Source organism: Cinclus cinclus, chromosome 19 (assembly GCF_963662255.1).
Source record: "Cinclus cinclus chromosome 19, bCinCin1.1, whole genome shotgun sequence".
NCBI lineage: Eukaryota > Metazoa > Chordata > Aves > Passeriformes > Cinclidae > Cinclus > Cinclus cinclus.
In genome coordinates, this window is record NC_085064.1 from 5,508,200 (window position 1) to 5,758,628 (window position 250,429).

Genomic DNA, 250,429 nt, shown 5'->3' on the forward strand with positions numbered 1-250,429 from the left:
GTGCAGGAACCTCCTCTGGAGTGGGGAACAATCTCTGATTTCCAACCCAACCCAACCTGATTTAACTCAGCCCAACCCAACCCTACCCATCGTTCTCCTTGCCACCACCCATGCCCCCAACCTCCACAACTCCACCACCTAGACCAGGTGGCATCATGTCCAACTCCAAGCTCACCATACAGCCATGGCCCCAAGAAAGAAAGAAAAAGAAGAAGAAGAAAAAAGCATATTTTCCAGTGGATGCAATGAGCAGGTTGGGAGGGGGGTGTTGGACAGAGGTTCCAGCCTGCATTTCCACCCTCACACCCGGCTGCAGAGGCAAGCGGCAGCAGGGCTGTGCATTCCAACCCCAGGCAGAAAAGTGAAACCCCAAGAAAGTAGCAAACAAGTCGAGGCGTAAATACAGCACGAATCCACGGCACTTCAGCGTGGTTCGTTATCTCCGCTTAGACTGGAGTCGGTGGAGCCGGGTTTGAGAAGAGCAGAAATATCAGCAATTAGAGATATGTCGTGTCAAAAAAACTCTAAACTGATTAAAGTTGAAGGCTCCGTTTTCTTCTTTTCATCAGAGAACGGAATCAAAACCTGCCTGGAAAGACGCGCTCCCCCCGTTCCCAGCGCTCCGAAGGCAGCGCCTGCATCCGTCCTGCTGTGTCCCTGCATTTTAATTACCACCTTATTAATATTCATGAGGCTAGGCACTCAAGGGGGATTGCAGTCTGTCATTCTCTCTCTCTTTCTCTCTCTTCCCCCCCCACCTCTCTCGGCTGAGTCGGTGGGTATTTTTTTTTTTTTTTTCCTTTTCCCCTTCCCAACAGTTGGCGTGCTGCGGATCCGCGCGGACGCGTGTGCGCGCAGCCCCGAAGGCGCTGAGCGTGCGCGGGGCCGCGGAGCGGAGAGGCCGCCTGTGCTGGCTGGTGGCAGGATGGGAATGCGGGTGGGTGTGGGATTGCCCCTGCCACGCTCGGCAGCCCCGGCAGCCGGAGGCGAAACTGCCCCCACTGAGGGCATGATGCTGGCACACGAGGGAGAGCTGGCGCACGGGGGAGGTGTGTTCACACACACGGACGACTCCCGGTAGCAGCATCGTTTTTGAGTGTAGGGGTGATGTTGTTGGACCTCCAAGAAAAGAATGGGGCCGTGCAGAATGGCACCAGGTGAACACAGCTGCCCTCAGCACCCACACCACCACCTCACCTTGGGGACTGAGCACCGTGCACCCCAGTTCCCCCTGCATCCCAGCTCTCCACGCTCATGCAAAAGCACCCACTGCTGAAGCAGGTGAGAGCAGCGCAGCACAGCACAGCCATGGGGCCACTGTGTCCTTGATGGATCCACGGCCTTGGCCATCAAGGTGAAGTGGGACCTAAGGAGTCTTGCATGCATCCAGCAAGGGGCTGTCCCCCCAGATGTGCCCCAGTTCCTGGGGCAGGTGGCTGGCTGGGCAAATTGGATCCCGTTTGTTTTCTCAGGTCCAAGGCACTGGCGTGCCCTGGGAGGAGAGGGGCAGGAAGCCTGGGTTAAGGGCACACAGAGGGAATGGAGCTGGAGGTAAATCGATTTCTCATTCCTAAACTGAGCAATGTGGAGTTTGCCCTCTCCTTGTTGCCATGCAGCATTTAAACCTTTCTACCTCCTGTACTGAAAACAGGGGCCATGTGGACAGCAGAAAACTGTCCTGGCTTTGCAAACCCTGCTCCTCCCTATCCTCTCTCAGGTCACTGTCCCAGTCCCTCCCCAAGAGATGATGCAGGTGATGGGCAGGTGTCCCCATCACCTCACACTGTTCAAAGCCATTGGCAAAGAGAAACACGGGGCTGCCCCATCCCAACAGCCACCAGGCTGGAGCTCACCTCCCTTTTTCAGGTAGCTGCAGCCAGACCACAGTCCCACCTTCCCCCAGTATCTTCTTCTTCCATCTAACCCTAACCTTAACCCTAAGGACACCCAAAGCACTGTCAAGAACCTGAAGCCTCTTTGGGGATGCATCCTGTATCCCAAAGTGCTGCCTCCCCATCACCAACCACCTGCAAGCAACCTGTCGAGAGACACTCCAACTCAGCGGCTCCCCAACGCCCCACTTGCTCAGCTCCACAAATATTTGAATTAAGGTCCCCTGGGGAGCCACAGTCACAGAGTAACTGATTTCGCCTCCTTCATTATATCTCTGTGTAATTTACCGAGGGACGGCAGCGTGTGCCTCCGTTCCAGCGAATTCCCAGCAGGACTCCCAGGAGCTCACAAATCAGGAAAAGGCAAGGCATTAGAATATGAAAGGTGAGGATGGTCTCCCCACCAAGACTCATCTTGCTCTTCCCCAGCTCCCCCAGCTCTGCCAGCCTGAATTGTGTTTTATTTCTGCCGGCTGGCTCTTGTGCAAGTGTGGAGGTCATGGCTCGGGGGTGGGCCACAGTGCCATATTATCAGCTCTGTCCCTGACTTCTGATCCTTTCTGGGCAAGAAGAGAGAAAGGGTCTCCTCCCTCATGGAAACAACTCAAGAGATGCCAGGGAAGCTGATGCAGCAAAGGTTTCCAAGTGAAATTGTGTCCCTTGGTCCCAAAATCTGACTTCTTTTCACCTGGATAAGTAGCCTATGCCTCAGTTTCCACATCTACAGAAAAAGTAATCACTCCCTCCCCTTACTTGTTTAAGACTCCCAACATTCAGATGTTGAAGGTCTATAAAAGACAAAAGGCATGAATCCATCTGTGTTGCATCTCTAGCAAGGAGGAGCTGGGGGACAATTTTGCCAGCATAACTCTAAAGTTACCAGAAGAAGCTTGAAGAACTAACAAAAAAGAGAAAGGAAAGATGAGGAATTTGGACCAAGGATGCACAACTGAGCTGCTTTGCATTTTTTTCTTGTGAAACACGATGTGGGAGGAGATAGGTCTTGGTTGGCACACCTCAGTTTGAAGACAGCTCAGCTGAACCCATGGTCAACCCCCATGTCTCAGTCCTGTGTCAAGGTGCCAGGGCAGGAGCAGTTCACCCCGAGAGTGGGAGGGTTCACCTGCCATTCCTGGTGGCTCAGGGAGGATGATGGGACCTTTTGCAGGTCTTTGCAGCATCTGTGGGCTGGGTGGGAGTTGTCTCTCTCCAAATCCCCTGACCACTGCCGTGGATGTGACACTGGAGTAAAGCACCGGACGGGCTCGGACGCAGCGAGTTCTCTGTTCCAGCTACGCTGCAAACAGCGGAGGGCAACATTTTGCTTCCTGGAAACCCAGAGAAAGAAGTATTTTTTATGAAGAGCTGCAGCTCAGAGGCAACCTGTAATGGAGATTTCAGAAAACTGGGTGTTCCCCCTTCCACCTCCTCTGCAAAGACAAAGACTTGGCAGATGGTAGTGGTGCTTTGCAGGGCTTGTGCTGGGCTTTTTTTGGGAGCTGGGTATTCAAGCCCTCACTCTCATTCTTCACTTTAGAGATGTGAGTGATATAAAATCTGCCCATCCCAAAATCAGCCTGTCCCTGGGCTATCTCAACTTCTCAGAGCTCTTCCCACAAGCTGAGTTAAAGACCTGGGGCTGTTCAGCCTGTAACAAAGAGCTCTTTTCTCCCCAGCCTTCACCAGTTGTTGGAGTTAAATAGGCTGCGCTGAAACCAAACCAAACAAAGCCCCTGCAAAGCGGCTCCAAATCCCCATCCCCTGGCCAGCACTCTGGATTTCCCCCGGAGCGCAGGCACGCCACTCCTTGGTGTGCCACAGCTCTCTCCCCGTTCCAAAGGTGGTCTGAAGCAGCAAGGCTGGGTTCTCTCCTGTGCTTCTTGCTGACGGACACCCACGGGAGGTGACGAGGGGGTCTCAGAGTGGAAAACATGCCATGGAGATGCTCCAGCCTCTGCCTGCCATCCCCCTGCTCCAGTGAATTTGCTCTAGGCTCTGGCTACGCTGCTGCCAGCGCCGTGACCCCGGCGAAGTAGCACAGGAGGAGCCCTCACGGACACCACATGGCTTTCCCAGGTGTGGGCACCCTGACGGGACCTTTCCAAACACGCTGCCTAGCCCACCCTCTCACAGCCCCTGCGGGACTCTCCCTCTCCCATTTTGCGGGACCAAATCCCTGTGGTTGGGCACCGAGCCCTCCTCCCCCAATTCCCTGAAGCAGCTGCCTTCCCTGAGCAAGGATGTGATGGTAGACGGGGGTCTCCATCAAGGCAGGGGGGGAATTTTTGGCCATGTCAGCCCCTGGAGGGGCTGCTGGCGCCTGCGTCCCGGGGGTGCTGAGTGCGGGGGTTCGGGGCTCTCTGTGCTCAGTGATCAAAGCGCCGAGCACAGGCCGGGGCGGGGGGAGGCAGGCGGCGAGAGATGAAACGGAGGAAAGTTCCCTGGGTTCGGACGCGGGAGTTGGAAAGGATTCGACGGCAGCTTGGAAAAGGAGGAGAAGAGGGCCGCGAGCAGAAGCGTTCAGCAGAAAGGAATGTCCTGGTGGGACGGCAGCCTGAACGCCGGCCAGGAACCCCCCCCTCCTTCCCAAGGCTGTTTAAAAGCCCCGGACCTCTCCGAGCCCTTTAATTGGCGCTTTAAAAAACTTCCTTGTTCCTTGACGCGGCGAGGTTTGCGTTTCATGCCCAAAATGACTCAATTCCCCCTCTTCCCTCCATAAAAAAAAAAAAAAAAAAAAAAAAAAAAAAAAAAAAAAAAAGACAAAAAAATTAAAATAAAAATATTCTCATTTGAAAGGTTTACTCGAAGCCAGCTCCATCCCCTCCCTGCAAGCCCCGGTAGCCCCCAACCCTCACCCCACCAGCCTCTTGTGTGTATTCTTGTTCTCCCCTAATAATCCACATCCCAGCTGCCTCCCTCTGCCTTCGCCCTCCTCCTCCCTGCCTCTCTCGCTCCCTCTTTCTCTCTCCTCCCCCCTTCCTCCCCCTTTCCATAACTCAAAAGCTTGTCAGGCTGGTTCCAGACTGCTGGCGCCAGGCTTCACTCCAGGAAAAAAATAAAGCAAAAGAGAAAGGCATGCAAGGCAAAACAGCCCCGCCACATGAACACACATCAAACCAGCCCTTTATCTCCCCGGAATGCTCTCCCCGCTGCAGAGCTCCCTACCCCGGCCCAACAGCCGTGCTCCCCATCCCCGTAACCCTAATGCAGCAGCGCCAGGCTGCGAGCGCACACGCCCTGCCAGAGACAGCGAAGGAGCAAATACAAGATCTATTATTTATCAGTGTTATCAATTATTTAGAGCCTCGGTGCAGGGAAGGGGTGGGGAGAGGAGGCCATGGAAGAGGCAGTTCTTACCCTGGTAGTTCAGGTGAGGGGGTTCTGCATGGTCCCACCTCCCCACTGGTGCTGGAATGTCTCCAAGGCCATCCCTTCCATCCCACCCCACTGACATGGGGTTGTTTCTATCCCTGACCCATCTTGCTTTCAGCAGAGCAGAGCTTCCCCTCACAGCAAGCCATGATATCCAGCTCCAGGAGCACCCCAGTGCCAGACCCACTGGTGCCTGAGTGGAGGGCTGCACTACCTCACAGGCAGAGTGGCCAGCCAGAGGGTGAGAGTTCACTCATGGGGACCCTGGACCTTGACTCATTATCCAAGGGACCAGCCAGCTCCCAAAAATGCAAATGTTAACATCAGTGTACATTTTCTCAGACGCTTCCAACAGCACTTCCCTGGTTTGCCCGTGCATGTCTCTTCTCCTGCAGTCTGGAGGATGCACCACTCTGCTCATCACCGCTCCCAGACTGCAGAGGTGGCTGGTGCAGGGCTCTGAAGCCTCAAGTCTTCCTCACATCCAGCCAACCCAGCTGGAGCTGGTTTGGCTCAGGGCAGGAAGACGAATGTGTTCAGGGTTCTCCTCCTCATGGTGGTCTCAGGTCAGTCTTGACCCCAAAAGGTCAAAACCAACATTCCAAACCCAAAACCCAGCCCTTGCTGCAGAAGGAAAATTACACCAATCTACACAGCCCCTTCCAGCTCTGTTTTCTCTCGGATTTTGGAGCAAGCTCCAGCCCACCATCTTTGTGACAATGCTTGCAAAGGGTCCCAGTCACCAGGCAGGTGACACTCATGGCACTGTGCTGATGGGCACGGGTTCATCCATGGGCCACCACCGCAAGCTCACAGATGGCTACCACAGCCTCCCTGCGAGGTAGCCGCCTTTCCGCAGCAGATCGCGCCAAAGTAGCTACAGTGGGAACGTGTGATGAGGTGGGTGTGCTAAGAAGATTTTTTTTGGCAGACTTCAGGATGACTTTATTGCTCACAAGTTCTCGAGTCATGGCTGAGTAACACACTCACTGCATGTCTGAAATGAAAAAAAAAAAAAAAAACAAACCAAAAAACCCTTACCCCAGCACAAAATAAATAGCCTGGACAAAGTGTGTTTGCTTTGCTCCCCTTCCCTCCTCCAGGGGTTTCAAGGCTTCCACATGGGCTGCAGTATGTGCCTGATATTTCCCCCTGAGTTTGAGAAAAGAGGCTCCTTTGCACACAAGCACCAGCCCAGTCCTGAGACCTCCTCGTCAGGTCCCCCTCAAGTGATGGGCTGTGTATTCAAGGCAGAGGAGCATCACCCACTCTGACAGGATCTCTGTGACATGGCTTTAATTTGGGTGGCTGAAGTAGGCTTGCTGAGCCCAGACTTTTGTATTGGAAGGTGTAACCTCAGCCTGTTTTTGTCTCAAGGATTTTCTTCTAATGCCCAAGAATTCTGTCCCATGTCCCCACATGCCAGCCAAGAGGTGTGAAGGTTTCTGGGTTGGGTCAGAAGAGACCCTCAGATCACCAGGGAGAATAAATTTCTGCAATGCGGATGCTGGTTTGGATGTTCCTGGGTGCCAAGAGGGTGCAGAGAGCTGTGTTGTCTAAGGATAGAAGCATCTCCACCTCCAGTGCCTTCAGCTCTGAGAAACCAGTAGCTATTCTTGAAAAGCAGCCAATGTACTTCCAGCCTGGAAGGAAAAATACTGTCCTCTGGTCCAGCTGAGTCAATGGGGGCTGATCAAATTCCTGTGGCAACTCAGTGACCAAAAGGTATCAGATGTGTGCCTAAGCCCCCAGGTGCAAAGAAAGTGCTCTCCTCTTCTCAAGGTAGGGAAACGAATGTGAAAAGTGACAAAGTGACTTCCCCAAGGTCACTTCCTGGGAAATGCTGCTGCAGAGCCCAGAACAAAACCCAAGACCTGAGGTTTCTGCTTTGCAGCTCCTAAGTCCTCACATCCACCCTGACCATCCCTGGATTAACCTCTTGGACAATCCCAGCCTTCCCACAGCCTCACAGACCCCCAAAGCCTTCTGTACATCCCTCCACTGGAGGGAAAAGAAGGCCAGAAGCATGAACCCCTCCAGATGTTGGCTTTTGGGTGCCCTCCAGCCCCAAAGAAAGAGTTCAACTGGGATGGAAAAATCTCCCCCTTGAGTAAAGAAAGAATAGGATCTGCTTTCTGCCATTTGTTATCCCAGTTCTCCCACACTAAAGACTAAGAACAGATGAGAACTAGTTGGAAGAAGAGGGAAAAAACAAAATTAATTTCATTCCACTGTAACAGGTTCAAAAGGGATGTTTTAATAAATTTTCTACTATTTTGGAAAAAAAAATCCAGAAAAAACAGTCTTTACAGTTGCTGTGTCTCCTCCTGAGAGGGCATATCCTGAGGAGAAAAATGGGAGTTTAGGAAAAGGAGAAATTTCATGGAAGATTGAGGGGAGAAGAACAGAAGGACAGGGGGAACCCTACATTTATTAATGCCACAGTCAGTTTTGTGAAGAAGAAGGAAAAAAATCCCATTATGTTGAGTATTTTTCACAAAAACTTTGTGTGTGTTTGTTTTTTAAAGACTGGGGTTTTTTCAAGCTAAAAATAAAACTCCACATGTTAAAAAAAAAAAAAAAGAAAAAAAAAAGAAGAAAAAAAAGTAATCCGTCCATGGGCAAAGCCGAGAGTGCTGGAAGGGACAGCAGCTACCCTGGGACAGCTTGTGCCACTTCTCGACAGCGACCCTGATCGCGGTGACACCGCCGGCTCCCGCTCCGTGCCGGGGAAGGTTGGAAGGACGAGATCTGCCCCCGCCGCCTCTGCGCGCACCCAGGGAGCCACGGCAGGTCCGCAGCAAGCCAGAGCTGACTGTCACCAGATCAGGGCTGCTTCCTGGCTGCCTGCTCCTGGCACATGGGGATGCAGATGCCCAAGAGCATTCCTGGTTGCCGGTGCCCGATGTTCAAGAGTTGCCCCAGTGGGTTCATTTGAGGCAATCCCTGACGGATGCTTCCAGGAGCTCTGGTGTGCTGGGCGCTAGCCCTGACCTGGCCCCTTGCCCCAGCCCATCCTGGGGGAAAAGCAGGAAGCAGGACACTGCTGGGGCAGAGCACACGGGTGTCACGGCCGGTCCCAGCTGTATCCTTTTCCCGTTTCCCTTCCATGCATGCAGCTGGGCTCCCCTCCCTGCTGAGGTCAGCTCCGGCTATTCTCTCCCCTGTTTCCCCTGCTCTTGCCATGCACTTCCCATCTCCCTTTGAAATTTCATCTTCACTGCGTCATTCCCAGTGGGCCGTTTTGGGGCTTGGTTCACGTGGATGTGCTCTTCCCCTCAGTTATTAAGGAGCCAAGGTGGGGTTGAGCCTTTCTCTTTGGGACCCCTTTGCTGGGGAGCACATGAAATAACCCTGCTCGCACAGATCCACGTTCAGCTGAACAAGCAGGAGCCCAAATGCTGAGCTTGCACCAACAGCCTCGAGCAGCAGAGGAGTCAGAAGAGAAAACGCCATGAAAAATAACGAGGAGCTGGGAAGAAACAAGTCTGGGTAAAACAGGGAGTGTTTCCAGATGGAAATGGCCAAATCTGGCTTTCTGCTAGCTGTGCTCGTCTTAAACAAAGCTGAGCAGGACCTGGCCCTGACCCAGGACAGGCAGAGGAGCTATGTCATGTCACGGCCACCCACTGCCCCAATGCCACTGAATCGAGGGAAGATCGGGCAGATCTCTCCTGGGTGTTACAGATGGGATACCCAAGCACCCACTCAGCTGACGCAGAGAGCAGCACTCTGCCACAGCATGAGCGAAATCCCCAGCAGGGCTTGGGAGTGAACAGCTTCCTCGTGCTCCCACAAAGCCCCAGGGAATTCAATGCCGAAGAGAGAGCAGCTGGGCTCCTCCCCAGGCAGAGCGACTCACACGCGCCCCATTTTGGCCAACCGTCCTTTCCATGGAGGAGCCACAATGTTGAACAAAAGCTGTCCCTGCTGGCCCCCAGCACTGCCTGCTGCACTCCCCACGTGGCACCGGGCCAAACCCTTTAACAAAGGAGGGCTGGAAGCAGAGCACACATTAACTCCGTGGTGGATTTCCCTTGACAGACCCCAGCGAGGAGCATCGCCCACCCCGCCGCGGCAGAGCCTGGGCTGGCAGCGCTGGCAGCACGTGGCACTCACCCATCAGGGCAGCTGCAGTGATGGGGTCACTTCGAGCTGCCTGGACCCGTGGCATCCTCAGGACACCACTCCAGCTATTTTCCGGCGACAGCCAACGTCTGCTGGCGACCTCCTGGACACGGGCTACAGCCAAGCCGTGTCAGCGAGATGAGACACAGCGCAGAGGGGCTGCTCCCTGCAGTTTGAGGGAGGAGGTGGAGAGAATCTCATGACATGAGAGCCTGGAAGAAAGGCCTGACCCCAGGTTATAGATTTTTGTCTCCCTTGAAGGCAATCACTGACAAATGCTCACAAGTACATTTCTTTGGAGGAGCACGCACTCACTGAGATGAGAGAGCTGAGGGAAGAAGGGCTGCACACCTTCTCCCCTGTGCTCCCCTTCCCAGCTGCTCCTGCCAGGAGAAGCTCAGCCAGTCCAGGTCACATCCCACCCCAATTCAGGGATTCTCTGCAGCCAAGGATCACATCCTGCTCTGCAGGTGGTTCCCAGTGAAAAGCAGTGCTGCAGGGCTATGGTGAAACTGCAAACACTTGCTTTGCCAAATGGCTTTAAAGCTTCCCCATCCCCTTGGATTTCATCACCTCTGTCACTACAGTGTTCCCAAGCTCTCCCCTCTTACATCCTTTCCGTGCAGGAAGCTCTCATACAGTCATGGATGTGCTCCAAATCATCATAGACAGTGCTCATTACTTGAAGCCTTAATTGGTTATCATCCATAAAGGGAAAAATCCTCAGTGCTTTCTCCACTCTTCTTCCAGCTCACGGATGTTCAGGATAGGGTTGATGCCTTCAAACAGCAGCACAAGTATTTCTAGCCTGGCCCTTAAGGAAAGAGGAGGGGTTTGAGACACAAAATCTGTAGAAGAAAATGTGAACCTGGCAGCCCTGCAACCTAAACCATGTTCTGGATGGTTATGATCTCCTGGCCCATTGCAAGGGGCAGCAAGAAACAGGCACCATTTTGTGTTTTCAAGCTCAGAAATAGTGTTTGAGTGAGTCACAGGGATTTTTGGCCCTCTCCTGGAGGCTTCAGATTCATTCACTCTTCCTTTCTTCTGTTATTTTCAATAATCTGAAATATTAGTGAGCTGGGCTGAATCTGCAGATTTTACTCACCACCTCCAAAGGAAAAAAAGAACTGAAAAATATCAGAACAGCATTGCAAACCCCAAGCGTTTAGAGCTCCTGAAGATTTCCAGACACTGGAAAAATCAGGGAAGAGCCTTTAAAATAATGAGATTTGCAAGGGGAAAAAAAAGAAAAAAGAGAGGAGCAGAGGACCAGTTGCCTTGCTTTTATTTCCCTGTTGGCTTTCCAGCCTGTAGGCCACTCTGACGTCACTCTGCTAAGCTTGTCACTGCAACCATGAGGTAAGAAGCCCTTAAACCAGCAACCCCCCCACCAGTGCTCTGCAGTCACACAGCTCCAAAAATATGGAGAAAATAAGGAAATGCTGGGCTCCAAGGGAAATCTCAAGAGGTTTGGAGGAGCAGTCATAGGAGCAAGAGGAGCATCAGTGGGCAAGGCAGAGTGAGAGGTGCCTTTGAAAGCCCCTCTTTACCCACAGGGTGATGGAGAGCCGGGGACAGGTTTGAAGCAGGGCAGTGAACGTCGCCGAGTGCCGTGGCCGTGCTGCGTGGCTCACTCTTGGCAATAAGGACAGTCCCAGGAAAGGGAAAAGACTTCCAGCACATCTCAGCAATTTCTCTCCACTCCCAAAGGAAGCGTGTTTATTGGAAGCCATTTTCTGCATAAATAGCCCTTTCCTGCTGTTTCCCACAAAGTCAGACTAAAATAATTTCCTAGGCTTGAGGACGCCAGCCCACAGCTTTCTAGATGGATGCACAGAGCTCAACCTTGAGCAGGAGACCAAAGACATTCCCAAAATCCTGCCCAGAGCTCAAAGCAGAGGTTTTACATCCCCTCCCCAGCAACACTTGCACCAACTTCCAGCTGCCCCATTGCATCACTCCACCCCAGTATTTTCCTTTGGGTGTCTCAAAGCCCCCCGCAACCTCAAGCCCATTCACACTCCACGCACATCCCAGATAGAAGCAAGACCCCAAATCACTGCTCAACACACAAGTAGCAAGGAGAAGCTTACTCAATACTCAGGTAGTGCACACTGGAAGATAAACTGGTCTTCAGCCCCTGAAGAACTGGTGTGCAAGGGGAACAGCAGGGGTGGACACAGTCCAGCGTCAAAGTTCTCTCACCCCACACGATTTAGAACTGGTATTTTCTCCACAGCAGGGAGATGGTGATGGGAACAGGTCCCCATTCACACACGGAGGTGCCCTGAGGCAGCACTTTGGGGGCCGCAGGGGAGAGCTGAGGTGCTGCAGTGCCAAGGGCAAGGACTGAGGTGGGCTCCCCCCTCCATCCTCCCCAGTTCTGCAGCGCAGCACAGGATCCCACCAGACAGCTGGAGGGGTCTGTGCCTGTGCTGCCACTGGCTCTGCTGCTGACCCTCCTCAGCCCCCCCCGTCCAGGCTGGGGCTTGGCTGGGACAGGCTGAGCCAGCGCTGCAGGGTCCCCAGCAGCCTTGGCAAAACACCGCTGGGTGATCATGACCACAGAGATGAAAACCACCGTGCATGTGGCCCGAGTGTTCCCAGAAGAGCCCTTGCTCTGTACTCCAAGGCCAAGCAGCCCATGGATGCTGCATGCCTGGCTGCTGTCCTCAAGTTTAGGGCAGGGAGAAAAGAAAGAACATTTGGAAAAGCCTCTGTCTGAAGCTGCTTGGGGATTGAAGGCAGAGGGACTGCAGCACTCTGGAACTAGAATTGGGCAGGACACAGTTAACGCCTGGTTCCTCCTGAAGGATCAGGAGGAACTCGGCTTCATATTTCATGTGTGGGATGTCGCAAGAGGACAAGGAGCCCTGAACCCCAGCGGCATGCGTTGTTCCCTGGGAAGAACCCAGGACGTGCCCCTCTCCATGGCCGCTCCGCCGAGAGCAGGACCTTCCCTCCCTGCGAGGGACGGTGCCACCACGCCAAGAGACACCGGAGGAAAACACGGAGGCCGTACCGACTGCATCGAGATGCCGGCAGCCGAACGCTCCGCGGCCGGGCGGGCGGTCGGGGCTGTCGGGGCTGGGGGCTCCCCACGCCCGGCTCCCCGGCTCCTGGGCGCACATACAAAGGCTGGGCTCACCCAGCCCGGCTGATGCTCGACCTCTCCGTTGTCCTCGCTGCACGCCTGTCCCAGTTCCAGCAGCCGGTTGCTACAGCAACTGAGCTCTGACTAATCATTTGCGCAATGACCTTTTTTCCCCCCAGAGAGAGGGAGGGAGGGAGATGGAGAGGAGGGAGGGAGGGGAGGAGAGGCAAAGCGAGCGGAGGTTAGCAAGAAAAAGCAGCCAGAGAGAATGTGGGGTTTTTTTAGATGATGCGAGATTTTTTTTGGGAGGGGGAATAAGGGGGATGAGGGCGACGGGAGGGGGAGAGGAAAGCAGGTGTTGAATAGGTCCCGCATTCCAGGCTCTATGCTTCAGAAAGGGTGGATGGATGGGGGCAAAGTCGGCTGCCAGTGGGCAAAGAACCTCGCTGGCATCTCTTCCCTGGGTGTGGGGGTGGGGGGACTCCAGCCAGGGCTGACATTGAAGCCCTTCTCCTGTTCCTCCTCTTCCTTCCCACCCCACACCGACCCTGGCCACTGCTAAAGGGCCAGAAGTGAAGAATTTGACTCTGCCTCACCACCAAGTGCCTGCAAAGGGCTGGTTGGCCCCAGGTCAGCTGGGATGGAGCACCCCAAACACAAAGCCTGACTGGTGGGTGGTGGTTGGGGAAGCCACACCAGAGCTGAACTGAGCCAAAAATTCCCGTGTCAGCGTTATACCAGCAGGGAACAGGGCCGGACTCTGCTGAGCCAGGAGAACCAGCCAGGGAAGAAACCTGAGCTCAGCTCCAGTGGCTCTGATGGAGTTACTGGGAGGGCTTCACTCCCACCTCTATTGCCTTGAGCTGAACAAGCCCCGAGTCAGGTCTGGCTCCAGCTCCAAAACAGAGTAAATAATGCAAAAACCTCTTTCTGCAGAGCTCTGAGAAGAACATGTGAGGTCACATCTTCCTGAGCTGGTAGAAGAAAACAGTTTAGAGGTTGTGCATTGTTCCTCATGCCAGAGGAGAAGAGAATAGAAGTTGGTGAAACCAAAAAACCAGTGGCAAGGTCCTCCTCACCAAGGGGTGGATGGTTGTGCCCCAAGTTTTCACAACAAAATGATTTGGTCTTTATCCCAATGGGATCAGAAAACAGTCACATCCAGTCCTGACCAACTGCAAACTGCTAAGCCAGCTGAGATGAACAACAACAGTGACCAAGAGCAGTGTCACAGGAAAATGGGTTGACTGCTGGGAAGAATGGGAAGTTTGAAGAAAAATTAGTTTTGTGGACAGAAATTCCACAACACATCCTGACAAACTGCAGTTCTGTTGTGTGAACTGGAGAAGGAGGACGTGGTATGAATAATGAGCAAACCAAAGAATGAGTTATATCCTGAATGGTGCTGAGAACACACTCTGCACACAAAACTGCTGGCACAGGACAGGGAGCTCTCATTAGGCAAGACAAAATCTCATTCAAAGAGGTTTTATGGTGGCTGGGGCTTCTACATCTTTGTCCCATAAAGATGGGCCCTTTCCTTTAAGTAGATCAGACAAAATCCTTGCTCCAAACACCTCCAAAAGGTCCTGGAGCCAATCCTCCCCTTTCAGCTTACGCTTCCCTCTGCCCATCAAAATAATGCCATGGACAAGACAGGCATTCCCCAGCTAGTTTGTACACCTAAAAAACAGTAAAGCAAGATTCACAAAATAACCTGTGGATTCAGGCATGTAATGGGGAGGCCAGGTTGTAAGGAGCACTCCTCACACTCAGTGAGCACCCAACATATTTCCCTTATCAGCATGATTTTTGACACCTACAGAAATTCCCACTGTAGCATCTGATCCCAAACTTAGAGAAACCAACAGGAGGGTTGATATGGAGCCCATTGCAGTGCTTGCACTACATGGGGCATTGCAGGCAGCCACAGCCTGAGGCTAAGAAGACCAAACCCATGTCAAGCTCAGTGTAAAAAGTGCTGCTGAATGTCAAGAGATACTAACTCAGGCTTGGCTCTACAAGGCCACAGTCACAGGGCTTGCAGATCCAGCCTGAGCCCATGCCTGCCTCTGATCCCCCTTGCAGGTGAACCTGGGGCTGCACTGCGCCTCACACACCATGTGTAGAAATAAAACTCCTTTCCACCTATTTTCAGTTAAATGGCTCTGCAGTTTGCAGAGCTCCACCAAGGACAATTATTTCCAGCATGTGTCGTGCATGAATGCTGTGAGCAAGGCAGAGCTGGAGTTTCATCATAGCCCAGCTTTGTGTGCAGAGCAAAGAAGGAGGGAAAAAAACAGAGGGGGAAAAAACCCAACAACAACAAAAAAGGAACTTGGAACTGGAGGCCCTCCCGGCTTCACCCTGATCCCGAGGAGGCTCCGCTCTGCTCTTGCTCAACCCAACCCCGAGAATGAGGAAGCGGAGTAGACAGGCGGGGGAGGCGGTCAAGCTGAAGACAAACAGCCTCTGAACCGGGCAGCTTGGAAAGCTTCGGGAGTGAGAGGGCACTGGAGCCAAGAGCAGGCTGTGTCCTGAGCCCTCTGCCTGTCCAGGCTGGGGCCTTTGTGGTCCTCACTCCAGGGGATCTTTCTGAGTCCGGGTCTTAAAGGAGATATTCTCCAGCATGGAGCTCTGCCGAGCCTGCTGTGCTTCCAGCCCAGATCTTGCACACCCCAGCTGTGGCCGGTGACAGCCAAGTCCCCACCGGCCACACCACCCCGCCCAGGTGCCTCGGTGGTGCACGGGGGTGGCAGAGCCGAGCCGTGCTGTGCCATGCTGGTCACAGCCAGCCAGCTCTCCCCCGTGCCCAGCTAGAGCCGGCTCCCAGCACAGCCAGCTGCTCAGCAGTTCGCTTCCGTGCTCTGCAATACCAGGAACCGCAACACTGCGCTCACTGCAAACAGGATTTTGCATAAAAAATTAAACCCCAGCCAAATGCGAGATGTTCCAGACAGCTCCACGTGCCCAGGGCTGGTTCACAACATCCCAGTATCCTGCACCTCACTGCTCCAGGAACTTAGCTCCCCTCGCCCTATGTGCCAAGGGCTGCTCTTCCCTGCCCTGTGCTGCTGCCCTCAGTCTGATCTCCCCTTCTCCTCATGCCCTGGGGTAGGAAGAAAAACAGTTGAAGGGACCCCAGTATCTGCACAGCCCAAGACCCCAACACGACGCTGTCCTGCTGATCTACCCTTCTCTCTCAGTAAGATGGAAAGGAGTTCTTTGATCTCACCCACCTTAGAGCGAAGGACAGTGTGCCAGAGAAGCAAAGGGAAGAGTCCAAGGCCAAGGAGGACAGAGGAACATGCAGAGGAATTGGTTGGGTCCACCCGTTTAAATGTTTTTTATGACAAGCAATATTAGCTGTACCCCAGAAGTGTTGGGACTGATCAGGATGAGCCCACAGTTCCCAAATCTCTCTGGGTCCACCAGCAAATGAGAACCAAAACACCAAGATGCACCACCTCTTCTGCCCAGTTCCTGGTTGCTCACAGGGATGGAGCTATTTTGGCATCATCACATCCTCCTGAGCATGTATTATCCCAGCTGTCCACGTTCCCAGCATCCTGAGGTGAGGGGAGGCTACAGCAGGAGGGAAATAAAGTATCTTTCTCAGGATCAGAAGGGCCATTTCTAGGGTTCATGAAACCCATCCCAAAGGAAAGGATTTGCCATTTCCCAAAAGAAGGTGTCAAATTCTACTGGATCTCAGATGGAGCAACCCTTCAGGAGTGTCAGGGAAGTATCAAAATCTAGAGATGGACAGACAGGGGAGGGAAAACCCAGCAAATTCTGGGGAAAACTGAGGTGTTTTTTTCCCTTCCACAAGGCTATCACAAGTTGCGAGCTGGGCTGAGGAAATCTCTATCCCCTTGCCAAGCCAGGCAGCACCAGAGCCTGCCAGAGAAGATACTGGGAGAAGAAGGACAAGGGCCAGGCCCCACACAAATCACCTATAGTGAGTGAAAATTCTTTAAGTTTACTCCCAGCTTGCATTAGGTCACCCACCACCGAATCACCTGTGGGACCCAGCTGGGACAGAGCCCCTCAGAGCAGCAGCACTGGGTTTAAATAAATAAATACAATTCTGATGAAAGGGGAGAAGAAAAAAGAAAACAAGAGGAATAAAGGATGTGCCTCTCCAGCACCTCCTCCCCTCCCCTCCCATAAACCTGTGTGCTATGCAAATGTATGCAAATGAGATAGGGAAGCAGGGATGAAATTGGCTCTCTACACCAGCGTGGTTTTAGACTGGGAAGCGTTGAAGTCATCTTCCTGGGAAACTGAGGCAGAAATAGCTGCACCACGAGACGGACAAGCAATGACAACTGGAGGGGATGTGTCCCCAAATGCCTTTGGCCATGGGATCAGCTCCCACAGAACCAGTGAAATGCAGCACCAAACCTCCCTCTTGACACCCCACTTGAGCAGCTGGGGTGGGGTGGAGGGAAATGAGAACTTGCTTTGCTCCTGTTTGTGATTCCACTCATGATTCCTGGGAAGGGATGGCAAAAAGCACTGCAGTGCAAGGAAACCAGGCAGCTCGGTCCAGATCAGGGTATGGCCAACACAGGCAGCCCAGGGTGGTGCTCCCCAGGGTGGGCACTTTCCCCAGGGGCTGCTTAAGGAGTGACATCTTTCTTACATGAAGAATGGGATCGTACAAATTCCAGCTCGTTTGTTCCAGGCAATTTATCCACCCAAGTATTGCCTTGTTCAGTAACATTTTCTCAAGGGGTTTCTGCAGGGAAGCAGGTAAAATCCAGAAAGTCTGAAGGCTTCGGGGTGTAAACACCATTTGCCTGAGCAATGCTGCTCACGTTGATAGTCAACGCCTGAGTGTTTTTTTTTTGCTGAGAAACAGGAGGGATTTTTGTGTTAAACACTCTCTGCTTAAGAACAGACCTGGCTGCAGCAGAAGCCCCTTTCCTGCCTCCTGACCCAGCACAGGATTTTTACAGAAATAGCCCAGATGCTCTGAGCTCAATGGAAAGTTTAGGATGGACTGCCAACATCCCAGACAGCCCTGGACCACAGCAGCCTTGCTGCAGGGAGCCAGCAGTCTCCATCAGCATCACTGGGACATGGCTGAAAAGTTGTTTCCTGCAACTGCAGGGCTTCCCAAACCTGCTCCAGCGACTGGAGATGGGGGAAGGACAAGGGAGTTGAGCCACCATTATTGGTGCACTTTGAGACCAAACGTGCAACACAAGGGTCTGTTTCATATCTCACAGTGGGTTCTGGAGATGCAGAGCACCTGCAAAAGGCAGTGGGAATGATTCAAGGGCTCTCTAGTTTGAGCCCATCCAAGATGGCCATCTCCTACAATTGCCTCTCCAGTGCCTCCACCATCATCTGCAACCCCAGCTTCCCCCCAGGAAAGTCACAGTGCTGCATTCAAGACAGCTCCCACAGCCCTGCATCCTAATTTGCTTTTCATTTTGCTTTATCTGTCTCATTAAAGGCAATCTCCAGCGACTCCGACACCAGTCTCTGGCATGGCGGGCGCTTGTGTTCCCACTGTTGGGTTGAACAACTGTCAGCAGTGACAGCCCATGGGTGCCACACTGTCATTTAGTGGCACTGAGAGTGGAGCAGAGGCACCTTCCATCTCCTCATTGCTCTGCACTCACTGTGGGGTATTGAGGGGTGTTCGTGCACCCCAGAACCACCCCCTGACAGATGTTATGGCTTTAGCATCACACATTCTCTAAGCAGAGCTCATTACCTGTGTGGCTGGGAACCTTGCATCATGCACCAGCCATTTATGGACATTGTCCATAAACCTGGGCCCTTCCTATGCCACAAACCCAGTTGCTCTACTTGACCTGGTCTATGACACAGGGACAAGTTTGAGCGTCTTTCTCGTTGGTGAGGAAGTAACAATGCATCTCAACTCTTCCTTGTGTTTTTCTATCCTTTCATCTGCCCTTTCTACCATATTTCCCTGACATGTCATGGTGAGCTGCCCTGGCACTGGGGCTCCAGAACAGGCTGTCAGTGCACACACTCTCCAACCACAGCCGTGCTACACAAACCCTCAGAGTACACAAGAGCCCCTGAGTATGGTTTTCTGTGACTCTGTTAAAAATACAGCCTTAACTTGCTTCCCTGAAGAGAGAATTTCTAGGGAAGCATCATGAGGTGGCAAGTCCCAGAGATACCTGGCAAAGGGAAAAGAGCTGCTGCTCACCCACCTCTTCCCAGTCCCTTCTGCAACTCCTGCTTCCATCTAAGGGATGCTGCATATTTCTCCCCCTGCCCACACTGCAAAACACTGTGAACCTGAAGAATAAAAGGTGCAGACTAGTTGGGATTTTGAATTCTGTGATTAAGGATGGAGGCAATTTCTCCCTCCCCGGGCTGATAGAGCAGGCAGCAGATGAAGACAGCTTTTTAGCGTGCTGCCAGCAGCTGCGATAGGCGCCTGTGCCGTCACCAAGCAGAGAGATTATTCTCTGGATCTCCCGGGCTGTTTATCAGGAACACTCACTGCTGCAGCCGCTAAACCAGCTTAAATACCAAAATTAAAAAATAATTAAAAATAAACCCAAAATCTTTCCTGTAACCTCAGAAGGAGAGGGATTGGAAAATGGGAGGTAAAAGCACCTGGGAGACAAGTCAGGGTCTTAATAAAATAGCCATAGGCACAGGCAAAACAAGCTCTGTAGCTGGCCCTGTGGGGATGGCCAACCCTGGCTGGAGGAATGGAGCAGCAAAACCCACTGGCAGGAGACTCCAGGACCTGCCTGGAGCAGGCAGCTGCCTCAGCCAGAGGGCACATCACTGGGAAGGCAGGATGAAGCTGGCAGTGCCAATGCCAGCACATTTCCCTGGCCCTGCCATGGGAGGGGAGCACACAAGGAGCAGCAGCTTCGCACCATGGCCAGGGCAGCCGGCTCTGGTACTGAAGGAAGGGTGGCAGAGTGATGCTCCCTCCCCATGCACAGCCAGGGAGGGAGTGGCACGTGTCAGGGATAATAAATTGCATGAGAGTCTGGATCTGGGAATTGCATGGGAAGAAAAGGCACGAGGTCTGATTTCCTTGGGCATTCAGAGCCTTTGAAGATCAGAAAGCAGCTAAGTGCAAGGCAGGCTTTCAAGCTGCCAGTGAAGGTTAGTGGTGGGCCTGGGACTCCCCAGGGAGCAAGAGCTGTAGAATCCCAGCTGCCAGGTCAGATCCTGCCTCCCAGCCACAGGAAAGTAAATGGCAGCAGCTCTACCAACACCACATGAACATTCTCCTCAATGGCCCCTTCACTGGCACGTGGGTGTGAGCTGGGGAGCACCAAGCTGCTTGCTCAGGGCTGGCTGGGTGCTCACTAGTTTTGAATCAACCCAGCACATCCACCTGCTATAATCCCTTTCCCTGACTCCTGTTTAGAAAACCCACTGTGCAGGGGTTGGTCCCATCCAAGATACCAGAGGTATGATGCCCAGGAGAGTCCTCCTTGGGCAGAGGGGTCCCTACCCCAGTTTGGAGGCAGATTTGAATCCTCCAAGCCTCCCACTCCCTTGGAATTCAGGACAAGCAAGACCCTTCATGGAATTTCTGGCAGTCAGGGAGTGTCCCAGCCACTTGCATGAAAGGTTAAGACCACTTTCCAATTAGAGAGGCAGAAGCCATTGTAATAAAGCTCTGCTGAGGGGATATTAATCAGGGCATCTTCCTCTCGTGGAAATGCAAATCAGCAGAATGGAAACGGGAGTGATTAGAGCCAGAGAATAACACAGACACATCGATCCCAGCTCCATGAGGAGCAAGGGCCAAGAGAACACAGGAGAGCTGCCCCAGGCTCCCACAGCAGAACTCAGGTGGGGGAAGGGGGCACCCACAGGCTCCACCTGGGAATATTCAGCATCAGATTATCAGGTCATCACTGATGCCAAGGCCACAGGAATGGCACCAGTCATAATAAACCATCCTCCAGGCAGGCTGCAGGGCTTTGGTCCATCCTCATGCACCCGCGCAGGCACACGGACTGGGGGCCCGGCAGGAGAAATGGAGAAGACACCAGCAAGGACAGCAGCATGAGCTAAAGGATGTAGAAAGGAAAGAGAAGGGATGAAGAGCAAAAGGTGATGCAGAAAGGGCCAAAGTGTGGGTCAAGGTGGTGGGGTGCACAGAGCACCCCCCAGCCCTTGCCCAGGGATGCTCTGCACTGAGTCCGGAGATGGCTCCGCTCCTCACGGCAGGAGGCATTAGATCCAGCTGAGCTGCTTCAACGCAGCATGCATGTAAATCAGCTGGACAGGCAGAGAGGAGAAAAACAAGGGGATGAGATAAGAGGATAGAGAGAGAAGCAAGGGGAGGAGGAGGAAGGAGAAAAGGGGAGGGAAGGAGAGGAGCAGGTGTGGAGAGAAAGAGAAGCAAAGAGAGGGTAAAGGAAGAAAGGGAGAGGGTGGAGGAGGCATGGGGAGGCAGAGAGCAGCAGGAGGGCAGGGTACTGGGTGGGGGTCTGCTGGTAACTGGTCACACGTTCAGGCCAGGGGCAGCCACGGGCATGGGAGCACAGGATGAACAGGGTGGAGGTGTCACCATGACCCAGTCTGGACCAGGGCAACCCTGGACTTAGGGACTGTGCTCCTGCCTCTTGGCTTCCAAACCCTGCAGCAAGTCTGGGACCCTGCTGGGGTCTGGGATAAAGCAGCACCGCACTGTTATTTTTCAGCCATGAGGGAGGTGCCTACACAATGGCCAGTCTGGCATCCTCTAATCCCTCACCTGCAAGCACAATGCCTTCAAATCACCTGGCCTGAAACCTGGTGTACATTTATGATTGAATCAGTGGGTACCAACCCGGAGGTGACTGCATCTGAGGGGTGAAATGACATGGACGTGTCGCTACTTTAAGTCAGGAATGCCTTGCAAAGCACAATGAGTGATTCCTGATAAATAATACCTGGCCCCACCTCTTTCAGACAGGGAACTCAAAGGCTAAATACTATTACAAAACCCTCAGGATTTGTATCAGCAGCCTCTAAGTTCTCATGACTGGGCAGGACACAAGGATCCCCTGACATCAACATGCACTAAGCAACCAAAGCTGATGCAAATACCATCTGGTATAATAATGACATCACTTTTAATTACACAACGGATGAGGATGTCACCACATACAGACTCCTGACATCACTGGCAGAGCTAGAAAAAGAGCAGGATGATTAAAAAAAAATTAGTCCAAAGGAGGAAGATCTCAGCCTGGAAAAGCAGCAGCTAGAGAGGCACACTTGTGGCCTCAAGAGGGTGAACCAAGATTGATTGCTTGCTGCATCTCCCAATAAAAGAATTAGGAGATATTCAATAACATTAAGAGGCAGCAGGTTCAAAAGAAACAAGAGGAGACGGTTCCCCACATGGTGCACGGTTAAGCAGTGAAGTCCTTGCCACAGCTCTCTGGGGATGATTAAAACTTACATGTTTACAAAAATCAACTAGACAAATTCATGGGAAATCCATTGAGAGGTATTAAAGATGAAATGCCACTTCAGCCTGGGGAGTCCCTGAGCTGCTACGTGCTCAGGGCTGGGAGATGCTCAAGAGATTCATAGGTGCTGGTCAATGAGGGGACAGGCAGGGGACAGCTGGAGCAGGGGACCGCCCTGCACAGCTCCTTATGCTGTGCTGAAGATGGCAGGTGACATCTCCAAGCCAGCACACTGGTGTCCATAGGTTCTGTGCCACACTCTGGGTGATCTCCAGGTCCCATCAGGTGTATCTACAGCCCAGCCTTGGGGGGACTGAACTGCCCCAAGGTACAAAGTCTGTAAGAGCGAGATCACACAGTGTCACTATTACTGTCACTGGTTTAACGCGACGTGAAGCCACCCTTAACCTCACCCATCCAGCACTGGGCTGCACTCGCATCTCTTCTCTAAACACCTGGGATCCCACCGGGAGCCCAGTCGGATGCAGGGGCCATCCCTTGGGAGCCTGGCCACGCACTTCCCATCCGTTCCACGCACGCCAAGTCCGCGCACGTAGCGATCCCAATTAAACCCAACTGCCTCGCAGAGGGGCCTGGCAGCGCTGCATTTATCAGCCTGCCTGGAAGGGGCTTGTGCAAGCTGTCCCCCCGGCTGACGGATTAGACAGCAGACAATTAGGTTTCAGACACACACACGCACACACACACGAGCACGCAAGCAAAGCACACGCAGGCACACAAGTCCTTTCTCTCCATCCATCTGCAAGGCCGAGGTGGCCGAGCCCAGCTGCGTGGCCGTCCGGTGCTTCTGAAGCTTCGTGCAGCTGAATAAGAACGAGCCCCCGTGCCTCGGCTTTCAGCGCCCGCTCGCGAAATGAGCGAGAGGTCCCCAAAGAGATGACACAATTGCAATAGAAATTATTAACCCTTGGCGGGCCGGTTTTGCCGCCTCCTCCCTGCTCCTTACAGCTGCAGCCAGCCCGGCGGCAAGCTCCCACTCTTTGGGTTTCAAGGACAAGCCGGAGCGAGTTAGTGGTCAGCTGACATCGCAGGGGACGAGCAACCTCCTGCGTTTGTGCTCCGAGGTGAGTTGGGCTTTTTTGGAACGTAGATTATTTCAGATGCATCCCTTTGCTGCTGGGAAAATGCACCATCCACTTCTGCAAACATCCCACCAAAAGCATCCCCTCTTGGCCAGAACTATGACTGCTACGTGCAGATTCGAGGTGCAGCACAAGCCAGTGCTGTTCCTCAGATTGTTTTTTCCAAGGGCTACTGAGAACAATAATTCAATGTTTCAAAATTAATTGATACGTGAAATGGCTAAGATAGGAATGGAACAAGCCCAGCTGGCTTCTAAAGGCAAAGCCTGCCCGTCCTCTCTGGGAGAGGATTTCTGATGGAATCAACAAAACTATGGATAAAGGGAAATCAGTGGATATAATTTATTGGGATTGTCCTAAAGCCTTTGAAAAAAATCCCACATAAGACACTATTAAGAAAACCAAGCATTACTGGGCAAGATGTAAAATAGTGCTGGGGAGCAGGAAGCAGTAAAGTGGCACAAACCAGTGCAGGAGGAGATGGGTAATGCCATGCCAGGGTGGACGAAGACAGAGCACGGCCATGCTCAGAGCCCAGCTCCTGCCAGCATCAGGAACCGACAGCTCCTGGAAGATAACACTGTGGATGCTCAGGGCACACCAAAACCCTCACAAAGCAGCCACCAAAGTCTCTCACTCCTCACAGCCTGTCCCAGGCATGGGGTATGGGAACATGAGCAGCCTCACCCTCCATTCTCCCTCACACCTACTTGAGGGACAATATGTGGAACAGGACACCAAAAAGGACCATGCCAGCCCCTGGCCTCACTCCTCACACTCACAGCACCTGGTCTCCCCCTGTCCCTACAGGACATCTTTCAACCATCTATATGGAGAGGAGAAAGTCCCAGGAGACCAAACTCCCATCCTGTGCTAGAAGTGGGACATGCCAGGAGAGGGAGGATACTCTGGAAACACCACACTCATCTGTGCAAAGGACTTTCTAGAAAGAGCACCATGTTTTAATTTTACTTGTAGTTACTTTTTGAAGAAAGAGAGATTGAATAAGAGCCCTTTTTTGTCCTTGGTACCCATCTCACCCTGGTAGAGGATGCAGCCATCTCCAAGACAACTGATGATGAGGTAGAAACATTAAAAAGGTAACTCAGCACATCCCTCAAAACAATTCCAGCAATTTTTTTAGGTATGTTTTCACAAGATACAGACATAAACCCTTAGTGTTACAAGATGCATCATCCACTGAAGTTAGAAGAAGCTCTCCAGATGCACTGGGGAATGTCTAGATATTTGCCAAGGAAGATTGCTGCTTTCTCTGAGCTCTGATTATTATTGGCAACATAACAGTGGAGACATGAGGATGGACCTGGCCTCACAGAGTGCATCACACAGGATGGCCTGGAGGCTGCCACGTTCATCACCTGTGAGCAGCTGGGTCACAGAACTGGCTCTGCCCCACACGAGCTGCTCCATCTCCAGACCCACCAGCTTTTTCACCTGTTCTAGCAGGGCTGACCCAGAGTCTCACCCCCTCCTTCACCAGAAACCAGTTCCTCACTTTCAGCCTTAACTTGTTTGTGGGCATTTCCCCATCATTTGGTCAGTCTGTGAAACAGCTCCTCTCCTGCCCTGGTGCTCCGTGGCCCCTCATCTACTAGATTTGCAAAGCTGAGTTTGCAGAGTCGCAGGAGATGGGCCATTCACCACTTCTCCTTGGGGATTTTGCCATCATTTCATGTATCAATCCATAAACCATCCCTCCAGGTTTATCAAGGACCTGCATCTTTCCCTCTGCAGCAGTAAGCAGGGACCTGAGGAGAATTTTCTGACAACTGCACCGCATATTCCTTTCCTCCATTCATCCCATTACCCATAGTTACATCCCTTAGACCACTCTAAATAATTACTCAGCTGTGTGTTTATGACCTTCAGATATTTGTCCATCTCTGGTTTAAGTGAACTCTTAGTCAAGCTATGCTTAATATTTAGACTGCACAGAGAAAAGCACATGTTCAAAATACATCCAGGCTGTGGTGTGGAAGTCAACAGAAAGGGTTGATTATGCATCATGTGCCAGTTCTGAGGCCATTTTTCAGTTCCAGGCAGCTTTCTGCTTCCTCAGTGAGATGTGTTCCCACTAAAAACCCCTGGACACCTCTCCATGCATGCTTCCTGCCCCTGTCCTTAGGCAAAAGGGAGTGCAGGGACAGTTTATAGGGGGTGTTTCACACACAGGTGTGAGATCTCCAGATAAAGCTGTTCACACACCTCCTTTGGGAGGAAGAGCTGGGGTGTCTGCAGAACACCCCTGGGAATTACAGGGAAGAGAAGAACAAACCTTGCAAGAGAAGCCAGCCTCCAAAATAACAGCTGAGAAGGGCAGGAGGATCCAACACTTTCCTTTGTGCCAGGAACATCAGTGACATCAGGAGGAATTCCTGTTCCCCTCTGGCCTCTCAGGGATGAGAGCCTGGGCAAGGTGAGGGTGAGTGCCACAGTGAGGGACAGCAAAACTGGCCCCAGTAATGGACATTTACTGCTCCATCCCCATTAGCTGGGCCATCTGCATCCCAAGCATCAGCCCAAGTTATCAGAGACCACAGAGTGATGTGGGGTACAGGCACAAAGGCAGGAAGAAAGTGGGAGAAACTGCATTGGCTTCTTCCCATGTGGGAAGAAGGTGGGAACTCCAGAAAGGTTTCTGCTGGAGCAGAGCCTCAGCAAGGGGAAGGAGAAAGGGAAAGGCACACAAACACACCAGTGGTGCAGAGTGCATCTGCACTCACAGCTCTGTGCACAATTTGCTCACACCCAGGCATAGAACTGCATCTGCTGCAGAGGCAAGAAGAGAGAGAGGTGGAGGGAGGAAGAGGAAGCAGGATGAGTTCCTTATCTGCAGCACTGCCAGCTTCAATCTGTCATTGCCAAGCCCCAAACAAAATTAGGAGGGTCTATAAGAGTTTGTGTCTGAAGAGTGCTCAATTGGATGGTTATGGTGCATCTTCTGCTGAGGTCACATTTACCTTTATTACCACAGCTTTTTGCTGTGGCCCCAGAAGGTGGAAATACTACCTTTATTTTTTTACTGAAAAGTAAGATCTCCTCATGGCCACCAGACTCTGTAACCTTAACTTTAAAGTAAGTATTTGTGATAAAGCAAAGAGCCTGGGTTGGCGTCTCCGTTTTGTGGGGCAAATCCCCCAGGGCTTGGCACAACGACACTTTCTTTTCTTCTAACCAATCTGTGCTTCTGTTCCTTTTCAGTGAGCTTGGGTTCAATGGTTAGACCCAATATATACCATGCAAGAGGCCCCATTGTGACTCAGAGAGAGGAAATGACTCGCTGTGGTTATGAAGCATCACTTTCCCAGAGAGGAAAACAATCCAGCACATGAAACAAAACCTCTGTCCATCCTTAAAACTGGGCATCACCTGCCAGGAGACAACAGATAACCCAACCTGACCCACGCACGACCTGAGAAACAAAACTTGGCTTGCATGGGTAGAACCAAACCCGTGCTAGTCCCTGGGCTCTCCAGGTGCCATCCCAGATCCTCCACCAACAACATGGCCTAATCCTGGACCCATTTTCATCCTGTGTGTGATTTGACTGCCTCCAAACCTTTTGCCCCGAAAGGAAAGAGACCTGACCACATCCAGCCCTACAGAAGAGGATCCTTCATGCTTTCCCTTCAGCCCCCCACCCCAGCACTGCGGAGAAGGAACCCCTCTGTCACCCCCTCGATGGCTCCTCGGAGAGGGGAGTTTCTGGCTGGAGAAAATCCAACAGTATGAGGGCAGGAAAGCAAAAAGAGAAAGGAAGGAGGACAGAAATAGGGCCGGGGATGGAGGAGACTGCCGGGCCAGGTTCCCGCAGGTCTCAGCCCGCCATCGGGCTATTTTCTGCCTTTTCCTTTTCCTCACCGCCGCGTCGCCATGGCAACCCCATCAGCTGAGCGGCTCCGCTCCCGACTCTGCTTCCCCGCTCCGTGGGGATTTTTGGGTTTTTTCCCCACCCCTTCTTCTCATCTTGATTTCCTGCTCGAGCCCCATCCTAGGGAGACTCTCAGCCAGCGGCGACCAGAGACTTGCAAGCGGTGCTCATAAGGTGTCCCTCGTACTGGCAGGACCCTGCTGTGCAGCCCCTCCCCAGCCCCAGGGAGGGTCGATGGTACCCAGCAGCGGGTGGGTACCCACCCAGTCCGCTCTGGGAGCAGAGCCCTGTGCCAAGGGGGTCCCCCACACCTCTCACTTTCGCTGGGAAAACATTTTGCCCGTTAGCGTCTTCAGCCTCCAAACAGCTCTCATTATAAGGAGCGGGTGTTGATGTTGTTGGCAGCCATTCCATAGGTACAACGCTGCCCTTGGACACGGACATCACCCAGGGATACTTGGGAAGAAGCCCTGTGCAGGGTAGTGGAGTCACTGCTGGGGAAAAGTTAAACACTGTCTGGGTATAACTCTGGCCACCAGGATCCGTCAGTCTCCAGAGGTCACTTCCAGCCCTGTTTTCTAGGGCTCAAAATGGCTAAATGTCTCATTAAAAAAACAGCTGAGCCAGAACCTTGGGTAACTCCTCAGGTTTAGAATTAAACAGAGGGAGAGAAATGTAGCGAAGCCAAAACTGGTGATAGAAGATGCAGAGAGGTTGGAAGAGGAGGGAATAGGAGGAAGGAATAAAAAGGCTTCCTGCTGTCCATTCAGACAGCATGTCCAGGTGTGACAGGAGCCCTCAGCAAGGAAGAGGGGTTTTCAGGAACTCCCCTGACATCAGATACCTTCTTGTAGTTACCAGCATTGCTCCCCTTCTGTCTTTGAAATCCCCAACCTTAAACACAAAGGAAAATCTCTGCTTCCCTGAAAGCCTGAGTTTGTGGAGACCAGATTCATCTCTAAAACATGCTCTCCTCTTTTTTGCCTAGCATTTGGTCCTGCCGAGCACTGGGCTGGCACATCCCCAGAGCACCATGAGCTCATCCTGCCTGGCCAGCTCCTCTTCAGCACAGAGGAGTCCCTTTGGGGTGTTTTGCATTGGTTTTGGTGCCTTCAGAATAGCTGTGGTTGGAAATCAGAGGCTCGGTTAATCTGACCCTGTCATACATATCAGATGTGCAGCAGAAACAGCCCTCCAGTGAGCATTATCATGACATTTGGGGAGGGTGGGGTTCCCCCCCCCACTTCTCTTTTTTATAGCAGACATCTGCAGCAGGAGAAGAGGGATAGAGGAGAGAGGAATGAGAAGAAACAGCAATTCTTCTAACAGCCAAATCCCCATGACTCAAAGCCTCCCATCACCCCCAAATCCCAACTTGCTCAGAGTGAGACCAAAACCCCTCTGGAGAGGAGCAGCCCAGTGGGGCTCCACATAGCTCAGCACAGCCCCCTGGCACCAACATCCCTGCACACATCCCTGCCAGACTCTGGGTTTCTTTAAATGCAGAATCACACTGACTGCACTGAAGGTGCAATTTTGCAGCCACTTGCTGGGGAAGAAGAGTTTCTTTCCATGTGGTTTAAGTCAATTAGGAGCAGGTTGAAGCTGAAGTGAATTAAGGCATTCAGCTCCAAACAGGAGTGTGTGCCTGGAGGAAAAGGGAGGGGAAGGCAGCTCTGCACCACTTTTAGCTAATCCAGTGCAACTTAACCAGTATAAATCCAAGGACAAGGCAGCATCCTTCATCCCTCCTCCTCCTCCCTGTTCTCACTTTTTCTCCCCCCTCCTTGCTTTCCTCATCTTTCCCCCATCCCCTCACTTAAGAATTTTTCTCCTGCTGTTCATCTCTTCCCCACTTTCTCAGCTCCTCCCGGTGCCCACATGCATGAGGGGGCTGGGAAGCAGTTGGAGATCAAACTCCTGGCAGCGCCGAAGCATCGGCCACGCTGAGAGCTCTGGAGCAAGGAGGTAAAGGAGTGGGATGAGGAAAAAGTGGGTGGGTTTGGGGATAAGCAGAGGAACTGCTTGCAGCCTGGGAAGCTCAGGATATCAGGCAGAAGAATCTGATTTATAGCACCATGAGCACCTGGAGTCACCCAGAGCCTGCGCACAGACCTGCCCCTTCCAGGACACAGGGCAGGGAGAGCTGGTGTGCCCAAGGGACTGGTCTGATAGCAGGGGAACAGCTCAGCTGGCTCAGGGAGGAAAGTGCCCCATCATCCTTTGAGTCTTTGTTGTCATCCACAAGGACATCAGCCAACAGTTTAGAGACCATTTCTTAGGGTGTTTGGAATTGTGTAAGGACACTATTAATGCAAGAAGATGCATTAATATGGGTGCCACAAGATGTTTTTAAAGTTTAAAAACTCCTAAAGTACTAAATTCCTTTATCCCCATCCCCACTCACTTATCCTTAAACTTTCAGCTTAACATCCAGAAATAAAACCAGAAATGTTTAAATTCCTCTAGACCTCATCGAGCTATTCAGGTATCACAGCCCCTGGAAGAAGGAAGAAAGGAAGACATTCCTGGCCCCACAGTGCAATGACAGAGGACCCTGTGCACACCAGGAAACAGCTCCAGCTGCTGTTAGCAGCTTCCCTCGGCAAGAGGAAGAGCCCAGAGAGCGTGAAGCAGCTCCAAACCTGAGCTGTTTTACTGGGTTTTCAGTGGTGTAGAGTACCTGCATCTGTCCCCTGCAGCCATCAGTGTGGTTTCCCCAGGAGGCTGGGGGAGAGAAGTTGACAACCCAACCTCACTGAGCTGCTCAGGGGCTGTTTTGGAGATGCCAAAGCTCTGTGCAAAGGTACCTGCTGTGCTCTGGCTGCTTCCAAGGACACACATGTCACAAACAACCAGCACAAAGAAAACACCACTGGAGCAAAGCCCCACACACCCTGCTCTGCACCACAGAGCTGCAAAATCCTCATCCCTGGGCGCTCCCTGCAAAAGGGCAAAGGCACCAGATATTTCCAGCAATTCCTGCTGCAGGTTGAGTTGGCAGCACTGTGCAGTTTGTCTCCGTGGTTCATGGTATTGGTTGCTGCCAGCAAGAGAGGGAGGAACTGGGGGGGAGAACAGAGGAATCACAGCGGAGGGACAGTTAATTAGAAAAGCTGCCCGATTTGTGGACTTGCCAGACAAACTTTGGGATGTCGCTCCACACCTTATCAATGCAAATGAAGCAGGAGGATCCTGGGAGATACCCCAGGCTACCCGTTGGATTTCTCCCCAGATAACTAGATGACAAGGCTAGCCCCTGGTGCTCCTGGAACCCTCTGACCCATCACTGAAGCCTTTTAGTCTCTGCCAGCACTGTCTCAGACAAAGATGTGGGAGCTGCCACATGCTGAACCTGCTGCACTTGCAAACAATGCAGGTCCAGGAGGAAATGTGGTATGGGCACATTTGTGTAAAGGAACTGTGACCCATCACAAAAATCTCTCTGCTTCCCTCCAGCCCCCTCAGCATCCATGCATACTGAACTCCTGGGGAGACACAGTCCTGGCCCACCTTGGGACCCCTGGAGTGTTTCTGTGTTCTCCTCAGGCATTAAAAGCCTTAAAAATCCCAAAGAATTATTTACTACCTAAATACAGATTTTCCTCAACAGTCTCTGGTTAAGCACCCTAAAGAAGCCCTTCCCAAGAAGGAAAAGCAGGATGAACCAACCCTGCCTGCACTGGGTCTGTTCTCTCTTCCAAGAGATATCAGAGTTGGCATGGACATCCCAAGACCTGGGTGCAGAAAGCTCCAGACAGAAAGATGTGAGGCAGACATGTGCTAGAGAGAAAGGCTGGACACATGGGACAGGAAGCCAGATCCCAACCCCGTTCTATCCCCAACTTCCCCCATGACCTTGAACAAATTCCAGGGACACCAGATTTTCAGACAACTTCTGTTCCCTTTAAGCCCACATTTACGTGGGCTGAACCTGGCCTGGCAGGTTACTGAGAGGGCCGGAAAGCCAAAATCCATTCAGCACTGTGGTTCCTCACCCTTCCAAAGGGTGCCTTTTCTGCCACCCCACTTCCAGCTGACATTTCAGATGTACTGGGGTGGCAAAAAGATACTTCAAATTTGTTCAGCTCTCTAGGAGTTAGAAAATGTCCTGGGGGTGTGGGGGGAAAGTGTCCAGGAAGAGAAGAAGCAATGAAGAAAACCCTCCTTAAAGAAACCAAACCAAAGTATTGGGTGCTTATATGAAGCCAAGATGGAGAGTGAATTAATGGTTCTTGCTCTCTTGGGGGAGACCAGACACACTGTTTAAGCACAGTAAAAACCTTCTGGGTTGAAGCAAGTCCCTCACAAGAGACTTTGATTTCTCCCCAATGCTCTGGGGTGCCAGAAGCCCAAAGCAGTCCCAAAAGGGGCAACATTTGTTCTGTTTGGAAAAGGGAAATTGGAAAAAGCAGCAGCAGACAGAGCACTAGACCTGTCAAACCCCAGCATGCTGGATGGGGCTGGCCTTTACTCTCTGCTTTGTTGTCCCCAGTAGTTGTGTAGCTGTCACCCAGCACAGCTTTTTGGGGACCCTTTGGGGCAGGGCAGCAGGGGCAAGCCAGTACCTAATCTTGCAGCATCAGCTCTGACCACTCCAGCTCTGACAGCAGCAGCAAAGAGGAATGGAAAAATACAGAAAGGAGCTGAATAGGGCTCTCTTGTAAAGGGGCTCAAACCATGCTTTGGACCCTATTCCCCACCCTTGGTCCCTTGTCTTGACAGCTGCAGTGTCTCCATAGGGAGAGAGCAGATTCAAGCTCCAAACTTTAAAAAAAAAAAAAAGGAAAAAAAATGAAAAAGAAAAAAAAAAGGGAGAGAGGGAGCAAGCAAGCGAGAGTGTCTGACTACAGCCCTAAGGGCTGTCACAACAGATAAAACCTCAGCCAGGATTCGCAGTTTGAGCTCCTGCACGCTAATGCACAGCAGAGCTAAAAATACCAACGTGTGGAAAAGCAGAGGCTGCTGTTGCTGCCTTCCGAGCTGATCACAGGCTCCAGCTTCCCGGGCAGCCCAGAGCAGCCAGATGCACGGCCACAGAGGGGGAACTGCAACCCCAGAGAGGGGCAGGGGCACCCCGGGGGTCTCCCCCAGCACCCGGCTGCAGGGCAGGCTCTGCTCGTGCAGTGCCCGGCTGTGCCATCTCACAGAAAGATCTGGGTTGGGTTTGTGCTGATGTGAAGTAAAATATCTGGGCCACGCGCTTTCTGCTCTGCAGGCAGAGGGATGGCAGTGGAGGGATGGAGCAGCCTTGGGGAGAGCAGCTGACGCCAGAGAGAGAGAAGGATGGAGCCTGTGATGAGGAGGAGGATGCAGAGAGGCTTCAGGAGATGACAAAGAGGCGGGACAGCTCCAGAGCCCCAGCTCTGGGGTTGCAAAATAAGCAGCCCAGTGTTAGTCCCCAAAGTCGGCCTCGTGTGAGATGGGAATGAGCTTGTGGCTGTGTTGTCACACCATCTCCTGATTTATGCAGCCATCTTTGCCCTATCTGAGGCCCGGGAATGGGAACATACTTTACCAAGCACTTAAATTCAAGCATGCACCTGAAGTCTCTTTCCTTCAATGGAGCTGAAGGACGAGTTCAAGGGTTTGCACCTCATTAGCTGCTTCCACCAAGGTCAGCTCTCTGAAATGGGACTGGCTCAGGGCCCCCACCCAAACCTGGGGAAGACACCTGGGTGTCCCTAAGCTATTACATCTCCTCCTGTAAATGCAAAGCCCACTGCTGCTGGGGACAGCCATCCTTCAAAGTGCTGATTACCACCAGGTATGGAGCAGCCATCACTCTCCGTGCATCAGGTTTGCGTGGTCCCTATCCCATCCAGTGGAGCAGCCAGCTGCCCAAGGGCCCCAGCGTTGCTGCCCTGGAAGGGCTTGGTCTAATTTTGGAAGCCAGCAGGACAGTGGGGACTCAGATAGTCTCCTTCAGATCAAGGACAGAATTCTTCTCTCATGTTCTGTGCACGCTCTGCTCGGTCCCATGAGTGGGATAGACATGACCATCTCATGGTCACTTCACCCCAAGAGCTGGAGCCCAAACTTGACCTCGGAGCAACAGAAAGAGTCTCCAGAGCCCTGCTGCCCTGGCTAACACAGTCTGTACTCACTACCTCATAGGAATCAAATCCTCTCCAAGATCGGGGGGAGCATTGATCAACACCCCTGTTCCAGCCCAGTATTGCACCTCCTGCACTGCTGACACACCTGCAGAGTTCACAGCTCAATTACCCTACACATCACCCAATTCCTTTTCTACTTACAGTCACATTCAGGACACCAGTGCAAAGTCTCTGTGGATCTGTTTCAAGTTGCATTATCAGCACATTTAGCATTTTCATCATGCTTAGGACATGGTCCCCTACAAAAGGCCAATTTATTTTGAAAGCAAACCCTGCCTTAGGGGCTGCCCTTTCCAGCAGGCAGTACCTTGGGCAGAGCAGAGAGTCCTGCTAAACTCAACAGTACTGACCATGCTCTGTACTGGGGCACACACCCAGAGAAGGAACTGCTCCAGCTCCAACAACCCAAATTTCTCATCACCTGGATGGGTTATTTTCACCACACTACTGCAAGCCATGATAGCAAATTGGTCCTTGAATAATAACTATTATTTTGATTAATTAATTGATGTTTCCACAGTGTGTTGAGGAATTAAAAAGAGGGGGAGGTGAAGGAGGGAGCAAATCAACAAGAAAAAAGCATTACCTAAGGCCAGGGAATGAACGCCATGCAGGAAGAGAAGAGCAGGTTGTTATAGTAATTATAATGTCAGTATTTATGGATGAGGCCAAGAGGGTCCCCCCAAGCACTGACTGCAGCTGGGTCTGTCTGCAACCAGCCCCACTTGCACAGGATGGGGCAGGAAAACTTCTTTTCTGATCCCAGCACAACCCATCCAAGTTGAGCATCAGCCACTCCTCTGTAAGTCATTTTGCAGCATGACAAACTCCTAAAACAAAAAAATCTGGCTTCCCCCTCCCCCCCATCCTACTTCCAAATCAAGTAGACACTTGCCAACCAGCCAGCCCAGCCCCACACTTCTAGTATTTCAAGGGTGCTTCCAGCCCTCTTTTTTTGCTGTACACAAGCACATTCATATTATCTCTACATTAGATATATAAACCTTACACATCACCATCCAGCTATAACCCAGTGTTGGCAAATATCACAGCACCATCACAAGGTGTTGCACAACTTTTTGACTTCCAGAAAGCCCCTGCTCCCAGAGCCATGAAGTTATAGAAGAAAAAATTTAAAAAGGAAAAAACAAATATCTTCTTTCATTAAACAGGAAAATCCTTAGCCCTCGTGGTTAGAGGCAAAGACTTGAAAATATAAGTTCTGAAAACACAGCTCCTAACCACACAGGAAAGGGAAAGCATATAGAAATCAGAATTTTTCACACAAGTTTTATAGCAGATTTCTGATATTGGGGCAACAACTGGCATTAAAATCATGCTCCTTATTTGCTTACATTTGAGCATACAAAGATGGTAGTTCTCAACAGAGCAGCACTGACAACTTTTCCAAACAGAGTCACCTCCAGCAAAAATACAGATGTCCATGGAGATATCCATGAACCAGACATGATCCCTCTAACAAGGAGCCCCATGGCTCAGCGATGTCAGACATGCAGACCCCCTAACAAAGACTGCAGCCCCACCCTCAAAAACTCTCAAAAAGCCCCAGTTCCTCATCTCTTCGGCCCAGAAGATCACTGGTACACACCAACCCTCCTGCTGACCCATCAGGCAGTTTCATCATCAAGCTGTTGACTGAAAACCCTCCAGAGGCAGCTGCACCAGCTGTGGCCACTTGCCATAGTCTCACATGTTTAGTCCTTTTGAGGAACCTCATTGAAAAACAGAGGTAAAGAGGTGTTGAAATTCCACCTGGAGACACAGAGCTGCCCAGCCCAGGGCCTGACAGCAGGTGCTCCATATCCAACATCCTGCCTGAGGTGTGGAAATCCTGGAGCCATTTCAGATGTGGCTGCTGTCCCTGGAGTGAAGAACCAGACATTCCCACAATTCAGAAATCCCATACCCTGCCTTGGCCCAAACTCCTAAAGACGCTCACTTTGAACATTTCTGTCCTGAATTTGTCAGGCCTCTTTGCCAGCTCTGGCCTCTTTGAATTCTGCACACTAATAAAATCCTAATTTACATCCAAGATGGGGAGTGAGTGGCAGCTGTTGCTATAGAAACCCTCTCCAGAGCCCTGGCTCCTGGTTGCTGCTGCAATATGAGAGGCTGGAAGCCAGCTTGGACCCCAGTCCTGATGCCACTGGCATGTCCCATGGTGTTCAGCCAGTCCCACACGGGCTGAACCCAGCGCTGCTGCCCCAGGTCCCACTGCAGCAGGGAGGACATGGTGGCCACCACAACCATCAGCCAGCCCACGGTGTCCTCTCATCTCCTAGGCTCTGCATTTCCCACCCTCCATCACTGAAGGGTCTTCTCTCCCTGCCACCCTTCCTGAAAGCCTTTAACCATCAGCTCTTGGAACTAGGGGCTGTGTGACAAATCCCACCCCCACTTGGAGAAATTATGAAGATAAAGATGAAAACAAAGTAGAATCACTCCCTGAGCTGCCAGACTTTGGGAAAATGTTGGAAAACCCAAGTTGAGGATCCCATCAACAGAAGGAAAAACTTGCAATGTGTTTAACACTTAATGTAGATCTGTTTTATCTTAAGTTGGACTGCTAATTATTCAGTGCATGACCTCTGGAGGGGTTAATGCTTTGGATAGATAACGACACCTTACACAAAACCCTCCCTCAGCTCTGAGCAGGCTGTTCTTCAGGTCTTTGCTTTACAGAAGGAGCTCAGCTTACAGAATGAAACCTGCACCGATCACCAGGGCTGCACCAACAGCTTTGCTGGGAACAGAGACACCACATCTCCATGGTGAAGCGCCCAGGAGTGAGCTTCTTCAGCAGAAAAGCAATCAGAGGACATCGTTCCCCTGAGGAAGGGAAGGAAGCAGCTCCCCTTTCAGCACAGCAGCTCAGGATCCAGAGTGACTGTCCCACCTCCTTCACACCAGAGCCAGGCAGTTGCACCATCATGGGTGCTGCACACTGAGCTCTGCTCACGGCCCCTGGATGCAGACCAGGACTGGGGGACAGCCATTGTGTGTCTGGTCCGAGGGGCTGGATCCCGCTCAGTCACCCCTGTGTGGCTGCAGAGACTCCGTTCCTGAGCTGACACACCAGGGAGGGTCGAGGAGCGGCGAGCACACACATCATGTGGGGTGAACACGCTTCCTCCCCCATGGATGGGTTCCTCAGGTCTTCCTGGGGGCAGGATGCAGCCCAGAGCACAAAAGCTCCTGGGCCAGCCTTTTTTTTCCCCGTGGTTGAGATGTCAAGGATGCATGAAGGTTGCTCAGAGAAGACATCTCCCTTGTCCCCTACGTATGTGCTGTGACACATGGGTGCCGTGACTCCGGGATTGGGGTGGTGGAAGGCTCCTGGCCCAGCACCCTGTCCCCAGGGACAGATGTCCCTGGCATACCTCAGGAGTTATTTATTCCTCCCTCCAGCCCTCAGCTGCCTGCTCTGTCACACAGGGAAAAACTGACTCAGACCTTCCCAAGATAAGGAGACCACATCTGCAGCCCAGCTCCCCAGGAATGCAATCAAAATAGCGACCGGCAGCCCAGGCGGGGGAAGGGGAGGGGGGCAGCATTTTTTGCTGTCGACTCCGACCCCCTGATGGACCGTTGCCATGGAAAGCCGGCAGCCAGCAGCCCCAGCTGGGGTCTGCTGAAGGATTTTTCCTGCTTGGCCTGAGGCTAGGGCAGGGGGAAGAGGCGGAGGTACCGGGGAAGAGCTTGCATCTGGCTGCGACAGCCCTGCCCTGCTAGCAGGTGTGGAGCTCACTTCCCTCCTGGCTGGAGCATCCCGAGATGGTTTGTGATCCAGCATGGCTCAGACGCTGCTGGGCAGTGTTTGAATCCTGGTGCAGGAGCATAGATAACAAACCGAATAAATCCAGCTCAGCATTAATGACAGAGGGACCAGGGAAGGGACAGAGAGATGGGAATCTCAGACAGGGCTGCCATCCTCCGAGTTGGTGAGGTCACTGGGGCACCCATCCAGCTCCTCTTTCCTTCAGCCTGTTTCCAATCCCTCATTTTTGCATGAAGAATTAGGACAGTAATTTCTCTCCTGCAGAGAGAAACAATACAGGAGCTGAAGCCGACCCCTTGCAGGCTGCCTGAGCAGGCTGACGTGTGGGGAAGATTTGTACAACTTTCTTACTGTGAAAAAACCCCCACGGTTGGAGGTTGCACAGAGCTGGGCACTGCATGATGGTTGCTTGCCCTGCTGCATTGAGATGAGGTGGAAAAGGCCACAGCCTGAAGCTGCTTGCTTACACCAGAGTCTGGATCAGGCACTGCAAAATCTGCTGCCAGCAGCAAGCACCCAGAGGAGCTGCCACCCCTCCCTTTGCCTCGCCGGGAGCTGGCAGGAGGGGATGGACAGCTGCTTCTCCATAATCATCTCTCCACCACTGACAACATGCTGGAGCTCATTTTCAGAAGACACCTTGGGAAGAAGAATGCATTTACAACAGCAGAAGCACCAGGAAGAGCATCTCCTTCCAGAAAGCCAAAGATGCAGCAAAATAAAATGTTGCTTCTTGTTAACCCTTGCCTGCACCTGAGCAAGCAGGACAGAAGTTGCTGGTCAAATTCTACCCAAATTCACAGTCCTGGAGCTGAGCGAATTGGCTCAGCAAAGACACAATGGCTCTTTGGAGACCTTAGTGACTGAAAATCCTCCCTGAAGGTGGGACCATGCCCTGGTTTGAAGCTAAGACTCTCCTGCTGAGAACACAGTCCCAGCAATCACCATTCCTGGCACCTCTCAGCTGTCCAGCACATGTGTGGTATGCACGGCATCCAAGATGGGGGATGAGGTGCAAAAACCACCAGCTAGCAATCCCAGACCAGCTCCAGTTTTAAAAAGCTTCCCTGGCCCGGGAGGGGAAAGGAGAGCTGGAGAAGGTGAGGGAAAAGGAGGGGGAATGCCACCTGTGTATTGATCTGACTGTATGAAAATGGGTTTTTCTTCTGGTTCCTGAGCTGGAGACAGGAACCTATTGAATGCAGACCTCAGCTCTCCTGCTGCCCTGGTTTCAGCCACTCCAGGCTGCTATTTAATTAGATGAGCATTAGGAGAAAGGCAGCTGGGCAGGGCCAGCTTTCCACACCCCACGGTCACCCACCCGATGTGAGCGTGCTGCTGTCAGAGGCACCACTCAGTTCTACCTGCCTGGGCTCCCCCATCAGCCAGGCTGAGCCAGCCAGGAACCTGCCCCAGACACACCAGGGAGCAGACCTGGCTGATCCTCAAGCAATTGGGACCCCAGCTGCCCCTAAACAATGCCATTATTAACCCTTTCCCCTAAATTTCCAGCAGTCCTGCACAAAGCCCAGCGATGGGACAGGGTTTCCTCTTGCATCAGCCTCAGGTTCAGCTCAGTAATGACCTGGGAGCCAAGGAGGCTGGATTGTGGAGCAGGCTGTATCCTATCTGGGAGAAATTACAACAAAGTCGTGAAGGATTTGCAGCTATTTTCACACTTCTTTTCCCAGATTAACACATGGATCCACTTTCTGTTCAGCAGTCTGAGAGCGTATTGTTTTGTCTCTGTCACACTCACACATCCCAGAGTTTTCCAGGGCCCCACTGATGGCTATGGGATATCCACAGGAATGGAGGAGCTCACTTTAATTAGTGTGCACTTCTTAATTGGGCTGCAAGCTCCTCAGCAAGTCAGATTGTATTTTATCTTCATTTTACAGACCTGGGAGCAAGGAGACAGCAGGAAGACCATGGAATATGACCAAGGGTAGTCAGCAAGATGGTCAGCAGAGCAAGGGAGAGATGCTATGAGTTCCCCCATCCCCATTACCTGCACTGAACCCAGCAGTGATAGTACCTGGTGACAGCTCACCAAAACCCTCTGTTTGCAAGGAAGATCCCATACCAAATTGCATAAGTCAGCCTCTCTCCCTTGTTATAAGTGGAGTGATGCAGATTCAAGAAAATTGGGTTAGATCCACATTTATATTAGGATGCAACACTCAAAGGTTAAGTGAAGTTTCCCCAACTATCTGACTGATACCAAATCCTACCATAGAAAAGACCCTGATCAGATGGGGTTTTATGTCAAGGTTTTACTGGGGACATGGGACAAGCTCTTATTACCTGTTGTAAAATCAACTGTGCCACAAAGCCAGGATGCAGCTGTTTCAGCTGTTTTCAGCAGAAGACTGTGGTGCAGATAAACCCAGTTCTGCCTTACCTACAGCCCCTCCACAGCAGTGTCAGCACTCAGCTCACTGCTATCAGCACATCTGCAATGCATCCATGCTGGAGCAGCCTCATGCCTGCTGGTTTGGAGGGAGAAAGCCAAAGTTTTTGCATTGTCCTTCTCCGGTGGAGCTCCGGTCTGGCTGGTCAGAACTGGCTGTGATGGGAGCAGGAGCTTTCAGCTTTGGTTTCTCACCCTGCTTTTCTGTCCTCATCTCTTTCCATGCATGCTCATTCCCAGACCAACGTGGAAACACATGGAGAATTAAAAGCTTCTGAGCTCCCAGGTGAAAGTGGTACAACACAGGACAACAACCCCATGGTTAATGCATTTCTCTCTCGCTTTGTTACTGTTCCTCATCACCCTCGAGACAATGATTTCATGCTGCATCTGCCCAGTGAGAGATGTTAGATGAAGACCCACAACCCACCACAGGAAGATGCTGTGTCCCAGCTCTAGTCCAGCAAGCTCCAAACAGTCATGTGTTGTTCACCCCTAGGTCCGAAGCCTTTTCATTTAGCTCAGGAAATGTGTTGACCAATACCTATGGAAAATAAGGGGAAATTGTGAGTGGGAAAGCATAAGGGTCAGTGGAGACTGGCAATGCTGAAGCTTATCAGTTCTGGGATGTGCTGGAATGTCTGGTGCTGGCTCTGGGATTGGTATCCCTCCATGATGATGGGAATACAAGCTCAGGAGGTCTTTCCTTAGGATAAATCCAAAGGATAAATTTTCCCTGCCGTGTCACAAGACTCCAGGCAGCAGCCCCCACGCATGACATGCTTTGACTGCTGAACCCCACCAGTGCACACTGAGGAGCTCTGGTGGACTGAGCACTGGGAACCTCTCACAAGAAAAGCAGTGAGCGCATCCCACCGAGCAGAGATGGAGCTACAGCAAGAGCTGCAGGAAGGCTGTGCCAACACCTCCATGCAAGCAGGCAGCAGACCACAAACAGAGAGAGGAGAGCTACAGGCACCGACGTCCCCCTCCGGCTCCCAGCATGACTCACACCGGTTGCCATGAAGAAGTCAACATTTGCATGCAGCCACCCCACGATGGAATGAAAAGCTCCCTCAGCTATTTGCTGGCTCTCTGGGGGAGGGCAGCAAGCGGTGGGACCTCAGGGGCCAGTGTGGTACCAGATGGCAAACTCTGGCATTTCCACAGGCATCTCCAGGCTGCTACCAACGCGGTCCGTATGCACAGCATACCCCAGACGATGCTCCGTGCAAATGAGATATTCAAAACAGAGAAGGGAGTCGGGCACCCGGTTCCTATCAGATTTAGTTCTCCTTCAGCTTCTCTAAAGTCGCAGCTTCAGAGCTCCCCACCCTCACCAAGCTCTGCACAGAATTAGCTCGACACAGAGCGGTCGATTCCGGCTTGGGAGCAGCGCCCGCTCGCACCCACTCGACACACCCTGCTCGGCACAGAGCGAGTGTGAGCGCACAGACCCGGCCCAGCACCGAGCTCTGGCAGCCCCGAAACCCAGCACATCTACAGGCACTTTATCCCAGCATGGATGCACCCACGGAAGTGTTCTCCAGAGCGATGCTCTAGCCCCGCAGTGGGGTGGCTGCTCCTGCAGGCGTGTGAAAAGCCCCAGCTTGGGAGAGAGGGGTAATTATATGCCAGGGGAGCAGCTGATTCAAACCCTTCCTGACCCCAGGCTGAAGAGTTCTCCTGATCGATCAAGAAGATGCTCTTTCATTTTCCTCAAGCGTTTCACTGATGGATGGAAAAATCAATGGCCCACAGAGGAGTCTGGAGGGGGGTGGAGCGAGGGGAAGAAAGGGAGAGAAAGGGAGTGAGGAATGGAAAAGAAGAGAAGGGAGAGGGGAGACAGGAGGGTGCTGCGGGAAGCAGGAGCTGCTGGAAGGGGCGGTGGCAGGCAGATGGGCTGACAGCACCTATGGCTATCAGCTGCACCTGAGGTTTGGGATCTCCTCCCCACGTGGAAGACCATGGGCAATGCAAAGCTCTCCACAGCTGTGCCAAAAGCCTCCATCAGGCTGGTGCCTCTCCATGCCAAGCGCTGCTCCTGCAGCAATGATGAAGGGCCCAAATCTGTGCCATGGGGTCCCCCCTGCAGCAACATTGCTGGTTTCCATGGAAACACCTCCCAGTTACCCATATGGAGTATCTGGTACCCACAGTCAGAAGAAACCTTCAAAGCCCACAAGCCTTTTGGATGAAAATTCCCCATTACTTCGTTTTTCCTTAAAATTACCTGCTGAGATTCCCTAGATCTGACTCATTATGTGGGTGCAGTTCAAGCACCACCTTTGGGTCCCATCCTGCCCATACAGCTCTGCAGGGTGCCCTGGGCTGGGACAGGATGCCTAGTGCCCCTGTGCCAGCAGATCCTGCAATTCCAGCATCTTGCTGTGCAGACATGCTGCCAAAAAGGACTTTATCCCTTGGGGGGAAAATCTTTGCTAAAGACCAAGCTAAGACCCATTTAGTTCCTCAGTTTAAGAGTGCTGTGGTTTTCAGAGAGGTGGTCAAGCCCCTTCATTCATACTTGCCAACACCAGTCACTGGAAAAGACACCTATAAATCTCCCCTTGGATCAGGGGAAAGCCAGGGCCACACCACTGGACACAGATGAGGTAGCAGCTTGCCTTAAACAGTTGGGGTTTTCCAGTGTTTTCTTCCCCATATCCTATTAATAATTAACACAACTGCAATGAGACCAGCTTTTAAGAGGCTTCACTGCCATGGGCTGTGTTACAGTCCCTCTTTCAGGAGCAAAGGTTTGTCTGTTACCACTGGAAACAAGGAAGGCTCCAGTCTCAGCCAGGGATGCCGTCCTCATGGGAACCTGATTCTGTGTCCCCACTGGGCTGAGCTGATCCTTCACGCTGACAGAGCTGAGGTGACGGAGTCCTGCCAAGGCAGCTCATCCTCTGCTCCTTCCCAAAATTCCACCCTAATGTCACTGAGCCATTTTGAACTCTCCGCATTCTTCTCAAGGCTGACCTGGTGTGTGCTCAGGAGGACAAGATAATACTCTCCCTCAAGATGGGATCTGGAGGTCAAAGGACAGAGTTTGGGGGTCGTGGGTGGTTTCTGCCCACTGATGAAGAACCCCATCCCCTGGCACCTCCAAAACAGCAAGTGAGCAAAGCCAGAGCAGCACATTTTAGGCCACTCTGGGGGTGTGCTTTCCTCGATCTCCCTTTCCAAAGAGCTCTTTGCAGATCACTCAGCTCCCAGCTGCCCAGATGAGCATGCTGTGGCAGGCTGGGGACAAAACTCTGGGTTATCCAGGAAAGAATGACAAGGTTTCAAGCTGTCCCCAAAACCTAGGATTTGGTTCGAGTGATCTCCATGCTTCCAAACACGCTGCTCGGGAGAGAAACAAACAGAAAAAAGGGAATGTGATAAAAGCAAAGCCCACCCAGCCCTGTGTCCCACCCCAGGCTGGGGCCCCACTGGCCCCACGCAGAGCGGCCACACCAGCCGGGCTGGTTGGGGGAGGCAGAGCAGGGCCTGCAGCAGCCCTGGCAATAAACAGCTTCCACATGGCCGTGCTGTGCTGAGCCCTCAGCCCCGACATACCAGCACACTTATTCATCCCTGTGCGAGGGGCTGAGGCAGCACCGTGGGCTGCAGCCCCTCCTGAGACAGGGTCCTGAGACCTCCCTGCAGTCCCTGGAGCTGTGGGTGCCCATCCCACAGCTGTGGTGCTGCAGTGGTGCTGCAGGATCTTCAGGCCAGCAAACATCCAGTGTAAGTGTGGACACCAATGCTGGTAAACCCCCTCGAATCTCACTTTAATTGGATGCCCAGTTTTCCTCATCCCACACTGTCTGCATCCCTCCAGGCCATCATGCCATGCTTCTCCTTCACTGAGGACCACTTCAAACCCATACCAGCCTCTCCCCCCACAGCAACACTGTCCTGACCCTTCCTTGTCCTCTGTCCTCTCAAATTAGGGGTTAGGAAAGTGTTTCAGCCCCAGCCCCGAGTCAGAGGGGGATAAGTGCTCTACAGAGCCTGCAGCTGTGAGGATATCTGGGACACAGCACCCAACCAGATGCCAGTGCTGTTCCATTCTGGCTGGGACTGTCTCACCCACGGCCTCTGGGGATGATAAACCCCCTTTAGAGACAGAGAGCAGGCAGGGCTCCAGATCACTGGCACCCCGGTGGGTTTACGAGGAGATTTTTAGCAGCACCAGGAACAGTCCCCGGATTAGAGCTACAGGCTTCAAAAGGAGCTGCCGAGCGCGAGAGCCGAGGGCTGGAGTCGCTGCGGCTGAAAAGGGAATGCTGCACATTATAAATAGCTGCTCACTGGCAGCACATCTGTTTCAGACAGCGGCTCGGGAAGGCTGTGCGTGTTCTGGTTTGGCTATTTTGGGGGAAAGAGATTTGAAACTCACTCATTATTATTGTTCACCCAAGAGATGCGAATGATGCCTGTTTCTCCTTTGCCTTTTCAAAGTGGAAAGCAAAACGAGGTGAGTTTCAAAGCACACAGTGGTGTAAGGTTCTCTGGGAACTGCAGCTCTCGCTGGGAGATGGTGCAAGCACTTCAGTGACACCTGGATCAATGGGTAGTGCCACAAAACAAGGCTGGCTGTGGGACAAAGAGAGCACAGCTCTTGTCTCTGCTCAGCCATAAAGCATTTCAGCCTTGGGAAGCTGTAGGGTGGGAGGGAGACAGGCAGCTGCAGGCAGCAATGAGGCCAAGGGCGGGTGTTGAGGTGAGGCTGTGAGTGACCCTCCCCAGAATAGTGTGGGCTCACCTGCGCCCGTCAGATGGGACTGCCTTGTGGCCCTGTTGAAGCCACCGTGTACCCCCACAGCTCTGGTCCATCTCTGCACCAGAAGAAATGCTGGACCTGCCCTAGGATCAACAACAGGGCAGAGGAGCAAGGCCCAGTGTCACGATGAAGGCCACAGCCCCAAGAATGGTCTGGAACCATCAGGGCAGGGGATAAAGGGATATCCCAAGCCTGGCTGCCCCATCCCTCATGGGGCTGACATCCCACAAGAGACCACACCAAGATGTGGGGTGCTGCTGTATAAGCATGCCTGGGGGCGAGCAGAAGAGGATGAAGAAGCATCCGAAGTCCGGTGGTGTTGGAGCAGCCCCGTGGTGCCCAGCTCGGCCCAGGAGCTCCAGTAGAGCCCAGCAATGGCTCATTAATCACTCGGCACCAGGGTGGGATGGAGGCCCTCGCCGACTGCCGCGCCAATCCCCGCGCCGTTACCACAGAAACAACCCTCACCCTGCACAGGCTTCAAAGGGTTTTGTGCGTGTGCCTGTGTGTGCTGCTCCATCTCCCCCCTCCCCTTGTTGTTTTTTGTGTGTGTGTAGCAGAAAAGAGTTGGGCTTTTTCCCTCTTTCCTGGGAAGCATTTGGCACCAGGGCTCAGATCATGTGTAAAGCAAGGGCAGGATAGATGGACAGACAGATGAACCAAGAGAACCAGCACGATAGCCCAAAGGCTGGGGAGTCTTCTGAAAGGAGAAGGGGAAGGGTTGGGGGGCATGGAGGCAGCTGTGGTGCTAACGAGTCAAAAATAAATATTTATATGGGTAGAGTTTTAAAACCCTATTTTGCATCGTTATAATAAATTATTCATCTGCCTGTTTCTCTCTGCCAGCCTCTCATGGTAGGGAGCTGTGCAAGGGGATGATGTTGCAGGGTGAGAGAAGGGGGTCGTGGTTGACCAGGACCCTGGATCCCTCCAGCACCCCGGGGAGAGGAGACAGGGAGGTTTGGGGAGGGAAGCAGGGATGCTACAGATGTGGCTGGACCCTGACACAGTCATGGCAGTGCCAGATGGGGAAGGGTGAGGAGAGGCGGGTGTCGGGAGCAGGCAGCTGAAAGTGCCCAGGGGACTCAGTGACCTCCCAGCCAGCAGGGTCAGAAACAACGTGGCTGCTCATGTACTTGTTTTGGATGGAGCCCTCTGTCAGTTTTGGGCTCCCTAATTTTCATTTTGGCAAAGATAGCAGTTTGGCTGAAGCCCTGCAGTGTCCTGCTGAGGAGGTGGGGATGGGGAGCTCGGCAAGGAATCCTGCTTCCTTGACTCCCCCAAACCCCTGGCTTCCTGCATGTCCTGGTGTCCCACTGAGGGTGGGCACACACCTGCTGGCAGTGGTACAGCTCCCATCTCTCCTGTCCACACTCTCACAGTCAGCCCAAGAGCTGAGCCAAAGGGAGGGCCTTGAGCAGCACCTCTGAGCCTGCTCCCTTGGCCCTTCTGGGTGTTCCAAATTGTTTTGATCACTTTTCCAGGTCCCAGTGTTCTGATGGCAGCTGCCATTTCCTCCACCAGTGCATGGGGTTTGAAAGAGCCCCCAGACACCAAGGTATGGGGAGAAGAGCCTTGCCCTGACTATTTTCAGGCTCATTGCAATTGCATTTGCCAGAACTGCTGTAACAGAGACAAAAAGCAAGGATAGAGAAAAGCATGAGGCTGGCTGAGCAAGTCACAAAAAGCCCCGTGCCTAGCTGGATGCTTCCAGCACATGGAAGGGGAGGTAAGAGGGCTGAAGAGGATGAAAAATGGTCTTCTGGATCACACTACAGTCCCTTGACTCCCAGCCTCTCCTGACAGCTGCTCATCTCACCTGCCCCTCCAGTGACCCCCCAGCAGCCTCCCCTGGTGCTACACCCCCAGGATATCTGAACATGAAACCTAAATCTCTCTTGTACTATAGTTTAGGCCCATAATTTCTTGTCCTACCCACCATAGGACATGGAAAATCGTTTATTCCTATCCTGTTTGCAGCAGCCACTGACATATTTTTGAAGGCTGTTATCACATTTCACCTTCAGTCTTAGACCTTTTCATGAAAGATGGAACAGAAACACAGGTTTGTGACGGGAAGGAAGGACAGAATAACAAAGAGGTTTTTCTGGATCACACGTAGAAGCCAGGAAAGGCAGGGAGCCAAGGAATGAGCAAGGAGAAGCCTGTAACACCCTGAAAGATCTTCAGTGCCACCAGCCAAGCCCAGAACACAAATGGAGATGCTAGAGACAGCAGGGAGGAAAAGTGAGGACATACCTGGATAAAATGGGCCTGAGATCCCCATGCAGGGTGAGGTGGCAGTGCCTGAAAGGGCTTTTAGGACTTGGCTGCAAGCAGGAGAAGAGCCAGCTCGACTTATGATGGTACCAGTATGAATGGAAGGTAATGTGTGAGCTTGGCCCTAAGATACAAAGAGGACAAGAGACATGAACAGCAGACACACAACAGTGTGTTCCAATATGCTTATCATGCCTTTGCACGGCTGCACGTGTCAAAAGTACTTACAAGAATGAGATAATCTAATTTGATAAGGGACAGGGTAGAGGAATGACACTGTGGGCACAGATATCAGGAGCAGAAAACAAAGGAGAGACTTCAGCAGGCATCTGCTACAGACCCCCAGGACTGGAGGAGAGAAAGAAAGAACAAAAAGATTCCTGAACCAACTATCAAAGAGCTCACAAACACAGGATATTTGTACTCAGGGGGCACTTTAACCACCCAGACATCTGTTGGGCGACACACACATCAAAACATAGTCAGAATGGTTCCTTCGTTATGTAGAGGACAATTTACAGATGAAGGAAGTAGAAAGGCTCCACAAATCTACTCACCAATAAAAAGGCTCTGTTCATAAAACAACAGTAATAGGGGAAGTTTGGAGCCTGTGATCACAAGCACAAACCCACCAGTGAGCACACAGCAGCATGAGACATTTCACAGCAACCACTCTGGAAGAGGAACTGAGGGACAGCCAAGAGCGGCAGGGCAGGAGCTGCTCTGGTGCCCTACAAGCATGGCTGTTCATAAGGGATAGGATAAACTTCCCAAATGTGATGGAAAGAAAAGAAGCAGAAAGAGCAGCCCTTTTTTGTCAGAGACAGCCCTGAATTCAGGCTGTAGACCCAGAGAGCAGGGGAAGCTGTGATCCCACCTGGGCTGGCAGCTACGGCGTGTCTCAACATTGCCAAAGGCAGGCTTTTCCCAGATTCCTGGGGAGGTAGAGGCAGGAGCAGGGAGCCTGTGGAGCTCATCTCTAAACAGCAAGAATTCCCATGCCTGCTGCTACATGAAGAAAACCCACTCCTGTACACCACCACAGGAGCTGAGTACCTCCAAACCCCAGGATGTCTCTTAAACATTGCCCCTTGGTCCTTCTAACTCTGCACCAAAAGCAAAGACAAGATCTGAGTTCCACGAACCAGAACTCCAGCACAAGGTCAGTGCACTGCTCTGGTTCCCCCACAGAGGAACTTTTCCATGTTACTGCATGGGAAGGAGTTTCACAACATCGAGCACAAGAGACAGAACACTCTTACACAATTTGGAGATGCAAAAGTCAACAGATCCGACAAGTCCTGTGGCAGCATAGGGGGTTTCCCAGCACAAAAAGCCCTTTGGCTTCTACAAGCAAAAGTAACTTTGTCTATGAACTCCTGGAAGAGTTTGAGAAAGATCTGGCTTCAACATAATTATCCATGCTCCATGGAGAGAGCCAGGCTCATGGAGAGCACAGGCAGCCAGAGATTGCCCAGGGCTACCCCTGCCCTGGGGTATGTGACCTCCAGCTCTGGGCAGCCTTCCTGCTCCACACCCCCACCAACCATGACAGCTTGGTCAGGCTTTGGCACTCCATAATGGGCTTTGAAATTAGCCAGGTTTTAAAGGTGTTTCGTGTTTAAAGATTAAAACAGTGAACGACTTGAAGCGCCTAAAATACACCTGAAAATCTGGCTCTTTGACCAGATTTAAAGTTTCACCACAGGACGTGGGAAGCAGCATAAGCCTCCATTTCCCCTTCAGAGTCATTTGGGAAATGAAGGGATGTGTGATCCCCTGCTTCCCACACCAAGAACACAGACCTCCTCAGCCTTCACAGTTACCTCCAAGCAGATGCAAAACTGGAGATGTGCAACTTCAAACGGCCTAATTAAAAAAAAAAAAACAACTATTATCACTGAGGACAGGAAAACTCCCCACTCCTGGCCACGTTTCTAAAGTTGCTTCCCACATTTTGGCCTTAGCTGGCATGCAGCTTTCTGTTTCACTAATAAGAATGTAGCTCTTGGTGTACAAGTGTCCAAGGTTCACAGGTGCTGGTTTTGAAGAGCTTTGGAAAAATTCAGCTATTAAAATAGGAAGGAAAACAAAGTAGCAGCAGCCATACTCTACCGCCCTTGTAGGCAACTACCCTGGATACCTTGCTCCTTATTTATTAAAATTTTAAAAAAAACAACAAAACAACATTGCTTTCCAGGCCTGAAACACTGATTCAGGCCTGGAAATAGACATGTGTCTATTTATCAGGAGAAAAGCTGAATATTTCCACTATCACAAGATTATTGCCAGTGCTTAGATTTTTTTCCCTAACCTCCAGCTAAAATCCTTTGAAAATGGAATGGCATACGAAATACACTCCCTGACTCTCAGAGTTGGAGCCCGCCCCCTCTTTCTCCCAATAAACAATTTTGCATATATTTAAACATCCTTTCTCTGGTTGCCCAACTCCCCCACCCTCCCCAGCAAAGAAATTACAAAAATCTGTCATTTCTCTCTTTTCCCCTTGCACCTCCATCTATCAGTGTTTCAAAGGCAGTCTCCTCGAATGCTGAGCAGAGCAGGAGATGGGCAGCAGTAATGGGAATGTGCTCCTGACTGTGCAAACCCACACAGAGAGTGAGGACAGGAGAGACTGCATTTGCATACATATTAAACGAGAGCAGTAAAAAATGCAGACGTGCAAACCATTTGGACATGGCTCGGCTCGGCGATGCGCCCTGCAAGGGAATCAATCTTCTGCGTTCTTAAAGGGAAAAACCTGTTAGGGAGAGAAAAGCAAAGCCCAGAGACGTCCGCCCGCAAACACTTGTCAGGGTTTTGGGACAATCTGACCTTCGCAGCCGTGCAAAGGCTGGTGAAGGAGGGTGAGATCCCAGAGATGTCCAGCTGCTGCCCCTGCCATGGTTCCAGCCAGGCAGACTGGTGCCTTTGGTCCTCTTCCTATCATCATCAGTGGGAGGAAAGCTGGTGAGACCCCAATGCCAGCCATGCTCGTGTTTGAGCTGAAGAAAGATATTCTGACAGTAATCAAGCCCTCAGGTGAGGGCAGCACAGAAACATCCCTGAAACAGTCTGAGCTGGGCTCCATGGAAGAAATAAGCAGTGCCTGGATGTACTGAAGAAGTCCAACTTCTGCATCCCAGTACCTTCCCTGACTGAATAGTGAGTGCTGAGCGTACATCACTCTTTAGCTCTGGGTGATCCCACTTATGGGGAGCTCCAGAAAGCTCCAGGCCAAGGCCAACGTGGAGGGCATGACTCTGCAAAATGGATCTGGTCCAAAGCTTTTTAGTACCTCTTTTCTGGCTCCATGGATCTTCACATGCACCCTACCATCGCTGCTTGACTGACCCACAGGAGTTGCAACAACAGCACTGCACACACGAGCTCCTCCCGTGGTCAGGTTCTACCTTGCCCTGGAATGACCCAACCCAACCTCACCTCCACTTGTCCCAATGCCCTGGTTAAGGATGTTCCCAAGATAGGATGTTACACCCAAGACAACAAGTAAGTACAGTGGAGCTTACGTAGTAGATCATTCCAAAGTGTCTGCAAGGATACCAATCTAACGAGGCAAATCACGCAGGCAAACCTACTGATTTCAAAGTCTGCAGGTTCAGATGCATAAAAAGTGCAAAATCAGTAACTTTTATATTGCCACTCAAGGAACCACAAAGATAAAAGCAATATTCTGGGAGTGAAGATGCCATGAATATTTCTCATCTGCACTTATAAGGGATATTTGGGACCAACGGCTTGATTCTGCATTAGCCTTGCTCAAAATGAGATAATTTACATTCCCTGCTGGCTGAAAACAGGCTGTCAAGGTATTTACTTGTGTCAGGTTTCACTTCCCAGCCCCAGCATTAAAACCTGCTAGGTGCACATGGAGAGCAGAGGTCCAGGACCAGGAATGGCAAGGAGGGGGTCCAGTGTGTTCACCCTGGCAAGGTGCAAGCTCACAAAGTGTAAATGTTCTGCAGGGAAGCATGCTATGGTGTATCAGCAGCTGCTGCTGCTGCTTTGCATCACTTTCCCTCAGCTTCTCCCTGCAAGGGTCCCTTCTGGAAAACCAGGAGCTTGCAAAATTCTGCTGTCCATCTCTGAAGATCCTAAGGCTGCAGGCAGACAACTGGACATAGCTGCCCACCAAGCCTCACTGTCCTGAAGGGTTTGGCCCCTCTGCTCCTGTGGGAAATGCTGTCTGGAGCCTGCCTTCTCCTCCCCTGTCCAGCTATCCCCTGCTATGGCCAGATCAAATCTAACCACCTGCTTCTTCGTGACTGACTCACCCTCATCTGCCTTTGCACCTACAGCCCAAAGGACATGCAGGGGAACATGCTGCCAGACCTTCCCCATCAGCCTCCAGAAACATCCCTTTTGCCAGGTCCAGCAAGCCCACGATAGCAAAGCAGTGTTCAGCTGTCTTCTGCTTCCTACCACCCTCCAGCTCCTCTAAACCAGGCAGTTTTGGGGTGGGAAGGTAAACAAAACAGGCTTCCCAGTAGCCTTTCCAGTGTGGATTCTCTGGTGTCTCATAAGGGTTGAGTTCCCATGCAGCTATCAAGCGCTCGACTCTCTCTTTACCCACCCACCCACCCATTTTTGCAAGGCTTGTGGGAGCCACACAAGAGCTCTTTCCTTCAGCCAAATGTAATTGGAACTCGTCGCTGGGTAAAAAACAGGGGGAGGCGGGAACAAATGGAGAGAGAGAAAAGGAGAGACACGTACACACACATGCACAGGCTGGATCACAGAGGCCCTATTCCCTCAAAGAAAGGGGGAAAAAAAAGAAAAAATAAAAAAAACCCCAACAAAGTAAGACTACAGTGGCAACGTGCACCAGCTGAGCTGTTGACTTGCTTGTGTGCTGCACAGTCCCACCCCTCTGCCTCAGCTGCTGGGGATTTACAGGAACAAACAATTTGGGAAGGGTTGGTTCATCTGTACACGGGGGTTTCTACAGCTCCCTGCACAACACCAGCTCCCCTCCCAACAAGAAGTCACAATTTGGAAACATTTTGGACTGTTAATTATATTCGGATTTTTTTTTTTTTTTTTTTTTTTGCAATAGCAATGCCCCTGTGAAAGAGCAGTGGGTGAGAATCTCACAGAGGGAACTTGGGGATTTCCACCCAGAAACTGTCTCCCTGCCTTGCCGGAGAAACATAAAGGCAAAAGAAAGTGGTGTCTGACAAAACAGAAAAACAACTTATTGAACAGCTGTCACTGGACAAGTATAAATAACATCAGTGATTGTGTCAATATTATGCTCATATCAAAGGTGATTAATTTGATAATTGCCTGTGCAGAGAAAGAAAAAAACCACAATCAAGTATATTGCCACTGGCATCTGAAACTCCTCCCATGGTTAAATCAATTTCCTTTTCAACTTAATTTGAGTAAATAGGAAAGTTATGGTATAACCATAATCCAAAATCACACTCCCCCTTTTATTCCTTTTTTGACTGATCTTATTTTGGCATTGGCCTGGAGGAACCAAGGGCTTTATCTGTCAGTTTGGAAAAGTTTAACAGCCAGTAGAGAAATGAGAAGTGTTTTGCTGAAAAACTTGTCCACGAGCCTCCCCAGTGACACTGAGTGCCACCTCCCACATGTGCCAGGTCCTCCCGCAGGACACGCATCCCAGCAGTAGTCAGCGATGTCAAACTCACCCCGCAAATGGCCCCAAATGACATTTCTAGAGAGGCTCTGTTATCTGAGACTACAAAATTAGCACCATATAACAGCCTTGGTCTGCAGGACTGTTCCTGCCAATGTCAATGGTGGTTCTGTAGAAGATCAAAGCCAAAGCACAGTCCTTCAGCAACAGCAAACGTTTTGGCTGGTGGGAGAACGTAGGGGGAGCACAGCAAAGCCAGCAGCAATCCCTTCCCTGGGCAGAAGAAACCCCAGTAAACCCCATAAAGCACCAGAGCAAAAAATCATTCCTGCCATTTGCTTAAATCAGGTAACTCATGCACAGTTCTTCTGGAATATTCAAGAGATTTATCTAGAAAATCAGCACGAAAAGCTTTGTCCTTCTGCCAAAGAGTCAACAGCCCTGAGAGCGAAGTGGAGGCCTTGCTCTTGCTGCGGGATTTCTCCCAGTGACACCGTGTTCCCACTTGGAGACAAGTTTCTTTGTTTGCTTTTCCCCAGTTATATAAGGGACATAAATTTTTCTTGCAGAGAGAACTCCAGGCAATCTGCATCTCCCTCAAAGTCTGCATCTCCCTCCAAGGCTTCTCGGCTGTGTTTCAGCTTGAATACTACTGCTGCTGCTGCAGTTTTCCAGCTCCTGCCTGTGTCTGCACTAAACCCTCTCCCCTGCCCCAGGAAGCAAAGAGCCTGCTCGAAACTCAGCTCCCCACCAGGTGTAATCCCACAGCATCAGCCAGAGCACTTTGCCACCCTCCCATTCCCTGACTGTGGCATCGTGAGGACATGAGCACGGACAAGCTACGAAACCTTGGGCCAGCACAAAGATGTGCCCAGGGACTCTCTCCTGTGCAAGAACGTCTCAGTGGAGCCCAGGCTGCTGCCTTGCAGCTCGACTCTTCCAAGTGGAATCCTCCAGCCCCTGGCTTTGCTCTCCCAGCAGGTCCCTGATCCCCAGCCCCGTCACTCAGCACTGAAGGAGCAAGCCAGGGGAGGCTGTGCCGGGAATTGCACAGAGCTGAGGCGAGGGCTGGGTGCTCTTGGCCGGCGAGCACCGCATTGCACACATACCAGCAAACCTCAGCCCGGCAGCCCCGGAAGGGCAACAGGCAGCCAGCAGCAGCTCCCAGGCCAGCGAGGAAGCCTTAACCCCTTCCCTGCTGTGGCCAAGAGGCTTCTAAAGAGCCCAGAGGCAGTGGGAGAGAGGAATCCACCGTAAGACCAAGCATCTTAATGCAGCACCACTCCCTCTCTAAAAAAAAACCCCAGCAAACCCCTAAAAACTCCCTGGGAATGCAGTCCTCCTCTTCCCCTTCCCATGGCTTGATGGAGAGGCAGGAGACCATCCTCAGTCCTGGCCAAAAGCCATCAGAGCTCCCAGGAGCCGGCACAGCCTCAGGCACCTCACAGCCGGATGTCCTCTGCCATTCACAGCCCCATGTCCTGGATGATGGTATCAGCAGGGTCCTGTGGGGGACCTGGGGACAGCCACAGCCTGCCAAGGCTTACTGTGCACCCCAGAGAAGGGAAATGTTGAGTACTTCCATTCACACCATTTAAAATCATTGTGCTGAGGAGACTTCCTCATCAACACCATCAGAGGAGAAATCTCTCGGGGTGAGGTTTGGCTCTGAGGTCTGTCGGTGTGAATTCCCCTTGACTCGGAGGCAGGATTTGGCACACGGCTGCTCGCGCCCATCAGGAGCCAGCGACAACCTTGAGTGCCCAGAGGAAGCCCAGCGGTCCTGCTTCTCCCCAGCCCCTTTCTCAGCCTGGTTCCTCTTGATCTCCTGATCTCTTGATCCCCCAGAGAGATCTGGTCTCTGCTCTTCCACACAAGTCAGACCCTGAGAGCCAGCAGGAGAAGGTGTCACAGCATCTCCAGAGCTGGTACCAGCACACCTCACCTCTGACAAAACAGCAACCAGGTGTTACATCAACCCATCTGAAAAAATGCCTGTGCCACCCCACTTGGAAATCAGGTCGATCTAAGCAGTCTCCAGACAGCTGCAACAGCTTAAAAGTCCCATTTATGGATCCAATACAACAGCAAACTTTTTTTTTTTTTTCTCTTTTTTGGACTAAGTGGAAAAACCAGACAAAGCCCTTCCCAGTACAGGTAGGATCACTGAAACCCGGGGCTGAGCCTGTGGCTTTGTCAGGCAGAGACAACAGAGGCTCAGGGGCAGGGGGTGTCAGGCAGTCCCAGTCCAGACCGCCCTCCCAGTGGAGATCGGATCTCCCACACCGATACTCAGCCCTGCTTGGCTCCCTCCAGCACCAGTCCCATCAGATCAGGCTCAACAGGATTAACCACATATCACAGAGCCAGCAAAAGGCAGATTTACCTTGTAAAAAGAAACACACCAAAGTTCATGTTAAAGGAATTGCCTTGGTTCGAAAGCTGCTTCCAAATTTAGGTTTGCTAAAATTAAGATGTAATATTTTTTAATAAAATAGAAAGAGATCCTTCATGATAGATTAATAATCAAAGGCTCACAGAATTGTTTCCATAAACGAAGTTTTCTAATTCCAAAGGAAACCATTTGTTTAAAAGAAGCAAGTGTTCCCCTGCAGAGCTGGAACTTCAGTAATTGCAGCATGATGATAGAAAATGGGGCTGGATAGCAAAAATAACTTAAAACTATTCTAAACAACCATGACGCTGAGTCATCTGTTTCAAAGTCCAAATGGAGCTATCCCAGTGACAGGGCCCACAGAAAACGCTAAGGTGCATAGTTAAAAGGGGAGGGGAGAAACAAAAACAAACAGTAAAAATAGTACAAATTCCTTCAGATACTACTTGTGACAAAAGATGAAAGCTGGGATTTTCACCCTCTTTCCAGCATCTCCACTGAAGCTCAGGGTTTCATCACACCAGGCATCCCTAACACAACAGTACCACGGATGTCCAACCAACACCAAATACTGGAGCTTAGTGTTCCTCTAAAACAAGTTAGGGAAAAAACAATGTACTCTCTCTTCAGCTGGTATCAGCCAGTGTAACCCCACAAAGAACAGGGGAAGGAAAGACCAAACCCTGATCTCTCAATGTTTTGTACTCCAGCCTCACTTGTATACACTGCTATCACATTACACAGTGTGTAAGTCGCTGTATGAATGGCAAGGTGCCACTGGCATAAATACATTCATATCTGGACAAAGGATCAGTTTTCATGTCAGGATCTTCATTAAAAATGAGTTTGTAAGCACTTCCCCTCATTCTTTTGGTTCATTTCCACAAAAACAAAAATGTATAATTGCGTCAAAGCTGCAAGGACGCCCAGCACAAGACTGGATCAAGCACGTGGTGCTTCAGACCAAGTCAGCTGCACTTCCACAGCACTCCAGCTTTCCCAGGCTCATCAAGGTGTGGGTCTAAAGCACTGGTATTTAATCCTGGTAACTAGCTTGATCTAATGATGGGTAGAGCATGTAGTCATTCCAAGAGAGACAGAGCTTGGCAGACTTGGTCTTATCCAACACACCAAATCCTTTATACCCTGGTACCATGACTAATTTAAAGCTAGTTTCAGGTAGATATGGGCATACCAGACCACAAGGCTTGCCCACACCAAGTTTACAATGTGGCATTCAACTGGAATTCCCCTTAAACCAGCATGTTGTGGAAGGTGGTGTTCCCAGAGCTGCATCATGAGCAGTGCATCCCTCTGTGTGTGAGCAGCCACAGGCAGAGCAGAGCAGGAGCCTCCTCCACTGTCCCCCCATGACATGGGGCACTGTCTTGTGGCTGGGGCTCCAAGGACAATTCAATCCCCTCAGGATTTCACAAACAATTGACAAAAGCAGGGACCCAGGAAGGAGGTGACAAAATGATGGTAAAGCCTGTGGGAACAAGCAGCCTGTTACGACAGAGGGACAAGTGACAGGGACAAACCTTTCCTCATGCATGCTCAACAAAGGCCTGCTTGAAAGCTGGTGGTCATCCCCCCTGTCAGCACCTCCCTCTCCAACAACTATTTCAGACTTCCCTTCTCTTCCTGCAGAAGATCCAACTGCCTTAAATTCTGCCTTGTGCTGCTGTAACGAAGGAGGGGTCTTGCTTGCTGCTTACTGATGAGGAACCAACATCCAGAAAAAAAAAAAAAAAGAGCATGGATCGAAGGCAGAGAGAGGGAGAAGGAAGAGGCCATAGCTTTTATCAGGCCAGCTGACAGAGCTGGAAAAACAACAGCCTGAATTTTGGGCACAATTGGCTTTCTTTAAGGTCTGTCTATGTTGCAGGCAGGAGAAGCCTGTAGTTAAAACAGGGTGTTCCAGTTTTTTTTCCCAGGCTGCACTCTGAGTTAAAAACACCACTGACTGAATGGCTGGAAAAAAGCAATGAGTTCAAACAGAAAGGCATCCAGGAGGGGGATTTCCCAAAATGTGGGGAAGAAACCATCAAAGCAAGATTTCCAAAGAGGTTGGTGTTCTTTGGGAAGGGAAAGTTTTCCAAGATCTAACTCCAAGACCACTTCAAGACAATGATGTCCTCTACGTGTGAAGCTGCCTCAGTCTTCACTCCTCAAACACGGATCCAGGGAGGCAGGATGGATTACAGAACTAAGCACAATGGGACATCTGAACCTCATGTCTCTTTCACACCACACTCCCACTATAAAGAAGTCATAAAACAAATCATCTCCTGAGCTAATGTATGACTATTTTAACTCTTGTTTTTTGTCAGCAAGAAAGGGACTCAACACATGGAGAGCCAAACTTTGCACCTTGATCACCACAATTTGATCCTTCACCTCCCAAGAGCCAGGCAGGAAGGCTTCATCCCAGGTCATTGCTGGAACATGGAAGTACCTTCCACATATGATGTTACAGCATCCTCCAGGCTTTGTGCAGTCTCCAGCAGTGCTGCCTTTGGGGGCCAGATACCTGCTGGGTCTAATGCCTGGCTGGGGAGATGAAGGTCCCTTTTTTTGATGAAAAAGCAAAAGAGGATGAGTTGTTCCCTAATGATAAGCACAGTATAGATTTGCCCAGACTCTGGTCCCTCTCATGCCTAAAGTACATCCTAGGACGTCTCCAATTCTCAGGTCTTGCAGTCTCCAAGGTGCTTGTCCTCTGGCTGCCCCAAGAAATGAGGCAGCATTTATCTGTCTTTCACAGATGGGTCACTAGAGGCAGAGAGACAAAGCCTCAGCTTCCCTCTACATAAAATCCTCAAAGCACCAGGTTTGAGGATTTCATGGTGTTCAGGCACCTGAACCTGGGTCCAGTGTCACACAGAGCAAAGAACCGACTTCAAAATCCCAGAATCTGGGTCAGAAGCCCTGACCACTGTCCACCTTTGCCACATCCTGCCCAGCTGCAATTGCTCTCCTAGGTTTCATCCCAGCCTTCGTGCTCTGGACTGCCTCAGAGGAGCCTCTGTGCTGCTGACAGAACAAAATTCAGCCTTTGATGCCATTGGCACTTCCTCCATTAGTTGCTTTGAAGATTAGGGCCAGAACCTTAAATTGGATTCCAAAGCTGATGGGGAGCCAATGGAGCAGCTTGAACTCCCCGTGGCCCAGCCCTTTGGGGAGGTGAGCAGTCCTGCTCTGCACCACCTGGTCCCAGAACACTGTTTCTACTTTCAGCTTCTGCTGCACTGCACAGCCAGCTTGAGCCAAGCCATGGCTTCAATACAGCAAACAAGATTGTCCCCATGCTGGATGGAAGAAGGCAGTAATTTTGGAAATGAGCATTGCCTAGCCAACATGGCTAGCAAAGAAGCTGGAAAAATAAGGATTCTCTAAACCACACCCACAGTTCAAGGCAGCATAGTGACAACAGAAAGCAAAATGTCACTGCAGACTTCAAAGCCTCATGTTTTCCAGCCTGCTTGCCCTCCATCCTCAGCTGAATTAAGCTGCTCATACCTGCATCCCACAGCAGCAGCAGCTCTAGTGGTTGTGCCAGTTGGGAATGAGAAATGTGCCCATGGCATCTCCATCTCCCCTCCTGGTGGGGAGTTCCTCTCTTCCCATCACACAATGCTGCCTGACCAGTGGGTGATGGGCAACACCAAGAGGGGGAAGCAGAAAACATGTAAGCCAAGAGCATCAGGAACATCAACAGGAGCCCAGAGTGGGAGCGCACTGTTTTGTTTTGGCATGATTTTGTTCCTCTGTGTGTTTTTCACTGGAGCAGCTCTCATGCACAAAGGAACCATCTTTACTGTAATCTGTTCAATTTCAGCACTAAATAGTGCCTGCAGAATTCTGCACACAAAGCTCAAGCTCTAGACACTCAGCAAAACATCCATCCCCCAACCACATCCCCTCTTTGGCTCTCCATGGAGCAGCACACCTGGATTTCACCCACACCCACCACCCCATAGAGCAGCATCCCCCAGGATGGGGGTTCCTTTGCCCAAATTCCTTCAATGCATTTGGAGATTGCTAACTCGAAGGATGCTAAGAAAGGAAGAATATGGACCAAAAAAAGTCACAGCTCCTCTCCACAGTCAAGTTGAATCCCCAAGCAAGGAAGGAGATCAACACACACTGAACTTGCTTCCAAAGCATCTCCCTCCTCCAGGAGTCAGGGCACAGGGGCAGCAAGACACTCTGTGCTGTAAAGTGACACACATCGAAGTAACATGTGGCTCAGTCACAGCAACTCTATTAATTTAAGTTAATTTCCTGCAGTTCTGTCTTAGTTTTCCAGCAGATTCAGGACTTAAAGGTTAAAGCGTAACCTTGTCTCAGTAGCTTGCTATTCGCTCCATGCAAATGTCTACCTACAGCCTGGTAATTACATGCATTTCCACAGAGCCAATCCGCCGTCAGCCTGACAGATACTGATCTTCCCGTTTTATTTTTAGCTCTGTGCTTCCCCCTCTAGATGCAAAAAAAAATTCTGTTTGTTCCATCTTTTGCTGCAGCCTCTTTTTTCCCCGGCTCACCAGCCAGCTCCCGGCTCAGCCAGGCTAGAGCAGGGAGCAGCCCAGGACTGCAGGCTGGGCAGGCAGTGGGCTCCTGCTGGGTGTCCTGCACGGGTCCCCACCATGATGACAGTGGGCAGCCACCTCCTTTGGGGTCACCCAGGGAATTCATCACCTCCAGCAGCAAGGGGTGTTTAAATAGGAAACTGAACCGAGACATAAACAGTCCTTTGGAGGGGAGCTGGACACTTTTTCTTGGGGACATCTCCAGGCCTCACATATCTAACCAAGAAAAAATGGGTGAAATCTGGCAAAATTCAGCCCATGTGCCTGTGGCTCTGCAAGTACAGGATTTATCATCTTGCAGAGGTGGGTGGCTTCCCCCATTAGCCACCACCTTGGGGCTACCCAGAATGAGGAAGCAATGCCAGGAGCACAGACACTGGAGGCAGGTCACCCCCACAAAGACAAAGCTTGGCTGACATTTCCAACCCCTAAAATGGACACACATGAGACTAAACAGATCTGGTGCCACTGAGGCCAGTGTGCTGTTCTCCTTCATGAGTGGCTTCTGTGGCTCTGGGGAGGAGGCAAGGTGTGCAAACCACCAGAAATCAGTGTTCTCCAGAATTTTAACTCTATGGGGCAGCCCCCTATGAAAGGCTGATTGTAAATCATAAGACTTGGAAGAAAAGGGGAGCAGGTCATTCCTTTTTACCTTCCCTTATGGAAGGAGTCTGGGAATGGGGATGGATTGGGTTTTCAGGGTGAGGTCTGCACGCCTCTCTCCCACCCTCTCTCTCTTAAATACATAATACAGATTTAAACCAGAACAGATTTGTACAAACTTTAGTCATGTGAAGTGGGGGGAAAAAAGGCACTGAGCATCAGAAGTGACATAAGGAAAGCATTGCTAGTTGGCACACCAGCACACAGGGCAAACCCACCATGGCCAACCTCGACTGTGGGCCACAGGGTGCAGCTCAGGGACATTAAGGGGGTAAAAAGTGTCTGCACAGAGAAGAGAAAGAAAACCTGCATGCAGGGAAGCCACATTAAAAATGTATTAGGAATTTTTCTAGATTATATTGCTGAAGTGAAAGAGAAAAGAGAAGCAGGAATGGGATTAAGTTGAAGGAAGGGCCAACCTGTATGAGACTCCAGTAAAAGCCAGAAGAGCTGGAGCTGATGCATCTCCCCAGCACTATGGACACTTGTCCAGTGCTCATCCCTGCACTGGCTGCCTCAGCCACATGGGAATCAGAATTGTGTCTCCTACCTGCAGAGAAAGGATTGCTTGTCTTATTAGTCTTCCAAGGATCCTCCTAGTCCCAATGTAATTAAAAAATAATAATCAAGAAATTATCCCTACATGGTTTTACATTTCCAATGGAATCTCTTCAAACATCATGAGCAGTTCCCCTCCTTCAAATTTTGTAACAAAGGAAGCACACAATACTGGGAAGCTGCTTAACCAACATTATTCAAGCATATTCAACAGGCATTTTGGGGCAGTTAGTAGGAGCAGGGGGTTTATAGAGATCTGGGCTACACTGTCCCAGTTTTCCCCTCCCACAGCTCCTAACATGAAGGTCAATTTAACACACAACCAGGGGATCAGGAGGCATCCCAGCAAGTAACAGGGATGCCAAAGCAGGGAGTGGGGAGGGAAAGGTCCTTAGCCCCGTTACAGAACGATAGCCAAGGAACAGAGATTTTGTTATTCACTGAACAGCCCACAAGCTAGGAATCAAACTCAGATTCCAAAATCCTATTTTTCTGCACCAAAATAAACAAATAAACCAACCAGCCAACGTGCCTCCTATCGAGGAGGAGTTGGGGAACTCCAAGGGAGCTTTCCCACCCTCTTCACAGCTGCAAGCCCTGGCTGAGCTCCTCAAGAACCAATTCCTCTAAAAACAACAAGTTTAGCCAAAGGAATTCAGGGCAAGCAAAGAGAAAAAGCTGAAGCAAACCTATCCCTTTACCATAGTCCTGCAAAACACCTTTAAATCTGTGGTCTTTGAATAATTGTGTTTAAAACAACTCAAACCTGGTACTGCCAGCCTGTCGTTGGAGAGTCACTCAGTTGCTGCTGGCTCGTTCGCTGGGATTTTTAACTATTGTTCAGTCTCCAGTTTCCTTTGTGGGATTCAGTCTTACTGCTCCCACCTTCACTTGAAACTTTAAAGGCTGGGTACCTCCAAATCCCTTTCTTTGCATTTACACCCTTCTTTACTTAGAGAACAGTGACAGTCTCTGCCACACATCATTTCACCAGGGACTGCACCCAGGGTTGCAGTTGGCCTCTTGCATCCTGGACATCCCTGCAAAGTAACCAGCAGAATCCAAGGCTTTAACTCCTTTAACCTTTCCTCCTGCGCTTATCCATCAGGTTCCATGTCATTGCAGTACTTTACTCCAAATCCCTTCCCAGTGGGTTTACACTTGACTGTCATTGCAGTGCCCAGACCTGAGCACTGGAAAAGTGCTGTGAGCACGAGCAAGAAAGAAGGAACCAGGGTAGTGTCTCCAGGGCTGTCTGACACGTGGCCTCAGCATCTGTTGCCCCAAAAATATCAAATGGCAGATCTTGCCCTTACACAAGATGCACACAACAGAAGGTTTTAGCCTTTCTGTGACCACAATCAGCTTAAGAGATGGGTCCCCAACAGCACCATTAAGACCAGTTCTTCAGCTGTTCTACAAAAGCTCTTTTCCTCTGGATCTCTGCTGCAATTACAACCACTTGGCATTTTCCTTGTGGCATGGTTATTTCTGCCGTCTTACAGCAAATCTTCCCAGATTTTCTCTGTAGTTCTTTCCTCTTTGTGCATCTAATGAAAACATTCACGATGATGTTGGAGAGGGATGTAAATGACATTTAAATGACATGTCAAGTGACACTGGTCATCCTGAAAAAAGCCCACAGTGGAGAATGTGACCCTTGAATGGGTGCTGGGTGCTCCCACCATTCAGCCTCCCCCTGTTGACCTGCATTTCATTTACAGGAACTCATGCCAGCTTTCATTCCATGGATGTATCTCCAGTGAGATTCCCAGAGGCACTGGACAGAACTGGAATATTGTGTCCATTAAGTTCTCTTGGGCTGCTCTGACCCCCAACAAGCACTTCCATGTGCCATGCCATGCTTCTTATCACAGTCCTGCCGCCTCCAACAGCTCAGACAACACAGGAGCAAATTTTTAACGTCAAGAGCATTGCTGGGAGTGTGAAACAGCACTTCTCCCCCCATTCCAGCCCTGCTGTTTCTACCATGTGGACAGATGGAAATTGCCCAGCTCAGCCTATTTTTCTACCTCAACCCCCCTTGCCCCAGGCTTTCCCACCCCATCCCACATTCTCCCATGTCCCAGGTGAGACACAAGCACCCATCCCACAGCAGGGACATCTCTGACTTGCCAGCACAACATCCCAGTGACAGCTACATGGATTCAACATGAGCCTTTCCTCTGACTTCAACAGCTGCTGGCTTCATTCCCCTATTCCTCATGGCCTCTCTATTTCCTCATGGGCTGCTCTTCTATTTGGGAGCCCATGATTGTATCTGACAAGGTCTCCTAATTGTCTCCACTGATTTTACCAGAGACTGATTTTAAAAGCAGCTCAGTAACTTAGTCACTTCAGTATCATTGCTGGATTCTGCTCCCTCATTTATTAATGGGCCTACTTTTGCTCTTTCTCCCCTGATATGGTTGCAAAATTCCTTTTTATTTCTCTTAACCCCTTTGGCTAACATTAACAAGCAACAACTCAGTAATATTTGATATTATATGTGTATAAATAAAAGCAGGAAAAGATCTTATTCACTCCTGTTATAGCTACTAAAGCAGGCCTAGGGCTCTGGAATAGCAGCTTTAGTGCATACGTTAAATATCTCCATTACTTTATTAATGCACAGTGTTGGAATTTTATTGGGTAGTTTGGGTTATTTACCTTATAAAGTAACATGGGCATCACAAACCATGAAAAGAGAGTAGTTAGTACCTTCTTCTTAAGTCTGCATCTCCACAAGCTGAGTGAACACAAGACCACAAAAACAAAACCCCATGTGCTACATGTTCTTCCTTCCATGAGAGGTGGGGAGGGAGAGGGGAGACCAGCACTTATCCAGGCACCAACTCCATTTCATGTTGTTCCTCAGAAGGAAGTTGGACAGGTGATTTGCAAACAGCAAATCCAGCCTGCTTTTCTGGCCATGGTGACATGGCCAGCAAGTTTAAAGCACCCTTCATCCAGCTCGAAAGAGGTTTTGAGGTACTCCATCCTCACAGCCCAAACACATAGGTGACAGGAAAGAAGGGAAATAGAAAACCAAACAACTAATACCAGAAAGCATTGAAAAAAATTCCAAGGGGGAATTTTAATACTTTATATTTTCACTGACTTCTCAAACACAATTCAAATAATGCCTTAAACGGTTCAGTAATATTGTTATAACCAGAATCACTTAGAAAAGTGCCCAAACCCCCCACTTCTAAAGTCTTTGCAAGAATTAAAATAGTCTGGATAACTCAACTCAGCCACCATGAGAGCCCACCTTCCCTCTGCAGGCTCTACTTTTATTTCCTTGCCTTTAAATTGCTGCTTCAAATTCTCCACAACTTGAACACTCAGAGACTGGCTCCAGTTCCCTGCAGAGAGATGACCAGTGAAACACAGGATATAACTCAAAAAAGCTGCTCCAGGGTCCTGTCCCCAAATCTCAGTGTTGAAGTGAGGGAGGAAATGCCAAGAGCCAAAATCAGGCACAGGTGGCTCAACATCTGCCTCAGTTTCCCCCCACTCCAGCCAGTGCTCATCCCCAGAGCGGCAGAGTTGGTGGAAGAATTTCACCAGACAAAACTCTTCCTGGGGCCTGAGAACACAGTGAAGGGAAAGGATACTCTGACCCACGTCTGCCAGGTGCACACTGGCCAGGCAGGGTGACACAGCTACAGGACGAAATCCTGCCCAGCTCCATAGCATTGAGTGACTGGGGATAAGCTGAGGTCACTCCCAGCAGGGCTGAGGTGATGGGTGACAATGACATCCCTGATTTCGCCCCTGCAAACCCCTCCCACCCACGTTTTTTGCACAAAACAGGGGGAGTCCAGACTTTTCCCATCACCCTCTGCCTCCCTTCTTTAACTGCAAAAATTCCCACCGCCACACCTCTATTTAAACCCAGCCTAGTCCAAGCAGGGGCCGAGATCCTCTGGGGTGGGCTTTCTGTCTGAGGGCTGTGGTTTGGGGCAGCAGCAGGGAGGCAGAAGCACCTGCTGCCAGCCACCCCCGAGCCTGCGAGAGGCTGCCCGCAGACCGCAGGCAGCGGAGGAGAGGGAGGGCGGGAGAGCAGGCTCCCCTTGCAAAGTCTGTCCTGTGCTGTCTAATAACACAAGGTGTCATTGTATACCCAAATCAGTGCCTGGAGCTTTATTTATAACAACTGAAACACAAAACCCAGCAGGCCAGAAACGGCAAAGGGAGCGAGAGACCAGGGAGGGCAGGGAAGCAGCCGGGCGAAATCTCCCTATTTAGCAGGATTTGCCTTGAGATTTTCAAGTGGGATTGAGGCTGGGGAGGTGGGGGGGGGGGAACTCGGGAGGAGGAAAAAAAAGATGAAAGGGAGGGAAGAGGGAGTTGGCAGAGCAGCGATGCCTTCCTGGCTGCGGCAAGGCGACGGGGCTGTCTCCCTGCACACAGCGATGGGAATGCTTTGCTCGCAGCCCCCCGCCAGCCAGCAAAGGGAGGTGGGGGGAGGCTCCAGCTCCTCTGGGACTCTCTGGCTTCTACAGCAACTCTCTTTTAAAGGTTGTCTGTGGCTCTTCAGGCACTCCTCATGCCAGGAAGAGCTTTGCAGCTCAACAGCTGGCTCCAGTGGGCTCCCTGTTGCACTGGAATAGGCTGTACCTGGGAACTTGGCAGGAGCCATCCCAAAGGGACTCGCCCAGCCCGGCAGGCAGCAGTCCCAGCGCGCTCCCTCAGGTGTGCCTCCTATCAAACCCAATGCCAGCGGCTTGCACGTCCCCGCACCTGCGAGAGGCTGAGCACCCCGAACTCTTGCTGAACTCAATGGGAGCAGGGGCAGCTCAACAGCGAAAGGTCCCAGCCCTGCACTTAGAGCACGGGGAGATGTGCTCTCCTCGGGTGGGTCCAGATGTTATCACCACCGCTGCCACCCCCGGCAGCTTGTTCATCTGCTCCCTTGTGCCGGAGGCTCCCGCTGCCGGCGCAGCGCCGATGGAACAGCTCTCGCTCTCTCCTCCGAGGCTCCTGGGCAAAGGCTGGCAGCTCTGCCTAAACCCCCTTTCCCCAGCAGCTGGAAGAAAGCCTCTGCCAGACTTTGTGCTGAAACGGCTGACGAGGGAGCATTCGTGTCCCGTTCTTCTGACACACCGTGGAGGTGGTAAGCAGGAGCAGGGTGGAAATAATAAACAGCTGGAGTGGATGAAGGGGGAGGTAACGTCTTAAGGAGTTGCAGCTAGGGATGCCGTTTGGTGCTCACCTCCCCTGCAGACAGACATTTAAATCTCCAGGTGCAAAAGCCACTGAAAGTTCAGCCTGAATCAGAGCTCCAAAATTTAACCCACTAACAAGCAACAGAATGGGCCCCTTAAAAGACAAAGCCAAATTCTGAGTCTGTCTTGCACTGAGGCCACTTTGGTCCGGCTTTGCTGAAGACAGTGGGAGCCAAACCATATTCCCTGCAAACAAAATAGAACCAAGCTATGAAAGCAAATTCTTAATCCATAAAGGAAACTGCTCCCATTATCTTGACCAGGACTTTAAAATCTTCCCTTCCTCCCACTTTGTCCCCGTATTGGTCTCAGATGTTTTCCAATTCTTCATTTGAAGAGGGAAAACAAAACAACACCAAACCCACAAGGCACAGGGGGAACAGGGTTTCATGTTCCTTTGCTAGCGAGCACTCGCCCAGCTGCACCCGCCGTCCTCAGCCCCCAAAGCCTACCTGCAGAATTACATTTGCAAAACTGTTGCCCAGGAAATGTGCAACTAAAATCTGTGAAATAAGCATGCCTGGAATCAGACATTCCCAGTGTAGTTAAACGACCGTGCCTTGAAATCTGCCTCCGCGTTTAGCCACGCTGCCATGTACAGAGCTACAAAACAAAACGCTTGGCTTGTTTCACATCCCAGCCTCACCACCGGGACTCTTGTTCCCTGCAAATAGGGAGCCCAAACTCCTTCCCCCATGGGTTTTAGGAGAGTGGCAGCAAGACAAACTGTGAGATTGGGGCCCTATCCTCATGTACAAAATCAGTGCAAAGGCTCAAGCGCAGGGCATTGCCTGTGCAATGAACTGCAGCCACTCAGGAAATAAAACCCCAGCAGAGGAAATAGAGAACCAAGGCACTGGAGTTCCCCATCTCTTCCACCACATGTGTCCCTTCACAGGGCAGAGCTGCTGGGAACACAACCCCAGATGCCTTGTTACAGCACAGTGAAAACAAGAGCTTTTGTAGGGAACGGCATGACCCAAGGGAATATCCACCCAGGTCTGTCCTGGGGAAGATGGAGCCTTCAGAGCAAACAAGCCCTGCTAGTCCCCCATGGAGCACCAAGGAAGAGAAACCCAGGTCACCTCAGCCCACACAAGGGCTACAGACACCGTCACTGGTTATTCCAGAGGACAGCTCAGAAAGCCTGAGCCCTTCTGGAAATTTCTGACAAGGGTTTGTCCAGTGCAGTAGGAGGGCGGGATTTTATTATTTTAAGATTTTTGTAGATGGGAAAACATCTCTCCTTCCCCTCTCTGGGCTCACCATTCCAGTCCCACATCCCAGTAGAGAACACAAACTTTGTTTGCCTCTTTTCCCAGCAGCAAACAAATTTTCAATCAATTTTTCTTTCTTGGGGAGACTGAGTTGCATAGGCAGGTGGGCAGCAGAAAGGCAGGTCTTCACACAAAACCATGGCTCCAGTGCAGTTCCCAACCCCTCACTTGGAGTCCCCAGCACTGGGGGCAGAACTCAGGGTCAGGAGACCCCTCTGAGATCAGCTGCTTCTCAGGTTTCACACAGTACCTACACCTGAGAGGAGACACCACATGATCCAGAGGGCGTTGCCTCCCCAAGACAATTAGGTTATGTTCGAACCACGACCTCGAGGAATCGGATTAATTACAGTGATGTCGAGCATGACTTTGTCTACAGGGACAAGTCATGTTTGACATTGCTGCCAGCTGGTTACAGGTCTGGAGGATGAGTGAAACTGGAACAGTCCCTCCCTGAGCTGGTTCATTGGCACATGTTCAGCGACAGGGCAGGTTCTGGGGAGAACAGCCTGTGTGAAAGTGTCAGCAAGCAAAACCCCTCACCAGAGCATTCCCACATTGGGCTGAGAGAAGTCACATAGCACTGTAACACTGACACACACAGTTGGAAGGGTTGGCCTGGTAGAAACCTGGGATCTGCCAGCAAGCAATGGCCACCAATGGCCAAAATCCATGTTTGTATGGAGCATCGAAACAGCAAATTTCTTAAATTGCTCTTCTAACACACACATCGGTTATCCTGGTGGAAAGGCACTGGTGTTGCACATGAAACAGCTCAGTCCTCAGCCTGATCCATGGGCTTACCTTGCATGCAAATAGCTGATGTTATTTCTCACCTGATGATGTGCCCTGGATATGGGAGGATTTCACAGTCAGGCCAGAGTCATACATGAGCCTATAAGCTGGAACAAGGTCTCCCCAAAGGGTCAGCATCTCCCCAGCTATCCTGCCTGTACCACCCTCACTGTGGGCTGCCCATCTCCACCCCCCAGGCAAGGCTCTGCCTCAAGAAGTCTAAAACAGTAAAAAAACCCCCAAACCCAAGCTGATCTTTGAGACTAAAAAAAGCTAAAGCAAAGGGGAATGGAGGGAGGTGGGGAAGGAATCTGAGGTTGCATCATTTGGAAATACCCGAGTACTTCAGAGATGTATATACATGTTCAGATTCCTACTGTTTCTCAAGGAACCTACTTGGGAACAGTGGAGTGACACCAAAAGGATCACAATGACATTTGCCTGAAGCAGATAAATCAGCCTTGAACCTAACCCAAATGAGCCCATGTGCAAAATACAGTCTTGGAGCTGGGCACTTTGAGGTTTAGAACTCCAGGCAGACAAGTGGGGCAAGAGAGGTTTGAAATATAAATCAATCAAGAACTTCTGCCCTTTGCCTGGGCTGAAAACCAATACACAGACTCTCCATTGTATTTCAAACATTTCTCAGAACATGGAACTAAAACTGGGTTTCATTTCCTTCAACAGAAGTCACCATGGCTCCTTCATGACAAGGAAAGTAGATTGGAGGGAAAGTCTTACTTTCAGTAAAGCTTTTGTTCTTTCAGAAAACCAGGCTGCTTTCTAGGCAGCTTTCCTGAAGATGGATACCCGCATCCAGTTCCAAGAGACTGTTCCCACTGCCATGCAGGCAGGTGTACTGAAACCCAAGGAAAGCACATGGACAGCACTGCAGGTGTGATCCCATTCAGGGAACATGATGCCCTCCAGGAAGTCCAGTTCTGACGTCAAGCCAGGACACACCTCTTACAGGGACCAGGCTGGCTCCAGCTCAGCTGAGGAGACACGAACCATCCAACGTGTTGGGCTAGGAGTGAATCTTACCCATATCGCCCAGCTCCAGTGGTGCTAAACACTTTGCTCATTGCCCAGCTCTGCCTCCTATCCCCTGCTCCCAGATGGACCTGGTTCTCCAGGGCTCCCCTCTGCAAGGAGCAAGGCAGGAGGAGGGAAAATATGAAAACTACGGGCCTGATGTTCTATTTCCAGAAGCCACCGTGAGCCACCGATCCAGACTGGGAGTGGCCTGACTCGACGCCTGCAGCCAGAGGAAGAGGAGATCCTCAGCAGGGCCGTTCCCTCTCCCTGAAGCATCCCCCAGCCCCTGCTCCCACGCATTCCCTGGCGAGCTGCCCAGCCCTGCTGCAGCACTGCTCCTGCCTGCCTGCACAAAATGGTTAACACAGCAGGAGGGCCAGGTGGCTCAGGTGTGCGTGCCAAGCAGCTCCCAGCTCACCTGCAGCGACTTGTCGAGGGGGAGATGCATCTGCCCTTTCTTGTCTGGCTTTGGTCTGCCTGGGGAAAAGGGAGAAAAGGGACTGAGGAAGGGTAAACACAGCTTAAGCAGCTGCAAGTTCCAGCAACCAAAGGGCTCAGCAGGTGATTCAGAGATCTGGGGGCCTGCAGACACCCTGTTCTCTGCCTCCCACCGACATCTCTGGTGGTGGCAGCAGCCTGGGAACTGCTGGCAGGAATGCGCTGGCTGCCAGGGCTGCAGAGTCCATCCAGCAAAGTCAGGACAGGGAGACTGAGCTACAGGGTCTGGGGTAAATTGCTGCTTCTTGCTCTGCTTCACCACCTCCCAAAGTACCCAAGAGAAGCAAGAGAGCATGGGTAGGTCCTATAACAGCAGAGTATCCAGGGCTGCTGTAACGCTGTGATGCAACACCCATGGTTTTGTCCCTGTGTAAACACCCACGTTGGAGCTGACCCCTTCTGCATCCAGCCCAGGCTTTGCACAGCCTCAGACAGAAAGGCTCAGGATATTGTGTCCTCATCCATTGCAGAGACAGAGAGGAAGGAGCCTTTCCAACTGCAACCACCCCACTGAAGAAGCATTCCAACTTTGCCTGGGACCTAGGAATCTGCCCAATCAATCCAGAATATTCTGCCTGGGTGAATCAGTTGTCAACCTATCAAGGAGCCCCAGTGTAGGTCAGGAATGTGAGTGGTGATGTGAGTGCAATGGAGCAGGTGAGGGGAAAGGGCTGGACAGTTTTGAGGGCAGTGGCTCCCTTAAAACTAGGCCACAGCTCAGAAGAAGTCATGTAACATCTCCCCAGGTACTGCTGCCTCTCCCCTCTGCAAAGAGCTGGGTTGGCTCTGTATGAGGAGGAGACTTGCCACCCCTGTAGTCCGAGGAGCCACTGGCCCCACTCACAAGGTGGGCAGTGTGTTTTGGGCATAGCAGAAGTCCCCAGTGCAAATCCAGGAGAGACACTCAACTCATATTCCATCCTTTCTCTACCCACAAGACAGCCTGGTGCACAAGGCAGGGTGCAGTTTCCTGGCATTATAGGGATTTTTTTCAGCTTGCCAAACTTGGAAACAGCCAGAACTCTTCAAATCCTTCCCTTGCCTGCCTGCCCTCTGCTCTCTGACTCAGGGACAGCCATAACCCACTGCAACCCCTCGCCTGACAGAGCCGCGGTGCTCGGAGCTGCCCCGGGGAGATGGGAGAGCCAGTCTGACTGGCTCAGGGCTCACCAAGAGCTCCCTGGGTGAGCAGCCTTCCTCACCTGGGAAGCACAGGGAGACTTGTGCTCCCAGTTACCTCCCAAGCAGGTCAGGGCGAGAGCCCTTCATTGCCCAAGCCTTTGGCTTAATTATTTTCATTCCTGTCCCCACACCCTGCCCATAAGAGCAGGGATGGAGATGCCTATTACAGCACGCGTGTTTCAGAGGCACTGCCCTGTCTGACAGCTGCTTTGAGGAGGCAAAGTGGCCAAGCCAGAAAGAAAGGGCTTTGCAAATGCAATCTGTGAGGTTGAACTCAATTTAGCGAGCACAATTAGTATTAGGGGCAGGGTAGATGAAATGATGGGGCAAGGGGAGTCCCTGATTGCAGATGTAAACACACAAACCTCCTTGCACACCAGTGCTCACATCCATCAGCAGGACACCAAGGTGGCCACAATAGCAAGGCTGCCAAAAAACTCCCAATTATTCCCAAGTGCCATCAACACTGCATGTGGTAAGGGCTAAACATACCTTGAACTTTTAGCCTAACCAACAGGAGAGGAATATATAGACACAGGGAGGAAACTTGTGTGTGTAGGAAGAAAAATATCAAGATTTTAAAAACCCTTAAAGAATTAAATAAGAGGAAAGAGGGGCTGGGAGAAAACAAATATGGGTAGAATAGTCAGGCTCTGGCAGCAGTTAAAACTTCCATGTATTTAGATTCCTGAATCAATGGTTAGAGATGCTACAACAAATGTCACCTTCATGTGAGCACCAGAACTGCAATTTTCTCATCATTCTTTTTATTTTTTTTTCCCTCCCCCTCTCTGTGTTGGAGCCTGTTCAGAGGACAGCCTGTTGGGGGCAACCCCTGTACCCAGCAGGCACAGGGTTTGTTCCTGGGTTCCCTCTCTCCTCCTCTTTGTCGCTCCTGCACACTCCCCATCAAGTTTCTGGCTGATCCAGAGGGAGACGTCGGTCCTGCCAGCTCCAGCATCCAACTGCTCTTCCCGGGCCCGGGAGCTGCAGTAACCATAGAAACTGCATCCAACGCGCAGGCTCAGCTGGGGGGGGCGATAGGATGCTCAGACACATGCACAGACAGGTAGGGACCAGCCAAGGCTTCACCAAACCACTTCCAAATGATGCCCAGGTCAGGGAGAGGAGCAAGGCGGAGGGAGAATGAGGCTTTTCCCCCTGCAGGCTCGCAGAGCAGCTCGGAGCAGTGTCGGGAGGTGTTTGGTCCCCGGGCTGGGAGCCGGCTGCAGAGCTGACGGTGCATTTTACGGCGCGCGGGGAGATCGGTGAGGTAATTGGGAGGATTCTGTTGCAAAGCTTTGTCTTGCTCTGCCCTGCATTTTATCTGCAGACTGGATGGGTATCCAGGGCTCCTGCTGGCCCGAGAAGTAATCAGTCATTAATCCTTCGGTCCTTTTTGCACCGTGAATATAAACAGGCCAAATCCTATCCCCGGCTGTGCTGCAGAGAGGCTTTATGTTGATGGCTCTGGCAGCAACACACATGCCTCCAAGGGCAAGATTTGGACCAGCACAGTTAGTTAATGAGCTGATCCAAACATTGCATTAATTTTACACCCTTCCCAATGCAGATATAACCCTTGCTTTTAGCAGCAAAACTCAAAGTGGGCTTGAGCCACAGCCACCCCTTCGGACACCTCACGTCGAGTCCTTAAATCCATGCATGGCTACAAAGAGGCGCGATTTTCGGAGTCGCTGGGCACAGCAGATGCTCAGTGTCTATCAGAGCCAGACAGAATCCATTTCAGTCTCACGAAAGCAGATCAGAGGGGGTCTGGTGAAAGAGGACGGGGAGGCAATGTCTGCAGACACCCACGTACACCCCATAAGGGAGGAGGTGGCTGTGGCAGCCACACGGGAACCCGGGACTAGCAACCAGGATGGCAGATGGAAATGGCAAACACATAAAATGAAGACAGGGCAGTGGCTTCACCAGATGTTGACATCTCATCCCTCTCACTGACCACAGTCAATGGCTTTTGGGAGCACCACAACCTCACCATGGGGCTTTTCTTCTCTCTGGCCCTTGGCCCCATGGCCCAGCCATCATGGCAGCTATGACCATCTTGCTCTTGCACCAGGACAGAAGTGCCTGGCTGGCAAGGAAGCATAAGTACCTATGGGAAGATGTGGGGTGGGGACGAAAATACTACCAGTCCTGCCTTTTTAACATCAAAAACCAAATAAAAATAAGGTCACAAAACTGCCAGTCTCCCTCTTTCTTTCCCTCTCTCCCAGCCATAAATACTCCACAAAATCCTCACATGCAAACAAGCCGTGGCCTCCAGACAAAGAGGCCCAGCCTCTAAATGGCCACCAGGTGCCTATTTTGGGCTGTAACTCGGCTGGGGTGGAACAAGCGGGCTCAGCTGTCCTCCCTGTCCGCAGCCCACAGCCGGGCCAGGCAGGCCTCGCCCCCAGCTCCAGCCCCTCAATGGCCCCATTGTTCTGGGCTGGAGCTCAGCTGCGATGGCCAGGGCAGCCTGTCTGGCTTCCTGACATCCGGCAGGGGACAGGGCCCATGGTGGGCCAGGGGCCTCCAACTTGGCTAAGGGGGATGCCAGCCCTTGGCTGAGAAGCCCCAGAGCCACCCCCAAAAGTGGAGGGAGAAGGGGTTGTGTCCTGGAAAGGCAGAGATGAGTTGGGGTCTCTTCCCTCTCACAGGCTGTCATGGAGTTTACAGGGTGAGACACATCTCCCACTTCCTTGCACAGCTTTTGGGGGCTTTTTCTGGGAAAAGAAGAGGGAAATGTGATGTAATGAGACACATAGAAGTCAAGATTTCCTCTCCCACCCGAGAGGAATGGCTTGAAGTCTCTGGCCAGTTCCTCTCATCTTATTCCCCCATGCCAAACTGCGGGTGAAAGCAATCCCACAGGCAGCTCCCATCTCTGAAACAGGCCAAGGGGTCACAGGGCAGGCACACACACACAAACCATTGGAGCAGGGGCTGGCGTCGGGCAGACACACTTGAGCAGATCCCAGATCTGCAGGAGATACCAGCACTCACAGAGCCTCCCCGCAGCTCGGCGCCCTGCCAACCTGGCTCTGCCCAAAATCAGAGCCCTCGGGCTAAAGCGTGGAGTGGCTCCAGCACCCTCCACCCAACTGTTCGAGGACTCTGATCGACACACAGGCATCTCCACCAGGAGTTGAAATTTTCCAAAAGGAAGGATTGTGTGGACATTTCTCTTAAAACTCCCAGCAGTTTCCTCCTAAAAGATTCAAGCAAAGGGCTGAAATAAAACCTGCCTTGTGCAGTGTGAAGGCAGCGTCCTCAGCAAGCTTCAAACACCACACAAGAAAATATGTTAAAGAGACTACAGAAGCCCAAAAAGCAGCCCAAGGCATTTCTACACCCATGTTCTTTCTGGGCCAGAAGGGGTGAAAATGCCTTGGGAGCAGCAGTGGGACATTGCTTTTAACACCCACATAACACACAAGGGACTGTGTCTTCCACTGTGTCACATCATAGTGTGTCACTCTGTCACTGTTGCAAGGAATCCCTGCAGAATCCCACCCAGGGCCAGCCATACCAATTTAACCACAGGAGCCAGGAGGGTCCTTTAGCAATACCTGCACAGCACAAAGGGTCTCCCACATCCAACATATCCCTGTCAAACCTCCTGAGCCAGCTCCGTGGAGCAGTACCATCACGTACTGGTTGAACTGGCAAGCGATGCCTATCGATACAAGACGTGCCTTCTTTTTGCACAGCTCATTTCTCTCTCCTGAATGAGAATAGCTTTCCTGGCAGCACCGGTAGCCCACGCTCAAGAACAGCTTGCTGTCTGTACTCAGAGCAGTAAAGTCACAGAGCAGCCCAGCACAGGCAAGCCCAGTGTTGCTGACTGCTTCAGACAACACTCTCCTGGTGTTTAAAGAGCAGCTGTCCTGGTGCAAGGCTGGGCAGATCTGAGCAGGGACTGGTAAAGCAAAGGGTGGTTGGGATTCTCCCTCAAACACATGCCCCTGTGGAGTTGGGGAGACCTGGCCTGCACTGATTTATTGCAGGAGATACAATTTATACCCACTCCCTCTCCCAGTAATTCTACAGCTTTTCAAATGAAGTATCTGCAACTCTCATGCTGTCCACATGGACTGTCTCAAAGGATCCCAGATGAAGAATGTAGACAAGCAGTCCCCAAGATCAGCTACAGCTGACACGTGGCTCCCCAAAACAAGGGAGAAAGGCAGTAGGTAATGCTTCTTCACAGCATGTCCTCAGACCAGACTTGGAGAAGACAACCCACCTCCATGGCACCGTGAAGGCTGCACAGTCCTCTCTCTCCCACCATGTTCTTTGTGCAACATAAGACAGTCTTTTCACATCTAAACTCCCATTTGTAAGAGTCACAGTGAGGGATTAAAAGAAAAAGCAAAGCAAAAAATCTAACCATCTCACAGACTTTCCTTGTACAATTTCTCTCTCATTGGCCTGATACCTCCTTGTGCCACACAGGCCCTTCAGCATCTTTCATGAGGCTCATTTAGCAATTGCTTCTTTCCCCTGTATTGATCTCTCTGCCCGTAACCCACCCCTCAGCTCACAGAGGAAGATCTAGCAAAACAGCCAGAAGCTGCTGAAGACCTGGAAGAGCCCTTTCAATGGGTCTTGCAAATTCCTGAGATGCTTCTGTTAAAGAAGTTTTGTGGGTAGTCCTTCCTCAAGCCCCAACAGAGACAAAGGCAGCAGAGCATGCTCCTGCCATTAAGTCCTCTGGTTGCCCCTTACCCTGTAAATGCCCTCTCAGGCCATCCCAGAAGGGTGTCGTTAGCTGTTGCTGAATCCAAGCATTGGATTGGCAGAGAGCGGGATGATGCTATTTATGTGTCTTCTTCAAGTAGGATTGCCCAAATAGGCTGGAAGTAGCATCACCTCCAGCAGTCAGTCGGACCCAGCGATAACCCCATGCCAGATCTCTGCTCCGACAGCTCCAGAAAATGATTCACCAAAGAGATATTCAACCCGGGATCTCCCCATCCGGAGGGAATACCCAATGATCTGATCTCTCAGACGCTATATTTTACTCAGCATTTAACACTGGCAAAAACACTTGATAGGACCCAGAGGGATTTCTGCATCTGCTGATCCGCTGCCTCTTTTCTCCATTCCTCTCCAAGTTTTCATTGTTGCCTTGAATTTGACTTCAAGCCTGTTTCTCTTATGGTGTGACGCTGATACAATCACAACATATCTTCCCAGAACTTTTAAACCTACTGACCCACTTCCAGCCAAGTCTATTAGGGCAGGTGCAGACCTCAGAGATAACATTCCTGCAGCTACAGAGAGCAATCGTGGGATGGGCTGGGGCTCAAACTCATCTTAGACATCACATAACACACACAGAGTGGGACACAACAGGGTTTTTTTCCCCAGCCACAGGGAAACAGAACAGGCTTCAGAATTAGACCTTAAAACCCAACTGCTAGACAAAGCCAGAGGGATTGGGCTTTGCAGACTCCAGTGCCTGCAAAGCAGCACATCCAAAGCCTTTCATCTACAAGGCCAGAAGTGAGGTGAGACCCCAGGCTTCAGGTGACAGCTGGAGGGGCTGTTTCTGAGCCGGCCACATTGCAGTAGCCCCCCCTCTCCCAGCAGAGCAGCTGTGCACTGGTAGCAGAGATGATGATGCAATCGCCATAGACACATACCCCACACGCAGAGTACCTCCACCCTGTCCTGTTCCCCACCACACACCTCCCCAGGACCTACCAAGAGCCCCAGTAAAGGAGCCACAGGTGCAGCACAGGAGAGATCAGGGATGTTACAAACATCTCATGTTCCTGCAAGAGCAGGGCACAATTCCCTGGGCATCCTGGGAAAGGGACTGTAGCCCATGCTACAGAATGGGTTTCCTGCCAGCATAGGCAGATTCAGCATGAAAAAGCTCAAGTCTCAGGACAACCACCCAAAAAACCTGCATCCCAGAGATTTAACATCCCTGAGGAGCACTGTATTGGGTTTGCGTGGTGAGGGGTTGTTTCTCTAAGAAGCTGCTGGAAGCTTCACCTGTCTCCAATGAAGTCAGAGCCAGTCAGCTCCTAGACAGGTCCACAAAGCAGAATCTCTGGGATAACATACCAGAAAAGGGGGGGGGGGGAGGGGGCAGAATCCAACAAAACACCCAGAGCAACTGCTGCCAAAGAGAATAATGAGAATATGTGAGAGAAACAGCTCTGCATCTGCAGACTCCAAGGTCAGTGAAAGAGCAGGAGGAGATACTCCAGACACCGGAGCTGAGATTCCTCTGCAAGCCTGTAGTACAGACCATGGTGAGGCAGCTGTGCCTCTGCAACACATGGAAGTCCACAGGGGCTCAGAGATCCACCTGCAGCCCATGCAGAGTCCCATGCCAGAGCAAGGGGATGCCTGAAGGAGGCTGTGACCCCATGGGAAGTCCATGCTGGAGTAGGCTCCTGGCAGGACCTGCAGCTCCATGGAGAGATGAGCCTGTGTGGGAACAGATTTGATGGCAGGACTTGTGACCTCATGGAAGGGACACACAGTGCAGAAGTTAATGAAGAACTGCAGCCCCAGGGGGAGGACTTGCATTGGAGGAGTTCATGGAGAGCTGTCTGCTATGGAGGACCCCACATCTGAGCAGGGGAAGAGTGTAAGGTGTCCTCCCTCTGAGAAGGAAACAGGCAGAGACAGCTTGTGATGCACTGACTGCAGTCCCTTTTCCCTGTCCCCCTACCCTGCTTGGGGAGGAAGAGGTAAATAAATTGGAAGTGAAGTTAGGCCCAGGGGAAAAGGAGGGGTGGGGGGAGAAAGTGTTTTAAGATTCAGTTTTTATTTCTCATTATCCTACTCTGATTTGATCGGTAATAAATTGTCCCCCCAAGTCGAGTCTGTTTTACCCATGACAGGGCAAATGTCTCCCTGCCCTTATCTCACCCCATAAGCCTTAAGTTGTATTTTCTCCACCCTGTCCAGCTGAGGATGGGAGTGACAGAGTGGCTTTTGTAAACACCTGGCAGCCAGACAGGGTCAAACCACCACAAGCATTAGCATCCCGTTACACCCCGCCTCTTCCTGTGCCCAATCTCCCCACTTAGAGAAGAAACGATTCCAGGTGCCCGCTGGATAGACCAAGGACTGCAGAAAATAAATCCTTTCTTGCAGGAAGCATGCAGAAGCCTGGAAATGTGGGCTTAACAATGCAAGATCACCCCAAATTTCTCTCCCTCTTTAGCTTCTATAGCCATTATCCTGCATGCCATGCCTGCACTAACTCCCACACCGGAGTAAGGTGGGATGGGGGCACAGCCCCGTGCTGGGTCTCTGGCCTGAAGGGACGATGCCTGGCCCATATCCCATCCCAGGTACCAGTCCCTTTGCCACCAGTCCCTTACTGGACATCCCGTTCATTAGGGCCAGGCTGTCAGCCCACAGCTCACAGCCTGGTCTAGCTGGCTGCCCAATTTATTCTGCCTGTCCCAACTCAGGGACAGGAATCTATGTCAGACGATCTGAAGTTATTATCTGATTAGCCTATTTGATATTGCAGTGCCTGATTCAATACTCATTGAAATCAAAGGCCCCTTGATCTCAACAGGCACTAAATCAAGCCCTGGCTCCCTACAGCCAAGCACAACCATCCTGTCTTCCCCAGTTACTCCAGAAGCCCAGGCCACTGCTGCATAATTAGAGGGCACAATGCTGGGTTTAACCCAGTGCACCAACATGGCTTTTCTTATCAGCTGTGAATTTCCCCTTGCTTTGGACTTCGTTCCAGAGGAGTTAAGTGCTATTAAAAGCTTCTGTAACCATAGAATCATAGAATCATTTAGGTTGGAAAAGACCTGTAAGATCATCAAGTCCAACCATTAACCACTCACATCTGAGGATCTCCAAGCACTGCAGAGACACCAGCGAGTTATGTTAGCAGCTCTCCTAGGAGAGTTTGAGCAGCTTTTAATACAAGGCAGAAATGGAAACACTGGGAGATTAAATTGGTTCTATCCCAAAATGTCCCTGGGCTCAGTTACCATCTTACTTTCACAGCAGAAGCAAGTCAGAAGTAACTACCCCAAGTCACAGGGCTGGAAAGAGAGCAGGAACCTGGCCCATTGCACACAAGCTGCAATTTGTGATGCTATTTATTTTCCTTTTGCTCATTCAGAAGCAGAGCTGCCCGTGTTAGCAGCCACAGCCATTCTTGTCTCCACAGGGCCCAGGCTAAAAGACAAAGCAGCAAAGGGAAGAGCAAAGTGGGAAGTGCTCCACACTGTATAAACAAGTCAGGGATCATGTCTGGGAACCTGGCACCTGTCACTGATGTATTATGGAGCAAAAAGGGATATGAGGTTCCAGCCTTGCCACCCTCTGGAGACGTGTTTCTCAGTTCAGCCTTTTGCAAAACAAATTTGAGGCAGCAGAAAGACATCCACCTGTATCTGGCTACATGTCACTGAGCCTTGGAGTCTCTCTGATCTCAGAAACCCTAAAAGGTGGTAACAGAGTAGAAAAGGGAGACTCAGAGCTCCCCTCCAACAACATTATCCTGTCCCCATCTTCTAAAGTGTCCTAGAACAGGGGCTGGGAAACAGCTGAGGAAGGAGTGCTCCCACCTCTAGCACAAGAGATTCACCATGTGCTGCTCCAGCAACAGCCAAGACAGTAAAAATTATTGCACAAGCAAGGAGAGAGGGATGGGGCTGGGCAGCAAGCAGGATACACATTCCCTCATTAGAACAATCACTTCCTGTTCCACTCTGCCAAGAGCAGGAAAATCCCTTCCATAAATAAAACAAACAAACAAATAAAATAAAATCCTGGGTATGGGGGAAAGGAGAAAAATCCAGTGCTAAACCAAGACAGCACGTTTCTGGGCCCTGTCAGTTGGCAGTGGGGCTAAGCAGCTGGAGCAGCGAGCAGTGGAGTTCACAGCAATGAGCACTGGGAGCTGAGGGGAGGGTGGTTTATAGGCCAAAAAGTGGCTTTATAAAAATGGATCTTTAAATATTTGCTCTGACGTGTCTTGAGTCCCATCTGCTGTGGTGGTTAAATGTTCACAGTCCTCACATGTGGCCAGGTCCTGAAGCAGTCTGGGGAGAGGGACAGCACCAATTCCCAGCCCGGACCCAGGGTCTCCAAACACAACGCCAACATTTCCATGCAAACCCAGCCCCTTCCTACCTGAACTGTAGAAGAAACAGATGTAGAAAACAGTAGAGAAATTATAGCATCAAGTTAGCCAAAATCCCCGGATCTGCTCATTTTGGTGATGATGGAAACATCACTTTCTAAACCAGCTAGTCCAGAATAAAGAGTCAAGGGATGGCAAATTGAGCAAGCATCATCAAAGGAGGCAACCCTATTGTCTGTCCTAGGGGTCTGCAGCCTGGACACAAACACCCTCCAGGCCACCTCCAGCCACTCCTGGCCATGGGTGAGACCGAACACCAAAGAGCAGCAGGGAAAAGTGGTTCCCACACAGCAGATCTGGCACATCCAGCTTCCCAACCAACTTTCTACATGGCTAAAAAAAAACCATGACTCCTTAGCAAAAGCTTTTGTCTGGGTTTTCCACCTCCAGTCTCCATCCCTTTCTGTGTTCAGGGACTCTGCTCCTCCCAGTGCTTTCAGAAAAGCATCTGAGAGCATCAGAGACTCCCAGGATGTCCTTTCTAACTCCTGCATGGGATTTTGGGGTGACCAAGGGCAGTCTCTCAGAGTCCCTCACAGCTCTTCCTGCCCAAGGACAGCATTCAGAGCTGGGAGCAGGTGCCTGATCAAACCCTTGTGGGGTTTCAGCCTGGACAGAAATGTCACTTCTACGTCTGAAGCAGCCAGGCAGTGCAGGCAGGACATCACAGTCACCTCCCAGGAACAGCTCAGCACCATGCAGGGAGCAAAGGAACATGATTCAGGCATAATTTCTGGCTCAGAATTGGCCTGAGCCTGCCCACATCCAGCCTCTTTTGTAAGCTGAAATCACAGGGTTTCTGAAGCTCCTTCACTCTAGGAGAGCAAACAGCTGCAGCAATCTGGATTCCTGACCACACTGCTGAAGGGCCTTCGTTTCCCAACAGCTGCCTGTCTCAGGCTGAGAAATGCTGGATGACCTTCCCTGCACAGCACCCAGCCCCACCTGCACTGGCCTGCCTTCCCCCAGCACCCTTCTGCAATGCCCACCCCTCCTCCAGCCCCCCAGCACCATACACACTCCTTCGCTTGTGAAGAGCCTGAAGGTGCATCTACAGCTCAGGGAAGCAGCATTCAGGCTGCTTCATTTCCAGTTCTCCTCCTCTTCCTCTGGCTCTTCACTGAGGCACAAGAGTCTTTTCTGCACCCCGTGCTGCTGAGCAGCCTCCACCTCCCCAGCTCCAGAAGTCTTTCCTCTCCCTGCCTTTGCACTGGATCTGCTGAGCAGCTCAGAAGCAGCCTGCATGAAAGGTACTGACAAAATAAAGTTGGATTGTACTGCATTATTGAAAAAGTGACCTCCAGTGGTCAATAAAGCCTTTGCCCACCGTTTCCAGGCAGCAGTGCCTGTTGTCAAGCTCTGCCGCGGTTGAGCAGGACGGCAGCTTGTCTCTCCCAGTCCCAGCTCCCACGGGTGGCTCGTTAAAACTCAGACTCTGCACTTTGGTAACGAGGAGCTCAAAGCACTTTAATGCACGGATGCAATCATGAATGCAAACAGGCTACAGGCAAGAGAGCAGTGTAAGAGCAGGCTGTTCCCCAGCCCTACAGCGACTGGCTTTAGGCGAACGCACAGGGTTTGATAAGAGAAGTTGGCAGAAGGTGCAGTTCTAGAACGAGGCATTTTTCAGTTTTGCTGCAAACCCTCAGCCACACTGTGTGGGGACAGGAAGAGGGTTTCAAGGGACACCATTCCCTGTGTCTCAGCAGTGCTGAGCTCAGCATCTGAACCAGGAGGAGGCTGATGGACCTCATGCAGGTGGCACACAGGTTCCCCTCCAAGATGCCCTCTGCTGTGCCGCAGCATTCCCACTCCTTTCACATTTGATTTTTATGAACAACTGCACAAACAGCTTGCTCCCCTACCCCAACTACAGAAGGCAGCAGGATCCTGGCACATTTATTTTAACCTTTTGGTGGAATGGCCACCTCCCTCCCTCATTGTGTGGTTCACAGACCCAGAATTGAGAGAGGGGAATTGTTGTTCCCATTAGAAGGCATCCCAGCTCTCTCCTCTGGCTCTGCTCACATGGCTCTCGCAGCCAGCAACTGGTACATGGCATCCCTCCCATGAGGACAGGAGCAAGTACCTCCAGCTGAAATAGTGATTTCAGCACTCCTCTCCAGACTCTGGCATTTGCTGTGGTTGTGGTGCCAAGGCAGGACATCTCCAGGCAGAGCCAGGCAGTTGTTCTGTTGTGCAGCAGGTTGTAAGTTCCCTGAGGAGAAGTGGACCATGACATTTGGTGGGCTAAAATCATAAGGCTAAACCCAACAAGTCTGCAACAAGAGGGCACAGGTCATGAAGAATGGAAGATGGGACCCAAGCTTTTGGGGTGACAGTACAGCCAAACCCCAGCTGCCTCAAGACTACAAAGCACTTCTCCTCCTGCCATGGATAGGTGGGCTCACCTCATCAAGTAGAGACCTCATACAAGGTTTGGCATGGTCCTCATACCACAGTCACGAGCAGTGCCCCAGCTGTTTGTCCTTCTGAGGCACAGAATACATTAGCAGTTCCTTGCAGCTCTAGGAGCTGGAAGAATTTCCCATTAAACATCTGAGTTTAACCATACGAGCCACAAAAGAGGTGGCTGTTCTGAGCTGCTGCAAGCTCCCACTGGGACACGTCACACCATCTGGTCATAAACCTCCCTCTTCTATTTGCTGCTGGCGTGGGGTCATTTCTGGTGAAAGTAGCTCTGGTCAGAGCACCTTCCCCTCCCGCCCCACGGGATCAGGTAAAGGATGGTGTTGGGGACTGGAATTTCACTTGTCTCTGTACATGGTGCTGAAGTACAAGCTGGACTTTGTGAGTCACTTTGCACAGGTGCAGGCATTGCTCAGGGCTCCAGTGAGGTCCAGCAGATCCTCCAGGACCCATCTGGTCACACTCAGACTCACAAAACATCCATTTCTCTCCAGAGAGATGAGCACACATCATGTGAGTCAAGCCTGGGTTTGGGGATGCCAAAGGCAGCCACATTCAACCTCCTAAAGCTTTGACTTCAAACCAAAAGCTGAGGCATACAGCTGAGTGGAGATGAGGGATGGGGTGGAATCCTGATGTTGCTTTTGCAGGTCTCATTTGGAGCTGCACCAGCACAACCTTCCACAAACAGGCATCATACCCAGACTTTGTCCACAACTCCATCCCTGACAGATCGACTCTATCAGGTGAATCTCTGCCCAAGTCACAGCTTTGCAACTTCAGGCTTTACAAGTTTTAAATAATAATAAGTCGTAGCCTTGCATCTCAGATCAAGCTCCCTTTTGGATCACCCAAGCCCCAGGTGGGAGTGGTAAACCAGACAGGCAGGACCAGAAAACATTCCCATCCTACCTCTGCAAAGAGGAGCCTCCACTCCACACCCTTCCAGTCTGCCCCTGGGGTATCTGTCTGACAGGAGGAGCAAGGCCTTTGTTGTTTAAGGCAACCTAATCCTGCAAGCCTTACATCAATGGGGCCAGATCCCAGCTCTCTTAATTCTCCCAAGGTTGGATGGACCCTTCTTGATTCCTCCAAGGCTGGGATGCAGCTGGGAAGGGGAGATGACTGCAAGGGCCAAGAGAGGAGACAATTCAGGGCCATCACACACTGCCAAGGTGCAATAGCTCTTCCCTTTCTTCTGCTTCCCTCCTGCCTCTGCAAACCCTTCTCGGCATTGCTGGGCAAGCAAGGCTTAACCCAAAACCCGGCTGCAGCAGGGCTGTACCTGCTCATGTTGGTGAGTCAGAGCTGGCCAGCCAGATAGACACGAACCAAGCCCTCCCCCACAGCCCCTTCAGCTTCAGCCTCCTTGACATGCCCTCACCAGCAGTTTAAAGAGGGTTTCCCCCCTCCACCTCCTTTTTCTTTTCTGCTCTTTTTTTGTCTTCAGTCCTCCTGGTGGGTGGGGAAAATCCCGGGTGTCAAACTTCAAAAGGGAAGGCTGAGCTCACATCGGATTCAGGTCCAATGCGCTGCCTAACCACAGGCTGCTGCCCGCACCCACACCCGGGGCTGGCAGGAGCTCGCGTGGAGCTCCGGCACTCGCAGAGGATGCGACCACGCTGCTGCCTTCCCTCCTGAGCCCGGTGCAGCAGGGGATGTCTGTTTGGCTGTGCATGGCTTGTGCACCAGCTAAGCCAGAGATAAGAGAAGGGTTTGGACGTGGAGCACTGCTCAGGTGGGACTCAGCCCCCTGCCAACAAGCCCACCCTGAAAGCAGCATTCTTGGAATTCATCTCTGTAGGAAGGACTCCTTACCTTCTCCCTGCTCAGCTTTGTGGCCCTACCACACGTCCCATGAGACATCTTGGTGCCACAGAACAGCCCTAGGATTCCTCACAACAAATATTTTGCTTTGTGCATTTGAATTTCGCTCTTGGGCTAGGTGACTTTTGGCAAAGGCTGTGCCCACCAACAGAGTAGCCAGACCAAGGAAAAAACAGATCACAGACCAGGCAGCACAGGACAGAAGATGTGCTCCATGTTGTGCAGCCAAAAATGCAGGAAGCACAAGGAGGCAGCTTGTCCTCTGCAAGGGCTTAGGCAGGGATGAAGGCTGGACAAAGCCTCCCACACCAAGCCTGCTGTGCAGAGCTCAGGTGCTCTTTGCACCCTGCAGAGCCAACTCGGGGCAACAGAGCCATCAGCCTCAGTCTTGTGTTGCTCCCACCCACAGAAGCCCTGGTCCACACAAGCCATCACCTCTACATCTGTCTTCCAGATTGCCAGAGTGGGGCAGTTTGGACCTGGTGCTTTCATAACAAACCTATTTTCTTTTCTTCAGTCACTTGTAACAAAGGAAACCAGGTACACAGACAGTCGAAGGAGATGTAGCATCTCTTTGATTTTCTATTGTACTCCTGAATAGTAAGTTAAAGCCTATTCACACTGATTTTGGTTCTGTTTTCGGTAGCATGAGACCCTCAGCTCATGGGAGATGAGCTCTCCCACAGAAGAGCTGGCAGGATCCAGTCTTGCAGAGTTAGGATCCAGGCTCTCAGGTCCTGAGAGGTGAGTCAGAAGCCCAACGCAGAGCAGAAAAGGAGGATGCTCAGAGCACAGGAGCCCAGACCTGTGTGCTTACACCATGAGCCCCAGCCAGGGACTGGAAACAGCTACACTCCCTGCCAGGAGCAGAGAGAAACATCAGAGCAACATTTTGTTGGAAGGGGATGAGCGGGAGTGTGGGAGGATGTGTTGATGCTCCCTCCCCAGAGAAAAGGACACAGTTTTCAGTGAGAAAAAGCTGTGCTGTTGAGGATGGGAAGCCCTGCACAAGGAGTGCTGCAGCCTCTCCCAGTGACCAGGACATATCAGGGTAGCTCTGAGACGTTGACCTGCAGAATCCCTGGCAGCCCACCTCTGCCAGCCACTACCTTACACATGCACCATCATTTTAGTCCCACTCAGCACTGTTTGGATGCAGTGTCCTTAGCCATGGCAGCCAGCACTGCCTGGGGAGGGGCTCCTTCCCTACCTCCACTGCTGGGCACACAGGCTCTTGAGCACCCTTACAGAGCACAGGACCAAACACTGGCATAAACAGGACTAAAAGCCTTGAATAGTGATTTCTATACACAGTGCCAACAGTGCAGTTGGGCACACACATCCACTGTGTATATCTGCTCTCAAAATACCTTCTGCAGGCTCAGTTCCACCAAGATGTTCAGCTCCAGCAAGGTGCTCAGCTCCAGCAGCCTACAGAGACAGCTGGGCACAGAGAAACAAGCAGCCTCACTTTCCCACACTGTCCAGCAAATATTCAACCTGTGTCTAACATGCGAAAAACATTTCTTTGATTGCATTTATCCTCTGTCCCCTTCCAGGTAAGAAGGAACCTCTGAAATTCCTACCATGCAGATGTGGAGAGGATGCTTTGAGCAGTCCTCTGTTGCAGTGGAACAAAGCCCTGCTCCAGGATTGCTGGGAAAAACCCTGATTTTAAGAAAGTACTGAAATTTCAGGGGAGTTTAAGAGAAGGAACAGCCTTGCAAGTGAGGTCTTCCCAAGGAGAGACAGGGCAGGAGGTCCCCAGCATCTTCCCAGGGCTGTCCCCAGAAAACCCTTCAGCCCCTGCAATGCCTTTCTAAAGGGGCTTTAAATGCAGGACACTGGCAGGAGGCCAGGAGCTGAGGGAAGGGGGATGCTGTTCCTCCAGCCTGTGAGCCAAGAGGGATGCACGTGACGAGGTGTTGGCTTGGATTTCCAAGCCCTGAGAGAGCACCAGCTGCTCCTGCCCATCCCTTTCCTCCCAAAGGGGCCCACAGATCAAGTTTCCTCGGCTGCCACATCCAGGTGAGTCTCCATAGACCTGACCAATGTCCTCTTAGCCATTCCACAGAGACGCCAGACAAGCCCTTCAGCAAGAGACTAGTGGAGCATCCCTGCTGGCTCCATCTGACATGTGGGCAAGGGAAGACTGCTCCTCACCTCCCACAAGCCCAGGGGATGCAAGAGGTGAGCTGGGCAGGGACTCACCCCAGAAGAAACCAGATCTGGGCCACTCCAGAACCAAAAATAACCTGCCAGCTGCCCAGGAAGAGAGGAGAGCCAAGCGCATACAGATCACGCACATGTCAGGAGAGGAGTCATCTGCATCCATCTTCAGGGATAACAGAGGGGAGCATGGGGTTTGGTGCAATTCAACGTGCAACAGCAGAACAGCAGCACTAAACAGCCTTCAGGCTTTTTTTGGGGCAGCAAAGCAGCAGACGGTCAATACCCCCAGGGTTCCTCCATCTGGGGAAGAGCTGCCATGCCTGGTTCCTGGGAGCCACAGAGAGCCCCAGTGCAGCTGTGCCAAGGAGAAGAGACCCCCTGCTCAGTCCCTCCTGTCCTCCCCCAAGAGGCAGCAGCAGCAGGCAGAGCAGCTGGGAGCCCAGAGAACTTGGAAACTCATGCTGGGTAGGAGGATGTTCTCCCACCTCCAATCACTCCAGCAACAATCATCCAGAAATGCTCTCCCAGCCTGAGCAGGGGTGAGCAGTTCTTGGAGAGGGCTGGAGAAACAGGAAAGAAAATCTGAATGTGCAAAACAGAGCAAGGAGGAACATCCCATGCCAGCCTCCTGCCAGAGGCTCTTGGTGCAGATGCACCTTGTGTTTTCGAGGAGCAGCCAGAGCCCTGATCCTCACAGCTCTCAGGGAAGAGGGGAAGACAGGTCCTTTTGTCCATTGGCTTAGCTGTGATGGGACAGAGAATCCAGAGGTGCCTTTGAGATGAAGGAAGGCAGTCAGTCTTTGTAAACAACAGCCCTTTGAGCAGACCCAGTTCACATCAGAAATACACATTTTTCCTATTCCCATTATTACACACCAATCACTACAAGAACTGAGGAACAGGGCTAGGAAGTTGAAAAACAGCAGGTAACTTTTCTGCATCAACCCATACTCCAAGGAATATTTTTTCCCTGGTCATTTCCAAATCTTCTACTTTTCTTACTTCTTCCTGCCACCAAGGCAGTCACAACTTGATGTTTCTGAACCTGTCACCTCCGAGTGGGCCAACACCTACCTCCAAACCCCAGCAAGGAGCAGAAAGGAACAGAAACTCCAGGTGCAAACCATCCAGCACCACAACTTCCTCAGCCTCCTGAAGGCACCTGCTCATCTCCAAGCACGGTTACCACAGCCCAGGGGAGGGCATTCCCAGGGCACACCTCATGGAAAAGCTCTATAAAATGGGGCCAAGCCCTCAGCAGGTACAAGCTGACCTCAGCAAGCAGAGCTGACCTCATGAGGAATGCAGGAATGTTTCCAACCAGATTTGGGAGGGAAGCTGGCATGAACAACACAAAGGTGCAGAGCGCTGCAGGATGCCAGAGTTTGCATTCACACCACCTCCCAAGGTTGTGCACAGGATCAGGGCTGCTCCCACTTTTTCTGAGCCAGCCCCTCTGGGCAGGAGGAGACAAGATGAGCTCTGTGCTCCTGGAGCTGCAGACTTCTCTTCTCCAGTGGTGGGAGAAGAAAACAACATCAAAGGAGTTTTGGGCTGTCACTTCCTGGCACCCTCAGCAGTGCTGCCCATGCCAGCACAGAGTTCTTCCACATCCTTCCCATCGCAGTGGCTGGAGAGAGAGAATGAGTGGCTCCGATTCCCAGCCTGGGGATAACAGTGGCTGGGGAAGGATGAAGGCAGTTCCTCTCCATTTCCCAGCTCTGGGGCACCAGCCAGCAGGGAGCATCTCCTTCCTGCTGTCCCAACTCCTGGTGCAACAATGACCGGGTAAAACCCCTGCACAGGGCTGTCACTTCCATGGGAAAAGCTCACCTGGGCAGGGTGGAAGAGGAAGCCCTGGCACCTCACAGCTTCACTGTCATCTCCCTAAATTGTTTGTGCAGAGCTGCTCTGTCCAGATCTTCCTGCCTCTTGGTCAAAGGAGGAAGGCACCAGCCCACCTCCCACACCTAGACTTTGTTGCCTCTGCTTCATCAAGAGAACTTCCATGAAGTTTTGGACCAGATTCTCTGGTTGCCATCACTAAGTCTTCTGGACCAGAGGGTTTAGCACCCAGCATTGCCCACTCTGCCCTACCAATCTTCCTTCTGTGGGGAAAACCCTTTAACTCTGCTCTACAATCTGGGTCCCCAAAGCACTGATCAGGGACTAAGACCCTCCTGTCCTGACCCTCAGTATCCCAAAGTGCTAACTGAGACACACAAAGAAAGCAGAAGCTCCACGCTGGTGATCTGCACCACCTAAAAGCCTTTTATTTCATTTTGCTTGCTCTCTCATTTCAAGCTAGCCGCCAATACCTTGGGAAACACAGGCTAGAGAGACTTAGGATTTATTTTTGAGAGCTTAACATCCATTATGCTCTTAAAAAATTTATGCCCTTAAGCATCTCCACAGTGGCTGCTGAACACCCATTAAAAAAATTTCATCCATTGCTTAAGCCTGACAAGTCTCACCTTCAAGAGATACCCGTAAAGACCTGACAAGACAACTCAGCTTGAGCCCTGGGCTCCTAAGACCTGACCATACCACAAACAGCCCTGGGAAAGACATTATCCCCCAAGAGAGCGAGACACCAGAGGTGAGGTTTATATCCCAGAGCAACCACGATGCTCTGACTTTGCCACAGAGGACCATGGCAGGACAGCTTGATGTGTCAGTCGGAAATGCAATTAACTTCGATGTGCAAGGGGATAAGGGAAGAACTGAGGTTCCTATGGATGCAGTTGCTTGGTTCTTAATTCCTCTAGCAACGCTAGCCTAGTGATGTTATCCACATTTCATTTCCACCCTTGCCAGAGTCAAAGTTCTCTTCAGCCTTGGGGATGCCTGTGCATATGGGAAAGTCACACAGATAAAAAGCAAAAAGTGCTACTGCACCCAGGAGCTGTTTGCAAATAGCTTCCCCTCCAATACCCCCAGCCTACAGTTCCTGCTGCCTCCTCCAGCAGCAGCATTTCACCCTTTGGTACTTCTGCTCCAACATCAGACAGGAAGGGTCTGGGCTCGGCCTTAGTCTGAGCAGGACTGTGTCAGAAGCAATCAGCTTGGGGGGTGTGGACGGGTGCACACCTCAGCAGCTTCAGTGCAAGGCTCCTGCTGCAATACAGCCATCACAATGTGTCAGGCAGCTGTAAGCCTGCTGGTATGAGGCTCCCAAATGGCAGGCAAGGAATGAAAAGCAAAAAAGAATAAGCAACAGAGCTAAGACAGGCCTTTAGAAGAGTTTTCCTGCACCCTTCTCCACTAGAGAGCTTCACCAGGTCTCTGTGGAGCCCATCATTTCCCCCAAATGCTGTATCAGGGCAGCTCTGTAGGCAGGTCCCTGCTGGGCCAGGCACAGCACACACACATACAGGAGCTGTTCGCAAGACAGCAACTTGCCAGCGTTGTAGCACCAAGGAGCACAGGGAGTGATTGGACCAAGGTTCAGCCCAGTATACAGCACCCACCACCTCACCTAGCCCCTGAACAGACTCTAGAGAGCAGCCAGGCACAGCACAAGGTGTTAGACTGAGCCCCTACCATCTTCCCTGCATCCCATAGGATCCCCATTGTTCACAGTTCACTGTAAAAGTTGTGCTGCTTCCATAGACTGCTGTGAACTGGCAACAGCAAGGGCAGGACCCCTTAGGGTTCCATGTCTCAGCATCCCTGAGGCAGCAGGCTGGCTTCATACACAGCACAGTAACATCATGGGCTCCCTGCAGTCCAGGTTCCTTGAGGGATGCAGCAGCCAGAAGCTCACCACAGGAAGCCTCTCCCACTCCACTGTTTCTGCACAAAAGAGGATGCAATACAGGCTCTGGCTGCAGCCCAGAAGGATCTTTCTGCTGCCCTCACTGTGTCCAAGAGGTCACAGCTGCATGTGTTGTGCTCCAGCACCCAACCACACAAGCTCCTGCACACAGGGCAGTCAAGGCCAGGCACAGCAGGGCTCTCCAGATACAAGCCCTGATGGGCTTCAGCCCTTCTGCTCCCACCATGTCACTCATGCACCAGGAGCTTTCTGCACCCCAGGGAAGAGTTCTGCTCTGGGTATGAATTTCACCCGGACAACTCTAAAACTAAACAAGACCAGCAGCTCTGCCCACTGCCAGCCATGCTGGACCAGGCACCAGGCTGGAAATATTTTGAACACTATCCTGAACTCTTAGCATAGACCAGTTAGAGCCCAGTTCCAGGCAGGAGCATATGTTCCCAATGCTCTTTCTAACACCCACACTCATGAGGGAAAAAGGATCTAGTACAGCCCCTCAGCCGGCAAACATCCAGGCTGTGAGGAGGCTGAGCTGCACCCAAAAGACTAGGAGCAAAAGGCTCAGCCAAGAGCACTGGGCTCATCTCTGCCACCCTAGCCCTCCCCTTGCCTTCATGCTGGTGGCAACCCACGTGTGAACTGCAGTGTGTGACCCTGAGAAGCAAAGGCAGGCCTGGGCCACCTGTCCCAGAGCATCACCCAGCATCAGCCAACTCAGCTGCCAGGTCCCTGCAGCACCACAGCCCCCCCCCCCACACACACACCAGTTGCATTTGGGTGGTTATTCCTGCTTTTCCAGTCAGCAAGGTTCCCGTGCTGCACTCCACCAGCCTCTCTCCAGTACAATCACCTGACAGAGAGATTTCCTCCCTCTCTGCCGAAGCTCAGAGGGGCATGGAGGCAATGGCAATGACCACCAGTGCAGGGAAGCAGGCACAAAGCAGTTGAAAGCAGCCCAATGCCAGGCTGCAGCTGCCCAGCTTCACTGGGACAGATGCTTCACAGGCACCCTCACCACGATCCCAGTACAGGGTCACCCACCCAGCTGTGGCTCCCACCACACCCAAGCCAGCCCCGGCTGTCCCACAGCAGGCAGGAGCTGCTGAGGGCTGGATGCTCCGCAGTCATCTCCCTCCAGGTTTGCACAAGCTGTCTAGAGGTAGCTGCTGGCGAGGGGCCAGGCAAGCCGCGGTGGCTTTGATGTGGCTGTCTGCTGGGCACATGCCAGGGCCGGGCCAGGGTGTTTAGCTGGAGGCACCGGGTGCTAGACTGAATTATGCCGGAGGGAGGAAGAAATCTCCAGGTCAGGGGTGTACCACAGTGGCATGAGAAATCTGTCGCGCTGCCCACGTCGTAGCTACTCCACACTTCTCTCCAGAGCCCTTTATCTGCGGCGACCATGAGCGGGGATGTGTCCCCTGCAAGTAAATAGATTTTCCGTGGCATGAAGAGCGCTGGGGGTTTCGGCACTCACACCCCGGCAGCTCCGGGCTGCCAGACAGAGAGGGCCGGGAGGAGGATGCTCTGGCGGGGATACAGGACCAGGGCGGTCCAGCGCAGCGCAGCAGCCCCGCGGCGGGCGGGAGCAGCACCGCGCCGGCTGGCGGTGCCCAGGCGCCGAAGGAGTTACTGAGAGCGGGAGATGTCGTTAATAAGGGAGGCCACGCGAGTGATTTTTATCTTTAAAAAGCCCACAGCCCGGGTTGCGCGGCTCCGCTAGGGAGCTCGCTCGGGCACAGCCACTGCTCCTTTAAGGTATAGAACAACAAAGTGGGTGAACACGCTGGCTCCTCCCCGAGCCGGCACATTCCCTCCGGGTCCCCCCGCCCCAGCCACGAGTGGCAGCGGGGACCCCCACGCCAGGCCCCGGACTACCAGTCCCGGCACACCCCGGGGGTTTGCTCCCTGCCGGGGATTGTAGTTCTGCCGCCGTCTGTCCGTGCATCCGCGGGGCACCGTAAGGCCACGCTGCTCCCGGCCGGAGGGGCTCTGCTTGGGAAAGGCTGGAGGTTCCATGACAGACGAGGAGCCATTAACCCTTTCGGATCCCCGCGCCCGCTGGCAGCACTCCTGGAGTCCCTTTCAGGGGGGAAGGGGATCCCCACTGGGACCCCACCGTGCCCGTGCCCAAACTCCCATTCAGCCCCCCAGCGTTCATTTCCCAAGCGAGACACAGCTCCAACTTTACTACAGCTTTTACCCAAACTGCTCTCCCCTACAAATTCGGCAGGAACAGAGAGTTTGTTTTTGGTTGCCCTCAGTGCCAAGCATCACCTGGCACCCCCAGCCCTGGGGTCGTGTCACTGGAGATAAGTCACCCAAGGGTCCCCTGCACCAGACACTGCCTGTGCGGTAACACAGACCCTGCCCTGCTGCAATGAGTATCTAGAAACCACGGGACAGGGGAGATGGGAAGGGAAACAGAAGCAGGATTAGCCCTAGATCACAGGTGCCTGATCTCCACCCCTCCCAGAGCCCTGTAGCAGGTGATGCCCAGCCTCCTCCGAGCCTGCTGCTCCCATCGCCAGCAGGGAGCACGATTACAAATCCCACTCAGTACCCAGCAAGTCCTCTCCTGTTCCACCCAGGACAGACGGGAACAGGATTTGCAGGTAAAATCCCTAATTCATGCTGGTGTTGGAGACAGACTTCCCAGTTTGGGTAAGGACTGTGCTCTAGCACAGCCTCCTTTACAGCTGTAACTTGGGGTCAGACCAAGTCCAGGGATCAACCCTTGGCTACACAGCAATAAAGACTGCAGGATATCCGACCTAGCAATTAAAATATGGTCTTTATCAGATAGCACAGCTCAGCAAACAGCACTGTTTGCCCAGGGCACCTCATGGCTCCTGGAAGTGATGGGAGTCCAGGGAGTCCCCTGGCACAGATTTGCTTTCTCTCCCACAGTGTCAGAGGAACTCCCAGGATCCCACATGAGAAGGGTGAGCACCATGTCTATCAGGGAGATTTAAAGAGCTCCTTGGCTGGCAGGACCCAGGGGAACACCCAGTCCAAGGTGTGAAATGCTCACCGGAAGGAGTAAACCCCAACTTCATCCCCTCTTCCCAAAAAGACAGCTCCCGAGCTTACCACACACCATTATCTTGCAGCTTTAGCATCCTGCAATGGTTTTGAAAGAAATCAATGGCCTCCAAATGCCAGAAACAAGGAGACAAGGCACCAACAGCAACCAGCATAGCTGGACAGGTTTGTTAGAGACATGGGGAAGTGCCTGTGCCAGGAGTTTTACAATGCTGCCCCTGGAGAGCATCACACAAGCCTCTCTGTGCATGAGATGAGCCACACAACTCACACTAAGACCAAGTGGGACACTGCAGCCTCTCCATGAACATCCACAGCTCTGCTTACACCATCAGCAGCTCATTCCCCTCCTCAGCTTTATCAAGGAACAGGTCTGGTACTGCAGATTGACCTGTGGGCACACCAAGCCATCAGTGGGTTAAAAATACATCAGCACAGACAGAAACCCCCTCCTCCATTGGGTCACATCACCAGCTGGCCAACACAGGCAGTATTTTCTCCCTTGCAGCAGGATAAGCAGAGGCCAATCAGGAGAGGATCAATAGGAGGATCTTAGTGGCAATAACCTCCTCAATTCCACCTTTCCAGGGTAAGTCAAAAGAAGAATTATACAATTCCCATCCAAGGGACCTCCCAACACTCCAGTAGGAGGATAGAAGGCACCAGGAGAGTTTGTAAGCACCATGTGGGGCACAGGTGCTTGGCCACGCAGCAGAGAGAGGCCATGAAGCAATGGCAGGGAAGCTTACAGGAGCACCCATATCCTGCACAGTAGTTCCCAGGAGCACAAGAAATGAGTTAGTGAATTTAGGTAGGAGCAGATCAAATCAAAATACTGTACATGTCATCCATGCCCAGTGCCACAGTGGTGCTTGGGAGGCATTATACAGCTCCCTATCGAAAAGCACAGAGAAAATATAATTAAATGGATGCTTTTCAGTATGGTTTCAATCCTTTTTTTCTCCAGGATTTTATACAATGTATTTGACTGTGATACTAAAGCTGTGAGAAAGAGCTAACAGCTACAACAGTGAGGTGACAGCCCTACCCACAGCCTGCTCGATCAATCAGTGGATACGCCTGTCCAAGAGCTGCTGGCTTTGAGAGCCAACATGCCCCATTCCCCACACTCTACAGCAGAACCTGTGGGTCTGCCCTACAAGTCCCCCCAAGATGGGGAGCAGCCTGGGGAGCCTGGCAACATTAAACTTGCCCGGCACAGAGGAGAAGGTGGCAGAAGCCAGCCCTGCTCCAAGAGCTCAGCCTGAAAACCTTGTTCTGGCTTGTTTTGCCACTAGCTTTGGGTGCCTGACTTGTAATAAGCAAGCCTGAAAAGCAGGCTCCTTTTCAGACATGCCAGGCACCCGCAGCTCCAGCTTATAGATGCATCTCCAGGGAGTCAAGTTCCAGGTGCACCCAAAAAACCTCATGTTTCAGCCAATACCCAAAGGCCTCCGTTTCCTTGTCTGAGAAAAGCTGGGTAGTGCCCAGGCCCAGGACACTGAGGCTCAAGGGGAAATTGCCTTATAGCAGCCAGTCTAATTGCACTGAAATTATGAGATCAAGCAGTAAATTCACGTCTGTGTTCGTTGCTCTGGGTGGCAAAGCTGCACTGGCAAGTGCCTGATCTCCAATCGCTGCAAATTCATGTTTCATTGGAAAGGGAAGGAGGGGGTTAATGAAGGAGAGCATTGCCAGTTGGAAGTGCTACCTAAAAAGGGTTTCTCCTACTAGCTGAAGCAAAATGGTTTCTCTTGCCAGCTTGTTTACTCTGCAGCTGAGAGCAGCGGACCGCCAGGTTTTGCTGCTGGATCCTTCTGCAGGATCGACGGCTACAAAACCAGCCCTGGCACCAGGACATGAGCAGGGCTGGACCAGATGTGGTACAGCTGCACCATCCCCAGCCCAGGAGCAGCCCCACACTGCCCACATCACAGGCAGTCCCCAGGACCAGCATCATCTACTCCAGAAAATGTGTAGCTCAGCGCTCCAGAGAGCAAATCCTGGGCCCATCCTCTTCTTTGGGGAAATAATGGTCCTCACCATATAAAGGCCAGGTAAAAGCTGGAATTACATTTAACCAAGATGGTTTTACATGAACTATCTACTACAACAGTAGGGTCCTTGGGAGTCTTGGCCATGGAAAGGGCACCCAAACCACAGCAAGAGGGAATGAGGATGATGGACAGAACACACTGAGAAAGGCAAGCACCAAACACATCCTGCCCTGCCTTGCTGCTGCAGAGCCAGAAAATGGACAGGACTCGTTATCCTCTTTAGAAAAGCAGAGCTTGCAATTGTGTGCCAAGACAGGTATCAGCCAGATTCCTGTCTCTGGGAGATTTTGGAGTCCACAGGCCAAACTGAAGCATCACGGCTCTCACAGTGCACAGCCCATCCCAGCTTCAGGATTAAAGCCACCGTGTCTGCAAACAAAACATTGGCACCTGCCAGGAGACCCAGCCGGGGAGGAGAGCCAGCCTGCAGCTGCTGCAGCCCTGCCGGCCACAGCACAGTGCCCAGCACTCAGCGCCAGGATCAGGCCCACATTTTATAGCCTTTATATTAATTACCCAGAGTCTAAATAAGATTAAAGTTTTAATTCCGTCTTCATCTCCTAGAGGCTCCTGCTGTGCTCTCGGGTTTTCCTGGTGCCACAAAGCTTCTCAGGCAGTTACAGCAGAGGGCACTTCTCTGACAGCCAGAGACAGCAGCACCTCCTGTATCCAGGACTGCCCCGTGGTACCCGACTGGCCCCGAGGATGCACCACCCCCTGCACCTCCTTAAACCTGGCACTGCTGCAAGCAGAGCTCTGCAAAACCTGACCCTTCACTGAAATCCACAACTCGAGGCCAGCTGGGCCACTTGATGATTAAAAAGCAGAGGGCCAGCACTGGGCAGTGTCCTGAGGCCATGCTCAAGTCGTAGGTGGGAAGGTGAGCAGGAGCTCAAAGCAGAGCGTGTCTGCCAAGGCAATGCGCTGTGCCTGGCCCCATCTGCCTGGCCCCTTCTGCACTGCTGAAGCCACCCCATCACAGTCGGCCAATGGGCAATTCAACCCCTTAGCCTGGACCACCTAAGCTGGAGTTTAACAGCTGGAGATGGGCCAGACAGCAGCAAATGTCAGCTGAGCAGGAGAAGCGCTGGCTGAGTGGAAGATATGGCACAGGTTGGCAGCAGCAGTGCTTGCTGCCCTGGTTCCCCAGTGCCCATGAGGACAGAGAAAATGCTGCAGAGCTGCAACTGGGGCTCAGTCCACAAGCACCAACTCCAACAGTCCATGATAGCAGAGTCTTTGGTCTTGCTGCTGCTCAAGCCACCAAAGCACCCAAAGCTCAGCACTGATCTATACAATGTGTCCAAGACTAATCCTGCTGCACCCCATAGTATCTGCATAGACCAGCTGCAGTTATCACCTCCTGGACCTCCAGCTGCTGTGCAGCCACAGCCCTGGAAAAGGCAACTTTCAGCCAGGGAGAGCTGCAAGGGAGACAGCCTGGTGGAAGAGAGGAAAGATATACAGCATAATCCCCCATCTCCAATGCTCTCTGTACCCACTGAGCTACAAGCCACCCCTTTGGACACAGTTGTGATGACTTTTTACGTTATGAACAAGAGCATCCTACAAGAGCCTGGGAATGCACAGAATATTGTTCACCCCAGTCTGCGTGGCTGAAGGCAGATTGCGGAGAAGGCTGCTCCATGAGCATACAGGATTTGGCCAGCTGCCTCTCAGGGAGCAATGAGCTACCCCAGCCCAGCTGCTGCCCCAACCATCCTTCCACAGGAGCAAAATCCTGTGCTGGGTCTGTTCCCATTCACTTCAGTGGAGGACATGGTCAAGCTGAGCCAGCAGATCACAGCCAGGCCAGGAAACAAGAAATACCTCCAAACAGCCCCTTCAAAGCCCCCCATGGAGCCCAGGTTTTGTACAGTGAACTGATGACCATAGTGATTACCTTGTGTTACTGCCCCTGAGGTTTCGAGTTTGGGCTGCACAGCAGGAACGAGGGTCTTCAGAGGTTCTCCTTCCACTAGGCTCCCCACCACGAGCAGACATGAGGCTGCCCATAGCCACTGCTAAGGTACATATGCCAGGGTGACCCCAAGGCAGGCACCCAGCCTGGAGTACCTCTGCAGTCAGTGGGGAAACCCCTTCCCCTCTCCCCTACCTTCTGCCTTCTACACAAGATGCTGTTTCAGAAGCAGCTCCAGTTGCCCCGGCCCTGCAGCCCCTTCCAGGCTACCCATCTCACAGCCCTTTCCCACCCAGACATTGCAGCCTGCTGCCCTGAGCCCCCCAGCTCTTACCCGGTGGACAAGGGCTGCTGCTCTGTGGTGTCACCAGCTTCCGTAGGTGCTACTGCTCCCCGAGCACTGTGGTGGGCTCTCCCGGTTACTGGGGCTTCTAACCAACAAACGTGGGGACACCCGGAGTCTCTGCATCCCCTAAACCCACCCCTGACCCCCTGCTGTCCCTAACCCCCAAGGAACAGATCCCTTCCCTCCCATCCCTTCTGTGAGGAAGAGCGGGGGCCGCGCTGCCCTGCAGAGCCAGTACTGCCGTGTGCCCTAAGGCGGGACGGAAGGCTTTAATTAGCCCCAAATTAACCCGAGAGCTGTCCTGCTCTCACTTTGGGGAAAAAACAGGCTTGATTGGGGCACATTGTGAGAAGTGACTGATGCACGGTCCTGCCCCCACGCCGGGGGAAAGCCCCAAATCCGCTCCAATCGCGGGGTGATGGCGGGAGCTCTGCAGGCAGGACAGGAGGTGTCCCCGCCGGGGGGTGTCGGGGGACCCTGGAGTACTGGGTGCGGCCAGCACCTGAACCAGGAACTCCCGGGCTTAGGACGGCCCAAAGCGGAGCGGGGCATCCCACCGCAGCCCCGGGGATGGGATTCACAGAGCGTGCCGGTACCGCCGAGGGTCCTGCTGAGGAATCACGGCGCCTCAGGGGTGTCACGGGGCGGGGCGTGCCGCACCCCCGCCCCCGCGGCTGCTCGGGGCAGCCCACCGGGGCGGGCACCGCCCCCCGCTCACCTGTGCGAGGGGAGCTGCGCAGGGAGGCGGCGCCCCGGCTCCGCCACCGCTAGGGCGGGCCCCCCGGTACCCCCGGTGTGCCTCCCCCGGCCCGACCGAGCCTCCACCGCCCTCACGGGCCGCGCCGCGCCCGACACCATTTGAACGGCGCGAGGCGCCCGCCTCGCTCCTATTGGCAGCGCGGCCCGCCCGTCAAGCCGCCCGCCGCCTTTCCATTGGTATCGCCGGCACCGGGGGGCGGGGCCCGGGGGCAGGCGCAGCGGTATAAAAGGCGGGGGCCGGGCGGGCGGGCGTTCAGTGTCTCCGTGCGACAGGTACGGCCGGGCGCGGGGGGGGGGGGGGACCGCGCGCGGGTGGGCGGGGCGGGCGGGAGCGCGCGGAGGGGCGGGCGGGGGGCGGTGCCGCGCGGGAGGGCGGGGCGGGGGCGCGCGCGGCGCTGGTGGCGCTGCCCGCCCGCGCCGTCCGTGCTCGGAGCGCGGCGGCGGCGGCGGCAGCAGCGGGAGCCCCCGGCGATGCCCGCGCTGCTCCCGCCGCTGGCCGCCCCCTGAAGACACCCCTCTCTATTTGCCCCCCTTCTCCAGCGACCTCAGACTCTGTCCCCGCTTTTCCCCTTCCCCCCTCCCCTTTATTCCCTCCCCCCCCGCCTCTTTATCCTCCTTCCTTACGACCCTCCGCACCCGCCCGGCTGCCGTGTGCATGCGGGCCGGGGTGCCTGGCTGCGCGGGCGGCGAGAGCCGATGCTGAGGGGCCGGAGGAGGATGGAGTGCACCCTCGATGCGCAGAGTTTGATCAGTATTTCCCTGCGGAAGATCCACAGCTCCCGCACTCAGCGAGGCGGCATCAAGCTCCACAAGAACCTGCTCGTCTCCTATGTGCTCCGCAACGCCCGGCAGCTCTACCTGAGCGAGCGCTACGCCGAGCTCTACCGCCGCCAGCAGCACTACCCCGACGGCGCCCCGCTCCTCGCCATGCCTGCCTGCCCGCCGCCCCCCGCCGCCGCCTCGCCGGAGCTGGCGGCTCTCCCGCTGCCCGCCGACACGCAGGACCGCGAGGCGCGGAGCTGCGGGGCTGCGCGGGGCGGCGCGGAGCTGCTGGAGGTGCCGGTGTGCGCGGTGCCCCCGGAGCTGCAGCGAGCGCCCTGCAGAGACTCGTCCCCGGGCTTCTACCGGGCCGCCGGCAGCGCCGGTCCCGGTGGCGGCGGCAGCGCGGCCCCGGGGCTGCTCTACGCCGCCGGCTGTGACTTCGGGAGCGGCGGGGCCCCGCACTGTAGCAGCCGCACCACGGTGCTGGATTTGGACACTCACGTCGTGACCACGGTGGAGAACGGGTACTTGCACCAGGACTGCTGCTCGCAGTGCCCCTGCTGCTGCCAGCCGGCACCGGGGCTCGCCTCCCCGCCGCCCGCGCCGGGCACCAAGCGCAAGTATTACCCGGGGCAGGAGGAGGAAGAGGAGGGGGTGGAGGAAGGGGAGCCGGGGGGAGGCGGGGTGGCGGGCGGCCCCCCCTTCGCCCCGTGCACCAAACGCGCCCGCTTCGAGGAGTACAGCGCCGAGCACCCCCAGGACTCTTCCAACATCTCCAACTTGATCTCCATCTTCGGCTCCGGTTTCACGGGGCTGGTGAGCCGGCAGCAGGCGGACTCGGAGCAGCCCCTCAACGGGCAGCTGTGCAGCAAGCAGGCGCTGGCGAGCCTGGGAGCCTGGACTCGGGCCATCGTCGCGTTTTAGAGAGAAGTGGGGGAGCAGACGGGGTGTGGGGGGGTGTTGACAAAACGGGGGTGCGATCCGAGGGACGGCGGCTCCGGAGGGGGGACCCTGAAACAAAGGCTGGGAGGGGGGTTGGGGTAAGGGGAGGGGGGGTGCCGAGGGGTGCGCAGGGGAGGCGGGAGGGCAGAGCCGCGCTAGTGTTTTATAAATTGTACAATAAAGAAAAAAAAATCTAAGATCTTGGGACTTTATTTTTACAGAGATGAGAGAAAAAAAAAAACACAAGCAAACGAAAACAAAACAACAACAACAACAAAAAAAAAACCAAACAACGAAGCACCTATTTAAATAATCCTCTTTGTGTCCGCTCGGGTTCTCTTCGCGGCGGGTTTCCTGGGGCCGGTGCTCGCGGCCGGTAGCGCCACGTGAGAGCCGGGACCGGCCCCGGGACTCCGCGGCGGGAGCGCCCCCGGCCCCGCTCCCTGCCCCGGGCTGCCCTGCGGGTCCCGCCGCCCCCGGCTCGCTGCGTTTCAGGGTGCGGACAGGGGAAATCCGCTGCTGCCCCGTCGCTTTTTTGTGTTTCTTTATATATTTAAAAGAACAACAACAAAAAAAAAAAGGCAGAAATGAAAACATTTCAACTTTCCTCCCAGAAGAAACGCGTGAGATGTGACTTCTTCCCACCGCTTGTGCCAGGGGAGCGCTGGAGGGTTGTGAGAGATGAATGTGGGGAGGGTGGGAAGGGGAAAAACAACGACCGGGGGTCCCTCCGGGCTGCGACCCGCCACGCTGGGGAGGGGGCGAGCCGCCCCCGGCAGCCCGGAGCCTCCACCTCGGTGTGCACTTGTGATGCCGCAGGTAACCGTGTAACACGACTCACGTCTCCAGTGTGTGTGTCGGGTCTGACCTTTTTTTTTTTATTTTCACCTCCTCTCTCTCCTTTTTTTTTTCCCCCCCTTAAGTTTAACTGTTCTGGTTTTAGCCTCCCAAATTATAAAACGAGCATTGTTTGGTCTTGTGAAGAGATTGTCTCCTGTAGAATCTCTTGATTTTTTTTTTTCTACGTTATTTTTTTAAAGAAAAACCTTTTGTTGTAAAAAGGTGGGTTTTCTGGTCGTCGTCCCCTCCTCTTTCTTTTGCCCACTCCCAACTTCACGGTATCAGCACTGTGTTTAACTGAGGATGCTTTGCCAAAAGGTCTGTTGGGGTCTTTTTTTTTCCTGCTCCTTTTTCTTTGTTTGTAAGCCTGTATTTTTGTGCATATGGAATTGTATATCACCGGGTAAAACTGTTCAGATTTGTTTAAATTTATAATCTTAATAAAAAGTCGATTATAAAGTTGCTATGCCCTTGCTTTCCTTCACCCCGCAGCCCGCTGAAGCCCCTCTCCTGAGCCATTGCTTCCCCTCTGCACCGGGGAGCCTTTGCCGGAACTCCGGCACCCCCCATCCTTCCCGCGAACCCCCCGGCCTCGGAAAAACCCCTTTGTCTCCTCCCCAACATCACCCAGATTGACCCTCTCCTCACGCACACACCCCCGCAGCCTCCCCCCGGCTGCCAGGATGCAACAAAAGCCCCCCCTTGGGTCTGGCTGTACCGCGCAAAGCGAGTCCCAGATGGGGAAGGGGCCGGTGGGGAAGGGGCCGCAGATCGGGACCCCTCCCGGGCGGGGAGAGCAGCCAGAACCCCCCGGCCCTGCCTCGACCCGCACCTGGGCTGCGCCGCCACCTCCGCGCCCCCCGACGCGCTCGAGAAGTTTTTTTTAAGTTGGAGTTTGTTATCCCCGCGCGGGGCCGCTGGGTGGTGCGGGCGGGTTTTCCTTTTTTCCCCCTTTTTGTGAATGTATTTCTCTCCTCCCCTACTTTACCCCACAGGAACGACTCGGGTCCGCTCCGCACCCCTTCAACACCCCGCGGCCACCCCAGGAGGGGAGAATAATTATTTCTTTTAACCCTGTGCATAACGCGCAGTTTCTAGAACGCAGCGCAAACCCCGCACATAGAGCCGTGCCTCTGCCCCCGCACCCCCAGCATCGCCGCGACCCTCCCCTAAATCAACACAAGGACAAAACCTCCCTTCCCATCCCCGCGCATCACCGTGGGAGCTCAACGCTCCCTTCTGCCGGGCCGAGAGACCGAGGCCATGGGATTGGGGAGCGGGGAGGGTTCGGGGGTTCGGAGCCCCCGGCCCGGCTGCGCCCCCGCTCCGCGCCCGCAGCGCCCCCTGGTGCCCGCCGCGGGACCCGCAGCGCCGCGCGGGGCCGGGGGAACGCGCGGGGAGGGGGGGGAAGGAAAGGGGGAAAGAGGAGGCGGCCCCGACCCCGCTGTGGGGCAGAGGAAGGGGCAGGAGCGGCCGCGTTGTCCCAGGACGCCGATGCTGCTGCCCCCCCCCCCGGGCAGCCCTGTCCCGCCCAGGACACCGCAGGACTGAGCGCCGCTCCCCTCTCCTGCTGATCCTCTAAATAGCCTCCCATCTAAAAAAAAAAAAATTACAATTGAAAATATAAGCCCTGTAACCGCCTGCCCAGGCGCGGAGGTACGGCGGGAGCACAGCTAAAGCACACCAGCGAAACCAGAGCTGGATGCTTTGGCAACAGAAAATTCACCCATGGGGTCATAGAAAGGCACCTCCCTGCCCCAGCCCCTCGGGCCGGGACCCCGGGGCCTCCCTCGACCCCATCCCCGGCTCCCTTGCCCCGGGAGTTGAGGCTCCCAGGCACGGAGGCGGCTGGAGAGAGGCCCGGGTAGTGGGATTAGGAGAAGCAGCAGTTCCTGCATCCATAGCCTTGGCTGCTGCACAGAGTATTTGGGGGAAGTTTTAAAACCCAGGTGCTTCTGCAGACGTCCACAGGTCAGCTCAGCCGGCTGCTGAATCTTAAACCCAAATCCTTTTCCTACAGCCCTTGTTCCAGGCAGCCCAGCCAGACAGGGGCAGAGCTTGCTTTAGCCCAACAGCCACATACACACATCCATCACCTTCCCAAACTGCTCCCCATCTCCCAGACCTTGGGGTTTCCAGTGATAAAGGGGCCATGAGCAGGAGAAGCACCCATTCCTGCAGGAGCCCACCACCCCAGGCGCACCTATCCCTCCAAATCTCCCCTCTCCCGGGGGGAGCCAGCTCTCGCCCGCCTCCGCAGTGGAAGTTTCTGGGGTTTAAATCAAGGTTTCAAAGGCTGGAATTGGCAAAGACGCTTCCACATCACCGGTACACACACGGGGAGGGGGAGTCAGGGTGCATATGCCACAGGGACACTCAAAAATCCCTGTCACTGACGAACGAGGAGATCCCACAGCTCCGCGGAGCCGCGAAGACTCACACGCTCTCGGTGGCGCAGTTATTTATTTATTTTAAACGCTGGTACATGACATTTTTCTTCTTACGAAGGCGGCAGCAGCAGAAAGCCCATCACAGCCTCTCCTGAAAGCAGAGCCTGGAAACCAGAGTCTCATCTGCATATTCATAAGTACCTGATAAATTAATCATGATGGCAGAAGCATTCAGGCTAGAAGGGAGGTGACAGGGGAAGGTTGCACCCCCCAACACAAGCCCATCCTCACTCTCGCACACGCTCCTCGTCTTCCAGGCACAAAATGTTTTGATCCCTTCACAAGTCGGCTGAACCCCCTGGGTGCTGCAGGGAAGGGGACTGTTCCCCCCCAACACGCCCCCCACCCCTCCGGTGCCTGGCTCCGGTGAGAGATGAAGAACAGATGGGCTGGAGCACGGTGGAGGACCCAAAATCTGAGGGAGCTCAGCTGCCACCGCTGCACCCACCAGCCCAGCCGTGAGCTCTACTCCCATGTCAGCGCCTGTCCCCACTCCAGCTCTGCCCCAGGACCGCCCGACCTTTAGCCGATGCTAAAGAGTTTGACCCTAAAAATCCTTCCATGTCCTCCCTCCCCTTAGTGCTCTCCCGGCTGGGGGTGAACGGGCATCGCTGGCGTTTTGTGCCCGGTAGCCCAGGAGCGGGAATAAGGCACAGGGGAGTCTCCTGCAAGGGACAGGCGGAGAGCGGCTGGCACAGAACCGCAGGAGGTGGGAGATGGGGAGAGTGAGGGGAGCCAGGGGAGTCTTGCACCGTGCCAAGGCAGAGGGAGCCAGCTCTGTGCACACACCGCTCGCTCTGCCAGCTGTGAGACAGCTGTGGCTTTCCCTTCCCGGCGCAAAATGCTCTCCACAAGCAGATCCGCTGCTTGTGGTGTCCTCAGTGTCACCACACTGAACCCCCTTGATCTGGGGAAAGAGTCACCTGCCCAGAGCAGAGGCGATGCCTCCGGTAACAGAGGCAGAAATTCAACCCGAGCCTGGAGCAGCACCTGAGCCCAGCCTCCTTTTCCTGCGAGCCGCCCTCAGCAGAGTGGGCAGGAAGGGGCAGAAGGTGCCTGGCAGCTGCCCCAGGAGGGTCCAGATCCCACTTGATTTCCCTGACCAGAGGCAATTGCAGAGGTGGCTGCTGGGCTGGGCCGGGCTCACCGACAGCAGAGGGTCAGCACAAACCCAACACCCAACGGTGCCCTGCACCCCCAGCACCCCCCGGTGCTTGGAGGGCTCAGATCTGCCATTAGAGAGTCACAGATAAAGCCCAGCACCAAACCAGCTGTTCAGTCAAATCTTCATGCCACCGAAGCAGCTCAGCCTGGAGGAGGATGTCACTGCACATCCAACAATTCTGTCCACACCAGGAGGGACAAGGATGGACACAGTGATGCAGAACTGACCCTCCCATCTCCCAGGCTGCCAGCCCAGCTCACCCCCAGCTCCCAGGGGGAGGTTGGGCACCCACCCGAAGGAAACCCACCCTCACACCATGAGCCAAGCACCAACTCCCAGGTGCTGACCACAGCTGGAGCTGCTCCATGTTCTCCCAAACCACAAGTGCCAGGAACAAACCCTTATCCAGTGCCAGCAGCCCATTCTCAGAAGAGCAACTTCGTGCTCTGCAGAACCCAGCACAGGATCTGTCCTTCCTTCCATCTGTTGATTTTGAGCCAGATCCCTCCCATCTCATCTCCCCAGCTTAAACATGAATGAGCAGAATATTTTGGGATCTGCACGTGTTAGCAGATGTTTGTAGGAGTCCCCTGCAGAGAGAGAGCAGTAGGGTAGCAATGGGGGACCCAGCAACGTGGTCGAGAGGCCACTGGTGTTAGAGGTCTGTTTAATATGTTGGGTTTGGTCTGGGCCTGGGTAATTAGCACCTGAGCAGTAATTATTCACACTTGGCCTTTCTATATCCTGCTTATAGATTCGATGATTAATGTTGCTCCTTGAGTTAAGCCTGCCCTGGATTTACCAGCGCGCAGTGGGAAAGTTAGGAGGAGGCTGTTGTGTGGCAGAATTGCTGTCCCTCACATCGAACAGCAAAAACAGCACAATAGAAAAACTAGAGTAAAAAGCACTTTTCACAGAAGCAGCAGCCGCTAAGCACAGAGCAGCCATCTCAGCAACACTCTGCCACCAGCATCGATGCACTAGGAGCTTGGTTGTACAGCAGGAGAAGCAAAAAACCTTCCTCAGCATTCAGAGGACACTGATGCTAAATGATTTAGGGGTTTGCTGGCACCCCAGAGACACAAGCTGGGTAGAGATCTGCAGCAAATTGGGGTGCACAGACCCCCTCAGCCACCTTCCATCAGAGAAACACAATGAGGGGTCTGCAGAAAAGGACCTGCTGCCCCCATAAGCTGGGAAATGGGGAAAAACCAGCTGCTAACTTCTCCACACTGGGACTTAGCTCAGTCAAACAAAATCCATAAACCAGTGGTGGGCTCACCTGCTCTCCTAAGCACTGGCTCCTCTGGTGTCACTGCTGGTCCTGAGTGAGGGGGTTGTGCTGCCAGTGATGGTCCTGGTCACTTGTAGAGGGACCTGGGGCTGCTTTGCAGCGCTGCTGACCCAGACCCTTGGAGGCTGAGGGCTTCTCCAGCTGCTCCTCAGGGCAAAAGGCATTTCCAGCAGTTGCTCTCTGGGATTTCTACTCCAGACAAGCAGGAGCTTCATCCAAGATCTTGGCCAATGCCAAACAGCACAGGGAGGTTGGCATGGAGCAAAGGAAATGGCCAAGCCCAGAGACAGAGCTTCCCTTGCTCCTTTTCCACAGGGAAAACACTGATTCCATGTCTTATAGTTAAAGGAGCACAAAGGAGAGAAGCCCCCCACCAAACCCTGCTCTAATCCTTACTCCTGCCCCATGACTGGTCCAGCTGAGCAGAATCACCTGTCCCACACCTGCAGGGAATCAGACAGAGTACTAACCCCATCTGTGCTTCTGCCTGGAGGGGGGAAAGGGTTTTCCTAGGGAAATCCCCACATGCAGGATGCTGCTGTGGACTATTCCTGCTCCATGCTATCCTCCTCCCTTTTCTGGGACTGAAGCTGCCCCTTCTTGCCTGGCTAGCAGGTCCCCCATCAGGCTGGATCTATGTGTTCTCTCCCCCATACCTGTTGTCCCAAACTGATGAAGACTCATACTGTGCCAGAGCACAGCATCTGCACTGTGCCCCTGCTCCCACCTTTCCCATGTGGGAAGCTCCAGCAGCCACTTCATGGTTCTGCTGGGCTCAGCCCCAACAGACAAGAGCAGCTTTGGGGCAACCCCACCTGCCTCAGCTCCCTGATTAATTCCACACTTCCATTCTGGGAGCTTGATTTCTAATACCGAACCCCCAAAGCAGTGCTTTCTCCCTCTTTTCTCACCAAAATGAGACTTTCACATTGAAATGTGTGAAGCTGTATTTTTTTCCCTCCCTTTTTCCCGTTTTGCAACGTGAAAGTGGATGTTGATGTGAATGGAATTTTGAAATTGGAGACTGGGAAGTTCTGTGCTGGGAGGTGACTGCTCACAAAATCACCCTTTTTCAAGCTCCTCGATGAAATTCTGCACAATTATTTTTGCCTCCTCCTTGCCCAGCCAGCCCAGTGCCCCATGCTGCTCCTGCTTTTGTTTCTCCTCTTCTCCCTGGTGAGGATGAACAAAACACCAACCATTGCCCATGCCCACTCCTCCTCCTCCTTCTCCTCCTTCTCCTCCTCTCACAGCTGCCAGTGAAGCCCGGTGCTGCCCGCCTGGCAGAGAGCGCTCAGGATTCTGAGATATCCCCATGAATATCTGCCCTAGCAGAGAGCCGGGGCTGTTCGGGTGCACAGCGCAGGGAAAGGCATTCCAGCAACTCACCCTTCTGTTTGCTTTGGTGCTGGAGAGCAAACACCAGCCCCAAATATGTGCAAAGGGACAGGCTTCACCCTCACCAGCCTGGTTCTGGTGTGAGGCAAGGGAAAGCTCTGCAGACAGCTTCCAGCAGGACTCGGGCTGGGATGTGGGATGACCCTGCACAGAGGTAAAGCAGCACCCAGGGTGTCTGGGGAATGCTCAGGGCCAGAGGAGAACCCCCATATCCAGGGTCTGTGTCTGCTCTCTTCCATCACCCATCGCCCCCCAGCTTGTCCCCACAGCACCATGAGCATCCTGGCGTTTGCACTCCCACATGCACCAGAAGGCAAGGCCATGGCTGAAAACCACAGAAGCCAGACATGGAAACCCCAGGCTCTGTGGTGCCATGCCCTCAGCTCAGTCACACGAGAGATGAGAGGGAGGACTGAGCCTCCAGTTTCTCCCCCCGGAGTTACCATTGGATTAACTCAACCTTAGGTTGTTTCAGGAGCACTTACATCCAGAGCTCCCTCAAGCAATGCCTGCAGTGGTCAGGCAGTGCCTCCAGCTTATTCCCGGGCTTGGGATCTGTTGACTCAGGAAAATCCTCAGGTTTTGGAGCACATCTATTAAGCCAAGCAGCACTGTGACCATTCAGGCTCTTCCCCTCCTGCCCACGGACCATGGAGACCTCGTGCTTCAATCCGGTGGGAGAAGAAGGGGAGCCAAGTGCCAGCCAGGGTGGATCAGCAATTCCCACGTGGTGCTCTGAATAGGGTGTGATCTCCTTCCTTTGTCCCATGGTCCTCATCACAACAGGCAGTGACCAGAGCACCCAGACACGTTTGGAATAGGAAGGATAAGGAATGAAGCCAAAGACTGGCAGATGGAAACCCTGCAAAAGGGAGGAAATCTGGTCCCTCTGACCCCAGTTTCAAATTTTCCTTGGTTTTGATACCTCAGGTTGAAGTAAATAGAACCACAGCACCGGGCTGGGCAGACAGGACGCACAATGAGCTGCTGGAAGCCAACTCACGGTCAGCTCCCTGGATTTCATCCTACCAGGTGTATTTGTGTCATCCCATGCCCAGATTCACTGGGCTTGTACAGCAGGATGGTGTTTTTATCCTTGGTCTCCAGGTGGGAAAGGAAAGCAATGTCCTCAGGTAAGGTCACAGCAGGGATCCAGGTAGGGCAGGCAATTGAACACACAGATCCTGAATCCATCCAGACCACTGGCAGCTCTCTCATCTAGATGAAATTTATGTTTGACTCTCTCCCCAAGGATTCATCTCCCACCTTTCCCCTTTAATTATAAAAATTAGTAGGTTTGAGGTATATTTGAGGGTTTTTCTTTTCCTGTGTTGACAAAGTGCAATACTTGATGACTCTAACCCCAAATTCTCTGTGACACAGATACCCTACCAATTATAAAATACTTCCAAGCTCGCTCCATAAACCCCTTTGCTGTTGCTATTAGTATGCATTAACATTTTATTGGTGTTACAGGATGAAACATCCAGTCTTGCAGCTCCAGTGGGCTTGGGGATTTCCAGCATCCTGCAATATGTATCTGTGCAGAGGAAATTAAAATGTGGATGGATCAGCAAGATACAGTCAAATCCTCTACAGTAATTTGGAGAAGACTAAACTCTGGTGCTAGTGGAGCATATTCCAAGCTATCTAATAGAGAGTTGATGATCTCTGTAACAGCCTTTTTGTAAGTTTTATTCTTGCCTACAAGGGAATTTTTTCAAAGGGGGTATGTAATACCTAAACTAATAATTTTAAAGGTATATGCTGTAAACATGGAAAAGTAAGGCTCTTTGCAGTGCAGTCACTTCCAGCGATCAGCAAGTACTTGATAACAGAATATACTCTCACATCTTACAATCTACCTGGAATTTCTAACCACACCAGCCATTTCTCTATCGTTTGTATCATCATAGGACACATAAACTCCTGGGAATATTGTCATGCATTGCTCTTTTAGCCATAGAATAACACATACATCCTTTAGCAGCATCAGCATTTGAAGCCTGAAGTGCTGTGTCCACCCAACAGCTGTCAGAGCATGGTGCTGGTGTGCAGCATCACACACTTCACCATCTCAAAAAAACCCCCCATTTTTCACACATAAAACTGGGAGGAATTCATGTCCAAAAGGAAAATCTGGGTACCTTGACTCATGTAGTGCAGTCTGCTTGGGTTTATCCCTCCCAGGTGCCTTAAAACACAGGAGAAGCAATAAAAAAACCCTGATCCTCTTCTTTCTCTCCTTCCATTTATAGAGTCAGCAAAACTTTAATTCTCTTTATAAAAGGAAGGGAAACATGCTCAGGTGGACATAATCCCACACCTCAGTGCCCATTTGGTCGGGGCCCTGCAACACCACTCCTACGGGACCCCCATCCTGGGGACTTTTTGTTTCCATGGGTATGACCTTACTGAGCATTAAGGAGCCCAAATTCTAATGTAGGATTTCAATGTTATTTATTATCTGTGTTACAGTTGCAACTGGGAACATGGGGTGGGACTCCTTCCAATTTTAGTGACAACTGCATTAATGACCTGCCTAGAGCTGGCCCATGTGGACATTCCCAAGCCCAGGCTTTTTATAGCAAGCAGAAGCAACCACTCCACTCCCTGGAAGGCTTTTCTAACCTCCCAAACCTGCTTATAGCCTTGTGCTCCTCAGAACAAGCCCATCTCCAAGCTTATGATGCCCGTCACAGTTCAGCCCTCACTGAATCTGATGTGGAGACAGCCCTTTTCCAATTTGGCTCCTCCTAGTTTGAAATCTGGCACAATTTTACAAGATCCTGTGCGTCCCCAGGATGTTCAAGGAGTTTCTCCAATGTCAATAGCAAGAGTGCTCATCCACCGAAGGGGAAGCAAAGTTAAAGGATGAAGATATCTCTTCTTGGCTATTAGAGCATGAAATGACCTCCAAAAGCCCTGTTAAATTCTACATCTGAGCCAAGAGAGTCCTTGTTGAAGCAGCAGGAAGATTCTTGTGAGCTTCTCAACTGTACAAGGCTTCCACCAGCACGCTTGCAGTGGGAGAGTTCAGGTTACTTTAACAGTTATCATTAACAACCAGTTTCACCTCCTCCAACCCATTTCTGCCTCCTTCCCTCTCTCAGGAAGCCAGTACAGTTGTAGGGATACAGTGCAGAGTCCAGTGCTCTTATGTGGTACAGCACTAGGTCCTTGGGATACAAAGTCCATCTTCATCTTGGCAAGTGCCGGTGCAGATTTTGCAGGTCTTGCTGTGGGGGCTGCTTTGTTTATCCACTCACAGGATCCCAGCACTACACAGTGGAACTGAGCCACACACCAGAGACAATTAATACGGCAACAATGACATCAAGTAGTACTTTTTCATTCTGTTACTTCTATCTCCACATGAGGCTGCTTCACTCAACTCTTACTTCATCACTGGCTGCCATGAGCAATCATTTCTAAAGGAGGGCTGTGAAGGAAGAGACAGGGCAAGGCTGACGGCGATTCACGAAACGCACCCTGTGCAAAGGCAACAGCTGTTAAACAGCAACATGAACTGGCTTACGTATGGCAACCCCAAAGATCCAGGTCTGAAAACTGAATTTACAAAAAAATGGCTTGGTCAGTGGGCTGAGGGGAAAGATGGCCAGAAATCCACGCTACATCTGCTTCCTCCTCACTGCGCGTCATGTTCGCCAAGGGACACATTCAAGACAAACTGAAGTGCCTTCAAAGAAAACATTTGTGATCCAAGATGACATTTCTGCTCACCCTCCACCCCTCCACACTGCCGCCGCTTTTAGCAACACGCGCTTGCACAGTTGGCCTGTGTTGATGGAGAAGATGTAACCCAGAGACAAGAGAAGGAGCATTTGCTAAGCACAGCTACACTACCTCCAACCACTTGTGAGAAGGCCCAGGTTTAATTTAATCCAGGTCTATTATAAGTCCAACAAAGCTGCTGAACTACACTGATGCTGGAACTCCTGAGTCAGCTCCTACAGCAGGACAGAAAAAACACATCTGAAGAAAAAGGTTCCAGTTCTCACCCTGCCTCAGAAACAAGGCTCAAACATCCTTTGGTTATGAGAGTCTCTGATCTTCAAGAGGTATTTGCTGGCCTGGGATCAGGCTTTGCACATCACCTACCTGCCAAATGCCAGATGGGACGGGGGGGTGGACATAGCAAAAAAGTTAATAAATAAACCATACAATACAACAGAAAGACACCTTGGAAGGACACAAAGACAGACCAGATGTACTTGATTATGCAGTTAAATAATGAATCAGTTTTAGTGCAAGCACGAGGTCAACCACCGACATGGTAAGTGCATCCACAAGGCTTCTTCCCTGTGCCGAAGGCTCCGGCCGTTGGTTTTGCTGGCTCTGCTCCCAAAGCAGGAGCAAACCCAGCCCGAGAGATATCAACACAGTCACCAGTGCAAAACACAGAAACTTTAATTAAACCTACAACACGGGGGAAGGTGGGAAGTGCTGCCTCGGACACGGAGCAGGAAGGAAGGGTGCTGCCACGCGCGTGGGCAGAGGAGCTGAGCCCGTGGGGGATGTCACTGGGAGCAGGAGGGAGGCAAAGCAAGTGGCTGCCACATTATGGGGGCACATCCCAAGCGGGCTGATAAGGCTCAAACGAGAATTAGCTGCTTGACATCCCAAAATCCCCAGCAGGACAGATGTGCACTCGGGTAAGCAACAAACACAAAGCTGTGCGTCAGCCTCCTCCCACCGCCTCCGCAGGTCCCAAGCCCAGGGACACGGTCCCAGGGAGCAATGCTGCAGCTGCAGGGGAAGGAAGCACCTCTCCACCCTTTCTTGGTGCTGTATTCCACATTCCTGGAGTCCCTCCCATGTATCAATGTCAGAATTTCCACCCATCCTTTTGCATGGAAGCCTCATTTCCACAAGACGACCTGGAGAGATGTTTTCCCGACCCTTGGGCACATAAAGAAAACCACAGGCTTTTATTCAGCCATTGCTGGCCAGATGCTGCACAGTCATTTAAAGTATGGGGACACCTGCCAAAAGACACAGCAACGTGAGGGGACACAGGTGGAGACACCATGAGTCTCTGCTCCAGGCACAGACTGCTCCATTGAAGATGGACTCATCAAGTCCCAGCAAGCACACAGATCTCCAGCAACATTCCAGGAGTGGATCCATTTGGAAAGCCAAGACAAAACACATCCTATTTAGGAGTAAAAGAAGATTTAACCCCAGTCTCCATTTTCATTTAAAATACAAGTTTATAGAGTTGTTTCAGGCAGGTCAAAAGCCTGTTGTACCCCACCCCCTGCCCAGGGCCAAGCCAGGAGCAGAGAGGACAGCAACAGTGCCAGAAAGCTCTGCTTCAGCTCTGTGGACATTTCACCACCTCTTAACTTAGCCTCTTTTCTTACTCTCCTTCCCCTGACTGCCTGCAAGAACCTTTACAAGAGGGAGTGTGTAGGTCAGTTAAAAAAAAAAGAAAAAAAAAATCAGGAAACAAGCAGGTTTCCTCCTCCCACCCGAGCAGTAAAGCAGTGCAGGGGCAAAAGCTGAGCAGTCTGGCTGGGGGCAGCCCCTTCATGGTCTGCAGGAATGCCAGAGGAAGGATTCCTGCTGTTCCTGATCCCCAGCAAACACCAATCCAGTCCTCTGTCCCTGCCACACCCAGCTTGGGAACCCCAAGAAGAAACATCCCCACTGCAGCTGCAAAGCTGTGCAACACCTTGGTCACAACCTGTGGACAGACAGCTCATCCCAAAAACAGCACCACCCCTTTCTGCCCTCCAATGATGCTGGTGGTGTGATCCAGACCACCTGCCTTCAACACACTGCTGCTGGTGGCACTGCAAGTGTGGTCCCCCTGCCTGAGGTCCAGCACAGCAATACCAGCAGGGAAGGACATAGGGAAAGAGCTTTCTCCAGGTATAACCTGCTCTCCTGGGCTATTTATGCTTTTTGTTTCCAGCACGAGTATAGAAATGCATGAGAAGCCACATGCCGCCCCCTCATGATGCCTGTGCTCCAGGGATGTCCCCCCATCAAAGAGCTGGGATCGTGCTGCTTCGTGGGGAAATCCCTTTGCTATGGGGGTGTCACTACAGTTTATGACCAAGCAGGAGCAATCACAGTCACCTCCTGCCACTGAGGCCAGCCCAGCCCCAGGGCAGCAAAGCATGGGGAGTGCAGAGGGCAGGTTGGACCCAGTTATGGATGTGTGTGAATGTGTCAGGGTTTGTGCCAGTTAAGAGGGTGCCTGAGCAGTGTCTTTGCATAGCTGTTCCCACAGAGCTGGGTCCCTCCAGGGACCTTGTGCCCAGCTCCAGAGCCAGCTCAGACTCCTGCAGCCCAGAAGGTTCCCAGCTTCACCAGAGAGAAGAGGTCCTAGTGGGAAAGGAAGGCCCAGAAAACCTTTCAGAAGAGGTGGAAAGAGGGTGCTTTCCCAGAAAAAGGAAGAGAGGGTACCCTGGGCTTTCACAACCCACAGAGACTCCATACAACTCCCTTTTCCTGTTCCAGACCTCCAGCACAGGCAGAGCTGGCTGATACAGACAGGCGCAGGCTCACACCTCGCCCTGCGGAGTGGTTTCCCAAAGCAAACAGCAACAGGAAACTCCAATGAAATTCAAAAGAGAAATTGCAGTTACCACTGCCCAACACATACACACGTGCCTTCCTCCCCTCCACACCCCTTTCTCTTGGGAAGTGAAGCAGAGGGCCTTTGCTGCAGGCCAGCCCCTGCCCAAACCCATCCCCATTCCCAGCAGTCACGCGGGTGCAGCACAGCGGAGCAGCACGGCCCCAGCTCGGCTGCGAGCGAGATGTCCCCAGGGTGAGGACGTGCAGAAGGAGCTGCTCCAGGTCCCATCTCCCGTGCCAGGCCGGCGAGTACTTTGGATCTGTGGTTGCTGATGAGGATGTGCAGGAATGGATGGGCTGGGTGGTGAGGAAGGGTGAGGGGAGGAGGAAGAGCGCTGTGCTGTGCCTCCGCTGCCTCAGCTCCTCCTGCGGTCTCCTTAAGATGTCACAGGCTGGATGGGGAGCAGGCTGCCGAACTTAAAGTGTTGGATCACAGGAAACTTCTCCAGGCACTGCAGGAGGGGAGATAGAGAGGTGAACTCTGGAGACATTTCCACCTCATGCACACAGCCTGAGCCACATCCTGCCTAGGGTCAGGAGGCAACAAATTTGAGGCCACTTAGCTCAGACAAAGGCAGAGGATCAGCCCCATGTTCCCCCCCCCCCCCCCCCCCATTCCAACCAGGCTTCTCAGGCCAATAGCACTTCATAACCCCATTCCCTTCCCTTCAGCCAGAGTCCTTTTCTTACTGAACTTCAGTTTGGGGAAGCCTGGAGCATGAGCAGAAGCAGCATGTCTATGTCAGCAGCTTTCCCCCTCACCACTCTCCTTGCTTGAGCTGATGTCTTTGAAGAGCTTCACCCTACAAACACTGAGAACTGCAGAATCCCCTAGGGCCAAGAGACTCTCCCTCCCAGACCAGTGCCCACACTCCGGGTTTGAGGCACCACCATTCTACAGCTGCAAGGCACTGCCCAAACTGCATTCCAGACTCGCAGGTCTTTGATGGACAAGCACCAGCGATTTTGCAGCCATAGTTTAAGATATGATCCTATTTCCAACAGCCCCTCACCCCTGAAATTCCCACCTCCCACTGAAGAGCAATAGATGACAGGTCAGTCACATAGATCCAGTACAAAGCAGATTAGCTCAGAGCTACTTCTTGCAGCTACACCCAGGCTCTCCATAGGGTGAGCGGGGCTGCAAGGGCACAGCCCCTTCCACTTACCAGCCCAATGGTAGGAAGGTCATGGACTGTGGTCAATAACCATGTCAGAGTTTGCCAGCACTTGCCAGGCAGAGCCACTCAGAGCTCTGTTTTTTGAGTCACTGAAGACTCAGACTGCCCAAATGTCATGGAGGTCACAGAGCAGGCTCAACTCCATCACACAGAACTTAGCAGTGCGTGTTCACCAGCCATGATGTGGCTACAATTCTCCATAGGAAGAAGTCCGGTGCTCTCCAAGAGGCCAAACTGGACTTGGTGCAGCAGGGGAGACTCTGGGGCTGGGGAGGGAGCTGTGTGCTGCAGACAGTTCTCACCCCAAGGCAGGACTTGGGCACAGGCACCCTGCCCTCGTGCTGCCATCACGGGCAAGCAGGAGGATTTGTGCTCAGAAGCCCAGGCCTACAGTAATCCCTTTGGAGCCAGAGGTCAGGCAACTGGTTCCAAGTGCAAGCACAATGGAGCCAAACAAGTTTGGAGGTGGTTAAAGTACAGCATGGCTGTATCCACTCCTGGGGAATAATAGCCAGGCAGAAAACCACAAATCTCAATGGCAAGGCACCAAGGAGAAGTAAATCCTGAAAGCATCAGGGCATGTCACCTTCAAAGCTTCCTAATGCTCAGAGCTGCTGCTGTCTCTCCACACAACCACTTAGACAAAGTCTCAGAGAAAGCAGGGCTGGGTAACATGGACATCAGGGGAGAGAAGAGAGAAATGAATATTGGAGATGCTGACAGCTAGAAATGTCAGCCCAATTAGCTCCAAGGAGTCCCATGGAAGACCAGACTGGTTTGGGCTCCAGATGAAGAGACTTTACCACCAGTGGGAAGAAGGGGTATCCATTCCATGTAACATGTCGCCAGCTCAAAAGGAGACAAGCAAAGAAACTTCTCCTCCTCTATCCAGAAGGACCAGCACAATTTTACTGGATTATCAGATATACTGAGCAACAAGGCCTCCATCAGCTGTGGATGAAACTGTACCCAATACTAGCTCAATTTCAGGCTTATTTCTTCTTGCCACCATCTTGATCACACTGAAGGTCTTGCTTGGGACTCAACTGGGCAGTAGATTCATGCATCAAGTCCAACGCTTAAAGATGGAACTAGGACTAGATTAGTTACAACAGAAAACATTTCCTGAGTGACTGCAGAGAAGGAAAGGTCAGGAGACTCAAAAGCAGGCTCAGGGGAAAAACATCAAGGCTGCTGCTTCAACCACACTCTATTCTGTCAACTTCTTCACTTGCCTTTGATGGAGAGAATAAGAAAAGCCCGTGGACTTTCAAGTGAACACATCTTCACCCATTATATTATAAATAGACACATTTGGGATTTCATAAACACACAGAGTTGAAGACACAATGGCTTCAGTCTACTGCTCATCCACCCTGGAGTGCCTGGATCCAGACCACAGCTCCTGGACACACAAACACACCTGAGCTTTCTGCCAGCTGTTTCAAGTCATCCCATAGAGGAGACAGAGAAGAGAAGAAGCCCTTGGAGTGCTTTTTAGATGAACTAGGTCTCGGGGCTCCCCCACTCCCACCAAGTGGGATTTCTCCTGGTCTGTTTCCTGCAAGTGACCCCATCCTCTGCTGCTGCCTCCACTCCTGGTCCTGGTCAGCGCTGTCAGACACCCAGCACTTCTCAGCCACCGCAGGCGTGTTACAGAGCTGGAGCCTCTAGCTGAGTGTCTGATTTCACCTGATCTAATTGCAATGCATGATCAGAAGGGCAGGGAGAAAAGGGGAAAACAAATAAAACCTGAAATCTTGCTCTCACTTTGCCAGTTAGACAAAGTGACACCACAACCCCAAATCTTCCCTCTCTTTGCCATCACATGCCCCAGGCTCTGCCACAGATGCTGCCTGCCTTGAGCCGGACAAAGATCCATGTCAGCACTTGAGGGGTGTTGCTGACTTCTCTTCTGGTAATGCTGGCAGTGGCTAATTGCAGAAAGGCTGCACTGGTGAAGGCTACAGAGAGCAGAAATACACTGGGAGCCAGCAGAAAAGAGACAAGATCTCCAACAGTGACTTTGTGCCTGGCCTGAGACACCCAGATGGATTCAGTTTGCAAAGGATGAAGGTTAAGTGACTCCTAACCTTGTGTCATTCCCAGAAAATCAGTCTAAGAGATCGTCTAGTTGCAAATGTTGGTGTAACCTCCAAGGCCAGGCACACAATAACTGAAAGCTCTGCCCAGCCATGCTGCCATGTCCACATCCACACTCCAGTGGATCATCTCCCAAGCCAGGCAGGAAATGGCTGAGCCAGCATAAGGGCAGAAAACTCCCCTGAACAGATTCTATCTAAAGAGATAATATATCTATTTTAAAGAACCCTGAGGACCCCTGAGCAGGAGTTCCCCCTCTCCTCTGCCTATCCTGGTGAACACAGCTTCCATGCCATGGCAAGAGAGAACAACATTTCACAAGAGTCATGTTTTTAGGATTAGCTCTTTAAGACCTATAAATATTATTTGAGGAAAAAAAGCTAAACTTAAAGCTCTTTGGTTGACTCAATGTTTTTCAGCCTAGATTAGCATCATTACCCCCTTGACACAGCTACATTTCAGGTATTTCTAGAAACCTACCAGTACTGGATCCAACATTTTCACACAGAAAGTCACCTGCTACTCAAAACAGTAAGGCCTTCAGAAAAGACCATGTCTTGGGTGCACACAGAAGATCCAAACAATCTCCCAGTCTCTAGAGAATCCCTGAGCTGTGCTCTCTCAAGCCAGGGGACAGGTAGATCTGCCAGCACACGGTGACCCCAAGACATCAGTGAATGTGTGCATTGCACTGTGGGCTCATCACACCCAAGCTCCTCCAGCCACGAACAGGTGGGAGCAACCATGGCACAGGGTATGTGGGGTACCAGGCAGGAGCACCTGAACATCCTGGGGAATGTGGGATGCCAGGGGAGCACCCAGCTTGTGAAAGAACTGATCCAAAGGAAAGGAAGGACCATGGCAGGGCTGTTGAGGCAGAAGCAGACCACACTGAAGCTCTAGGTTTTAGGAGACTCATGTTTCACTTTAAAGGCACTCACAGTGCTGTGGTCTTCCCTTCAGACCCCTCGGCTCTCACAGCTTAGCCTCCAGCTCAGCGTTTTCCAGCAGGCAGTGTCTCCAGCCCCTGTGGCAGAGCTGCAGCCCAGGGACAGCCCCCTCTCCAAGGAGCAGCCCGGGGCACCCCTCCCAGGAGCAGCCAGGCCCCCAGCCCCACTTCTCCTCTTTGGAGTCTGGGAGGAAAACTGAGCTGGGGGCGGAAGGAGCCAGCGGGCCTGGGAGTGACACCTCACAGATTAGAGAGGTATGTGGCCTGGAACCTAAACACAGGATGTGCAGTGCAGAGGAAGGGCTGGGGGAGGGAGCGGCCGTTCGGCACAGTTAACCCCTTTGTGTGCTGGGCCTGAGCAGGGCTGCCCACACAACTGTGTGTCCCAGCAACAGGAGCTTGTCCCAGCTCCCAACAGGAGCATGGCTGACACCAGCAGCACAGCAGTGTGGGATTAACCCTTTCAGATACCAGCGGGCCCTGCCCCCCCTGGTGCCAGCAGGGAGTTGCACCATCCCTGCTCTTCCAGTGCTTTAGTGCAGGCAGTGTGTCCTGCAGAGCCAACACCGTTCCCTCCAGAGGCCCAGATGTGGAAGTTCCTGTCCTGCTTCCTCAAGCTCAGGGTTAGCTTGAGCAGGAAGGAAGATAAAGGAGAGCCAAAACTGCCTAGTTCTCCAGGTCAGAGTTCACCAGGAAAGCCTGGGGTAATGCCAGCAGAGCTGGTGGGTGGAGGATGGCCAAACCAGAGAGGTGGCTGTGGTCTCACTGGGCAGGCACATGGCATGGATGGGGCTTGTAGAAAGGGTAAATCAGTAGGAACCATTCAGCCTGCTCTGGGGCTCTTGAAACATGGGATGGTAATTTAAAATAAATCTCCTCTAGCTGGTAAAATAGTGGTGGACCAGAAGAACAAGCAAGTCAAGACATCGGCTCTAATTTGGAGATCTGTACTTGCACCATGATAAGACAAGACATGGCAAAAGTCATGTTTGCAAGGAACGGCCACTTTGGGATTGGTTTTGGGGCAAACATGAGGCAGGAGCTTCCTTCAAGCCAGCAGCACCTGAATGGCCAAGGGCCCCCAAGCCACAGTCAGCAAGGAGTAACAAATGGCTGTGATGGGGTCCCCACACCTGGAGCAGTAGAAGCTTCCCATGGTGCTGTGGAAGAGAGCAGGTGTGTGGCTGAGCAGCCTCCCCCTGCCCACAGCACTCACCTCTGCCTTGTACATGCGGATGAGGCCCTGGTTGACCTTGGACCAGGAGGGCACAGCACTGATGTTCCAGAGCTGGTTGGAGTGCTCAGCAAAGGGGCCTGTCTTCATCTGAAAGAGACCCAAGCACAGGGCTGAGGGAGCCGGGCCAGCCAGGAAGCTCGTGCACCAGCAGTGACTCATGCTCACACTCTCTCCAAGCAAACATTCCCACCAAGCCCAGTGACCCACGCACCAGCCACCTCACTGCGTCCTCCCTCCCTCCCTCTGTGCTCCCTCCCGCTGTGGCCACATCACATGAAGCCGTGGCAATCCAGCTCCCCTCCTCCCCGATAAAATTAAGCCTTTTCCTGCCACGCTTTCCTAATCAGACCTCCCTCTGCACACCTCCCTTTTAATGACTGTATTAAAAAAGCCCCACATAAGTCCCGTTCTCCCCCCAGTAGAGCTTGGCTCAACACTGTTCCTATTCCTACCCAGAAACCTCCCAGTGCAGCACTGCTGGGCTTTCCAAGAAAATGACTCATTCCCCATTCAGATCAACAACAAGCAACAGCGACAAGACGACAACCGTCGCTGCCTTCCCTGAATAGAGGGCAGTGCAGGTTGGCAGCAGCACTGTGTCCACAGCCCACTCCACACCTGCCTCTAGCTGAGGAGGGCTCTAGGGGAAGCAGGAGCAGAGGGGACATGATCTCCAAACTAGTTCCAGAGCTGCGGGCTGCTGGCTTGCAGCAGATGCTTTACATTTTTTTTCATTTTTTTATACTGCACTGTTTCTCCTCCCAGGGAGAGGGGTTTGGAGGAGGGAGGGCAGGAGGGAAGCCGCAATCAGGGGCAGTTGCATGTAGATTCCCTGGGTAGTTGTCTCTCCTTCTTCTCCATGAACAAAAACAGACCCTCAGGGAGAAAAAGATATACAACACAGCCACTCTGACTGAGCGAAGTTCCCATGACATCAGAAACCACAAGGCCGAAGCTCACACTAAAGAGGAGCGTGGGGAGACAGGAATCTCTTGGACTCTCATTCCCGACCTGGGGCTTGAACAACTAACCCCTTCCCTCCATGCATGCACAGGCCTGGAGAAAGGGTGGGAAAAGCGCCTCCAAAACAACCTCTCTGCTTGCTGAAAAAGCAAGCAAGGCCAATCAGTGTGCTTTGGGGAAATACTGCTGCCTTTCTGCAATGCCTGTGTGACACCAGCCTGCAGAAGAGAGAGAAAGAGAGAGAGAAAGAGAGAGAGAAAGAGAGAGAGAAAGAGAGAGAGAAAGAGAGAGAGAAAGAGAGAGAGAAAGAGAGAGAGAAGAGAGAGAGAGAAAGAGAGAGAGAAAGAGAGAGAGAAAGAGAGAGAGAGAGAGAGAGAGAGAGAGAGAGAGAGAGAGAGAGAGAGAAAGAGAGAAAGAGAGAAAGAGAGAAAGAGAGAAAGAGAGAAAGAGAGAAAGAGAGAAAGAGAGAAGAGAGAGAAAGAGAGAAAGAGAGAAAGAGAGAAAGAGAGAAAGAGAGAAAGAAAGAGGGAGATGGTGGGAGGACCCAGAAAACCCCACTGCTCAGAGGGTGATGTGCTTCAAACCCGCTGGCCTTGGGGCTGGAGCAGCAGGGGAAGTGGGTCTGCAGCCCTGCTCGGCCAGGAGAGCGTGGGTGCATCTGCACTTCCCCTCAGAGGCTCTCGTGAGCTGGGGGATGACAGATGAGCCTGTCCCTGTCCCCTCCGCCACACGCTTCCCTCGTGGGTATGAGACGAAACGTGCACACACACAAAGCACGGCGCTCCCCGGCAGCGCTGGCGCGTTACCCAGCACCAGGATTTGGCACTGGTGGGCACCCAAAGCAGCGGCTGCCAGGGAGCTCCGTGCCAGTCCGCTCCATCAGAGCCTCCCCTCCTCACACCCGACGTTTGGCTGCCTGAGTTTTGACTCCAAACCTTCCCCCGGTGTCACCGCCCTTCACAGGGGCACAGCTGGCATCGGCCACCACCACCGAGCTCTTGTCCCCTTCCCCAGCCAGAGAGCGCCAAGGAGGCAGGCACAGCTGGCCAGTCCCACACTCATGCCTGTGGCCCTCCTCACCCAGGACGCTCAGTGAGAGATGAATTTGCTATGGTTTCAAGCTGGTGTGGGAAAAATAAGATGTGAAGGGGAACGAAAAATACCAAAAAATCATCTCCTTCCAGCCACAAAGGGCAAAGAGGGAGAGCTGGGGGAGAGAGCGAGAAGCGGCAAGCACGCTGCAGTCCCGCAGTGACCCCAGGGGAACAGAGTGAGTCAGAGCAGCCATATTGAGCAGGAAATTACTCACAGACGTGGCGTTCCTGCCTCTCGGTTCCCAAGAGAATCGGCCTTTTGTAAATGGTTCCTCTGTCAGTGCAGGGGGGAGGGGGACGGCTGAGGCCGTGCTTTCCTGTCAGCTCCTTCCCTTCCAGCAGAAACCCGAGCCCTCCCTTCCCAAATTTAGAAGCCAGATTGAAGCTGAAATTCCTGCTGCCTGCCCTGAGCTCTCAGAGGAGCATCTGGGCAAGTGCACTGATCCCCCACAACAGCTGGGGTGTACCCAGCTCCCCTCTTCTGCACACACACAGGCAGCTCTGCGTCACTGTCCTCCACAGCCCCTGTGCAGCAGGCACCATAGGGATGCTCCCAAACCCTCCTCATCCTCACACCTTCAGGTAACACACACACCCCTTTGGCAGCAGCAGGGGAACAGCTCGAGTCCCAGTCAGCTCTGCAAACCTCACCCTGTTCCAGAAGTACGTGTTCAGGTCCAAACCCACCCTGCAGATTTTCCAACATCAAGTCAGCTAATGCAAGATTCAGTGCCCTGCCTGGGTCTCCTCTAAGGAGGATGCTGTGGTGGGTTCAGCCTGGACATCATCTTGCTGCTGTTTTAAAAGCCTGAGGCTTAAATACATGCCGGGCAAACACCACAACAGCTTATATTCACATTCCTGAAACGTCACCTGGGGGCTGAGAGCAGTACCTGCTCAAGAGAATATTCTCTCAGTTGACAGAAAACAACCTTCGTCAGTTGTAGTCTGAAACAAAACCTGCTCTCATGTCAGCAAGATGTACCAGACCCGCTATGGGAACTGTTGTGGCATTTGTTACATGTTTAACACCTTTAAAGGAGAGCTGTTTCCAGAAGAAAAGCTCAGAAAAAATATTATAGTTCATTTATTAAAGTCTTTAATCCCTTCTATCTGTTTTTCCTGCTATTTTGTTTTGTGGTTGATTTTGGAGAGAAAGCATTTGGAGGGCACTGAGGCTGCCTCACCCCCCCTAGTGGCAGTCACGGCCTTCCCGGGTGCCTGGGAGGGAAAAACCACAAGTTTTAAAAGGAAAAAAAATTATAAAAACGAAGCACTACACGCATGGAGATGCACTGAATATACCATGGATTTGGTAATGTAGGTTGATGCTGTCCCTTTCAGCCCATGGCAGGAAGGCCAAGAGGGCTCCTTGCCACCAGGTGGCACTGGGGAACTCGGAAGAAACACCTAAATCCATGATTTACAACAAATGTGCAGAAAAGGAACTCAAATCATCTATTTGAAAAGCCTACTAAAAAGCTGTCTTTCTGCAGGCAGAAGCAGAGTGCCCCTGAAGCAGCAGGATGGTGCTGGCTATTTTAAACTTCACCTGTCAACTGGGCGCTGCAGAATCTTCTACACACATTTCCAGAGATGTATGTTTTTTAACAGGTCAGTGCACTGTCTGGATATTACAGAGGCCTAACCTAAAATAAATCTTTGACCATCTTGGCTCCTGATTTCCTGTCCTCATCTTGATCTCTTCCACCAGCACCTCTTTATTACCCATGGTATGATTTATCTTGGCATTAAGGGTTGAACCCTGTGAGGTGCTGAGTACCAACAAACCCTACCAGATTTAGCAGGACTTGACACAGCACCTCCGGGGGTTTGGGCCAAAGGCTCCTATGAAGATTTCCTAGATGAAAGGCTAAGTTCAATAGTCTGTAACCTCCCTTCTCATCTAATCACTAAATTAGAGAGGCAAGGAAGGGGGAAAGTGAACAGAACAAAGGGGAAGAACTGCACTCTGTCCTTCAAAATTAATCCCATCAACCTCCTCTTGCCAGAGACAAGAAATCCCTTACCACAACAGAGCAGGTAGTTCCTGCTCTCCCTCTCCAGACTGTGCAGTGAGGGAACTGGGAGAAACACAGCCAAATCCTCCACTGATGCTGCAAGCAGCAAGCCACGAGCTCCCTCACTGAGAAACAGCCCATGACTGCCAACAAGCTGAGGATCACCCATCCCTCTCCAAAGGGGGCCTGCAGTGCCTGAGCAGAAACAGTCCTGAGAGTGCTGCCAGTTGGGGAAATCTCAGCATCACCTCTGCTCTAAGTCAGCTGCAAATAAGGTGCATTTAATAGGCAACTCTTTTGGTAGAATCTGGAGGAGACAGAGTGGAAGAGGTTTGGGAGTCTGCCCTAAGTAAGGGGAGGCACAGGGCTGCCAGGCAGCACCCAAGGGCTGGAAAGAAGGGAGGTTGTCTTGGCAAGCCCAGTCATTTCACAGCTCCTACTTCATCTTCCTAGTGTATCTACAGGAACCAGTCTCCTCCATCCAAGCTGCCACTGACTGATCCAAGTGATGATCCAAAGTTATTTGTTTGCACTTGTTACAGCTCCCTTCAACTACAGTCCACAACCCATCCAGCTTAATTACACTTTCTTCTCAACATCCATGTCTCAGCTCATTCAAGGAGAACACTTCAGCTATGCAACAATGGTTCATTTGCACAGCTCCACGAGAACAAACAAACAGGCAAAGAAGGAAGAGAAAACCACTGCCAGAGCCAAGTATCTAATGTCAAGAAAACATCCCTGTGGGACAAACCTTCCATTCCTCACCTCTGTAATGAAGAGGATGCACTCCAGGAACATGAAGTCCTTATGGTTTTCATTTACCACCTTCTCATCAACAAAGTGCCGAGGCTCCAGACTTGGATGGTCTAAAAAAAGAGACAGCAGGAAGTAACCTGTATGGCAACCCCCTCCTGAGACCAAGTTCAACCAGGTGGTTTAGTGCCCCTCACCCAGAAGCACAACCCTCCCATCAGAGCTCTTTAAAAAGCAGCACAGAGTTGCTCCCTCCTATCTCATCTCCCACTCCAGTGCCTCTGAAGGGACAAAACTCCCCAGAGCAGAAATTGCATTCTTTAGCACCAAAACCAAGAGTCTCCTTTTAAAAAGCTTCATTGCAGTCATTGCAATAAAGACAGAAGTACTATACAAGGAAGTTTTCCATCTGCCAATGAGCTTTATTTGGAAAGCTGAAGTAAAAAAAAAAAATCCAAGTCCCAAACTCTCCTGCTCTATTATAGACAAATCTGACATATTTGAATTTAAAAGTCAGCCTCAATCTAGACAATCTAGACAAATGGGGCAGAGGGTAACCCAGGACACAAGAAGATTTTTATTAGTACCTATCAGCTGGGAACTGCCCCATATGAAAGGCAGGAACTGGAAGTCATCCAAGCCCCACACGCCCTGGCTGCCAGCAGGTTCCATCCTGTAGGTTTTCTGCAGTTTTCGCATCACTTCCAGGTACCTGAAGCCAAAGAGAACAGGAAGGGTTAAGGCAAGGCCTTCTCCTGTCTAACTTTTCTGAAGACAAGAACAACCAGCTGGGGAAAGGACACTATCACTTGTAAGCAGGACCCCCACATACAGCACAGTTTACAGAATATATATTCAGCTCCTTTGCCATATAAAACAGCCTGATGGTACCTAACACCAAATGCACAGAGAAATCCAGTGGCAGGGGTTTGTTTTATCTGCAATATCTTATGATCGTGTAGATCTTTCCTCATCCCTACTATTATTTGAAAACATTGACACTTCACATCTCTTCACCAACCTCCAAAAGAGCACAGAGTTTTCCACCTTACAGCAATCACTACTTCCACTTTTCAGGTGGAAAATTAAAGTTGGAAGTTCTATTGAAGGAAACTGTTTCCATGCCACCAAACAGTGATACAGCTGGGATTAGATCTCTGGACTCCAAACACCCATTCCACCAGTTTCACCACTATCAACTCTACCTCCTGAGCTGGAAACACATCTAGAGGAACAGTGGAGGCCTGCCAATTGCATAGATTTATTTTTTTTTTTGATGCCTGAAGAAATGTTAGATTCTCTGATCAGATATTCCTGTCTATCACAAAGCACAGAGGCTCACTCACAGAGCTCAGTAACTTGTGCTCCACTAAAGTAACTTTCCAGAAGGACACTCTGCCTTCTGAAGACAAAGGGCCATCATCTCTTCTTTGGATAGTTATAACAGGTCAGAGTACAATCCACTAAAGAGTACATCTGCTCCCAATTTTATCTAAAATTGTCTTCATCTTTCCCATTCTACCCTTTCCCCCAAACAGCCCAATACTTCCAGCCCTTCTCCTCCCATTACCTCACCTGTTAAATACTTTGAAGACAATGGCCATCTGGTCATCCACTCTGAGCACACCAATTTTGCAGAGGCAGCAGAGAAAGGCTGCAAATGCAGCTTCGTGCCCTGGAGTTAAAAGACATGAAGAGACATGACACAGTGTCTCTGCCCCCCAGGACAACCTTTCTGGGGGCACCACAACAGCTCTTCAGAAATCACAGGAGTCACAGTCCCCTCTCAACCCTGTTGTCACTGTTAATACCATGAGCTGACAATATTTCATCCCCCTGCAGAACCCACCCAAATTATACCTTCTACACATTCATAAGGTGATCATTAACTTATTAAAAAATAAGATCTTAAGGAAAAAACAGGTCCAACTGGGCATGCTGGGAACAATGCAGGGACTTTCCCAGGAGCTTGGCACAGCAAGGGAAGTAGAGTACTGCAGAGTCATCTGCTTGGGGGATGCAAGACAACCTCACATCTGCAAGCAAATAGATTTCCTCCTGCTACAAAAATATCTCTGTGTCAGAAGGAGGAAGATCCCATCACACTGCCAGGAACAGTCTGTCCCAGAAGGTACTGGGATCTCAGGCTAAGCCTCTGCTTGGATAAGCCTAAGCCTGGCCCTCTAGCTAACAGCAAGGAAAAGAAACAACCAGCAAACCCAGAAATGTCTTTTAGCAGGAAGGAGCACAGAAGAAGGGAGAGTACAAGATCAGCAGCTCCACACCCTGGACAGGTGCAGCTCCCAGTGCAGGAGCAAAATGCACCCCTAATCTGGACACCGTGAGCTGGGAAATGGGCCCCTGGCTTGGGACACACGGGATGGGAGGAGAGGTTGAATTTCCTTCTCTGAGCTGACCAAACCTCATCCAGCCTTTCCAAGGACAACATCTCCCCCTGGCGCTAGTGAGCAGCAGCCAGTACTGCACAGCCACCAATTCTTCACCCTTTACCCACGGCCTCCTCTTCCTCTCCCTGCCCAAGTCCAAAGTCACGTTTCCTTGTACTCATAGCATCCTGCTTCTCCTGCCTTTTGGTGAGGACAGTTACCCTCCAGAGAGGAGCAGAGCGTGCAGACAATTCTGTATTTAGCTCTCACCAAAATCTGTGTGGTTACTTCACCTGCAATTCAGTGCTTCTACCTTCAGATTTCAAAGTCCTTCTGTAAGCAGTGACTCCCTTCTAGGGACCACCAGACCATTATGATGTTCCTCTAGGGACACCTCCCACTGAACATGAACATGGTTCTTACTCTAATTCCAATCCAAGCCAGTGTATTTTATCCCTTTAAACTGCCTGCTGCAGGACTGCTGCATGCAGTGAAGCAGGTCCTGCAGCTCATCCCAGAACAGCTTGGCTCCCCTTTCCTTGGATGAGATGTGAAAGGGTGTCACAGCTCTAGCACAGCCCCCACTCTCAGTCACAGCCCACACAGGGCAGAGGGGTGAGGGGGCCCTAACAGGAAGGTATTCATCTCAAGCTGGCCCTAAAAATAGTGGTAATGACATATTTAACTCCAAAGGGTCCCTTCCAGCCTCAGCAAGTGTACAAGCCCAGTTACCTGTGCCATAGTCAATGCGGGTGGAGTTCCCCACAGATTCCTTCAGGTACACAGCCACTTCTGGGGCAGCATCAGCCAAATGCTTGGGAATCACTGCTGACACCAACTTTTCTGCCTCCTGAAAGACACAAAAGACTCCCCTGGGTGAGCACAGATCTGTCACAGACCTCAGGGACAAGGTACCCTGTGCTCAGATGCTGTCACATCATGAAGGCTGCAATGGTGCTCTGTAGTGCCTGGAGGTAGCATGAGAGAGGAGCAAATTCTCCTGTTGGAGAAGCCATCTCCAGAGATGAAAAAATTTAGGGAGAGTTTGTCCTGCGACCCATTCAGACCACACACGTCCTGTAGGACAGAAAAGCCTCATCACCCAAGTACATTGAACCAGTTACCCACTGAGCCATCTCCAGGACAAAAGCCTCACTAGAGTAGCAGAGCAGCTGCAAGGCCACTGCTGCTGGGACTGTGGCTGTGCCACCTTCAGAGCTTGGTGCAGGGCAAGTGCTCTGAGCTGAAGGAACTCCAGCAGTTTTCCCCAACCTTCCTCTTGTTTTGTGACACAGTGGGCAGTTACAAAGCAAAGGAATTCCTTGGGCTTGGACAGCCCTTGTGACTCATGCAGAACTTTGAGACCAAGCCAGGAGCATTTACATGGCCCATATGCTCTCACAAGAGGAAAAGAACACCAAGTCAGGGGTAAGTGATGCGTATCAAGAGGTGGATCCTTCAAGGCTTATCTGAGCAATTCCTCTGTGACCTGCTTGGCTGCCACACAGTGATAGAGCCATTCTCCCACCCCTGCTGGGCACATTGCCCTTCTGTGGGAGCTGCAGGTAACACTACACAGAACAGACATGCTCACCTGGTCTAGTTTGGCATACCAAGTCCTGAAGGCTTTGTTCCCAAAGCGAGAAGGTTGATCCACTGGCGGGGTTTCATCGATCCATCTGTCGAGGGTATTCAGCAGAGCCACCAGCTTTTCAATGGGCTACAGAAAGCAAGAGGGTGAGGGGGTCATAGTGACATAAAACAGAGCAGTCCTTCAGACTCTGGCATCTCTCTCCTTGATGGGAGTCATTAAAGCCCACAACACTCTTCCCAAGAGAGGCACATGGAAATGGGCTGTGCCAATCCTCCTCCAAACGCAAAGGAGACAGAAAAAATATTCTTCCCTGCAGGAAAGCAGTCCAGTACAAAGCCCAACCTGAGGCAGACTACCCAGCTGCCCACACAGTCTTTCATGAGCTGTAACAGCACTGTGCTCCAAAATCATTTGGAGAAGAGCCAGAGCAAGCTCCCAGCTGTAGAACAGTCCTCACAGGACTTAGAGGAAGGGAAGTGCACCACAATTCAGCGACCTCCAACACATAACTCAGGCTCAACATCTTAAGGGTCCTGCATTTCCCATAGGATAAGGAATAGCACGTATACAGTGCTATGCATCCTCACCAGTGGCTGATGATGTGATTTAAAGGCCCTTCTCAAGGCTCTAATAATTGTCCTGAAGTGTCTCTTAGGAGCCAGGATTAGCAGCTGATGCTGTTAAACCATGACACACTTGTACAGCAAGTCAACCTTCTCAGTATGATTCCTGTTGCCTCAAACTTCTACCAGCCAGACCACCAGGTAGCTCCAGCCCAGGGATACCCACTGCATGTGGCAAAATACAACCTATCCAGGGGAAGAGGCAGCCTGGTTAGTCCACCAGGGCTCTCATCAGAGCAGGAATGAGAAGCTCTCAGAGAAATGTCTCAATTCAAACAAAGCTACAACAGCAAGACCACAGCCACATTTCTCACACCCAGTGCTGGAAGGGAAGGACCCATGTAGGATGTATGAGAGTGGCCATGAAGGAAAAGAGGTGCAGCAGGTGACACAGAACAATGTCTCCAGCTGTGCTGTCAGACCAGAGCTGGCCAATGCACACCATCTCCCTGCCCGGCCCAAATGGCTGGAGAACAGCTACACTCCCCATACCAAGAGGCAACACCACAGGCAGCACTTTTAGCAGCTCCAGACAGTTTCAGGAGGCTCTGCTGATAACTGGTCAAGCCTGCCAGAGGCTCTGGGATTCTCCCTGCCTGACTCCAAGCAGCTGGAGAGCCATCAGCTGCCACAGCAGCTGGCCAGGCCCCAGGCAATGTAGGCTCCTCTGTCTCCAGAGGGGATTCCTCCTTCAAGGGGACAAAGAGGACAGCAGAAGCGGCGCTGGTTTGACTTTGCTGGAGGCATCGACCGTGTGAAGCCGGCTGGTCTCTTGGGTTGTGGTTCAATTCTTCATGCTGCTGTCGGGAGGACAAGGAAACAGCAGAGCCCAGCAAGTTTCCAGCCCTTGAACTGCCATTTGAAGGGGGTGGGCAGAGCTAGGCATGGCAGAGCTGTGCTGCCACTGAACCAGCTGCAGGTCACTCCGAGGAGGAAGGGTCTCATGGCAGACGCAGCCAGCCCCTGAGGTGCCGCCCCAAGGACACGGTGGCATCAGCCAGTAGGAACAAGCAGGAGAGGGATCCTCCCACCCCAGGACCTTGATATTTGGCCACTGAGCCAGACCAGAGACTGGGACGAGACGTGAGCACACCAAGAACACAAAAAAAGGGACAAGATAGCCTAAAGCTCTGGGTGGCCCTGGAGGCACTAATAGGCCTGTGCACCAAAGCAGCACAGCCCCTTCTGCTTCAGCTCCCTGCTCCCGAAACACTGTAGGAATCAAACACATTCCCATTGCACTGGGCCCACATTTGGACTCAGCCCTACTCCTTCCTGGCTATTGCATTCCCCTCCAATTAAGCAACAACATCCCCAGCACTGGGTTGCATTAAATAATTAAATCGTGCTGGTGATTTATCCGCCGGCACCAGCAGCTCATTATGAACAGCCACCATATTTCAAACCCTCTCCACGAGCACTTGGTGCTGCCTGGATAAACGGCTGGCATGGACCAGCTCCTTCCCTGGGGAGCAGAGAGTCCAACCTCCCCTTCCCCACTCGCTGGCTTTAAAGGGATTAAAAGCCCAGCCCCATTGAACACGGGAGAGCAGGACCCAGCTGCCGGCTCAGCCACATCAATAAATAATTAAAGAGCTGCGGCTCATTTTGGGCTCAAGGCCCTTTGAAAAGGAGGTAACTAAAAGAAGCAGCTTCCCATTGTCCAGCAGAGGAAACCTGTACATCCAGGGCTGACCCCTGTGGGGGAGAAAGGAGCTTATGGGAACACAGCCATCAGCACCACTGCAGCCTGTTTTGCCTGGCTGGGTTTTTAAGCTCTATTTTTGCTTTACCTTTCCAGTGATCAAAGCAAGGGCAGCCTCCCCCCTGCTCTCCTTGCTCTTCTCGTTGTGCTGATTTTGCATCTCCTTGACCCTGAGTCTGCCACTGGTCCCAAAGGCAAACCACAGGGCTTCCTACAGAGCACAGACCTGTCAGCAGCTCTCAAGAGCAGGGCCCAGGCAGACAGAGGTGCTGAGGAGGCATCACGGCAGCCAAAGCTGCCCGTGGAGACCAACTCTCCCCCTCTGGGCTTCTCAGGCCCTGTCAGAATGGGAAGCTGCTAAAATCAGAGCATTTGCTTCTTCCCCCACTTCCTTTCTGGAAGGAGAGCAAGCCATAAGAACGACCAGTTTTCCCCAGTGCACTGGGCTGTTTAAAGGGAAGGTCTGCTCCTTGTATGGCAAAAATTAACCTCATCCTCTTCACTGCACTGCTCCTCTAATCCAAGTCACTGCTCCAGGCTGCAGCCCCAGCAAGTAGCTGATGGATCCCCACGTGGAAAGCATTCCCTCCAGGAAGGGAAGGCAGGTCACAGCCTATCACTCACACAACCTTGTGCCAGACACAGTGTCTGTGCCAGAGTCTGCTATCAGTGCCTGTCAGATGCCTGCAGCAAACCCTGGACAGCTCCACACAACGTGTCAGTAGGAGCAGAGCAGGCTCAGCAAGTCTCCAAGGGGACTCAGCCCCCACATGATCCAGCAGAAAGGTTGGTATTGACACACACTCTCTGAAAACCACTAAGCTGCCTCTTTCAAAGCAGAGCAGACCATACTTCCATTGTTTATTCCATGGCAAAACAATACCAGTAAGTCACAGAGAGAATATGCATTCAGCAGAAAGGATTTCAGGAGGTCATTTGCCAAAGGAAGGTGTCCCTGGCATTTGATCAGGGAGGAAGATGGGATGGCACAAAAGCACATTGGTAGCGGGTAGAGCAAAAGAGAAGAAAGCTGAGCAGAGATGCAAGAAGAGGCCATGAGGGGCTGAGCCTTTAAAAGCACAGATAAGCAGTTTGATCTACAAAGGAGCCTGTGTGAACAAGCAACCTCATCAACAAGACAACCCTGAGGAGGCTCCACCTGTGCCTCAAGTCATAGGCTTCTGCTCTCCTCAGTGTGTGGGGAATGAGATTTTTTCCCTGCCAGGTCCCAAGCAGTTGGAACCATGTCTCTTATTTGTTACTGGGACAAACAAGAGACCAGGGATGGAAAGCATTCACTCCAAGAGGGCTCTTCTGCAGACACAACCCTGGTAACAGCTTTTCCTGACACCTCAAAGGGTTTGTTGAAGAGGGTTGGGATTTTCCCCCTCTTTGTTTTGTTCATTTTTAATGCTTTGTTTCCCTAGAAGTGCTCTGTGAATGGTTGGGAACAAGGAGATCATGACAAAGACAAAACTCAAAGGTGAAATGCAAACAGCAGAAAGCAAGAGCAGCATTTGACAGCAGTTTCTACTGAACTGAAGGAACAAAAGGGGGGCACAAAGCCTGTTAGGGAGAGACTCATTATCCCTGAGCCCCTCCATGAACTACAGGGGAGTTTCTCATTCACACATTGGCTCCTAGAAGGGAAAGCTGGACTCAACACAGTACTTCAGACTTGAAAACTGGATTAAACACCATCAGCAGCTGCCTTCCCACACCAGAATGAAGCTATAAACACAGGGCTCAGTCTGCTGCCCATTTTGCCTAGATCTTTATACATCACCTTCAGATGTCTTGCAAAGCCATGATCAATAAAAATGTATTAAAAAAACCTCCTCACTGCAGCACAGACCGAGGGAGGAGGATTCAGTGTGTAACAAGGAAGCAAAGCTGGTGGTCAGTGTGTGCTCTGTGGACAGGCAGAACCCAGAGAGCCCTCAGGGCAGCAGTGACACCACTGAGAGTGCCTGCCCTTTCCTTCTGGCTCCACTATGTCCTGAGAAGGTGAACAGCCATTAAAATTGGCTATGGCAGCAGGCAGGGACAAGTGACAGCCACCTTCATGCAAGGGGAAAACCAGATGCTTTCTGCTTAACACTTTGGAAGGGATAATCCTGCCCCACGGGTTAAACCTCCCAGCCCAACCCAGCATCCCTGTGAGCTCTGCAGGCCCTGTGACTTTTGGCATGAGCCTGGGCAAGGCAGGTGCAGACAGTGACACACCTTGAGGTCACAACTGTCAAACCAGAGCTTGCAGCACTTAGCTACAGCCTGGGTTAAGGAGATTGGTGCAATTAACACAGTCTGAGCAACTCCAAGAATGGACAGGGAGAGAAGTCTGCCAGCAGATTTTCCTACAGAAAAACCACTTGGGAAACAGGAATGGTACAGATATCCCAGCCTTTTGCCTGCAACCAGGAAGGAATATCACCTCTTCAAAGCATCACTGGTTCCCTACCAGCTTCTGCCCACTTGCTCAATTTCCCATCCACTAAGCACATCCAGAGTCTCTGCATCCTGAGGGGAGGATGGCACCCTGGCATCTGCATCCCCAACCACAGCCCAACCACATTAATTCTCCCTTGGCTCCCAGATAAACTACCAATTCATTCCTCAGCAGGAAATACTCACTGTAGAGCCAAATTTGAAAAAAAAAAAAAAGTGAAAAAGGCAGGAAAGGGGTAACAAGCAGATCCAAACTTCTCCTACCTCTGAAACTTTGTATTCACAGGTCAGCTTCTTGCCCCTGACGCCTTCATTCAGAGTGAGGATGAAGCCCATGTAGTCTGCATATGCCTGCAAACACACCAGGAGGGCAGAGCTTTAGTGAGAGCCCAGGGTCTGTCTGAGCACAAAACAGCACAGGAACATCCTGCATCCCAAGGGAACCTTTCCCAACACACAACACTGATCCCTTGGAGACACCCCGGGCGTGTAGGGCTTGCTGTGAAATTACTGCTCTGTTTGGCAGCCCTGGCAGCAGAAGGCAGGTGGCAATTGCATCGCTGCAAAAATTTCAGAAAGGAGAATCTTAAAAATGCTCACACTGACCCCAGAATCATTCAGTCAGCTCCTAGCAGTCAAATTTTAATTCCTCAGTTCTGCAGAGCCATCCTGCTCTGCACTGCTTCTCCCAGACCTGTGCTGTAACCTTCCCTTTCCCCAATGGACTCTTCCCCCGTGCTCACTATAGGGAAGTGGGAGACAGCCCAGGCTCCTCACTCCTACTCTCTTGAAATTTACTGCTTTGAAAGCATCATCTCCAGTGCAGCTCCACAGCAGCACACTGCCACTTCTTCCTTCCTGGCATCAAAATCCTGACCAGAAGCAAGTCCTTAAACCCAGAAGACTTAAATTGGAAGCTGCACCCAGAGGTTTGCTTGACAGCTGGCTACAACCTCAGCTTCTTTCAAGACACCTTATGTCAGTCATCAAGCAAGAATTTGCTCCTAAGAGGTGGGACAAGTCTGGGCCAACACCCCAATCCCTCAAGGGCAGAGAGGGGAGAACCTGCTTGTTCCACCGGCTCCATACAGGCTGTAAACAAAAATTATCTAAGAAATTGAAGGGCTCAGGTCTAGAGTCCTTTCCAGAACAGCACAGTGGGAAGGAACCAACCCAGGCTGGTGCTACCAGAGCCAGGCAGCAGAACCATGTTTAAGATGAGCTCAAACAGGGCTGGGTAAATCCAGTTTGGTTGTAAAGTTTCATCCAGATAGGATGAAACAGTCACCAGCTTCTCATCCAGCTTGTTGGGAGGGAGCAGTAATCATTACTGCCAAGTAATTTTCCTACAAACAAGCACCAACTCTTCTGCTTTAAAACACAAATTCAATTATTTCCCATTCTCTGCACAAATCTCCTTTACTTCCTGGCTGTTCCCACACCAGACCTGGCTGCCACCAAAAGATCACCAGTATTTCCCAATCTTCTCTGTCCCCAGAGCCATCCATACCTGAGATCGCTTCCACTTGGCCATGTCAGAAACCACATTTATCTCCTTTTTGGGGACCATGAAGCATTGCTGGACAGGAGGAGCCACCTCCTCAGAGGTGCCTGGGAGATGCAAAAAAAAAGGTAAAACAGAGGCACTGGAGAAGTAGAAATCCTCTATTTTTCTTTCTCAGGAATGAGCTTTACTTCTCAGGAGATACAAAGCACACAAATCCATCCCAGCTGGGCTGTAATGTCATCAAGCCCTCCACACCAACATCCTTCTAAGGACACTGCAAGCCTTCAGACAGAAACATCATGTCTGTTCTCATCATTAAAGATGCATTTCCCATTCAGACAGACAGACAGACTAGTGCAGGAGATAACAAAGGCAACATCCAGCCAGTTTAATTATTTCTGTCTAGGGCAGCCAAGCCTCAGGTCATGCTGAAGCACTGAACTCTCCTACAAACCAACTCTGCCTTGTTTTTAAGAATTAACCCTGACCTTCATTCCTTCAGAAAGGATAATTCCTGCATGGACAAGCTGGAGCACTGCAATAAATGCAGCCCAGAGCACAGCTCTGTCCAGGCTGCACCAGGACGTGGGGGATGATGTGACACAGCCTCTTCCAGGTGGAAGCTGTGAAAATCGTTTCATTTCAAAGCTCTCTCAGAGCCTAGGATGCAATATTTCATGCAAATGTGAGTTGCTAATGAATCGGAGGGGCTCTTTTCCCCAACATCTGAACCCAGGGCCCAACCTGCAGAACCAGAAAAGTTCCAGGAGGTTTAAAGTAATTGGTATTACGCTCCTCTAAGTGCAACTTTAAATAGCAAGAGGCAGTGCAGAGAGCACTGTCAAGGAACCTGGCCACTAATGTCAATTTATGAATTCTGTCAGAGTTACTCAGTCCACCTTTTTAATCCCAGGAAATCTGCAGGCACTTATTCAGCACCAGCTGCCCTGACACACTCCAGCAACTGCTGTCCACAACCCAGCCAGTTTAGGCACTGTCTCCCTACCAAATACCACCAAACTCCAACTCCTTAAAATATCATCAGCTGCATTTACAGAGAAAACATCATCCAGAACCATCAGCAACCTTTTTCACAGTGCTCTCTAGCAGACAGGTCACATTAAAAGTCCCAGGAACAACACAGAGTCTGCTATAGATTTGTCATACAACCTTTGACAGTCATTTGACTTCTCTGCCTTTCATGTTCCCCATGTACAGAATAAATTCAGCCTCATCTCCTGCCCCAAATGTTGCAATGTTCAGTTCATTCCTGCAGAAATTACAGCAAAACTTCAGGTAAGAGGATGAGATGAACGTGTGATGAATTTAAATTAAAAACACGTGTGTCTCTCTTCTGAAAATTCAGCACACAACTCACAGCAAGTGGCACCATACCAAAGGAGAGTTTTTAACATGAAAACAATGAAAAACTCCTGAGCAGTGATTTGAAAAGGCAAACACTGATGAAAAACATCAATACAGGTGACATATAAATCCCAGGGCAGTGTCCTGATCTGTGTGTTTGCCATTAACAGAATTCCCTTCATCTCTTTGCGTTTGTTTCTCAGCCATCACTGCTTCTGACCCACACTTCGTGAAATTCCTCTTTGGTGAGGTGACCGGGAATACTCAAAGCAGGAAACAGTGAGGACCGCAGGGATTACAGTATTCTGGAATGAATACATAGGAGTCCAAGCCTACTGGTGTGGTGGAGACAGTAGCACGGTGGGCCAGCTTTATAACGAGCTTGGACAGAGGAGGCACTTTCAGGCTTGTGTCACGGTGTGAGGAGGGGGAGTCAAAGGAACCCGGCTAAACACGAGAACCAGTCACAAAACTGGGCTGGGGGTCACAGGGATCCCCGATATAGAAGCTCACTCCCGACCACCCACTTCGCCCTGGGGTGGTGCCAAGATTCGGTGGCCCCAGGTCCTTCACACCCTCAGCAAATCCCCCCCTCCCTTCCCCTCACCGGGCCGGGTGCTGCTGCCACCGCCTGCCGCAACCCGGGCCCGGCGCCCTCGGCCCAGCACCCCCCCCCCGAGCGTAGGGCCCTGTACCGGCGCTCCCCGGCCCCGAGCTACCCCTGAGAGACCCCGAGCACAGCCCCAACCCCGACGGTTCCCAGAACCCCACGGCCGCCCCTCACCTGCCCGCCGCTCGCTCTCTGCCATCTTCCCGCAGCCCGGCCCGGCCGCCGCTCACCTCCCACCTCCGCGCACGCCGAAGCCGCCGCCGGCCATCTTTGAGCAGGGCACACCGCCCGGCCCTGTCGTTCCCGGGGCTGTCACACGGCTCAGCGGCGCCTGCCGGCCACCGTCGTGCTCTCGCCGCCATGTTTGTGCAGGGCGCGGCCCCCCCTGCCCACACTGGGGAAGGAGAAAGGACGGGTGTGCGCAGAGAGGAGCGGAGGCGCGGAGGGTCGAGAGGAAGGGCCCTCCTCACCATCTCCGGGAGGAGGCAGCGGAGAGAAGGGCCACAACACAATTCTGACGCCGGTCGCGGCGCTCCCTCCGCTCAAAGCATCACTCTGCCCTTCTCAAAGATGGCCATGCGGGATTCGCCCCACTCCAAGATGGCGGTGGGGCGGCCCCGCCCCGGGGCGGTGGAGCGGCGGCGGCCGGGGTGTCCTTGCGGCGGGCCCGGGGCTCGGGGTGCGGGGCCATGCTCGCCTTGGTGGCCAGGGCTGCGGTAAGAGCGACACCGGGAGGGGCAGCTCCGCCAAGACCGGCCGGGGACGGGGTGCGAGGTGACGGCCGGGCAGGTCGAGGATCCCTGCACCGGGCAGGGTACGGGGTGGGCGGGCGGCGAGCCCGGGTCCGTGCGGGGCCTTTAGCGGCGGTGCCGCTGTCGGGTCCGGCCCCAGCCCGGCTCCCCGGTCAGGGCCGTGCGGGCGGCTGGGTTCGGATGCGCTCGGTGGCACCTGCCCCGGGAGCGGGGCACGGACCCTGCCGATCAGTCTCACACCCGCTGGTTTCCTCCCGTGCCTGGAGGCAGCACGGTGAAGCTGTCCGGGGTGGAGATGACAATCCCAGAACTGTCAGGGTTGGAACGCGTGAGTCTCTGGAGATCGCCCTATCCAACCCCCCTGCCATGGCAGGGTCACCTGGGGAAGGTGATACAGGAATGTGTCCAGGTGGCTTTGGAATTACTCCGGAGAGGGAGACATCCCTGGGCACTAGGGCACAGCGCTCTGCTATCCTCCCTGTAAAAAAGTTTTTGCTTATGGCGAGGGCAGACTTCTTGTCTCCTGTCACTGTGCACCACTGCAGAGAGTCTGACACCACCCCCTTGACGCCCACCTGAATGATATTTATATGGATTGATGAGAGTCCCTGTCAGCCTCCTCTTCTTCAGATTAAACAGGACAAACTCACACAGCCTCTCACTCTCCTCCTATGAGAGATGAACTCAAGTCACTTAATGATGTCTTCCTCTGGACCTTCTCCACCAGTACCTTTTCTTTCTTGTACTGAGATGTCTAGTTGGGGCTGATTTAAAAATAAAAGACAAACCTCTGACATCCTGACACACACTTAATGCTGTGGCTGTGCCAGGAATCAACTATGAAATTCCTTCTGACCCCAGCAGGTGGATTTCCTTTCCCCCCAGCTTTGCAGAACGTGGCTTGGCAGCAATGCCAGCCTACACGCTGGCCCTGTCTGCATACCCTGCTCCACTGGTGTTCATTTTCCTGCTGCTTGTGGGGAGGGTTGGGCTGTCCCCTCTGTTGGCTGCCAGCTGCCTCCTCAGCTCTGATCCCTGTTCCTCCCACCAAATCCTTAAATTTAATCCCAAACCAAACAAGAAGGGGACAGAAAAGAGGAAGATAACATGCATTCTGCATTTTAACATACAGTGACTTCCATGGGTTTGTTTTGGGATTTTCATTGTTACCACATAGAAAATCTGCAGCTGTTTTTGTTTGGAATCATCATACTCTATTCAATCTGTGCAGACTTGTGCTTGTCTGCCCCTCAATTCATTTAGACAGACACGAAGGAGGGGCTGATATTCCTTGCGACTGCATGGCACTCTCATTGCCCTGCTGTAGAGATACTTTTTGGGGTTTTTTTAAGAGTTGACAACCCAGAGCTGCCCAAATTCTCAGCTTGCAATAATGACCACACATGCATGGGGAGTGAGGGCAGTTAAGATACTGCCCATGGTGCCACCTCCAGGACATGAACTGGGGTCTCTCCTGCCTTATGTCCAGGTATCTCTCCAAACAGCCACATTAGTTTCGTGGTCCAGGCAGAGGCTGAAGGAACAACATCCCCACTTCTGCAGTAGCTGGAGCACAGAGCTCGGTCAGAGAGAGGCTCTAGCCAGGTATCGATCAGCTGCCCAGAGGAACACCTTCAGGGCAGTTGTCGCAACCCCACGGTCTGATAATTCCTGTCCCCTGCCAGGGCTGTGCCAGCCCTTGAGCCCTCTGATCGGAGCAGTCATGTGGCAGTTGGCTAATGAGGTGACACCCTGCACAGGCAGCACATTGTCAGGTGGAAGAGGAGACCCACACAGGCCGAGGGAGAGGTTTACGGGCTTTTCTGTCCTACCAGCCATGGATAGGAGGCAGAAGCAAGCAGAGAAGGTACAGTATGCCCAAGCTGCTGTGACCAACACCTTTCTTTTCCTCCTAGTCCTGCTCTTCTTTTATGTTTCAGTAATTCCTCCTCTTGTTTTTCTCATTCCTTCTCCAAAACTCAGTCTCACAGCTCTTCCCAGGTCCCACAAAGACCCAACTGCCCTAAAACACGGCAGTTTATGGGGGGGCTTTGTCATCTTATAGATTTAGCTTTCTTCTCTGTGCTTAACTGCTGGGTGGAGGTATGGGGACAGCTATTTTCTCACTGCTTTGGAAGTCAAAGGGAATGTTCTCCATGGCTTTGCATTCTCAGTACACTGACAATGCAAAGTCCAGAGTCCTGCAGGAGTGTCTGATTCAGTAAATCCATGGAGAGGGAGGTGCAGAGGGAACTGGAAACCTTGAGAGTACTATTGAAGCATCTTCAAGCTGAAGAATGTCCAACCCCGTTCATCCAAAAGGATGTTGTTATTCTTTTTGGGGAAAACTGGTGAGTTGATTTCCTGATGATCATTTGGGTTTGCTCCGTTATATTTCTCCAGCCAGGGAAGTGGTTGGTGCCTTCTAAGGCTTCTGCTCCCACATGACCCTGTTGGATGGCAGGAGCCTTTTGGCATCACCCACTGTTTCCTGAATAGACAGAGAAGAGGCATTTGAATCCTGCCCCAAACTTAGCTAAATTCTGCCTGCTCAAAGCCAAAAGGGTAGTTTGGTTTGGCACAAGGGTTCTGATTTTTAGCCTTACACTTCTGTAAGAAATAAGGAAAGTTTCTGATAGTACGTAAGATTATTTTTTTCACAACTTTCTTCCCACTTACCATGGGATGGAAGGGTTTGACTTTGTTCATCACATGGAGACTCTCAGCTGGAAGGTGTCCAGAGAGTGGGGAGATGTGTCCTCATCCCAGCAGCATATTCTCTGAGGAGCTGAGGATAGGTATCTTGGGAGATGGAGTTTCTCTTCCACAGCTTTCCTGGACGTCCTGCACCCTCTCCAGCACACAACTGTGCTCTACTCCCAGGCTGGGACACCCGTGTGCCCACAGAGAGGCTGGGATGGGGGACTCCTAGCTCCAGGTTCTTTGTTACCTCAGGGGAAGTTTTGTCTCGAAGTTTGCTCTGTGCTTTGCAGGCCAGGCCCTGTGGCCTGCTGAAGCAGACAGCTCTAAACAAGATCCCGGGCAGATTCCGGCTCCATCAGGAAGCGCTGCCCCACCTGCCCGTGCCACCACTCCAGCAGACCCTGGATCGGTACCTGCTGGCCCTGCAGCCCATCATCAGCCCCGAGGAGCTGAGCCACACACAGGAGCTGGTGGCTGAGTTCCGCAAGCCAGGAGGTGTCGGGGAGAGGCTGCAGAAAGGCCTGGAGAGAAGAGCCAAGAAAACAGAGAACTGGGTAGGTCAGGGCTCTTGCCCCAGCTCTGGTCAGGGAGGGTGGAAGGCTGCTGTGCATCTTTTCTCTGTCCTGGTTGCATGCACTGGCACCTGTGTTTTAATGGCATCGCCTTCCTGACCAGTTTGCTGCTGGTCTCCCCAAGCTGTGCAAAATCCTCACCAGGACTTGGGTGAGCAGAGCAGGGAGTCACTGGCCCTGCCTGTGGCTGCTGAAGGCTTGAACCTGTCAGCATCACACAGCTCCAAAAAGCTGAAGGAAACCCTCTGCTCAAGCCCTGCACCAAAAGCCCCCCATGCCTTGCTCAAATCCTCCTTTCTCCTTTCACCTGCATAGTACAAACCCCAAACACTTTGTTTCCAAGTGTGGGACACAACTGGGGGCAGGATGCTGAGACCCATCAGCCAGGCTTGGGTTGGACAGCAGCAGCTCTCTGCATGTTTTCTTTTTCCATCCCAGCTCTCAGACTGGTGGCTGAAGACAGCTTACCTGGAATATCGCCTGCCAGTTGTGGTCCACTCCAGCCCAGGTGTGGTTTTACCTAAACAGGATTTTCTGGATCGACAAGGTCAGCTCAGGTAAAATCCTTTTCTACCTTCCCTTAGGTTATAGGTGGGATAAGCCTTCTGTGCTCACAGGGATGAGGGTATTAAGACAGATTGGGAATGAGTAATTACAATGTGGTCCTCTGGTGTGTGCTGTACAGGCAAAGCTGCCAGGCTGTAAGGAAACTCCTGGTTGCACCAGACTAAATACTTAATTATGGAAACCAAAGAGTCAAGTGGTTGAAGTATTAAACAAGGACTGAGAAACTACATTTAGGTCTTTGCTCAAGCACAGATCTTCACTGCAAAATGGTCCCATCACTGGTTGGAGACATTGTGAGGATGTACTGGAGGCACTGTGACTGTGTGTACAGTTAAAGGAGGCATAAAAAGCAGCCCAGGCATGTAAAGTACATCATCCAGAAATGCCTCTGGAGTCTGTTACTTTATAGGGATGGGGAGCCTGACAGGGACTGTTCCCTATTATGATTCATGGTTTGAGAAACTCCACAGTGACCAATCTTTCCAGTCCAATCTTTTCCTCGCAATCAGACCATGCCATGCCCTCCCTTCCTCGTTGGCTCCCTTTAATTTTTAACCACCACTAGTGTTTTGAATCCATCTGCAAAACTTTAGGACCGACCTTTACACAGTTACCTTTGCCACAGTTACCAATCAGCACTGCCCTAGCAGATCTAAAATACCAGTCAAGGGATCAATGAGGCTGGGAACAAATCCTCCCTCCCACCCCCCGATACACCTGAGGATTAGCCTTACAACAGTGCAAGAGTACACAACTGTCTTGAAAGCTCTCTGTCATATTATTCACACTTAAGTTTTCCAAATAATCTGGAGAACTGCAAGTGCCCAACCAGTAGAATTCAGCAGCTGCATAAGAAGGTGGGCTCCTGTGTAAAATATAATCTAAATGTGTTTGGATAGTTTGTGGCTGCATAAAGAAGTTTGACAGTGCAGCTTGAAACTAAAGCTTCCGAAAGCAGAAGGCAAATTTGGAAAGTGATAGCTTTTTATGCCTTAATCTGGTAAAGATGCTGGCTGAAAACAAGGCAACTAACTTCTCCCCTCTCCTCAAATCCAAACTTTGCTTCCAGGCTGTTTATTCTCTGGAAGGGAACACAGACTCTCTCCCTGGTGTTTGCCTCATGTTTTGCAGTAAGGCTGAGAAATTTTCATTGAAAATTACTTTGCAGAATGTTTCACAGAACCCTTAGGTTCTTGGAGTTGTGTCCCTTGATATTTTCCAGGGATGGGAAAGCTGAGCCAATCTCAAGGATACTGCCTGCAAATGCCAAATGTTGGCACCACCTCATTCAGGCAACACAACCTCCTGTCCCAGTGACCTCCTGCCTCCTTCCTTCAGGGACAGGTGGGAGCTCCCATGTCAGAGAAGCCCAATCTGTCACTTCCAGCTAAGCAGCTTGATGTAGCTTGTCACAGCCTTGCTGGGAGCTGGCATTTGCAGTGTTTACATTGATCCTAGTAAACACAACACCTCAGTATCCACATGCAGCACATCTGCTTTGTTTCCAAGCCCTCGATACCAGAGGAAGGTTCTTCAGAGTTGTGTTAACAGCAGGATATTCCCTGGGGTAGGAACTTGGTCAGCTGTGGTGTCTTGAATGCAAGGGAGAAACAGCTGTATCTTGGCATGACACTCCAAGGCGGCCCCTAGCCAGGGAAGGGCAGAAATCCCCTTCTCTTGGTGTGGTTTTAATGCTGAGAGTCAGAACTCAGATGTGATAAAATCTTAACACATCAGTAGCAAACACTGCTGTTAGAGGGTCATTAATGCATGACTGAATTCTGCTTTCTTGAAAGCTGTCCAGAATTCCTTGGCTGTATAGTAATACACATAAAAAAAAAAGAAAGTGCCACATGGTAGGACTATCCAGCAATCTCAAATCACAGCCCACAGTGGCTGTGTCAGTGAACCAGAGATGGGCACAACAGGGGCTTGGCAGAAAGGCTGAGCTTTCTGAGGAGCAGAGAACAGCTCTGCTAATCCTCCTCAGTTCGTCCCTCAGCCCCAGACAGTCTCTGCTTGATCTCAGTTTGTTACACTTGGTATTTTTCCAGGTTTGCTGCCAAGCTGATCGAGGGTATCCTGGATTTCAAGACCATGATTGACAAGTGAGTTACTGACCCTCCTGAGAGCTCACACCTTCCTTAATGTCAGAGAGGCTGAGTCCATAAATTTCCCACGAAGAAAGGCAAGAGATGACAGTACATATTTGAAAAGACATACTGTAAATCCCCAGCACTGCTCACTGCCACAGTCCCCTCCAGTGGAAAAAAGCAAACTTACTCTTCTATCTTCACATTCTTTGTTTACCTTAATGCTTTCATTGGCATGGGAACATGCTTGGAGGGAGCAAGCACAACTGACAGTCCCAAGGAACTTTGCACTTCTGTTTGCTCACAGGCCAAGCTACCACTCAGGCAGCAGGAATTTGAGTCTCTAATTTTGGGTTTCTGATGTTTCTCATCTCCCAGCTAGATGGGAAAAGCTCCAGAGAAATTTGTTCTTCTCTCACTTTTTCTCTTTCAGTCATCAGCAAATCTCTGCTGGACATGCCTTATTTAAGGTCCAAAAAATGTTTATCAACACCAACAGTCAGACAAAGTTCAGGGTAGTTGGAATATGACTGCAAAAGGGAATGATTAAGCCCTTGCCTAGTTTATGAATCATATCAGCACATCAGACACTCATCACTCAGAACTACAGCCATGGATTAGGTCCAGAGATCTGATTATCTGGTGTCACAGAAAAGACTGGTTTTTCCCCTTCCCAAATGAAAGGCCAGCAAACAAACATTTTTTGTAGCCTGTACTAAGAAAGCTGGAAGGAATGGGGAAGGACAGCCCCTTTTTTATGCCACCAGCACATTTACGTTTTGCTGGAGGGAAGGAGGGAGTGCAGCTGCAGGGCTGAACCTGTGATCTGTGTGGGGAGCACAGGTCTGCTGGCCTGCTCACACTGATTTGTTCTCTCTCCTTTCTTACCTTACTGTGTCTCCAGTGAGAGCCTTCCAGTGGAGTATATGGGTGGGAAGCCCCTCTGTATGAACCAGTACTACCAGATCCTCTCATCCTGCCGCATTCCTGGGCCCAAGCGGGACTCCATTGTCAACTACGCCAAAGGCAAAAAGCAGTCCAGACACATCACAGTCGTTCACAACTTCCAGGTAGGGCAACTGCTGGGCTTTCAAGGTCTGTTGAGGTGCAGGTATCCTTTTTGCTAGCTGTTACCCAGAGGAAAGGGAAAAACAAAGTCTCTGCCTACAAAGTTTGCCTCACCAGGGATTTGTTCCCCGCTCCCTTTATCCCCTTAGGCCAGCGGCAGAATTGCCATGTGTAAGCAACAGACTAAAGACAGAAAAATACTGTCTTCCTCTGTTTCTTGTCCCTGTAATTCCTGTCTCTCAAAGCCCAGAGATCATGTCTGCAACTGGAAACTGAAAGTGAAAATTGGATAACAAACCCTCCCACTGCAGCTTAGTCTCAGAAACAGGAATTCCTCATTGGTCCTTGTTACCATGGCTTCATAAAACCAGGACTGCATTTACGCTCTGCAAGGGAAGCTGGACTTGGGTCTCTCCATTCTGAGCATCCTTCAAAGGTCTTCCAATCTGAGTTCTTCAGCCAGGTCTTACCTTCTCCAAGTAGCTGTTCGGAGTTTGTGGGGCTGGACAGTAATTATCTTCTCTCACATTCTGTCTCTGTCCTTGTCCACTTGTCTCACCTTCAGTTCTTTGAACTGGATGTTTACAACAGTGATGGATCTCCCCTTACTGCTGACCAGCTCTTCATTCAGCTGGAGAAGATTTGGAACACCTCCCTCCAAACAAACAAAGAACCTATTGGGATCCTTACCACCAACCACCGAAATAGCTGGGCAAAAGCCTACAACAACCTCCTGAAAGGTCTGTAGAGCCCCTAGCACACAAGTGCTAACTAACACTCCAGATCCTTGAATAACAAACCTCCCCACTATGCTCTGCTCAGTTCATTCTTTTGGAAGCTTGTTTTGGACAGATGACATAAGCTTTCCACCTTGAAGAAGCAATCATTGCAATCTATTCTAACTTTTGGGTTGGAAGGTATAGATTCAAAGTGTGAAGTTGAGTGAAATCCCAGAGTTTGTTGCCTTGCAAATGGGTAGGATGTAAGAAAAGTGAAAAAATGAGGGTGAATACAACATGTTCATATCTCTAACAACCCAGCTGGCTACAGTTTAATAGCTGTGTACACCCCCACTGAGGTACAGTGGGAACCCAACACTGCGTCCTTCAAACCCACTCCTTCAAATTTCCATCTCCTTCCCGTGACACAACTCCCCCTTACTCACGGCTCATTTCTCTCCCAGATAAAACCAACAAGGAATCCGTGCGTGCCATTGAGAAGAGCATCTGCACCGTGTGCCTGGATGCCCCCATGCCCCGGGTGTCCGAGGACATCTACAAGAGCCGCGTGGCCGCGCAGATGCTGCACGGCGGCGGCAGCCGCTTGAACAGCGGCAACCGATGGTTCGACAAAACTCTGCAGGTGAGAACTGGTGCTCTAAAGGTGCCAAGAGGTGACTCTGGAGGTGTTTCCCAAGACTATAAGAGTGAAAAAAAAAAAAAAAAAATCCCAGGAATCTTTTGCAGGAAAGGTTCTCATGTCAAGAGAGCGGAAAAACAAGGGAGACTAGGAGTGGTGGCTGACTGTGTGAGATCCTGTGGTTCCCCCTGCAGTCACCAGCACTCTTGGCTGCCTCAGGGACTTGTTTCTTTTCTGCCTCTGCCCACTTTTATTCAGTGCAGTCTTTGTGTTCCTTATAAATCAATTTTCTGCCTGCGGTGAACAATGCTTCATCTGCTCAGAGGCAGCCCAAACGATGGGGGGGCCTGTTCCTTGGATTTCCTCCAGGCTTGTCACTTTTCCTGATTCTGCCAGAAGCTGCCCAATGGCATTTTGTTTTGTTTTTTGAAATATGCACTGCCATCCCACAGCATCCCTCTGATCTCTTCTCCATTCAGTCTTGTCAAGATCCTTCAACAGCAGCTGCTGTTGGAGCTTTTCCTAGTTGGTATATCCTGGCTAGTGGATTGTAGCAATGGTGCTTTAGAGGACTCTTCTCACACCTGCTGAACTCTTCATAGTGTTTACAGCTGTTTTGTTCCCATTTGGAACTCTTCAGCAAGGGGATAAAATTTAGATGTCCCAACTGATTGAAAAGTAAGGGTAAGCCAGCATGTGGCAGAGTTGTTCCTGTACTGTGGGTGCATCTCAGCAAATCAGAACCACTGAACCTCTCTGTATGCCCAAAGCACGGAGTGCACCAATATGTCAGGCACACGCTTATCCAGGGAATTTTGCAGAACTGCAACAGTGCTCTTCTGCACCTGCTGAAAGGCTTCCACTGCTGCCCTGCTAAAGGAGACCTTTCAGTGTGCAAGGACAGGCTCTGATACAGACAGGGAGACACTGAGGTCTCTCTGGGTATCTTCTGCCTCACATACTGCTCCTGTCTTCAACACTGTTCTCTCGTGCCTCTCTGCCAGTTCATCATTGCTGAAGATGGCTCCTGTGGTCTTGTCTATGAGCACGCTCCCTCTGAAGGCCCACCCATCGTTGCTCTTCTGGATCACATTGTGGAGTTCACGTGAGTCCTGCCCCTGCTTTTCCTCAGTGTTGGAGGTCCCTTATTGGCACTGTGAGGGGTCTGTCAGGCTGTGACCAGTGTCACAAGGTGTTAGGGAAGATCTCCTGTGCATTTCTATCCAGGCTCTGGCATTCCTAGCTGAGCCTCATGCCAAAGGTCTGGTCAAACAGAACCATTTCTCTGTGCAGGAAGAAACCCGAGGTGGGCAAATCATCCACGATTCCTCTGCCAATGCCCAAAAAGCTGCGGTTTAACATCACCCCAGAAATCAAGAATGACATAGAGGAGGCAAAGCAAAACCTCAACATGTGAGTACGAAGCAGTGGAGAAGTGGGTGGGTGACTGAGGGAGTAATTTATGTCTCCCTTTGGAGCCTGTCAGTGGTTTAAATGAGGCTTTCCCCACTGCAGCCAGGGAGTTTTCCCAGTGACTTCTAGGCTCAACAGCATTGAGCTGAGCTGAAAAGCACTGCCAGGAGTAAGGTCAAAGGTGCTGGAAAGGGGTTATTACTGATTCATCCTATTTGCTAAGAAAGAGCAAGACTTTACTGGATCCAGCTAAGAGTACTGGAGCATAAACACACATGACCATCTAACCTGGTGAAGATTTTCAGCAGTGGCCAAAAATTCTTACCTCTGTGGTGCTGCCCAAAGAAATCAATGTGTGCTGGAGTTCTGTCCCTGCACAGGTCAGATCCAGATGGCCTGTACCTTCTGAGCCTTGTGAAAGCAAATCCATTCCTCTGTGTTACAAGAATGAGCAACAAACAAAGCAACAGTTCCTCTTTCTTTCCTTGTAGAATGGTCGAAGATCTGGATATCAAAGTCATGGTCTTTCATCAATTTGGAAAAAGCTTCCCCAAATCAGAAAAGATAAGCCCTGATGCTTTTATCCAGCTGGCCTTGCAGCTGGCATACTACAGGTAAGACCTCCCATAGGTCATTCCTCAACCTCCTCATTGACAGACTCAAACACATGAGCTTGACAACAGTGGCACAGACAAGGTTCTCCCAGGGCAGACTCACTTGTGTGGCTTTCTCCTCCCTGTCCCAGGATGTATGGCCACTCCTGTGCCACGTACGAGAGCGCGTCCCTGAGGATGTTCCGCCTGGGCCGCACCGACACCATCCGCTCCACCTCTGTGGCCTCTCTCAAGTTTGTGCAATCCATGGACAGCCCTGACAAATCGGTGAGGATCTCAAAGAACTGGAGTAAGAGGAATCCAGAAAAGAGAAAAGCTGCTTATCTGGCTAACCCTGTGTCATCTGGTTTCAGCTAAGAAGGGCTACACCCCATATTGAGCTAAACCATAGCTTGCAGTATCTTTACACATCAGGGGTCTGACTTGACTTTTCTGTCTGTTCTGAAACATCACATGGATGTTTCTTAGCCCACCAAGAAGTCCTTTGTAAGGCTGTTCAGCTACTCAAACCAAGTTCTGCTACTGATGGATGAACTCCATTTAGAATGAAGTAACGCTGCCAAACAAAATTATGTAAAAATTGAATCTAGTAAATATAAATGAGTTTCATACAGATAAAGCAGAGGACAGCCAAAATTAGGTTCTCCATTCTACAGAAAAACTTAAAACAGATCTGTGTGTTCTCAGGACCAGGAGAAAGCAGACCTGCTGAGGAGAGCCACACAGGCCCACAGGGAATACACAGACATGGTGAGTGTCCTCTGTGCAGCCAGTCTTGGGGATTTACCCAGCAAATGAGAGAGTTCTGGGGAAAGACAAGACCTGACCACAGCAGTGTGGTTATTCATGCTGCAAAGGACTGACTGATCTGACAGTGCTCTGTGGCCACAGGCTGAATCCTCTCTAGCTGGTGCATTAAGTGTCCCTTCTGACTGGCCTAAAGGAGAGAATCAAGTATTACAATAGCTTCATTCCTTACCATCACTCTTGCTGCTAAATGCCAAAGTTGCACAAGGAGCCCTTGAACCAGAGGGAGCCCATGGGCAGGAACTGTAAGGTTTCCACTGGTATGTTTAATTTCACAGTCCTTACAGACAAGACTATTGGTCTTAAAGGAAAGATTTAGTTTCCTTCTAACTTTAAACATTTACAGACTTCTTAGAAGTGTTCTTTTCTTTAACCCAAAGAACTGGTTTGCTCACTTGCTGCTGGCCTGGCTTTCATCTGTCCATCCTTGCTGTCCTCCAGGCCATACGGGGCAATGCAATAGACCGGCACCTCTTGGGGCTGAAGCTCCAGGCAATCGAGGACCTGGTGAGCATTCCTGAGCTCTTCATGGACACAGCCTATGCTGTTGCAATGCACTTCAATCTCTCAACCAGCCAGGTACAACACTGTGTTTCTTTACCTGCTTCCCTCAACCATGTTTCTTTCTGTTCAGTTACTTTTTGTTAGAAACTCATCTACATTTGGTCAGAAATGTATAAGCTGGCTGCCAGTCCCACAGAGATACAGATCTGATCTTAAGTCCCTCACAGACATTTAAAAAACTAACATAACCAAAACAAGGATCACCAAGAGTGTTTGGTGTCTAAATCTGAGATCAATGAAGTCAGCAGCCAGAACAGCTTAGTGTTAAGTGCTGTGCTCTGATTCTTACTGAATAGTTCTACTTGTGACTTACTACAAGCTTACCCTGGGGGGAAACATTCCCGTACAAATGCAGAGAAAAACATATTGCTGCTAAATGGTAGGATCCAGCACTTATGTGGTGGGAGTTGAGCTTGACCAAAGGCCCTTCTAGAGCAGTGTAATGAGATGAGTTTCTTCTGTTGACAGAGCTGTTCGCATTTGATGGCTTCATTTTTCTCTGACTGGTCAGAAGGTTTTAATCACATTGTCTCCACAGGTCCCAGCCAAGACAGATTGTGTGATGTGTTTTGGTCCCGTGGTTCCAGATGGCTATGGAGTCTGTTACAACCCTATGGAGGAACACATCAACTTTGCAATTTCAGCCTTCAATAGCTGTGCTGACACAAACGCAGCCCGCATGGCACATTATCTTGAGAAAGCACTGCTAGACATGAGGATCTTGCTCCAGGCTGCTCCCAAATCCAAACTGTAAGAGGAAAATCCCCCCAGTTAAACAGGCTATCCCTGATGCATTGAAGCTCCCAATTCCTCAGAAAACGATTCAGAGAACAGCTTGCCCTGGAACCTATGAAGATGCCTACCATTTGTTTTCAGCAAGACGTTACAGAAGAGCCACCTGCAGCTATCAGATTCTGTAGTGAAAGGAAACACTGTCTCAAACCAAAGTAGAGCTGACAGGGCTTCTCCCATCAATGCAAAATGCACCTTCCTGTCCTCAAAGAGGACTCAAAATATTATTTTCATGAAAATTACTGTAAGGGAATACAGAAAGCAGTCCCTACCAGTATCTAAATCCCTTTGGTGAGGAAGGTGGTTCTTGTCCATGAAAAACAGGGAATGCTTCTTGTATGATAGAACTACTGTAAGACCAAGTCTTTTTCCTGGTTTCATCTTCTGAAGAGCATCTTCCAGTCCTGACTGAAGGTTTTTCTACTGCTGCAGCAAAACTTCATCATTCAACTTCAGCAACAGGAAAAGGAAGTCAAGCCAGAGCAGATGCAGTCTTGTTAAGAGTACTGCACTACTTATCCCAGACACTCCAGTACAGACTTTACAGGAATGTTCCCTTCCCCTTGTGCAGGATACTGGAATCTCCTTCCTCCTACACTGACCCTCTTAACAACAGAACGTGACTCTAAGGTGATTTTTACTGTTTCAGATTTTTTTGTTGTTGTTGTTCTTGCTCTGGGCCTTTTGGCAAGCTTCCTGCCATGGTCCTACCATTGATCTTCCAGCTCAGCCTAAAGCTTTTTCCTCAAAGCTTCTACAAAACTCTCCTCATGTAATTTTTTTCCAGCTTTGGCTTTATGTACCTTCACAGCTGCAGAGACGAGAAGGGATTTGCTATGCATTTAGCAGGACCCTTGCTCTGTTGTACCTTTCTTTGGAGCTGAGGAAAAGAAAAAGTTGCTGACTGTTTACTAACAAGCCACGTGCCTGATGTCCTTCAGGCACACACATTAACCCAATGTGGTTTTTGCACCTTGCTTTCAGAAACAGCAGTTTTGTGCACAATGTTATGCCTGACCTGTGGACAAATAAGGATTATTTCTGATTAGAAACTACAGGACATACTTCCATTCCTGGCCCACAGAGTTCAAATCTGTTAAAGGCCAAAGGAAAAACAGCTGCAGAAACCCTTCTTTCACATCACTCTGCTGTAACAAGGCAGAATACCTTGAAAAACAGGAAGAAAGCAGGGTATACATGGACCTGTAGGGTTTTTTTCTGCACTGTGACAGCCCCTGTTCCTGCAGTAATAGCACAGCACCTTTTTCTGCCACTCTGGGGAGTTATTTCTTACTGAAATATTACTCCAAATTGTGTCAGCTTTATTCTGTGACAGGATGATCTCATACGATACTGTTTTTATGTTCAGTTGACAAACTTGAGACAGTAAAAGTTTATATATAAACATTAACATACAATGGTAGCATAGGAATTGCTTCCAAACAATCTGTCAGAACCCAAGCTCCTGACTACACTTTTATTTAGTAAAACCATATAGTAATGAAGAATTCTAGTGCTATTTCTGCAGTAGGAATTCCATATTTAAATTGCACACCCTTCAAGATGTGTCTGCTGGGATGTCACCAGAAACAAGAAGTATTAGGAGTGTGATGGCCTGTTTTGTTAACAGGGAAATAATTGCAAGAGACATGATCAAAGTGCCTTGATGAACATGTATGAAGAAATTTGCACTAAAGCTTTTTAAAGTAAAAGAAGAAAAAAAAATAATTCTGATTTGCTTCTCAAAAGATACAAGCCAATCTTTTGGCATTTTTTTCCTGAAAGGATGTTATTTCAAAGCTTCTATCTTATACCTAATAACAAACCTTAAAAGAGGAAAATTTAATTGAAACTCACCTGCACAGCCAGTGATTGTATTGAACTTGATTGAACTGCCACTTTCACATCATCTACATGGATTTAGTTGGTCTTTTAGAAAATCCTGAATGGAGTGAGACAGCCTAAACACAGGAATAGGAGCACTACAGACCTGCAAGCAGAAACCCCTGCTCTGGTGACTCCTCAGTATCAATCAGACTGAAAACTGGAAGAGGATACTCAGTATTATCAAACTAAGTCATTGTGTAAATACTACAGAAAAGAACAAACCATACTGGAATAACATCTGGATTTATGGATCCTTTTACATGGAAAAATATATTCCTTTTGCCCAAGTAATCCTCCCCCCATACTGAATCAGCTTCTGTTGCCAGGGGATGAATTATTTTTCCATGTCTGCAATGCTTTCAAGCACAAGAAGTGCCACTGAAGTATTTGAGACTGGCCCTTTTCCACTTCTGTCTCAAAAGGAAGGCTCTCAAGCAAAGTGCCTATTAAAGACTAAGCATGAGCATGTGCTGCTGAAGACTGTACTGCAGAAGATGGGATTGATTTATTCTGGATCTAAATCTGGGTATCCCACTAGCTTCAGCTGTGGGATACTGTACTAGAGTACAGCTGCAGGGAGTAGACAAAGAGATACAAGATTCATAAACCACCTAATGCAGCCTTACTGATACACAGAGCTGAAATTCAGATGAATGAGGCTGATTTTTAAAGTGCTTGAAAGGACACTAAATCATTACAAGGTTTTTCCTTTTTAAAGTCTTTTCTTATGGTTCAAGTTCTAAAGTGTGATGTCCTTCTGGTTTGTATCTTCTAGATTTTTTCAGTGTTGACTTACTGAATACTGTTCTCCCTGTTTCTGATTGTTTTGTCAAGATATGTCCATTGTTTTAAAGGCACATTAAGTAGAAGAAACTAAAGCTCCAGAAAAAAAAAAATGACCGATTTGGAACAAATTATTTCAGAAATTCACAGACTGAAAATATTCAGATAACTCTTGGGCTATGAGTGCAATCTTGGACACAGCCTGGTAGTGTTGCATGTTTTGCTGGTTAGCTGTGTTAAATACTGTTAGGTAGTAGGATCCATGTCATGCAAAGTTTGGAAATGTTTGTTGAATAAACTGGGACACAATAAAAAGATAAATGCTACAAAAAGGCCTAAATCTCCTTAAACGCTGCAGAAATGACATAACTGCTCTTAATGGGACAATGTTTTTGTGGGGATAGCAAGAAAAGTGAACCACAGCATTCTGTCACCTTCCTTTTATTGTCATATCTCCATCCAGCCCCCTTGAGTACAGGGGAGGAAAAAGCAAGCATCTGCTTGCAAAGCCACATATTCCAAAGAAAATACTCAATTTCAGAAAACTAGTGGCAGGAGACTGCATACAAGTGTAGGATAATAAGGCAGAGCTCAAATCTTTTTCCTGCACAGCACCATTTAGTTAAGAAAATCCATGGAATCACTAAGGAATTTCTATTGTATATCAAGTATTGCAAAATTTCTGAAAAGGTACAGCAAAAGTAGGCAGAGGATGCAGATTATAAACAACTCACAGAGAACAGAGGAGAGTTTATTACAGTGTCTTACAAGAGCTCTTCTTCCTCTCCCTGACTACTAAGAATAACTATAGGAAGCTTGGGTTTGGAGACAACTTGAAGTGGAACAGCTTTTTACACTGCACTGCTCTCCGTGAGGAGATGAACCCTCTTCCCTATGCTCAATAGGTGTTTCCATATTTATTTTTTCCAGCAGTCTGTCATAACAGCTCAAGAGACTTGGGGAAGTACTAAGCTACTCTTAAAACAATCCAGTCCTTCAGCAGCCTTGGGGAAGAGAGGTGTGATCTCTCATCTGGCTTTGTAAGTTCACTTACAAGAGATATAAAGAGAAAATTAATGGTTTTGCAAGACATAAGTACCAGTTTTCAAACTGAAACATAGGGCACCACCATGTCATGGGACTTATCTGATGTCCTGTCTCATCCCAACAGAGCTGGTCTAAGGCAGATCAAATGCCCTTGTGAAAGCTGCAAGATGCCTCTTTATTATGATGCACCTTCAAAGCAGATCCAGTGTTCCTTCAGATGTTACAGGATTTCTTATGTTATGCAAGTACTAAATAGTTCTTTAAAAATGTATGTATATACTTGCTGTACCAACTGAAAACAGTTAATTTACTACCCATAGCTATTTAAACACAGAAATTTAAACAGCCTTCATTCCTGATCTCCTGGATCAGGATCACTTTCTACAGTTAACACTCTGAGTGTCCAACAGCAGCTCCCACTCCACACAAACACAAACTCCTAGAGCAACAGGCACAGATGAAAACTTAAAAAAACAAAAAAACAAAAAAACAGGATGAACAGGGAAAAAAAAAAAATCTCATTTCAAGCAGCTTTATAATGCAGGAGTCTGATTAAAGTGGAGATAGTAAAACAGGCAGCAAGACTGAGATGTGACAGTCATTTTACCTCTGCTCATGACTGCATCGAAGGCACACCGATGACCTTTGAGCCAGTTCAGAAGCTGTCCTTTATCTGTGAAAGTTCAAGTCAATTGTGCTTTGAATAAACTTCTCTGTAGTTACACTTGAACTGCTGCATTATATACTAGAAATACAAAAAGTGTCCATGCACAGCCCTGAAGCACTTTGAGTATAGCCCTTGCCAGGTCAACTGATGGGGCACAGAGGTCGTAGGCATCACCAGCACACAGAGATGGCAGGCACACTCCCACAGAGACACAGCATCCAGAGCGCCACTGGCCAGACGGAGAATTGCAATGGAAGAAGGATGGAAAGCAAAACCTGCTTGTAGGAGGTTCAGCACTCAAGGTTACAGCTGCAGAACCCCGACCAAGCTACTGTGATAACTGGCAGGAGCCTCTGCTAGGACAAGTTCCCTACTTGGAGTTCACAGATGGAGTTACAGGACTCTAAGGTATAATTCAGAGAGCAGCTGAGCTAGTTATTAGTCATTTGCCTTGTTGTTCATTTGTGGTTGTCATTGTGTTTTTTCTTAAAAATCCCTCCCTTAAGCTTTAACAGAAAAAAAAAAAAAAAATCCAGTGCTTAAGACAGAGACCAGCAACTGAATTTTTGTAAGGCTTTGGGCTCTTACTGGAACACAGCACTGCTTATAACCAAGGGGCTTCCCAGTGCCCTTGGCACAATCTGTACAACAAAAGCTGTACTGGATCACAGCAACCCTGAGATAATAAAAGTATAAAGGAAGAGATGGAATAAATGAGATATGTATGATAATCTTGCCACCTAGAAGAGATTCTGAAAAGGACACTTGCTAATTACACAACAAGAGCAGCAGTGGAAAAAAAAAATAAAAGAGTATATTTGTGTTTTTCCTTTGTTTTACACACACACTCCCCCCCTTAATTGGTATCTGTGCAGGTTTCCCTGCAGAACTGTCACTAGTGTTAAAAAATCAGATCTTCATAGTCTGTCTTTCTGTCTGTACAAAGTACAGTTGGAATTGATTTTGATCTCCCAAACTGACTGCAGAAAGGTAAGTCTTCCTTCTCCCTTCTGTCTAGGTCACCCCTCCTAAGAAGCATGTAAGAATTAAAAGCCCTAATTAAACATGATCAACTTGAGATTAGTTTTGTCATCTTCTTCCAAAAAAAAAAAAAAAAAAAAAAAAAAAAAAAAAAAAAAAAGCATAACACACAATCAACGCCTCACCCACCCCATAAACAATAGTTCCATTTAAAAAAATAAATAAATAGTGTGTATATTTCATGCTGAAAAAAAAAAAAGTCACAGAAAGGATTCATTTTTGGTTTTCCCTCCCCCGAACACGACACCAGGCATTTTCTCCCCCCTCCCCTGACGTAGACACGATGGTACATCCAACCATGTGCATCTGTGTTCAAAATGAGTTTCTACTCCTGCACGGTCCCACATGCATCAGGGAGCATCCAGCTTAGCTGCTAAAGCAGAGCAAAGGCTTTCAGGTTTTGGGTATGGTCCCTGCCTGTTCCTTTGGTCCGTCTGATAAAAGGCTCCTTGCTGCTCCCAGGTCTCTGCTCTTGTCTGTCTCTGTTCAAACACGCCCTGGTCCCCACGCTGCCGTCACTGGAGCTTCGTACCCAGCTTGCGCTGTCTGTTCCTGCAAGGCAGCACAGGCACAGGGGACACAGGTGACACAGGGGACACAGGAGACCCCAACCCCAGCCCAGGGCACTGCAATAAACCAGAGGGAAATACAGAAGGAATGATGTATGCTTAGCTCCATGTAAAGTCAAAGTATCCCTGCCATACCCACCAGGCAGATCAGCCCTTCCCACTTTGCTCACTCCCAGAACATCCACCCCATCTTCAGTGTACACAGGTTCAAACGTGGATACAAGATTATAAACAACTGCTTGCAAAAACCATGAGCCAGGGAGCTGAAATGCTACTTAAATGAAATTAAATTCTTGAATCGCACCCTCTCCAGACTCACCTTTCAGATGCAGTCATTAACCCACAACTTGGTATTTCTTTACTTTGAGCTATTCCACCCATACAGCCAAAAATTATCAACTACATATCAGAAAATTAACTAATAACTGCATCTGAAAGGTCAGAGAACTTACCTTGCTTCTGCTCTCGTGACTGTGTATTCAAACCACAGGATGTTAGGAATGAGGCTGGTATCTCGGATTAAAAAGAACTCTGAAATTGGCCTGAAAAAAAGAAAATGTGGTGGAAGGAGGCTTTTTCCACTACAATTTTGATTTTAAAAAAACCACAAAACCTGCTCTAGGTAACAGTACTGTTCTATCACTTCAGGCTGTGAAAAGGATTCTTTGCTATACTTAATCTTTTCTTTCCTTATACAATATTTCCAGACTATATGACATGTAAATAGCTCTGCAATCTGACTAGGTCATTACACATTCATTAGGAAAGGTCTGCTGTTCATCTTGCAAAGCTCCTCCAGCACTCTGCCACACCTCACACCTTTAGTAGGGCTTTAAAAAAATGAAGCAGTTGATTGAATTCCCTCTTCCTCATCAAGGACACATGGTCCTTTGTATATATGCATACACAAGAAAACATGGAGGAACAAAGCAGGTTACACAACAGCCAGCAGGCAAAACTGGGACAAGAGCCCAGGAATTCTCATTTCTAACATTCATAACAAACCTCCACAGAATAAAGAGACTCACCATGCAGCTATCCTCGGGAAGAGGGGAGTTAGGATCTCCTGTGTGAAGGCAAACCAGGCTATGGCCATGATGCTTCCTGCCACACCTCCATATAGGACTTGGCTCCAGGTGTGGTAAAGCAAATAAACCCTGCAATGGAAGACAAGAGTCACCAGACAGGCTTTAAAACAGAAGGAGCCAAGACTCAGGAGCTGAAGTGTCACTGGACCTACAGACATGGGTGCAAGTTATTCTCCAGATGTTAAAAGTGTGTGTCTTTCCCCAGTAAAAAGCTGGCAAAAATAGTGGAGGGAGAAAAATGGGAAAATTCTTCCCTGCTACAGCAGTTTCAGCTTGGAGCATTTCTAGTTTGAGCTTAACTCAATAACCCTCCATATTCTTCTTCATCCAGCTTTGGATCAACCAAAGAACTAATATTGTTAGTTTCTACAAGAGACTTTTCCAAAGGCAGTAACAGGACAAGTCCCCTCCAGGCCACCAAAGCTGGAGCTTAAAGGCTTTTAAGAACTTGGACAGCATTTTATTTTTTTTTGTTTGTGATTTTGCTGCTCTCCAACATGACAGACAGAGGCTGCAGCCACTCAGAGCTGCACTTCAGGCCTGTTACATGTGTGCACAAGCTACAGCCAAATGTCTTTTCACCTATATATCGCTATGACCATCTTGTCCGACCACTTGATTTCCTCCAATTTTGTTGTAATTAGACCATATACCTCTGACAAATTTGTCCTGTCAGGATTTTAAAATAATTAGTAATAAGTAAACAGCTGTAGTGTACAGTTAACTGTGCCAACGGGTAATTACTTTCCTGTGGAAAATGTGACCCTACTTCTAGCTTGAATTTGTCTGTTTTTTCAGTCACTGGAGCTCACTTTACATTTAATCTACTAAAGAGAAAAAAAATAAAAAATCACAATCACAGTTCCATTTTCTTAATCCATTTTAGTACAACTAAGTCTTGCAAGCCAACAGCTGTAAGTATTTTGATTAACTAATGCTCAAGCAAAACAATGGGATTGATCATTGAACTGTAGCGAGCCACATGCTGCAGGTGCTGCTGTGCCAAGGCATGGGGCAATGCTTCCACACTTAGTGCTAGGAACAGGGTGAGGCAGCAAGGCTGGATGGAGCATGGCACTGGAGCCCATGGGGATCTGGCACAAGCTCAACTGATTTGGGGTTTTGTAAATGCTTCTGTGAAGCACCACACATGTAGCACCTTTGTTTATTTGGTCTCATGGCAACACTTCTACAAAGCTCTGACTGTACAGCACAGTGAAGAATTAGGTGGGAAAGGCAGGAAAAGGAATGCCAGGGCTGCTGGCTGAGACAGGCCACGAGGCTGTATGAGAGCAGAAGACAAACAGTTGCTCCATACCTACTATATGAGACTAGCAAAGCCACTGTGACGAGGCAGATGGACAGCACATGTCGCCATAGTAAATCCAGAAACCTCGCATTGTTTGTTTGATGCATTCTGAAAGAGATGGAGAGCCATTAGCACAGGGCAGGGAGATGAGCAGTCATGACCTTCCTCCCTCTGAAACCCTAGAAAAGCTTTTCTCCACTGGGGTCATGGGCAGCTCAATCCCATCCCAGCAGCAATCTGTCCCACTGGCAGCAGTTAAAGAGCAGCCAAGAAGCCACACATGTTTTTTTCCAACTGTGAACAGGGATTGCTGTGATGGAAGGCAGGATGCTCACACCGATGTGAGAGGCACATGCTGAGCATATGCATCAGGGAGCCAAGACACAGTTCTTCCATCACCCACAGAGCCAGGAGGAACTGTGAGTTTTGTCCTTCTCCACGCAGAGCCACAAGACAGAGCCATGCTCCAGCAAGAATTTTCTTAAAGCATAGGTAAACCCAGTACTTAGTAAGGGAAGTGCAAGTAGACAGCTGGTATTATCCAAAAGATTGTAGATAACCCCACTGAAACTGAGACAAAATGAGAAAGTAGCTCTTCATTTCTCCGCCCTATCACCTACCTCTTCCCTGACACTGGGGCACCATCACAGCTTAGAAAAAGAAAATTGGGAAACCCTTACACTGACAGCTAAAAGGAAGCCCACTCACATCCTCCAGTTTTCAGCCATGGTAACTCCAGCCCTACATTCAGATTGAGACAGACATGCACCAATCCCCCCCCAAGCCAACAAATTGTGCAGGTCCTCAGACTGAATTCCATTATCCCACTCAATTGGCATCCAGCAAAGGAGCCACCCATTTCAGGTGCTTCAACATATTAACAGCCAAAACCTGACCTGGAATTTTTACCTTAAATAAAGGAACAGAAAGGAATAGACAGAGAAAAACCACATGAATTGGGAGTGGCTGGATGGCATCCCATATTTTGTGGTCACTGTTGAATGGGCTTCTGGGAAGAGAAGAAAAAAGAGCATGGTCAGAGGATGGTCAGCAGCCGGAACACTCCAGATATGAAGCCAGACCATGCTGCTGGAGCATGCACAAACTTCACAGGACCTGTTCAGGCAGCTCTGTCAGCCTTTTTACACCCAAACATCCACAGCCAACATGAGGCAAAAGGAGAAAAACCCTCTAACTCCACCCCAACCCCCCCCGACCATCATTCCACCCAAAACCCCGCTGACACCACCACACTCGTGGTCCATACCCTACCTTCACATGGCCGAGGCTCCCGGATTACGTTTTTTATTAACCAGTTCACTCCCTCGTTGAACACCAGCCCTCCCAAGAAAGAGATCTGTGAAGGCAAGACAGCTTTGTCATCCCCTCTAAGAGATCCTTCTACTTACTAGGCTCTCTCTGTTGACAAAACCCCAAACATTATGTTTCTAATTTTCTTTTTTGACTACTAGAGTTAAAACCAGTGGCTTCCAAATTCTATACCTGAGGAAGAAAAGCATTTATTTTCAGCTCACTTGCTATTTGGCAATGTATTGTGTAGATGCAGCTTTTCAGCAGCTGATAGACAGAAAGACAAAAATGACACAGTAGGGCACTCCTGCCAGCACCTTGCACCAGCAAGTGCAGAAAGTGACCTTTTTAATAGGGCAGGTTTTTGGGAACTGGCTTTTCCCAATGACCAACAGGGGGAGTGCAGACACTGTTATTTGGGCAAATAGTTTAAAACAAAGGTGACTTTTTAGGCTTTCTGGCTTTTCCCTCTACGAATATTTTCATCCTGAAGCTGCTGTCCTCAGTCTAAGATGAATTCACACTCTGAGCTAAGCCAGACCTGGCAGCATTTATTTTTACTCTTTAACTTCACAGGTCATACACCTCCCCTAAATTAGTCCTGCTGCTGTGATCAAATTCCCAGCTGGTGATGACACTCTGCCTCCTTAGCACTCACTCCCATTCCACATGATGAAGCAATTTTTCATTCCACATCCAGAGCCACAGATCAGGCTGATGCAAGTCAGCCAGTGTCTCTCTCCAGCCCAGTGGTGACTTCCCACGTGAAGAACTGAGAATCAACCTCAACACTTGTCTTGTTACCAACACCAAACAAATCCCTGTATAAATCTGTGTAATAGTTACTCTGGCTTCTACTCTTTCGGGCCAACACAAAATGTTTGAGTTGCCAAAACTGAACAGCTGTCTTCCCTAGTTAAAACTCCTATTCCCAGGTCCCGTGGGCCACTAGTTCCCATGCCAATGTGGCCCTACATTCAAAACCTGCTGTCAAAATACTTTCAGTGGCCCTTGTTTTATCGTTTCACTGGGGAAAAATGTTACAAGAGGTTTATATGTTCTAGAGGGAGTTTATCCATGACACCGATTCCCAACTACCTGGCAGAGCAGATGAAAAGCATTGTAAGAATTTGGATTGAAACAAGTCTCTTCTGCCCCTGGTATTCAACTCCCATTTGAAAAGCAGCCCTTAAAGACAGATCCACTCCCTTAGAAAGCTGTAGGTTTTATTTTTATCCCCTCTTCTGTCTCAGTAGTTCAAAGAAAGTGCATCCCCCTGACTTACACACACCATTTCCTGCATATGCTGCCCTGTGCTATGATCCTACTGGATCTTGGGAGAGTTCCCACTCTGCAACAGCATTCTGTACTTCCTCAGACATCTCCCTCGATGGTTCTGGACAGATAATGTCCAAAACACACCAGAGTAACAGAGAAGTCAAAAAAGACTGAGCAGTCTTTTAACCTGGCATGGGTGCTAAATGTCTCCTGCTGCTTCCTGACAGGAAGATGGCTTTCCTCAGCTTGCTCCTTATAGAGAGAAAAAGAAGTGTGAATACAGGAGCCCCAGGTGAAAAAGGAAAAAAAACTTTAGTCATAAGGAGAGGCTGGGAAGCGAGAGAACAACTCACCGTGTGAAGCTCTCTCTTGAATATGATGAGTGTTACAAAGCCAACAATAATGAATATTGGACCAAGACTCAAATAAGCTAAAAGCTGGCCAGAGAAATCACCTGAGGAAACAAACAAGAGAAACAAATCAGTTTGAATTTCACAGGTACTTGCCTGCCACCACAGCATGGGTCAGTCAGAGCCCTGCACCACACAGCAGAAGGGCAAACTCAGCAGTGCAGCAAGTCCCTGTGTTCCATAATGACAGAAGAGCTGAGGCAGGGAGACAGCAGTGCTTCCATGCAGGTTCAAAATCAGGGATGAAAGGAGCCTGGAATCATTCAGCAGAGATTACTGCCACCCAATTTATAACAATAACCATGGGTGCAGGCCCAGAGCCACTTCAATCCAACATGAACACAGGCTGCTGCAAAAGAGCAGCACCTTTCCCTTCCCCTCATTCCTATTTCTTCTCTGTGGCAGCAAACAGTTCCCAAACAAATCCTTTTCCATTCCCTCACTAAAATGGGTTAGTTTTCAGCTGGATCAGCTTCCTAATCTGTCTCACCATGTGTCTGCACGAACACTAGCATTAGCAAAATGGGAAGGAAATAAATAGCTAAACATAGCAGGAGATGTCATGGAAATAAAGGAGACACCGCCTTTTTAACCAGTAGCTCACTTATACCACACAGAAGGGGATTTGGGCCTCCAACCCAAATAATTAACAGTCTAGCCTAGCTATCCACCAGGGAGAATCAGGGATCAGCAATGGGACCTCACAGAGGTCATAAGGTCCCTCAAAACCCTTATTCTGAACCAGAACAGACACTGAAGTGGGCAGCAACAGAAAGGAGCAGCTGTGCATTGATACAAGTTTCTCTTGCCTCTCTTCCCCAAAAGGGGATGCATACAGAAGCATTTGGAGAAAAGATGTCAGCACAAATTCTGAGAAAACAAAATTATCAGAGCAATTATGCTCCGAGATCAGCAATTCTTATTAGAGAGTGAGAACTGCCTGCCAGAGAATCAATCTTTAAATACAGAAGTTACAACAAACTTGCTGTATGAACCCAGCGAGCAACAGAACAGATGGGTACTTTGTGTATTGGCTCTCACAGACCAGATCCTCTCCATCCCATCACTGAACACAAATCAGCCCCCTCATAAATGTGTCCTTCTTCCCTCCTCTCAAAAGGAAGCAGGATGCCTCTGCAAGGCTGAGCATTGGACCCATTCCTAGATCAATTCCACTGCAAGACACCAAGTCTCCCCAGCCCAAGCACCCACATTTCAAAGCAGCACTTGCTGAAAAGAACTTTAACCCCAGCCCCTGAGTGCTGGCACTGATTTTAAAAAAATTAAAAAAAAAAAAAATTACAAAGGTTATTGCTCCTTTACAACAAAGTTCACACTGCTAATGTTATTGCCACATAGTTGTGGTTACATTAGTATACGTGCATGGAGACCTCTGGAATTCCAAACTCTGGGTTAAATCTGGGAACCAGCAGCAAGGAATATTAGCAGGAGTTAGGTGAAAGGAGAAAGATTTGGAGGACAAAAAACCCCCAAGTACACTGAGTTTCCACTCAGAAGTGAGGTTCTACTTTGGTTTTAACCTGAAAAGCATTGCAAGACACTGAATTTGTAGCTTTTCTTGCTCCATATGGCAGGCTTGTCTTGCATCAGGTGCATTCTAATTGCTCCCAAAGCAACGGATTATGGTAACACAAAGGGGAGGCAAGTGACAGTACCAGTTACCTGGCAATAGAGAATCAAGCCCCTTACAGTTTTACATAAATCACAAACTCTCAACAAAATCAGCTCTGTCATCAATGATGAGGGAATTCATGAGAGAAGCCACCTTGTCAAGAGACACTTAAACTACCCTGAAAGCCTTAGGAATACTTTCCAACAATCTCAATTCCAGCATTACCAAATAAAGAGAGCTCATCATAAGAGATCACTGTGTTTCAGATCATTCACTCTGTTAATCCACTGTACATAAAGGCTTAGCACTTCCACACTAAAAGCCATAATTTTGTCAACTAGAAACCAAACCAGATTATTTATCTTCTCAGGGGGTTCTATTTCTTCTGCAGATGGTAGAAAGGTACTTAAGCAAGTAGTCTTTTCATTTAAATAGGATCAACAGGAGCACACTCAAAATCCTCTTTTATGTTACATGGTAACATTCCCAATAAAGTAAATCACCCAGACTTCACAGGCACAAAAACCACACCTGAGAGGGGAACCATCACTCCCAGATGTGCCTACAGGCACCAAGTCCTTTACTCAATCTAAACACAAAAGCTCCTCAACCATTTTAGCAGTCCATTTAAAACAGAGCAGACATCACTAATAATAACAACTCATGTTCCTGTGGCTAATAGCAATTAAACACAACCACATTCTCAAGCCACTTTTTCTACAGAGTAGGGAAATAAACCGCTGTGCACTAACTAAAGGCAGCACTGGAGCTATCCCAGAACACACTGATGCCATCACAAACTGGACCAGCAGCTCAAGGCAGAGCTTCGGTGACTAAACCAGCTTGGAAAGGACTGGAAATCCCCAGCGGAGGAGGCAAAGTGAGCTCTGAGAGAAAGGCCAGTGCTGCTCAGCACGCAGTGCTCCAGGGGCCCTGGAGCATGATTACTTCTGTCACTCCTGTCTCCTCTCACGCTCCAGTGCGCTCCCAGACTTATTCCCAAGGAAAGGAGACGTGCAGGAGAGCCACAGTTTAAAGTCCGGTCAGACCTAGCAAACAGCACCCATGCCTTTTTATATAAAAATTCATTTTAGTTTAATTTACTAAACTTGGGAATTTTAAAGCAGCTCCTCCAACCAGCAGGAACAGAAACAAAATCTCTGCAAAAATGCAAGAGATGAATCTATTTAATATAGTTTTAAATTCTGCTGTTTTTGAAGTCCACCTTTCCTTGGATATTATTTGAAGGTCAAAAAGCAAAAATAAAGGATGCAACTACCTCATTTTTGGGCAGCCAAGAGGTAAGTACGTGCAGCACTATACATAGCTCAGACACATTCTATTTTTTTCATCTTTCATTCAGCATCTACTTCTGCTCCAATTCAACATTTTACCCAGCATCCTGTCAGTGGAAATAGCTGAGCTTCACCACATCTACTTAACCTGTATAGGATGTAAAAATCCTATGTGAATCAACAGCCCCCAACCACATCCTACCACAAGACTGAGTTTTGCCACTGCCACTTCCTATTGAAGGATCTATTTGTGGCACTGCCACTGGATGTGTGTTCTTGGCTGAGTGCATATGTGCAAGTTGCACAAACAACATGCAGTGTATGTCTGCCACGGGCATTTACATCACTAAATATTCATGATATAAAACAGTCATTTCCTCTGCTTGCGCATATCCCCATAACATGAGCTGTGGGACAGCAAATATCTGCAGGAGGCTTTAAATTATGGCATAAAGGCAGGAATCAGACATAACTTCTGCAGAAAGATTAAACATAAACCCTGCATTAAAGCAGCCAAACAAGAGCAGGATCTGCTTCTTCCAAAAAATACAGCTTAGCTATGGAATGAGCCCTGACTTGTGAGCTCCCACCCTGCACAGAATCACAGGAGGGTTATCAGAACAAACATCCCTATAGGACCTGCACGGGCTGATACTGAACAGCAACAAGAACTGCTGAGCCAAAGCACAGACATAGCAACAGCACCTTTTAACCTCTTCACCCACTAACTGATTCTGCATACCTGCTCCTCCAACTCTGCCTGGCTGTAGGAAACATCCTAGAGAAACTGGGAAAATGGGAATATTCTGTCATTCTGCAGAGAAAGGGTTTGGCACACCAGGTTTCTCTCCTTAAAGAATTTGTCCAGTGTGAGGAGGTCTAGAAAGACCCAGAGCTCTAAGAATCCCAGCTGCACTGAAGAGAGGAAGTTTTCTTTCTTTTCTCCAAATAATAATAAAAAACCCAAACAAACCAGGAACTCAATGTTTCTCCAGTGAAACTCACCCTACAGGCAGGAAGTCCCTGAAGATGAGTTTTAAGTCTGCAGCACAAAGTCATCCCATCCAAAGCAATGCATACGGGAAAAAACAACCCTAATTATACCCATGACATGACAGGATTTAGTTCAGTTGTTATCAAACAAAATCCCTCACACTCAGAGCATGCCAATACCTTCAGAGTAGCATCCAGTGCTCTGCAGCAGTCAGAAAGGCAAGAAGAACATTTTAAAGAGCACAACAGAAGTTACTGTTACAGCACTACAAAAATTTATTATGCAATTCTGGTGTCACCAGCTAAAAAGGGAGAGTACACACAGAAAAGGCAAATAGAATGGGGACAAAGATAAGTGTGCGACAGCAGCCATTCAGAAAACATCAAGTAAATCAGATTTTCAGCTGAAAAAGGAAAACAGATGATACAAGAGTTCTATAAAGTAATGAATTATATGGAGAAATTGACAGCAAACAATTGCTGCCTCTCACTGCACATGAGAGAGTGTTTGATGAAATTACTGGGCAGTCAACTTAAAAACAGAAAAGAAACAACAACCACATTAAGCCACAAAGCTCAGTGCCAAAGATACTGTGAGATCCAAAGCGGAAATGGATTCAAAGAACAATTAGAGATACAGCTTTTATATATCCATCAAAGGACTTAACAGTCCTGATGCAATCACCAGCTCATTATTGGAACGACATAGGGAGGAAGGATTATTCCTGCCTACCTGCCAGCAACCTGACACTATGCCAGATAATTCCTTGGTCTCACCAAAGCAGAGCTGGTAATATGAAATGCTCCAGGTTCAAAAAAATCCTGAAAGCAGCATCAGGATGATATTTTTACAGGCTGCCCTCTGCAGCAGCGTGCTTTAGCACACCCAGGCAGCAATGCCACGGCTGATTTTTTTCTCCCTGTTTAATCCTAACATTACCTATGGGCAGTATTTCAGTCAGGTCTCCAAGATACCATTCCTCCGACCAGTCTGCAGTTGATTACCACAGCATTCATCTGATGTTTCTCATTTATTTTGCTCAAAGTGGACATCACAGAAAGCCCTGGAGAGCTATGCAGCCACACAAGCAGCAGAGGATGGATTTGATGTATCACTCTTGAGAAGGAAACATTAGATCAGAACAGGGAGCACCTTTCTTGGGACACCTCTCCCCTTCACAATTAGAAGCAGAAGCCCAAATCCAGGCTTCTGCTGGGCAGGAAACAGCAGTGACAGCTTTTTACCTGGTCCCAGGGAGTGGGACTGTCACCCATGGCAGATGAAAGCTGGGGTTCTGCACTGGAAGTCCTTAAAAATGTGAGATTTTCAGAGGTTCAGCAGCCTCTGGGATCAGCCAAGAGCTGAAGCTGTTTGCCACAGAGCAGTGCATGACATGCCAAGACAGCTTAATAATTGATGTTGGTAAAAGCAGGATCTATTTCTTGTTCTGACCCCTCTCAGCAGCACAAGGCTACATTAACTCCACTGTGCTGAGCATGCTGCCAACATCACTCACGTATAAATATACATTATCTAGATGCTTTACGGATCTGGACCGTAGATGTGCCTAGGCAGAACGCAAACAACTTTCTAAATAAAGTTCAGAGCACTTTCCCCAAATCCAGATAAAAGCATCAGACCTACCGTTTACTGCAAGTCATTATTTTAGATCAAAATGTTGTCTACCCTGACTTAGTAAAGCCTTGGACACTGCTTTCCACAGCATTCTCCTGGAGAATAGCCACAGGTTGGATGAGTGTTCTGTTCTCCAGTTAAAAAACCTGTCCAGGCCCAGACTGGTGGGGAATGGAGCTAAATCCAGCTGGGGCTGGGCTCAGTTCTGAGGCAGGTTCTGTTTCCTATCTTCATTAATGATCTGGGACAAGGAGATGGAGTGCACTCTCAGACAGTTCACCAATGGCACCAAGTCTCCCTGTGCTGGGACACTTTTAAGACCCCACCTAAAATCCTGGGGTCAGTTTTGTGTCCCTGAAAAGAAGAAAGACATTGAGGGGCTGAAGCATGTCCAGAGAAGGGAATAGAGCTGGGCAAGGGTCTGGAGCACCAGGAGCAGCTGAGGGAGCTGGGAAAGGGGCTCAGCATGGAGAAAAAAAAGGAGGTTCAGGAGGGACCTTCTGGCTCTGCACAACACCCTGGGAGGAGGGGCAGCCAGGGGGCAGGTATCAGGCTCTGCTCCCAGGGAACAGGAGGAAATGGAATAGCCAAAAGTTTCACTAGGGAAGGTCTATATATTGGATATTAGGAAAAGCTTCTTCACAGAAAGGGCTGTCCAGCCCTGGTAGGGCTGCCCAGGGCAGTGGTGGACTCCCCATGCCTGGAGGGATTTAAGAGCTATGTAAATGTGGCACTTGAGGATGTAGAAGTGCTGGGAGAACAGCTGGACTCGGTGATCTCAGGGGCTTCTCCAACTTGACTGATTCTATGAAAATAAATTAACAAACGTTTATACCTCCAGCTCTTTTACTATTTTAGTCCTTTGTCTCCACTTTATAGGCTTTCATAAATACAGGTTTTATCCAAGATAAACACAGTGCCCATCCCCTCCAAACACAACCCTAAGCTAGGTGGTGATTTACCCTTCCACACAATCATCTCACCCCTTTGCCTGTTTAAGTGCTCTCATTGCAGAGAGAAAATAATCAGGTTATGTCACACTGTTCAAGATCTGACAGATAACCCCTGTGCAGTGATTTCCACCACCTTCATTTCCCAAACCAATCCAACAAATGGAGCACAGGATACTCTGTGTATACTGCCAGGTTCAAATAAGGAGATAAGATACAAAGATTAATACATCACTACTACTGGCAAGATTATTTCCCATCTCTCCCAAACTGACACATTAATATATTTGAGAAGGGGGATGGCAGAGAAGCTTATAGTGTGGAGGAAAATGCAAGACAGAAAAGCAAATGCCAGTATTTCACATAAAGCATCACAGAAAACCATGAAACAGCCATAAGGGGGAGGGCCAAGAAATAATGCATCTTCAGTGCCAGGTATTTTTTCAGTGTTGTCACATTTTAAGTCTCCTAGCTAAATGGGCACTTTCAACCTATAAAATCCCTAAGCACTTTAAAAGCTTTAGGAATTGCACTACTGAGAGGAGCTTTCATAAGGAACTAAAATCCAGCTATTGAAACAGGACATACAGCAACACTTCTTGGCAAGCTGGAGGCTCACTACAACTGGAGATACTGAGAACAGTGTTTAGAGAAGATTTGGATTTCAAGCAAATGGTTAATACTATAACTCTGACACTTCATTTTTTTATTAACTCTGATTGCAACAAGCACCCAAACCCAGCACAGCACAAAGCACCCACAGGAACTCCAAAGGACCACAGGCAGTGATGGGACACAGTTTAGACATATGCCAGCTGAACACAGACCCATTTGCTCTTGCACACTGGCACATCAGGAATTCATTCCTCCTGGGTCGGACTGCTGGTGTGCAGGACCTACACGGATCACACCTGTCCCAGCTAGAATAGCCCATCCTACACTCAGGCACCTATTGCTTCTCAACGCTGCCAGGACCCAAACACACCTTGCCAAGAGCTGAGCCACAAAACATCCTGCGCCCGAAGCCCTCGGGGCATTTCCCATAGCACTGACCAAAGTGCTCCCAGAAAAAACACCAGATCCACCTGGGACAGGACACCCCGCCACCCCCCTCCCAGCAGAGCCACCAAACTCCCCTGGCAGCCGAGCCCACCCCGGGGACACGACCACCCCACCACATCCCCGCTGCCTGGGGTGTCACGGGTCCGCTGGCACAGCGACACACCGAGCCGTACCCGCAGCACACGGAGCAGGGAGGTGACACCGACACCAGCACGCTGCTGGGGCGGCAGCGGGGAGCTGCAGACCGTGGGTGGGACCCTCGCCTCGGAGCCGGGGGCACCACACATGGCCAGAGGGCTGCAGGGGCGGCGAGGCGGCGGTGTGGAGCGAGAAGGGCGGCAGTGGAGGGCCGGGCGGCTCTGGGATCCCCGGGACGCAGCCGTCCCAGCCCGTTCCTATTCCCGGTCCCCTTCCCCGTCCCCCCCGCAGCCCCCCAGCCCGGAGCCCCCATCGCGCATGCGCACCGCCGCTCCCGCCGTGGCTCCCAATCTGGCAGAGCGCCTCGCCGCCCCCAACGCGCACGCGCGCCCTGCCGCCTCAGCGCTGCTGCTCAATGGCTCACAATTTGGCAGCCGCCAGCGCGGCCCTCGGCGGCACCGCGGGGCGGCGGGAAGGAGCCCTCTACGGCCAGAGGCGAGGTGGGAAGGCCCGGCGGCGCCGAAACGGAGCGTTACCTGCGGGATACTCGACGTGAGTGAGGGAGACCGGCCGCCACGGCGCGGGCAGCGAGCACTCCCCGACTGCGGCCATCTTACCCGGATACCGGGCCGGGCCGCTACGGCCAATCGGGACGCTCTTGAGGGGCGGTGCGGCCAATGGGCGGGGGCGCGCGGAGCGGCGGACCAATGGCGGCGCGCTGCAGGTGAGGCGCCGGGCAGCCCAACCCCGCCCAATTAAACATCCAGCCCAGGGATCGCCTCAGCCAATCGACTGCCGGCACCGCGGCCCGACAGTGGGTGGGCACAGGGAGCGGCACAGCCAGTCTGAGGAAAGGCGGGCGCAGAGCGCTCCGTCATTGGCCAGAGGAGGCGTCCGGATGGGCCAATCAGCAGCGTGCCCTGGCGCCAGTTCTCAGCCGAGCAGCGGAGGCTCTGGCGGGGCGGGCGCGGGGCGGTGAGGCGGGGGCTCGGCGGGAAAATGGCCGGGCTGGGCTCCCCTCAGAGCCCGGTGAGAACAGCCCGAGCTCCCCTCGCATCCCTGCGCGACCCGCTCCGGGTTCCCCTCAAACCTCGGCGGGAACAGCCCGGGTTTCACTCACAGTCCCCTGGGGACAGCCAGCAGATTCCCGCTCTAGGTACCGCCCGGTCTGCCCTCACACCCCGCTGCAGCCGCCCCAGTTGCTATTAGGAAAAAAAAAAAAACAAACCAAAAAAAACCACCCCACCGAAATACAAAAATATGCATGGATTTAAATGGGAATCTTTCATTTCAAAAGGCTATTACTTACATGCAGCTCTGCATCACAGCATCACTGCCCCACCCCGGGCACATTTCTCTTTGCCCGCCACAGGAGTGATTCACTGATAACATCCAAGCGCCGTTGGAAATGTTGAAATGCATATTTGGATTTTTAAAAATAACACTTGGGAACCACATCTAGCTCTGTAAGGGGCGAGGAGCTCCTGTGTGGATGTGAACATAAAAGCCTGGAATAAAGTCACTGGATCTCAGAATGGTTTGTTGGAGAAGGCACCTTAAAGCCCATCTCATCCCACCCCTGCCATGGCAGGGACACCTTCCCTGTCCAGCCTGGCCTGGAACACTTCCAGGGATCCAGGGACAGCCACAGCTTCTCTGGGAACCTGTGCCAGGGCCTCACCATCCTCACAGGGAACAATTTCTTCCTAAGTCCTGGCAGAAAATCCTTTAAAGATTCTGTAAAGGCTAGGCAAACACCTGGCCCAGGTGATACTTTTCATCCCCAAACACCTTTAAAACTACTGAAATCACCCATTTTGAAGACCAAGCCAAAGGAATGTTCTTATACGTGACCCCAGAAATAAGACTTACCTGGGGAGCCTGAGGAAAAGCTCAGAAAAGCTTTCAGAAGGCAAAGCCACCTTCAGACCAAACAACCAAAGTTAATTCAATATAAAAAAAATAAAACTTACAGGAAAATAAATATGCAAGAGGCCCACAAGAAGTGATCAACACATGCATGGGGGTGCCTTTAATTTGTGTCAGGGAAGCACATGGACCAGGATTTCTATCCCGTTAATTAAGATTTCAAACAGGGTAGAAAATTCATTTTTCTGCAGTTGTAATATACCCACTTCAATTATGATTATGTCCCATTAATTTCAACAAGCTCTTCATAGCTGACATTCTCCCTGGCATTTCAAGAAATAAAATAGCATTAAAGTCTTATTATTTGGAAAGAAAGAGAAAATATTTACTGCAGGAGCTCAGTTCATCACGGAAGACTGCTATGAGGGAGCATGAGTGATTTACTCCTTTCATTACTCAAGTTAAATAAATCTCCTCCTTTCTAAGCTATTGAATGTAGAGTTATGCTGGCAGAGTGGATTACATTTGATCTATGTACCATGACAAGTACTGAAAATTGTGGGCTTCATTGCTGTATTCACCCACTCCTTCCTGAACAGGAGAAAAAAGTGTCAATACACAGAGCAGCCTTTGCTCTGTGCCTCAGCACAAGAAAGCACAAAGCTGCTGTGGAGCTGTAATGAGTGTGGAGTCTGACTCCATGGAAACTGAGATAAACTCCTTTTAACTCTCTCAACTAATGATCAGGGTGTGGCGTGAGACAAAAATTTTCCTATCCACGAACATTTTATTTGCATATTTCCAAGTTCATGACAGGCTTGCATTAACACTAACAGAGACTCACTTTTACTTTTTTAATTTTTAAGCGTAGGGATGAAATTTTAATCACTGTGTGGAAGAAACAGCTTGATCTGATTCAGTCTGGTTTCTCTATGGTTTGAAAATGAAAGTATTTAAATCCACTGTAGTTGTTTCAGAAGAGCAAGAAGATTATTTTCTTGCCTTGCTCAGCAGATAGGCAGCTCTGATAGCAACCCGCAGGCTTTAGTCTGGGTTTCACAGAGTTTGGGAAGCTGGTAAATGTGACGGGAACTTGGACAATGTTTAAGAGGTTCTGCTCCTCGTTGGGACTTTTGTTATCTCTTCATCACAGCGGGCTCACACCACACCCCAACACAGCCAAACCACCACAGAAAAATCTGAAAACCCCACAGTTTCCAACCACAGCTCAAAGTAAAAGGAGTTGTTTTCTTTACTTTACAGCCCATTTCATCTGTGGGCTTGTCAGTAGACCCAGGAAGACTCCCCATGCAATCGAACCCATTAACTTTACATTTAAACCTTTCAAGTTCCTTATTTTAGCCCAAGGAACAGCAAGCCTGGTTTGATACCATCCCTAGCAGCACACCACTAGGCACACCACCACAACTGTCACCTAAATCAGAAAACAAAGACTGAGTTTCTAGCATGTTTTGCCAGCAAATTTAGGAAAAAAAACACAATCATGAAGGAAAGTTTTATTTTACTTGTAATGCCCACATCCTAAGATTAAAGATTTTTTTTTTTTAAATTAGCTGCAAAGAAAAGGATAGAAGCAAAACAAGAACAGATTTTTACACCTTTAGGAAATCAAGAAAAAAATAGGCAGAAGTTTACATTCATTAGTTTCAGATATGGCAGAGGAATGTTCTACTGAAGAGGGATAAAAAAAATTCCTTCTTTCCCACCTCCCTGTATGAGACAACACAAGTCATGCTCTTCAAAGCCACACTGATCTTGTAGGTACAAGGCAGATTTTTCCTCATATTTTTTTTATTAATGTGCTTTAAAGATCATAAAGACCCTCCTAGAGCCATTTGGCATGGTCTCTACATACATACTAAAGTACCGAGGATGTACTTTAACCTCTGGTGAATCTTGTTACAACCTCCATATAAAAAATTAAAGGCATGCATATTTTAAATTCTGTTTAAGCAGACACTATTGAGGGATTTTATTTCATAGCTGCTAAGCCACTTTAAATCCCCATCAGTGTTAAAATCTTGCAAGTGTCAGCCCAGGATGATTTAACCCCTTGAGAATAAGAGTTTATCATTAAAAAAGGTGAATGTCTCATCTCAAGGGGTTCCACCCAAACACACAGCTGCTACTAATACCAAAGAATTTCTGTTGCTAAACACACTATGCTGGGGAAAGGATTTTCTAGGGATCTCAGGAAGCCAGAGGGCAGGCAGGTGTTCCATCACACCCTTTGGCCTGCAATACAGGTGAGTACAAAAGTCACCTTTTGGGCTGGGGCCTGCTCTGGGTGGGATGAGTGGAAGCAGCCTGAGGGCTGCATCCAAAGGACTTGAACACAGCAGGTCCCTGACACCACTGCTTAGGCCAGGGAAAGCTTCTTCCACAGGAACAGCTCCTGTCAACCCACTGATCCTTGAAGTTCCCTTCAGACAAGGTGCAGACACCTTTCTGCCTTTCCTCTTGAGCTACGCTGGGACCGGGGAGGGACAAAAAGCAGCGATGAAGTGAGGGGGAGGTGCAGAGAAGTTAAACATCCATCCCAGTAAAGATAAAACCAGTTTGTCTCGGCAAACATCCTTGGCTGGTGCAGGACCAAGTCACTGCTGGTGGGAAAAGGTGGAGAACTTGACCTTCAGGAAGCTGTGGATGCTCCCAAGGCAGATTCCTCTTTACCTTCACTGGGAGGGCTGTGTAACCTACTTGAAATAAAGGCTAAGGAAAAGCATCAAGCTGTAGTAAAATAGTCTTTCTTCATTTGATTGATTAGGAATTTACAATTTCTCAGCTTAAAAAGCCACAGTGCAAGTTAGTGTTTGCTTCAGGGGGACCCTGTTTCAGTATACTCTCCCACAAGGATGCAAAAGCCCAAAGTCAGCCACCAGTGTTCTTGTCTGTACACAAAACAGGCAGGTTGCCCAAGCACTGAGGCTAAAGACACTCAAAATAGTAAATAAATACACATAAAACAACACTAAAAATGAGAATTTTACAGCACTAATTGTTTAGAATTACAGTCCATCTCATTATATTGATCTTCACATTTTAGCATCTTTTTAACCACAGTACAAAAGCTGCTGAAGTGACTTTCTTCTAAACCAGCCATACAAGAGCACAAAGCACTATCAACATTATTTCTTTTTTTTTTGGCAAAGTAACTTGCTTTCAGAATATACCATACTTTCAAATCACAGTTTACATGTAGCAGGTGTGTCATGCTAATTCAACATCCTCCCATTTCTTCTCTTCCTGCACACTGCCAGGAGCAAGACACCTCAGAGACCTTTCCTAGTTTCAGCTGCTGTCTCTTAAATCTTTCTCATAACAGTTTATTCCACGCAGCCTCACTTGGGGCAGCTGCTCCTAATTTCTGCCTCAGCATTGTCCTGTTTATTGCATTAATCTGGTTTCCAGGATAAGCCACATCAGTCTGATGTACTTACAGAGCACCAGATGTTACTGTGCTCTACACACACCCCCCTGCAAACATCAGAACATTTCAAGGAATCACAGAACCACAGAATGGGTCAGGTTGGAAGGAACCACAGTGGGTCATCTGGTCCCACCTCCCTGCTCAGGGAGGGTGTCCCTAGAACACATGGCACAGCACATTTATCTGCTCTTTTTACGTCCTGTTTACTTTTTTCTTCTGTTTACTTCCTTCCTGCTTTTACTAGCAGAATCCACAGCAGATATCTGAAGAGGAAGAAAGCATTTGTATTCTCCAAGCCCACGCACTGACTTTCCACTCATATGGAAATTCCGGATTCTTACATATTTTTTCCACTTGCAAAAATAGTTTGGGTAAGCCTTGTGTCTTTCACCCAGAAAATGCACAAGGAGCAACTAATCAGTCTGGAACAAAAACAGTGAGACTCATGTTTTTGTGGAAGTCCTGAAGACCTCCTCATTCTGAGGGTTGGACTTGGACCTATACGTGGACTGAAGCAGAAGAAGGCACAGGCTGTATCTCTACTTTTATCTTTGGCATTGCACACACAGAAGACTCAGCAAATCATTGCAAACTTCACACAAAAGCCAGGACTGCCTCGAGTCAATGGCTTGAAGCTGAGAGAGGTTAGAACCTCGGGAGAGGTTAGGTTGGGTATCAGGAAAAGGTTTCTACCCAGAGGGTGGTTGGACACTGAACAGGCTCCCCAGGGAAGCAGTCACAGCACCAAGCCTGACAGAGTTCAAGCAGTTTGCACAACTCCCTCAGCATGTGGTGGGAATGTTGGGGTGTCCTGTACAGAGACAGAAGTTGGACTCAATCCTGATGTGTCCCTTCCAACTCAGCATATTCTATTATTCTGTGATTTTTATGATTCACCAAGTGCAGCACACTCCACTGCTGCTGTCCTACACAAGCATCCAGCTCAGATCACATCCCAAGGCAGCCAGATTCCAGGTGCTGGCTGGGTAGTCAGGATCACAACATTTGAGAAGCACTACCATACACACACATGCATTTGATCATTACCCAGAATTATGTTGTATTTCTTAGAACTGACAGACTGTAAAGAGTCATTTCCTCTCTAGAAGCTTGATCCCAGCTCTCCAACCATCTGCACACAACCTCACATCCAGCATCTACACCTCTCACTACCCTGTGCACAACAGCAATAGGCACCACATTATTACCCTTTCCCCCTTTGTACACACTCCACACCTCCTACCCAGCAAAAGCTGCTGCTGGCTCATTCTGAAATCCAGCAAGGCACTTTGACAGATGTCAAAGACTTTGTGCAAGCACAGGCAGAATGCAAATCCCCTCCTCTCACACTAACCTGCCTTAGGGGCAAACACAGACCTCAGCAACCTCCTAAGCAAGGATGACCAGGACACAGAGCATGTCATCTGGTCTGCAAAGAGCAGCAATACCAAGGGAACAGATCAATTTCCCTAGAGCTTCTTACAAAATGCTTACAAACGTCTACATTTTACTTTATCAGTGCTTTACAGAACTATTTCTTCCTCCCTGGGAAAGAATTCTTTGCTAGTCACATTGAGTATGTTATCACACTTAAGGTAAAAATCAGCAGTAATGAATGCCTGTTGGAACACAACAGAGAACAGTAATAAAAATCCCAAAGCAAGCAAAGCCTCCTTGACAAGCTAATGGTCAAGTGGAGAATTTACCAACGATATTCCTGTTCCCACACACAATCGTAAACATCAGGGATTCACCTCCCAGAAAACACAAAGGCAAAACAGATACAAACATTGCCCTATTCAAGAGAATTGGGCAAAAATCTGGGTCTGGGCAGCTCAGGACACAATGTATAGAGGAAACATTGAAAGTAATAATAATGACAGGAAGGTGGAACAAAGAAGAAATTCAAACCATAAGTTGGCAAGTGGTCCTGGATCCATCCCAGCAAACACTACTGGCTACAAAAAGCAGAAGGTCCCGCCAGACTGCTGTGTGTTCACATAGTCTTGCTGCCACCGCTGCACTTTGCAGGGAGTTTTAACCATCTCTGGGAGGAAAAGTTCTTTGTACAAAAGAGTTTTCCTCCATTGACATCAGATGAGCTCCTCCTTCAGCAGCTCGGTTTCCCCAGGAAGCGTGCCGTTCATCTCCGGGGAAGTCTCAGTGCCCAGATATCCCAAGAGGATCTCGCTGCGCCGTCGTGACAGCTGCAAAATGTCCTCTGCCAGCAACTGCACTGTGGTGTACCTCACGTTGTCAAAGTCAAACATGTCCTTCAGATACTGCACGATCTGGTGCTGCAAGACAAGGAAGGTTTACAGTCAGACCTCCTCCATCTGCCGGTACCAGCCACCAAGAGGACACATCAGCAGCTTTAGGGCAGCAGACAGGAGTCCCATACAGATGAGGTACAGAAAAGCCACCTTACCTTGAAGAAACTGCAGACTTCAGATAGCTGCTGCTTGGGCCCCAGAAAACCAAAGGCTAGAACAGGACTGACATGCTCCGATACGGAGTAGAAATGAGAGATAAAGCCATCTGGTACCTGTCACAGGGAAGGCCAGAATTAGTTGATCTTCATTCTCAGACAGAATTAGCATCTTATTCCACATTAGCCATCAACTTCCCTGCCAGAAAGCTTCAGTAACTGGAGTTAAGATCTATTTGGAACATCTCTTCCTGCAAAACTACATTTATCTTTCAGATCCCCTGAAGGATGACTAGAGCTCTTTACCTTCATGTTTCTAAACTGCTATTTCAAGAGGAAAATGAACAGAAGAAGATGAAAAGCAATCACCAGCCAGCCTTTATAGCCTCTATTTATAACTTGCTGACCAAGCCAGGAAAGGACATGCAAATATGCAAGGCAGAGCTACTGCATGACAGCACCAGTAGAGCTTCCAGTGCTCTCATTTCTCTGTGCCATCTCAGGAACCAAACCCTGTCATACCAGCTGGCTGTGGGATTGAGCTGAAAACTTACCAGAGGCCACAGACCCTGTGGCAAAACCAGGGTTGTGAAGTTGTGGCTTCCTGTCCCCCTGTTCCATAAACTTGTCTGCTGTCATACTTTAGGAAGTCAAGGATTTTAGTGAAACTCATTAAGTAATGGCTAATTAGCATCAGCACTGGAGAGCAGAGCAGTGCCTGAACCATTCTTTTTGCTGCCAGCAAGGAAAGTACAACTCAGGAGCAGTCCCTTGTTGCTTGGGGTCTGTGGCCATTCCTACAGTACTGTGAGCAGGGAGAGGGAATACCAGACAGGCAACACTCACATTAAGAAAAAGGGAGAATAAACTCAGATTGATTCAGTAAAATACTGGCTTAGCACTGGAGCAGTGACTGTAGGACCCCAGGGCTCTAAAGCATCACAAAGAACGTGACTCTGTTCAGTCTTCTACCATTTCAGATTTTGCACTTTGTCAAGATCTATGTGTTCTCTTTTCAGTCTCAAATACATAAGATTCTTTCCCTTTTGATTAATCGTGCTTACCATCAGAAGCCTCCTTTTTGCTTTCAGAACTGACCAGCAAGCAGTTGCAAGAGCCTACAATTAACAGAGAGAACCCATTGGTTATTTGGATTATTTTAAAAAACCTAAGGTTTAGCAATACATTGTCATCAAAGCATCAAAACAGTCACCCTTTTGTGCCAACAACTCTAAAATGACAAAATTGAAGCACACTGGAAGCAGATTTAGCCACTTCAGATCCATTCCAGAGAAGCCGAAGGGTTTTTGAAGATTGTTAATATGATCTGACATGGTTGCCCAACAGCCCAGGATCCCCTGTAAGCAGACAGCTGTTACAAAGTGCCATTTTACTCTCAGTCTATCAAACTAATCAGTCTTAAAAAACACAGCTGGGGGACAGGACCACAGGAAAGCCTTGCAATTTGAGCTTCAGTGTCTGCTGAGGTACTGCCAGAATGAATGGCCACATACTAAAACCCACATATTTTCCCCTACATTCTGGCCCTTTTATTTTTATTCATAAAAATAGGTGCTGTCATCTTTTAACATCTCCATGGCATCACTAGTAAAGGCCCCTAGAGCCATAAGTCTGCTTGCCAACCAGACGCTTCCAAAATAAGGAAAGCTTTCCCATAAACAATTTCCATGCACAAGAAGACTGTTGTTTAGAGCTTCAGGAAAGCGTGGCATTTATAAAGAGGGAATTCAGCTCAGCTGGGAAAGATGAGGTTATGCTCTTTTGTGGCCTTGGCACTGATGTCACACTCACACCAGCACTCCATCTCACGCACCGTCTCCTTGAAGCTGTCGGACAGCCAGCGGTTGCGCAGCACAGCCAGCACGGAGGAGGGAGGGTTCTCCAGATCCTCAAAAGCATCCATCAGGATGAAGTCCAGCACGATATCAAAGAAGTTCATGCACACCACCTGTCAGGGAGCAGAACAGTCTGTAAAGGGAATAGGTTTTAAAAAGAGAGGCGGGCTCTTTTGGTTTAAAGCAAGAAGTTGGAACGAGCTGAAGTCAATGTAATCATATTTCAACAGAAGGTCTTTCACTCCTGGGCCATTCCTACATATGCATTACAGTACAATCACAGTGGTTTGGCTTGTAAGGGACTTTAAAACCATCCAGTTGTACTCCCTGCCATGGGCAGGGACACCTTCCACTAAACCACGCATCAAGCCCCATCCAGCCTGGCCTTGAGCACTTTCAGGGATCAGAATTCCAAAACCTCTCTGGGCAAGGATTATCTTCCAACTCCTCTGCAACTCTGTAAAAATAATGTCTTTACCAACCCCTCTTCCCTCGAGCTCCTGCTGAGTGGTCAGCCAGGTCTCTTGCTTCAAGGCATAACGCAGCATCTCCTCATAGCTTTCCAGGAAAGCTTTGGGATTCTGGGAGAGCAGACAAACAAAACAGAAGTTCAGTTACTCGGATTTGAGCTGACATCAACATCAGAGTAGTCACCAGCATGCAGATGAAGTTTTCCAACATGCTGAACAAACTCTGAGTTGGGATGGGGGAACAAGCATCCCTGTGCCCAAGACACAGTTCAGTTGTTACACAAACTTCCTACCTTTTCAGCTTTTGTCATCAGTCCTATCACCATCTGCTTCCCAACCTCCCCAAAAAACAGTTGATTGCTTTCATCCTCCAGCAGCTCCTGCAAAGGGAACACAGATGTCTCCTGTGAGCAGCTACACACACTCAAATTCCGAGTTGGGAGGAAAAAAAAGGGCAGGACATGAAGCAGTGCAATGCTGCACACATCAGTGTCGTTAACATTTAATATGCTGGAACCTAGGAAACAAAACTGCACTCTCCAGGAACATGCTGCTGGCAGCCATGTGCCATGGAAACACAGGAGCCTGGAGCCATTCTCACCTGGAATGCCTGCCTGACACAGTGCAGCTTTGCCAGGAAATCCTCATCACTGTAGCAGCCAAGGAGCTCTGTCCTAGATGGAAAGGGGAAGAACTGTGTAAATTCCAGTCTGGTGTCAGGGTTCAAACAACTATGGTCCCCTAAAAATGAAAAACTAAATTCCCAGTCTCTGCATAGGAGAAAGGAACAGTCACACTTCCTTCATCCAGCTCCCAGAGGGGAACAGAGCATCTCTGCCAGCCTGGTACAGGACTATGCCAGCCTCCCAGAACAGTCACCCTTCCTATCACTGATTTTCCAGGACAATTACTCTTTCTTAACATGCGAGTCCCTAAAATCTGGGGTTAATTCCCTGGGAAGGCTGAACCAGCAGGAAGGATGCTGTGATTTTACAACCCCAAAGGGTTTTTCTGGTTATGGAGCTGCTCAAAGGCAGATGATGTGTTCACAGTGCCCCAGGGGACACAAGGTCCCACAGCTCCAGCTGGCTCTTCACCTCAGCGTCCGGCACGCGACCTTCCCTTCTTTCACCAACTGCAGAGCTTCTTCATATGCTGCTACTGGCTTGGAGAGGTGGAATGGCATTTTCTCAAAAGGGAGAGAGTCAAACAGCTGTAGAGGTAATAAGTGATGTGGGAAGAACAAAACGAGCTCGTTAAATACTTGCAAATACACAGGCTACTGCACACAAGCTAGGTGGGCCTTCTTCAGAGAATCTTCAGCTAGCAACTTTGTCAGTGACAATTGTTTAATGCAAAGATACTTCTTTTTTCACCAAAAGCTCTCTCAGCTCTGACACTGCTCAATATTCCACAAAATTTACACCATCAAGCCATCTTACATAAGATAACAACACTTTCCTAGCTGTTATGGCATGTTTTCTGTAGTAGATAAGAAGTGATGGTTAGAAAAGCCTGCACCATCCCCCTTATTAAAATCTTTTCCTAACATCCACCATGAACCTCCCAGCCTTGGGCTATTGCTCTGTGTTTGATCATCTTCCTCTCCCAGGATGTGTTTGGTTCTGCTGCCTCTGTGCCTTCCCTCCAAGCCACTGGGCTGTGACACAGAGCTGACACTTCAGTCACCTCTGCTGCAGAGAAGAAGGAATCCTCTGAAGCTGAGCTGTCCTCATCATCCGTCCGCAGCCGCAACGATCCATCCGCCAGTGGAAGCATCAAAGTCTTCTCTGGAAGAGAGAAGGAAGCCACATGTGTTGGAATTCATGGACCAACATTCATCTTAGCTCCTGTGGTCTCTTCCACTCTCACTTTCTCACTCCTCCTTTACCTGGCATACAGAAAAGACATAAAGCCAGGCAGGAAATTGGCATTTTACTGTAGCCAGGTGCCCTACCCAGATCCAGCAGCACGCTGTCTGATGGGAGTGAGGAGCCAAACTCTTCCTGGAGGTGATAGGCTCGGTGCAAGAGGGACTCCAGCTTCTCAGCAAACTCCCTTTTCTGGGACTCCTCCTGGAACACACATAAATGTCACCCTTAGTTGGCCAGCTGGGCACAGACAGATTGGACAGCACAAATACAGGAGGAAATTTTCAGTAAAAATAGGATTTGCAGTCTGCAGATTAAATGATTAAAAATAAAAAGAGAGAGGAGTCATTAATCCTACAATTCAGCTAATAATGCATGGGGAAGGAAGCTTCTATGCAGCCTACTCAAACCCTCTGGCTTTTGAGCTTCACAATTTTGTTTTCCTGTTAAAAAGGGAAGAAATAACTACAAAACTTTAATCTGGCACCCAGAAAAACAGGTATTTTAATAAGTTATACACCACTTAAATCTCCTGCCTTTTGACTTAAGCCTAACTTGCAGGAGAAATCTCACCAGGAAACCTGTGTTGAATATAACAGGATATCTAGAACTGGATAACAGAATATTTAGATTAAGGTACTGGGCATAAGCAAAGTTTGCTGTAAGCAATACAGGAGGATGGAAATAAAAAGGTGTGGGGAAAATAAGACTTTAAAAGCATCTTGCCTTCATGCTCCTATGTGTGCATGAGTATCTCACCCAGAAGACAGAAGCATTAACAAGAAGCACAAAATCTATTTTCATAATGAATCAACTGGTTTTAAGGCAGTTTTAGAAACACTGCAGGCCCCTTCAAGGAGAGCCAACAACAACAGAATCCAGATGTGACTTGGATAAATATTATCCAGCACAAAAGACAAATGTCCCACATACTTACTACACCAGACTCTGTTTACAAAAGGCTGGGAACACTTTTTTCCCCAGTGAGAACTCCTGGAGAGTTGGGAGTTCAGCTCCTTTCACAGTCCTGAGTTACAGCAGGTTTTTTTAGCTTTATGGCTGTCACTGACTATTCTAGTTTAGATCACCTTTAACACAGGTCTTCCCTGCATAGTCCTCAAGTCCCAGACAGCAAAGGACTGTCCTAAAATCCTGGTTTCTGTAGCTGCTGAGGTACATATTATTTATTAAATGTGAGTGTACTCACATTCTGTGAGTGAGGAACACATCTTCCTGCAGGGACCAAGGCTATGCCCAGCTCCTACCAAATTACCACTGCTTTCCCCACCCATACACACAGAGCTGGGCTCTGCTCTCCACCCAGCTCCCAGAAGTGGCAGTGACCATCAAGATCTCCATTTTAAATGCATTAAAAAGTTGCAGAGACAACACTGCCAGCCAAAGCAGTAGTGCATTCATCACAACCTTTCCTCACCACAGGCTGTGCCATGGGAGGACACGTGTGACAGTGAGTGACACAAGGCTGGAAGGCAGATGGAAACACTGGGGAATGAGGGGGCGAGACGTATTAAAAGGAGAAAGAAATTAAAAACACCCACTCCCATTGCATAAGGAAGCTTAGATACAGACAGCTCTTAAACAGAGTCTGGCCTGACTCTGCCCTTAATTTGCTCTCCTTTTAACCTCCCACTGCTTACTGCTTCCAGGCTGGCCTTTCAGCATGTGGGGACCTACCTCTGAAATGTTCTCAGATATGCTCTCTTGCTGTTTCCTGCTGTCCCAGGGCACAGGGGTGCTGGTACAAGCACTGTCCCTCTGCCTGATGCTCAGTGCCTGTTCCCATTTCTGCAGGGCCTCCTCAAACAGCTCCATGCCTGGAAACCCAACCAAACACTGGCTGTGAGAGTCCCGGGACACCCAGGAACAAAGAGATACAGGATGAGTCTTTGCTCACTCAGACAAGCCAGAAGAGAGGGAAATCCCTCCCTAATAGAAAGAATAAACATGTTCTATTTATTTCCTGTTTAAATATGGTTTATTTTGGATTAGAAGGAGAACATTCCCAAACTGGTTAAAGCATCATCCCTGTTACTGCCAAAATACTGTTCTCTGCACAAGATGAGCCTGTTGCTCAAGAGCAGTATTTTGGAAGTAAATTATCCACTGACAAAAAAGGTTTGTTTTTTTTTTAGGAGAAGATGGGATTTTTATGTGAGCTAAAGCTGAGAATGGAAGGGAACTTTCTGTTAGAGCTCTACATTGAGTTGCTGATGCTCTGTGTCAATTCTCACCCCCTTATTGCTCTCACAGTGACAAACACCCCCCACCCCAGAGCAATGTTACCCTTGTGCCTGCTTACCTTGAACATAGAGGCTTTCTGCACTGGAATCACCAATGGCTCCAGCATCTCCCATTGCCTGGGCCTCCCACATCCCTGGGGGTACTGGACTTGAGGAATTGACTGCTACCATCTGCAGGAAAGGAGCAGAGGGCAGCAAATGCCTTTTGAATTCTCTTCAATGTAGAGATGGTAAGATCAAACAAACACCACCAGCCTTCAGCAAAAAGGCATTTTCTTTCCCCATGTTTACCCTTGTGCTCCCCTGTATTGATGAGCACTAAAAGGAGAGCACTGATGGAGGAAACAGCCCAGGAAAACTCGAAAGCAATCACTACAAAGGCACCAGGATTTTGATGGAAAGCTCATGTCAGCCCCAGCTGCCTGTACAAAAAGCACTGGAGGTGGCAAGGAAGTAAGCACAGTCCAAACAAAAGAAACAGTTTCCCAGAAAAAATACAGCTGAGGGTTCCCCAGAGGGCAAGGGGAATCCTCACTCTTCTCTTTGTAACCAGACCCTCTCCTGGGAGGACTGAGCCTGACAATCCACACAGCAGTGTCAGCTCAGCTTTATCCAGTTTCACACCAGGGCATCGATGTCTACTAAAGTCTGACCCAATAAAGTGCTGGATTCAACACTGTCAGTGACCAGTGTTTTCCTGTGGCTTACAGAAGGATGTCCAAGCACGAGCCTGGTACTAAAAAAAAGCTACAATAATCAGCTGACAGATGAATTTCTGTCCTGCCTCCATTATCAATCCCTGTGGAGTGTTAATAAATCACCTTGAGATCCTGAACTGCAAATCATCAGTTCACTGCTGCCAATTTACTTACTGGATGGCAAAGAGGAGCCCAGGAAGCAAATGAGAGCACAGACAAAACCTGCAGCTGTGCAAAGGATGAGCTGCTTTTCCACCAAGTAATATAAAAACTGTAAGTACAGGGTCAGCTCATCTGTACAGAAACAGATGCCTCTCTGGGGGGATATCCCCACCCAGGCACCAGCAGTGGAGAAAGGTATTTATGGATTGCTTTTTATTTAAAGAGAAACAGAACTTCAGTGATACAAAACCTGGACAGCAACTGTGTGGATTGAGAAGCCATGGGGGAATCACACAGATGTGAGTCCCTCTGGAGGGGAAAGAGGCCAGAGCTGGACACAGCTTGGTGCTCAGGGACACATCCCATCACATCCCAGTTCCCCAAGGAATGCTGTGCCTGCCCAGCGCCGCGCCAGCACTGCCGCCTGCTGGAGACACACTTCGGCCAGCACAGATTTTGGCAACTCCTGCTGCTTCAGCTCTACTAAAAACAGCAACACCAGCATGTGCTGAGGAGTGCTGGCATCCCACAGCTCCTTTCAAAGGGGTGATTTTCCCTCCCCTTGCCCCAGCACTGCCAAGCAGCCTCTGAGCCTGGGCGATGATGAGGGAGGGCTTTGCAGCAACTCAACAGAGGTTCATCTGTGTCCCCCTGCTCCAACAGAACATTAGCTCTGGGTAATAGAGATGTGAAACAGGTCTTGAAGAAGACAAGAATGCTCCCAGTTTTGGTTTCACAAAAGGTGGATATAAGCACTGATGGCTTCTCCCGCCTGGTTAAGCCTGAAATACCTGTACTCACAGGCTTTGGAGGAGGCAGAATGGCTAGGCTGTGTTCTCACCCCGTGCTGTTTCCTGAACAGAGCTATCAGACTTTGGTAGTTAATTTGGTTTAAGAACAGAGCAAGCTGTAAGCAGCCCCAGCACAGAAGGGAGGGGCTGCTGGGCCACCCAAACACCCACCATAGAGGGAAGCAAACAAGCTCCCCATTGCTGAGACCAGAAACAACCCAGTCTAACTCCTTGAGGGGGGCGCAGAAAGCTCCAAGGAATCATGGCCCTGTCCCACAGGAAATCCCTCCTGTGACTACTCCTTGGCCAAAGAACTGGCCAAGGAACCCTGGAGCTCCTGGCCACAAAAAATTCTGCTCACAGGGAACTCCAGACACTCAGTGCACAGTTAACCTCAGAACCCACCCTACAATTACACTGCAATCTGTTCTGCTCCATGGGCCAGCACAAGCCCAAGGACTTGGTGCTCTCGTGACAGGTCTGTGCACTGACACCTCCCAGCCCTGCTGACAAGGTTTCCTTACCGAGGCGAGGCTGTGGGAGGAACTGGAATGTTTGCTGGGTTCAATGGAGGAAATCCCACTGAGTGTGTCATTGCTCTTGCTGCCAGGGCTCTGGACTCTCCTGCTGGAGTATCCTGCAGTTGGGAAGGTCACACAAAAACAGGATTTTAGGCCCAGGTGACTGCAGCAGGGAATGGAGGGGCGAACATCACCTTGTCCAGTGTAACTGTGAATGAGCAAAGCAGTATCCAATACCAAGAAATAAGGCACAGCTCTCCTGTCTGCTCTGCTTTGCTCTGAGACTGGTGTCATTAGGGATCTGAGGCTGAGGAGCGTATTCAAGGCACACTGCTCCCTTGATTTTCATGTTTCACCAAACAAATGCTTAATCCCTTAAGTGCTTTGCTGAGGGCCTGGGTCAGTCTTACTCCTAAAATCAGTACAAGCAGGTGACGAAGCTGCCCAAGGTCTTGGAGCCATCACAGAGGTGGATGGACACTCCTAACTGCCCAGCCTGGCTCAGGCCACCGTCCCCTCCCTTCAGCTGACATCCCCTCACTGACATCACAAGATCAATGCACAACCAGGTCACTGCATGCCTGGGTCATTATTATTGGGGCAGCCTGGTAATTCTTCACAGGCTGCCTGCAGGAAAGGGCATGGAAACTGCCAACCTCAGGGAAAACATCAGGACACCTTTTGTTCCCACGGACTGTGAGATCAGAGTCTCTCTCTTTGCTTCCCAAACCCCATGGGGAGCTCATGGCACAGCACTTCAGAATTCCCACTTCATTCCTCATCAAAACACTACACAAATGGCTTTGCCTTCCTCTCCCCACACCTTCCCATCTCCCTGTACAACCTCTTTGAGGACTTTTCCCTTTTTGTGAGGCCAACCTTTCTTCACGGAGGAGACCCTCCTGGTTGGCAGGATGGGCACTGTGATCCCTCCTGGCTTAAAGCCACACTTGTCCGGAGCAATCTGCTTCTTTCGGCGGCGCCGCCGCTTCAGCTGATGAGCTGCAAGAGCCAAGGCCACTGTCCCCAGAGCTGTGGCAAAGAGCACTTTGCGCAGGCCTGGAGAGAGCCGCAGCTGAGAGAAGACAGACTTTAAACACAAAAGAAATGGAAGAGCAACAGTGAAAAAACAATTCCACTCCCCTTTTTAAAAAAAAATAAAATGTAAAAGCAGTGTAAAGCATGAAACAACTTGGCTTTACCCCCCCACCCGTAAAACATGTACTCTGCTACACAACTAAGACATAGCAGCAAAGAGACTGTGGAGCATCATTCTGACAGGACCTGGAGAACTTGGTCTCGATCCTCATCGCCAAAACACACTGCAAAATCTGCACACAGCCTGGGACAGATGCCATCCAGGTTACCCAAATTCAGCTTTGAAACCTTGATGTGAAGCTGAGCTTTACTGCTCCAAGTGCTGCATCACTACAAATGGGGAACATATTACTCTTCTGTAAAAGACAAGTCTTTTTTTAGCACCTTTGATGAACAGAAAGATTGAACCTGGGTGTTCTCCCAGGGAGGGATGTGGGAAGTGCTTTTCTCTCCTATCTAAGCCCTCTCAGAGCAACTCTCTTCCACCACCCCAAACTTACCCTGCAATTGCTCCAATCCCTCAAACTGCCCAGGTCCCCCAGCCCCACCCCATTGTGCCTCCATCTCACACAGACAACCCTGCAAAGCCAGCCCAAGGAATGTGACAGGAAAACCTTTCCTGCTCCTTGTACCTGCCCAAACGTGGTGTAAACGAACACGGGGATCTCTGCCACGGTCATTGCCAAGGCCTGCATGATGGACATTCCCTCTGTCCTCCTAAATGCCATGTCTGCAACAAGGACCTCGGCACCTTCAGGAGCCGCCACGGGGAAGGGCACTTGTGGATGCTGTGTGAGCTGCTCACAAAAGAACCCAACTTTTCTCTGATATCTGGCTCAGAGTCCTGGAGCTGGCCTTCATCCAACAATCCTCCTCCTGCGGGAAGAGGGGGGAAATTGGGTGAGTAAGGGGAACACACATCCTGCTCTTCCCTGCACTTCGCAGAACACGCACCAGGTCACTTGGAGCAGCGAATATAAAATATCTTCTCACCAGCTGCAACCATTCCTTTGCTTGTCCTACCAACCACGGGGAGAGATCCCCAAACTGCTCTAAAGCAGCAGCATCCTGGGATTTGACAGCTCCCAGAGATTTCTACATGTACCAGACCTGGCTGCACATGGTTGGAGGGATTTTGTTTGCAATCCCCATACAAAAAAAGTCCAAATTATCCCAAATGAATATACACACATTTTAGTTGCCAAAACTCTGCTTCCATACAGTTTTCTGTGCATCACAGCCCTGCTCAAGAGCCACCAACCAAAGGGGGTTTGCCCAGGAGGTTTCAATGCTGCAGCGGGGCTGGGCAGGGGGGACGCGCTCACATCATGGACAGAGCGACAGAAGGCACTGATGTGTGACCCTGATGTGTGACAAAGCCCTGCCCCGCACCCACTGCCCCGGAGCACCCTACGGAATGTTCTCCGGGCAGCGGGAGCCCGCAGGGACCGGGCACCGGACATGGGCTGTTTAACCACAAGGTTAAACACAAGGGCCTGGCCGCAGCAAGAGGTGACGAGAGCAAAGTGCAAGCAATTTCGGGCACAGAAAGCAGCCTGGGGTTACCGTACCGGGATAGGGAGTACAGGCACCCAGGTACCAAGGCAGCCCCTCTGTGCGGGCATCTCCCCCCAGACCTGCCCGCCGTGGGTACCAGGCATTCAACCTCACCGGCCGGGCGGGGAGCGTCCCACGGGAACCCCGCACCTGCACTGCAGCACGCTGGGCCCTGCAGAAAAGGCTCCCGCACCCCCGACATCCCCCGTATCCCTGAGCATCCCCCCTGCGCCCTCGGATGCCTCGCACCCCTGCTGCATCCGCAGGCCCCTGCCTTCATTCACCCTCGGGACATGCCCGCCGCACCCGCACCCGGAGAGCCCGCACCCTCCGCGCCTCCCACCCCCATGAGCGGCTTCAGCCGGGGGTCCCCGGCTCGGCGCTCCCCTCTGCCCCCCCCCACTCGCGATGGTGCGGCCCGGCGAGCCCGGCCCCCGCGAGCGGGCGCGGGCGGAACCACTCACCGCGGCGGGGGGGGCGCGCGGCCCCGCTCGGCGCCCTCTCCCCGCGCCGCGCGCCATGGCCGCGGAAGGGCAGCGTCTCCTTCCCCCGCGCCGCAGCCCACCCCGCTGGGGGCGGGGCCACGCCTAGACTCCGCCCCATTTCCATTCCAACCAATCAGAGCGGAGAACCGCCCGCCGCCGCGCCAATCGGAACGCGCCCTGCTCAGGGGTGCGGCGGCGAGCGCTGTGGAGCGGGAAGGGAAGGGGCGGGGAGCGCGGCGTGAGTTCCTATTGGCCGCCGCTGACAGCTCCCCCGCGGCCACCGCCGTGCTTAAAGGAGCAGCGCCCGCCGCCCACACCCTCGCCCGCCGAAGCGCTACCGGGGCGCGCGGGTTCTGTAGGAAGTCGTTGCCCTTTTAAGACGCGCGGAGCGGGCGTCACCCGGTGCTATAAAAGGCGTCGGTGCGGCGGGCGCGGTGACAGCGGGGGCGCGGTGCAGCCGGGGTGGCTTTGGGGTCGCCATGGAGTTCAACGTGAAGAAACTGGCATCGGACGCGGGGGTCTTCTTCTCCCGCGCCATGCAGGTGAGGCGGGGCAGCGGCACCGGCCGGAGGCCGCGGGGCGGGAGGCGCGGGGGATCCGCGGGTCCAGGCCCCGGCGGAGCCGGGGGGGGGGGGGGGGGGGGTTTGCTCGGCCCCGGGGAGGCTGGAGAGGGAGATCGGAGCTGGGTGGTTCCATCTGTGTGAGCCGCAGCCCCCGGAGCATCACCCGCAGATGCATCACCTCTGGAGCATCGCCCCCGGCGGCCGCTCGGGACTGCCGGGGGAGGTCCGGGGGAAGAGCCCCGGGGATGGTGCTCGGAATGGGGAGGGCAGTGCGGGGGATGTTTGTTGACCTTAAAGAAACAAAGCTGTGTGATCTGGCGTGCGGCTGCTTTGTCCATACCCACCGGGAACGGGTGCAGAGATCTGGAATAGCTGCCAGGGGAGGACGTGGAGTCTCCCACTCTAGAGACATTCCAGACCCACCTGCACGCGTTCCTGCTCCAGGTGACCCTGCCCTAGCAGGGGGCTTGGACGTGATGATCTCCAGGGATCCCTTCCAACCCCAGTCCTCTGGGATTCTGTGGGATGGTCCCTGTCGCTGGGGACTGGTGATGGAGGTGCCCTGCACCTGCTCTGGACTTCAGCCCTAGGGAGGAGCAGGAGATCCCAGGCCCTGGGAAAACACGGGGACGTTTTGAGGCTGGGAAGGAGCTGCTGAGAGCGACCAGATCGGGTCTCACGGGGCTGCTGAGGCATCCGGACCACGAGAGCAAAGGGCAGGAGCTAAGTCGGGGGGTTTAGATTGGAAACAAGAAAAGGTTCTCCCCCAGAGAGTGGTGGGGCACTGAAAATGCTCCCCAGGGCAGTGGTCACGTCTGTCGAGCTCAGGAAGTGTTTGGACAACATTCTTGGGTACAGGAGGGGGATTCTTGGAGCTGTTTTTGTGCAGGGCCAGGAGCTGTACTTCAGTGATCCTTGTGGGTCTTCCAACTCAAAGTACTCTGATATTCACAAACTTGAGGTCAGGAGCTTCTGAGGATGAAGTAACCCCACCTGGAGCTGTGAAGAAATTTGGGTACACACGAGCAGCAGACATGCAGCAAGTGGTGAGATGGGGCTGCTGAGTGTATTAATTTCTTGGGTATAATGACTAAAAAACTGCTCTTGTTTGGCCAGAAGGGGAGAGAGGCAGGTCAGAACTGGTTGGGATCCTGCCTGGGAAGTGAAGTCCAGCTGGTGACTCTGGGACTGGGCTTCTTGCTCTGCCTATTGTGTGGGGGCTGGTAAACAAACAGCAGAGCTGCCTCGTTCCAGACCTTCTGTGCAGTGGAGTAATTCTGGCTCTGTTGAGGACTGGTCTCCTGTAAGCAGATATCACCCTCTGTAACTGTGCCAGTGAGTCATATGTTATGAAAAAGGCAAATATTAACTACAGGTGCAGAATAAGGAGCAGATGGAAAGCCTAAAGATGCCGTTCACATGTAAATGACCTTGGATGCAAAAGAAATGCTGGAAAGAAATCTTATGTTTAGAAGCTTTATTGTAAGTCTCTGATAAGTGTTTTTTAGCTCCAAGGCGTAGGAAGGAGACAGGCCTGGGAACAGTGTCTGCACACAGTGATTCCAGAGCAAGGAGGCGTTTATAAATTGTGGCTTCTGCCTGCTACATCTACTCTATCTTGTACATGAATATTCATATGCCTAATTACAGTAGTAATTTATTGAAACCAAATGAACACTGGCACTTGTGGACAGCAAGCAGGTGTGTAAGGAGGGGGAATTGGAAGGAAAGAGATATCTGAGGGTGAAAACCACCTCATGAGGGGTAACTGCTGGGGGAATTCAGCCTTTTTTGGGTGCTTGCAGAGCCCTGGTGTGGGTGAGCCCTGACCCATCTTCCCCCAGAGCCACCACTGACAGCTGAGGTCTGCTGTGGGCTGTAAGGGCTGGGTTTGTAGCACCCTTTAGCACTGCAGATCTTCTAGGCTGGGAATAAGTATCTAGAAAAAGCTGCTTTCTGTAGCATTTGGAGATGTTTCCTCCAGCTCCAGGCATTTAACAAAGTGATGTTTTACTGGAACTGCAGCGACTGGGAGATAAATGGACTGGCCATTGTGCTGTTCCACTCAGACAGCATCAGCTCCTGCTGTCTGGCAGAACTGCCTGACCAACACAGAGGAGCTTGACTTGAACTGGAACTAGGGCTCAGCCGGGGGAAAGGAGACAGGGCATGGTCAGCACAATACCTCTGGGCTGAATCAGGGCAGAAGGTGTTTTGAAACCTGTCAAATACAACCCAGTGTAGGTGCTAGAAGAATGATTTTGGACTAGGCTCCTCATGACCAAAAAGCCCCAATCAAAACAGCTCAAACCCACTGCTTCCTTTACGTGGCCCTCCCTTGTTCAGGCTTCAGTCACAGGACTCCTCCAGAAAAGCAGAGTGGACAGTAAAGTTTGGGTAGGAAAGCAGTGGACAGCTCTTCTTCACTGAGTGGGGAACGAGCTTCTAGGCTTGGGCATTGCAAGGCTATGTAGAGCTTGTGTAGGATTCAGCACTCACCTGCATTGACACTTGCACTACCAGTTGCAGCCATCAGATCAGTACTCTCTGAGGGGATGCAGCACCTGCAGGCAGACTCCTGATGGGTCACTCTTCATCTTCACTTGAAGAAGGGCCTCTCTCTTTGATCAGATGCACCTTCCAGTTATCAGTAGGCGAGTTTGATCCCAAACCTTGGCCAGTGGAAGCTGTGTGGACACACATTGATGTCTCAGTTGTAGATAGGCTGCAAGCCAGGCTCTTTCAGGGAGGTCTGGAAATAACTGTAGGTGTCTGTCTTTTGTCAGTTCTGATGTAAACACGGTCTGGGTGAAAATGCCCAAGGGTTGAATACAGCTTTTGGGTGCTTATCCTCCCCTAATGTCATTATTAAAACAGCTAGAGGCTGACTTAGTCTATCCTGAAGCCCCTGCAGACAGACAGACTCCCCCAGCTCCCTGAACTCTGGTGATAAAATAGACTTTTATCATTAGCAGATAAAATTAACCTTCTGCTTGCTGACCTTAGTGTTCACACTCTAAAAGTTGAGACCAGAAGGTGACCCAAGGAAAGGACAAGGTTTTGGTAGGGACCCAGCCAGGACAGCTGACCCAAGCTGCCCAAGGGGATATTCCATACCAGAGGACATTGCTCAGCAATAAAACCTAAGAGAGGAGGAGGTGAGACATTATTATAGAGCACATTTGTCTTTTGGAGTAACCATGACATGTACTGAGGCCCAGCTTTCCAGGAAGGGGTCACATATCACTTGCAGATGGGAAGAAGACAAGAAAATATTTTGGTTTCCTTTGCTTCCACACACAACTTTTTCTTCATTAAATTGCCTTTATCTTGAACTATGAGGTTTTTCCATCTTATCTTCAACCCTCCTGTTCTGCCTAGGAGGGGAATGATAGACCTGGTGGCACCTCATATCCAGCCAAGGTCAATCCACCACCACAATGTTTTTCCTCTCCTAAATGCCATGCTCATGAGTTAACCAAGCTGTCCCTGTAAATGGCTTCCTTCTGTCCTCTAGCACAGTTTCACTTGGCTCCCAGCCTGGCTTTCCTGATTCCTGGTGACCAAATACTTGGAGCAGACTCTATCTGGTCCAGAGCTGCTGAAAATCAGGTAGTTTTCAGATGCTGAGTGGTTGTGGCTTCTTTCCTACTGAAACCCTATGCAAAGAGGGAAACAGATTGTTCAGCTGAGTGTGTTTTGCTTTTGATCACCAAAAGAGCAAATGTTACTGTGTTTTAGGCATTTTGAGCTATTTGGAGGCTTTGAAAAAACCCAACAGTCTAAATCTACTAGCAGGTATAGGAGACTATTTCTGATTTAAACCTCCTGGCCCTTGTTTGAGCTTTGTAATGTAAAGTGGAAAGTCATAAGTAACATCCAGTTGGATAAAATGGGGACCCCTCAAGTGGCACAAAGGCCTGAATTGTGCCACCAGATCCTCTGCAAGGGGGCTGCAGCCACCCTGTCAGAGATCACAGCATGCAAGCCTAGGCCTTTATTATACTGGGATTTTATTCCCCTGACTTTTAAGGAGAGGAAGGTGCTCATGCTTCCAGCATGAGCTGTTTTAAAGCCTAACTCTGATGTCCTTTAGTCACAGGCCCAGCTTGTCTGATCTGTACGTGCAGTTCAGGGGGGCCCCTCCAGGTCAGCAGTACTTGCTGACCCTCCTGACATCCCAGATGTGTGTCTGCCACGTCTCCTGGGGAAAGGGGCTTTTGCCCAAGTTTAGGCTGAGGAAGTGCTTAGGGAAGCTGCCCTAACTGCAGTCCAGCACACCCATGCTCCTTTTGGGCCTGTAGCCCAAGTGCTGCTTTCCTGCTGGGTCACCCTGTTAGCCCACCTGGGCCCCGATAAAGCATCTCTTGTTCCTGCTGGCCAGCCAAGCCTCACAGAGGAAACCCAACCTTTGGCTGAATTATTGATGTCCTGGAATGCAGCACAACTCTGCTCTTCCTGGAGAGTGAGAGTGGTGCTGACTAAAGGCTGCCCTGCATTATTAAGCACCTGCTGTGGGTCAGCTGCAAGGATGTTTCCTGCAGGGGAACAGCCTCTCAGCACTGGTTTATGATCCTAGGATGCAGATGTGGGAATTGGTTCAGGGCTGTTGACCCAGTCTTCAGGTTCTAGAAAACAAATGGGAGTAGTTTTGCCACAGCAGGATGGAGGAGTTGGAAGTTCTTATCAGCACTGCAATTGCCTGTGCTCTGCCACACCTGTCTCTCTCCCTGGGGAGCTGCACCAAATCTGTAAATCAACTTGACAAAATCGAGTATCACTCCCATTTGTGGCAGTCTGTTGTAGAACACAATGCTTCTAGTCTGGGAGCAGCAAGATATAAAAATCTGTCTTTTTACAGTCAGGAGGCTTGAAGGTATGATCAGTTCATTTCTCTTGCATCTCTTGGTGTCACAGTGAAATCTTTTCAATCAAATTTCTGTGTTATGAAAACAGATTCTCAGGAATAGAAATCCATTACAAGGGAGTTCTGCCTGAAGTGCTTGAGTAGCTAGATTTCATAAACTGTTGTTCTTCTACCCTTCTTTTCACTGGGCAGCCAAGTAAGAAGGAACCAGCAGCTGAGGCCTGTTGCCACCTAAAATCTCAGACTTGACTTGCACCAGACAAAAACAGGAGCCAGCTCATAGGTCAGTGTAACTTACCTGTAATCTCCTGTGCTTCCAGGAGAAGCTTCATCTGATCTCACGGCAGGCTGATCCTGCTGCAGGTGGTCCTGCTCTCCTTGCACTTCATGGCATATCCCCACTACTGCTGGGGTTCTCTGATGGGTCCAGAAAGTCACTTTAGTGGTCAAATTGAGCTGGATCAGTGGCTCTCTGTGCACAGGGAGGAGGAGGAAGTAGCACTGGGCAGGGATAACACCCAGGGCAGCTCCTGCAGTGAGGCACCAACCACCCTGGCCGTGCCTGGCCTGGGTTCAGCACATCCAACTCCTGGGCAGGGGTCAGGGAGACACTGAGGGAATTCAGTGTCAGTGGAGTCACAGCCTCCTATGCCTTGCACTTGCTTCATGCCCTCCTTCCCAGCCTTGAAAGAAAGCCTGAATAAGAGATTGTTTTCTGGCCTGACCCTTTGGAACCAGGGGCTGTGACTGAGTTCCTGCCCATCCTCCCCTCCTGGCATAGCCCCCAGGCTTGCCCTGATGCTGGTGCTGCCCTCAGCAAGACAAACAGCTTTAGTGCCTGACTTGAGATAACATTGAGTTTCTGAGTTTGGGCAAGTGCTGAGCTGTGACCCCTGCACTGAGTTACACAAAACAGCCACAGAGGACAGTGATGCCAAAGATACCACTTGCTAATAAAGCAAGGGACCCCAGAGCTGCAGTGGTTGAGGACAGTGGCACTGTGGAGATGCTGGAGGGCTTCAGCAGTGATCTGGCACTGCAGCAATGCTGTATGAAGTTGACTCAATTCAGCTGATAAGAAACTGGGTTTAGGTTTGACAGCTCCAGGGCAGATGCTGGTGCAGGATAAACCTAAACTGCAGGAAAAAGAACTGGACTTGAAAGTGAGCTGAGGTCTCAAAATGCTGTCTGGGAAAGGGGGGCGAGAGAGACTTATCTTTGCATCAAAGAGTCTTGGCTTGTTTAAGAAAGATCTTAACAGATGACTCAAGAATTTGTGCCAAATACCTGGGAAGCCCCAGTTTGCTGCATGGCAGTGACTCAGCCCAGCCTGGCAGAGTCTGAAAACAGCCCTGGGCTCCCAGCAGTGACAGAGGAAAGCAGCCTCAGCCACTGAGAGCCATGTGTGAGCCCTAAAGAAATCACAGACCAAAATAATACAAACACCCTCTCACCTTGAATCTGCTTTTACCCGTGTCCAGCAATGGCCAGGGGACCTAGGTAAAGTTACATGCCAATCACCAGGGGATGCTGGTGCAGAGGGACCAGCAACATGATCCCTGTCCCTGCAGCTGAGGATCTGTCACCACCCACATCTGGCAAAGCACTCTCCTGGCTGGAGCTTGAGCCCTGCCAGACAGGTCACTGTGTAAACATACCTGCAGGACCTGTGTATCTCAGACATCTGTAACAGGACTCCAAGGGCTGTTTGCCCCCGCTCTGGGCTCTCCTTCTCTCACTTTGGTCCCAGCACTGGGCTGGATGGAAAGCAAAGAGCTGGCCAGGAAGCCTTTCAGGAAGGGCAGCAGACACCAGACCAAGACCCCATGGAAGGGACATCTTGGCCCAGCTAGAGCTGAGCTCTGGTGTAGGGTAGCAGAGAGGAGAAGGTACCAGTGGTAGATCAGACAGGAGCTGCATTTCATCTCAGAGCCTTAACCAGGCTTTAATCTTTGACATCTGGCTGTGCCAGTATTGCACAGTACCACGTCCTAATGACTCAACAGTGGCATCAGAGACCATTAACAAGGGTTGAGGGACAACTGGAGCCTCTGTAGGATCCCAGATGGCAGAGCTGTCCAAAGGGTCTTTTAGTATCATCCAACAAGATGCTGGTTCTGCCAAGAGCAGAGAATTGTGCCTACACTGAAGTTGGCCAGCTGCACTGAAAGGAGCAAGTGGGAAATGGGATGGGACAAGAGGAAATGGGCTCTTCTCTCAGAAATCCCTCAAGGAAGCAATAGAGGGTTGTCCAGGCCATCTGAGTGCATCCCCAAACTGACAAACTTGGTCAGATGTCACTGCCAGTATGAAAACAGAGGAGACTTGCATGGCTTAATTGTCCCTGCTGCTAATTTTAAATTTAAAAGGAATTGCAGAGAGAGGGATTGTCCATTGCCAGTATGAATCTGAGTGCTGAGAAGAGTTGGGCAGTATTATAATTCAATTCCATGCTTCAGGGTATGTCCCAGAAGAAGAGTCACTTGCTGGAAGTGGTTTTATCTAAATCCTGAGTTTGAGTCTCCTGACTGCATGTGATAGAGGCATTCCCAAACCCTTGGGTTTGTAGGACACATATTTAGTCAGCAGGAGAGAAAAGGGATTTAGCACCTTACCTCATGTAAAGAATGTCTGTTGTTCTCCAGTGGAAGCCATGTGTATATTTAAATAGATCCCTCACAACTGGAATATTTTTGTACTAGACCTTATTAGAAGTTATTTATTCTGGAACACTTCTCAAACTTATTTTTAGCCCAATGCTTGTTCTACTCCTGGGCAAAAAAAATTGCCCTCTTCACCCGAAAGGTGCCTAGGAAAAAAGAATAACACCTTAAAGGGTTTTTAGCTCTATTCTAAGGTAAAAGCACAAGACAAAAGCAGCTTCACTGTCCCTTATTAGCTCTTTAACACACTGTAAATTTGCTTTGGAAGAACAGACCTAATTGACTGCCTTCTTCCTGCAGTTTACTGAAGAAAAGCTGGGCCAGGCCGAGAAGACTGAACTTGATGCCCACTTTGAAAACCTTCTGGCCAGGGCAGACTGCACAAAGAACTGGACAGAGAAGATCTTGCGTCAGACTGAAGTTCTGCTACAGCCAAACCCGAGTAAGTCCAGCTTTACCTAAGGCTTGAAGGACAAATGTTGCTTGCAGCTCTGTGCTGAAAGAGTGGCCTCTGGCAGAGAGCCCTGCAGAGTTTGTGGGGCTTGGGAGAAATGTCTCTGCAGGGCCTGTCCTTCCCTGTGTAGCTGAGAACACCTGACAGCCCAGGCCAGGGCCACCTGCTCCCGGCACTGGTGCCTGCTGTCCAGTGCATCACTGAGGACTGCATGGGGTGGGCTATCATGAATCCCAGTTCAGGGGCCCTCTTTGAGCCCCCGTGGTGTCCCCATTCCAGGTGCCAGAGTAGAAGAATTCCTGTATGAGAAGCTTGACCGGAAGGTGCCTTCCCGGGTCACCAACGGGGAGCTGCTGGCGCAGTACATGACAGAGGCAGCCAGTGACTTTGGGCCAGGGACACCTTATGGTAAGTCAGCCAGGCTTATGGAGATGTCCTTGAAATCCATCCCTTCCCAAGAGAATACCCCTAATACTGTTTTGCATTGAGATATGTGCAGCAGGCTCCTTCCTGACCACATAGAGCATCTTTCTGCTCTTCAATCCTCACAATTGTCCCTTCCTGGGGGAATTTTGGGCTTCTTTAAGCAGCAGACCTGCACAGAGACATAGCCTTCACTTCCAGCTGTCCTTGCCCCTGCCGTGAGCTTTGTTCCTGCTCTCCAAATCAATACCTGTTCAATAGTGAGTCCTGTTACATCCAGAGCAGCTGTAACTGCATCTATAGCCAACACTGCCTCATCAACTCATGTTTTCTGCTCTGGTGCTTTTTAATTTGCTGCTCCCTTCCTGTGCCTCTGTTTTATGAGGCAAAGAAGGATCAGTCTGCGCAAGCAGGTAGAGCAGTAAAATGTATCAGTGGCATAAATGCCTCAGCAGATAGATAAGATCAGAGCTGCCCTGGGAGCAGTGAAAAGACGCCTCAAGCCAACAACAGAGTGGGCAGGGCTGGAGCTGGTGTGGGACAGGCACGGTCACCTTGCCCAGGCCAGGTGCTGGTGTGCCTGTGCCTCCACCATAGCAGTGTGGAAGCTCTGGGTGAGTTGGCTGAAGCCAACACGTGTTAATTGGTTTCTCTGGAGCTGAAGGTTCCTGTTGTTGCAGGAAAGACTTTGATAAAAGTTGGAGAGACTCAGAGGCGCTTGGGTGCAGCAGAACGGGAATTCATCCGCTCTGCCTCCATCAACTTCCTGACCCCACTGCGCAACTTCCTGGAAGGGGATTGGAGAACCATCTCTGTGAGTGTGGTAGCAGGGAAGGGGGAGCTTGTCACATCCCTGGAGACAAGGAGGGCAGGAGGAAAGGGAAACGGCTAAGAAAACCCCTTTTCTTTCCCTATGGTAAAAGATAACTCCATACCTCTCCCCTTGAAGAATGCAAGGATGAGGGGGTACCAATCCTAGATCTGCACAGGCTCCCCCTCTGATAGAGAAGGGTTGCCAGATGATGTGCCTGAGGAAAGTAAATAATTTCCCCACTCCTGCAGCTTGTGGGCACCACCCATCACAGGCTGCCCTGTTTCCAGGAGGTTATCCTGTATCCCTGGAAACCAACCCCAAAACTCTTGCTAAGGAGGCGAGTATAGCAACTGGTTCTGTCTCCCTGGCATGTTTTAATAAAGAAATAGATTTGATTCCTAGGTGATACCACATCCTCTCCTCAACCCTGCTTCTAAGCAATGTCTGAGCCATGTCCTGTCCCTTCCAGAAAGAGCGGAGGATCCTGCAGAACCGACGCCTGGATCTGGATGCCTGCAAAGCCAGGTTGAAGAAGGCCAAAGCAGCCGAGGCAAAAGCAGCGGTAACTCCTCCCCTCATTTCCCTCCCCATCCTTCTGGCCACAGGGCTTGGTTCATGTGTTCAAAAATGGGTGGGGGAATTCCTCATCTGGGATGGAACTAGGAGCAAGAGCCATGTGCTTGTTTCTGAGGTGTCCACCTTTGGGGGAATTGTTGAAGCAAACACTTCTGAGCTTCTGGAGTCTGGAAACTTGCACTTGACCCAGGCTCCTGCCTCCTGCCTGATCAGGGTTGCTGGATGAGTTGTGCTAGTCACTAAAAGGCTGCATCTTCTGAGGACTTGCTAATTTTCACAGGGGATCTTAAACCAAGCCAAGAGAGAGCTGAGTTGGGAAATGCACAGAGGAAAGGCTGGAACTCTGCAGCAGTCTCAGCCTGTCAGACTAGTTAGGATTTTTCCAGCTCCCAGGCAGGAGTGCTGTGGGAGCCTGTAAGGGGTGCCCAGGGTCACACTGGCTACAGGTCTGTTCCTGAGCCTCTCTGCTCACTTCATGGTGCTCTAGTAGTTACAGGCTTGTCTTGCCCTCTGGCTTTGGGGAACTCATCACACTGGGCACTGATGAGTTCCCTGGAGGGCCTGGTTGGAGCTGGTTTTCATCCCATAGAGCTCTGGCTGTTGGACCTGCCAAGTTCTGCTTTTGCCTTGGGGCCAGGAGCTCAACTGGCAAATGTGTGCAAGTCAGAATCAGACTGTCCTTGTCAGTCAGTCTCTGGGATGCACTGGGATACCAACCCAGCAGTCCTGCTATGAGCCCATTTCTAACCATCTGCCAGCCGAGTCTCTAGCCTTGTCTCTCCCTGCACAGCCAGTTCCCAGGTGTTTTCCCTTTCCTCCAGCTCCAGTTACGTCCATGGCAGATGGGGAAGCTGTGCTAAGCTCAGCAGCCTCCATCAGCAGGTCTGGCAGAGTGCTCAGACCTACACAGGACAGCTGTGAACAGAAGTAGCTGCCCTTTTAAAACAGCCTCCTCTACTCAGTCAGATCCTCTGAAAGTAACTTCAGGAATCCCCCATTCTCCTTCCCCTTCTGGAGGGGACAGTGCCCCCAATCTCAGGGGAACTGGTGGCCATTGCTTTATGTGTAAGCTCAGATCAGAGCAGGAATTCAGATACATCCTGTACTTCCTCCCTTTCCACACCCTTTACCTTGCTTCCTACAGGAGGTGATCCCAAGTCCTCTCACCTGCACACACCCCCCTGGTTTAGGGACTCCCCTGCAGCTGAAAAAGAGAAACTTTGTTTTCCACTGGAACTTTTGGGGTGCCCCAGGCAGGTGCAGAGCCAATCCAGGCTTTCCAGGGTGTCCTCCCCAAGCCAAGCCTCAAAGTAGCAGAGTGGCTGAAACACCGACCACAGCAGCAGAGCAAATTTCAGCTGCTGCTATGGGGACCATCTCTTACCCAGATCAGCTTAAAGGTGGGGTGCCTGGGCTCTGAGTGCCTCCCTGACTGCTGGATGACAAGGCAGAAGTTCCCAGCACTGGGGAGAGCTGCTCCTCTGCTCTCAACACCTTGTCTAGATCACAGCATTCCCTGTAACATACCTGGAGTCCTGTGTCACACCTCCCCATCCAAGCTGAAGTATCCCAGCTCACCTCTCTCTTGCTGCTCTTCCCCTCTGTAGTGCAAATTCGTGTTCCCACAGCTTGTGTCTCCTGATGCCCCTGGAGTGCTGCTGCCCAGACCCGTGAGCTGCTGTGGAGCACCTGGGCTTGTGCATTTCCCACAGACTCTGTGCTTTGTCCTTCCCGTTGATGCTGTTTTGCTTACTAACCTTTTTGTTTTGTTTCTTTGTAATTTGCTCAGTGTGAGGGAGATGTGAGTATTGACTGTGCTAACAGTGCTGTGATTTTTTTTTTTTCCTTTAACACCTCTCATTGTCTCTTTCCCATTTTTAAAAAGGAAAATTTGTATCTCCTTTGTCCCATTGGGACTGGCCCTGCAGCATGTTCTGAGCGTGATCAGGACTGTGGTTGCCTGGGGAAGGTGCTCCAGAAGGATGGGGGTTTCAGAGACCTGCCTGCAGCCCCTCTGGAGCATCCCTTAGGTCCATCCACATTGCCTGCAAGCAGTGCTCAAGAAAGGCAGGGGCTTCCCTGAAGACTCCCTTGGGCTCCTCCAGCTGCAGGCAGGAGGAGGTGGGGTTGGGTGGCGAGTCCCTCTCTGGAAGGGTGGCCCAGAGACAATGACAGGCAGGATGATCTGGTTGTGCTGCTGTTCTGCCCCTTTTCCCCATTACCAGAGTGGAAGGGGGATGGAGGTGGGTCCCTTTTGACCACTGCTTGCAAATACAACTTCTCCATGCACAGAAGTACAAGAGAAGCGTGCCTCCTTCATCCCATGTGCTGTGACTAGTTTTGGGACTCCCTGGAAACCAAGGAATGGGAGGAGAGGTTTCTTCAGTTGCTCTGGATCTTCAAAAAACAAAAAGCATAAGCAGCTATTTCTGTGAAACATCCTTTCTTCCCACAGGGAGGAGTTCAGCCTACTTGCCGACCTCAGACCTCATTGGTGCATTTTTCTCCCTATATTCAAATTTAACTTGCAATAGGAATTGCTCCTCCTTATTCCTTCATCCAGCCATCCCTAAAACTCCTAAATGGTATGAAAAAAATGGTTGGGACTGCCTGATTGCTCTTGACACAATGGTCACTCATTCCAGCCAGCTGCTTGGGGCCCAGCAAAGTGGGTCAGTGTGTATAAATGGATCTGGGTGACTGCAGAGATTAACCTGGGAGAGAGAACGAGGGGCCTGAGGGGATTAATGCCAGAGCTGGGACCCAGCAGCACTGTGCCAGCCCTAGACAGCTGCCACTGGGCAGTAAGGGCTGGCCAGGAGGATTCCTGGTGTCAGGCAGCTCATTGGTTTGTCTCTTTAGGTAGTGCTACAGCCAAAGGCCATCCCAGGAGGAGGCCTGGTCTGAACTGAATGAAAGCACCACATTATGTGGTGATTAATGAGCCCATAACTGTGTGGGAGTGGACTGGATCCATTACACTTCTATTGAGGAAATCTCCAGAGTGCTTCATGCCCCAGGACAGAAGTTCAGCTGTGGAGAAGGTGGCTTGGAGGTTTTCTGACCTCTGGGATGAAAACTCCTACACTGCCTTTGGCTAGACCTGGCTTGGCTAAGCTATGTGCCTTCTTGAAAACAGCAGATCTGATCCTGTTACGTGGCTTGGAAAGAGTGGGAGCAGTACAAAGCACTGTGGAAGGGATGCTCCAGTGCTGGCAAACATTCCTACTTTAAGGGCAAGGCCCTGTACAGTGATTGTAGGCAGGAGACAAGGGGAAGGGAGGTCCTGCCCCCAGGACTGAGCTAATGCAACAAGAGCAATCTGCTGGCTGCAAGGCGGTGGGAATGCCTTTGGGATTGTGCTGTATGAACTGATAGCTGGAAGTACAGGCAGAGTTCCTAACAGAAGGAGTGTCTGCTGTTCAAGTACCAGGTGTGACTGCACAAGCCTGGCCTCCACATGCCACTGCTGAGATGTTGGGAGACTTCCCTCCTGCCTTTCATCAGAATCCCAGCAAAGCTCCCAGCACAGGCAGGAAAAAAGCCACTGGTCTCTTGTTCCACCCATCACCCAGTGACTCCTGTTAACTGCTCTAGTGCCTTGTACATGACACTCTATTCCCCCCCAGGCTGTGCCTGACTTTCAGGAAACCAGACCTCGTAATTACGTGCTCTCCGCCAGTGCATCAGCGGTAAGATCACCTGCCCCTGGATACTGCCTCCTCCTGGATACTGCCTCTCCAACCTCTTCCTGCCCCTCTCTCTACCTCACTTAAACTCAGGCCTAGTGCTCTGCTGTTTTCAACATTTTAATGTGACATGGGCTGCCCAGGGTTCCTCTGACTCAGCCTCCAGGATTCACATCACCCCTGTGGGGGTGCCTGCTCAGGGTCTGGCCCTTTGCAGCTGCGGTTGCTTTCCAAACCAGTTTCCCTGCCAGCCCTCTTCCACCTTTCTAGTGGGGATTTTCTGATGTGTTTTTATTGCTAAGGGAGCAATTGAGAGGAACAACCTCAAAGAGTGGCCTTTCTGGATGGTTCCAACTGTACAGTGGCAGTATCATACATGTGACTTCCTGATCTGCACCATGGTGTCAGAGTCAGAGGCTTTGAAGCTGATCAAGAAAGCAAAGGTGGAGGAATCTCTCTGCCACCAGTGTCAATAACAGTGCAGGTTTGTCTGTTCTGCAAACAGAGGTCATTTTTTACTGTTTCATTGTGTTGGCAGCTGTTCCACAGCCAGATGTGACCATGGTGGGTGAACAGCCTACTGTGTCTCCACTCTGTTGCACTGAGTGGATGTGGCCAAGCAATTTACTTCCCATGCTGTGTTCATGGCTCCCCATTGCACAATGTCACATTTCTCGTTAAAATGTTGAAAACTGATCATCTTGCTTCCTAATTAGCATTCAGAACAACACTGATGCCTGCTAACAGAATAATCTGGGAGTGGGATCTGCAGATATGAAAAAGGACAGCCCAGCCTTCTCAGAAACAAAAAAAAAACCCACTGTGGAAACAAGCTAGATTTGGTTAATGGGAAACCCATCCCATTTGGAGACAGAGGAGTGTCTGAGCTGACAGCATCAGTGTTAGTTCCTAGGGGGATCTGTCCTGACCTTCTTGGAGAGTAATGCTGGGATCAGAAATAGCTTTGCACAATACCTAGAAAACTATTTCCATCAGTCCCAGGCTCAGTGATGAGAGTCCTGCAGAAGAAGCTGATCCTGGTGATGCTGCAGCAACTGCCCAGTTCTCCTGTCTCCTAGTGCAGCTCAGAGACAGCTTGTGGCTCTGGCTTTTCCCTTGGGAAGGTCTGTTCCAAGGGACTGCAGTTAAGCTCTAGGAGACCCAGAGGAGACAAACTGGGCTTTCCCTGCCTCTGAACAGACCACAGCTAAAGCACAGCTGAAGACAAGCCTTTGTACAATGTGCATTGGCATTTCATGGAGTGCCCAGACACTCAGCTGGACAGGCCCAGCCCTCACCAAAAAGTACCTTGATCTGCTTCTGCTCTATTGTAAAGCTGCTCTGGGGAGCAGGTACCACATACAGGAGCATAACAGGAAAACAGATTTTGTGAGGTTTTTAGCCAACAAGTGTCTACCCTGGGTCATCAGTGCCTAGTTCAGTGCTCCCTCATCAGGCTCTGCTAGTGCTGGTGGCACTGGACAGTGAGAGCAGGGCTCTGGGAGAGCAGCCAGCACTGACCTGATCAGCTTGGATGATTGCACAGCAGGGCCTCCTACCAGGAGTGCCTGTGGGAAATGTGCTGGCCTGACCAGTGTCAGGCCTTGTGGCTTCCAAACCTCTTTCAGAGGCTGCACTTGGTGGGTGAAGGGCCACCTGAAGTCCAGCTGCACTGGCAGGGGTGACCTGAATTACAGTTGCATCACTAATTAGCAAAACACAGGCTGAGCCCAGGCTGCCCCCTGGTTCTGTACAGGCAGGGCTGCTTTGCTACAAGCTCTCAAATCCCAGCATTCATCCCAAGGGGTCAGGCACTGCAGCAAGGTAGGAGCTCTTCATCCTGTTGCTCTGCTTTTCTTCCAGGCCAGAGTCCTTGTGCTACTTCTTAGTGTGCACTGACAGTGCAGAGCAGTGGCTGCTGCTCACCTGGCTCTTGAGCTCAGCTCCTTTCTGGAGGGAGGGGTTGATTATGCCCAAGGTAACAGCTTTGTCTTACAGGTGAGCAAACAGGTCAGCTCTCTCCTGGACCACATGCCCTCAGCCAGGCTCTGATTTGAATTCTAAATATTACACAGTTGTTTTTTTTGGAGAGGTGGATAACACAGTGCTTTTATTTTTTTCCCCCCCTTCTACAACAGAAAGGCTCAGATGGAATTAAATCTGAGGGGAAAAAAAAAAAAAAAAGCATGATCCTTGTTTTGTATGAGTTGGAGGCTGAGGAGCCATTTCTCCTCTCTCCCACACTGACCTTTTGTTTTTGTGTAAGAAGGTGTAGATGAGCTATGCCAGCCTAAATATCCCTTTCTCTCAGACCCTGCTATGTGCTGTACTCCTAGGAATGATTCCAAGAAAAACATATTGAGTATCTTAAAGAGGATTCCTCTGGCTTGAGCTGCGGTGCAGGAAGACAATAGCAGATCTTGTCCTTTTCTGCTCTCTGAGCTGTCCAAAAAGGAGCAATGTAGAGTCTTTGCCCAGGGATAGAGCTGGGCAAAGTTGGACTGTCCCAGAACACCACAGGGTTAGATCTGGAGGTGGCACAGCAAAGGCAACAGAAGATAAATCTGGTTATGAATTCAGTGGGTGCTGCACTGATTAAATGGGGCTGCCAGGGCTTAAGTACTATCCACAGTGTCTGAGTAGGAAGGCCTGGGATCAGAGGGGAGCTTCTCCTTGCTCCTACAGTAAATTGTGCTCCAAAACCACGGGGATGTGCTGGCAAAGACCTTGTGCTAGAGAAGGAGTTCAGGATCTGTTTCTCAGGTTCCCACAGCATGCTTCCACCCCCTCCCTCCAGAACAGGGGCTCTTAGTAGGGGAAGGGGCTTGTGTCCCCACATATGGCTGAAATTTGCCTTACTCAAACCACTTCCTGATTAGCAATAACAAAACATCCCCTTAAAAGTCAAAGAAAACACCCACCTCAGCACCCAGACTAGTACAATAATTCCACTGAAGTAAGAGATGCCAGTCAGGCTACATACCATGGAGCAGGAAGCTAACCCAGGAGCCTGACAAAACATCTTCCTGCTTCAGCCCCTCCCCAGTACAAACAGGTCTTAAAGGTGCTCCTTATATTGGCTGCTGAAGTCTTTCTGCACCTGAGCCTCCCACAGTCCACCTGAGGACCATTGGTGAGCAAAGCTCAGCTGGGAGAGCCTGGTCCATACATAGCCTGCTCTCCCTCTGACACCATGTCCAGCACAAGTGCCCCCAGTGTAAATTCAGCTGTGTCTGGTGACCTTCCCTGACCCGCAGAGGTGACACTGGGTGGTGAAGTTGAGCTCCAAGGGGTCACATCACAGGACTGAGGCAATAGTTGGCTACTGAGCAAAGGCTAAGCCAAGGACCTCTGGGAAGGATCAATGTGTTTTTCTGCCTCCTTTCTCCCTCTGCCATTGCTGTCTGTGTGTGACTTCTGTTCACTGTTTCATGTCCTGAAGCCAGATCCCACAAGCAGCTGGAGGTGTCCAGTGTTCTGCTGCCTCAGGTGTGCCCCTGTGGATGAGGAGAGTAGGAAGGAGAATAGGAAGGAATCTTGTGATGTTTTGCCTGGGTCAGAGGCAGCGTTCAGCCCCTGCTTCCTCCTTGCTGTGGCTAAACAGGTCTGTTGGCAGTGCAGGCTGGGTGGACTATTCCATTTCTCTGGACTGTGGGTGAGGAACACTGGCCTCTGTGTGGCCTGAGCTCACAAAGCTCCCTTGCCTCTTCACAATCCTAAAAGAAGGGCTATCCTTCAGCACAACCTCTGCAGCTTCAGCAAAGTGAGCCTTGCTGTGTAGAGAGCTCTGCCGTTAATCCTTTTTATCCTGGAGCCCATGGAATGCAGTGGCTGTAGCAGCCCTGGCAGGGAGCAGAACTGGTGTGCTGCTGGCTCTGGTGGCAGGGACTTGCTCTCCCATTGTGAAACTGAACTCAAGGGTGCAGGAATGAGGGGAAGGGGCATGGATCTGGCAGCTGCTGCTGGGTGAAGGGCTGGCTTGTCCCTGGAGTTGGCCTGCTGTGTCCATGGAGGTCCTTGCCTGTTGGTGTTAATGCCGAGTGCTTCACGACGTCTCCAACACTGATCTCCTTTCCTGTTGCTCTGTGGCCCCTGCAGCTTTGGAGCGACGAGGTGGAAAAAGTAAGTACCCAGCTGGAATTGTGCTCAAACCTTCTGGGGGTGTTCAGAGGATGGGGGTGCTGTGGAACCCTTCCTGCTCACAGGCAGGAAGGATCAGGGGCCACTGCTGTTGTATCTCAGCTGTGATTTCTCTGTGTGGTTCAGTGCAATGACAGCAACTTGGGATGAGCCATGGGCCCGTTGGCTGTCCCTGGTGGGAGACACTTCTGTGGCATACAGGTGTGTGTCTGTGTGTGGTAAAAGGAGGCTCAGGACCTTGCAGTGTGTGACAGGAGCAGAGGTGTGACCCAGCAGAGGTGTGACCCGCTTTGCTCTTGTGGCCAAGGCTCTGATCCTCCATGTGCCTCTGGTAGCCCTGGGCCTAATCCATCCAGCTGGCTCCACACAGAGCTGGAGCAAAGTCAGAGCATTTCCTTTGCACAGCCCCAGGTGCTGCAGGGAGCAGCTCAGTCGGGGAGGGGGGGGGGGGGGGGAGGTTTGAAACCTCATGGCATTGATTCTCTCTGGGCAAGCTGCATTTACCCTTCTGATCCATGGAGGCTCTGGAAGGGAAGTGTTACTTGTCCATGAAGATGGATGGAGGGCTGAGACCAAGGTGAGCTCTGTGTGGAGCTCCAGCACAGCATGGAACATCCAGACACACCTTCTGGGATCCTGTTCCTTTCCCACCTCGAACACCCCCAGCAGGCAGTGCTGTGAAGCCTGAAGTGCAGGGTGGCAGAAGTTCCTGTGTGCTGTGCATGTTAGCAGCCTGTTGCTGTTACTCCAAAGGCATCTGCAGAATGGGCTGGCTGTTCCTGACCCAGCTCTTCCTGTTGTTTAAATTCTTCAGTCCTCACCAAACAAGCTGGCTACAGTCAGCTATGAGCATGCAAGGATCTGTTCCTCTATCCTCTCTCTTTGGGCTATTCTGCTTGGAGAGACCAAAGTATGTAAGTAAATGCTGAAGTTCTCCATGTCTTGGAGAAGCACAAGACTGGAAGGGGCCTCCCAGCTCCCCATCCAGTTCTGGCTTTATAGGAAGATATAAAGAGTTGGCAGGGAGAGGCAAATCCCAGGCAGCACCAAATGGAGCTGGTCTGCCTGGCACAAGTTTAAATAGCTCTGAATACTGGAGTCTCTGCTCACAGAAGCAAGAATCACTTGGTGTTTTGAAGGCATTGCACTGGTATTTCCTGTTACATTCCTCCTCCTTTAAATAATCCCCTTGATACAGAGGATGCAAGGAAATAGATCACTTGAGTTGCAGCTTAAAATAGACAAATCTGATTAAAAGACAGTCAAAGCATTTATTTGTTGTAGCTTGGCTCTACACTGGTAATGCTGGTACCAGATGAGAGCTGTGCTGGCCCCAGCAGCACCTCCAGCTTGTCCTGCTGGGAATACTGGGTCTCCACTGGGGTCACCAGTGATGTGGCCTCTGCTCTGAGACTCTCAGCCTGGCTGGATCAGCCCTCTGGGCTCAATTCCAGACACGTCAATCCTGTGCCAGAATGGTCAGGACATTCCCAAAGCAGCAAAAGGAATGAAGGCTGCTCTCTGATAGCTGCACACTCCTGGAGGAGGGAAAAGGGTTCTCTTTCCAGTGAGCTGGAGCTGAGAGGGTGTCACTCTTCTTTGACCAACCCATCCCAAGAGGACACTATCATTGGTGTTAAGGAATACTGCATGCTGGAGAGAACAGGTGGGGATGCTTGTCACCCCTTTCCATCAGCAGGAGGGGAGAGCACTCGGCTGCTCCAGCACTTCTGCAGATCTCCTTGCCAGGATCCACCTGGGTATTCTGGTACTGTGAAACTGCCCCAGTGTAAATGCAATGTTTGGTGGGGAGGAGAAATGGGTCTCCAGTGTGAGTCTGTCTCTGAATTCCCAAAGCCTGCTGTGGAGCTGCCTGCTGTTCACCAGTGTTTAATTCCTCTGAGCTCAGAATCTCTAACTAGCCCCAAAGGAGACCCTTGGGTAGAAGTTGGATTGGGATGTTCATCTCCATTGCAGATTTAATTAGCAGCAGCAGTTTGGTAAATGTTGCCTGGCCTCAGCCTTTGTTCTGTGGTGATAAAAACAAAACCACTGCACTTCCAGAGAGAAGCCTAGGGAGGCTGTGACATTGCTATGCCTGCACGTGCAGAAACAGGTGATTAAAGGGACCAGAGCTGGCATGGGACTGATTTCACACGTACTTCAGGATTAACAAAGCCTCCCCATCTTCATGTTCTAGTCCTGTGGGAATAGGAGCTTCCCTGCTTGCTGCATCAGTTTTTAGCTGCCATTCCATCACCTGCAGTGATCCAGTGTAGTATTAAGAAGGAATCAAGTTGAAATACAGCCAGAGGTCTCTGGGATACCAGCCCAGGATCTCTTGCACCTACTGCTCAGTGTCACAGCTGCATGTGGATCCAGCAGCACACGCGTCTTGCTGCCAAAGGGGGGGTGTGGAGGTAGGGGCTGCAGAAGCAGCACAGGGTTCCTGCCCTGTGCTGCCTGAACCCCCATCCTGTTTGCAGGCAGAGCACGAGCTGAGGCTCACACAGACCGAGTTCGACCGCCAGGCAGAGGTGACCCGACTGCTGCTGGAGGGGATCAGCAGCACACACGTGAGTTCTGGGCACCTGGGTGTGACAGGCACTACAGAGACTCTTGGCTCCTGCCAAGAGGATCATGGAGTCCTGCATGTGGAATAGAGGTAGAAGAGGTGGTAAATTCGGGGTACCTCAGGGGAGCAATAGCTGCAGCAAGAGTTTCTGTGCCTGGCAACCAAACTCAGTGAAGCTGATGGTCCTTTTCCCTCCAGGTGAATCATCTTCGCTGTCTCCACGAGTTTGTGGAGTCTCAGACCAATTACTATGCTCAATGCTACCAGTTCATGCTGGATCTACAGAAGCAACTGGGCAGGTAAGACAAGAGACTGCTTTTACTTCTCTGAGAGTTATTGATGTCCTTACCCTCAGCTCATGGCTCTTTCCCCCTTCCACATTAGGATGGTGGGCAGAAATTATAAAGTGCCCTCACAGAGCTTCTGATTTTAGAGTGGTGACCAATACTGGTGGTGGTGGTGCTACATCTGGAGCAGGCTTTGCCATTGGATTTTTACATTTCTCTCAAAACATGATGACCATGGGAATTTTAACATTCTTCTTCTAAATTAGTTAAATCACACAGGACTCAAATTCCTTTTGGCAAGCAATGAGCCTAAGCATGCTCTGCTGCAGTAGTAACAAATCCCAGATTCCATATTTCTTGCCGCTGGCTGCACATCCCATGGAGGGGACTGGGATGTTCTGTCTGGTACAGTCACACCAGCACAGGCCTGACTCAGGAGGGGCTGTTATCTCTACATGCTCACTTACACTCCTGTTCCATTCTTTTTTCCATGCCTGCAGCTCCAAAGGAGAAATGTAAGTATGATATTGGCCAGGATGAGCTCTGAGGGTTCTCCTCCCCTTAGTGACTCTGGGATCTCTGTGTGATCACTGCCAGGGCCAGAGCTATACCTCCTTAGATAACTGAGCCTGAGCTCCATTACTGTCTATCTCTAGAGAGCCTGCAAAGCCTGGGAGTCTCCAGTGAACAGCATCAACGCCCATCCCTTTCCAGAAGAATTAGCAGGCAGAAGGGTAACACAGACTGTGAGAGCAGGGCAAGGACACAGCACGATGGACCCAGTCAGACAGAGCAGAGCAGCACCTGCCCAGTCCCCTCTGCAGTGCCACATGTCAGTCTGGTACTCTGCAAATTGGTGAAACAGGTGACAAGTGTCACCTGCTGCACAGTCTCAGCACCTGAGAGCTGAGGGTGTTACCCCACATGAAGGGCAGTGTGGGTATGTTACAGCTGGCTATGTAGCCTGCAACTCTTGAGCATCATCTCTGCGGAGCAGCTGCTGAAAGGAAGAGCTCATTGTGGTTCCTCAGGCTGGAGCCTCACTGAGCTGTGCTTTTTTCTCCTATGTAAGATTTTCAGGCACATTCGTAGGCAACGCAGAATCCGCATCTCCCGCAGCCACTACCTCTCCTCCAGCTGTTGCTGCTGCCACGCTCCCTGCTGTGCCTACAATTCCAGTGGTGCCCACAATTGTTGGGGTGCCCAACACTGTGGCAGAGGGTGTGCTGAACCCCAGTGAAGTCAAGCCTCCTGCCAGTGGGACACGCAGGGCCAGAGTCCTCTACGACTACGAAGCAGCTGACAGCACTGAGCTGGCACTTCTTGCAGATGAGGTTGGTGGCTTTCCTGACTGCCGGATTTGGCTATAACTGCTCAGCAGCCCGTGGTGTGCCCAATAAGGACTTTGGTTCCTTTTCCTGCCCCTAAAATCTGCTTCATGAAGCTAATAGTCTTTACTTGGATACCTATATCTGCTGAGTTGCAGTCAGCTTGTGCTCATGGCCATTTACTATTTAGCATCAGCCAAATAACTCGCCCTTATTGAAGCCCAATTGTACCCAAAATAATATACTCCAGTACTCAGTATCTTCACTGTGACCCTCAAATTCAGCTGCCTTATCCAGAGCCATGGGGTAAGTTATTGGCTGGAGGCCTGCTCGAATCATGCTAAAAAAACAAGATAAACCAGCAAGTTGGAAACTTTTATGTTCTCTAGACTGAACTTCTGTATTCAGAAGGGACGACATAGCAACATGTAAAAGTACCTTGAGTCACTTTGGAGAATGAAAAAGCAACAGGGACACCACTGGGTAGTTTTCCATAGATCTTGTGTCAAAGACAGCTCCAGGGAAAGGGCACAGACACCTGCTAAATGAACTTCAGGAATTACTGTTCTTTTAGTCCCCATCTGACTGAACTTCTTGGCTCTGTCTGCAGAGTAAAGTCCTGTCTAATGTGCTGTCTTCTCTCCCCAGATGATCACTGTGTACAGCCTGCCAGGCATGGATCCAGACTGGCTCATAGGGGAAAGAGGGAACCAGAAAGGGAAAGTTCCTGTCACTTACTTGGAACTGCTAAGTTAAATGTTAAGGAAGAAGAATGTACAAGCAGAACACACCCCTCATCTGGCACTTCTAATGCGGATTTCCTCATCCGAGACCATTGCTCTCTTCAGGGCCGACACTCCATTGCTAATATGGGAATTGTGGGAAAGAAGTGGGAAAACTGTTATGGTGAGGTTTTGGGAATGGGCTGATGGCACCCAAAACTGAATTTGTTACCTACCAGTGCAGCCTGCTTTGAAGTTAGTCTTGATGGCACAAGATTCCTTGATTACTTTTTCCCTTTCCTGCCCTAGTCTTGTTCCTCGCAGTGGCTTTCCCTGGGTGAGCTGTGTCCCTCAGCATATGCTCACCAGTTACACTTTTCTCATGTCTGGTGTGGGTTAGTGCCTGTCTGCCCCTCCTCTCTTCTCCAGCAGTAGAATTGCCCAACTCCAACCACTGAGCATTCCAGCAGGGAAGTGTTCCACACACCCCTCTGACATGTCCTGGCACGTAAGGCAAGGAGGCTGCAGTTAAAATTTAGGAGTCTGTTAAACCCACCCACCCTGCTCACCCATGGGAGACCAGTCACTGTCCTGGGGCCTGGAGGCTCCCACATACCCCTGTCCCCTGAAGCTGGAAGATTTCTTTGTGGAGACCAACCTGCTACCCCAGGGCCTAACCTCAAACCTCCATGCAAGGGACCATGCATCTTGCTTGCATTTCCTCTGGGAAGTTGCTCTTGGACTGCAAAGTTTACAAGCCTTTTTACAAGCTTTGCTCCCTGTGTTATTGTCCTGGCTTTTCTTTCAGTGTGTCTGTCCAGGCATGTTTTAGCCTGATTTTATTTCCACCCTGAATCCCTGATTTAATGAATGTTTCCCCTCCTACGTCAGCAGTGAACAGATTTGGTGCATCCTAGTGCAGAAAGGGACAGTCCCATCTGCTGTGACCCCCAACAAGGAGCTGTTCTTGGCCCTACACACACCATGACCCAGGCTGTCTTGGAGGGATGGGACAATTTAGCTCAGGTGTGTGTGTGTGCCTGCCCACTCTGGAATGAACTCTTAGCTAGAGCTCACCTAAAGGACATCCACTTGATGTGTCACAAGTTTCCCACTCAAGCTGGATGGAAGAGAAACTCACATGCACCAAGCTCTGTTCACACCCTTCCCCTGGGTATGTCAGAACTAACTTTGCTTGTTTATTGATCTTTTGCACTTTCCCCAAAGGTATCGTGACCATTCTAATGTAACAGGGCACTGAGCACCTGTGTTTGTGGGGCTCATAGGTTTCAGCACTTATTTGCCAATAAACAAACTGCCTGATCTCATGCCTCAGCATCTTCTATGGGCACAGGGCTGTGGGGATAAACAGGGAAACAGTGGGATCAGCTCAGGTGAAAGCAGTGCCCCCCTGCTACCCTAGGCTTGGAAGCTAGGGTTAAAAGCAAAACAAAAGCTGCTCATCCTTCCTGTCCCACCTGACAATCTCAACACTGTCAGAGCCTTGTGGTTCCTTTCCCAGCTGACACATCTCAGTTGTACTACAGCTTCAAACAACAGCTCCTCCTGCACCTGAAGCAAAAATAGAGCAGCAGGATGACTTCAGCTGCTGAGAGACCCAAGTGCTATTCTAGATCTAAGAAATTTTTTTAGTTGTTATGGAAACTAGATCTGCTGCTAGTCTAAAATCCTAAAGTCTTGTCCCTAACACCCAGCTTGGAAGGAACTCCTGGGAAAAGAAGCTGTTGAAATGCTCTGTAATGCAGCAATAATGCTTGGCTGTTCTAATTAAAGAGAATAGAGAAATCAAATTATGTTGCTGTTCTAGTTAGTTTTAAAACCGCCAGGACTACCACTCTCACAGTCCTGATCGACTAGAGATCTACTCCTGCCTATTTCCCTTTCTGCATGGATATTCTCCCTTAGGCAAGCAACATCCCTGTTCCCCTGTTATTGCTCTCCTTGTTACATTAAAGCAGCAGTGGCTTAATGAAGCAGAAAATGGTCTCTTCCCTCAGAGCAGCCAGAAGGAATTCTCTTGCTAGCAGCAGCACTCTGTTCCCTCTGCAGTAAAAAAACAAAGTACATGGAGCAGCTATTGCTATTCCTGACTCTATGTAGGAAGGTGACAATTGTGCTGCCTCTTTGCAGATGTCAGGTGTCCTAGGGTGACTGTCACCCTAGGACATCAGGGGAGACCCCTGGCTGGATCCTCACTGTGCCTGAGGGACAGGGACAAGTACAACTCAGAACTGAAATGCTGCTAAAACACAAGTAACCAACAGCATCCACTGCTTTTGCTGTCTGGCACCAAGGGCTCCTGCCAAGCACCACCAACTCACTCTGGTGCTTGAAAAAACACCTAGAAGAATCCATTCTTGTCGAATACCAGTACAGTGATGAGCACACAGCAACTTCCAAAGCCATAACAAAAAGGAAAGATCCCGACCACAGCTGTCAAGTAAGAGCCTCTGCAATAACTGAACTTGCTTAGATGGACCAAATTGCAGCTTTGTTTCCCCTCCCCTTGGCAGCCCTCATCCATTTGCTGTCTCTGCACAGTTTTTCACCTTCAGCTCTCACACCCAGTTCCTCATGGCACAAAGTGTTTCTGGTTACAGGCTGCCCCATCAAAACACCATTGGGTTTAGGACTGTCACACCATTTCACAGGCCCCTCTCTCTTCTAACTTTAAGGCTTTACTCCAGCCAGTTCAAATCTCTCCAAAGCCCTCATGGCACATGACTCTAGAGCAAACAAATGTGCCAGGATATTGCCAGCACTTCAAGCTTACAAGGTAGAAAAGCCCAAACAACCTCAAAGCAAGGATAATCTCATTTTCTAGCTCAAGTCTCTTAAAACCATTGAAATTAAAAAGGTTCTGGCTGGTAAAGCAATCAAGTGTAAAGCAATCTTTCCTTAGGAAAGAACTGGCAGGTTAATAGCTCACAGCTACACTGAAATTTACCTAAGTCTGTCTGATTTTCAGGCTGTATTTTAAGAAATAATCACTGACTTTCTCTTACTGTCCTCACTACACACTGAGCCTCAGAACCATGAAGTTTGTTGATCTAGAGCTACACCGCATGATGCACCTTCACTGCAGACAGTGATTTCTGTGCAGGGCCCTCACCACCATGTGCAGGGGAATCATCCCTGAGGAGTATTTTATAGTGCTGCTCATTCCAAAGCTCCTACGAGTTCCCCAACAGGAGAGTAAGAGAAAGGGAGTGGGTGTGGGGAACTCAGGGAACCAGCCTTTAATTACAGTCATTTCAGACAGTCTCTGGATTGTCACTCAGAAGTCACAGCATTAGCTCAGCAGAACTATCACCCAGACACTGCAGAACTGGTGCTGCTGTGTCCAACACAAACCCATGAACACAGCTACTGTCTATAAAGGTTTTAATATCAGTATAAATAGGGCACAGTTACAAAAAACTGCAAGACTGGAGCAATGGAATTTTGATGTAAAAACCTTAAGTGAGGCCTTGCTCTTCAGAAACACACACAACACACAGACTGCAGGGTGAAGGGAAGGCATGAGCACACATACACCATCGTGCCTTAAACCATTCAGTACAAAAATAGCAGTAGAAAGATGGTCTCTGAATTGCTGGCTGATCCCTTGGGTGTGCCTTAGTTGGACTCCACACGGGAGACGCAGACTTCACCTTGTTTTAGGAGCAGAGTTAATACCCAGCAGAAAGCATCTCCTGTCTCCATCCAGCCACAACTTCCCCAGCTGAGGTACAAGCTATAAAAATAAAGGTTTTGACTGTTCAGTGCTTGTACCCAGCCAGGATGCTCTGGCAGACAGAATGAGCAGACTGTGCACGTGGGCTGGTGAACAGAGAGCCAGCTGGGCTCTCCTTACATTCACTCTGCTCCTGGTGGCAAGAGCTTCATGGGATCTCGCTGCTCAGGTGACACCACTGCCCACACCTGGCCTCCCTCCCTTCCCAGTCCTCATTACAGCTCTGCCAAAGGTGATGCCTTCTGTGGTGGACGTGAATTGTTCCGCTGCAAGTCCTGACAAAGGAGGCAGGGCCAGGACAGGATCTATCTCTGCACGTGCCGGACAAAGGCCTGCACGAGCTGAAACAAGGGCTCCTGCCCCTCAGGACCCAGCTTGGAGGCAGACTTTCCTTGGGGAGAGGGAAGGACCCCGCTGGCAGGTGAAGAGGGACCACCCCGGCGGAAGTAACGGGACAGGCTGGAGAGCAGCGTACTCTGAAATTAGAGTGTGTAACAAATCAACTTCATTCCACCACATACCCTCTCCCTCCCCCAACCGAGTGCTATGGCACAGGAATGTGCCAGTATGAGCAGCCCAAGGCTGTTCAGTCATGCTGAGAAATGAGCAGCCACAGATAAGACACACTAAACAATGAGAGGACAGCACAAGGTGCTCACCAGCTCCGAGCTGAGCTCCTGCTTCATCCGCTGCTTGTCCCGGGGGTGCACAGCCGGGTCCCGCAGGTACCGAACAGCCTGGGAGATGAGCAGGTAGAAACAGTTCTCCATTGTAAACATGAGCAGAGACCTGTGCAAAGAAACACAAATCAGCAGGAGCCAAAAAGGTCAGCACACTCAGGTTTCCAGTCAAATAGTTACTGGGAGACTTTATGCACAAGGGATGTACAAAGATACACAAATGCCTCTAAACTTCAGTTCTGATCTGAGGAGCTCAGACTGCTGCTTGGCTATAACTACATCAAGTAACTTACTTGAGGGTTTTGGTTCCCTCTTGCATATTCAGCCCTGCAGCCTGAGGGAAAGGTTCTTTCTTCTTATCCATCTTTGAGGAGAAAAAAAGACACAAATTAGAGACAGGAGATAGAAAAGAACTACTCATGCTCCTCAGAGTTATCAGTTCAAGGAGCACTCCGGGATCACTGCAGCTGTTGTGTTCCCAGACACACAAAGGGCCAGTACCTCTCCCAGCATGTTCAGGGCCACGTTGACTGTGGCAAGGAGGGTCCCAAAGGAAGGTGCAACGTCTGAATCAAAAGCTGGTGTGGTGAAACTCAAGACAAAGAGCACGTTGTATTCAGCAAGGTCCAGCGACTACGGAGGAACAGAAAGAGGAGTGAGACCCTGGAGGCCATGAGTATGGTGTTGCCATAGGAACAGGAATACCCAGTCCCTTATCACGCTTTTTATATGGAGAAACAGAAGCACTGTGATAATTTCCCCAAGTATCAGGTGCACAGCTGGAACAGTAAAGTGTCCTGTACAGCACTGTACAACCTGACTCCATGGCTCTCCTCACACAGCTGCCATCACTGGCACACCAAGGTACTGGCTGCTCTCAGAGGCACAGAAGGACAGTCCCTACCCAACACTTAGCAGCAGGACACTGCCAGAATCGAGGATTAAACCTTCCTTTTCTGAACCTGGAGACCAGGCATTGGGTCACAGCACCATGGGAGAATGACAAGATGATTTTTCCTGAAGAATGGTATACTGAAGGTACAAACCAACTGGGTTATTGTCTGCTCCAATACAGCCTTGTGTAGATCACACAAAAGCTCAGCCAAATCTTCCCTTCACACTGTGCAGTGCCTGATTCCCAAGGCAAACCCCTTGTCTGCTGTCTTCCTGCTCTATGCAGAACAGCAGACAAGGTATACAGTGGGGTCACTGTATCAAGCAGGACACACAGACCCAGAATATCCCTGGAAATGCTGGAAACTGCCCCCTTTGGAGAGCACACCTGGTCAAGGAGGATCTGGCAGACATCAGGGGTGAAATGGCGCAGGGCAGCGAGAGACTTGCTGAGGATTTTGAGGAGGCTGTACTGCACTGTGAGCAGGGCCTTCTGCTCTGCTGCCTCTGATTCAGGGCTGGGGTGTTTGGAGGAGGCCTGAGGATTCCGCTGCACTCGGGGAGTCACACTGGATGGAAGGGAATCGCCATTTTTTGTCTGTGGAGAAAGAAGACAGAAAGTCCTGAATACAGGTATGATTATTTTGCACTAAGACACGTTTTGAGAAAGAATAAATATGCTGTGAACAAAGAGAATGAGGAAATAAGGCACCCAAAGTCTGTCACTTGCTGAGAATCTACAGTTGGTGTGGGCTGGGGAGACACTGCATTGCAGGGAGGCAGCTGCAGAGGCTGTTTAGATTCCACACTCAGGAAAAAGAATGATCAACACACCAAGCCTGAGCCATGCTGAAGGAACACTGCAGCAGCAATGCATCATCTCCACTTCGTGCATCTAAAGACGTCTCAAGAACAACAACTATCTCCCTTTAACAAATTAAATCAAAACAAGGACACCAGGTCAACAGTGGCTTAATTATGGTACTCCAGAGTCCTATAGCAATGCACCCTCCTTATGACAACAGACCATTCAGCACAGGCTGATGCTTATCTAGGATGGCTTTACACAGTCCAAAGGTTTTCAGAGTCCAGACTACTCTCTGCACGTTTTGTTTTGCTGTGAAGAAATGCAAATCCTAACTGTTGATGGGTATTAATAATCACCATGATGATTATCAAGAACACATTCAATATCCAAGACCCTTGATAATTAATAATGCTCCCTTCTAACAGGGCCATGCAACACTTAACCTGAAGTTTGGTGTAGGATCCTCACCTGCAGGTAGTGCTGGAGCATTTTACGGCTGTGCAGGAGGGAGGTGCAGGCCTGGCACAGGTAACACAGATTCACCTGAAAGAAATAAAGTCAGGAAGAAATCTCATAAAAGCTCAAACCCCATATATTTATTGCCACTGCTGGAACCTAGAAAACCCAAACAAAGCACTGTGGTCATAAAGGATCCATGCAGTCTCATAATTTCCCAGTATTTTCTTGAAATCACCTGGCAGTAAGAACTGAAAGTAAGTCACTGAATTCCCCAATTTAGTTTTCCAGTCTACCACTTCACTCTCTCCCAGCAGTTCTATCTCCTCACTCAATACAAGGTACTGACAGAATGGGCAGTTAAATAACCTTAGCTGTAATTCCATTAAAGGAGTGGTAATAAAAAAGTGATATAGTGCCATTTTCTCTTAAAACAACCAAATCCCTGCACTCCAAGGCAATGTATTATCCACAGCAATATCCTGATTCCTACCTGCATGTCCCTCATAAGCTGTGGCAGGTGGAAATGCCACTCCTTTGTGAAATTTGAGAGCTGAAGAATGAAGCCAACAGTGTGATCAGCCTCTTCCAGACAGGCCAAGCTCTGCACAGTCCGTACTGCATTCAGGCACTGGGAAGGAGAGAGAAGTAAATCAAGGCCATGACTGACAAGGGACAGATGGGATAGCATCCCATCCTCCTCTCACAGTTGTTTCCACTGTAACCCTCCCCAAGGCAGGAGTGACTTTTCAGTGTTTCTGCCCTTTCTGGCTTATTTCTACTGCTGTTGGAACAGAGGAGCCAAGTGAAGCACAGAGGCAGTTTGTGGCACACCTGAAGGATCCTCTCTTGATGGACACCCACAAAATCCAGTGCTTCTGTCAGGAAGTTGTATCTCAGTGTTTTGAGAAGACGTTCCATCAGGGACATAGAGAGGCGATAAACCCCAGGCCAGGAGGGGGCATCCAGAGACTTCCGGGATGATGCAGATGTCTGAACAAATCACATACAAAAATAAGTGACTTTTTTTCCCTCCACATCATTCTGGCCGTCTCCAGCCACAGCCTATGAGGACATGGGAAGCTCTCTGGGTGCATTCCCAGCTGGAATGAAGGAAGCAGCACCCACCTGAATGGCTCCATTTGTGCTGAGCTGGTACACGCTCAGGAGGGGCAAGCAGACACTCTGGGTGACACCAGCTCCAGCCATTGCTGCTGCTCCCTACAAGAACAGAATGCTGTTGGAATTTGTGCCTCTGCTTTCTGAGACTGAAGAGACCTGTGTTGCAGTAGATATCTCTGTCCTTTACATTGTCACCACTCTTTTACAGAATTGTCAACTACACACACCTCTGTGTTGTCAGAAGTTTAACATCAAGAAAAGCAAAAATCAAACTTGTCTAACTGTGCTTAGAATTCCATTTATCACCTGCTTCGGTATATACATAATCTTTGCAAAGGGCTTTGGAACAACCTTGTTTTCACCTAAAGCCCCACACAAGTTGAACTTGTAATAGGTAAGTAACACCTTATTAAAACTAATGAAGAAGCAGGTTCCAACACTCAGTGATGGTTTAACAAGGGGGTATTTGCATTGCAGAATCCGTTCAGTGAAAGTGCCTGCTCTAAATGACAGGTCTACCTGGCTGGCTCAGCTTTTCCCACACATCCCACTATGGAGAACAAGGCACACTAAGCATCTGTACATACAGGACCAGCTGCTTGCCAGCCTCCAAAAAAACCTTTTTATCTACACCTCATCCTTCAGCTGTATCACAGACAGCATAATGAGATAAAAAATGAGACAGACTTTTCTTATTTAAAATGTACAGCTATGTGCTCTCACCTCTCTGCATCTCTCACCTGCTGAGTCCTTGCTAAGGTCAGGAGCAAATGTAACGAGGCCTCTGTGAAGTGAAGGTTTTGTTTAACTCTCAGGCTGATCTCCAGTGCAGCAAAAATGGTAGGAAGCACAGGGACTTTCCTAGTAATCTGCAGCCAGTAGTCCCCATCTTCATCCACTTCACAGAGCTCCTTAGCCAGGTGCAGACCCAGAACACACACCTGCAGTGACAAAGACAGGTAGGTTGTACCAAGAAAAATCTCAAAAGCATTTACTAGCACAACCTAAAGTTCAATCATTCTCAGAATCACAAATGAAGGCTACCATATCCCTCACATTATTCTCTGTTCACCTCTTGGCTGGATTAGCACTCCTGACAATGTTTTTTAGGACACATCTGAAGAAGAGATTGCAACAGACAACTTCGCAGAGTGATGTGAGCCAAGAAAACACCAAGTAATTGTGGAATAGAAACTGCTGAAACTTCCTTTGATGGCAGCAGGCTACAAGGGACAGTTGTTCCAAGCATCATGAAACTTTTGTCTATAGAGAAGAGGCAAGACTGCAGAGCAGATGAACAGGTCCTTTACCCCATCTCGCTGGTCCTTGTGCTTTACTCGGGAGGCATCATCAGTCTCCATACTGTCCTTGTCATCTGCAGCATCTCCCAAGGTCAGGCTGTGCCGAGTCTGGTCCAAAAGTGCAATGACCTCATCCTGGAGAGTCTCACACACACTGAGCACCAGCTGGGGGTACTGGGGGATGTCATTCACTGTGACACACACAGCAGACACTAGTCAACACACAGTCCTTCTACTAAGCTTTCCAGTTTCATAGTTAACATCACTAATTTCTTGGAATTAGCACTAATTCTGTTCTCATTTCAAAGCCTACAAAACTGCATGAGGAGCTGTGACTGAGTTAGATGTTTATGTCTAGGAGTATATATTAAGGGATTATATTCATCTCAATAGCAAAAACATGTAGTTTTTGTCATACAAAGTCATATAAACTCACAACATATCAAAACACAAACCAATCACCACTATGGACAGATTATTCCACCACAGCAATTCCCAGCTACTGATCCAGACTGCTGGTATCAGCCTATGCAGATTGGGTGCAGTCTGTAGTCTGAGTCCATATAAATACTACATTCTTATAAAAGCCTTTATAATAAATTGCCCCACCTTTTACCACCATGACTAGAAACTCGAATTCAACAGCAAAGAAAAGAATTAAAAATCAAGCCAGCCCTCCACTTTCTATTTCATTTTTCAAAATGTACAGGTTTGCAGAGCCAAAGCAGTGGGACAAGGAGCACAGACAGGTAACCTGACACACTTTAATCACAGTTGCCTGTGTATATGTTGCACAGAGAAATACTGCCCAGATTCCACTGAGGGTCTTCAAGTATTACTGCAATGCCAGATGCCCCACAAGGGACAGGAGTAATGACCAGACTGGTTTCCGTGGTTTGTAACAAAATGTACCCTTTTTTGTGTTTGGGTCCTTTGTTACCTCCAACTAGAAACCCATGTCAGAATCGGAGCTCTATAGTCACTCTGAGAGAGCCTGACTTACACATTCACTGAGCAGTTTCCAAAAACATACAGGAACCAAAATGATCAGAGGTTATTGTTAGGGAAAGACAAGAGAAGGGAAGACATGGACATAGAGTGAATGAATGATAAAACTCACCTCTTTCCAAAACTAGCTAAAGAAAGGAAAAAGGAAAAAAAAAAAAAAAGGAGAGAAGTCCCACAGGCTGGTGACTACATTCAGCACCCTGCACAAACTACCAACACCATGTGTTCATCTTCCACATGCTGGGTGTAAAGCCCTAGCACCTCAACACCTGCACATGCACCACCTCACCTTTCATCTCCTTCATTTGCAGAACAGTGATAAGAGCTGAGAACACTTTGGCTTTGGTTTTCTCCATCATCTGCTGATCTGCCTGTAGTACTCCCTCCAGAATCTGCGTCAAGGAGTTTATGATTTTATCCACAGAACTCAACTCGCTGACAACAAAAAGGGAGAGCTCTTCAGATTAGACAAGATCCCTCAATAAATATATTGGCTTGAATGAGCTGTGTGGATCATAAGTTATATGACCCCCAAAAATAAAAGCAGTTCTTCAAAGTAAAGTTTAAGTCACCACCTGGATCTCACTAAAGACATTCCACAGAAGGAGAGAATGTACTTTCCCTTCACTGTGAGAATCAGAGTGAGAGAGCAGGACTATCAAAAGTTCTTGTGCTACTTTCCACCAGCAAGCAGGAAACCTAATAAACTGTATTGCTACCAGAGATTTCTCACAATTTCAGCAACAACCAAGAGACATCTGACATCCCAAAAGAAAATTCAATGATAAGGTTTCAGTTTTATCCCCAGATCACTAAGGGATTCTCACTAGAGCAAAACACTTCAACATAATCTCCCAAATTTTTATTTAAATAGGATCTCCCAAGTTTTTATTTCCAACAGTGACTAATAATTACGCAAACAAAATACCTACCTTTTCCACTGCTTGAGCAGGATCAGAAGAAGGGTACACAGCATAGACCCCAGCTGGAGACAGGGCACTGACATGGGAACTTGGAGCTAAGGAGAAATACTGCAAGAGTTACAGCTGGAACAGTCCCATATGGAAACACTTCAGAAATGCTCAGCCCAAGCACCACCACCAAATGACCAGATTTGTTCTTCAGAACTGAGGGACCAGAGCCAGGACCCTCACAGGACCATTTAGTGATTACAAGAATGACACATACAAAATAAAGATTCAAGTAGATCATCATGGAGAGAGACTCTGTTTCAGCCCATCTAAAAAAACACTATGATTACAAGCATCTGCAGAAACAGTGCAAAGAAGATAAGCAATTAGGAAATAAAAGAACTGATAGGAAGCAACACTTACCAAAACCTTGGTGCCATTTAGCACATCCAGAAACAACTGCTGATAAACTACAGAATCAGTCAGATGCATGATATCAGCCTAAATCAACAAAGATAAAGATCAGTCAGCACAACAAAAGGTGCATCTTCTAAGCAGCCTAAAATCAGTTTACTGTTTTAATTTGTTACTTTAAGAATCCATCAATATTATAGCTGCTGAGTTTTACAAGAAACACTTTAGTCCTATATTACCATTGACAAGAAGCTAGCAATGACTAATTGCTGAACAGTGCATCCCTGCCTCACTTTGACACAGAAAAAGCTTGTCAGGACTACAGAATTACTTAGAAACCCTCTAAAAATATTCACTCACTCCCTCCTCTGCTGAGAATACAATATATGCTCATTTTGATCAAACAGCAAAACATCACTCATTCTAACCAACCTCTTCCACCATGCTCATGCCAACCTGCACTGTGTTCACACACACAACACTGAAAGAAAAAAACAGTGAACTCTGCTTAGCTGGCCCTAGGAAACTGCTGACATTGTATTATTCAAAATGTTCACTTCAGACTCTTATGCAAGGTAAGAGGCAGCCCTTACATGGCTTGTGGAGATGATGAGCAGCATCCTCCAGGCTGAGATGAGCATTTGATACTCTGTGACAGAGGCACAGCTGGTGCCCTCGGTCTCTGCCATGTGCTGTGCCAGTGACTTCACGTACTCTGACCAGTAGGCAAAGCGCTTTTTGGTGGAGAAATTCTTCAGCGTGTCTTTGAGGGACTGATCCAGAGAGCCCCTGACCAAATCAAGAGGAGAAGTTATCTTCATTTATTCTCGGGTCAGAAAATATACTTCTTCTGAGATTCAGGGAGGAAAGCCAAGGACACAGCTTGCAAGTGAAGGTTATTCCACATATTTGACCTGTGCAGGGAATCCCACTTTTTGCATCAAATATGAAGGAAAAACATGATCCCTGAAGAGCATCTATATTTTTTTTAAAACAGATTTTAGTTAATTCTGACTTTTCAACATATGAAACAGCTGTTACTTTCAGGAAAACAAATCTAACTACTAAATGTGATTCAATCACTACAGTTTTACTTGGCTTAGTTGACAGTTTTAATAAATACTGTATATTCTTATTTCAGGATACAAGCAAAAATACTGGTACATTCTCACCTAAAGGTTGCAGAATTTTAGTATTTTTCTGCAACTAGCAATTGCAAGAATCTCAAATTAATGTAATGCATTTATGAATCATTCCCAGATTTTCACAGGATTACACGTGCTTTGCCCATTAAAGCCCATATGGCATATCAAGAGTTAACACACACAGTTCAGATAACTAAAAAATACAGGGATGAAGGAAAGACTACCAAAGACTCACTTGACAACATAGTAGATCTCCAAGCAGATGATTTTCATTATTAAGGCACAGGTATCCAAGACACTGAGCTACGAAGATTAAAAAAAATAATAATAAAAATAAAAAAAAATCTGAGCTCCACAGGGTAAGTGAAATTCTGATTTATCCTTTCCCATCCATGTTGAATGGCTGATACTCCAGTTCTGCAGAAGACTTATTTATTTCTCCCACAATAGCAATACTTATGTCATTTTGACCACAGACTGGTGACAGTAAGGACAGAATACTGTGCTCAGAGCTCAAACTCCTGAGTGAGAGCACAGGGCTTTCAGAATGAAGGGAAAAATTCACACAGAAAGGAGGAACAAGAACCTAATCAACTCCTCCATGATACCAGTCAGCCTGAGCCCACAATATGGATACACTTCAGACATCACAGCTGCTTCAGTTGAGTGTTACCACAGCTGCCACACAGCTATTTTTGTATGTGAATAAATAGCAGAGAATTTCAAAAGACAGTTTATGGCTGCCCAGTCTCTGAAAAGCCATGCAGCATTCACTTCATCTCCTGCCCCTGTTTAACCCATTTGGTCACAGCTCCTTTTATGAAGCTGCAAGCAGAAGGAACAGCCACACACATCACTCAGAAACCTATTCTGAGACGTACATCAATCCCTTCATTTTGTTTGCATGTAACTCACCTCTGATGATTCGGAAGGTGGAGGAAGGGTCCCAAAGAGGGGATTAGTTAAATTTTCCCAAAACTTTGGCCTAAAAGACATAAACAAAAGTATTATCCATTCTCTCTCTCATGCCACATGCCTAGCAGCATATTGAGTATTCCAAACTTTGTAGAAAATATTCTTTGGTAAACACAAGTTTATTTAACTTTGTATAAAAGAAACAAATATATTTGCCTCTGACACACCGGGGCTTCTCATCTTTCACACTCAAAGCCCACATACTTCATACCCTCACCACACACTGACTAAGTTGCAAATGTCCCTGAAAAGCCTGATAAACCACAGAAAGAGTGTTTTGGAAAAGAGGAAGGAAAATGCCTTGCTGAGAAACACCAACTCACTTGGTCCTCAGCACAAGCATGGCACTGTCACGACGGTCCTGCCACAGCGCGTGCAGGAAGGCGATGGCGGCGCGGTGCAGGAGGGGAGGGCACCAGTACCTCTCCTGCTGCTTGGAGTCAATCAGCTCTAACACCACTTGGAGGCAGCTCCACTCCCCCAAGCTGAATTCCTAAAGCAAAATGAGACGAGTTACAAGAGGTTATAATGCTGGAGAATTAAATTGCCCATTGTAGCCAAATCTTTAGCTTTTTCACTGCCAGAGTGTCATGAAGGAGTGCTTTAAGTTTGCTTAAAGAACGGCATACGGAGCGAAGAGTGCAGGGCACAGGCACCCGTGGTCTTAGTAGATGTTCTGTTGCTAACTCAGTATCTGCTTCCAGTATTGGGGAAAATTTCTCTTTGGTTACAGGGAAAAGTGAAACTGGGATAGCACCACATCCATTAAATACAAGTACAACGTGCATTACAAGTTGTATTATTACAGTTACAAGTAAGAACTATCAGATTTTAGCAGTGAGTCCTCAGGCTCAGTATCTGCTATCGTACCTTTGACCCTTCACTGCCATCCTTCACTTCCAAGTTCAGGAACAGCTCAATGAGCCCAGGCTGTGTCTCCACTGCAACTGTGAGGAACTCCAGGATCATGACCTTGATGCGCATGTCCTCGATTTTGCTCTGCAGGTGGGTGAGGAAGGCATCACGGATGGCAGCAGCATCACTGCCCAGGCAGGCATACACAGACATGGGAGCAACCTGCTCATGGAAAAAAACATCAGAGGGAAAAATAAACATGGTGTGCAGAATGCTTAATTCTGCATAAAAGGTGATTGTATTGAAATTCAATAAATATTTAATATTTAATATTGAATCTATGAACCTATCAAAGTAAGTTGTCGCGTTTCTTCCTGCTTAATGACAAGTGATCCAAATTTTCCTCTTGAGCAATTCTACTCTATCCTCACCTATTTTTCAAAGGTTACAAAAGAAACAGAAAAGAAAAAAGGTTTGGAATTTCATTTCTTGAAATAAATAAGCCCATATCTGGATTTACATGCTTTAAGAAAGCTACAAATATTCAGACTTTAGCAGACAAAAAGTGCAAAAGGGTTCGTAAGTCTAAAGTCTACTTTCACTAAGTCCAGAAGTCTAAAAGTTGAAAGGTCCCAACAAAAACTTAAACAGGATATTCTTCTCAATAAGATGGTAAAAATTCCAGGTAGGAAGATCTAGGAATTATATTTAAGACTGTGACTTGGGAAAGTTGCTCAAAAATTGGGAAGAGAACTGGAGGTGCAAATACTTCACAGAAAAAAGACCATTCATGGGATGCCTCTCAGTGACTGCTGAGTAACTTCTGAAACAGCAGAAGACCATAATCAAAACCTCAATGATCCTTTAGATGATTTTTCATGTGCCCTAATTTACAGCTGTCAACTGACTTGCACTAAGCTCCCTGACACAAAAAAAAAGCCTGAGGAAATTATTTGAAAAAAACTACAGTGGTGGAATAGTCACAAGGGGAGAAGCAAAGGAGCACTGGTGTGTGTCTTACTGTAGCCAGTCGTTTGAGCAGCTGGATGGCCAGGCGTGGAAGTGCAGGGTCATGCTTGTGGTAGATGTATTTGGCCAAGACAGCAATAAGGTTGTTTCCATGAGCACCTGGAGCAAACACAAGTAAAATCAAAGAAAAGAAACAAGATGTAACTATTTACTAAATAATCATTTGCAGAGAGAAGATGAGAACTAAGCTGGTCTCCCAAAAGAACATGGTATGGGTCCAGCCAGAGGCATTAACAGCAGTTGATTTAGTAAATTGTGTAATTACACTAATCTCATTACAAACCAGCAAACAATAAGCCATGTTTGATTAATCCCTTAAAAGCTGTCCCATAGGGAAGAACGCCTCTAGGGAAGGGAGAAGAGGCTTCTCCCATCAGTAGCAACCACTTTTTTGTAACCTGGAAACCTTAACTAGTGTTTGTGATGAGACACACAGTGCCATTTGCAGATGACCCAGAAGCAGAGCTGCCAGGCTGCCCCAGGGAGGAGTACCCACCATGCTGAGTGAGTGCCTGCTCCAGGGGAGACACCACGCTGCTCGGGGGCTTCAGCCGGATGACGTTGTTGGTAACGGAGAACGCCAGCTTAACTGTCTGGATCAGCAGCTGCCCTTGGCCTTGGGACTCATCACTGCTTCCAAACAGAAACCAAAGTAAGGAACTGTGCTCACAACCAACATTTATTATTTGCACAACATTTGAAGAGGAAACTCCATCAGAGCTACAGGACAGTTTCTCTCAGAGACAGCACACAGAAGCTGCACAAACAGCCACACTGCACTCACCTGCTGCACTGGGAGGCCATTACCATGTCAATGGTGTCCACTCCAATTCCCATGATGTTAATGACAGCTTGCCCTGCCTCCGTGTTGGCCAAGCTGAAGATGCACAAGGACTGCAGGCTGGGGGCATTGCTGTGACACAAACACAGGACACTGTCACCAGGAGCACTTGTGGCATTTTGCCACACTGCACTTAGAAAACTACCACAAAGGAACGTCATTTCTACACCCCAACTGACCCTTCATTTACTACTTTCCCTTCTGTGCTCATCAGAGTACACCAAATAGGAAAATGCATGGTAGTCTGTCACAGAAAATCTATGTAGTCTTTTTTTTTTTTTTACCAGAACTTCTAGAAACCAATGTGATTTACTCTGTCCCTAGTCTTTTGCTACGCTTCCTGTACTTAGTAATGCAGCAGACCTGAAACCAGCACTACAGAGATATGCCAGCTCCCTCCTAGCCATCTGAATTCAAAAACTCAAACAAAATGACAGTGATTCCTGCACTGTAAACCAGGCTAGTGCAGGTGTGAGACCTCTCACCTGTCTTACCTGCTGCGAGGATCCATTTCAGGGCATAAGTTCAGTATAGCATGGATCAGTTGCAGAATTAGGCATCCTAAAACAGAGATGAAATGGACTACTCAGTTTTCGAAAACTTTTGCCTCATTCCTAATATTTTCAAACAAATCACAGAATCTAACAATATCATACGTACAGTGCAAATCCCAAATGGCTGCTAGATAAAAGAAGGCAGGTGATCCCTTTTATTCCCTTCCCCTCCTACTCCTCCTTTTAACATCCTTACCAATTTTCTCTCTCACTCCGTGAGAGTTGTATCTCCATTTGTGGTAATTTGGTAACATTTCCTTCAGAACAAACACAATGCAGGGCACCAGACCTTGGCTCTGGGTGCTACCAAGCTGTCCCTAGGAGAAAGAGAAATGTTATTTAACCAGAAGGGGGACAAGAAAACTTCTGGAGGAAGATATTCCTTATTGTCTTTGGAGTGTGAGAAAACCACAGAACATGGGAACATAGATTTACAAGCAATTTCTAGTCTTTTGTAGTAATTTAAGAACAGTCAAAATGTTTTTTTTGTAAGAATCAGATCAGAGAAAGCACAAACAGCAATGCAGAAGGGAGAGCCAAGTAAAGATTACTGAGAGAGCCCTGCTGCACAGAGACTGACCTCAGATATGGCTGAGATCACTTTCACTTCTCAATCATAACAGCTCAGAGCTGGTGTCACATCAGAGCACTCCAGAAACACTCACCCGGACAAGAGTTGTTACCAGGTTCAGGAAGGAGATGGTAACACTGTACTCGCCTTGGGGCTGCTCCATGCTCATCAGTAGGTTTCCATAGCCCCCAGCATTCATTCCCTCTGCACTGTGAAATGAGAAAGGGAGTTCATCACATGAACAGCAGGATTCTGACATGAGTGAGAGATGTCAGGTGAAGAGATTGCACACTGGCAAAAAGTTCTTATTGCATGTTATGAATTGATTAGGCAAAAAAAAAAAAAAGGGGGGTGAGGTACATGAATACCTAATCATGTGATTCATACTGGACAGTGGATTGGCAACAAATGGCAAGAACCCCGTGTGGTGAAGGTCAGTCCAAACCTGCAAGAGAAGAGGTACAGATACTCCTTCTCATTTATATATAAATGCACTAATTCTCACCAGGAGGTCCTTTCCTCACCTTGGCTGGCATCCGAGCAGCCAGCACTGTCAAGCAATTGACACAAGAGGCAATAACATCCACAGGGGGAGAGATTACAGTTGTTAGCCTACAAAAGAGAAACAGCGTGCATGAAAAAAAGCACTGCCACCTGTGGTCTAGTCTGGCTTTTTAATCAAAAAGCTTCTTTCCCTCTCACTGAAGAACATAAATATATAAAATTTAAGCAGATAAATACAGACACTATAGCCCGCACCTTCAGTCTAGACTTGCCACCTCCCCCTCACATCTGAGTCAGACCAATTTACTGCCACAGCAAGGCTGGAAAGACAGCAGGTTGTCACAGCAAACTATAATTACACAACTGAACATCATTTCCCAGGCAGTTAACTCTGGGAGGAGTCAATAAGTACAACTGTTTTAAAACCTGTGAGTTACTGCTCTAATGCCATGTTTTATCCCCTTCATGTAAATATAGCTACTAATCAAAACTGCCTTTAAAGGGACAAAATTGCACACCTTTCCAGAAAGTAGTAGAGGAAGGGCCATTCTTCTGCATCAAAACATTAACCTCTGTGTAACCAGAACAGTTTTAAGAGCTGAGCACCAGTTCAAGCTTGGGGAGTTCAAGCACTGACACACATCTTGTAAAGCTCTTGGCAAAATAAGCAATCAGCTATCCCTCCAGGTCACTCTATCTGCTTAGGTACCACTGCTGCCAGTGACTCACCTCTGCAGGAGCATGTAGATTCGTGATGTGATTGGCAGAAGACAATCTGCTATTGATACATCAGTGCTGATGACTTTATGAACCAGATCAATTATGGGCTTGACCCTCTGGCAATGCTGAATTACATCTGGGTAAAGAAAACCAAATATTAGAATGCAAAATCTTACTTCAGCAGTAATTAAGCCTGGAACAATGCACATTTATCTATCTTACCATATATCTACATGATTCAAAACCATCCACCTCCCATGTAAAAAAACCATTTGTTTATCTATCTCAACCTTTCCCTCATCTAAAGTGTATCTCATTTCACTCCACGTTCTTAGCCTTTTGCACTGAATTTTACACAATAATCATCATCATCATCATCAGGCTTCTGAGAAAGCATCCCATGCTCTTTCAAAAGTACTCAGAGCCGTTCAGTACTATTACTAACCTCAAACTGACACCAATTAAAAATTATTTATTCTCTTTTACACTCCCAACCTGTCTCACCTGCTGTTGACACAACATGGAGCAGCATCTCAATCTCACAGGTGAACAGAGTCCAGCTGCTGTAGGAATACTCCCACCGTACCAAGTAAGCCCGATCATCCAGCATCACTTGGCCCACTGTTCCCTGAGGTATCCGTAGATTTGTTTGACCTAGTCCTAAAGATTGAAGAAGTAGGTGAAACAAAATCACAAATTTACCAATGAGTTAGAAGCCAGGTAAAGAAAGAGTTAAATTCCCCAAAGAATTTCAGTAAGAAAATGTAAAGAGCAATTTCCTTACCAAGAGGATAGAGGAGCTTTGGAGCCTGTCTTCGCCACAGTGTGCCATCCTCATGGGAGATCACATCTGGGGGTTTGTGCTTGTACAGCTCAATATAGAAGGACATTTTATCCAGGAAACTGTATACCTGCATCAGAGAGAGTTTCAACAACACAGCCAAAGAGCCAGAGCTTCTTAAAAATTTATCAACCAGGCCATTTCCAGGAACATAGTCTACTAGCTGTACAAGCAATACAGTATCAATACATCAACCTACATACAACACAATATCTAATACATCAACCCTACAAAAACATTATTACACAGTCCTCATGTTCAGACAAGTCTCATCCAATTAATCAGCTACGTACCACCTAAAAAATTAGCATCTTAATCTTCAACCATTAAAGTTGAAAAATGTTCTAAAAGCCAGAAAACAGCATCCTGCAACAGCACACAACTCTGAAGGAGCCATGTCCACTGTTCTTAAGACAAAAACTCACATCTGTTACCCAAGACTGCAGTAGAGATAAGCACACATAATGGAAAGGAGGAATCACAGAGAATATAATCCCTGACTTGAAATAAATCATCACCCAAACACCAAGACAGATCCTGTACCTTTTTTGCAGTAGATTTATCAGATACAAGGGCTTGAAGCAGTTGAAGGAGAGGAGTGAGAAGATGAGGGAACATCCCACAAACACTGTCGAGGATAATACCCAGACCTGCAGTAGGTTCCTGGTGGTGGAAACAGAAAACAAACGTCTTATTAATAAAAAGAAGAGCTAAAAGGGTCTCAGTATAGCACAAGGTTACAGTTCCTTTTTAAGCTGTACATTTAACACTAATCATGCACAGAAGTATCACTCCAGTGACTGGAGATCACACTTGCACAGACTAAAGCATGAGGCAGTCTGCAAGTATAAGGCAAGAAGTAAGACTGTAAGGCATTACATATCATCCTAATTCTGAGACAACAAAAATAAGCACAATGCTTTTGCCAGCAGTTAGTTCAAGTCTTGCAGCCCCAACCCTGCTATCAACTATCACCTATATTAAAACTTGTTCCAGTATCCTTTTCAAGTGTAAAGCCAAGGCTGTACCTAAAAAGCAGGAAAGGGCAAAAGTAAATCAAAGATAGATGTAAATGAACATTTGCTCCTCAGGCCCTCCTAGAAACCAACTCACTAAATACAATCAACATGTTCCTTTCCTAAAACGGAATCTTTGTTTGTAACTAAGACCTGATAAAAGTAGGTTAAACAAGTTGCAAACACACCCACCGTCTTCCAGAAGAGCTGAGGAATACTGGAAGCTGCCAGAACTTCACACGCAGCATCAATTATATCCTACAAAGGAAGACAGGATGGAAAAAAATCTAAGCTACTTTACACGGGAGGATTTTGTCCCAACCAGGTTCTGCCACATCCTTGGAATTTAAGTTTCCATGTTTACCCTCCAAGATGTAACCACTTCCTGGAGCCAAAACACAGCCAACACATCCACCCCTAGACCACAAACTTAAGCCTTGCTCCTTATCGTGAATTAACTGGCAACAACAAACATATCCACACTATCTGCAGAGGGCTGTAAAATGTCCAGTCCAACTCAGAAATGGAGTTTGTATTATTTCCATTGTTTTGGGAATAACAGATGAATGAGTTTCATATTAATGGGACTTCAAATGCATGACGTGCTCTTCTATTACTAATCTGCCAGTCTGTAGAGGTGTTTACTAGATTTGCATGGTCTAAATGCACTAGGAAAACCAGCAAATCAGTCATTTGGATCTACCAAAGACACAAAGTTCACAGTGGGAATTACAATTTAATAGGCAACCAGCATCAGTTATGACAGATTATTTTAAATTATGTAATAAATGCAATGGGTCTTGGATGCTTACCTGCTGGTTGCCCAAGGTATGTAATTCCAGTGATGTCAGGACAAAGGAAAGGAGTCCATAAATACACATACAAGCTGTGCTGGCAGTACACTGCAAAGAAAGAATATACAAGGCTGTTATGGGAAAGACTGTGAATTACAAACACGTAACTCTACTCAGTCTGCTTTACACAGTAAGTAACTGCCTCTTTTATATATCCTTGCTGCAAAGGGACAGCAAAACAGGGAGCAGTCATTAGTTAAACTCCACATTAACATGAAATACTTCACTGAAAAGAGAAGTCTTGCCATTATCATTATCACTAGAAATGCCTTGTAGGCATCAAAATAAAAAAAAAAAGCACTTAACATTTCTAGGAATCAAAAGGATTTGTTTTCACTGGCTTCTGTCTACAAAGTAGTTTACCCTAATATACCATGTTGTCTAATGAAACCCTATACAGAGAATAGTGCAGAGTTAAATCACCCAATACTCAAGATCCACAAAGTCAAATACACTTACAGAGGCAAATAAAAAAATTTTATTAACTGGAGTCTATTCTGCTCAAGAGAGATGTAGTTCCTTGTTTACAAAGCTTTTCTTAATTCTCTGGACATAACCAGTTTGTTGTTTGTTCCAACTTGATTTCTGATCCTCACTGAAAGATTAAGATGATATAACATGCTTTACTGCATCTTGGAAAAGAACATTGGTTCAGTCATCTGCTTCCCATCACAGCTGTACATCAGGAGCAGTTAGACCTTCAAAAGCTTGTAAGTACAACTGAAGAAACTCACATTCTTGCCCCCACTGCTGAGGGATCGCAGCAGCTTTGTCAGATACTGGAAGACATTTAGCTGGATAGCAGTGCTGCCCATCCTCCTGATGATGTTTGTGGACTCCTCTGGGTTTATGGTGTGACGGAGCAGAGCCCAGGCCAAAAGCACAGGGGCATGATGTGAGACATCCCCTAACTGCAGCAGTTGATTGTCCATCTCCTGCACAGAGACAAATCAAAACCAAAATAACTGAAATGTGGAAGTAATTCATACTCAACAAGCACATAGCTGATTGTGTCCTTCTCATGGTACGTGGATGCCAGCTTCTACACTTGGCCAACAAGCCCAAGGACCAGAAGTTTACAGACACAGCAGTGCCTGGGTAATCACCCTAAGTTCTGTACTGTTAGGCTGGAGGAGGGGTTGGTTACTCTGCCAGTGTTTTACCTGGTGGATGTGCTGATTGCTGGCCAGCTTGTGCTCCTCTGTCCTGTCATCCAAAGCACGCTCATGGAGGGAGTCAATTTCCATGCCTTCCACCAGAATAAGAGCACTAAAGTAGCTACAAGCAGTAGAAGAATAAAAACAAGTAGGTCAGAAACTTTGAGAATTCAGATGAGGTTTTTTAAAACTATTAGAGGTCAAAAAGCAATCTTCAGTTCGCTTTCTTCAGCTTTCTTTGAAGCAATAAGAAATCACAAGAAATGAAACGCACAAAATCCAAATTTTGCCTTGCAACACTGGTACAGGACAAATTACAACCTTCAGAACTACCTCTTGTGGTTGAACAGACAAAAAAGCATCAATTAAATTTGTAGATAGCTTTTCCACCTTTGTAACTCTCTGCCACCAGGGTGTATGGCAGGATTCTCATTCCCCCTTCAAGTCATGGCCCACACAGAACAATGAGGACATAATTATAAATGCATTTTTTCCTGAGAAAAACAACTGTTCTGCTCTGTACTCACTTCACAAATACATACAACACTTACCCAATACGATCCACAAGGTGATCCATGCTCTCATCTACTAAATGTCTGTTGGTTTGTCTTGTGCCAAATCCCTGCTCTTTGAACATCTTTGCAAATGCCAGGAGCTCCTCAGGTGCCATTTCAAAGTATGCATAGTAGAGGAAGATGACTTCCAGGAGCATGGACTGCTCCCGAAGGCATTGCACAAACCACCGGGAGACCTGGCGTTCTGTCTGCACAAAGCAAAGTTCCACCATCACACGTCAAAGCTCACAGGGCACCCAAAGCAGTCAGAAGTTGAGAAGTGTGGAGGCATTTCAACACCTTGTACAGACAGCAAAACTGTGTCAACGGCAAGGAAAGCCACTCTAAGTCCAGAGAGATCATGGACAGCTACACATAAACGGCTCCATTGGCCCAGTGTTCTCCACGGATTTATTACAAGGAACAATAAGTTTCATGAAACTGTCTCTGAGCAAAAGTGTGTTCTGTTACAGAGAAAACAAATTTTATGTTTTTCAGATGAGGAGAAATGTCCTGTTTAACTGCATCTGTACACCCAATACATATAAGAAACAACTCTGTGAGCTTGATAAATAACAGTAAGAAACAAAATACCATGAGATTTCCATGTGTTTCCCACGTAGGAGCTTCTGCTTTGTACAGTGCTTCAAACTGTTTGCGGTAATTCGGAACGAGCTCCTTGTCCAACTTTTCAACACACTGGAAGTACTGTGCCTTAAAGAAACAAACAAGTCCATGAACTTCTCACAGGCACACTCATGGGCTTTTTATACAAGCAGGGAATTACCCCACAGTTTCCATATTTAGGCTGTTTTGATGACATCACATCCTGTACTCACTGTGTAAGGGTGTCTCTCATCCTGGAAATAGGTGAGCAGGTGGAGGACGCAGCGCAGGATGCAGATCCTCTCCTCATAGTAGTAGTCAGCGAGCTGTGAATGTGAAGTGCCATCAATACCAATATGGCACAGTGTCCAACTCCCAGCCACCTCCCTCTCCCAACCACTGCCAAGGCCTTCACCACAGGAATACAGAGTTACTACAGACAGAATTTCAACTGTGCAGTTCTGAACTTGGGAAAAAAAAACAACAACAACAACAATTAATGTTATAGAACTCAGTCTAGCAATGCCATAACGACAGGTCTGTAATTACACTGCTAAGTGAGAAAACATGGAATGGCAAAAAGACATCCCTATTACTGTCTGCCAGAAACTGTCATCAATTTTGTCATGTCAGACAGCAACACAAACTTACAAGCTTTGAAAAATAAGGCAGTGTACATCTACCCAGCTAAATTCCCTAATAAAGTTTCATTTCTATAGCAATTACTAACACTCTTCAAATCTACATGCGCATCACTAAATTTCAGCCATCCTTTAAATGAAGGAATACTTCAATTATTTCAAGATTTTCCACAGAAATAAAGTAGGTTTCCTGCCAACAGATCTTTTCCACAGAAAATACAGATGGAAATTACTAACCTTCAGCATCAGAGCCTGACTCTGCCTTTCGTCCTGAAGAACTGTCTGTAAACAAAATATGACAAAATAAACAGGTACTGAATAAATACCTACTGACAAAATATATGTTCACAAAATGACTGAAACAAATAAAAGACAATTTTTCTTTCTAGTTCATTTGGGAAGACGGATTCCAAAAGCACTAAGTCAAAATACTCATCTGTCAGCTCCAGTCATTCAAAAATCTGTACCATTCCTGTATTCCTGTGACAGAGAGAGGAGCTGAGCTCCTGCAGAGATCCAAGAAGGAAGAAGTAAGCCTGGATGCAGCTCCAGAGAAGAAAAGCTACAAAGCCATTTCCCAGTCAGTACTAGGACTCACATTTGCATCAAAAACCAACTGTTATTAAGGAAAGATGTGGAGTAAATAGAGCATAAATGGGAGCTATGGACCTTCAGGGAGTCTCTTGTTCCTCTGTAATCCTCTTGAAGATAAGACTGTAACAACTGCACACTCTGCTCTTCATCCAGACCCTGAAAAAAAGAAAGATACACGATCTGAAATTAATAAAAGATAACTGAAATCATTAGATTCTCTTCAAATACTCAGGCAGCTCTTATCTTCAAAACAAACAACATGCCAAAAGAATATTTTTACACCAGGGAGATTCTTTAATCAGCACCTCTTTTAAAGCCAAATCCACAAGCTTTAATTTCACTGAGCTGCAGTTCAACTTCAGCTAAAGGAGCATAAGTCATTTAAATAAAGGTATTACCAATCACTGAACTCTAAACTTCAGGCTCAAAGAAACAGAACCTTGCAGGTAAACTGAGAGGATTGTCAAACAAGGCAACTGATTTAAAGGACATCAGCTTTTCAGCTGAGCACTTGACCTGGAAGAACCCAACTCAGACCAATGGCAGGTGGCTGCTGCAGGAAAGGACCAGGCAAAACACAACATCTCAAAGTTACTCATCACTTTGGAAGTTTGACCTAGACCCTCAACATGCACTTCAACATCCTTTAGAGTACTTTGAACTGAAAGGACATTAAGTTTCTCCCTACTCAACATCACGAAGGTTACTTCAGTATCAGAATCCAATAACAATTCATTCCAGGGATAAAAAATAATCCAAGAGCAGCTTCACTCACCAAAAACTTGCTGACCCTCAGACCCAACTCTTTTAGTGGAGCAGCTACATCTTTATCAGCTTTAACTTTTTCTGCTGAAGTCGTACTAAAGTGAAAAGAAATTTTAGTCATTAAAAATGCAGCAATCTCAAGGAAAGAATTCAATAGGCATAATTTCAAAGTTCTCCATTTTATCAGTTTAAACCGAACATTTGCTTTTTCCTCAATGACCTTTCACTATTCCATACTACAATATTCTGTAACCTTTCTTTACGTACTAGGAAATTCCACATTAGATTAATTTCTAAAATCAGGCAGTGACTGTACCTTGGTGGTTTGTAGTATGATAGTCCTTCTAACAGTCTCTGCCAGTGTTTGTTCAACTCTGCAGCAATCTGGGCCTAAAACAGAACCAACCACTACTGAACAGACTCCTCAAAGTGCATTACCAAATATTAGATCTGTTAAACTTCAGCAAAGCAAAGAAATTCCCCACCACAAAGAGGCAGGAACAACACAAGACAATCTGGCTGTGGCTCAGAGTGATTCCAGATGCAGCACTGACCAGGGCAGTGAGCTGCACTGCCCATTCCTAGGGAAGGTGGGGAAAACAGAGGCAATGGACTGGGTTTAGGAACATTTGGATTCCCAGCCTCTAGGCAAATTCATGAAAGCACAGGATCCAGTCCTCAAAATAAGACAGCAGCTGTACCACACATGAATACCCCAGGGCAATCCAGGCAGCAGCACCTGTGCCCACTCCAGAATGGGTACCACCTTTTCCACACAGCCTTCCAGGCAGTTCATGCAGCTGTCAACAAGCAGTGGAAGAATAAAAAAGTAGTAGTGGTATGGGAACAAAAAACATGCTGAGAAAGAAGGAAGAGCACCAAAAATATTTTCACTAATATTCAAAGAGATGTACAAATTATGTATTTGGCCATGGAGCCAAATAATTGATGGCCAAACCTGCTCACCAGGGCATGAACTTACTGGTTCTCTTAAAGCTGATCTGCCCAGCAGAATTGTCCATAATTCTCTGCTGCTCCTGCAAACACAAGGAAAAGATGGAGAGTATTTTCATGATTAATGTTATTCCAGGCTTCCATTTAGCTTACACTTTTCAAACCTGCAATTAACTTGCAGCAAATGACAGTGCAATGCAAGAAAAATGATTTAAGGAACATTAGCTTTTAGCTAATGCGTTTCAGATGTTTTAGAAAAACCAATGAAAAACCCAGAGAGGGTGACAATTGACACAGCAAGATCTGTGAATTCATATCAAAGCTTCATATTGATATCAGGTTACCAGCTCAATTTGATTTTGTTGTTTAAACATTTAAGTTCCTAAGAAGAAACTTAATGAAAGTATAGAGCAGTACTTTATTGTTACATTCAATGCTCTCCTTCAAACAAATTCTTCCACTAGTTTCATCCTTCACTCTAAGCAGAGCATAAAACTATGAAGTGAAAAACTGCACCTTCTTTGCACAGACACCAGAATATTTACACTCAGCTTCTCATTTCTTCATGAGAACTCTGTAGAAAAGCCAACCTGCACTATAAGGAATTACAGATCACATCCTGATCCTGGCAAATGCGCTCAAAAAAGTCTCCCTACAACAGCCCACAGAAATTTGACAAAAAGAGTGTTTCATTTAGACAAAGATGATTTGTTAGCAACACATTACAAATGAGGATTTAAACACCCAACTCCCCACGCAAAGAATGTCTACACAAGAACACTCATTGCCTTATTTTTAGAATAAGATTTTTAAAATAACTCACTGTGGCAGTGAAAGTCATCTACGACTTCTGACATGTGGTGACACTTAATGAATGACAACACCTGTTATTTCCAGCACACCCATCAACATAATTTGGCCCTGCTCATTCCTCAATAGTTGGGTGCATTTCTCTGACATGAACCTCTCCAGCCCACACAGTACACCCAAAGGCCCAGAATTCCACCAGGAATCGAACTGCAGTGTAAAAGAAGCAATCCAATGAATCCCAGGTTCAGTGGTCATGTCACATCGGTGCCTTCATTTGTCTTGAGCACAGTTTCTTTCACTTATTGCCAAATCTGAGCCCCAGCCTAGCAAAGGCAACCCAGCTACTTTTCACTCCCTCAAAATCTCTTCTGTGAATAAAACAGACCGTGGTTTGTTGTCTACTCGTTAATCAAGATAGCTAAGGAAGGAAATCCCCCTGACACTAATTTAATAAAAAACAGACACTAGGGAAACTCCAGAACATAAAAGCGTTGTATAATAAATGACAAAAAACGTGCTCTGGAGAAACGATACCACCGAACTAAGGCGATTACTGAAAATGGGATTCACTGAATCGCTTCCGTTACGCATCTCCAGGCGTGTGTTGTGACCTGCACGTCTGCAGGAGCCGCGCGGGAGGTGCAGCCGGCCCCGGCGCGCCCGCCGCCCTCAGGGAAGAACTGAGCGTCCGCCGGACACCCCCGCGAAGGGAGCGCGGATCGAGCACCCGGCCCCGCCAAAGCCACGGCTGCTAAGGAGTCCTGCCCAACCTCTGATTCCGTACGGCAGAATCAAATAGCCACAAAAAGCCCGACAGTCGCTCCTCACTCCGCTCTTTGAGGCCGGTGGTCCCTGAGGGTCCCTCAGCCGGGGGGGCGGGGCCTCGCCGCGCGCGCGAGGCGGGGGCGGGGCCAGCCCGGCGCGCGCCCCGCCGCAGTTAAAACCTCCCGGCTCTGGGCTGCGCCCCCTCCCAGCCAGCCCCTCTCGGCCCCCGGTCCCGCGGAGCGGGGTACGCCCGCAGCGAGAGCCAGAGCCTCCCCCGCGCTGCCTCCGAGTTCCCTCCGCCCGAGCGGCCCCTCACCTCACGCTCAGTCCGCCCGCCGCCATCTTCGCTCCGTTGTCACGTGACCCCATACCCGCCTACCCCCACACGCCGGCGTCACGTGGTGTCGCCTAGGCCACGCCCCCCCGGAGTGGGTCATGTGACAAGGAGCACGGCAAGATGGCGGCGTCCTGTGAGGTGGGTGCGCCTTGGGCTCCCGGCGGCGGGGCCGCAGCTTCGCGCTGGAACCGGGAATCATCCGCCAGCGCCTCCCACACCTCCCGCGGGTGGTTGTCGTTCCCAGTAGCGGAGGGTGGGTTGTGGGCGTCGCGGCTGAATGGGACAGAAGGCGGCTGCGCGCAGCGTGGAAGGACAGCCCGCGGGTTGAGGGGAGTACACAGCGCTGCGGGGGCAGGAGGGGAGGAGAGGGAGCAGGCAGGGGCTGTAGCGAGGCGAGGGCTACCGGATCTTTGATAGCGCGTCAGTGGGAAGCTTCCTTGCCCTGAGCAACCTGGATGCGTATCACGAAACAGGCAGAAAACGCTCGGTTTGGCTTGAACCGCAGGGTGACGGATCCCGTTCGGTGATGAGAGAGTTACAGTGCCGAGGAACTACACTTTACCTTAAATAAGGTGTGGAGGAGGCGGTTGTGGCAGACACAAGAAAACGAAATAACTCAGCAGTGAAATACATTGCGTTGCAGAGTGTCAGGTCTAAGCATCCAGAGCTGCTGCAGCAGAGACCTCAGCCAGAGTGAAATGGTGCCTAGTCTGGCAGCCTGGCGGGGAAGCTCTCATGTGCCACTGATACAGGAGCTGGGGTGCAATCTTAAGATTGCCAGACTGAGGAGGAGGACTCGGTTTTTAGTTGGCAGGTTACATTTACTCTGCTTCTTCTTCTCAAATAAGCCTTAGGCTTCCTCCTCCCCAGTGCTCAGAAACAGCAGAAAGTAAAAACTATTATTGGTTGGAGGTAGATATTGCCCAGGCCAGTTCTGTTTTATTGACTGTATGATTAATTCTTCTCCTGTTTAAAAATTAATTTCAATGATAAAAGATTACATTTGGCCTGACAGAGCTGTGTAGCAACAGTGCAATGTAATGAAGCTGTTTGGCAATCAAGTGTTTCAGGCTATATGAATAAGGATGCCAAAAAGCAGTCTTTCAATAATTAAGTTTTCAGTACAAAGTCAAAAATATCTAAACACTGCAGTCACACTGTCTAAGGAAGTTTGACAGTACAAGCTGAAATAGTTCCTTAGTAATATTGCTATTACTTCATCAGTTTTGTAATCTGGTGTCACCGCTCAATACTGGCTGTAAACCCAAAAGAAAACCTTAAATAAACTTCTGGCCTTCCATGAGGGAGCTGGTTTAGATATTGGCAGTGAGACTTGGGGAGCAGAATTTAGTGAGACTTTGCTGCTAATCAGTTTAAGGGTGGGCCAGAAAATATGAAGTAATCCCCTGTTTCACAACTGAATCAACCATAATATTTCCAACAGAAATAAAGAGCTTGAGACCTACAAAGACCCCAGAAGAATTGCCAGTGTAATGGCAGAGGTTTACATATGGTTGATTATCAAATTATGTATCTATAGAGAAATCAAGATTGCCAGAAAGCAATAAATCCCGGTGAGAATTGCATGATGTTGTCACTGCCCACAATTCTTTGAAGAAGATAAGGTGAGATTTAACCTATCAGAGTAAATATGCCTGTTGCTGATTATCTCAACTGCTTATCTTCCAGTCCAAAAGTTTAAAGGAAAGTTTGGTTTGCAGGGCAGCCATCAGTGGGCTGTGAACCTTCACTTAGAGAGGGTGAAGTGCAGGATTGGCTCACCTCACTTGTTTGTTGTTTTTCTGTTTTAATCATCTGTGTGTTGACATTAGCAATTGGCACATAACTATCAGTTTGAGTTTAAGAATAAAACAGCTGTGCAAATATTTTAGCTGTCCAAACAGTTGCTTTAATTGCTTGCCCTTTTTTTTTTTTAATAGGAACTGCAGTAGCATGGAAAGGAATTCTGCCTAATGGACGACTGAGCACATTGGAACTACTGAGATCCTGCCAGCTTGAGGCAGGTTGGGCTGGAATCATGTTAAACAAAGCAGTGCTGGTGGAGTCACTGCTGGTGTTCACCATGGTGCTGTTGGTGCACGCTGTGGTGTGGGACAGGTTCTCCTGGTGCGCCGTCGCTTTGGCCATCCAGGCCTTCTACGTGCAGTTCAAATGGGACCGGCTGCTGCAGCTGGGGGGAGCCGTGTTCCAGTTCCGTGGGGCAGCCAACAGTGGCCTCCTGCCTGCCAGCATGGTCATGCCCCTGCTGGGGGTGGTGATGAAGGAGAGGTGCAGGGCTGCCGGCATCGTGTACTTCGAGCGCTTTGGCGTCGTCGTGGCTTCCACGGGAATGCTGCTCGCTCTCTTCCTGTCTGTCTTAGCAGTTGGCATCACCAAACCTGTGCCAACCAACACTTGCATCCTCACTGGTATTGCTGGCAGCGTAATTATTTACACCATGAAACATTCCTTGACTGTCTCAGAAGTGATAGAGGTTCTAGAAGTGCTGCTCATTTTTGTCTACCTCAGTATGATCTTGCTGTACTTGTTGCCTCGATGTTTTACCCCCGGAGAAGCGCTGCTGGTTCTTGGAGGTGTAAGTTTTGTTCTCAATCAGCTCATTAAACGCTCACTGAATGTAATCGAGGGCAGAGGGGATCCCATTGACTTCTTCCTTCTGGTGGCAGTTGTCGGAGTTGTTCTTCTTGGTCTTTTTTTCACTGTGCTCTTCATTTTCATGGATTCGGGCACGTGGATCTCCTCCATGTTTTTCCACATGATGACAGCAGTGTTAGGCTTAGGGGTCATCATGCCTTGGCTGTACCGACTGATCCAGAGGAACCCTTTGTTTTGGCTGCTCCAGTTTCTGTTTCAGACACAGACAAGACTTTACCTTCTTGTGTATTGGACTTTCTTGGCTGCCTCAGCATGTGGTGTGGTTTTCTACCAGAACACCAAGAGATCATCTGAATCTAAAAAACACCAGGCCTCGACTGTAACCAGGAAATATTTCCATTTCATTGTTGTAGCTACTTATGTTCCTGGACTAATTTATGACCGCCAGCTCCTCTACATTGCTGCAGTGCTGTGTCTGGCAGTGTTTATCTTCTTAGAGTACGTTCGGTACTTCAGGATCAAACCTTTTGGACAAACCCTCAGGCATCTGCTCTCTCTCTTCTTGGATGAAAGAGACAGTGGACCTCTCATCTTGACCCATATTTACCTCCTCCTTGGCATGTCCCTCCCAGTGTGGCTGTTTCCCAGATCTTGTGCTCCAAAAGGCACCTTGCCCGGGGCAGGAGCGCTGGTCCCCTACTCTGGGGTGTTGGCAGTAGGGGTGGGAGACACCATTGCCTCTGTTTTTGGCAGTACAATGGGGGAAATCAAATGGCCAGGGACAAAGAAGACCTTTGAAGGGACAATGACAGCTATTTTTGCACAGATCATTGCTGTGGCTCTCATTCTGATCTTTGACAGCAGTGTGAATCTGAACTCCAGCTATGCCTGGATTCTGGCATCTGTGAGTTTGGTTTCTCTTTTGGAAGCTTACACTACTCAAATTGATAATCTGCTGTTGCCTCTCTACCTCCAGATCATGCTTATGGCATAGAAGCACTTCCAGGAACAGAGTTTTCTCCCTTCCTAGAGAAAGGTACTAGAAAATGCACTGTAGTGAAAGCTCAGAGCTGATCCTTCGGTACAGCAGAGAAAATTGTTGAGAACAGAAATGAAAAAGTAGCCAGATTTATGTTCTAACAGCAACAAACATGACTGAAAAAAACAGCACTTGTATTTAATAAACAAATTTAAGTTTCTTCTGGGTGCCCAAAGGAAGCTGAGGAAGAAGAAGAGGTAAGTCAATTAGAGAGGAAACAATAAACAAGCAAGTCTCTCAGATGTTGCTACCTCTGTACTGTACCTTATTTTCTGTACAGAGTCCTGTGTCTTGTGTTCCATGTGTGAACTGTCATTTCTGTATAAGCATGATGTAAAGCATGTTTGATAACAAGGGTGGGCACAGGAAGCAGGTACAAGTGTCCAGCTATGTCCAGTCCTCATCAGCAAGAGCCAAAATCACACCACAATGCACAAACACAACTCTAAAATCAGCTGGCACAGCTGAGTTATCCAGGGTGGGTGGTGAAGGTTTGGGAATATCAATCAATGCTCATTCCTGACCATACTCATAAGAACAATGAATATTTAGCCCTGAAGTTTGCTTCAGCTAGAAAAATGTTTTATCTTTCTCAAGATTTAATCTCTAAATTAATTTGGAATGAATATAGGGGAAGATTAAGCAAAGTCACAGCTAAAACTAATTACACGTTAATCCTGAAAGCAGAAAATCTGTTGAAGTCAATAAAATTTTCTACTATTACACTTTCCTACTTTTCACATTTTTTTCAGACAGATGTTTAATCAGATAATTCGTAAAAAATGCTTCTATCAACAAATTGACTAAAGCTACTGAATTCCATCCATTTAATTAAAATTACAGCTACCATTCTGTGGCCAAAAAAAAAACCATTTCTATGCATGAAACCCTTCTGTATTAATGGTCTCTTCTCACTGACTTGTCCAGTGTCCACTAGAACAAAACACAAGTGTCCTTCCTGTCTACAGGGATGTGTCCAAGCAAAAGATTATCATTCCAGGATTCTAGTTTGCATCATGAAGTTCACTTCTGACCCTTTTTTAATTCACTTTTGGGAACAGTTTGTGGGAAGTCCAAGGTACCTTACACAACACTGTCCTGCAGGCGTGTTGCTCTGAGACCATGCCTTGGGAGGGAGCATAAGACCAAGGGTGGAGTGAAACCAGTGGAGTGAAATTCTGGAGCAGAATTGGCTCCAGAATCCAATACTGCGTGTCCCTGCAACAAGCCAGGACTGGAATAGCTGAGAAGCAGCATTGCTCAATTCATCCCCCTGCCTGGGAAGGGCTCCTGGGATTTGGTGCTGCTTTTCCTGAGGATGCCAGAGTTGGCCAGAGCTGGTTACTAATGCAGTAAATTGTCAGATACTCTGTTGGAAACCAAACTCGGTAACTGCTGGACTGTTTCCTTCACATCTATCAGGAAATCCTGCCAATCAATCCAGCTTTTTTATTTTCTTTATGCACTTGCAGTAGATGGTTCGGCACACTGCAGGTAGTGGTGCAATTCAGGACGAATGATCCCTCCTCAACAGAATTCTAAGCCATTAACTCCTCTCATGGAAAGACACCGACAAAATTTGAGTTGCTTCTGTCACAAACCACAGCCTTCACCACTGACCTCCACCACTTATAAATTGCAATATAGGTAGAGAAATTTGCTTTCCTTCCACTCTGCTTATGACTTTGAAACTGTAGAAAATGTAGTTTTTGAATGCAGAAACTTTGTATTCAATGGTCCTGCTGTTGCCATGACCCAGCTCTCCAATTTACTTTTGAAAGGGTTGAGTCAAAAAGATTTGGGTCCACTCTGCCACAGCCCTCAGCAGCCTTAGGGTTACTCTGATACAATTCCTCCACTGGTGACACTGGGCTTCTATCTCAGGCTTGCCACTGCACCAGTCCTGGTGAAATCACACTTCTGTCCAGGTTAGGATATAGACTTGAGCTTGCCTGGGATGTAGCTTGCATTTCCAAACAATCCTTGCTATAAAGTTGGTTTGGGTTTGGTGAGGTTTTGGGGATAGAAATTGTGCTTGTGCATATTGAGAGTTCCAGCTGCTCACCAGACAATTCAGCACTGGCCCCAGTGGTTGGGAGAAGGTCACACCATGTCTTCCTCAAAGAAAAGATGATGGAGATGAAAAGGAGAATTTATATATTTTTATTTAAGTATAAAGAATTTGATTTAGGTTCTTTGTATACATAATTTCAACATGAGTCTTCAAAAATTGTCATATTTTTAATCACACCCACAGATGAAACACTAAGCTACTCTCTGCCAGGAGTATTTAGAAGACTGACTGTAAAAAGCAGACCTCCTGTTTCTTTTTTACCCACAACAACATTGTTTTAAATCACTATTATTCCAACAATAAGACAGAAACCTAGGGGTGAAAAACTTCTCCCCACAATGTTCACCTGCATTGCTGGAGTCAACCAGCCAAGAAATGCACTTAAGTTCCTAAATACAAGAAAACGCTGACTATCTGCAAGGAGAAATACTTGGTAATGGTCCCAGTCAAGGTGCAATGGTCTTAACTGGTTTGTTTTCAAGACTTAAGGTGTTTCTTTACCAAAAGGACTGTGTGACTACTCTCATACTGGCAGGGCTCCTGCTGCAGTAGAAGCTTCTGTCTACTGCAAGTTTTGGGCTACGATAATGGTCCTGGTTTTGAGGAGGAAGATAAATGAACATTGAGAGCTGATCTAGTGAAGGTTGTTTTTAAAGAGACTGTGAATGAACAATCAGAAAGGAATACTGATCAGCCATTGACTCCACAAGCTAGTCACCAACTTCAAGTGTAGAGTGATGGAAAAGGCAGTTCAGGAGTTGGCTGGAGCCTAGGGAATAAAGAAGAGGTAAAAGCAAAACTTCAGAGGCTACTCCAGTTCTGCAGGTATGAAATCAACACCAGCTGAGACATTACCAACAAATTCTACAGGCAAGACCCCCAACAGTTATCCTAACTATTGCATTGGAAAGGCTTCAGTTTCCTCAGCCACTTAGGATTCACAGCCTTACCAGTTCTCTTTGCTCCAGGTGGTGCCTTTGGCTTCCATCACGTGGAAGGTGAACACGTGGCGAGAAGACTCCGAGCTGTTGAGTTCACTCTTATGGACAACCTCACCATGGATGAGGATGAGTCCACCTGTGGGAAAGAATTACCTGGGCTGCTGTTTTCCAAAAGATGAGCTCTGGCTTTCCAGTGGAAGGGAAGGTGCAGTGTTAAAATATGATTTTAGCTCCCTTTGTGTATTCTTGAGCTGTGAAGCACCACGCTTGGGGCTGTTTGTACCTTTACTTATAGGCAGAGGTATGAACTGCTTGTCATCGTAGGCTGGCTCTGAGCCTACAAACTCCACACATGTTGAGGCACCTGAAGCTGCACGGACCATCCTCCGGGTAATTCCATCTGCAAATCCATGGAATAAGCCAACACACAAAAATTAAAACACCTGGCTACATTCTGCACAGCAAAGGAACAGTATCAGTGATTTCTCTTGGCACTCATAGGAACTTTATTATTACTATGGTCACACTTTCCTTAATAATTTGGGTGGGGTCTTTTTTATTAAGTAGAGGTTTAGGATTTTCCAGCTGTGGCAGAAACAGATGAAAGAGCTGCCTTTTGGCTGCTTTTTTGGCCCCTTCTCTGCATTGCAACAGACCCTTAGGAACACAATCACACACTTAGGCAAAGGCAACCTCTGGTCCATTTGTGCTTTCTATAGGAGCACAAACCATGATATGAGTACAGCTGGCTCCAGGATTTGAGGAATGAGGGGCTTAAAATTTGAAGAGCACTATGATTACACTCACTGAGTGAATCTTTAGGCGAGAAGAAGTTTAAAGCTGCCCTGTGTGCTCTAGAGGTGGGGAGAAGCAGAACTGTGCTGGTGACCAGCAGTGGTCACACACAGGCTCTTACTGGTGTGAGAGCCAGGGATGAACCACAAGCAGCCATTCTCCTGGGTGGCATCTTCCAGGGCAATCCAGAACCCCAGGATCCTGCCCAGAGGCTCCGTGTGCAGGAAGGTGGCATCCTGGTGTGGTGTCACTGCAAGAAGAGACTGTCACTGGGGTCTTTAATGGGATTCAGTTCCTCTAGAAGGACTTCAGGGTTGCATCTCCCTGACCCAGAGCCCTCCCCTGCCCACCCACCCATCACACATATTAAATATTACATAAAAATACTATCTTTTAGCCTGCTGCAAATGTAAAAACAGCTCTTTGTTTGAGCTGCATATGATGTAGAAATTTTTCTGGAAAAATGTGGATTTCAAAGATTATTTTAATGTTTGGACTGCCAATCTCACAGGTTTAAGTCTGATTCTGAGCTTTTTCCCAGGTAATATTCCTTCCCTAAAGGAGGATTATCTGCAGTGTGATATAGAGGTAACACAAATCTCACCTTCACCACCAATGCCAGGTTGCTGCAAAAAAGAAAAAAAAAAAAAAAGTGATGCGTGAAGAGTTTCACAGCTTCTCACTTAACAGAATCTTTTTTCTTGAGTGACAAGACAACTTGAATTACTGTACCTTGAAGATATACATGCTCTGCACAACTACTGGTCTCTCAAGGCCTAGTTTTCTTCCCAGTTCCTGCAAGAAAATTTTCCAAGATTTATGTTTTCTGCACACTATTTAGCATTATTGTTTGAAGATATTTAAATTTCCTTTCACTGACAAAATTACTCCCCCAGGAGTGCAGAAAACTAAAACTAACTACTCTGCAATTTATTTTTTTTCCCCAAGACCATTCTAGGAAGCAATAAAAGCTCACCTGCACCTTGGGGGAGTGGGTGATTTCCTTGAAGACAGGATCATAAGCATGTAGAGCTAAGGGGAAAGAAAAGGCTCAGACAGAAGATTTCAGGAAGAGAAGGCAACATGGCAGCTGTCAGTGATGAGCTGCAGACACCACAGCCAACCAGGATAAATTGCAGCCAGAAAATTTCATCCCTCCCAAGATGGACAAATGTGACTTTTCACACCTAGGGTGATAGGACACTTACAGGTTGTACAATCATCATTAAAGATCTTAAATATAATCACTCCCTGGCCACAAACTGCACACACATAAAAGCCAGGGTACAACAGAGTGAACAAAATGGATTATGTGATTCAGTATTATATTATACAAGTGACAACCATTACACATGACCCTGAGACATATGGGTGAATTCATCCTCTAAAAACACACTTCTTAAGACCTACTGGAAAAGTGAAGTACTGCAAAAAGGAGCTAGAGTTCATCTTTGGTGCCCTTCAGAGAACCCCAGCCAGCAGGTCAGAGTGTTTAGACTCTTGCTGCAACCCAGCTCTGACAAATCCATGAAGCAAAGACTCAGAGTTGTGCCTCCAGCTCATCCTGACCAGATTTACCATGAGAACACATGCCAAGTCCAGCAGGAGCCACTCTCAAGCAAGGGATGAGACTTGACCAAAATGAGTAATTACAGAAAATAAGACTAGAGAAGGCTTTTGAATTGTTAAGTTGCTAGGTCAGCAGGAATCTACAGTTGTTTCCACTTCCCCTGAGAAAAAGCTGAAGTGTGACAGAATAGCAGCAGGCCTGGAAAGAGGAGACTTGTTCTGAGAAAACCAAAGAACAAGAACTCTTAGTACTGAATTTCCAACTGTAGTGAAGTTTAGTCTGAACAAAGTTCATGTCTGCAGGCACAGGGAATCCTGCTCTCATTTTTCACGTATTGTTTGAAAACAAAAGGAGTGAAAATGCAAGTCCAGAAACTAGGAGAGAAGAAATAGGTCAAGCAGACCAGTAAGGATAAAGAAAAGGTGTTGGTGACACCACAGGAGGGAGGGCAGCTTCAGTATCAGCAATCCAGCAGGGCACAGGAGAGAGTCTGGTCTGTACTGAATGTCAGCAGTCTCAGGTGGCATATTTTATGTAAGAGATTTACTCTAAAAAGAGCCAAGGGCTGAAGTCCAAACTTTCACATGTCAGTGACTCTGAGCTATTAATTGCTGAAAAACCTCTGAGAAGGGGTTTTTGAAAAGGACTGGAACAGAAGATATGATCTTCTGAGAGCAGAGAGAGAGGGACAGCATTGAGAGGATTGAAGAGACAGTTATGTGCAGCGTCTGAAGCAATCCTCATGTCTGAAAACCACATCTCTCTCTTGTCCATGCCTCTCCAAACCCCATCCTTTAAACATACCATGGCCAATCTTGCTGACTGACTTCTCCTTTGGAATTAGAAAGTTACCTACAAAACAAAACCGTAATTTAGCATTGTTTAAAAAGCAGGAATCATTCCTTGAGCTGGAAACTGGCCCCTGATCCCTTGCTCAGGCTTTTCCCATTCCCTCTGTGTGGCTAACTCAGGCCAGGACTTACCTTCCTCATCCAAAACACCTTTCTCAAAGAAGAACCTAATCTTGTCTCCACTGGTTAGGAAATAATCCGAGCTACCCTGCCAGGGATAAGAGCCCAATAAAGATAGCATCCTTGTAAAAACATAAATAAACCTTCAATCAAAGCATTAACACTCACCTGCATCTTTTTCCCACCAAGCCGCAGCATAAACAAAACACAATGGAAAATCACTCATAAAAGGCTTTCCACAACACTACAAGTGTGGTAGTGTTGGGCTTTACAATAACCTCTCCCATAAAGGCTACCCTTGCTTTCCTTTTGCTGGCTGCCTGGAAAATAACCAGTTTTCTGTCTGCAGAACGTGTACAGAATGATCTGAGAGTTGCCTGTGGCTCCCGGGGGTTGAAAGCAGAACCACACACTGCTAAGACTCTTGGTAAGACCCCAGCAAGCATTTGCAGGAAGCTGGAGAGCAAATTCCTCTCCGGGTGTTGTGTTCAGTTGGAAGGAAGGGTCCTGTTCGCCCAGAGCAAACCCTGAGCAGCAGTTTGCCTTTTCCCTTCCTCCTTCCAGTGCTCCCTTCTCGGTACCTGCACCTGGAGCTGTTCCTCCTCCCTGGTGGAGAAGGCGGTGCGGCAGTGCGGCGGCACCTCCATCTCCGCCACGATTCTCTGGATCTGGCTCCTCATGCTGTCACACTCCTCCGCGCTGAAAAACTGCTCCAGGACAAGGAAGCCATCCTTGTGGAACTGGAAAGAGACCGAGTGACTGCTCTTCCCCAGAGTCCTCGGGGGAATCAGCACAAAGCAAGAGAAAACAGTTCTGGCCCTTTACTGGGTGAAAAGCATCCCAGCTTCAGCTCTGCAGCCAGGCAGCATATTCTTAATTTTTAATTTCAGGAGGGGCTTCTGTTGCAAAAGATTCATTAAGAGGCTGAAATTCCAAACAGTAAGAACAATCTATTTCAATCTCTCAGTCTACACAAAACAGAGGTCTCATCACTAGAGCCTTTTGTGGTTCAAGGATATCTTACCTAACATCTGAACCAGCAGCTATTATACAAACTACCAAGCCCACTAACACAAACAGGGCAGCCATACCTGTGTGCCAAATCAGAATGAGATTCCTTTATAAGCTGGAAAGTTTTGTTCTCTCTAAGGAAAAAAATCCCTGGGCAATTTCTCACAGTTCACTACACAATTCCTCACAAAATGAACTCTGTTGGCAGTGAACTCAGTTTCTTTATATAGAATACCCTAGAGATTATCCTTTGCCAGGAAGATTTCGAGTTCACGGATGAGAGCCGAGCAGCAC

General features: G+C 49.6%; 9 protein-coding genes across 22 annotated transcripts in view; 4 read left to right on the forward strand and 5 right to left on the reverse strand.

Annotated features, from left to right (window-relative positions):
* Positions 1 to 98,287: 98,287 nt before the first annotated feature.
* On the forward strand, positions 98,288 to 99,339 carry IER5L (immediate early response 5 like). Its single transcript, XM_062505805.1, has one exon. It carries the CDS (start codon positions 98,350 to 98,352, stop codon positions 99,337 to 99,339), a length of 990 nt encoding a protein of 329 aa, XP_062361789.1. The 5' UTR covers positions 98,288 to 98,349.
* An 11,397-nt stretch (positions 99,340 to 110,736) lies between these two features.
* PTPA (protein phosphatase 2 phosphatase activator) lies at positions 110,737 to 135,926 on the reverse strand. 3 transcript variants are annotated; one of them, XM_062505394.1, is made up of 10 exons: positions 135,834 to 135,926; positions 133,688 to 133,788; positions 132,442 to 132,528; positions 127,402 to 127,527; positions 126,540 to 126,657; positions 124,996 to 125,095; positions 124,008 to 124,132; positions 123,433 to 123,533; positions 118,566 to 118,673; positions 110,737 to 113,568 (listed from the first exon to the last, which is right to left on the reverse strand). In XM_062505394.1, exons 1-10 carry the CDS (start codon positions 135,856 to 135,858, stop codon positions 113,494 to 113,496), a joined length of 966 nt encoding a protein of 321 aa, XP_062361378.1. In that variant the 5' UTR covers positions 135,859 to 135,926; the 3' UTR covers positions 110,737 to 113,493. The 3 variants fall into 3 exon arrangements, with proteins under 3 accessions (XP_062361378.1, XP_062361376.1, XP_062361377.1); XM_062505392.1 differs by having other exon boundaries at positions 110,737 to 113,643; XM_062505393.1 differs by lacking the exon at positions 135,834 to 135,926 and adding an exon at positions 134,855 to 134,939 and having other exon boundaries at positions 110,737 to 113,643.
* A 421-nt stretch (positions 135,927 to 136,347) lies between these two features.
* On the forward strand, positions 136,348 to 151,959 carry CRAT (carnitine O-acetyltransferase). Of its 7 annotated transcripts, none has more exons than XM_062505902.1 (15): positions 136,348 to 136,375; positions 137,901 to 138,278; positions 139,405 to 139,668; positions 140,125 to 140,243; positions 142,308 to 142,361; positions 143,251 to 143,416; positions 143,980 to 144,154; positions 144,598 to 144,776; positions 145,778 to 145,878; positions 146,067 to 146,186; positions 146,678 to 146,800; positions 146,932 to 147,067; positions 147,488 to 147,550; positions 148,049 to 148,186; positions 148,710 to 151,959. In XM_062505902.1, exons 1-15 carry the CDS (start codon positions 136,349 to 136,351, stop codon positions 148,923 to 148,925), a joined length of 2,259 nt encoding a protein of 752 aa, XP_062361886.1. In that variant the 5' UTR covers position 136,348; the 3' UTR covers positions 148,926 to 151,959. The 7 variants fall into 7 exon arrangements, with proteins under 7 accessions (XP_062361886.1, XP_062361891.1, XP_062361889.1 ...); XM_062505905.1 differs by lacking the exon at positions 136,348 to 136,375 and having other exon boundaries at positions 136,504 to 138,016; positions 138,172 to 138,762; XM_062505906.1 differs by lacking the exon at positions 136,348 to 136,375 and adding an exon at positions 138,586 to 138,762 and having other exon boundaries at positions 138,240 to 138,278.
* A 2,689-nt stretch (positions 151,960 to 154,648) lies between these two features.
* DOLPP1 (dolichyldiphosphatase 1) lies at positions 154,649 to 168,672 on the reverse strand. 2 transcript variants are annotated; one of them, XM_062505908.1, is made up of 8 exons: positions 168,597 to 168,672; positions 160,297 to 160,397; positions 158,627 to 158,711; positions 158,264 to 158,363; positions 157,364 to 157,462; positions 155,986 to 156,114; positions 155,410 to 155,499; positions 154,649 to 154,940 (listed from the first exon to the last, which is right to left on the reverse strand). In XM_062505908.1, the coding sequence occupies exons 1-8, from the start codon at positions 168,670 to 168,672 to the stop codon at positions 154,904 to 154,906; spliced, it is 717 nt and encodes a 238-aa protein (XP_062361892.1). In that variant the 3' UTR covers positions 154,649 to 154,903. The 2 variants fall into 2 exon arrangements, with proteins under 2 accessions (XP_062361892.1, XP_062361893.1); XM_062505909.1 differs by lacking the exon at positions 155,986 to 156,114.
* A 6,495-nt stretch (positions 168,673 to 175,167) lies between these two features.
* Positions 175,168 to 186,264, reverse strand: MIGA2 (mitoguardin 2). The gene is made up of 15 exons (XM_062505649.1): positions 186,169 to 186,264; positions 185,318 to 185,528; positions 184,442 to 184,554; positions 182,326 to 182,437; positions 181,701 to 181,840; positions 180,092 to 180,209; positions 179,824 to 179,924; positions 179,232 to 179,347; positions 178,736 to 178,808; positions 178,428 to 178,514; positions 178,147 to 178,245; positions 177,643 to 177,777; positions 176,873 to 176,926; positions 175,809 to 175,925; positions 175,168 to 175,677 (listed from the first exon to the last, which is right to left on the reverse strand). The coding sequence occupies exons 1-15, from the start codon at positions 186,262 to 186,264 to the stop codon at positions 175,474 to 175,476; spliced, it is 1,776 nt and encodes a 591-aa protein (XP_062361633.1). The 3' UTR covers positions 175,168 to 175,473.
* A 1,769-nt stretch (positions 186,265 to 188,033) lies between these two features.
* On the forward strand, positions 188,034 to 211,954 carry SH3GLB2 (SH3 domain containing GRB2 like, endophilin B2). Of its 3 annotated transcripts, XM_062505419.1 has the most exons (13): positions 188,034 to 188,120; positions 195,972 to 196,113; positions 196,405 to 196,533; positions 197,229 to 197,362; positions 197,832 to 197,924; positions 199,728 to 199,739; positions 201,568 to 201,630; positions 205,726 to 205,749; positions 208,254 to 208,343; positions 208,541 to 208,641; positions 209,130 to 209,144; positions 209,702 to 209,963; positions 210,606 to 211,954. In XM_062505419.1, the coding sequence occupies exons 1-13, from the start codon at positions 188,058 to 188,060 to the stop codon at positions 210,711 to 210,713; spliced, it is 1,236 nt and encodes a 411-aa protein (XP_062361403.1). In that variant the 5' UTR covers positions 188,034 to 188,057; the 3' UTR covers positions 210,714 to 211,954. The 3 variants fall into 3 exon arrangements, with proteins under 3 accessions (XP_062361403.1, XP_062361402.1, XP_062361405.1); XM_062505418.1 differs by lacking the exons at positions 199,728 to 199,739; positions 209,130 to 209,144; XM_062505421.1 differs by lacking the exons at positions 199,728 to 199,739; positions 201,568 to 201,630.
* A 2,113-nt stretch (positions 211,955 to 214,067) lies between these two features.
* NUP188 (nucleoporin 188) lies at positions 214,068 to 239,123 on the reverse strand. 2 transcript variants are annotated; one of them, XM_062505503.1, is made up of 44 exons: positions 239,098 to 239,123; positions 237,235 to 237,289; positions 236,569 to 236,642; positions 236,263 to 236,347; positions 235,563 to 235,643; positions 235,131 to 235,175; positions 234,486 to 234,578; positions 234,241 to 234,360; positions 233,644 to 233,855; positions 233,099 to 233,213; positions 232,670 to 232,870; positions 231,894 to 231,983; positions 231,274 to 231,339; positions 230,609 to 230,728; positions 230,009 to 230,135; positions 229,729 to 229,884; positions 229,234 to 229,360; positions 228,525 to 228,612; positions 228,369 to 228,445; positions 228,095 to 228,209; positions 227,626 to 227,746; positions 227,370 to 227,436; positions 226,819 to 226,947; positions 226,531 to 226,664; positions 226,027 to 226,133; positions 225,021 to 225,227; positions 224,474 to 224,643; positions 224,091 to 224,160; positions 223,411 to 223,478; positions 222,624 to 222,819; positions 222,040 to 222,117; positions 221,638 to 221,723; positions 220,995 to 221,140; positions 219,707 to 219,888; positions 219,137 to 219,337; positions 218,403 to 218,495; positions 218,109 to 218,267; positions 217,768 to 217,905; positions 217,287 to 217,361; positions 216,399 to 216,608; positions 215,618 to 215,749; positions 215,410 to 215,480; positions 215,096 to 215,225; positions 214,068 to 214,912 (listed from the first exon to the last, which is right to left on the reverse strand). In XM_062505503.1, the coding sequence occupies exons 1-44, from the start codon at positions 239,121 to 239,123 to the stop codon at positions 214,742 to 214,744; spliced, it is 5,214 nt and encodes a 1,737-aa protein (XP_062361487.1). In that variant the 3' UTR covers positions 214,068 to 214,741. The 2 variants fall into 2 exon arrangements, with proteins under 2 accessions (XP_062361487.1, XP_062361488.1); XM_062505504.1 differs by lacking the exons at positions 236,569 to 236,642; positions 237,235 to 237,289; positions 239,098 to 239,123 and having other exon boundaries at positions 235,492 to 235,643; positions 236,263 to 236,281.
* A 1,935-nt stretch (positions 239,124 to 241,058) lies between these two features.
* On the forward strand, positions 241,059 to 243,437 carry DOLK (dolichol kinase). The gene has a single exon (XM_062505664.1). It carries the CDS (start codon positions 241,157 to 241,159, stop codon positions 242,726 to 242,728), a length of 1,572 nt encoding a protein of 523 aa, XP_062361648.1. The 5' UTR covers positions 241,059 to 241,156; the 3' UTR covers positions 242,729 to 243,437.
* Positions 243,438 to 245,034: 1,597 nt separating this feature from the next.
* Positions 245,035 to 250,429, reverse strand: part of PHYHD1 (phytanoyl-CoA dioxygenase domain containing 1) — a 5,931-nt gene continuing 536 nt past the window's right edge. The window contains exons 2-11 of one of the 2 annotated variants that reach the window (XM_062505541.1): positions 249,706 to 249,864; positions 249,137 to 249,212; positions 248,958 to 249,005; positions 247,560 to 247,615; positions 247,316 to 247,378; positions 247,188 to 247,209; positions 246,705 to 246,833; positions 246,072 to 246,188; positions 245,798 to 245,924; positions 245,035 to 245,616 (exon numbers count right to left, since the gene is read on the reverse strand). In XM_062505541.1, the coding sequence (XP_062361525.1) occupies positions 245,571 to 245,616; positions 245,798 to 245,924; positions 246,072 to 246,188; positions 246,705 to 246,833; positions 247,188 to 247,209; positions 247,316 to 247,378; positions 247,560 to 247,615; positions 248,958 to 249,005; positions 249,137 to 249,212; positions 249,706 to 249,864 (843 nt within the window). In that variant the 3' untranslated portion in view covers positions 245,035 to 245,570. The remainder of the gene's footprint in view (positions 245,617 to 245,797; positions 245,925 to 246,071; positions 246,189 to 246,704; positions 246,834 to 247,187; positions 247,210 to 247,315; positions 247,379 to 247,559; positions 247,616 to 248,957; positions 249,006 to 249,136; positions 249,213 to 249,705; positions 249,865 to 250,429) is intronic. The other variant, XM_062505542.1, reaches the window with a different exon arrangement.

Excerpts from the sequence above, each read along its gene's own strand:
- IER5L (XM_062505805.1), top strand. The coding sequence starts at position 98,350 with ATGCTGAGGGGCCGGAGGAGGATGGAGTGCACCCTCGATGCGCAGAGT.
- PTPA (XM_062505392.1), bottom strand. The coding sequence starts at position 135,858 with ATGGCAGAGAGCGAGCGGCGGGCAG. Across the intron at positions 127,528-132,441 it reads GTGAATACAAAGTTTCAGAG|CCCATTGAAAAGCTGGTGGC; the intron begins GTAGGAGAAGTT and ends TGCTTTCTGTAG. Across the intron at positions 118,674-123,432 it reads GCATCCTCTTCATTACAGAG|ATGAAGACAGGCCCCTTTGC; the intron begins GTGAGGAATGGA and ends GGTCTCTTTCAG.
- CRAT (XM_062505901.1), top strand. The coding sequence starts at position 137,805 with ATGACCACACATGCATGGGGAGTGAGGGCAGTTAAGATACTGCCCATG. Across the intron at positions 138,284-139,409 it reads AAGCAAGCAGAGAAGGTACA|GCCCTGTGGCCTGCTGAAGC; the intron begins GTATGCCCAAGC and ends TTTGCAGGCCAG. Across the intron at positions 145,879-146,066 it reads GATCACATTGTGGAGTTCAC|GAAGAAACCCGAGGTGGGCA; the intron begins GTGAGTCCTGCC and ends TTCTCTGTGCAG.
- DOLPP1 (XM_062505908.1), bottom strand. The coding sequence starts at position 168,672 with ATGGCCGCAGTCGGGGAGTGCTCGCTGCCCGCGCCGTGGCGGCCGGTC. Across the intron at positions 160,398-168,596 it reads TCACGTCGAGTATCCCGCAG|GTGATTTCTCTGGCCAGCTT; the intron begins GTAACGCTCCGT and ends TTGTTTCCTCAG. Across the intron at positions 156,115-157,363 it reads TTGCTAGTCTCATATAGTAG|GGTTTATTTGCTTTACCACA; the intron begins GTATGGAGCAAC and ends CTTCCATTGCAG.
- MIGA2 (XM_062505649.1), bottom strand. The coding sequence starts at position 186,264 with ATGGCATTTAGGAGGACAGAGGGAATGTCCATCATGCAGGCCTTGGCA. Across the intron at positions 182,438-184,441 it reads CCTCCCACAGCCTCGCCTCG|ATGGTAGCAGTCAATTCCTC; the intron begins GTAAGGAAACCT and ends CCTTTCCTGCAG. Across the intron at positions 179,348-179,823 it reads CCTTCTTCTCTGCAGCAGAG|CTGTTTGACTCTCTCCCTTT; the intron begins GTGACTGAAGTG and ends TTACCTCTACAG.
- SH3GLB2 (XM_062505419.1), top strand. The coding sequence starts at position 188,058 with ATGGAGTTCAACGTGAAGAAACTGGCATCGGACGCGGGGGTCTTCTTC. Across the intron at positions 196,534-197,228 it reads TGGGCCAGGGACACCTTATG|GAAAGACTTTGATAAAAGTT; the intron begins GTAAGTCAGCCA and ends CTGTTGTTGCAG. Across the intron at positions 205,750-208,253 it reads GGAGCGACGAGGTGGAAAAA|GCAGAGCACGAGCTGAGGCT; the intron begins GTAAGTACCCAG and ends TCCTGTTTGCAG.
- NUP188 (XM_062505503.1), bottom strand. The coding sequence starts at position 239,123 with ATGGCGGCGGGCGGACTGAGCGTGAG. Across the intron at positions 233,856-234,240 it reads AAACACATGGAAATCTCATG|ACAGAACGCCAGGTCTCCCG; the intron begins GTATTTTGTTTC and ends TGCTTTGTGCAG. Across the intron at positions 222,820-223,410 it reads GAGATCTACTATGTTGTCAA|GGGCTCTCTGGATCAGTCCC; the intron begins GTGAGTCTTTGG and ends TGATTTGGTCAG.
- DOLK (XM_062505664.1), top strand. The coding sequence starts at position 241,157 with ATGTTAAACAAAGCAGTGCTGGTGGAGTCACTGCTGGTGTTCACCATG.